Here is a 285,348-nt window from a genome sequence, read left to right on the forward strand (position 1 = left end):
AGAGTGGCTTGGAACGCCTTCAAGAGCATCGAAGAAATAACTAAGAGGACGAAGAACTTCAAGCTCCAGGCGCATCTCTTCGATTCCACAGTTATTCCTGCATTAACATACATCTCAGAGACTTGGGCCCTACAAAAACAGGATGAGAACGCAATTCGGGTCTCCCAAAGAGGAATCCAAAGAGCTATACTTGGAGTATCACGGTTCACTCAAATGAGAGAAAAAATCCGGAGTTCCGACCTCCATCAATGGTCAAGAATCAGGGACGCTGTCTTGTTTGCCAAGGCGTCGAAAATCAGATGGGCTGGACATGTAATGAGATTTGGAGATGACCGCTGGACTAGAGCTGTTACCAGTTGGATTCCACGGGACATCAAAAGATCGTGTGGCTACCCACCTACGAGATGGTCAGATTTCTTTGTCAAGACCCTGAATGGTTTGAGGCTCTTCATGTTCTTAAAACGAGCAAATGCCATTGGGCTACACTAGCATGTGACAGGGACAAATGGAGACGTTACTGGCACCCACTCGAGCAAATCGATGAGTAACAGGATGTCAAGTGATCAGGGAAAATATATATAATTACCCTCAGTCATAAATTCAAGTAGAAATATGAAGAAAACGGCCTGGCAGATAGCTCTTGGGCTGGAGTACATATCTAGCATGCAGAAGTCCCTGTATTCAGTCATCACACCGCATGGACTCCTTAACATGTTGGACGAGTGGATGAGGGCCTGATATGAGACCCCATCTACCTTTTTTTTGGGGGGGGTAGGTCACACCCGACGATACACAGGGATTAGCTCCTGGCTCTGCATTCAGAAATTACTTCTGGTGGTGCTTGGGGAACCATATGAGATGCTGGGAATAGAACCTGGGTTGGCCGTGTGCAAGGCAAATGCCCTATCTGTGCCATAGCTCCAGCCCCTTCTCCAGCACTTCTGAGGAAACTTCTAAGTCAACAAAATCAAGAAAAAGTGTAAACAAATATGTCTTAGGCAAAATATTTGTTTTGTCAGGCTGCGGATTTAGTACAGCAGGTAGTATGTTTTCCTTGTGTATGGCTGATCCAGGTTAAATTACTGGCACTCCATATGGTCTCCCAGACCCCAGGGTGTGGTTCAAAAATCTTCAAAAAAAAATTACTGCTTTATTAGACATAGGAATTACTTCTGACGGTGCTCAAGGAGCCATATGGAATGCCAGTAAATCAGACTTGGGTCTGCTGCGTGCAAGACAAATACCCTTCCTGCTGTATTATTGCCCTGGCTCCTCCTCATTCTCTTAATTTTTGTTAGTTTTATAATATATTGTCGCATAGATAATATAATATGTATTTGGAAAACCTTAAGCAAGTTGCTTAAATGCTTTGAGTGTCTTTATTAAGTCTATGAAATGGGGCTCTAATATATACCAGATATATACTAAAGTTCTTGTGAAAATCAGTTTAAGTAACATAAATCATCAATAAATAGAACCACAGGTTGGCATATGGTAAGTATTCAATAAATACTGTTCCTTATTAGCATTACAATATGTGAATGGAGGCTGGAGCAGTAGTACAGTGGGTAGGGCACTTACCTTTCCTGAGACCAACCTGGGATCTTTCCCTGGCACCCAGTATGTCCCCCAAGCACTGTTAGGACCGATCCCTGAATGCAGATCTAGAAGTAAGCCCTGAGCACTACTAAGTGTGGTCCTAAAATAAACACAACAAAATTATATTCAATATTGCTTTGAACTTTATACCTAGCCAATACAATCAATACCTACTGGTAGGTTAAAATGTACAAAGTGAGATTCCTTTTTCCTATGTCTTTTATATCAAATGAAAGAATGCTTGTTGATTCAACTTGAATGATCAGAAGCAGCTATTTTCTAGCTCAGCTCTGAACAAATACTCCTTTTCTGGCCTTCCTTTCATATGTATACAATAGCTGAAATTACTTGAGAAGTAAGGAAAAATGTTGAATTGTTTAATTTGTATTTTAAGGTTATAGACTTTTGAAAAAATGTTGGAGACATGTAATTAAGACATTTGAAATTGTGTTATTGCAAATAAAGTAATAATTATGCAAGTGAAGTAATAATTCTATGGTCTTGAAAATCCCTACATATTTAGCACTAGTTGTAAATTGTACCCTTATTAAGGTACATTTTTCCTTAGTGAAATGCTCTGAGAGACCACCCTGATAAAATTTTTGGAAGTGCCAGATCATCATATTTAATACTGTGTTAAAATTGTTAATGAGTTTGTCTAGTTTTATAGAATGTAAACTTCCTGAGGTCTGTATTATATCTTTAGTACTTACAAATATATGTTGAATCCAGTAAATATATGCTGAACTAAGTCACTTGTCCATAGTTAATATGCCTAGGAAGGAGTAGTAAGAGATTTTAAATCTTCACTAGCGATAGACCAGCGGGTAGGGCGTTTACCTTACATGCGACTGACCTGGCCAACCGGGGTTCGATTCCTCCGTCCCTCTTGAGGAGCCTGGCAAGCTACTAAGAGTATCTTGCCCACGCGGCAAAGCCTAGCTAGCTACCCGTGACATATTCAATATGCCAAACACAGTAACAACAAGTCTCACAATGGAGACGTTACTGGGCCTGCTCGAGCAAATCGATGAACAATGGGAGGACAGTGGACAGTGGACTTGTTAGGTCATTTAATTCACAACACTTCCAGGCAGACATTGCTCTTTATATATGGAAACTTTTGGAAGGAGTAGTGACTTGTCCAAGACACCATATTAGGCAAATGGCAGAAAGACATTAAAACACAATTTTGTTGTGGTTTTCTCTGGCTACTTCTCCATTGGGTTTACAAGTCATTTGTTAGTGTTTTCTTTTTTCCTTTTTAATAGGTAAGTCACAACTAGTGGTGCTGGGGGCCATTCTTGGCATAGTGTTTGAGATACTCCTGAGCTCTCTATTGATAGCTACTCTACACTCAGGAGTTACGCCTGGAGGTTCTCAGGGACCATATGAGATTGAATTTGGGTCGACTTTGTGCAGGCAAGTGCCCTACCCGCTGTACTATCACTCCAATACCATTTCCGGTCTTTTTAAGTTACATTTTATGGTTTTATATTGCAGTTATACCTAGAATTATGTTATGGAATCCTGCCATAGAATGAATGGACTTGTATCTATTGTGTTTATTTTCCTTCGTGGATCCACCCATAAAGTATTTTCCTCTTTGCCTATTGGAGCAGTGATAAAACTGATCATCTCTCAAATCCAGGAGTGGGGTCTGGGGGGAGGCAAGCACCCTCGTCTAGACTTCCTATTCCTAATGCTATTAGCATTCTTCCTAATTCTGGGTCCCTTCCTTTCTGACATCTTCCAGTTCACAGAATGACATAACTGGGCAGCTGAATCCCTTCTGCTAAGTGACTGACAGTGTAACCTCACAATAACTACATTAGCAGCCGAAGGTGGTAAACTGTTTCATCTCTCCTTGTAATGGAATAAAGAATGACAATTCTTATGTTATGGATGTAAAATCTTTACAGACTATTCCACAAAATGAGACTTTCCGTTATCACACGTTCATAGAGCTTCATAATTATCGAACATGAACTTTAACATTTCTACCTGCCTATGCATAAGCAATTAAATTACAAAGGCTCTGCTTTGGGCCCCACCCAACACGACCTTAGGTGTGTGTTTTGTTTTGTTTTAATTTGCTTTTGGATCACACCGGGCAATACGCAGGGTTTAGTCCTGGGAGGCGCGGGGCCATATCAGGTGCTGGAGATCAAAACCTGGTCGGCTGCGAGGCAAACACCCTACTGGATGTACTATCTTTCCAGCCCCAAACAACACCTAGACTTTAATCTTTTTTACCACCAGAGGCTGAAGGTTTGGGGAACAATACTGCCGGTTCAGTCTGAGAAATGGGATCGGCAGTGGTTCTAATATCACAAAATTTGGTTCCAAATCAATTCGGCATATAAGTGACTCCGGGGTGTATGTGTGTGTGTGTGTGTGTGTGTGTTTGGGGGACGGGGGAGGTTTGATTCGTTTCCAAATCAATTCGGCATATAAGGGTGGGTGTGTGGGACGGGGAGGTTTGGTTCGTGTGTGTGTGTGTGTTTGGGGGACGGGGGAGGTGGGGTGTCCCGCAGCTTTCAGCGGCCTACAGGAAGAGCCTCCTTGGCTCGGGTGTGTGTGTGTGTCTGTCTGTCTACAGGAAGAGCCTCCTTGGCTCGGGTGACTCGTGTGTGTGTGTGTGTGTGTGTGTGTGGTGTGTCTGTCTGTCTCTGGGGAGGGGGGGCGTGTGTGTGTGTGTGTGTGTGTGTGTGTCTCTGGGGAGGGGGCTCGGGTGACTCGTGTGTGTGTGTGTGTGTGTGTGGTGTGTGTGTCTGTCTGTCTCTGGGGAGGGGGGGCGTGTGTGTGTGTGTGTGTGTGTGTCTCTGGGGAGGGGGCTCGGGTGACTCGTGTGTGTGTGTGTGTGTATGTGGTGTGTGTGTCTGTCTGTCTCTGGGGAGGGGGGGCGTGTGTGTGTGTGTGTGTGTGTGTGTGTGTGTCTGTCTACAGGAAGAGCCTCCTCGGCTCGGGTGACTCGTGTGTGTGTGTGTGTGTGTGGTGTGTGTGTCTGTCTGTCTGCCTCGGGGGGGGGCGTGTGTGTGTGTGTGTGTCTGTCTGTCTGTCTGTCTGTCTGTCTGTCTCTGGGGAGGGGGGGCGGGGGTCTCTCGCAGCTTTCGGCGGCCTACAGGAAGAGCCTCATTGGCTCGGGCCTAGGCCCCGCCTCCGGCCCACTCCCACAGTGCGCTTGCGCGGCGTTCCTCCGAGCCGCCCCTTCCCGGCCCGGTTGTCGGCGGGAGATCGGGTCTCGCGATGAGTGCGTGGGCGCGCGCGGCCGTCGCGAGCTCGCGCACGCCGCGGCTCACCGTGCGGGGCTGGGCTGGCCTCTTCCTCCTGCGAGCGGGGCGGGACCCTGCGCCGTGGCTGTTTCCGAAGGCGGCGGGCAGTGCACCCGCCCGCGATCGCTTGTCCGCCGCTTTCTCTCCGTCCCGCTGCCCCGTCCGCTCCGCGCCGTCGCCGAGGCGGCGGGCCGGGAAGCGAGTCGCGCCGGCGTGAGGTTCCCAGCCGATGGGCTGCCCCCGGGCGCGCTGAGGGGCCGGGCTACTCCCAGCGGCTGAGGTAGGCGGGGGAGGCGGCGGGGTCGGGGCGGCGGGCGCTAGCGGCAGGGAGACCCGAAGGCCCCGAGGTCGCGTCTCGGCTCGCCGCTGACGAGCGGTCCCCGGCCGCTGGCGGAGCTGGGGCCTAGCGACGAGCGGCCCGGGACGCTGCCTGCTCTCGGCCCGGAGCCATTGGTGGGGGGTGGGGGGGTTCCTCCTGCGGCGCGCGGGAGTGGTCGCCGTCGCTCGGCTCCGAGAGATCTGCGCTGCAGGCCCCTCGCGGTCGCTTTCGAATGATCGCCTGCCCGGCTTCGAGATGGACGCCGGGGCGGCGTGGCCTGTGGACTTCAAGTGGCTCGTAGGACTCCCGAGGGCAGCGGCCGCCGAATCGGTGTGTGTATGGGGTGGTTGTGGGGAGGGGGCGACGCCACACACTCCCCCCCCCTCCCCTCCGCGCGCCGGGGCGTGCACCATCTGCAAAGTTGTTATCGCCCGAGCCCGAATGGTGGCTTTGCAGGCACAACAGGTCACCGGCTTCTCAGCGCCTCGCGTCGGACCAAGGGGTCTGGCCCCGGGGAGGCGGCGCCGAGGGGCACGGTTCGGGCGGGGAGGACAAAGAGGGCCGTTATTTGCGTCCGGCCCCAGGCTCCAAACTTTGCGCGCTGGGAAAGGGCATCCAAGCCCCGGCGCTCGTTGCTTGGTCTCTCCGAGTTATTTGGGGGGTAGGGTTAGGGGTGAAGGGAGGACAGAAGTGTCGTGCATGCACTTCGGTTTCGACCCAGAAAATCGCGATTATTCTGTGCCAAGGGACCTGAAAGCAAGCTTGCAGAATTAGGTGACGTTTGGAAGACATACGGACACTTGGATTTCTTGCAAAAAAAAATATTTTTTTCTCCCATGCTTAGAAAAAGCTTCATGAGTGCTTGGTGAAGTGACTAAAATTGGCCCTAGAGCTTTGTGTTGGCAGTAAATGACTGCCATGCTGAGAAGGGAAAGGGAAAGTGCTCGCAGAGCGGCTCGTAGCAAGGATTTAGGATTTACATGCACTGTAAAACAACTTTAGGTTCGGCAAGTTTTAGTGTGTGCAGTAGTAATTTCAGTGTAGCCCTAGTTAAAATGTAGAATGAGGTGCCGAAGGAGAAGCTCTAGTGGACTCGTTTGGACAGGATGGACCGTTTTGAGAAGGTGATTCGTCTTTGTGAGCCGGTTTTTGTAACTCTTGTTTTCATTCAAGTGAGATTTTCTAGAAATGAAGTGTTCAGTTCTGAGTCTAAAAAAACATGGCCTGTATATGTAGTGAACCTCTTCCTGTACAGGAAGATGCTTTCAAGAAGGAGCAATTGGCTGGCAAGCCCCGAAGTGGGAATAAAGAGGAATTACTAATGTAGGCTTAATGCTCATATATGCAAACATTGCATGCAAACATAACCCACATTTAGATATGTGTAGTGTAGATATATGATGTGGAGTATATATAAGTACAAGTAACTATGCACAGGAGATGATTATGCCCACAGAATCTAACGGTGCTGGTTCCCATCTTAAGGTTGAAGTCTACACAAAGAGCAAACTCAGGAGACTTGAGCTCAAACTTTGCTTGCAGGAAGCCTGGATTCAGTCTTTCACACTACATAGTCTCCTGACCAGCAATTTCAGACTAGTTTACAGCACAGCCCTAGAAACCACATTCACACACACACAAAGTTGAAATCTGAAAGCAAATAATTCCTTCCTGAAGTAGATAACTTTAACATTTTTATCATTTTTGCCATTTTAACTATTTACATTTTAATATTTTAACTATTTACATGGCTCATATTCTTAGTTCTTTCTTGTCCAGCTTGTTAATAACTTAATAAGCAAAATATTATGCTTATTTCATGACTTAGCAAGAAAGGGAAATAGAGAACATATAGAGGACTTCTGTTGTTTAAATCATTGTCCCATCATCTTTCCCTTGGAAGAAATGGTTTTACTACTGACTAGGGGATGTGACTGAGTGTAGATTGCTGCCTTGTATTTGTGAGATCCTGGGTTTTATTCTTGGCATTAAGCACTTCTCCTAAGTTCTAGAATAGTGTTTTGTGTAAAATTAGCCCTCACATGGAAGTTCTGTCTGAAATAATTTTAAAGACACAAATGCCTAAGTTTCTGAATGAGAGATGAGAGGATTACTTTCTTCTGAATTGCAGGTCTGCCTTTATTTTTTTTTCTTTTTTTGGTTTTATGGGTCACACCCTACGGTGCACAGGGGTTACTCCTGACTCTGCATGCAGGAATTACTCCTGACATATGGTGACCATATGGGATGTTGGGAATTGAACCCTGGTTGACTGTGTGCAAGGCAAACACCCTACCCTCTGTGCTATTGCTCCAGCCCCAAGGTCTGCCTTTTTAATAGTGTAGTTTCTTTATTTTCCCTTCCCCATCCCCATTCCTGGTGTGGAGTTTTCTATATTGGTTGATATCCTTGTATAAATGACAACACCTATCTTTACAATTTTAATGTGGGGCAGAGCAATCATACAGCAGTTAGAGCCGATAGGGTGTTTGCCTTGCACAGGGCTGACTGGGTTTGATCGCTTGCATCCCATATGGGTCCCCGAGTATGGCCAGGAGTAATTCCTGAGTGCAGAGTCAAGAGTAACCCCTGAGTATTGCTAGATGTCACCCCAAAGTCATACATAAATAAATAAAGTTTAATGTCAGCTTAAATTTTGAATGGTAATAGAAGTACTACTGAATATTCTGATACGTTAAGAGAAAATGAAGTTAAGGGTATTAACGTCTAGAAGGAAAGGTTTTAATAAGTCTGTGGTAAGAACTTATCAGACATCGGTTATTAAGCACTTAAACAGATTGTAAGAAGAAACATTGTTTTCCCTTTACTGGCAGAAACATACATTTTACTCTACTGTGAAGGAGAACACACACTTTCCTGCCTTTATTGGAATTTTGCATTTTGGTGATTTCTGTGAATATTTTTTTCTTTCCTTTTTTTATTTTTTGGCAGTGCGGTGAATTGAACCTAAGGCCTCGGACATGCAAGGCCAGACCTCCATCACTGAGCACATCCCCAGCACTTGGCTGGTGAATTCCAAATAATAAAATTGAGAAAGGGATTATTTTTCTCTTGTAATTTATTCATAGCTCTGAGTATGTTTCTCTTGTAACTTTTAGTTCAGCTTAATTGGTAATAAACTGGTATTTTGTTGCCTTTCTAGTTCCTATGTATATTTCTCAATTGGTTTGCAATTTCAGGGGGAGAGGAATATGGGTGGTCTCTGCAAATACCAATCTTGACTTCAAATTGAAAAATAAATCTATTTGTCTTTTTAAGAAATATATGTTTATTTATTTTGGGGGGGCACAACTGGCAGTGCTCAGGGCTTACTCCTGGTGGTCTTGGGGGACCAAATGGAATGCCAAGATTTAAATCTGGGTTGGCCTAGTGCAATGGAAGGGCCCTACCAGCTATATTATCTCTTGGGCCCAATATTTGCCATTTTAGATGTTATCTAAATAGAAGGTATTTATTGATATTTGGAGAGATGAGAACTAAAGAAGTGAATAAAAACATAAGAATATTTTCATTTGGGTCTCGTGTTTTCATTTTAATATTGCTAAATGCTTCTCATGGTAGTAGGTGGATTTTGACTCCCAGGTAGTATTAGCCAATATCTGAGAAGAAATTTCTTTTACCTCCATGCTTGGGAGCCTGAGGACCACTGCTTGTGATGATCCTGAACTGACCATTCAGTGGTTCAGTCCTGGGGCCTCCAGAAACTCACCCATGGTACTGGGGTCAGGGACACAAATATGGTCCCTGGAATTGAATTCATGGCCTTGCATGCATCCCTGACCCTTGAGCTCTCTCCCTTAGTGAGATGTTTGTTCACAAATTGAAAGCATAGAGGAGTGCACAGATAATTAAATCTAATAGAAACTGAGTGCTGCTAAGCATCTTACAAGGTATAGGATGACCCTTCATGGGTATTATCTGACCCACATGTTAGTGCTGCAATTGAGAAACCTTGGTTTACTTGTATTCTATATTGAAATGATTGGTTTGAAGTCATATCTGTATTTGATTCCCCCCTTTTTTAGGAGGAAAGAACATTACATATGATAATTTACATTGCTGTAAACATTAATATTTTGTTATTGATGTTGAAGTTTGCTCTCCTTAGTTGGAGTGCTTGCACATGCTTGTGGAGACCTACACTCTGAGATGAACTATGGTGTGCTTGCCAGAGATGGTTGCAGTGCTTATGCACTACTGTGATGCAGCCAAAAATAATTTGTGGCACCTGGTCACAGATATCAGGGCTCCTGGGATTTTTCTTGGCACAAGTGGGACACTGAGGATTTGAACTTTGTGAGCATACTCTTGTGGGGCAGCTACTCTAAGCCCCTGTGCTATTCCCCCAGTTCCATTACTGTAAATTTTAGAAAGAATAAGACAATTTCAGAGGTTTTATCCTTTAGCCAATAATGGGATATGGGAGTCAAGGAAAGGAAAGGACTCATGTGATGAGAAGTTGGTATATAAACCTCCAGATACTCTGAAGATAACTGTTTACCCTGCCATAAAGATGGGATTCTCTGATATTCATTATTTCAGGGGCCAGGAAATCAAGTTTCATCTTGAGCACCATGTCGCTTTCCAGGTACTGCCAAATATGACTTTGGTAGTCCCTAACACTTTGCTCATGAACCCCCCAACAAAAAACTTACTTGAGAAGATGACCCCTAAATCTGGATAACTGTTACCCTTTTATGTAATTAAGGACGCGGTAGGAAATTTATCTTAAGCCTACAAGAACTTGTTCAAAATTACATATCAAGGTGAAATGTCTTGGGGGGAAATGGTTTTTTGGTCCATTTTATGGAGGTCTTTCTGAACATATTGTTGGGGATCTCTGTCAGGCACAGGGAAAATTTCCCCACCCTCTGATTTCTGTGAGGTTAGACAAACAACATCAAATAGCTGAGTAGGAGAAAACAAAATTTAATGTGTATGAAGAATTTGTACGGGATGTAAATTATAAAAGTTGAGACAGTCCTTGACCAGAATGATAATAATAGCTGGAAATGATCATGCTGGACAAGAACTGAGTGTTAAAAGTAGGTAAAGGGATATACCTGATAATCTTTCAATATCTGTATTGGAAACCACAATGCCCAAAGGAGAGTGGGGGAGAGGAGAGAGAGAAGACCTTGCTGCCATGGAGACAGACTGCAGAAGGGTGGGGGGTTGATGGGAGGGAAACTGGGGACACTGGTCCTGGGAAATGTACCCTGGTGGAGACATGGGTGTTGGAACACTGTATGACTGAAGCCTAATTTTGAACATCTTTATAAGTGTCTTTCTCACAGTGATTCAGTAATAAAATCTTAAAAATAAAAATGAGATAACCCAGGAATATATATCATTTGTTAAGGGTCCTATATTATATTCTATGTAATTTTTTTTAATGAGGGGATAATGTGACATGACAAGGAGAGGATGAATTCATGTGACTATATTTTGCTGTTATATTTCTCTGATTTAAAGCAAAACAGCACCTTTCTTGAAAACCCTAAAGTTGGGTAAACTGTATTCTTGAGGTAATGCTATTCTCCTCAGATAACAAGGCTTCAGTTAACCTTAACCATGGTGACAATGAAAAATCCTAAATCTAGTCATTTTGAGAAAGAGCTTATCCTGGCCCTTCTGGGGAGACAAATCCCATTCCCACCCTCTTCCCTTTGGCGCTTTTCAAAGGAAGTTCTGTATTTTGGAAGGTGGGATGGTATATTCCTTTGTTTTGAGAAAATAGTCCAATTTCTATAGGTGGATTCATAAAGTTAATTCCATATTGTTTGTTCAGTAATAGACATTTTAAAAGTTTCCATAGTCTGATGTTATGGGGGAGATGAACTTTTTTTTTCTGGGATAGAGAGTATAGAAATAGGTAAGGCTTTTGCCTTGCATGTGACTGACCTGGGTTTCATGTGACCACATATGGTTTCCTGAACACTGCTCATCTCTGCCCTCAAATTCTTTTCTGCTTTCAAAAAATGATGTCATTTATCAGATTATAGGTCACAGTCACCTTGCTTTACTCTTCTTTTATTAGGCTTAGATTTTATTCTCTGCCGCCTGGGAAAACAGGTAACATCCTGTCTTGCCTTTTTTTTTCTTTTTTCTTTTTTTAATTCTGAGAGGTAATTATATATATTAAATTTTTTTATCGAAAATTTTTTATTTTTATGGAGTATTGCTGAGACTGGATCTTGATACACATTTATGAAACTTTTTCTAAGTCTTAATTAGAAATATGTTTTTATCTTTCTTACACTATTGTGTAATAATAATAGTATATTCTATATAATTTTTTTTCTTCCTTTTTGGACCCTGACTCTGCACTGAGGAATTGCTCCTGGCGGTGCTTCGGCGACCATATGGGATGCTGGGTATCGAACCTGGGTTGGCTGCATGCAAGGCAAATGCCCTGTCTGCTTTTGCTCTGGTTCCATAAGCTCACCTTTTATGTGTTTAAATGATACAATTTTGTGGGGGTAGCTTTTTACAGTGTTTATAAAATACCGTTTTTAAGGAGAAAAAAAATCATAGAAATTTAAAGGCAAAGCAGAGACTACTGTTTTTTGTTTTACTTTGGTATTTTGGTCCATACCCTGCAACATTCAGAGGCTGTTCAAGGCACTGTACTCAGGAATGAGCCCTGGCCATGGGGGTCCATATGTGGTGCCAGGGATTCAAACCAGGTTAGCCTCAGGCAAGGCAAGTGCTATAATACCTTGTACCGTCTTTCCTACCCCGTGCTATTTTTTTTTTTTGGTTTTTTAAAAAAATATTAACTTATCTTTCTTTGTTGTCATTGTGATGTCAGGTAACAGTTATTCTGGTGTCTTGGGCGGCACACTCACACTTATTACAGTCCCATACTTTGTTGCATTGTTGCAGGAGTGCCTGGGATTGAACTTGGTGATGTAGGGATGAAAGTGGTGACCTCATGCATGCAAGATTGGAACAACACTGAGTCACATTCTTGGGTCTCTATACTTGTTTGATCTCAGGTTAGTTTTTGTTTGGAGACAACACCTGGCTATGCTTAGGGTCTTTCAGCACCGTGCTCAGAACTCACTATTGGCAGTGCTTGGGGAACCATACAGTACAGGGGATTGAACCTAAGACTCCTGTATATAAAGCATTCACTCAGCTCACTGAGCTTTCTCTACAGCCCTATGCTGTCTTAAGTTACGGGAGCTCATAAGGGAAAAAAGATCCATATCATATTTATTATCAAGGAAGAAAGCAAATTGCACATTCAACTTTTTTCTTGAAACATACCTTCCAAATAAGATGGTTTTTAACCTTATTTTTGTGTTTTTGATTTTTGAGTCACATCTGTTGGTACTGGGGGCTGCTCCAGCTCTGCTTGAGGGTCTCTCCCTGTAGTGCTCATGTAAAACATGCATTTAGCCCATGACCATATTTTTGAATTTTGGGGGCCAGACCCAGCAGAGCTCAGGGCTTACCCTTGGCTCTGTGCTCATGTATCACTCCTTGGCAGGGCTTTAGGGACCATATGAGGTGCCAGAAATTGAATCTGCGTCATCTGTGTGCAAAGCAAGCTCCCTACCTGTCTTTCTGGCCCCCATATGTTGTAATATGGATTTAAATCTGTTTAGAGATGTCTCCATTATAATGATTGGAGACCTTTTTATATCTTATATTGGTAATGTCTCCTGTTCAGATGGACTATCTTGAGTCAGAAGATTATATTCTTAGATTGCTTCATCTTGTATATATAAAATCTGAATTTGTTATAAATAATGATGATGAGAACGTAGTTATGGAAACTGACTAGTTTAAAAGTAAACTTGTGTGTGGATTAGGGGCCAGTGGGCCAGAGCAATAGTACAATAGGTAGCGCATTTGCCTTGCACACTGTTGACCTGGATTCAATCCCCTGCATCCCATATGGTCCCTCAGCACTGCCAGTATTAATTCCCGAGTGCAGAGCCAAGAGTAATCCCTGAGCATTGCTGAGTGTGGCCCAAAAGTAAAGTAAATGTGTGGGGTTGAGCAATAGTACAGCAGATAAAGCACTTGCTTTGCACACGGCTAACCTGGGTTCAGTTCCCGGCACTCCATACGATATGATCCCTCAAGCACTGCTAGGAGTAATCCCTGATTGCAGAGCCAGGAGTAAACCCTGCACACTGCTAGGCATGGCCCAACTCTTTCTCTTCCCCCCTCCCCAATGTGAAAAATATAAAAAGTCAAAGGGCTGAAGACAGTACAGAGGGTAAGGTGACTACCTTTCGTTTACCTGACCCAGGTTCACTCTCAGACCCTGCATATGGTCCCCTGAACAACACCGGGCATCATCTCTGAGCACAGAATAAGGGCCATCACCAGGTGTGGCTAACAAAACCCAACAACCAAAAAAAAAAGTCAAAAAAGCTATTATAAAGTTATATGTCACACAATTGTCTTATTTGGGGCCAGAGCAATAGTACAGCAGGAAGGATCCCTGACATCCCATGTGGTCCCCTCAGCATCACCTAGAGTAATTCCTAAGTGCAGAGTCAGAAGGTAAACCCTGAATGTCTCCGGGTGTGCCCCACAACAACATCGCCCCCCCAAAAAAAAATTTAAAAAAATAGTTCTTTTTGTTTTGAGGCCACACCTACTGGTGCTCAAGGGGTATTCCTGACTTTGTGCTTAGGGACTCGTTCCCAGCAGTACTTGAGGACTTGATAGTACTGGGGATCTAACCCTGACTTTCCATATGCAAAGGATGCCCAAAGGAGCACTTAGCCCATGGAGCTGTCTGTCCATTTCAAGAGGGTTTTTTTGTTGTAGTTGTTTTTTGTTTTGGGTCACACCCAGCAATGCTCAGGGGTTACTACTGGCTTTGCACTCAGGAATTACTCCTGGCGGTGCTTGGGGGACCACATGGGATACCGGGGATTGAGCCTTGGTTGGCTATGTGCAAGGCAAATGCACTGCTCCCTGTACTATTAATCCAGCCCCCAAGAGTTCTTTTCTTGAGGGCTGGAGAGATAGGGCATTTGCCTTGCATGCAATCTGACACCTCCTAACGGTTCTCTGATTCCAGCCAGAGTGGTCAATGCTCACAGTTGAGTGTGGCTCAAACTGTTTCTCTAAAGTTCTTTGTTTGTTTTGGGGCCACACCTAGCAATGCTCCAGGATTTCTGTTGCTTCGGCACTCAGGAATTACTCCTGGTGGTCCTTAGAGAACCATATGGGATGCTGGGGATTGAACTCTGGTCTTTTCTGTGCAGGCCAAGCTCCCTACCCACTGTACTATCTCTCCAGCCCCAAGAATGTTTTTCTTGCTACTCTTTGTGGTTTGATAATCTAGAAGAACCTACAAAATATAATTCTGTTTGTTCATTTTCCAGTTCCTAAACAAAGAACATTCTGTCTGCTAAATTAGTATTGCAGTTGTTATTTTCTATTGCATTTGTTCCTACTTATGGTTAAATTGAGAAAAATTAATATCTTGAAATCTGCTGGTGTGTTTATAAATGGTCCAAGTTCTGCCTTTGGCTTAATTTTAGGTACCTGTGTAGTCGTTTGGAGATATGCTATTTTCCCACTAAATTCAGTTATACAAATTTATACCTGTACTTGTGAATTTATACATATTTGTTTTTTAATTTTGGTAGAAAATGATGCATCCTGTTGCCAGCAGTAATCCGGCTTTCTGTGGGCCTGGCAAGCCTTCCTGCCTCAATGAAGATGCTATGAGAGCTGCTGATCAGTTTGACATATATTCCTCACAGCAGAGTAAATACAGCCACACAGTCAGCCACAAACCAATGGCTTGTCAGAGGCAAGACCCCTTAAATGAAACACATTTGCAGACTACAAGTGGCAGAAGCATAGAGATAAAAGACGAACTAAAGAAAAAGAAAAATCTCAACCGATCTGGTAAGCGAGGCCGGCCTTCAGGAACTACCAAATCAGCGGGATACCGGACCAGCACAGGCAGACCCTTGGGAACCACCAAAGCAGCTGGATTTAAGACAAGTCCAGGCAGACCTCTGGGTACAACTAAAGCTGCGGGATACAAAGTCAGCCCAGGGAGACCTCCAGGTAGCATTAAAGCTCTCTCCCGTCTTGCCGACCTTGGTTATGGCTGTGGCACTGCTGCTTTTCCTTACCCTATGATGCATGGCAGAGCAGTTCACGGGGTAGAGGAAACCAGTAGTGAAGTCAAGCCACCCAGTGAGTAAATTGAGGCAGGAAAAGGGGTCAAATAAAAGGAAGATTGTCAATTATCCCAAAGCTCCTTGAATTTATTTGACATACATGATTTTGTGACCTGGGCTTTTCTAAATTTGTTTTTCTGTTTGATTTTTTTTTTCCTTGATTTTTTTGAAAGCTGCCATATGCTGATCTGCGCTCTCAGAGCATGAGCAGTGGCATTGTTTGTATATAGGTTCACTTGTAACAACTAGATAATTTTTGATTTTCCTTTAGTTAATGGTTATAGCATTACTATTTTGGGGCCATTCTGACTATAAGATTTATGTCATAAACAACTATACCATTAATTAGTTTCTAAAGTAAGTCTACAGTATAAAACTAATATCTAAGATATTTTTAACTAATGGAACAAAGTTAATTACTTGAGATAATGGCTATGAGTTTTTGTAACATTTTATTTTCACAAGACAGGAAACGTTTCTATGCTTTGGCATTTACACAGACTTCAGATATTAAAAATACTATGTTTAGAGAGATAGTACAACGGGTAAGGTGCTTGCTTTGTATGCAGCTGGCCCAAGTTGGATCCCTGGCATCCCATATGGTCCCCGAGCACCACCAGGAGTGATTCCTGAGCATAGAATCAGGAGTAACCCCTGAGCATCACCAGGTGTGACCCCCTCCCCAAACAACAAAAAAAACACCCCCTTCCATGTTTAATGTTCTAGGATTAAGCCGCTTCTTATTTATTGATCTACATGGTAATTGATTTAACCATTTTCCAATAAGAATTCTTTAATGTTTACCTTTAGCAGTGGTAGGTTGTATAATTTTAATTGCCTAACAGCATATATACTAAACACTACAAATAATTCATACTTATAGAAAAATTTGAAATTTTTAATAAAACCTACACATTACATTTTTTGATGATAACAGTAAACAACATTACTTAAGGTTTGCCTGTAGCTATAGTTTCTGCATTTTGCCTTTTATATACTCTTACTAAAGCATTATGTTTAAAACTTGTTGGTGTTCATTTATTTAGAATGGTTTTTTTTTTCATAAGTTTTTCATAAGTTTTCCCATGCATTAGCACTTACTATGGTTTCAAGTTTGTATCTACCAAAGGACCCAGGTTGAACGGTAGACTGTAAAGCTTTTATAAGCAAAATGCAGTTTTCTGTCAGAACTCTCAAATTCATCTATGCATGAAACATGTAAAAAAAATGCTTATTTTAATTAATAATCAAACTGTGTCTCTTTTAGTGAGACCACTCATCCAAAAAAATTTTTTTCCAGCTCTATTTGCTTTAGAAGCAAGAGAGAAAAGAAAAATATACTGGGAAGTTATGTATAGTAGGGACAGGGGGAAATCTCTCTTCTTTCGGAAAGTGACATTCTTTGTAAAATACCATTATTTATTCTAAGTTCTAAATATATAAACTTTGGATTTTAAAAAAACTTCCACTGACCTTTAGGGTTATAATGTAGTTGTTTTTTAAATACTTTCAATATTAGAATATAGATTTTCAGAACCCAGAAACTTAAAAAATAATTAAAACCTTAAAAGGGCGCATAATGTTTAGGCTTGCTGAGGTTAATGCAAAGTCGATTGCAAATAGATGTCGTGTTTCATACCTTTTTTATCAGGAAAAAAGCAGCAAGCCTTCAGGTGTTCCAGTGATGCCTGACACAATGAGGTGGACTTTATGCTGCTCTTTACAGTAAGAGGTGTTACATTATATGTGGGTACTGTGTGTGCACTGGCATCAAAGACAGTGACCTCAAAAATCTTGGCTTTGCACAAACTATAGAGAAAAATACTGAATCAGTTGTAACATTCTGGCAGCTAAATTGCTTCAAAGTTTCTTCTTACTGAAGCTTAAAGCATAAAGCTTTTAATAATTTACTCAGAACAGTATAACTTCTGACACACATAATTAATTAAATTTTTTTAAAAATAATTATTCTGGACATATAACCCAGGGCTTCACAACATGCAAGGCAGAGTGCTCTACAGCTGAGCTATCCCCAGCCCATCAAATGCTTCCATCTTTTTTCATATGTTCATCTATCTACTTTTATGTATCAGTCATTTAGCTGTTTTTCGAGATGTTTAGTGGTTGACTGCTTTCAGATACTCGAGTTTGAAAACAGTTTTTAATTAAATGTTAGAAATTTAGTTATATTTGTAATAATACATATTGTTGTCAATGATCTGATTGCATATTTTGTGGCATGTCCATTTGACATTTCCTTTTCAGTTTATTTTCATTCCAGATTTTCTCATTCACACCATTACCTTTCTGCTTGTCCTTTCCTATATTAATTCCCCTGCCCTTTGCCCTCTACCCTTTAGCACATCTACTCAATGGTGCTGTGCTGTGTGTTGGAAGATAAAAGCAGGTGTATTGTATAACGAATTTTGTATACATGTTAATGAAATGGTGAAATCAACTAAAGGAAGTGTGTTTATAACAGTGTTTATTAATAATCAGGAGCTATGTCCATGGAACAAGGGGGGAAAACGAATGGCTACAGTTGTGAATGGATAACATCCTTTAAGAAAGCTGAATTTGCTGTTCATATGAGCAATGCCTGGTGTATTAGATCTGTTTGCTAGTTCCTGGTTCCAGTGACCTTTCTCCTTATGAAGTTTGTTGGTGCCATGCTGAAGAAAAAGACATCTAAGTGAGAACATGAATAAAGTCTTAAAATAGGCAATTTTTTACTTCTCTATAATCTAAAGACTACATTGTGCATCTTTTGTAACACTGTCTCTTGTCATGATAAACACTGAATAGCATGTTAAACAATTGCCTATACTTTAATATAAATCAGTTGGGGAAAACTGGTCTTTTCCTCCACTGTATGGTTGTTCCTTGAAAGGTAAATCGCTAATTTTATATTGTGTAATTCTGTTCTTCACAAAATAGGTTTCACTATTCTGTATTAAAACTGTTGGTCAGAAAATGATCTGCTATTCAAGTAAGTTTGCTTTACTTTTTTCTTTAAAAATTATAACATGCCTTATTTATTACTTTTATTAACAAATAAGGATTTAGTATAATGAAATTTTCATTTTTTGACAGATACAATCTTGCATAACTAATCTTTAGTAGGGGATGATTTTGATACTATCTTTGGAGTTTTGCACTGGATTAAAATATTGGCCTAATGTATTGGAAGAAATAATATAACTGATTAATTTTTACTATTTGGGGATGTTTTTAAAATGTGTCAATTAGACTAAAAATTCTTTATATTTTTAATTTACTTTTTAAAATAAACATGTCAAAGTAATAAGAATGATACTCATTCCAAACCAATGTTTGTGTGAATTTACATACATATTATCATGAAAATTTTTGAGTTAAGGAGGAAAAATATTATTTGGATCCATAATTAAATGGTGACCAATCCAGTATAAGAAAACCCAGTGTGTGAGCTAAAGAAAACTTCTTTTTATCTAAGAAGCTTTAAAAGAACAATTCAGGGGATATTGATGATAACCGCTACTTGGTCAGTCATTGTCTCTCTATACAGTAAAATTTTATGATCCCTAAATAAAATACAAGGGTACACTACAGTTATTAAAAATATTCTTTCTCTGACCTAAAATATTTTGATGCTATTATGTTTTCATTGTAGTGTAATTATATGCTATTAAACTCTAGGATGTATCTAAATCTTTCCTTTGCTTTTCCCCTTCCTTGCCCTAAGTAGATAAATCTGTGCTCTCACATATAACGTATTTAATTTTTAAAACTTAATGCGATAGTTAATCAAGTGTGTGATTTATAGTGATCAGACCACTTTGATTAAATTCAGTTTCCTTTTTCACAGATAATTACAAAGGAAATAATTACCAATTAACTGATAAAAGCACGCTATCCTCTGCTGTAAAAAGTCTAAATAGATACTGTGTATGTTTTTATGTCCATGAACTTGAGCTACTCGTGTGCAATTATGTGTATGGGAATGGAGTAGTGTTCATGATTTGTATCTACATCATCATATGGATGTATATTTATTAATAAAGTCATTACTTTAAAACCAACTTTGTTTATTTATTCAAGAAAGGGAAAGTTTTTAAAATGGAATTATTTCCTAAAACTGGAAATTACTTATCTTTGGGTGTGCTTTCTGAAATTTATTCATCTGCATTTTTTGTAAATGTTTCTATAGATTCAGGGATTGGCACTACAAAAAAAAAAAAAAAAGAAATCCCTGGGATCACCAATAGGCAAGCATCTTGTCTCATATCTCTGTCTGGCATAGTGAGATTTTTAAAAATACGCTTTTGGTTTTGGGCCACACCCAGCTGTACTCAGGGCTTACACCTGGTTCTATCCTCAGGGATCATTTCTGGCATACTTGGGGGACCACGGATTGGACCCGTATTAAATGTGTGCAAGGCAAGCACCTTACCCACTGTACTCTCTGATGCTTGATGTGTCTTAATGGAGAGAGGAGGTGTTTGCTTTGCCTATGTCTGTGACAGCCATGACCCTGGTTCAAATTCCTGGCACCATGTACAGTTCCTGAAGCACCACCAGATTTGACTCAAAACTCTTCCCTCTCCTCACCCCAATAAATGAAAAAATACAAAAGAAATTATGTCATATAGAAGTTGTGATTTTAGGTTAGGCATGTAGCTTAATAAAGCTCTTGGATGTCTGAGGCCCTTGTTTGATCCCTGTGTACAGAGCCAAGATTAGCCTTGCCTTCAAAGCAAAAACAACCTCCCTCACAAAAGATTCAGATCGTAAACATGGTCAGATTTTTGTTTTTCTCATTTTGGGGCCACACCCGGTGGAGTTGAGGGTTTCTAGCTCTGTACTCAGTTTACTTCTGGTGGTGGTCGAGGAACAATGCTAGTGGTTAAATCAAGAGTTTGGTGCATGCAGATTCAGGAGTAAAGCCTGAACAAAGGTGTGGCCCCAAAATTTAAAAAGAAACACCACATTTTCATGACCTTTGTGATCTGATTATTTCATCTCTTCTCAACTCTTTTGCTACTCCTACTCACCATACACAATTGTTTCTGAACTAGCTTGGTTTCTTGGATTTTTTTTTTTTTTTTTGCTTTTTTGGGTCACACCTGGTGATGCACAGGGGTTACTCCTGGCTCATGCACTCAGGAATTACTCCTGGCGGTGCTCAGGGGACCATATAGGATGCTGGGAATTGAACCCGGGTCGGCCACATGCAAGGCAAACACCCTACCCGCTGTACTATCACTCCAGCCCAGTTTCTTGGATTTTGAATTCCTTTCTATTGGATATTCTTACAGGCCCTCCCCTCATACTTCAGAAATAGTAATCATAGAAATATTTACTTGTTGAGGTTGGAGTGATAGTACATCAGGCAGGGTGCTTGTTTTGCACACAACCAAACCTGGTTTGATTCCTGGCACCCCATATGGTCCTATAAGCCCCTCTAGAAGTGATCCCTGAGCACTTCCAGGTGTGGCTAAAAAGCCATCTATCTGTATTGGGTTCCATGTCCCTCCCAACAGAATGTGCCACCTGGTGGCCAGATGGCCAAAGTATGCATTCTATCTAACCACAGTTACTAAAGTGTCTGTCATTTGATAGTGTATATTAAATATTTAGTGAAAGATTATAGTACCAACACTGGTGTTTCTGCCTAAACTGCCAAAACACAAGAAAGGAAAAGGGACATTAAAATGGACAGAGGGCCAAGGATATAGCTCAAAGGCCTATTGCACATGTGTGGAGGAGGCAGGGCTTCAGTCCCAGCACCACTCAAGTCTGAATACTTGGAATCAGCCTCCAAGCACTGAGCCAGGAATAGCATCTTAACACTGCCAGGTGTGACCTAACCACTCTCCCCAGCTAAGTATAAATAAAAAAGGAGGGAGTAGTAACCATAGGGTATCCACATTTGAATGTCCAGATGCAGCAAATCAACCTTTTATTAATCCTAAATCTTCTTAGTCCTTTTTTTTTTTAATTTTTATTAGTGAGACACCATGAGGTACAGTTGTAGACTTACAAATTTTGTGCTTGGGTTTCAATTACACAATGATCAATTAAGTCATATTTATTTTTACTTATATTCATTTATATTTATATTTACTCATACCAGGTTTGGAAGTATGGCAGAGCATGGTAATGTTGAAAGACTGCTGTTACGGGCTGGTTAGTACTGTGGTTAGGGTGCATCACAGACACCAGGTTCGTTTTCTGTCACCACTTGGTTACCTGAGCTTTCTTGGCTGTGGCCATGGAGGCCACCAGCACTGCTATCCCAGACACTACAGGGCCTGAGCAGCATTGCATCCTTGGGCCCTTGTGTTGAACCAATGACTGAGAGTCATCAATGGGCTTCCTGGGCCTCCTAAGCAGTTGCCTAGGAGCCTTTTGCCCACCCACCCAAGAAAAAAGCTTGCTGTGTATTCTTAGGATTAAGGTTGGTAGTATACTGGTGACTTGTGATCATCTCCAGAACCATGGGTTCTTCATTTATGGTACCCTTTTTCTTGTCCTTAAGCACTTGAGAATTTACTACAGTAAAATGGCAGGCTGTTAACAAGAACCATTCCATATGAATGATTGGATCCCTAGCACTGAAAACAAATCACCCATGGGTCAGATTAATGATGCATCTTTCTGGACTATCAGCTTCTCTTTGTTGGGCACAGGGTACAATGATTACTTCTCTAGAATTGTATGCTAGGAATATAAAAAGCTACCACTTTGAAGTTTTTACTGTGTGCAAAGGCATCAAGCTCATCATGTTTTGGCTCCTCTGATCCACATAACTATCACCATTCCCATGTTACAGATGGAGAAATTTTGAACCTTCTGCTCCACGGCTGGGGAGCACAGATAGCACAGATAGTACAGTGGGTAAGGCACTTGCCCTGTGTCCCACTGACCTGGGTTTGATCCCTGTCACACATGATCACTCCTGAGCACCACTAGGAGTGATCCCTGAGTACCACTGGGTATGACCCAACTCCCTAACCCTCTAAAAAAATGTTATAAAGGTTGGAGCTGAAATTTACATAGCCAGAAAGCCTGCATTTCTCTTACTGTTGTTATACTTACTGGTGACTGAAGGTAAACATAATGGAACTCATCTTTGTGTGTGTGAGAGTTGGGAGGGGAGAGAAGGGGAGAGAAGCGGGTATTTGGGCCACCCTCAGTGATGTTGAGCTGTTTCTGCTCTGTGTTCAGGTGTCACTCCTTTGTGGTGCTGGTAATCAAACCAGCATCAGCCACATAACAAGGGAAAATTTCACTTCCTGTGCACACTCTCCAGCCCTATTTCTACTCTTTAAACATCTTCCATTTATAAAGTACTTTCTACACTTACATAGCTCTGTTGGCTATTCATAGTTTAGTTTAATCTTTGGAGGCTCTCTCCACTAAGTTACTCTAATTGTTTACCAGGACAGTCAACCTTTTCATTTTCTTGAAGAATTTGCCCCCCCCCTTTTTGGGGGGGCCAGCACTGCTCAGGTCTTACTCCTGATGCTGCTCAGGGATCACTGCTGGTGGGGCTTGGGGGAACATATACCATGCCAGGGATTCAACCCTGGTCAGCTGTGTGCAAAGCAAATACTCCCACCTTCTGTGCTATCTATTTGGCCGACCAGGCCTGCAGAGGCCCATAAGAGCTCTGCAGCCCTAGCCCATCTACTTTACACCCTCGCAGAGGATGCATTTAAGGATGGGCCAATCTTCCACCTAACCAAAATAACAGGATGAAATTTTCTCTTCATTTGCATTTCCCACTGTATTTAGATAAGAATGGCCCTGCCTAAGGGATTGATCTCCAAGTTTAAAAGATATTTTTCTTGTTCAGCTAGGATCTTGGGAATTGCCATATGCCATCAGAGGACAAATGCTTTATGACCTTTTATTACTTTAATGTAATTTTCCCTTCTATTGTAAAGCCTGGGCTGGAGCAATAGCACAGCCTGTAATTTGCCTTGCATGTGGCTGACCTGGGTTGTATTCTTCCATCCCTCTTGGAGAGCCCGGCAAGCTACAGAGAGTATCCTCCCCGCATGGCAGAGCCTGGCAAGCTACCCATGGCTGTATTTGATATGCCAAAAACAGTAACAACAAGTCTCACAATGGCGACGTTACTGGTGCCCGCTTTTGAGCAAATCGATGACCACAGGTAGGACAGTGCTATAGTGTTACTGTAAAGCCTGTCTAATCCTAATTACCCGGGTGTTTGCAAACAGATGAATCAGAGAAAAAGAACGCTATTGTCTTATTCCTCATCTAAACTTTCACCTCTGAAAACAAGGCTTTCTTCCTTTCATCCAGGCTGCAGTGACGATTTCTAACTCAGGTTTACTTGAGTAAGGCAGAAGATTTGATTTGCAATCTGGAGGAGGAAGCCCCTCAGGTTTGGAAGGAAGCCCTAGTAGCCAGGTCCAGCAGGGAAAGAAAGAGCATAAGGGACCCGGAAGCGGGACGTCGCCCAGGGCCCTGGTGGTCGGGAAAGTACTCAGAGACCTGAGATTGGGGGACACTTGGTTCCGAAGGAGTCCGGAGAGGGAGCGAAGGGGCGGGTATAGCTCACAGGTAGAGGCTGCGGAGCTCGAACCGCCGCTCGGCCGCGTACGTAGGGGCGGGGGCGGGAATTGGGAGCGCGAGCGGCCCGGCGCCAGCCTCGCGCGAGAGCTGCCCGACTCCAAGATGGCGCCCGGCGCAGTCGCCAGCAGCCAAGATGTCGCCGCCGCGCCCGCGCGCTCGGCTCTCCGCCCCCTGCCTCCGTCCGACTAGGAGCGCGGCTTGCGTCTCCGTGCGCCGGTTGCCCTTCGGCCTGGGTGCTGGGCCCGGGAGACGGCGGTCCTTGAGCGCCATGCGGCTCCTCGGCTGGTGGCAGGTCCTGCTGTGCGTGCTGGGGCCTCTCGCCCGCGGCCAGGACGGTGAGTGCCGCGGCGCGGCGGGGCGAGGCGGCTGGGGGGGTGGGGGGGCGGCGCACTCGGCCGCGGCGCCGGGCCCGCGCTGCCCGCGGACACCTGCGTGTGTCGGTCTGGGGTGACCTTCCGTTCTCGTTTCCTGGCCAGAGCCTCCCGCGAGCGCGTCCTTTCCAAAGAGACGGACTCGAAAGGGGGGCCGACGTGGCCAGGGTCGTTGGCAGGACCCCGGAACCGTCCGCAGTGCCTTCCCACCTGTCAGCGCCCCCGGCCCGCCACTCCCTTCCCCAACCCCCCCGCCCCGGGCCCGCGGCTGTTCCCCCGGGCAGGGCGCGTTCGCGTCTCCGCGTCCCCCGTGAAGATGCTCTGCATAATTCCTCACTTCTGGGGCATGGCAGAGCCTGTGTCACCCACCCCGACGCCCGTTGTTGCCCCTCCTCCCTGTTGGCCGGTGGGTATGGGGTGGGGCTGGAGCGGGAAGTTTAGTTTGGGCCACATCCAGAGATGCTCAGGGGTTACTTACCTGGCTCTGCACTCAGACGTTACTCCTGGTTGTGCCGGGGCGCCATATGGGATGCCTGGGATCGTTGTCCAAGTGCAAGGCAAGTGCCCCACTCACTGTACTATCTCTCCAGCACCCCCCACCCCCCACCCCCTGCGCTGCCACATCTGAAGGCCACTCTGGCTTAGATGCCCTTGGGAACCCAAAATCCCCCTGCACACTCCAATGGGATTACTACTGCCAGGCTTGGCAAGTACTTTGGGCTCCTTGCAGAAGGAGAGAAGTAACCTGGAGGCAGTCCTCAGTGCAGGCATTGCTCTCCGCCCTATGCCTAGTGCCTACTAAAATTTTGGTCTTGTCATTCAGGCCCTAACAGGAGCCAGCAGGTCCTTCCTTTCCCTAGGGTTTCGTGGATGGAGCAGGGCTTGCTGACAGGGGCAAGGGTGGGAAGAGTGAGAAGTCATTCAGTGTCTGGAACGATAGTACAGTGAGTAGGGTGCTTGCTTTTCATGCCGCTCATCTGGTTTGATTGCAGAAACCCCAAGAGTGACACCTGAGCACAGAGCCAGGAGTAAGATCTGTGTTCTACTAGGTGTGGCCCCAATACCGGAGAAGAGAAAAAAAAGAAAGTCATACAGTTACCATCAGATGGACGTGCTCACTGTGTGCCAGGCACTGTGCCCAGAGCATGCAAGCATTGGTGCAGTTCACCTGTGCTTGTGACGTCTGTGTTAGCTGAGTCAGCATGACTCCTCAGTCACTAAGCCCTATGCCAGGGAAGCAACCTGGGGTTTAGGAGCCACCCTGCAAGCCCCATGGCTGGTATTCCAGTTGACCCTTCTGATCAACTTCTTTACCTCTTTGCTAGCTGCAGAGAGGAGCAGTGTGGTGTGCAGGGTATTTTCTTAGTTGTCCTCTGCATCCTTCTCCAGCCTTCTGTGCCCTAAGTGGTTGTTCTCTGTGTTCTTTGTTTTGAATTTTTTTTCTTTTTTTGGGGGGGAGTTGGGCACACTTGACAGTGCTCAGGGGTTACTCCTAGCTCTGAATTCAGGGGTTACTCCTGGTGGTGCTTGGGGGACCATATAGGATGCCAGGGATTGAACCCAGGTTGGCACAGTATGCAAGGTAAACATCCCATTGGCTGTACTATCTTTTTTTTTGGGAGGGGGGTTCACACCTGGCGATGCACAGGGTTCCTCCTGACTCTGCACTGTGAAAATGAGGTTTGCTGCCCTTCCGGTTCCAGGCTGTTTTTTTCTTTTCTCCCATTTGATTCCCCTGCCACAGAAACCCTTGTGTCAAATCCAACTGATAAGCAGTCTCTTAAGAGGCACTTCGCCATGAGGTGCCGCTATGGCTTTCACATGGCAGGTCATTTCTTCCCACTTACAAAACGAGAACAGTGATATCTGAGGGCATACAGATTACTCTCATCCTCATCTATACAGCGTGCTTGAGTTTCTTCAGTTGAAGGGAAAACAATTTTCCCAAACTCTCCTTATCACTCGGACCTCTGTTATATGGGCTAGGGGACATCTGTTCGTTGTTACATGAGGGTAATCAGGGAGAACCTGATTCTGAATTGTGCCCCAATTTTTTTTTCCCCTTGAGATTCTTTCAAGATGCTGACATTCTCTATTCTGGTGTAGGACTTAGACTATTGATTCGGTTCAGAGAATAGATCACTGCAGAGCGGGGTGTTTGAGAGAAGGGTCAGCTCCACATTTGGCACCCCTCTTTCTTCCCTAGGCATTAGCTTCTCTGATACCTTTACTTCCTACTCTGCCATGTGATCAACCCAGCAAATATGCTGGTTTGTTTGTGTCTCCTAATAACATAAGCAAGGCATACCCATCAGCCAAAAGGTAGGCTCTCCGGTGTGATACTACCTGTTGGATTGGCAAAGTTCCATACCCAGGGGTCCAGCCCTGTCTCTAATTCTAGTTAAATAAGTGCATGACCCTTTTCTGTCGAAGACCCACCCTGTCAAAGACAGCAGACAGGAAGTCTGCCCTGTTGAGTGTACTGTCACTTTTTTTTCTTTTCTTGCTTTTGCTTTTTGGGTCACCCCGGCAGTGTGCAAGGCTTAGTTCTAGCTCTGCACTCAGAAATTGCTACTGAGTGCTGGGAGGACCATATGAGATGCTGGAGATTCAACCCAGATTGACCACATGCAAGGCAAACGCCATACCTGCTGTACTATCGCTCCAGCTTTGGTCACCTTTTTCTTTGTGTTCACTTTCCCATAAGTTTTTTATATCCTTCAGTTTCCCTCAGGTACAAAAAAACAAAATAGAAACCAAAATAACCTCTTACCCATAGCATCTACCCATTTTTTTTCTGTCTTTTTCATAGCTAACATTTTGGAATAAATATGTAAATTTACCCACATAGACACCATTTCTGCTGCTCTCCATTCCTTTTTGTGGATTATTAAGAAAATAAGAATGTATAGTTTTTATTAATCTTTTATAATTTGTTGTGCTGGGGAGCTAACCCATGGTTTCACATATATGAATCATTCGCTCTACCTCAGCAACATCCTCAACTCCATTTGGTATCAATTTTCTTCTGCCTGAAAGAACTATTTTAAGATGCTTGTCATGTGGATATGTTGGTTATGAATTCTTCCAGCTTTCATATGTCAAAGTATTTTTCCCTTTTGGCTCTTGAAAAATATTTTTGCTGTGTATAGAAGTTCTAGGTTTATTGGGTTTTGTCCTTTGTTTTTTTGTTTTGCTGGGGTTTAATTATACCCACTGATTCTCAGGGACTACTCCTGGCTTGGGACTTGCTCCTACCAGGAGATCATGGATAGAACCTGGTGTCATGGTGTCATGGATAGAACCTGGGTTTTCTGTATGCACAGCATTCACTCCAGCCCAACAAGTGATCTCTCCTGTCTAACGATTATTTTCTTAGTTCCTAAAAATTCTTGTATTGTTATGAGAAATCTGCTGTTATCTCTATTTTAGTTCCACTTATATTTGGTTCAATGGATTTATAGTTTTCATCAACTTTGTAAAATCTAGTTATTTCTTCATGTTCTGTCTTCCTAATGGTCTTTCTTTTGGGCACTTCAATTTTATTAGATCACTTGACATTGTCTAGTAGCTCACTGATTGGTGTGTGTGTGTGTGTGTGTGTTCGCTTTTGCATGAGTGCGGTCACTTCTAATAGTGCAAGAGGACCATGTGGTACTAGGGATTGAACTCAGGTCTTGTGCCTACAAAGCATGCACTTATTCCATTGAGCTATCCCCTCAGCTCTCATTGATGTTCTTAATTTTTTTCTTTTTGGGTCACACCCGGAGATGTACAGGGGTTACTCCTGACTCTGCACTCAGAAATTACTCCTGATGTTGCTCCAGGGACCACATGGGATGCTGGGAATCGAACCCGGGTTGGCTGCATGCAAGGCAAATTCCCTACCCACTATATTATAGCTCCAGCCCTGGTTTTTTTTTCTTTCCCGCTTTTTGGGTCACACCCGGCAATGCACATGGGTTACTCCTGCACTCAGTAATTACTCCTGGTGGTGCTCGGGGGACCATATGGGATGCTGGGAATCGAACCCGGGTTGGCCGCATGTAAGGCAAATGCCCTACCCGCTGTGCTATCACTCCAGCCCCACCAGCCCCAATGTTCTTACTTTAGAAAGGGTCCTTTTAAAAACTTTTTAAAAAGAGGTTTAAAAACAATTTTTTAAAATATTTTTTATTCTCACTTATTATTTTGGGTGGGAGGTTACACTTGGTGGTACTTGGTGTCTTCTCAAGCCCATTGCTTGGGGGACTATGTGTTGCTATGGTTTAAACCCAGAGCTTCTGCATACGCTGCATGCACTGCATGCTTCTTCCTGGCTCCAGAGAATGTTTTTGAATTGCTAAAGGAATATGCAGATCTTTAGAGTAGTCTCTGAGGCCTTCCACAAATGTGCGTACCTCAGGTATCCCGACTCCTTCCCCACTGGGAAGCCAGTGGTGATTCGCAGGCACCCTGGGTGATGTGCTATTGGCCTGGCAGAGCTCCTTACACAGCTGGTGGCAGCCCAGCAGCACCCTGAGCATATCCAAATGCAGCTGAACCCCAGTTTGCCATGGTCAGTTCTTGGCAGAGTCTGGCCATGGTTGTGGAGGGCAGGAGTGGTCACAGAGGTGGATGGTGGTTACAGAATGGCTGCTTGAAGATGCCCCAGGCCCTTCCTGTCCCCAGGCCTTGCACCCCACCTTACCTAGTGGCTCCAAAGGGAGAGGAAAGTTCTCTCCTCCCTGCTGCTGCCCCTGCCTCGCTGGGCACTCAGAGCACCGCCATGGACCTAGCCCCAAGGCAGCAGGCAGCAGATGCCGTTGTGTGCTCCCCACTGTGTTCCTCAGGCAGAGCAGCCCTGAGCACCCCCCGGGATGGTGCAGGAACAGAGAACCCCCTCTGCAGTAGCATCAGAAGCCTGTGCTCCTTGAATGGGCTCTGCTGCTGAGTTAGCCGCATGCCACTGTGCTGGCAGTACACCGAGTTTCTCCACGCTCCTTTATCAAGTGGGCGTGTATGCAAAGATGCTTTGCCATAGCTGAATCTTCCCTAAAGGCATCATGCTTTTTAAGCTTATTGTTATTATTATTATTTTGGGCACCAAGCATTGCTCAGGGCTCTCTCCTGGCTCTGCACTCAGGGTTCACCCCTGATGGTACTGAGGGGGAACGTGTGGGGTGACAGGATTCCAACTTGGGTTGGCCACTGAGTTGCTTTACTATGTCTTCACAACTCTCTAGGTGATGTTTACAGAGCACAGAAAAATGTCAAAGTTTTTGTGTTATATTTTCATCATTTGATATCTGCACTGGAATGTTTTTGCTTATTATTCACACGGTAGGCAGCTTTTGGCACAAAGCTGTGCATTTGTCCATTTCCTTGTTTGATGCTTATTAATCTGGCACCCCCTTCTCACTGCTCTCCTGTTCCTTTTTTTTTTTCCTTTCTGTTTTTTGTTTTGTTTTGTTTGGGGATCACACAGGTGGTACTCAGGGGTTACACCTGACTCTGAACTTAGGGATCATCACTGGTGACTTGGGGAACTCTGGAGTGCTGGGGATCAAACCCAGTAAGGCCAGAACCCTACCACTGTATCATGGCCCCAGCCCCTGTTCTCCTGTCCTGAAATAGGGTGGGTGGCCCTCTGCTTGTTTGTTGCACGGGCAAGGTATTTTCTTGGGAGGTGAAAGTGCCCTGTTGGAGAGCACTTTACTTCGCTGGGGTTCACTTAGTTGAAAGTCCAACATGCCTGTGACCATGTTGGCCTGTGTCAGTTGCAGAGGACAGTGGTCACCTGTGGTCAGAGGAGCAGCCCGCTCACCCACTGCCGTTGGGAGCTGTGTATGGGAGTGAGGAGGAGGCCTCCCACCGCCCCGTGGGCCAGGACCTGTCGGCTGAAGAGGCTGATGCAGTGCTGGCGCTGGACACAGAGGGGGACCCCATGGTGATGCTGTCTGTGATTCCGGGGGAGGCTGAGGACAGACTGAGCTCGGAGGCCAGTGGTGGCACCTGTGGGGCTGACGGGGAGGAGGACTCATGGTGCAGCCTCCAAGAGAGCTTCTACTCACTGGACAGCGTGGGGAGCAGCTTTCCCGAGAGGGAGGAGGAGTATTACCCCGAACCTGAGGTGGCAGAGTCAGACCCCGTCCCAGCTGAGGACTTGAATAACACCGAGAGTCTGAAGTCCCCAAAGGTGACCTGTGAAGAGAGAAATGTGACAGGACTGGAAAATTTCACTCTGAAAATTTTAAACATGTCCCAGGTAAGAGCAGCTTATTTGGTACTTTTCTCCTTTTCAGCACATTGGCTCCATGGTATGATGCTATAGTGTCTTTCAAACAGAGGGTCATCATCTTCATCCTGTTGTGGGTGGGAGTGGTGTGAGTGTCATGGCTCTGCTGGTGAAATGGACCTTGAGCTCTGGGGTATTTGCAGGGCAGAGTGTGTGATGGGCTGATTATGCTTCTTAGGTGGTTAGACCTAGTTGTCTTTGTCCATTTCACCACTAAGCATCAGGTTAAATCCCAGTGGACAGGTCAGTGCCTGGTGTTTTTCTTCTTCCCAATAAAGTACTTATTACAGAAACAACTAAAAAATGTCTGAATTGGACAAGAGAGATATTACAGGGGTTTTAAGCCACTTGCCTTGCTTGTGGCTGGCCCCAGTTTGATCCCTCACACTGCATATGGTTCTCTAACAGCCACCAGGAGTGATCCCTGAGCACAGAGCCAGGAGTAAGCCATGAGCAGTTGGGTGTGGCCCAAAACCCAAAAAAGAAAAAAAAAAGGAAAAGGGAAAAATTAATCTGAGCTGTGGACGTGGGATGTGGCTGAAGTGGTAGGTTTTGTTAATATGTGTTAATAAGTGATGGGAAGTTTCTTTCTTGCAACGAGGGAGTCATGTTTGCTCTCATGTCACCTGACAGCTGTCCACACTGAGGCCTGCTTTTCCAGCTTGTTGAACAAATGGTGATTCCAGGCAGAGCAGGGTGACAACTGACTTTTTCCGTAGGACTGTTAAGGGGATTCTTTCTGTGGGACTGGGAGCAGGATGAATCCAGACCACTTCTGTAGAGAAGTCCCAGCGGTGATGGCTATTTGTGTTCATGTTTGTTTTAAATGAGGGCACATCCAGGACATGGGACTCTCTCAGCCCTCCATGCTCGGGGCTTCATTGCATGCCTGGTGGACAGTGCGCCTTGACACTGCTTCAGAGCCAGCACGGGCATGGCTGGGAGGAGCCCCAAACAGTTCTTCATGAGTGTGAGACCAGGGCTGCTGAGCCTTTGAATTGATTGAACCGACTGCCTCATGCAGACGTAACTGTGGTGAGGCCACCATCCTGGAAATTTTTGAGTTGATGAATTAAGTACTAAAATAACCTGATAATGCTGTTAGGAAAGTTTAGGGGGAGACTCAGAATTTGTTATTTGATGGTACATTTCCTGTGGATTCCATGTGGTTAAAAATATAAAAGGTTACTAAAGGAGTAGAGGGGTGGGTACGAGAATCTATCCCTTCCTCCCACTTTTTTTTTTTTCCTGGAGGCAGCTGTTTCCTCTCTTTTGGGGGCTTACTTCAGAAAAGCACGCGTGTATTTGCACTGCAACCCTAACACTTGTTTCTTATACCACAGGACCTTATGGATTTTCTAAACCCCAATGGTAGTGACTGTACTCTAGTCCTGTTTTACACACCATGGTGCCGATTTTCTGCCAGTTTGGCCCCTCATTTTAATTCTCTGCCCCGGGCATTTCCAGCTCTTCATTTTTTGGCACTGGATGCATCTCAGCACAGCAGGTATGCGTTTCACAGGGATTACATCATTCCATTGGGATAATGGCTGCAGTGATTTGTAGGTTGTAATTCTTTTAGAAGTGGAGGAAATAGGTGTGAGCTTTGAAATGGGACTGAAGGAAGGGAAAGGCAAGTGTGAGCCGCATGGACTCCTGGGTAAGCTGGTGCCCTTATCTGGATGCTCCTAAGCAGAAGGCCCTGCTTTCTGGAGAGATGGCTCAAAGGGCTGGGTACGTGCTTTGCATGCGGTTCCCTGGGCTCTCTTCCTGTCACCCTGTGGTCCCTGAGTGTTTCAGTGCGACCCCCTCTCCTTCCAAAATTTTAAATTACTGAGTCTTTTTTTTTTTTTTTTTAGTCCTTTAAAATGGCATTTACCTTCCCCACACCAACCCACCCCTTTTTTTGGTACTATACCTGGCAGTGCTAGGGAACCATGCAGTACTTGGGAATGACGCTGGGGCTTCTGCATGCAAAGCCTATGCACTAATCCTTTGAGCTCTCTCCCAGCCCATTCCCATGTTTTTATTTTTTAATTTTCTTTTTGTTGTTGGGTGAACTTTTGTCTTTTTCAAATGCTTTGTAAGCTGCTGTGAATTTTGTTCAGATATTTGGTATGAAGTGCTGTAATTGTTTTCGGGTTACAAAATGTGTTTTCTCCAGACCAGGAATATGTCTCAGAGGCAGAGCACACACCTCGTATGTGTGAGGCCCTGGGTTCAGTTCCCAACACTGCCTGTCCTTACGCATACTGTCAAAAAAGTGTTTATAAACGGGTCGAGGGAGGCAACTCAGAGACAGAGCAGGTGATGGATGTGGATGATATGTGTTTGGATCCTAGTGATGCCAAAACAGAAACAGCAGAAGAAAAACCCTTACCAAAAAAGTCAGTTTCCCTTCTCTTTAAGTTAGATACCCCTTCGTAAGTCATGACAAGGTTGTCTGTGAATAAAATTGGACTGTTTGGAGATGGTTCAAGTTGTTAGTAAGATGAAGTTGAGTGAAGCTTTATGAACTTAGGCTGGAGAGATTGTACAGGGCTTAAGACACTCATCTTACATGTGGCCGGTCCCTGCTGGGACTATCCCCTGAGCAAAACAGGCTGTGGCTCAAGTTTTCCCCATGTGCCCCACCCTACAAAATATTAAAAAAATACAGATTTGTTAACATGTGCTCGAGAATTTATTTATTTATTGGTGTTTGGGCCACACTCAGTAGTGCTTAGAGAGCTTATTCCTGGCTCTCTACTCAGGGGTCACTCCTGACTGTACTCAGGGGAATCCTATGGGGTGCTGGGATTGAACCCTCATTAGGCACCCTCCTTGCTTTGCTATCTCTGCGGCCCGACCACATAAATAAATTTTTAGTGTGGGTGATATATCTACCACAGCTTAGCTTAACCTGTTTAGGAATAAAGAAATTTCCCAAAAAGTTAGAAAATAGTTATGAGCACTTCAAGGAAATACAGAAATGACCTGGCTGAATGGAACAATCTGCCTGGAAGGATAGCCCAGGCCAGTGTCCAGCTTTGCTGGGGGCTCCTCACCCAGCCCCCTAGCAGAGCTGACTCCATACTCATTGCTTTGGGGGCCTAGTACTACCCCCTCCCCCTCTGATCATCTGCTTTGTTCCCTTTTTATCTCCCTGCCTTCCTCCCATTACCTGGTTTAGTGCCTTAATTATGGAGAATGGAAAATCCTTACCATGTGGCCTGAGACATATTCTTTCCTTGTTAATAAGATGAAGTCATGAAATTCATATACAAGTGGTACTACATGGAAAGTATCATGCTAAGCGAAATGAGTCAGAAAGAAAGGGACAGACATAGAAAGATTGCATTCATCTGGGGAACATAAAGTAACAAAATAGGAGACTAACACCCTAGAGTAGCGAAGATAAGTACCAGGAGGATTACTCCATTGCTTTGAGGACAGCTGCACACGCTAGGGGAAAAGGCAGCTCAGACAGAGAAGGGAGCACCAAATAAAGGGTGATGGGCGGTTCCTCTCAGGATGGGAAATGGGTGATGAAAGGAGACTATAAACCGAACAAGATTGCCACTCAATGTCTCTTTTGCAAACCACAGCACTCAAAATGAGAAAGATAACAAAAGGGAATGGCCTGCCACAGAGGTAGGGTGGGGTGGGGGGATGGGGGGAGGGAGGGATACTGGGACTGGTGGTGGTGGAGAATGGGCACTGGTAGAGGGATGGGTATTCAATTATTGTATAACTGAAACCCAAGCACAAAAATTTGTAATTCTACAACTGTACCTCATGGTGTTTCACTAATAAAAATTTAAGAAAAAAATTAAATTAAAAAATATTTATTTTAGTATGTTCACAAGAGGAGAATCTTTATTACCCAGTGTTACTGTGGGGTGGGAGGTAGGGAATGAGGTTAGCAGAGGTCAAAGCAGCCAGCCCAGAGGTCACACAGCTGAGGTTTGGATGCTGTGTTTTGATTCAGGCTTGGCAGCACTGAGCATATCATGTACATGTACTGAGTACTGCTCAGCTCACATTATTTCCCAGTAGTCCCAACCTAATTGTGAACTTCCTGGTGTGTTGTTGGTCTGATTCCCTTCTCTAACTCACTAAGGGAACTGCTTACCATACATCAGATTTTTAATTGAGCTAGGCATTACGAAGAGTTTGAAATGACAGAGTTTCTTCTGTCAAGTGAATCAACATGCTGTGCTTTGGCAATGAAGGAGAATTTTCTGGTCTGATCTGTTTTGGCAGGTATGACCTTAAATAGTGGAGTAATTGTGTCATGGGTTTGTTTGTAATAGAAAGCAACTCAGAGAGCAAAACAGGAAGGCTCTCAACCATTGACCCGCAAGGAAAGATGTTTGAGTATCAGTCACATGAAAGACTCTTTCTCACTTCATCCGTTCATTCTGTTATGAAACTTGCGTGAGGAAGCCCACTGTTAAGTTGGGAGTTCTGACTGGCTTCTTTATTTTGTAGCCTTTCTACTAGGTTTGGCACTGTAGCCGTTCCTAATATCTTGTTGTTTCAAGGAGCTAAACCAATGGCTAGATTTAATCACACAGACCGAACACTGGAAACACTGAAAATCTTCATTTTTAACCAGACAGGTATGTGGAAAGGTTATGCCATTAAAAAGGTTGTTATTGTTTGAACAGTGTGCCTTCTAGGGGTCCTAATGTGATTTTTATCTCTAAAGGTTTCAAGACTGGATTTATGATATAAAACTCCAATTTTTGGAATTCTAGTGTACTTAAATTTCTTAGGGGCCATTCCCTGTAAAACTACTTTCCTGATGAACTGTTAGGGTCTTATTGCTTAACATGAGTAGGCAATTTTAATATCTTTTCTTCTATATCTTCTATAGGTGTCTTTTTATTTTAAAGGGTTTTTTTGTTTTGTTAAAAAAAAAGATACCTTTAAAAACGTATTCAATATGCCAAATACAGTAATAAGCCTCACAATGTTACTGGGCCCGCATGAGCAAATTGATGAACGACGGGAGGACAGTGACAGTGACCTTTAAAAAACAAGAGGTTTAGGCTGAGGTTGTGGTTCAGTGGTAAAGCACATACCTCGAATCTATGAGGCCCTATTTGATACCTACAAAAAAACCAAAAAAACATCAAAAAACCAAGCCATATTAGGGGCTGGAGAGGAGTATGTGTTTTGCTGTAAGAGGCCTGAGCTTGTTGCCTGATACATGTTGCCCCCATTAACCCCTGGAATGACTCCTGAGCATTGCACTGGAAGTAGCTCCTGAGCACAGCTGGGTATGACAGAAAAAAAAAAAAAACAACGAATTGAACACAGAGCCTTACACTCATTACTCCATTAATGTGTGTGTGGGGAGGTGAAGTGCTGGGGGTAGGGGAAGTTGTGTGTTTCACCTGGGATTGAACCCAGAGCTTCACATACGTTGCTGTTTTGTGGAGCTGTATTCTTGGGCCTTATAGTATTTCGTCTGAAGTATAGTAATCCGTTTGAAGATGCTCTTTAAATTCCTTAGTAGTTTTCAGACCATATGTTATCAATTTTTTATATAAATTGAGCACTAATATCAACAAAGTTTATTGGAAAAGTTCACTCCCTCAAAAGCTTTAATGTCTCATTTATGAACATCTCCTCTTTCTAAAGTTTATTCACTAGGCTGGAGCGATAGTACAGCAGGTAGGGCCTTGCACATGGCTGACCTGGGTTTGATTCCCAGCATCCCATATGGTCCCCGAGCACCGCCAGGAGTAATTCCTGAGTGCGTGAGCCAGCAGGAGTAACCCCTGTGCATCGGCGGGTGTGACCCAAAAAGCTGTCACTGTCACTGTCCTCCCATTGTTCATCGATTTGCTCGAGCGGGCCCAGTAACGTCTCCATTGTGACAATTGTTACTGTGTTTGGCATATCGAATACATCACGGGTAGCTTGCCAGGCTTTTGCCATGCGGGTAAGATACTCTTGGTAGCTTGCCCGGCTCTCCGAGTGGTAGAGGAATCAAACTCAGGTCGGCCATATTGGCTGCGTGCAAGGCAAACGCCCTATCCACTGTGCTATCGCTCCAGACCCAAAAAGCAAAAAATAAATAAATAAAAGTTTATTCACTGAAAGTAAATACAAAAAAAAGAAAAGATAAAAAGGACACTGGAAAAATTGGAAATAAAGCATCTGTTTTTTCCATACATATTAAGTTGTGTGTGTTTCTGTCTGACCCAAAGAACTGAGAGCTGAGTTTCTCACAGAAGTAAAAGGCTCAGTTAGTTACCCAGTTGTTAGCTATTCCAGATCTTGCACTGGTCCCTGATTGCTATTCAGGTTGACGGGGTGAGCGGGAACCACTTTGCTCAGGGGCTCTAAGAAAACCTTGAACAGAAATGAATTAGTAGTCCCAGCATTGTTATCACAGAGCACAGTGGTGATTAAATAATCTAACAGTTTTGGGTAAATTTATTTAAAATCATTGGAATTTAGAATTCCTTAACCCATGAAAATGCCCTGTAGATTCTTGAGAGTAATGTTACTTGTTTTCTTTTGCGGCTCTGGCCAAGAGTCAACTTTTCTGGACAAGATGAAAGTCTCATAGCACACTACCCTCTCTTGGGTTCACAGGAACTCCAGTATTTTAGCTTTGAACAGCTAAATGGACTCCTCCACCTCTGATGTGGCAGGAAGAGGGGCAGCTTAGCAATTACACTGGCAGGCAGGTGGAACTCACCCCCCCATAGACTTGTAGCAGTCTTAAGAGTCACATTTCATTTCCAGTAAGTGCAAAATGTTGCAGCAAAAAACTGTTTGCATGTTTACTTTCTATCTGACTTGAAACAATTGATTTGTCTTTCAGGTATAGAAGCCAAGAAAAATGTGGTGGTCACACAAGCCGACCAGATAGGCCCTCTTCCCAGTACCTTGATAAAAAGTGTGGACTGGTTGCTCGTGTTTTCTTTATTCTTCTTAATTAGTTTTATTATGTATGCTACCATTCGAACTGAGAATATTCGGTGGCTAATTCCAGGACAAGAGCAGGAACATGTGGAGTAGTGATGGACCAGAGGGAGCTGGCCGGAGGAACGTCAGTCCTTCACTACAGAATGATTGCCACAGCTCCATACACCTGCTCCATTGAGGGAAGGGAACTCCGCCCTTCTGTCGGATCATGCATTTGTTAAGCTGTTGAACGTTGAAAACATTACAAACTGGTGTTTTAACTGGTATCGCAATAAGAAAATGCAGAAATATTCATTATAATTTACTGTTCTTATTTCACTACCTGAGCATAATCTATTATATGTAAGGGAGTAATAGTCCAATTCAAAATGTGAAGATGTTTTCTGGTGGCATAGTGACTAGAATGATATGTTTCTATATAGAAGGCAGAGACAGGCCTTTCAGATTATAGTTCTAGGAAATTCTTAACTCCTTATCTCTAAGAAGATTAACTTTCTGTTCATTTGCAGTTTGTCAGAGTCCTTAGGAGGAAATTGTTCTGTTATGGAAGAATAGCTAGAGTCATAAGTATGACTTCACAAGTAGCAATTAATGGGACCTAAAAGTCAAACACCGTGATGTTAGGATCTCTGATTTTCTGGAAAGCATTTAAAGTGGTGGACTAGAGAGAGTACAGGGAGGGGCGGGGGGTGGCAGGTGCTGGCCTTGCATGTGGTCAACCCTGGTACAATCCCTGGCACCACATAAGGTTCCCCGTGCAATGCCAAGAGTCAGCCCTAAGCATAGCTGATTGTGCCCCAAACACAAAAAAAAGGTTTGTGTAGTTAAGTAGTTTCTGGGTAAAGCAGATGTAGGAGAAAGTAAATATAATTAAAGTTTACATATTTATATGTAGTATGTAAGAACATATATATATTTTATATGTAGCATATATAGTAGTTTAAAGTTATTTATTCTCAATCTTTTATTTACATATTATTTGGGGAGGAATGGTTTTGGCCACACTGCTTAGGGGCTATACCTGGCTTTGTACTCAGAGGTCATTTCTGGTTTTTTTGTGTTTTTTTTTGGTCATCAACTTTGTCATCAACTTTGGTTGTGCTGGGGATAACATAGGTGCTGGGATTTGACTGTGGTCAGCAAGACAAGTATGGTAACCCCTCTACTTTGTCTCTGCCCCCATCAGGTCTCTTCTAAAGTGTCATTTAAATTTTAGTCATAGTTACCTATCCAAATTGCATTAAGCAAATATTAAAAAGTTCCTGCCGCTGCCAGGCTTGTTGTTGATCTTAGTCTATAACTTAGGACATCTGTAGAAAAGAGAAAACATGCAGTCATACAAGCTTCAGTTCGGTTTGGGGGAAGGACCCCACCTGGCAGTGCTTAGGTTCCTTCCTGCTCCGTGTGGGGTTGGTTACAAAACACGAGCTCCTGTCCTTTGAGCCTTCTCCCTGGCACTGAAAAACGGTTTTAAAAGCATTGTTTAAGGTGCTGGAGAGAGTACAGTGGGTAATGTGTTCGTCTTGCATGCTCAGCCAACTAGGGTCCAATCCCCAGCATCCCAGGAGTATTTTCTGAGTGCAGAGCTAGGAGTAATCCCTGAGCATCACTGGGTGTGCCCAAAAGATAAAAAAGAAAAATTTGAATTTAAAATACTAAAAACATCCTTTAAATTCGGATATCATGGCATGGTTGACTACATACTTTTTGCTTTTTTGTTGTTTTGGGGCCACATTGGCATTGCTCAGGGTTTACTCCCGGTTCTGTGCTCAGGGATAACATTTTTTGGTTTTGTTTTGTTTTGGGGGCCACACCTGGCAGTGCTCAGGGATCACTCCTGGTGGGCTCAGAGGACCCTATGGGGTCCTGGGATTGAACCTGGGTCAGTTGTGTGCAAACCAAGCATCCTACCTGCTATCTCTCTGGCTCTCAGGGATCACTTCTAAAGGGGCTTGGGGACCATATATGGTGCAAGGTTTCAAACCTTAGTCAACTACATGCAAGAGGCAAGTGCCTTATCCACTGTATTATATCTCAGGCCCAGATAATTTAATTTTACTTTATTTCTATTCTTTCAGACAGAGCCGGCCACTTCCTAAAGCACTCTGAATTCTATTAAAATAGAATCTTAGATGTTTCCTCACTTGTGTAGTTAACTATAGGTTTAGCGTTAGTCTCGTAACCTGTCTTCTTTAGTTGTATTTGGTATAGTATCATTTCCATGGGGGTCGAATTCCAGAGTGGAGGTACTCTGCCATGGGAGTTTCAGCATGTTAACATATTGGGCGGGGAGGGTGGTGGGGTGGGGGTGGGGGGGTGCATGTATGAAGCACTAGCTGAATCAGGCAGAGAGCATTGGTTACCAATGCTCACGGGACTTTATTCCGTGGAGAATAGCAAAGCTCATCAACAGTTCCTGCCACCAGACACAGAAATTCAAACATTTTATTCTTACCTCATCAAGCACTGGATGGATGAGTGTGTTTCTTCCTGTAAAGCAGCAGCAGAGAAAGATTAGCTCCAGAGGTGGCTTGATCCCATAGCTGGAGGGTACCCTTGGCAGCCAATTACTTACGAGCCCACCTTCTCAAGCCTCACCTCAAAAACGCCATCTCCTTCCCCAAAGTCATATGTTGAAAGCTGCAAATGTACCACTGGGCCATAGATAGAAACAGTGAACAACAGAGGAGCACACATTTCAGGTCTGAAAGGGGGAAGGATGCTCCCGAACAAGGTGATAATCCTGGCACAGGCTGTGCGGGCTCTGCTGGCAAGGAAGTGTTCCACACCCGAGACCCCTTCTTCTGCAGCCCTGCAGAGACTGACGGACAGAGCATTCTGCCTTTCCAGGTGTGTCTACTATAGAGACACCCAGTACATCTCCACCAGGGACTGAAGTCCTGTTAGTGGGAGAGAGGACAAGTGAGGTCAGAGCTGTCAAGGCCCCTCCTGGTGGACACCACTTACCCAGGGTCCCAACAGCACCTTGTGCTGCTGCTGTGTTCTGGCTGGTTAGGAGACGGTGGTAGTTAGGGGAAGGAAATGAAGGGTCTCTAAATTGTTATTTAACATTTACTAGTTCATTTATCACTAAATAGCCAAGATTGTGGGATATTTTTCACAATCCAGTCACTGTAAATACTGGAACTATAATTGTTAATTGCACCCCTAGTCTCCATTCACCGGAGGCATCAGACAAAAGAAACTAGTGTCTTAGATAATGCCTGAGACCAGTAACATTAAATCAGATTCTCCAGCCAGATTCCTGCCCTGGGATTTTTCTCTTAAAAGGGTTAAATCTTTGTAAGTGGGTAAGTAAAAAAGATGGGTTGGGCCATGGAACCAAATTTTAGGCTATTTTGAAGAAAAAGGTTATTTGGAAAGTAAAGAAATCTTTGCCTCTTCTGGTAGACAACTGCTAATTTGAATTTATTTAATGATTTGTTTTGGGGTCTCCTAAGCAGTTCTCAGAGATCCTAGGAGTCATGGCGGATTATACAGTCTTAGACTGTGCAGGCCAGACAGTGGAATATTAGGGGGCTAGAGGTGGGAACCGAGGGTGACTTAAAATTTTTTCTAGTATACTATGTCTTCTGCAAAATTTCTTATATTCATTTGCTGAAGTAAGCAGAGCAATAGCACAGCGGGTAGGGCGTTTGCCTTGCATGCGGCCAACCTGGGTTCGATTCCCAGCATCCCATATGGTTCCCTGAGCACTGCCAGGAGTACAGAACCAGGAGTAATCCCTGTGCATCACTGGGTGTGACCCAAAAAGAAAAAATATATATAAACCAATGTATCAAAAAGACTGAATATAGCACTCTGTTAAGTTTTTTTTTTTCTCTGTGCTGCGGGGTCTAACCTAGAGACTCATATCCCATACATGTTTCAAATCCACAGGCTAGAACTGAGCATTTTACTTATTTGGAGGGTGCTACACCCAGGGGTGTTCAAAGGCTACTCCTGGCTGTGCTCAGATCACTCCAGGTTGTGTTCATGAAGGGAACCAGGGTCAGGCACATGCAAGGACAGGTCTTTAACCCTCATTCTCTGCCGCTGCATATTTTAATTAAAAAATATTAAATGCGATAGAGCTGAATATCCGAACCAGAGTCAGCAACACTGAAATCGTAAGACCAAAATTTTAATAACCAGATTTAAAAGGTGCCTGTTAAAATGTCCTACTGGGACTAGGATGAGTTGTAGGAGAGGAATCTGGATACACTGGTGGTGGGATTGGTGATACAATATTGTATATCAGCAACCTATGAATAACTTTGTAATTCATGGTGCTTTAATAAAATTTTGGAAAAAATATTAAATGTGTTTGAGGTAACATTGGTTTATATCAGTGCAAATGTTGATACTTTAGGGGTCCAATGTTACCACATCGAGTCTAGTGCCAAAGTGCAAATCCTTCTCTTTAAAGGGTAAGTTTTGGCTAGTAACACACATGCCTCCCACGTGGCAGGCCAGGCCTGGATCCAACAAACGCAGCAATAAAACTTAGGTGTGATATGTGAACCATATCTCAAGGCAGAAAGGCCAAAAAAAAAGAGGGTGGGGGTGGGAAACGATAATAAATTATTAAACATGTAAAGGCTAGGGGAGAGAGGGTGCTACCTGCTCCCCGCTCCAATACCCTCCACCCCTTCAAAAGGGGCGCTGTCTTAGAATGTTCCTGCATCTGTGCTGCTTTTCTAGAGCTTCAGAGGGGGCCAGAGTGTCTAGACTACAGTACCCAGCACACAGTGACGATGAGGCTTGCCTGGGAATGCAGCTTGTTTAATGCTACGATTCGAATTCGAATCCACGTTGAGGGCCGCGGAGGAGGCGGGACCCCCAGCACCCCCACGCCGTGATCGACATCCTGGAACAGCGACATCTGGTCAGGGGTGCCGAGCCCAAGAGCCGGGGAGGCGCAGTATCCCGCCCCGCGACCCCGCAAGTCCAGAGCCAGCGTGTGCGAGAGTGAGAGCGGGCTGGGACTCAGCCGCGCGCATTGACAGCGCGGGGAGTGCGCAGCGGGGGCCTGAGCTGCGGGGGCCTTACGGGGGCCTGCGGGGGCGTGCCCGCTCAGCTGCCTGCCACGTGGGGAGTGTGTGGGGCGGGGTATGTCTTGCAGTGCCCGAGCCGTGCCGCGGAGCCAGGCTGCACGGAGCGACCAGGCCTGAGCTAGGCAGCCGCGCGCACGGCCTCCGGCTGCGACGCGGCCCCGCGCTGGGGCGGCGGGAGGCATGCGGGCAGGCAGACAGGCAGCGCGCCGGACAGCCCGGGGCCGGCCGTCATGGCGGTGGCGTGGGGGCTACGGGGGCCGGCGCGGCGCCTCTCCGCCGCGCTGCTGGCGCCGTGGCGGGGGCTGGCGGCCACGGTGAGTGGCGGGGCGGCGGCGCGCGGGCGGAGGGCTAAGCGGGGCGGGAGCCCTTTGGCCCGGGGCCTCAGACGTCGCGACGCTGCCGCGTTGGGGCACCGAGCACCTGCCCCCTTGCACGCTGGGGTGCCGCGGCAGCTCCTCTTTGGTTTGAATCCCCTGTCGTGTATGAAGTTGCCAACGGAAGACAAACACGTTTCGTTAAATTAAAGCAAATATAAGCATGAAAAGTAGCTGTGGAAAAATGTAAGCCACTGGGGTCACTGGAGGTGACCCGGGTGGCGGGTCCGGCTTGGGTCCGCGCCGGATGGCTGCGGCCACCGACCCCGTAGCTGCGCCCTCGCTGTCACCGCGGTGGCGGAACGTCCAGTGTTAATAGTGTTGAGCAGGTGTTAATTATTTTGCGGCAGCGATTCTCCTTTTCGGAGGGGGTTCCGTGGCCGACGTGCTTCAGAAATCTTTGCAGGGGGTGTCAGCGCGAGGGAAAGTTTTAACAGGCAGCGCCACCTAGTGGGAAAACGTTGCATTCAGTTTACGAATTCCTTCCTTAGCTTCCTTAGCACTAACTTTACTGGAAGACGTTTGTATTATTATTGTGGAGGGGAGAAAGGTTTGGGCCACCCCCGGCGGTGCTCAACGATGACTCCTGTCTCTGCACTCAGGGGCTCACTCCTGCCCATAAGCGGGGCTGGCGATGGACCTGGCGAGCCCTGGGCAGGGCAAGCGCCTTAACCCCAGTACGGTGCCTCCTAACCAATAGTGGGGCGAGCCGGCTGCCTGTCTCAAGGTGCTGGTGATGAAGCTAATGATGGTGTTTCAGGAGACCCCCTAAGTAGACAGGATTTGAGTGACTGACGCCCAGTCTTTGGGCGGGAGCCCCTCAAATTAATTATCCTTTTTTGTTTTGGTGCAGGTGATGAACCCAGAGCCTCTCACACACGTAAAGCAAGTGTTCCACAGCCCTTAACGTGTCGTTAGGATTTTTTGTTTTATTTTGCTTTGGGGGTCATACTCGGCAGTGGTCAGGACTTACTCTTGGTTCTATGCTCAGGGATCACTCATGGCCAACTTGGGGAACCGTCTGTGGTGCAAGGCAAGCAGTGGCTTTACTGTCTCTGCAACACGCCCTCCCCCCCATCCCTCCATAAGCCTTTCAAAAATATCTGCTGTCAATACTATAATATTCCTGCTCTGACATAAGGGTATTTGGGTACCCTGAGAAGCTCACTGATTTATTCTGCTTTCCACAGCTGTTTACCCATCCCCACCTTTTTTCTGTTTTAAATTTTGGGCCACACCCAGTGATGTGACCCTGAGATCAGGGATCAATTCTGGCACTGCTCAGGAGACCATATAGTGTGCCAGGGACAGATTCTGGGTTGGCCACGTGCAAGGCTGGTGCCTTATCTCTATACTAACTTTCTGCTCTTCCTCCTTTTCCCTTTTTTTGGGGGGATTCGTGGGGGTCATCCTGGTGGTGCTTAGGGGCCACTCCTCGTGTTGTGTGACCTGGACCTTACAGCATGCAAAATGTGAGCTCCAGCCCTTTGAACCATCTCCGTGGTTCTATATAATATGTATATATATATATATTTTTTTTTTCTTTTTGGGTCACACCCTGCAATGCACCGGGATCACTCCTGGCCTTACACTCAGGAATTACCCCTGACGGTGCTCAGGGGACCATATGGGATGCTGGGAATCAAACCCAGGTCGGCCATGTGCAGGCAAACGTCCTACATAGCTTCAGCCCCTCGTGGTCCTATATTGGTTCTTACAGTAGATGGTTTCTGATAGTAATCCTTTAAATATTTTCATTTGGGATTTTTATTCTTCTCTTTTGTTAGTTATGGGAAGGGTAACTCACTTAGCAAGGAAGAGGAACTCGGAAATTGATTCATTGGTATTTGCTTTTTCTTCTGGTAGAATAAGGTGCTGTAAAATAAGTTTCTTTACCCTTAATTATATCAATTTCAGTGATAGGATTTTTTTCTGAAAGGTAGTGAGTTACGGATATGGTGGAGGATCCAGTTAAACCCCCATTAGCCCTTTTTTGAGAGGCCCTCATAGTTCCATCTTTCTGAGTGACAGGAATAGGTTATCCAGGAAATTATATATTATTATTAGTAGTAATAATAGTATTTTAACATGCCACACTTGCTGGTATTCACAGGCTACTCCCAGCTCAGTACTTGGGGATTATTCCTAGCACAAGGGAACTTGTGGTGCTGGGGAGTGAACCCAGGCCTTCTACATGCAAAGTAAGTGCTCTGCCCATTGAGTTCTCTGCCTGAAATCTGTTTTTGGGGACTGGGGGCTTGGGCCACAAACAAGGTACTGAGGGGCTATTCCTGGCCCTTGCTTAGGATTGACCCTGGCAGTGGTTAGGGAATTTTGTGGTCCTGAGAATTGAAACAGTCATGTGCAAGGCAAGTGCTTTACCTCGTCTATTATTTCTCTATTTTTTGGCTCCCGGTGTCTGTTGTTTGACTTGCATAGAGGAATGGTAGGAAGGATAGGTAGCACTTATCTCATGCTCATTTGTTTATCTTGGGGGGAAGCCACACCTGGTAGCTGTCAGGGCTTACACCTGACTCTCTGCTCAGGGATCACTACTGACAGCACTTGGGGACCATAAGGGGATCAAACAGGCTTGCCACATGCCAAGTAAGATCCTTAATCTCTATACTATCTCCAGCCCATGCCTTGCTCACCTGTACTAAAGCATTTTCTTCTCTTCTCTCTGGCCATGATATATTTAGAGGTTTTCAATAAAAAAGCAAGTAGCATAGAAAATGTGGGAATATTAGCCAGCAGAACCATAGATTACATTAATGTCATTGGCATGGTGAATGGCAACAAGGTTGTACACAGAAATTCCTGACCTGGGCAGTGCAGCACCCAGAGTTAGCGTTGTGGAGGTAGCTTGTCTCCACTAAGGCAGGGGCTTTTCACCTGTATTTCAGAAGGTCTGTGGACCCCCACAAATTATTAAACAAAGTCCTATTGAAGCATGTGTTTGTCTCTCTTCTTGGAGACTGGTTTTTATCAGGTCTGAAAGCATGAAGTCTGTGAGTAAGCTCCAAAGGGTAATACGATGATATGGGACCACCCAGAGAGAAGCACATGCCTTCATTTCCCATTCTGGTCCCTGCTCCTGCCAGCAGATGGGGAGGATTTCCTTGGGAGGATGTGTTCAACTCAGTTTTTCACATCCTGGGGTGCTGGTAAAAGTGGTGATGGCCAATTTCACTTATATCTATCTGTATGAGCTAGAGAAAGTGAGCAAGAATGCTTAAGTAAGGGATGGTGAAACAATACACTATGGTGCTTTCTTATTTTGTTTATGCAGATATATATTTTGGGTGTTGGGGGCCATAGCAGGGGTTCTTGGGCTATTTCTGCCTCTGTGCTCATGAGTGACCCCTGGCATTACTTGGGACCTTAATGTGGTGCTGGGGATTCTAACCAGGGTTGTGACCACTGCAATTACATGCAAGGCAAGTGCCTTCCCTCCTGTGCTGTCTCTCCATCCTATATTTTGTTATGTCATTTGAGAAATTTGTATTTTGAGAATAGAGGAACCAAAGGTAATAAGAATTAGGTTCCCTGGAGAGTTTTGAATTCGCTTTTTTTTTTTCCCTTTTGGGTCACACCCAGCAATGCACAGGGGTTACCCTGGCTCTGCACTCAAGAATTACTCCTGGTGGTGCTCGGGGGACCATATGGGATGCTGGGAATCCAACTCGGGTCAGCTGTGTGCAACCCTGGAGAGTTTATTCTATAACACTACATAAGGTGAATAGCTTTTCATTTATTTAACTAGACTTTTTCATTTCAAATATTTGAATTAATTAATTAATTGCTTTTTCATAGTCAGCAGATGCTCACTCATTGACAGCCGAGGAGAGGAACCAAGTTGTACTTGACCTTAAGGCAGCAGGATGGTTGGAATTACGTGAGAGAGATGCTATCTACAAAGAGTTCACCTTCAAAAATTTTAATCAGGTAACTGTTACTTATTCCTAATAAAAAGCTGACCTCCCCCTTGGACTCTCAATCTTTTTTTTGTTATTTGTTTTTCTTTTGGGGGCCACACCTGGCAGTGCTTAGGGGCTGCTCCTGGCTCAGTGCTTGGGGATCGCTTGTACTAGAGCTTAAGGGAACATGTGATGCCACAGATTAAACTCAGGGTTCCCGTATGCTAATCCAACTTTTGAACTATCTCCACAACACCACCCCCTCTCTTTTTTTCTTTATTTTTGGTTTTGGGGTGATGGCCAATTTCTCAACTACGTGATGGCTAGTAGGCCCCAGCAGTGCTTAGGCCTATTTCTGGCTCTGTGCTCAGGAGTGACCCCTGGTAGTAGTTGGAGAACCGGTACCACTAGTGGTACTGGCATGTTGTGCTGGGGATCAAACCAGGGTCGGCAGGATGCAAGGCAAGTACCTTAACCCCTGTACTCTCTCTCCAGCCCCTCCATAAAGTAGAGGTCACACACAATAGTGTTAGCGGGCGTAAGGCAACTCTTGGGGTTGCTGGGGAGCCATCAGAACTACTCCTGGCATGACTGAGCCGCCAGGGCTAACACCTGCAGTGCTGCTGAGGCGTGGGGGCGGCATATGGTACCTGGGAGCAGAGTCAGGGTCAGGCACATGTTAAGTCTTCACCCTACCACCTGGGCTATCTCTCAGGTGCTGGAGACTCATCGTTAACAACGTAACTGTTCGTTAGCTCCCCGCCCTGTTTAGAGAGTCATCTCCCATGACTTACCCTCCAGGCCTTACTCCACTGCATTGAACTAAGGGCAGTGCTTTTGACTGTCTCATGTTTGTTCAGTTAGCTTTGCTAATCCTCTGGGCAGAGTTAGTGTTTTTATTTATATTAGGTGTCAGCATCTAGGTGACAGAAAACCTGTTTGCCTAAATAACTCTCTATTGTACCTAACACGGTTCTTGGGACAAATAGGCATTTGATAAATGCAGAAATTGATTATAGGCTTTGCTAGTCTCTGGAAGGATGAGTGAGGACCAGGTTTCCACCCCAGAAATCTTTGACATATTTTCCTGGTGGATACTGCAGATTCCCCTGAGCGGTGTGCTCGAGTCTGTTCCCCAGGCATCTGCCTGCCAAATAGCTCAGAGCTGCTGGCTCCCGAGAAAACCTAGACGGAGCCTCCTCCCTGCCCCTGCTGCCCACGTGCACTAGAGCTTCTGTCCAGGCCTTAGCACTCCAGCCGGTGGCAGGGACTCCCTTTGGTACAGTAAGCTGGTGCATAAGCTGTAGGTAGCATTTTCCAAGCTTATTAAAATTCTTACATGTGTGCAGACTGACTTCCTTAAGCCTGGGCTAATTTATTGGGTTGGAACATGTGGCATAAAGTACTTGAGTCGTGTTGCCTTAGGCTCTGCCCATGAGCCAGTCGTCCAGCTTTGCTCTGAACTTGTTTGGGGGAGTTTTTAGAAATGGGAGGGCAGTGGATCAATGTAGGGCATCCTCCATTAATTACAACATTGTTCCTTAGGATATTTCATTAACTAGGCTTTTTCCTCCTTCATCTCGGTTTTATACTTTTTTGTTTGGTTTTATACTTTTTTGTTTGGTTTTATACTTTTTTGTTTATGGTTTATGGAGATGCTTGGTGACCGCTCCCAGCTTAGTGCCAGGGGTCACTGCTTGGGAGGTTGTGCAGTGCCCAGAACCTATCCTGGGTCTTAGTGGAAGGCATGCACTCTCACCCCTTTGAACTATTTCCCTAGACTTCATGCAGTTTTTTTTTCCCTTTTTGGGTCAACCTGGCAATGCATAGGGGTTACTCCTGGTTTTGCACTCAGAAATTACTCCTGGTGGTGCTCAGGGGACCATATGGGATGCTGGGAATCGAACCCAGGTCGGGTATGTGCAAGGCAAACGCCCAATCCGCTGAGCTATTGCTCCAGCTCCCATCCAGTTTTTTTTATTATTGTTTTTAGGGTCTTTTTTTTTTTTTGGTTTCTGTTTTCTTTCTTTTTTTTTTTTCTTTTTGGGTCACACCCAGTGATGCTCAGGGGTTACTTCTGACTCTGCACTCAGGAATTACTTCTGTCAGTGCTCGGAGGACCATATGGGATGTTGGGGATTGAACCTGGGTCAGCTTTATGCAGTACTCTGCCTGCTGTACTATCACTTCAGTACCTTTGTTCATGTTTTAGGAGGTCCATGATCTAAATCAACCAATGTCAACAGATGTGTTCAGAGAACCAGCACTGAGTTTATCTCCCAAAGTCAGGTTTCCAGCCAGACTCCTCTTGTTTCTGCCAGTGCAATGGCCTGTAATGATAATGACATCATGTCAGCTGTCAGTGCCAGCAGTCACAGACCACCGGAAACACACCCGTGGTTGAACAAGTTGGGCTTGTTGCAGGAGCGGGAATGCATGCCAGCAGGAACTGTGTCAGGGAAACAGAGGTGCAAAGACTTTTTGAACAGGATTTGGACTTGTGTTCATGATTTTAGAGAGTCATTAAGGAGTCAGTGCTTTGCTTTGATTGTATGCCATCAGAAGTTGGGTGAATTCTATGATTGAGAGTTTGTGTGTGTGTTTGTGTGTGTGTTGCTGGGGAATGGAAATCAGGGCCTTATGCACACAAAACAAATGCTCTGCTGCTGAGCTATACCCTGAGTCTTGAATGTTTTAATGAATCTTTTTTATTCTTTTTTTTTTCAGTTTTGGGGCCACATCTTGCAGTGCTTAGTGTCTATATCTGGCTCAGTGTTTCACAACTGCTCCTGGGGCAACTGGGGGGACCATGAGGTTCTGGGGATGAAAGCCCATCTTCCCACATGCAAAACATGCACTTCGCTCTTTGAGCTATGTCTGTGGCCCAGTAAACCTTATCTGTAAGGAGAACAGACTAAGGTGGGGCCAAAGATGAAACTGGCAAAGAAGCAGTAGTCACTCATTAGCCGGGAGAGAGAAGCATCTGGTATTCTCTGTCTTGGACCATGTTTCTGTCTTGTCTTTGTTGAGAAAGTATTACAGAGGAATCTTGCTCTTGTCGTAATCCATCACAGTCACTGAGTGACCTTGTCTGGTGCTGGTGTATACTGCATTAAAAGCTTGGATGTGAAAGCCAAGTAACTCCTCGAAACTCCAAGGCCAGTTGATTCTTCTAGCCTAGCTCCCAGGCATCTGGGGTTGTTTTTCTCTTTGACACACCGATAGTTAGAGTAGTGAGCTTCAGGCATTTATAGAGACTTGCCTTTCATATTTGGTTGCTGGGGATCGAATTCAGGGTATATGCTTTGCCACTGGGCTGTGTCAGGAACCCAAAGCTAATTTTTTGTTGTTGTTATTGTAAAAGTGGGCTGGAGCGATAGCACAGCGGTAGGGCGTTTGCCTTGCACACAGACAACATGGCTGACCTGAGTTCGATTGTTCCGCCCCTCTCGGAGAGCCCGGCAAGCTACCAAGAGTATCTCGCCCGCCTGGCAAGCTACCTGTGACATATTTGATATGTCAAACACAGTAACAACAAATCTCAAATGGAGATGTTACTGGGCCTGCTCGACCAAATCGATGAACAACAGAAGGACAGTGTTTTGGACAGTTGTTTTGTTATTGTAAAACTGATGTATATTAAACTAGGCAAATAATTTTAATACATCCTCTCTGTGATAGACACTATTCTGTTTGTTTTTTAAAATTTAAATTTATTGAATCACCATGAGATACAAAGTAACAAGTTGTTTACAATTGAGTTTTAGGCATACAATATTCGATCACCCATCCCTTCACCAGTGTCCACTTTCCTCCACCAATATCCACAACTCCCCTTCTAAGCCCCTCAGCTGCTAGGCACTATTTTAAGCTCTTATGACTTAGATTTACTGGGAAAGTTGACAAAAATTGAATGCATAGATGATATATGTGCTTACTTCAGCGGCACATATACCAGAAGAATAGGTAACATATTTCCAGGTTGGGGTAAGTGCCAGGAGGAATCCAGTGGCCTTACTGGAGCAGAGAGTGACGGCAAGGTAATGTATGACTCCAGGTAGAGTGATTTGGAAAGACCTCTCTGAAGAGCATGGATACGAGGCCTTAATTCAAAGGAGTATAAGATGGGAAGATCCTAAGGAAGACCTTTCCTATAGAACAGCAAGTACAAAACTCCTGAAATCAGAATGGTCTTGGGAAGCATGAGGAGGGGGAAGAGCTGGAAGGCCAGTGTTCTAGACTGGATGAGAAGGAGGAGGGATTTGGGAGAAAACGAGCCTGAAGAAATAGAGGGGTAGAGCAATGGAGCATGTCAGCCCAGCCAGCAGTCCAGATTTTACTCTGTGAGGGAAAGCTGTTGCAGGATCAAGCCGGAAGTGCTGGATATGGTTTAGGTTCTGCAGAGATTACCTTGACTCTTCCCCCAGAGAATAGATGGTAGGGGGCGAGTGGAAGCAGGCAGACTACAGAGAATGCCATTGCAGTAGGCTGGCTCAGTGGACAGCTACCTGGCCATGGACCAGTGCCAGTCAGCAGGTGTTGAAAGGTTGAAAACCACTGGTCTGCTGTTTGGTCTGTGAACCTGTGTGCAGACAGGTACAGATGGAAAGGGTTGGAGAATGTGGGGTGAGGCAAGGGATGACAATGGGTACAGTGGAGTGGAGGGAAGTAGAGACTTCCTCATCCAGTTCAAACATGAAACCCTTAAGACTTGCTAACAGATTGGCTTTGGGGACAGGGGAAGGCCAAGGGTGTTCCTGAGTTTTGGGTTTCAGCTTCAGGGTGAGGGATGGTTCCATTGGTCCCCCTTATTGAGCCCAGGAAGGAGGGTGGTGGCCAGGGTCGGGAATTAAGAATCCTGGTTTAGACTCATTGGTTTTGAGATACTTATTATTAGTCATCCAACTGACAAGTGACACTAAGTCAGCAGATAGGTGTTTGAGATCAGTTGGGGCTCCGACTGACAAGAGAGGTTAGAGAGATTTCAGTGGAGAACACTGGCAGCACATTGGTAGATTGGCCACAGTCTAAGCTGGAATGGACGTGTGGAAGACCCAGTGGACGTGAAGGAAGGCAGAGTATATGTGTGATGTGTTTATCGATGCAGATAGGTTGCGACCTTTGGGAGGAAGAAGTAATCGTCTTTGGTGCACTTCTTTTTAGTGAGATCATTGAGATGGAGCAGGGTTTGGAGGAAAGATTTTTGGAGATCTGGGGAGCTAGGAGTAGAATAATCATCTGGGAGACGAAGGGAATTAATACCAATATCTCCAGAAAAGTATTGTTCGAAAGTGAAGATTTTGTTTTGTTTGACCATGTTCTGTCTTGTGGGCCATACTTGCAGTTGGTAAAGAACTGCAAGTATGTTTCTTTTGTTGTTGTTGTTATTGGTTATTTTGCCCACAACCAGAGTTGTTTAGGACTTACTCCTGGCTCTGTGCTCAGGGATTACTCCTGGCAGTACTCAGGGTGCCAGTGATTGAACTTGGGTTGGTTGCATGCAAGGCAAGTGCACTATCTGATGTGCTCTTGGTCTGTCCGCAAGAGCTGGACATTAGCAAGGACTGAACATCTGCAAGTTCATTGCACTGGAGATACAGGATCAAGGGAATAGGGCATCTGAGGATTCAAACCCTGTAGTGTGGAGTTAAGCTGGGATGGAGGAGGGATGACTGGCTGTGATGTGGAAGTCCAATTTAATAGTATCTTTTAGGAGGAAATTGGGTAGCACCCATCAACCTTTAAAAAGCATATACCCAGCACCCAGAGAAGTAGCACAGGGCTTTCAAGTGCCTGTCTTGCTAATATAGTCACAAGTTCAGATCCCTGGTATTCCACGTGTGCCAAGTATGATCTGGACCGATTTGCTATTTGAGCCTGACATTGCTGCATTCTGTGATCCCTGGCACTACAATTGATGACTTCTGTCTGCACCAAAGCCAGATGTGGGCTCACCACAAAAAGGCCTGTTAGCCCTGCAGCTAAAAAAAATGTGTGAGCATTGAGATATCATCTCACATCATTGAGAATGACACATGTCAAAAAGTCGAAACAGCCGGTGTTTTTGAGGTTGTTGTAAGAAAGGAACCCTCCTCCACTGTTGATGGGAGTGTCATCTGGTTCAGCCTGCTTGGAAAGCAATTATGGAGATTTCTTAAAAAATAGGAATAGAAGGTCCCTATGATCCAGCGATATCACTTCTTGGCATCTCCCTTGAAAACACAAAAATATTAATTTGAAAGGATATACGAACACCTGTGTTTATCACAGTGCTTTGTACAGTAGCCAAGATATGGAAACAATTCAAATGCTCAAGTACAGATAAATGGTTCAAGAAGTTGTGGTATATATACACTATGGAATACTGTGCAGCTCTGAGAAAGAACAAAAATTATGCCATATGAAGCAACATGAATGGAACTAGAGGATATCATGCCAAGGGAAGTGAGAAGGAAAGGGGTAGAAGCAGAATGACCTCTCGTATGTGGGACATAAAGATAGCAGCAAGGGTCCAAAGGCAGCACAACGGGAGAATTGATTTACACAGCTGGGTTTGGAGAGGAGGGTTGAAAGGGAGGGATGTTGGGGGTCCTGGGAGAAGGAGGTAAAGTAAGGGGTCTGGTGCTGGAATTATGTACACAGGAAATCATTATTAATCTGTTAACAGTAATATAAATCACAGAAACTCATTCAATTTAAAATGGTTTTAAAAAAATATGGAAGGTAATAGATCCCTCCCTCCAAAACAAGTTAAAAAAAAAAAGATGTGTAAGCACCACAGCCAAGAAGTGTGACCTCTGTTAGTGTCTGAGCACCACAGTAGCTCCTGGCTAGCACCATAACCATAACGTGTATCCCCCAATTAAGAATGTGGGCCCCAGCGAGCATAGGTGCAAGTATCACAGCTGAAGGAGGGCAGATGCCCATGAGCTCCGTGGCTCCGTGTGTGAGCATCGCAGCCTATTGCATGACTCCCAGGAAATACTGCAGCTAAGACAAATGTGTTAGCTGTCTAACACATCACCACAGCAGCCGCAAAAACAGGAGGAAGGGAGATTGAAAAAGAATGATTTTTTTTTTAAAGTTAAAAATAAAATGCCGGGGGCTGGAGAGATAGCGCAGCAGGTAGGGCGTTTGCCTTGCATGCGGCCGACCCGAGTTCGATTCCCAGCATCCCATATGGTCCCCTGAGCACCGCCAGGAGTAACTCCTGAGTGCAGAGCCAGGAGTAACCCCTGTGCATCGCCGGGTGTGACCCAAAAAGCAAAAAATAAAAATAAAAGCAAAGTAAAAATAAAATGCCCAAACCCGTTGTCCTAAGCTAGGAATTTATCTAGGTAGAATCCTACAAGGGCTGGAGTGATAGCACAGCCGGTAGGGCGTTTACCTTGCACGAAACCGACCTGCGTTCGATTCCTCCACCCCTCTCGGAGAGCCCGGCAAGCTACTGAGAGTATCCTCCCTACACAGCAAAGCCTGGCAAGCTCCCCATGATGTATTCGATATGCCAAACACAGTAACAACAAGTCTCACAATTTGTTGTTATACGTTACTGGTGCCCGCTCGAGCAAATCGATGAACAGCGGGAGGACAGTGCAGTGCAGTGCAGTGCAGAATCCTACAAATGTACAGAATAAATCTGTGAGGTATCCATTACAGCTCTGTGGGTCTGTAGTATGTGAACTTTTTGGCGGGGAGAGTGGTGCAGGGAGCCCTGAGTACACACCATGGGGTAGTTAGGAGGCCATGTATGTGCCAGGCATCCACTCAACCTCTTGAGTTGTTCTTCTCCCCAGCTCGGCAAGTGAAAACTTTCTAATTCTTTACAAATTCTTTTCATTTTACTTACAGTAAATCTTCAGGAGTAAGATGACACGTAGTTCGGTTAGGAGTGTGACAAATTTCAGATGTTACGATATGAATCACAAACTCGCTTTATTTTGGTTTGGGGGCCATACCGAGTAGTGCTTAGGGCTTTGTGCTCAGGAATCACTCCTGGCAGGTCATGGGGGCCCATATAGGGTGCCAGGATTGAACCCGGATGTGCCACATGCAAGGTGAGGTCCTTAACCCCCGTTATTCTCTCTATCTCTCTGGTCTCTGCAAGTTTGCTTTCAAATTTATTTGTGTTTATTACTTAAGAAAATGGGCTGGGGTTAGAGAGATAGGTCAGACATCTGAGATGCATGCTCTGCATGCAGGAGGTTTAGGGTCAGTCCCTGGCACTACCTGATCCTCTGAGCACTGCCAGGAGTGAGTCACCTCCTACTACTGAGCCGAGTATAGTCTCTCTGCACCACTAGTGTAACTCAGGAACAAAGAAAGAAAATGTCATTTTCGTTTGCAAGTTTCATCTTCACGTTTCAGAGGTTTTCAGGGATCCTGGAAGAAAAGCTTATGCCTATTAATGCTTTTGAGTTATTTCGGTTTTGTTATAATAAAAATATTATAATAAAATTTATTTATTTTATTATAATAAAAAAAAGCAAGTTACAGTTGAAATTTTTTTTTCTCTTTTTAGGAATCTCACCCCCCACCCTCCCTTCCAAATATGGTTAGCTTCATGCAGTTTAGGTATAGATAGTCAGAGGTGACAAATGGAGAGTTCCCAAGTGGCTCTAACAATGTGAGCATTTAAAGTGGCCGCAGGTTTGGCATGCCATGTCTTCTTGGCAAGGTGGCCTGCAGTGCATCATGGAGTGGTGACACAGACACTGAGAAGACAGAGACTGGCAGTGCCAGGATTTGAGGCAGGAAGTTTCCACACTTGGAGCACTTGCACTCAGAAAGAGTAAGTTGGCATTTGTAAGGGAGTTTTACTTTTTTTCCCCCTTTTCTTCTCTGTTCATGGGGACATTAGGAGGAAGAGTCCTGGGGCAGGAGAAATAGTCCAGTGGGTAGGGCACTTGTCTTGCACATGGCAGACATGGGTTTGATTCCCAACATCCCATATGGCCTCCCGAGTCAGGAGTGACTCCTGAGCACAGCGGGGTGTGGCTCCAATAAACGAAATGAAAACTAAAACAAGCAAAAAAAGAGAAAGGAGAACCTCAGAATGACATAGAAACTTCTTAGAGATTTGGCAACTGCACGGCATGTGTTTGGAGAGAATAGGATGTCAGGTCCGAGTATGGAAGTGAGTCTCCATGAAGAGAAATTTTATCACATACTGTCTTGAATGGGGACAAGCAAGAAGCAACAAGCAAGATCAGAGGAAACTCAGGCTTTAGAAGTAGGTGTTAAAAGGGGGCGGGAGGGAGGATCACGGGAAGGGGGACCCAGGAAACTGCTACTCCAATGCCAGTATGGGGCTGTGCAGGTCAGCAGCCCAGGCTGTCCAGGTGACACACAGCCCCCAGCCGGAGGTGTCCATTCTCTCCACCACCATTTGGTATGTTTTTTCCCTTGTTGGGGAGACAAGCTTAATATAAAGGATAGGTAAGCAGGGTGGTGGGACACCTTTTGGGTGCACGAAAAATTCCAGGTGGAAGTGCTCCAAGTGTGGAAACTTCCTGCCTCAAATTCTGGCACTGCCAGTCTCTGTCTTCTCAGTGTGGGTAAGGGAGAGCTCCTTTGGTTTGGGAGAGGGGAGCTGGGCTTTGTGAGAAAATGCAGCATGCAAGTCCCATGTTGCTGAGGTGCTCCTGGACCCCAGCACCCACATATCTTTTTTCACAGTTCACCTGCTCGGGGGGCATTCCACCTTGTTAGGTTGAATCTTAGCTGATAAATAGCTGGTTTTGACCAACAAAAATGAGTTTTTACAAGGGTCAGCTTACTAACTTATGCAGGTAAAGTATCTGGGCAAGGTACTAGCTTCATTTCTTCTGTGTCAGTCATCACATTTTGGTTGCGGAAACTGCTAAGCACAGAGAGGTTTTTGGGTGGAAATGGAAGGCGGAGGGCCTGAAGAGTCTAGGCTATCGTGCTGGTGTATCCAGCAGCGGTGGCACCGTATGTGTTTGGGGTTTGTGAAATTTCTCTTGCTGTGCTCTGGAGTACCTGCTGGAGAACAGCCCAATGTCACTCACTGTTGCTGACTTGCTTTATAAAAACATCTTATTGAGGAATTTGATAATAGGTTTTATGATGAACAGTTTGAAACACTTGGTGAAGTCAGAGACTTGATGAAACCAGATGAAAGACAAATGTTGATGAAAATCTTAACAGCCCTTTAACAGTCCTTGCAGGATCTGAGTGGGGAATCTCAGCAGCTCTCATTGTGGACACATTAGTTCTGGTTTTATTCATTGCTGTCCACGTAACACTTGGTGCACATCAAAGTTGTGAGTCAGTAAAACAGTAATGGAAAGGCCCATTCTGAGCTTTTAAATTTTTTTTTTCAACACTGAGAATCAAACCTAGAGCCTCACACGTGCAAGGCAAGTATTTACATCTGCTGAGCTACACCCCTGGCGCACATCTGAGCACTTTGAAGAGTGGACATGTGCTCTGCCCACCAGAGATGGTGTCCAGGCTTAGGCAGTGTCTCGATTAGAAAGTGTCATTTGCTTTCTCCTTTCCCCTTCCTCTTTTCCTTTGTTTTTGATGTTGTTGCTGTGACTGATGCCTGTAGGGGTTACATAGTAAACTGCAGCGCTAGGGGCTGTAGAGATAGTACAGTGGGTAAGGCACTTGCCTTGCACACAGCCAACCTGGGTTTCATCCTTGGCACCACATAGAGTCCACTGATCCCCACCAGGAGTGATCCCTGAGTGCAGAAATAGGAGTAGACTAGAGCACTGCCAGGCTGGTTCCAAAACCCAAACCAAACCAAACTGCTCATGCACTTCACTCTTTCCCCATCCCTCACACCTTTATGGGCCACACCTGGCTCTGTGCTCAAAATTTATATCCCTGGAGGTGCTCAAGGGACTCTGTGGTGTCATGGATTGAACCCAGTCTGCTGCAGGCACGGCAGATGCCTTCCCTGCTGGATTACCTCCCTGACCCTTTCAAGCCATGGTGCTTGCTTGGGGTCCAGTCCTTTTGTTTGGCGCTCACAGAACTCCCTCATGGCACCAAGAATCTCAGGCAGCAGGGCTGCCGCGCTCTTCCCCAGTGCTTGTGGGCCACTGGGGATTCGAGCTTTGACGTTAGGCCTGCAAGACAGGCACTTTACACCCGGTGCTGTTCCTCGGGGCCCTCATTTTGCTTTTTAAAATACAGGCTACTGTTTAGAGTCAGGTAAAGGGAAAGTGTGCATGGTTACCATACACAGCAGGTGTGTTTGACATGTGCCCGTGGACAGGTTTTGTAGCCACGCCAACTAGAAACTTGAGAAACAGCCCATTGGAAGAGCTGGGACACTCACAGCTGTCTGTTGTCAGGGGAGTAGCAGAGACACTCACAGTTTAGCAAACTGAACTGAAAATCGGAGACACCCCCAGAGATGACCCGGGTGTGTGTGCATGCTGCTGTTTGCTGTGGGGTCATTCCTGAAGACCTGGCACACCCTGGGCAGGGCGGTGCCGGTGTGGGAGGTGCTGACAATACCAGGCTGGCACAGTTCTGCTGCTCTTCACACAGCAGGAAATTGGTGCCTGAAATGTTATCAGTCGTTCCCTTCGCTGCTATCTGTACCACACACTTAAGTCAGACCTGATGTGTATTTGAAATGTGAAACAGGTGTCAGTGAGAAACTGCCGCGGGCATTATGCCACTCTTTAATAAAAGTGGACTTTTAACTACATCATTTTTTAGTCATATAGTAAATCTCCTGTTTACAAAGTTTTGCCTGAGTATTTTGTTAGAGTCAAACAGCCAAGAAATATAATTTCCTCAGCAGTCGCTGTCTTGCTCTCTTACAGAGGGCATAAAATCAGGTGTGTACAAAATAAAAAGCAGTTTGAACTGACGTGAAAGATATTTTAGATTTATGCTTTGCAGATGATATTTGTATGATTAATGCATTCATTGCTTTCTATTTTTTATTGCTTTCCTCAGATAATGTATGTGATGCATGGAAAATGTGGGTTTAAATCTTTGCCAGGTTTGGACTGTGAATATCAACAGATGTTATCATACAAGTACTGTAATTATTATAAAATTAAAAAATTTGTCATGAAATGCATTGACATAAATTTCATTTATGTAAATTGCTTTCATTAGTATAAAACCTTATTGTAGCTGTTAGGGTTTGTGAAGCACTTTATATGAGATTAACTTGGTATAATGTGGTCACAAATGGGTTGCTTTAAATTTAACTGACAAGAAAATAACACTCTAGAGTTAGGAAATTACCAAGGTATTTGTTTTCGGCCTGCATTGCTGGTACCACTTAAATAGGTTGAATATGAATTAATAACAATGGACTGCTGGCTCCGTAATTACAGAACATAATTTAAGGGAGACCTTAAATAATAACTTGAAAGTATTTTGGTCTTGTTCTTTTCTACTCTGTTTCTGTTTCACTTTGGTATGCCAGCCCAGTTGCTTCAGTACGGCCGCTATCGATGGTGTGCAGGTTTTCACGGCAAATTTGTCAATGCAGTCTTGAGGAATTAGGGCTGTGACATAGAAACTTGCATTTAGCTGTTTCAAAATATGGATACTGGGCACTTGATGTGGCAGTCTTATCTGTTAGTAGTAAATCTAACACCACTCACGTTTCTGTGGCCAGTTGCTTGCAGTGCCCTCAGGAGGGATTTGGCCCACTGATTTGACAGGTGGATGTGGATCTTCCTGCCTGGCTTGGAGCACTTATATTCAGCTCTTTCCACCCCTACATCCTTTTGGACCAAGTTACACATTGTTTCTCAGTATTGCAGATGATGTATGATCACAGTACCCCCTGATCTGGGCTGGACTGGGATGTGTTTCCTAAGTCACTGAATTTTATGCTACACTGAATCAGATGAGATCGATGGATTGCCTGTTGTCATATCACAGTTAATTGGTACCAGACACATCTCTGGTTCCTCCAACAACATTTGGGGAGCCTATTGTAGTACTGATATGATATGTGTAATATATGTATTGTTTTTTTTTTGGTCCTCTTCCCCCCCCCCCCCCCCCCCAGGAGGGATCTTGATTTCCAAGGCCTACCTGTTGGATTGCTTTTCAGCCTGAAGTGGGTATGACCACAGTCCCTTGAGAAAGGAGCCATTCACTTGCTGAAACAAACAAAGCTGTACTTGTTTGGGAGTAACCCAGGTATCAGTGTTGAGCAATCAGAGGTCATTTTATTATATCCTTAAAACCGGTCCCAGCAAAAGCACAAATGTTGCTAATGAATCTGTTTGCAGCCGTGTGTCCTCAGCTGGCAGGGCAGGAACATGGCCATCACCCATGCCACCCCTCACAATGCCCCATCCTCACCACGCAGCCCCAGCAGTGGGCAGCCACTGACCACCTGAGCATACCCTGCTGGACTCCTCGCTGACAGCCGGGGGGCCTGGCTCGCTTGGATCTCGGGAACCTAGCAAAGTCCTTCAGCTGTACCCACTGCAGCACTAGCATCCCCTGGGGCCTCACATATGCACGGAGGAGGATGCAGAAAGAAGCATGTGAGTCTGTTTTTGCTCAGAACACGTTCCAGTTTCATCGTGGAGGTGGGGGGCTCTGGTACAAAAGAGTTTATTTTTAATAAAAAAATTATTTTTTCTTTTGGTTTTGGGTCATACCAGTGGTGCTCAGGGATTATTTTTGGCTCTGTGATCGATCACTCCTGGTGGTGCTCAGGAGACCATAAAGGGTCTGGTCTAGTGCCCGCCCTCTGTACTCTCTCTCTAGCCCCCAAAGTTAATTTTTAAAGTTGATCAGACTGTTAATCAGACACTAAAATGTAAAGTACTAATAAGAAGGAGGAGGACTTGAAGATGGCAGCCTGAAGAAGAGGGGTGTGTGTGGCTGGAGTGATGCTACAGCTAAGGAGTTTGCCTTGCATGTGGCCGACTTGGATTTGATTCCCGGCATCCTCTGTGGTCGTCTGAGCCCTTCCAGGACTGATTCCTGAGCACAGAGCCAGGAGAAACCCCTGGGCATTGCCGGGGGCATGGCCCCCAGACGAAAAAGGAGCTTTGAGTTAATCCTTAGAAGTCTGATATGTTTCTGTAGAGGCCAGAGACTGGAAGAAAGAGGTTACTGCTTGCTCGTAGCACGGGAAGGAAAACAAGACAGGGCGGATTCTTGAGGTGCTCTCTCTCTCTCTCTCTCTCTCTCTCTCTCTCTCTCTCTCTCCATCTCTCTCTCAATGTCTTTCTCTCTTTTAATTTGATCACTATGAGATACAGTTACAGACTTTCATGATTACGTTTCAGTCATACAATGATTGAGCACCCATCCCTCCACCAGTGCACATTTTCCACCACCATTGTTCTCAGTGTCCCTCCTGCCGCCTCCCCTACTTCCCCCCCCCCCATGCCTCTGTGGCAGGTACATTCCTTCTTACTCTCTCTCTCTAATTTTGAGCATTATGATTTGCAATACAGATGCTAAGAGGCCATCATGTTTTGTCTTTAGTCTACTTTCAGCACACATCTCCTATTCTGAGTGATCCTTCCAACCATCATTTATTTAGTGGTCCCTTCTCTATCCCAACTGCCTTTTCCCCCAGGATATGAGGCTGGCTTCCAAATGGTGGAGCAATTCTCCTGGCCCTTATCTCTACTGTCCTTAGGTGTTAGTCTCATAGGATGTTACTTTATATTTCACAAATGAGTGCAGTCATTCTATATCTGTCCTTCTCTTTCTGACTAATTTCACTTAGCATGATATTCTCCATGTCCATCCACTTATATGCAAATTTCATGATTTCATCTCTTCTAACAGCTGCATAGAATTCTATTGTGTAAATGTACAAAGTTTCTTTAACTAACCATCCATTCTCGGGCACTTGGGTTTTTTTTTTTTCCAGATTCTAGCTACTGTGAACAGTGCTGCAATAAACATACAAGTACAGATGTCATTTCTACTGTTTTTTTTTTTATTGCTGAGTTATATGGGAACTCAGTTTTTAGATTTTGTAGGAATGTCCGTATTGTTTTCCAAAGAGGCTAGTCCAGTCAGCATTTTCGAGGTGGTCTCTCTTCACGCCAGACATTTCCTCAGATTTAAGGTAGCTATAGGCAAATGCTTCCCTGTCTTTCCACTAGTTGACTTGTTTGTCTTAGTCCCACCATTTTTTCAAGCACCTTGACCTGAAGGTAAGACAGTTTTGCTCCTTAGTCACTAAGATCTAGTCAGTTTCTCTCTCACTCTCTCCTCCCTCTCTCTCTCTCTCTCTCTCTCTCTCTCTCTCTCTCTCTTTCTCTCTCTCTCTCTCCAGGTCTCTGCTCCTGGCCTGCATGCACCTCCTTTCCCCGAGAATTCCCGGGGGACCATTCTGAGCCCTTCCACCCCAGGTCCTCTCTGCCTCCAATGGCCTAGATGCCCCTTTGTTGTGACCAAGTTGCTCTCTGTCCACAAAACCCGAGTTCCTCCTGTTCTGCTGTCAGACATTCTTCCTGAGGTTTGCAGAGTTGGCCCCCATCACGCCATGCCTCTGCCTCTCATTGCTTCCCCAAGGCAACTTCTTCATCTCTACGCGTTAGCGGTTAGAGCTGTAGGGTGCCCGAGAGGCCATCTCTTCACCCTCTCCGTGAAGAATGGGAAAACCGAGGCTCAGGCAGAGGGACCACAAAGCATTAGTGGCCATTTGGCTATGGAGCCAAGCCCTCTCACATCACGTCTTTCCTGCCTTTTATTCAAGCCTTCTCCTACCCGTCACCATCACACCTCTCCTACTCTGCTCCCATTTGCACACAGCCTACCCATTCCTAGAAAGTTTCCCCTGTCTCAGCACATCTAACCTGTTACTGTGTGCTTACACAGCCAGGAACTGTGCAAGATGTTGGCGATGCCATGGTGAGCAAAACATACACTGCTATCCCTGTCTATATGGTGCTTACAATATAGTGGCGGGAGGGAAACACATGATAATTGCCATGCACTTAAACTGCGGGTTGGGCATTATTCCAATGACTTGATTTAAATTTATTTATTCAGTTCCCTGAGAAACAGAGAACCTTTCCTTCATTTTCCAGATGAAGAAACTGAGGTTCAGATTAAGTGACTTGTCTGAGACCACCACAGCTAGTGAGCAGTGCAGTGAGGTTTGACCTGGGCAATACCTCTGTCCATTAACATGGATACCCGACTTCAACTGATGAGTGTGGTAAGAGAGGATAATGGGAAAATCCTCATTCAGTATGAGGAATGCAAAACAGGAAAATGTGCTTCCTTAAAAAAACCCATCAGAGGATGTGAGAATGGGAGAATCCATCAGAGGCTCTTGGATTGATCTAGAACATTATATGAGGCATATAGAGCAGGAGACAGTGGGCTGAGACAGAGGGAAAGCAGGTACAGAGATTGGAGCTCTAGATAGGAGTTAAATGAGTGGCAGCCAGTAATACTATATAACTCATAGAAAATGTAAATATTGGGGCTGGAGAGATAGTGCTGACTCCTGCCTTGCACACAACGAATTAGGGTTCGATCCTGGACACTCCATGTGGTTCCCAGAGCACCAACAGGAAGATTTCTTTAGGCACAGCAGGGTGTGGCCCCCAAACAAACAAACAAACAAACAAAAGTAAGTATAGGGTGTAAAGAGATAGTACAATGGGTAAGGCTCTTGCCTTGCACACTGTGGACCCAGGTTTGATCCCCGGGCACCACATATGGTCCCCTGAGCCTCACCAGGAATAATTCCTGAGTGCAGAGCCAGGAGTCAGGCCTAAACACAGCTGGGTGTTCCCCACCCTCACCTCCGCAAAAAATAAATTAAAAAATCCCAAACAAGTAAATGTAAAGAATGGCTAACAGGCCGTGGAGGAATTGGGTGGTGGGCACAGGGATATTTACCAAACTGGGAAGTGCGAGAGAGGACAGGGATTGGGATACAGAGATCAAGAGTTCTGATCTGGACATTAATTGTGATATACTCTGAGACATCACATGTCAACTTTCAGGTATCTTTTTTGTTTTTGTTTTCTTTATGCCACACTCAGCAGTGCTCAAAGGATACTCCTGACTCAGTACTTGGGGGTTGCTCCCAGGAGTGCTGGGAGTTGAGCCCAGGCCTCCTGCATGCAGAGCACGTACAGCTATCTCTTCAAAACCAATAAGGCTCTTTTTTTGCTTTTATTTTTGGACTAGCCCCGGTGGGGATAAGGACTTTCTTCTGGCTCCCTGCTAGATTCTTTCTTTCTTTCTTTCTTTCTTTCTTTCTTTCTTTCTTTCTTTCTTTCTCTCTCCCTTTTTTATTAGTGAAACACCATGAGGTACAGTTGTAGACTTGTAATTTTTGTGCTTGGGTTTCAGTTATACAATGATCAAATACCCATCCCTCCACCAGTGCCCATTTACCATCACCACGGATCCCAGTATCCCTCCCACCCCCCATCTCCCCCATCCCACCCTGCCTCTGTGTCAGGGCATTCCCTTTTGTTCTCTCTCTCCTTTTGGGTGCTGTGGTTTGCAAAAGAGGCATTAAGTGGCAATCATGTTTGGTCTATAGTCTACTTTCAGCATGCTTCTCCAATCCTGGGAGGATCCTCCCAACACCCTTTATTTGGTGCTCCCTTCTCTATCTGAGCTGCCTTTTCTCCTTCTTCTAGATCATTTCTGATGAGCTCAGGGGACCATATGGAGTGCTGGTAATCAAGCCTGGGTCAGCCACCTGCAAGGCAAGTGCCTTACCTGTGTCTCTGGCCCCACCCAATCAAGTATTTTTAAGTTTGAGTTAGGATCTCAGAGTACAGGCCTGTGTTGAGCTGTACTCTGGTGAACTATGGGTATGGATAGAAAAAAAGAGAGAAGATAATAGATGAGATAACTCAGGAGTAAATTGTAGAGGAAGCAATGCAGAGCTCAGTCTTTTAGAAATTGCATAGTAAAGGTGGAGATGGTAGAGGACTGAGAAAGACTTGTTAATGGTGGAGAAAATGAGATCAGTGTTAACAAAATCCAAAAGGAGATTGTTTCAGAGAGGAGGGAGATGAGGCAGGGATATGGCTCCCGGGGCTAATATGCATGCTTGCACACAGGAGGTCTGGGTGCCCCAGGTAGGGCAGGGACTGTGGGGCAGATATCTCAGAAAGTTGGAGTGCATGCTTTGGACACAGGAGGCCCAGGCTCCATCCCTGGTACCAAGTGGTTCCCTGAGCACCAGGGGGAGCAAGCCCCAAGCCCCAGACTGGGAGTAGCCCTGAGCCCATCGTGGTGTGGCCTGAAACCCAAAATACTAAGTTAGCTAAGAGTTCTGAAGCAGTAGTCACAGAAAAAGAAACAAAAGGGGGATCTGAGATCAAAAGAACTATCTTGAAACAGAAATAATTGCCTATTCATCCGCAAGTAAGACAGGCCTGTGGCAATCTCCCAGTATGATAATTTGCTTAGGACGCCAAAGATTCCCAAAAGACTGGCTGTGGGTGGCTGAAGGTGTGAAGCCAAAACATTATAGGCTAACTTCATTCACTCATTTTTTGGAGACAGTTTTTAAATTTTTGGGGCTATACCCAATAATGCTCAGGAGTTACAGTCTGGTGAGATTGATGCCACCATGTTTCTCTTGGCTTGGTGTGTTTCTCTTGCCAATAAATATAGTGCTTAAGTGTAAAAAAAAAAATCTATATAAATAAATAAAGGTAAAGGTAAAGGCCCTCCCGTTGATCGTCGATTTGCTCGAGCGGGCCCAGTAACGTCTCCATTGGAGACTTTGTTGTTACTGTGTCTGGCATATCGAATACTCTCGGTAGCTTGCCGGGCTCTCCGAGAGGGGCAGAGGAATCGAACTCGGGTCGGCCATGTTGGCCGCTTGTAAGGCGAACGCCCTACCCGCTGTGCTATCGCTCTTAAATACAGTGTTTTCCGCCCCCTCCTCTCAAGCAGTATTCAGGAAGCTCAAGGCAACTTCAGAATATTTGACCATCTGGTCCAGGTGGTTCAGTACTACAACCCAGTGACACAATGCTGTTTAGGCTCTGTGGTGCTGGGCACCACCTGGTGGTACTGGGGGCCTCCAGGGTGCTCAGGTGGTCACATGGTACCAGGGATCTTATCTCCCTGGTTGCTACATAATTATTTTCTGATTTCTTACAAGTTAGAAAGCAAAAAAAAAAGTTTAAAGAATAAAAACATCTTTAGTTGTTCTGTATGTTAAAAAAACAGTATTTGTGTGTGGCTGGAGCTGTAGTACATTGGGTAGGGCTCTTGCCTTGCACGTGGCCAACACAGGTTTGATCCCTAGCACCCAAGCCCCTCCAGAGTGATCCATTGTTGGAGTACAAGGAGTTTAGGTTTATCTGGTTACACCCATCACAGTGCTCCTGAGGCACTTCCATTCCATTGTGTTTATCTGTAAACAGTCTTCCCTATGGTCTCCTCCCCACCCAGTTAATCAGCTTTCCCCCTAATCAGACTCTGTTAATTTGTAAGGTCAGATTCCCAGAAATCGATGATTTTATATGTATGAGTGAAATATTGCCTTTCTCCTCTCTTTATGCCTTATGAACAGTTTACTTTAAAGCAATATCCTTTTTGTATAGATACAGGAAGACCGTTAATATTATGCTTTGTAACTTAGGATTTGATTGGCCTTGACTATTATTCACTCCCGGGCATCTGCTTTCTCAACTTAAGCCTCAGTTGTCCTTAGTTCCTAACACCCCAAAAGCAGGGTCCCAACGAGGGACTGAATGGACCCAGGACAAGTGGTGAGCTGCCCTGGCATCGAAATGGGCCAGGCCAAGGTGCCACGATTCTTAACTATAAGTTAAGAGTTTGATCATAGACAAATGCTGTCATGATCCAAAGGTAACGACGAGACTAGGATCCTGCTAGGGGTGAGAAAAACTATCTGGCCTGAGCACTGTAGTCTGAGATCGAGATGGCCCTAGGAGAGCAATTCTATAAGTTTAAGATATTTCTTACTGTATCCATACAAAATGATTTATATTATATATTCTTTATATGCTTGTCGGACAAGGAGAGGAGAAACATACCCTTGGGATTCCGCTCTAGGGTGGGTCGCCCTGCTGAGAAAAGATCTGTCCTAGGAGCGGCTTTTCCTGAGACTAAGATTTCTATCCCTATTGATTGTGACCACACCTATGTGTAATTGTTCCCCCAACTCCTCATGGAGAGAGATATAATGAGACTGTAGAATGGGCAAAAGAGGCAGCAGAGAGAGAGAAGGGAGACTGGTGTAGATGGAGAGAGGATCGGAATAAACTGCGACTAATACCAACCAGCTTGGCCCTTGTTTCCTTCCTCCGCCTGCCCATCGCCATGGACCTCCCCGCGGTGGGAGAAGGGTGAGACTACCGAACGCGGGCGGCGGGAGAGATAGAGCCACCGCGGCTCTGTGCCGTGTCCCCTTTTGTGTGAGTTTACACAATCCATGAGCATTGATGCGCCCAAAAACTCAAAACAAAATCCCCCCAAAATCAATATATGTGAGCATGTATTCATATATATATATACATATATATAGAGTGTATGTGTGTTTATGTGTATTCTCATATACATATACACACACTATATGTGGGATAATTTCTTTTTCTTGGTTGTGTGTGTATGTTTGTGTGTGTGGTGCTGGGGCTTGAACTGAAACTACTAACGAGCTAGATTTCTGGTACCCAGTTGCTTTTCCTTTTCATGTATGGTGAATGTTTTCCCCTGTCAGTAAAGTATTTCCATGATTTTTAATGGGAGGTATATGTGTATATAGCATTCCATAACTGAAAATATTTCAGTCAAATGAAAAAAGTGATATTTCATTTAACTGAAATATTTTCTATAGTAACTGTCTTCAGAGATGAGGCTCTGTGAACTTACTTTCTCTGAATTCTCCATATGAATGCTTTGGGTTGATCACAAAAATTGTAGGTGCTTCTTGAATATATGTAGGATCTTGATGGCTGTGAGATCAGGCATAGATCCAGCTACTTGGTTAAAAATAAAATAAATAAATAAAAATCATAACCTAGATTGAGTTGATCTGTTGAAGCTGGAAAAAAAATCAAGCCTTTCAAGTTACTGGTGAATGTCAGAAGGAAAATGTTACGGGTCTTTGTAGTTACCATTCTCACAGCTCAGTGTAGTAGTGGGGGGGAGTATTTTTTTTTTAATAGCATCTTTTTTTTTTTAATTTGAAATAAATTTTTTTTTTTTTTTTGCTTTTTTGGGTCACACCCAGCGAAACACAGGAGTTAATCCTGGCGGTGCTCAGGGGACCATATGGGATGCTGGGAATCGAAGCCAGGTCGGCCGCGTACAAGGCAAATGCCCTACCCGCTGTGCTATCTCTCCAGCCCCAAAATAATTTTTATTGAATCACCCTGAGATACATAGTTACAAAGTTGTTCCTGTTTGGGTTTCAGTCATAGAATATAGAAATGTCTCTCTTTCAGAGATTTTTTTTTTTCAGATAAAGGTTTGTTTACTTTGAGAAGAGTTATTTCATAGGAAATTAAAGTTTTTACTTTGTTTTTATTTTTTTCTTTTTGGGTCACACCCAAAAAGAGGGTGTGCTCAGGGGTTACTCCTGGCTCTGCACTCAGGAATCACTCTTGGAGGTGCTCAGGGGACCATATGGGATGCTAGGGTCAGCTGCATGCAAGGCAAATGCCCTACCCATTGTACTATCAGTCCTGGAAATTAAATCTTTTAAATCCTCTATGACATTTTCACACGTGCCGGTTTTCTGGTAAATAATGGCTTTCAAAAGGTTCAGGAAGGACTTCTTAAAGGGAATCAATTTTATTTTCTTTTATTTAGAAAAATTATGTATATATTTTTAGTTTGTTTGTTTTGAGGACACACTCAGAATTGCTCAGGTTTTACTCCTGCCTCTGCAACAGAGGATCATTCCTGGGGGCAAAGGGGCCCATATGGGATGCTAGGGATAGAACTGGGGTCCGCTGTATCCAAGTCAAGCACCCTACCCGCTGTACTATCACTCTGGTCCCAAAAGGAAACAATTTTATATTTCACAAATAATCACCATTTGAATTGGATATATTAAAAAAAAGTGTATTTTTTTCTTTTTTGCATGTGTTTGTAGGCATTACTGCCAATTCACAAACTCATACTAGCAATCACTTTTAGTGATTAATAAAAGACTTCTGGGGGCCTGGAGAGACAGCGCAGTGGTCTGAGGCGGAAGGCCTGGACTAGATCCCAGGCACTGAGTCCTTCCCAAGCGCCACTGGGTGTGACCCCAACTGAGCACTAGTGAGTGTGGCCCCCAAACAGAACACCTAAAAAAGACCCATAAAAACTGCACTTGGGGAGTGAAGAAGCTTATGAATGACTTTGAAAAACTGCTTTTGGAAGGATGGAGGGTGGAGAGGCTCCTTAGCAGTGTTTGGGAGCCCAGTGGCTGTTCCCTATGGTTTGGTGCTCAGACCTGGTGATGTGCTGGTGCTTGGTAGGTGGGTCACTGTTTAGGGGGGCAGTGTTTAAGAGAGCCATGTGGATTGAACTTGGGGATCTGTGCACACAGGCACGTGCTCCCACCCATTGAGGTATTTCTCCAGCCCCTCGAAAGAACTTTAAAAACAAAAGCAGTGATATTGGCCAGGTGCTGGGGAGTCGCTACTCCTTGGAGATCAGTGATCGTTGCATCTCGGTTTGGTACACTTGGTGCTATCTACTCATGTCTTATGCTTGGGAACCGTGAAAGAATTTCCTTTTCAAGTCTTAATGCATCATTTTTTCCAGCTTTGATCAAAGGTTGGGAAAGTAGTATTATATACATAGTGAGGGTATTCATAACTGTCTTATATTCTTAATCTTTTGACTATTTGTTGGAAATATATCTATGCGTCTTAAATATTAAAAGCATAATATCCTTTAACCTGCAACTGCAGAGTTACAATGAATTTTATGTGAAATATTTAGTTGTGGACCACATCTTCGGCTTTTTATATGCCACATTGGCCTTTTTTTTCCCCCTTCCATTGTCTGATAGTGAGGTCATTTTCAGTCCTCAGAGAAATTCTATTCCCAGCCAGATGCGGCTCATATATTAAAAGTAGCACCTGTGGCTAATATCACAGCAGCTTACCATAAATTTACATGGTAACTAGGATTATATCTGTCAAGACTGTTAAAAAACATCTAGATTTAATTTGATTTCCAGTATTGTAGAAGCTATTCAACGTTTTGCTTCATAACTATATTTTAAAAGTTAAAAATCACTCCATTGTTAAGTTTTATAGCACTCCTAGTGCCCATTAAGTTGATTTGTTCAATGGAGGTCAGAGTAAAGCAACTTGGCTACATTAAGATCGGAAACCAACCCATTTGTGACAAATTTAGTCCTTTCGTGTGAATCTTCTCAACGTCGCTGCACTGATTGGATTCAGGTGTAGCTTATGTCAGTAGCATTTAACCTCAAAAGAATGAGCAATGTGATTGGGTTGCTGTAAATTATAGAGCATTTTGCCGTTGCTTGTTTTAACCTAACTGTTGACTTTGCTGCCCGTGGCTGGCGGCTCCACTGCATTGCCTATAAAGGAGGACTTTGGTTTTAAAGACATCTTGGAAAATTGGGTTACATGCCTTTGCCCCTTTCCCTCCTTGATGTGACCTTTTCTAAACTGTTTTATTCCCCGTTATCCTTTGAGTCATCTTCCACATGTTATGATTTGCACACCTGCAGTTATAAAATTATTTTGGGGTGTCATTATATCATGTTGTTCGCCAACTTTACAGCATTTATGAATACAATAATGATTCGCCATAAATCAAAATAATTTACAAGTTACAGAGAATCTGCTCCTACAAAGAAGAATTGAATGATTAATTTCTTCGGTATCCTCCCGTTTGAATATGGGTCCTTAAAAAAGAAACCAGTAACATATTACTTTGGATTTGCGAATGGAAGTTCAGAACTAAGTATGATTTCAGCCTTCTGGACTTTATGTATATTAGGACAGGTAAACAAATTAAATTAAGGCTAATTAAACAAGATTAAGCAGTTTCTCTTTTGGAGCTAGTTGGCGTTGCCTTTGTGGTAGTCTTGCTGAGGAGAGAGAACCCTGTATTGGCACCGAGGAGGGGGTAGCATGAGTGTCACAGCACAGGGCCAGACCCCCAAGCAGACATTCCCACTTTAAATCAGAATCCAGAACTGGGGGTGTAGCTCAATGGTAGAGCACTTGCCTTACATATTGAGGCCCAAGCATCACAGGAAGTAGCCCCTAAGTACAAATGGGAATAGCCCGCAAACTAAACACAAACCAAAATTTGTAAGCCAGGGAGCCAGAGTGATAGCACAGTGGGTAGGGTGCTAGCCTTGCATGTGGCTGACTGGGTTTAAGATCTGACATCCCAACATGGTCCCCTGAGGCCTGCCAGAAGTAATTCCTAAGAACAGAGCCAGGAATAAGCCCTGTGCATCACCAGGTATGGCCCCAGCTTCCCCCCCCAAAAAAGAAAAATTGTTAGCCAATGTGGAGGTACTGTCTCCTCTGTTGATTATTCTTTTCCTCCCTACCTTTATGGGTTGGGGGAGGGGACAGCAGTGATGCTTGGACTCTACTCCTGGCTCTGCTCAGAGAATGACTGTGCTCAGTGGATCGTGTAGTGCCAGGGATTAAGCCTATCAGGCTCATGCAAGGCAAGTGCCTTCAGCCCCATACTATCTTTCTGACCCTGTTGATCATCTTTTTGAAGGGAGGTTTGTAAGCATCCTTGAGCCCAAGACTTAGCAAGGAAGTGGGATGTTAGCTAGGTATTGTTATGTTCAAAAGGTTGTGAACTAAAAGATGATAGAAAAGAAGCTGATTAGGGAATCAGAGAGGTTGTACAGTAGATAGGATACTTGCCTTACGCACATCTGACCTGGGCTCAGTCCCTGGTACCACGTATGATTTCCTGAGTCCCATCAGGAAGATCCCTGGGCATAGAGCTGGCAGTATAGCCCTAAGCACTGTGGGAGTTTAGCCCTGAGCACTAGTAGAAGCCTATTCTTCATCGGAGTCAGGAGGTTTCTGAGGCTACCCTTGCAGGGGCCCAGGAGACCTCAGAACTTAACACAATCAAAACCAAACAAACAAAACAGAAGAAAGGGAAAAAATCATGAGGAACTAAGCTAAAATTATATACAATGAGTAATAACTATTACTCCTAGAAACACACTCATTGTATATAATTTTAACAGTATTAGAAAGTATTAGAGACTGAAGAAATAGTATAGCAGGTCTTGCATGTGGCAGACCTAGGTTTAATCCCCAGCACTGCACATGATCCCTTGAGCACTAACAGGAGTAATCCTTGAGCAGCACCATTTATGACCCTAAAACAAACAAAAAACAAGGTGTCTGATGGCCAACTTGGAGCCAAGTACTTTTTTTTTTTTTTTGGTACACCTTAAGTCGGGATATGGGCAGTTCCAGAGTAGAATGCCCTAGTGTGTGCCTGAGATCCATTTGATTTGTAGGGTAATACGCATCCTACTTGTGACTCTATTGCAGATTTAGCTATGACATTTGGAGAATATCACATGGACCTGCCTGCCTGCCTGCCTGCCTCCCTCCCTCCCTCCCTCCCTCCCTCCCTCCCTCCCTCCCTCCCTCTCTTCCTTCCTTCATTCTCCCCTTCCCTCCCTCCCTCCTTCCCCATCCTTCCTCCCTCCCTCCCTCCCTTCCTCGGGATTGAACCCTGGTGCTCAGACAGTGGTGAGCCATGTACTTTAATCCCAGCTATCACTGGGGAACCATCTAGTGTCAGGGATTGAACTGGGGTCGACTGTATGTAAGGCGCCTTAACCCCTGTACTGTCTTTTTAGACCCCTAACTCCTTTTCCTACCAACAGTTATTTGTTCACCTTTTCACTCTCTCTGTCATTGGAGGAGCAGGCACTGTGGCCTGCATCTCAGGAAGGGCTGGTCCCAGCCCCAGGTCATTGTGATTGGTCAGATGCCTTGGCACACTCTAAACCTTCCATGTATGTTACAGGCTTCAGATCCTACAGAAACATACTAAATGAATAACTTGTTTTGCTGGCCATGATTCTTTTTTTCCTTCATCTTCCTAGTAGAAGCCTGTTCTTCATCGGAGTCAGGAGATTTCTGAGGCTACCCTTGCATGGGCCCAGGAAACCCCGGATCTTAACACAAAGGCCCCCAGGAACTGTCTCTGTCCATTGGCTCAAGATAGAACCTTACAAGGGTGATCTTGAGTATACAAATAAAATTTATTTTAGAAGACCCACCCTTTTCAGAGAGTAGTAGTATTTTTCTCAGCTCAGAAATGAGTTAAATCCTAAATAATCGTTGATCAGAAATGCATGGTGCCAGCTTTTATCACTCACTGTGCTATATTACCTAGAAGTGGTTTAGCTGAGGGAGAAATGGCTAATTTAAAGCCAGATGTACCAGTTGTATAGCACTAAACTATGTTTTATGTACTTTTGTATGCATTGATTGGCTTATGAGATGATATACATTTTAGCTTGGTTCTTTCATAAGTGATGTCCTGTGTTAAAAAGTAAAAACTGGGCTATTATGCTATATTTTTTGGGGGGGGAGTCACACCCAGTGATGTTCAGGGCTTACTCTTGGTTTTGTGCTCAGGAATTTCTCCTGGTGGTGCCTCAGCCATATGGGATGCTGGGGGTTGAACCTGGGTTGGCTGCATGCAAGGCAAGAGCCCCTCGTGCAATGCTATCACTTCCAGCCCCTTGACTACATTTTAGACTTTTGCCTTATGGCAGGCAAAATAGTGCTGTGTGATTTTATAAAGGATCTCATAATATATGAAAAAGTATACACAGTTTTTAATAAAACTCTTATTTAGCAAAATTCAGCTGTTCTTATGATTGCTATTGGATGAACAAAATCATTTTACGGGAAAATTGTTTATTATATAAATGAAACTTTTTAAAAAAGATATTTAACTTTTCCATCTCTAAATTGTTACAAATCTACTTTGCTTAAAAAGTAAGACATTGTCATAGTGAAGCCATATGGTAAAAATAATAATTCTGCCCTATTCTGGGATTATAATGGAGAATAGGTTCTGTTGATAAATATTGGGAAGAGGCAAAGAAGAAAGTTCCAAAACATTGCCTATTTACAAATTAACCATTACCTGCCAAAAGCACATCAGACCCATACAGCGGACATCCGCTAATCCAGTGGTTAGCCGTTCCGGGCTCTAATGCACACTGTTTTACACGTTAACGGTTTTGAAGTTCCAGGCCAAAGCTGACCTTTCACATGTGCTCCGCTCACAGTAGGAATCTCCACTCACCGCTTCCTGTCAGAATGGATTATGGTGACACAGCCCAGGGCTCACTTTGGCTGCAATTAAGTTTTTGATCAGAATTATTTCGTTCACAAACAATCACATTTGTTAAAATGTTACATCTGCCCTGAAAACCACCGGCAGCCTCTCAGTTTATCACTATGATGTGAGTGTAATTCTTCATTTGTTTTTCATAAAATGGTAAACCTTCTTATATATGTTATTTAATTCTCCCCCCCCCCCCTTGCTGGTCTCTGCTTTTCATTTCATTGGGTTTAGAAGGAAACTGTGTCTTAAAATTAGTGCGAACCTGCTCATACGTAGACTTTGGGAATTTGAACGGAATTGTTTTTGGTAAAGAACAGAATTATCCTGTTGAGCCAAGTCTGAAATATTTTTTCCAAAAATTGTTAGTGGTGGTTTTATTTTTCACACAAGGAAGCATTTTAGCTTTGAGATTGGGGGCGAGGGAGGGGGGCGTCGAGGTTTTGTCTTGGTTTCTGTAGTCTTTGTGCCCATGAGTCTCTCTTACTTCCATGTCAGGATCCATCACTGTCGCCAGATGTAAAACTAGTAGTGACTTTATTAGCATTGCCTCTTGCTCTTGTGGTCCTTTGACTAGTTTTTTTTTGTTGTTGTTGTTGTTGTTTGTTTGTTTGATTTTGGCTTTTGTGCCACAATTGGTGCTGCTCAAGGGCTGTCCCAGCCTGTTCCTCCAGGGGTTGCTGCTGATTCCTCAGGGAACCAGGACCTCCTGTCTGCACAGCCTGCCTCATAACTCTGGGGCTTTCTCTCCAGTCCCATTGGCTAGTTTTAAAAGACATTTTCTCACTAAGAAATGGTTGTGGAGATCTGTTGATTTTTTTTTTTTGGGGGGAGGGGTGCTGACTAACCCCATTTGTGTATAAGATGGTGTGGGTATCAGTAGAACTTTTGGTTTTCTTAGCTAATTTTCATCAGCTGATGGCATGATTCCTTTGTGAGTCCTCTTGCTTTGAAGAGACTTGATGTGGTAGTTTGGTGTGTTGGGTAGGGTACCTGTGTGCTGGGGTGGGAGCACAGGATTAGACTTTGATTTAGAATGGAAATTATTGTTTTTAAAATTTTTCTTCATTTTAGGGGCCAGAGCGATAGGACAGCAGGGAGGGTGTTCTCCTTACATAAGGCCAACCCAGGTTCAATCCCCGGCATCCCATATGGTCCCCTAAGCACCATCAGGAGTGATTCCTGAGTCTAGTAGAGCCAGGACTAACCCCTGAACATCACAGGGTATGACCCAAAAAGAAAAAAAAATAATGATATTTAAGAAACAATTTCTGAATTAAAATAAATGATTTATAAAGTACCTGCTTTGTTCTACTTTCCAAGTGTTTCACATTGCTAACTCAGTTAACTAAATTAACCAAGTTGGCCGTTATAGCAGTACTATTAGTAGGTTCATTTTATAGAGTGAATTCTTTTTTAATTATTGAATCACCATGAGATAACACAGTAACAAAGTTGGTCATGATTTGGTTTCAGTCATAGAGTGTTCCAACACCCAGCCCTTCACCAGTGTTCATTTCCCACTACCAGTGTCTCCAGTTTCCCTTCTGTCCCTCACCCCCAACCGCCTGCCCCTGTGGCAGGAGTTGAATTAATTTTGTGTGGGAATAGAAGCAGAGACTTCTACTTTAAAATACTAGTAAAGGAATTTATTCCTAGGTTTCAAAAGACTGCATTAAAACCCAAACCACTTCCTATTTGTTTTGATGTAACCAGGCTTATTTATTACTGCTCATAAAGTGACAGTGATAAAAGAAAGGTGTTTTAATTTAACCTTTTTTTTTCTGTTAGATTTGTGAGCAGTCTTTTTTCTTTAAGTGGAATCCCTAAGAATATTCTCAGTCTTAAAAAAAATTATATCTTGAATATATCTGATCATTTTAATTGTTTAAAGAAAATTGTTGATGATAGTGAATTTCAAGAGAAAATACTAAGCTGGAAAGGTTGAAAAACAGGTATATTTACTTTCTCCTGTCCCCTCCCTCTCGTCTCATTCCCCTTCAGTGTTGTCGCTGTGATGGTTGGGACCCCACACCCTGGGTTGCAGTGCTTGCTGGGCTCGATGGTTAGTTGGGGTGCTTGCGTGCGTTTTGGTTGTAGTGCTTGTGTCTGGGGAGCTGTGTACTTGATTGCAGTTCTCTTGATGCTCACACCTGCTGGAGTCCTCTGGAGAGCACACACTCTGCTGTGCCGCAGAGCAGTCAAAGTAGCATGGGGCATGTGTGTGGGCATGTGCCAGATTGAACGCAAGGACTCCTGGCCTCAGGCTTGGAAAGGCAGGTGCTTTTTGCCACTGGTCTATCACCAGGATCCCTGTATGGTTTTTTTAACTGTCATTATTTAGTACTTTCCTGCATTCTTTTCTTTTTTGGGGGGTGGGGGTTGGATGGGGGTCGCCTTCCCATTAATATTAGCTCAGGGGGCCTGGGGACCGCTCCCAGGCACACTCAGCCAGCTGTGTGGGGATAGTTCAGTGCTCAGCCTGGCAATGAGTGTTGCTCAGGCCTCTGGACTTCACCTGGCAGCGCTGGGCCATGTGGTGCAGAGGAATCCAACTGGGGTCCTTGTGCGTGCAAGGTGTGTGCCCCGACCTCTGGTTCACCTCTCGAGCCCCTGCATTTTTATTTTATTTATTTATTTATTTTTAATTTTATTGAATCACCGTGAGATAGTTACAAGCTTTTATGTTTGAGTTACAATGATCAAACACCCATCTCTCCACCAGTGCACATTCTCCGCCACCAATATCCCCGGTATACCCCCCCTTTCCCACCCTCTCTCTGCCTCCATGGCAGACATGATTCCCCATAATCTCTCTCTACTTTTGGGCATTATGGTTTGCAATACAGACTCTGAGAAGTTATCATGTTTAGTCCTTTGTCATCTCCCATACCGACCGATTCCTCCAGCCATCTTTTTCTTTGTGATCCCTTCTCTATTCCAGCTGTCTTCTCCCATTTGCTCATGAGGTGAGCCCCTGCATTTTTAGAAGTCAACTAGACAGAACTAATAAGTTTATTATAAGTTTGTGTTAATGTTTGATTTCCTTATATTCAGATTGTGTGTGGGGGGGACATTTTATTTTTTTCTTCTGAGGTTCTGAGCTGTTTTATAACTATGTTTTTGTAACCTGGTATATCTATGTAATGGATGTAGTCTGGGGGATCCTAGGAATCCCTAAGATCATCATCTTTAAGGAGAATTTATTGAAATCTGAGACAGACAGGAGAAAGAATGATGTAGAATGTCCCACATGGTACAAAAAGACCCTGGAGACCATGGAGGTGCAACTCAGTTATCCACCACACTTAAGCCCCAGACCCAAATCTAAAGACCCTCCCTGATCTAAGGATGATAGCAGAGGAAATGTGTAAGTTGGAAAAATGATCTTTCTAGATTGTCTGAGTTTTGCTCTCACAATACTTGAACCTGAAAGGTAAATTGTGCACTTAACTACCTTAAAGTTTTACCAGAGCTTATAGAAACACATCTGAGATCCCAGCTCGGTTATTTATGCCAGGCAAATAATGCTAGATCCTTTCCTAACTCTTATTATGAAAGCCCTCACATACTGCTAGAAAGAAGGATGGCTTAGGGAGACCCAGTCTGTGCTAGGAGAAGAATCCTCTAATTTAATTTTTTTTTTTTTTTTTGCTTTTTGTGTCACACCCAGCAATGCACAGAGGTTACTCCTAGCTCATGCACTCAGGAATTACTCCTGGCAGTGCTCGGGGGACCATATGGGATGCTGGGAATCGAACCTGGGTCAGCCTTGAACAGAACTTGCACGTGCTGGGTCAGCCACGTGCAAGGCAAATGCCCTACTCGCTGTGCTATTGCTCCAGCCCCTTAATTTTATTTTTATTTTTATTTATTTATTTTGCTTTTTTGGTCACACCCGGCGATGCACAGGGGTTACTCTTGGCTCTGCACTCAGGAGTTACTCCTGGCGGTGCTCAGGGGACCATATGGGATGCTGGGAATCGAAACTGGGTTGACCGTGTGCAAGGCAAATGCCCTACCCGCTGTGCTATTGCTCCAGCCCCATTAATTTTATTTTTAAATGAGAGAATTTTATTCCTTTAAAAAAATCAGTGGGAACATAGCACTTCACTCTTTATGCTGGTAATCAGAGGGAGGAGCCCCGTCATTATTGCTCCTGCTTCTTCCTGACAGGATGGAGAGTCAGATTGAGAGGGAGAAGTGAGAACAGTCAACCTCTACCTGGCAGTGGCCCTGCTTGGTCTTTTGGCCTGCGTGTATGACAGGTCTCTTAGACCACTTTTCCATAACATTCTGCAAAAGCCTAGAGTGGGTTCAAGTTAAAGCAGAACACCTCTTTGGAAGAGAAAACCAAGATCATTAGGCATCCTTTGATGAACTTGAGAGTTGGGTCCAGTCACTGCTGGAATCCCTTCCAGTTCCATCCCTGCAGGTCTCATGGACCATCATTCTCTGGATTGCTCATTTCTCTTAGAACCATCTACTATTTACTTCTTGCATTTCCCATATTCACAGTTCAGCATGTTAGATTTGCAATTGGTCATACTGCTCAAAGTTTTTTTCCTTCTTTTGTCTGTGTGTGTGCATGTGTGTGTAAGTATGTGTGTAGGAGGAATCTAGGGCAGAGGGGATGTTAGGATACACTGGCAGTGCTCAGGGGCTATTTCTGTCTCGGTGCTCAGGAGTGACCCCTGGCAGTGTTGGGGTCAGGTTCGGTGGGCACAGTATATGGCAGGGGTTGGCCACATGCACGGCAAGCAGCTTTCCTCCTTTACTTTTTCTGTGTCCAGGCCTTACCTCCTGTATTATCTCTGCAGATCCACTTGTCAATGTTTTAATGAAGAATGCATCTTTGAACATCAGTGTTTATGTGACCCTTGAGGTTGCATTGGGCGCTTGAATCAGTAGGTTAGGCAGACCAAGAGGGCAATGGGGATTTCAACCTCATTTGGAACTCTACCCATATCATAATTTTGAAAACTTAGATGCAAGTACTGAAGACAGAATAATATAGCTCTTTGGTATCCAGACTTCTGGCCTCTCAGCCCTTCAGTACACAGTTGTCTCCTGCACAAATAGGGAAGCTGGTTATCAAGTCTGGGTGGTATGTCCACAGCCATACTTGTGGCTGAAAGAAGCCTATGAGTATGAGAATTCATCTCCCAGAGAAGTCTGCTCTGTGGATATTTCCACAGTACACGTTGCCTGCCCCTTAGGTTTGATCACGATGTCCTGCCATTTCAGGTTCTGTGGGTGGTGGAGTGTTTGTTCTAACAGGTTCAATTGTCATGGTTTTGGCACAACAGCAGGACTGTTAATACTTGAACTAATTGGTTGCTTTAATAGGTTCTTAGCTAAAGAAGACTTTATCATATTATCTAATGTTCTCATTGGGTGAAATCCCCCAATTATAAAATTGCTCTTCTAATTTGCCCCTCAAACAGTATTGGTAGAGAATTAGAAGAATCTTTATGTTCAGAAGGCCAGTCTTAAAAAGATTATTTGAAAAAAAAAAGATTATTTGGTATGCATGTTTCTTCTATTTGAACCATTTACACAAAATTGCTTCTAAAAGAGAAAATTATTGGCCAGAGATTTAGTACAGCGGGTAAGGAAGTTGCTTGCCTTGTGTGTGCAGCCAACCCGGGCTCCATCCCGGGCACTCCGTATGGTTCCCTGAGCACTGCTGGGAGTGATCCCTGAGCAAAGAGCTAGGAGTAACTCTTGAGCACTGCTAGGTGTGTGTCAATTCCCTATCCCTCTCCACCCCTCCCCCCAAAAACTACATGGAAGATAAATAGCATGCTCCATATTGCTATTAGGGAACCAACTCAAGTAGTAGAGCCATAGCTAGCATGAGTTATATCCATGGCACTGAACTGCATGCATGCACGCATGCGCTCTCTCTCTCTCTCTCTCTCTCTCTCTCTCTCTCTCTCTAGCACTGAACTGCATGCATGTACGCATGCACGCATGCGCTCTCTCTCTCTCTCCCTCCCTTTCTCTCTCTCTCCCTTTCTCTCTCTCTCTCTCTCTCTCTCTCTCTCTCTCTCGCTACCCTAGCTATAATGTTATAATGTTTTGGCCATGATTTTTTAAAAAATAGTTCAAGATATACTGTGAATGATTATTCTGACAGTTGTGGGAAGAAAGACATAGGGAGAGGCCAGAGAGATTGCATGGCTGGAGTAAAACACGCCTTGCTCACGGCTGACCTGATTTGATCCCCAGCACCTACATATGGTTCCCTGAGCACATTGTCAGAAATGATCTCTGAGCACAGAGCCAGGAACAATCCCTGAGCACAGCCAGGTATGGTCCAAAACTTGCTTTAATTTTTTTCTTTTGTAATTTTTAAATAGAAAATATGAACTTTTTTTTTTTTTACACTGAGTGACTTTGGGGCTGGAAAAATAGTACAGTAGGTAGGGTGCTTACCTTGCACTTGGCTGACCTGGGTTCAGTCAGCCAGGAATGATTCCTGAGTGCAGTCAGGAGTAACCCCTGAGCATTTCCGGGTGTGGCCCAAAACCCAAGCAAACAAACAAAAAATACACTGAATGGCTTTTAGGTTATAGAAATACATGGAAAAGTTGTAAACCGAGATCAGAAATTTACCCTCAGCCTACGCATGCTGAAATTAAAGTTGGATATGCTTGTATGTGAACCCCATCCTGCTTTTTTGTGACTAACTCTGAGTACGTAGTCTCTCGGAGCCTCAGCTGTACCCCCGTAAAACAGAAATGACCAACCTGTTTACAAAGTATGTGTGCCTGAATGGTTATTTTGTGACTTTTTTTTTTCATTGATAGGCCCATTCCCAGTGGTACTCGGGAACCACAAGAACCATATCTAATAGTTTTTGGGGCAAGGTGCCAGGGATTGAGCTCAAGCCCTCCTGTGTCTAAGGCAGGCATGCTACCCTCGAACCGCATCTCCAGGTCCCAGCTAATATACGCGTCCAGAGGGACCTACAAGCAAAGCAAGCTGGTTTTTGTTTTTTGAGCATCACTGTGTGGATGGGTATACTCTGCTACGTGATTTGCTGCACATCATCTCTTTTTACCTACTGGGAGTCTCCGGCCAGACAAGTCACATAGCTTGCTCAAGATTTGGAACTGCAGCCCAGGTTTAGGATTTCTAGATTGATGCCCTTTCCGTCTCCGTCTCATTGTAACTGCTTCTGATACAATAGGTGGGTTTTGAAAATGTTTTCTTTCTGTGCAAATCAAATACAAATGAAATCAAGTGCTATTTATTCATTCCCCAGTTGGTGGATATTAAGATTCTTTCCAATGTTTATTATTACTCTTTTCTTTAACAAGTATCCCGATGTCCCCACCTGTGTGCAAATGTGAATTTCCTGAGCAGATGAATCTAAAAACATAATTGTAGGATCACTCATTGGTGTACAGAAGAGTAAGAAGTGAAAGCTCAGGATTGTGAGATCAGAACTTGAGAATGGTTATATTATAGCCTAATGACAAGGCTCTTAGCCTTCAGGGAACCCCTCATGAAAGAGTCTGGAGTAACTCATGGTGACTTCAGAGCAAAATGAGTTGATTTTGGAATATTTCTGGAGGTCTGGGAACGGGCAGATAAAGTGCCAGGGTTATGGAAATTCAAATTAGCAAATGGGACCTTAGTTCAGGTTGTGAGTGCTTTAGAAGCAAAAAATGTCCACTTCTTACCAATGTTCCATGTCATAGCACTAAATTGGAATGGCACCAATAGTCTGCAGATTTGTAATTTGTTACCTTGCATTTTTTCAAAGGTGATTAGTGTTAAAGGTTTTGTATGTTGCCTGAAAAAGAATACTCCAAAATGATACTTTCCCTTTTAAGTTTCTGTTTCAGAATGCTCTAGATTATGAGAGAAATACAGCTCCTTGCTGTCTCCATTTCTGTACATATAGTTTTGAGACCCAAAGCCAGCCGGTGACAGTCAAGCTGACTTTGGTTCTGTGCAATTTGGAACTGGCCATCTTGAATGAGCTTGTTTCCATGTGGACTTCACATCTGCGAGCCCTGTCTCATCCAATTGTGTTTTAGTAAGCTCATGGCTTTCAGTGGAGGAATCCTATTTTATACTGGTCTTTATGGGCAAAGATAATTATACGTATTTGCCTGGGTAAGCAAATCGATAAACTTGTAATAAAGTGTATCAGACCATTTCTTTGGCAGGACCAACCAGAACAGCTTGTGAAGCAGAGCCTTTTCCAATGGAGCATGAAAAGCTTTGAAAATTCTCAGTAATAGCAGAAAGTATTATTTGAAACCACTTTTAAACAATTGTTTGTTTTCCTCTTCCCCAACTGAGTTTATAAAAATTTGGTCAGACAGGCGTTTTGTTTTGATTTAAAATATTTTCAGTGAATTGTTATCTGCCGAATGCACATATGTTCCTGCACTTTTTCTTTTGCGATTGAAACTTTAAACCCTTGCCTTAAGTCCCCCCTGAAAGCCCTCCCTCTGCCTAGTAAGGTTTGCATATGTGAGGAGGGCGACGGGATCTGGACCCTGGAGAAACCTTGCAATTTGGAATCCGCCTGTAGTGCTCGATACCAGAAAGGGCCATGGGTATCGATATGTGCCTTATGGACTCTTTGTCTTCTTCATCAACCAAAGCCTTACCCTCAAATGATGCTGGTTGATTTGGGTGTTTTAGTTTGGTTCATCAGATCTCGAGTGTCAGTGAACATGGCAAGAGGCATGGTTGAAGTGTTCATAAAAATTTGGCTCATGGTAAGCACCATAATTTGTTTTAAAGAATTACCTCTTCAGTGACATGAAGGGGGGGAAAAACCCCGAAGATTGTGGTTTATAACACCACACCTGGTCCAGATTGTAAGGGATGAATCCATATTGGCTTCACTGTAAATGATTTTGAGGGTGGAATTTTAGGATTGTTTTCTGTCTTGTAAGCCCTTGACATTGTACTGGTACCTGCGTGCACACAAACCTCCTGACATGGGAAAGGCCAGCTCAGCCTCCTGCTGAAATGCAGGTTGGCTGCATTTATTCTGCATGTTCCTCGAGTGAGGAAATGATATGACAATAAACAGAAATGCCCTTGCTGAAGAGAGAAGGGAAGCTGGTGTTTATCTGGTCAGGTGGTTTAGATTAGCCGTGATGCGGCTCTGTATTATGTTACTTTAAATCATTGTGTCCCAACAGGACATAAATTATGAAGATTGTTACAGTATGTTTCATCCTATGTAAGATCAACAAATTGGAATAATTTTTTTATAGGAAAATCACAGTGCTTTTGGCAAGGCTATTGAAGCCTTTAATTTGACTTGAGTATTTCTCAAATATTATTGCCTAATATGTAAAGTATGATTTGCATAAGGTATGAAATAATAAACTTAAGGAAACAAAAGGGAAGAACTTTTCTTTAGCAGTTGCATCTGACGGCAGTGTGTTCCCACTCCGTCACTCTGTACTTTCTTTGTCCTGTATTTCTGAACTGTGTTGCATCCTTTTCCTCTGATGGAACTGCAAATGAGCTGCATGGTTAGTTCTTGGTGCAGTGGGAGCTTGGCTCTGCAGTGCCCGGGGGGGCATCCCTCACCTGCACAGAGAAGGCCATGCTCTGAGCTGAATCCAAGTGGAGCCTGTCGAAGGCAGAGGCAAACTCGCCCACTTCTGTGTGTTCAGGAAAACAAAGTTGTTGGTTTTTTTTCCCCTTTCAGGATATCATGAATTACTTATAAAAACACAGTCCAAACTCCCATAACTCTACTAGACCAACAGCAGAAGTTGAGGTCATTTAGATAGGAAGATTGCAAAAAGAATGGACTTAATTGGCTCAAGTAAGCATTTGTTCCTTTAAATATTTCCTCTGTTCATTGCTGTATCTTGATTTGTTAACTTTATTTGTAAATTGTTAACACAGAGGCTTATAATTTTTCATTCATATCCAGGATGCTACTAAGTTTATTTGGCCACACAGCAAATTTTCTAAATTAAAACACACACACACACACACACACACACACACACACACACAAAAGGCACAAAATTACTTGGTGTAGGCTCCAAATAAATTGGAGCCTTTTTTGTATTCCACAGTGACAAGTTTCCCCAAGCAGAGCATTCTGCAGGTTTTTATTAGACCTCATCTCACTTACGGGGAAGCGAAATGTTGAACATCTGACTTAAAGGGACCTGGTCAAGTGAGAGAGGTTGAGAGTCACTCGAGACTGAAGGAGATAGAGTTGAGATGAGAACTTCGCAGGAGGTGAGGACACCACTCTCAGACCTTATGAGTCTTTTGATTCTAAAAGTAGGGTAAGTGCTGAACTTACTTTAACTCTCTTTGTGCTACAAGGTCTGAGATTTTCTTTAATTCCTTAGTAATACTATTTAAAACGCAAAAAACTAGAAGATTCCTAGTTTCAGTCTATAAGGGACAGGAATAGATCTCCCCTTAAGCCTCATCATAACACGGTGATGATAAATTCCAAATATATTTGTGGTTTGCTTCCGCTCAGGATCTGAAGACTCTTGACAGACTCGGGGATCTTTCCAAGTTCACAACCTGTGTGTGCACTTTGAAACAAATAAATACAGACCATTCTTGAGATGGTCTCTGTCTTCAGTGACTGCTTCTGGATTGGCACTGTGTTCTTTTGACTCGGTGATGCACTGCAGCCATCTATCACCAGAGGTGCTGTGTGGAATTATTAGGTTGTCTGATCAGGCTTGAATCTTTGACTGATGCACTTTTCTTACAGAAAATGCTAGCAAAATGTTGCCAAAATGGGAGAGTTGATTCCATTGAAAAAAATCAATAAAAGAAAATTGGGATTTTGTTGATGTCTTGCAGACCTTTTTGTACTTTGTGATGCTTTGTGATGTGAAGTGGGAGCGGTTCTGTTTTACAAATGTGTACTGTTTCATGGAAAGTGTATATTCTCTACCTTGCAGCCTAACGAGGTATGGGTCGTGGTGATGGTTGTGTTCTCTCTATGTGTGTGTGTGTGAGTGTGTGAGTGTGTGTGTGTGTGTGTGTGTGTGTTGGGTGTTCTTTCTCCCATAAGCCCATATTTTCTTCCTCTGCTCTTTTAATTATTGAATTATTGTAGGATTTTTAAAAAAATTATGGTTGAACACGTCCAAATTTGAGTAAAAACCTTTTAATTTTTTTCTTTAAAATTAAGTGCATATAGATTCTTATTACAATATTTAGGAATTATGTAGTGTAAGTAGTTGTAGCTTTTAAAAGGAAACAGTTGATTTTTAAGAAAAAATAGGAAGTAGATGTCATTTTGCGTATTTATTTATGTAAAATGTATTTGGGCAGATATTCCAGATGTTATAGTGATTTTGATATATAAACTTAAAGCTTAGAGAGAATTTTGTGTGTAGTTAGAATTTTTATAAATTTTATAATGATGAAAATATCAAGGAACATAAATTCTAATTCTTAAAGGGCTGCTGAAACAAAACAAAAAAATGTCAACAGTCTTTGCACTTTATAAGACTCCCGAAATGAAAACATACAGATTTTTTGTTTAGAAGGTTAGGGAAGAAAACTTTCAATGGGATTTTTCTGAGTCAACTGATTAGCAATATTGAGCAGCCCTGGCGAATAGTAAAGCATCAAAAATTATTTTGACATTAGAGAACTTAGGTAGAGAAATGGCTTCTTTTTTGGAACCAGTCTTGAATTATTATTTAGGGAGAGGTTTGGATCAAAAACTGGTGAAATGTGCCGTTTCCAAGAGAGCAGAACTGAAGGAGTGTAAGAAATCCTAGCAGTTAATCAGGCTGAATTATTGTTCTGCTCAGTAGTAGCTGATGATGATATGGGAAAATGTAATTTAACCTTATGTGCTGAAGAATTCAAAAATGACTGGTGTATTTTCAGGGAAGTTATTCTCAGTTTGTGATCATCTTGGCCAGCATGCCTTTTTTGGCACACATCAGCTGTGTGAGTTCTATTGAGTTACAGAACTTTGGCTAAAAATGGAACAGAAACTAAGAGCTTTTAGATAAAGTCACATGTAGAGGTGTTTATGTTGTTTAAACTCTGCTGCTGAGAGAGAAAATCAGAAAGAATTTACACTAATGTAGTGATAAACCCTAATTCTGAAAAAAAAATTTTTTTTTGTTTTGCATCTTCCTTTTTCATTTAACAGTAAAAATATTGAAGATGGTACTGTAATTGGCTAGGCGTGATGCCTTGTTTTCCCAAATGGCTTTTAAAATAATTTTATGGGAAATGCCAAAAATGCTACTTTAATAACGTCTTTTAAAGACTCCTGCATACAGTGTTTTGAGTACAGCTTTTGAAGGTACTGCTTAGAAGTGAGCAGCTCTCACAGGTGGTGTACTTAGCATCTGAGCCGAGGAGGCACAGAGTCAGTAGGGCACAGAGAGCAGGCTGTCCTTTCAGAAGCTTGTGGACATTTGTCTCAAGTGCCTGGGGAAACCAGTTTTAATTGCAGAGGTGGATATTCTTGGCCTGAGTTATTAGAAATGTTGGACTCTGCTGCTGATCAAGAAGAAAGGAGATAGACTAGTGACCCCAGCTTGATGGGGGTTGTTGTGTCTGCTCCAAAACATACACAGCTGGATCCCCTTGGGTCTCAGGTAAGGTCTTCAATCTGTCTTTTCAGGGAAATAAGCATAGTCACCCGCTGGGCTTGGATGCTTGCTCACAGATTGCCATTATTCTTACTTTTCCTTCCTTCCTTCCTTCCTTCCTTCCTTCCTTCCTTCCTTCCTTCCTTCCTTCCTCCCTCCCTCCCTCCCTCCCTCCCTCCGTCTCTCTCTTTCTTTCTTTCTCTTTCTTCCTTCTTTCCTTTTTTCCTTTTTGGGTCACACCCATCGATACTCAGGGGTTACTCCTGGCTCTTCATTCAGGAATTATTCCCAGCGGTGCTTGGGGGACTATATGGGATGCCGGGGATTGAACCTGGATTGGCCACTTGCAAGGCAAACGCCCTGCCTGCTGCTCTGGCCCCAGATTGCCATTTTCTCTGGAAATCTTTCTCTGAAGATACCTACCCTTAGAGAAGTAGTTTTAAATGTGTTTCTGGTTTTCTCAGCCTTGCAAAGGTGAATTTCTTTGACTTTCAGATTGTTCCTGTATTAGGTTTGGAAAGGAAATTTTCCTGTCCAGTCCATAGACACTATAATGTTGAAGTGTTGAGTCTGATAATCATCACTTGTATTAACAGTGCCTGATAGAATGCTTGGCATACAGTATATTATAGGACTTACCTCCTTTTTACATATGAGGATGCAAGTTCATTTCAAATGTTGAGTATTGTTGATGGGGTCACATAGCTGGTGAATGCAAGTGTCAGAACTTAAACCTAGGTCTTTAACCCTAAGTCTCTATAGTTGAGCATGTTGCTCCAAATATGGTGAGTGTGGAGGAGAGAAAATGCACGCATCAGATATATCTGTAGTAAGTCTGTGCCTCACAATTCCCATGTTGCTAGAAGAGAATATTTTTGTGTTGCCGGCAGATTAAGATCTGATGTTCTCTTTGCAGCGGTTAGAACAGTTAACCTTGTTTTCCTTGAGAAAGTCTTGGTGAGACATGTAACCATGTTCTGTGGCAAAGAACACCTATCCTTGGTGCACCAAACAATGTTTATGTGGTTGATCAGTTGCTTACACCAAGGGAAGGTCCTGTCCTGTAACATGTGCGTGCTCAGCAATGAGCTTGCTGTGCCTTGTGCTTAATAATTTTCATTATTTTTAATTAAAGTTGAAGAAGTGCAGACGCTAGCTGAAATTAAGCTAGGTTGTGTTGCCGGAATCTGGTAATTACTTTAATTGATCACAAGATAGTTTCCTTGATCACCAATTAGACTAAATTGCTGATCATGTTTCAAGACGTGAAGAAATGCCCAAACTGATTTATGTAATAGTGTTTTCATTTCTAATCAGACATAAATATCATTTCCTTCCATAGCAATTGTGTTTTATAAAAGAAGGGTTATAGGCCTACAAACATAAAGGTGATTCATAAACAATAGAGTTCTAATTCATTGAATTAGTAAAGGAAGTAGTTAGAGGCTTAATGGAGATTGTACTAGGGAAATTACTTTGGAGTCACTGGTGCTCATTTTCTTAGTGGGAGATATGTTCTTTTTTAGTGCATAATTAAAATAGTCTATAATCAAAATATAAAAGGCAACTGATTTAAAGAACATATATCAAAGAGAATTTCTCTGAGTAATGAAAGATTTGTATTGTAAATATGTGTTAAAAGTTAGGTCTTAGAACTTTAATAAATCATACATTCATGGGCCAAAGCTGCATTTTAAATTTAGGATGCTGTTAAACATTTCACAGATTGATACAAGATTTTTGTTTTAGTTTTTTGCATCAGATAGTCTTTCAGATTTTCACGGAATAAAATGAAACAAAAGGAACTTTAAGAAAAAAATTAAAGTTCTCAAAGAATACTTGATTTGGGGTTCATGGAAAAATCTTTTAATTGCTGATGGTTTGGAGATTTCCAAATGACAAACTTCATTGGTCCAATTTACTGTGATTGTAATGCTTACATTCCTTAAAATGGCAGAGTGACTTAAAAAGTCATACTTCATCATGCATTCATTGACTTGTTCATAAAATGTTTGTAATTTGCAATAGAGGAAAGACTGAAACTATTATCAGCCATTATATGTTATTTGTTGGCCATATGTTTGTTTGAAATGGCTGTGGCTCAACAGAACATGGCTCATGGACAAACTATGCTGTAAATTGGCACTAAAAACCCACCTAAACAGGTAGGCATATGTTAAGAAGTTAACATGAGCCAAAATATTTTAATATAAACCAGGTTGCTTACATTGCAGCGTCCCAGTCCCCTTTACAGTGAAACCTTCATTTACATGGTTTGATCATTTCCCCCCAAAACTAATTCTTAAAAACTAGTTTAAAAGATAGATAAGATATGTACGTAAATATACCAGAGTATGTTTCTTCCTTATTCTCAACTAACCAGTTCCCTTTCTACAACCTATATCATTCAATATTATTATTTCCTTGTGTATTGTTCCAGAGACATTATTGCATGTTATTTCTATTTTTTCTTTCTTTACAGTTCAAAGACTATTAGGCATTTTATTTTTCATTGAGTGATATATCTTAGAGGTCTTATCATGTCATAGGTTAAATGGTTTCCTCAGTCTTCTTAATGACTACATAGTATTCCAGTGTTAAAAAATATAAGAGATCTAATCTTTTGTGGACTATGGATTTTTTCAAGTTCATGGTTGTTTCATTCTCTAGTCACCATTATTGTAATTTAGAATCTAAACATGTCTGTAGGACATCTTCCTAGGAATATACTTGTTTGGCTGAACACATCAGCATTTTTTCCCTATAGGCACGGACACTTTTGTATTTTGGTGAATATTGTCAAGTTCTCTTAATGATTTCATCAATTTAAACTCTCTACCAATGCGTGATTGTACTTTTTCTCCTGTATCACCAACAGAATATTAACATTTTTAATGAGAATTCTAGTAGTTTCCTATAAAAAATGATGTAATGATGTTTCTTTTGAACTGTGAATATATTCAGTCACTTAAAGAAGAGCCCATTTATTCTTTCAAAGTTTTAAATTGTTTCAGACATTAATGCATGTAATTTATATTTAGTTTATCAGATCATTTTCAGAGTTTATGGAAGTCACCTTTTCTTTTGATTTAGTAATATGAAAATTTAGTCAATATCTTACCTAGAATTGAACCATCCTTGCATTCTTAGAACCATTCCTATGTGTTCATGGTATTTTGTTTTCATTACGTTGCTAAAATTTTCTTAAAATTTGAATTAATGTAAGATTGGTCTGGTTTCATTAGTACATTCTATCTCTGTGAGAATTTTGAAGCAATGTTATAAAAATAATTTGAAAATGTTCTTTATAGTATACATTGTGGAACAGTTTAAATAATATTGGAGTTAAATATTCCTTAAAGGATTGGTTCACTTGCTCTGTGACATTGGGAACTTACATTTTGGTATCACTCAGATACATTTGCCTTTCACGTCTACTAATCATTTTATTTTTTCTCTTCTGGCATCAGTTTTGATGATTTACTAGTGAACTCTTTTACCATTGTTTAAAGAATTGATGTAAACTGTGGCTAGAGAGATAGTACAGTGGGTAGACTTGCCTTGCATGCAGCTGACCTGGGTTCAATTACTAATACCCCATATGGTCTCCCAATCCCTGCCATTAGTGATCCCTGAGCACAGCTGCATATGGCCCAAAAAACAAAAACAAAAAAAATAGTGTGAAATTTGTTTAGATTTTTTTTACATTAAAAAATCCTAAATGTAAAGGATTGAGAGTGGGCCAGATGGATAGTACAGGGGGTGGGGAAAGGAGCTTACCTTCATGTGGCTAACCCAGGTTCAATCTCCAATCAATCTTTCATTTGTACTTTTCCATTATCATGATTTATTTAGTTTATTTGTGCTTTCTTTTATATCTTGTTTTTAAACTAATTTTTCATTATATATATTTTAAAATTGCAGCTGTTAGATTCATCAGTCTTGCTATTTCCCCCTTCTAATTCATTTCCATATGCCTTTCTATTCATTTTTTGTTGGGGGGGACCTTACCACGAAGCGTGCAGGGACTGCTATGTGGCTCAGAGGTTGCTCCCAGCAGTGACTGGGGATAGAACTCAGGCTTCCCACATATGCCAGGCAAATACTCAGTCCTCTGGGCTATCCTTCTAGCCTCTTCATTTATGTTCTTTCCTGTACTCCCTGTTAATTTTGTCATTATGTATCTACCTTCTTGATTAGATGCCTAATTTTTATTCTTTGAAGTTCATTATTATTGATATGTTCCTTTAGATGTTTCCTATATATAGTGCTTATATTATCTAAGAATTTTAAAAGAAGGAATTACATTTTTTTTCCAGGTAGTAGTTTTTTTGTTACTTTTGTGAGTTGTTCTTGTTTTTAATTTGGGGTGTGGAATGATCTCTAGCAGCACACATGGAACCATGTGTGGTACCAGGGATTTGAAGCAGGGTTGGCTGCATACAAGGCAAGCATCTCAACCCCTGTGCTATCTCTCAGGCTCCTCTTTTTAACTTTACTAAAGGAAGTTACCATACAATTTATACTTTTTAGAATGTATTTGAGTATATTACCAGTTTTCGCGCAGTGCAGAGTCTCCTGCCCCCGCACCTGGCTGTCCTCACCGGGGCCCCTTGAAGGGGAGCGGGTTGAGTTTCCCTCCCCGCCCCGACCAGGGCTCCGGCAGCCGAAGACCTCCAGAACCAGCTACCACCATGCTGAGATGACTCTCCACACACATGAAGGTACTGGCAGAGGAACAAAGACATGCGGGTCCCAGGGCTGAGATCTCCAAGCCTACTCGGATAGGGGCTGAGCATCCTCCACCCAGATCCTCCCACCTTCCAGTAGGCAGGGGTCACACCCACCAACTGGCCCCTTGGCTTTTGTAATCCCATCAACGGCCAAGATCCAGAGACTATAAAACTCAGCTCCCGGAAGCATGTGGCCGCATTTGCGGCCGCGCGACATCTTATTATTACTTTGGACAAACCCGGCAGGCTACCGAATGTAACCTGCCCACACAGCAGAGTCTGGCAAACTCCCCGTGGCGTACCCAATATGCCAAATACCAGTAACAATGATGGGTCTCATTCTCCTAAGCCTGAAAGAGCCTTGAATATGGCACTTTTTAAAAATCTCAGGTTTAGGACGAAGGAGACGTTACTGGAGCCTGCTCCAGGCAATCCACGAACAACAGGATGGTTGTGATCATCGTGATCGTGACCAGTTTTTAAGAATATAAAATACAGCAAGTTGTTTTTTTTTAATTTTTAGCTTTCAAAGTACTTTATGTTTTTAATTGAATCACTGTGAGATAGACCCTAATAAAGCTGTTCATGATTAGGTTTCAGTTGTACAGTGTTCCAACATCCATCCCTCCACCAGTGTACATTTTCAAGCACCAGTGTCTCCAGGTTCCCTCCCATCACCCCCCTCTACCTACCCCCCAGCCTGCCTCTTTGCCTCTCTTTTCTCTCTCTCTCTCTCTCTCTCTCTCTCTCTCTCTCTCTCTGGCATTATGGTTTGCAATACAGATACTGAAAGGTTATCAGAAATATCCCTTTACCTAGCAAGTAGTTTTTGTTTTGCTGGGAGTGGGGGCACACCTGGTTGTATTCAGGGCTTATTCCTGGTTCTGTGTTTAGGGATCACTTCTTGTAGGGCTCAGTGCTGGGGATTGCAGTGAGCTGGCTGTGTGCAATGCAGGCACCTTACCCGATGTGCTGTATCTCTGGCCTCTGCCTTTTAAATAATATATTTAAATATTCCATATCTCTACTTTGTCTACTTAAGCTACTTGTGGATTAAGGGATGAAAATCACATCTATGACTAATTCTGTTTGTTCTGTATGTCCTATCATTTCTTCTCACTGATTTTGATGATGTATTATTTGTAGTATAAATATTCATAATTATTCAATCTTCATTGTGGATATTCCTTTTAATTATAATTACCTACATGATATGTGTGTGTGTGTGTGAGAGAGAGAGAGAGAGAGAGAGAGAGTGAGTGTAGGAGCAAGATAGTCTTCATAGAATGCAACCAACTTAGAAGTGAGGGGAGATTGGAGAGGTAGTATAATAGGGAAGTCACTTGTCTTGAATGTGGCTGACCCAGGTTTGATTCATGATACAATACAGGGTAGGGTTCCCTGAGCCTGCCAGGAATGATCCCTGAGCACAGAGCCAGAAGGAAGCCCTAAACACTGCTGGGTGTAGCCAAAAGCAAAGAAATTAAAAAATGTATTTTTATGGGTTGGAGAGATAATACATCAGGCAGGACGCACTTGCCTTACATGCTGCTGACCTGGATTGATCCCTGACGCCCACTCCCAAGTCCTGCCAGGAGTAATCCCTGAGCACAACCAGGTGTGGTCCAAAAATGAACAAATGAAAAAATAAATGCAAGGAAAGAAAAAAATCAGAAAGTTTTTTTGGGGGGTGTCTGGACTGATAGTATAGTGGGTAAGTTGCTTGCTTGCCTTGCATGCCTCCAGCCCTGATCTGATTCCCCAGTAACCTATATGGTCCCCTGAGCACTACCAGAAGTGACCCCTGAGCTTTGAGCCAGGTGTAAGCCTGAGCACCACAGGGTATGGCTCAAAAACAAACAAAAAAGGTTGTGAGGAGAGAAAAAGAGAGGAAGTACATGTTCAAGAGAGAACATGGACTTCTCCAGAGAGGAAAACGAAAGCAAAGAGAGATCAGACAAACTATAGAGATACATGTTCAAGAGAAAACACTGGCTTAAAAATATTCAGTATGACTTCTTTAATATACATATGTATATGTACACCTGTATATACTGGATTCGGGGCCATACCCATTGGTGCTCAAGATTACTTTTTCTCTGGCTCTGTGCTCAGGAATCACTCTTTTATTTTATTTATTTATTATTTTTATTGAATCACCGTGAGATAGTTACAAAGTTTTCTTGATTGAGTTTCAGTCATACAATGATTGAACACCCCTCCATCCACCAGTGCATATTTTCCACTATCACTCCCCCCCGCCCCCCCCCCCACACACATACCATCCCAACCCTCCCCCTGCCTCTATCAATTTCCCCCATACTCCCTTTCTACTTTTGGGCATTATGATTTGCAGTACAGATACCAAGAGGTCATCATATTTGATCCTTTATCTGCTTACATCTCCCATCCTGATCGATTCCTCCAACTGTCATTGACTTAGTGATCCCTTCTGTTTTCCAGCTGCCTTCTCCCCCAGCTCATGAGGCAGGCTTCCAACCATGGAGCAATATTCCTGGCCCTGTCTCTACTGTCCTTGGTGTCAGTCTCATATTATGTTATTTTATAACAGGAATCAGTCTTGGCAAGCTCTGGTGACCATATGGGTGCTGGGGATTGAACCGGGGTCAAACATATCATAAGGCAAGCACCCTGCTTGCTGCTGTCCCACTCCAGTTCCTAGATGTTTTTCTAAATAGTGTTTATGTCTTTTGTTGTTTTGGTGCCACACCCAGCTCTGTTGGGTATCTGTCGGTATCTGTACTGCAAACCACCCAGAGTTTATTCTTTCTCTGGCTCAGGGGTCACACTTCATGGTGCTCAGGAGACCACATGGGGTGCTGAAGATGAACCTGGGCCAGCCATGTGCAAGGCAAGCACCCTGTCTGCTGTCCTATATCTGTGATGCTGACTATGTCTTTTAATTTCTAGTGATTGAGTTCTGCTTTATGATTCACTGTCACACCCTGTCCTCCCGTTGTTCATCAATTTGCTTGAGTGGACACCAGTAACGTCTCCATTGTGAGACTTGTTGTTTCTGTTTTTGGCATATTGAATACGCTGCGGGGAGCTTGCCAGGCTTTGCCATGCAGGAGGGATACTCTCGGTAGCTTGCTGGGCTCTCCAAGAGGGACAGAGGAATCGAACCCCGGTCAGCAGCGTGCAAGGCAAACGCTCTACCCGCTGTGCTATCGCTCCAGCTCAATATTCACTATCACGATCACGACCATCCTGTTGTTCATCGATTGCCTCGAGCAGGCCCCAGTAATGTCTCCTTCGTCCTAGCCCTGAGATTTTTTTTTAAAAGTGCCATATTCAAGGCTCTTTCAGGGTTAGGAGAATGAGACCCATCATTGTTACTGGTATTTGGCATATTGGGTATACCACGGGGAGTTTGCCACACTCTGCCATGTGGGCAGGTTACATTCGGTAGCCTGTCAGTTTGTTCAAAGTAGGAATGAGATGATAAGATGTCGCGCAGCCGCTAATGCTGAGTGTGATAATCTCTGGATCCTGGCCGTTGTTGGGGTTACACGGCAGTTGATGGGTGTAACTGTCTAGCTACTGGCAGGTCCAGTCCCAAACCGTGCAGGCTTGGAGATCTCAGTCCCGGGTCCCACACACCTGGGTTCCTCTGCCAGTTCTTTTATGCGTGAGGCTCATCCAAGTGTGTGGAGAGTGGTCCCAGCATGGCCTTGGCTGGGGCCCGGAGGTCTTCAGCTGTTGGGCCCTGGTGGAGAATTTATATTTATAGTGAATTTATATTCACTATAAATTTAAAATTATAAATCGTTTTCTTTTTTAAATTTTTATTAAAATTTTTTTGATAAGACACTGATTTGCAATGTTTATGATAGCATACAATGTTCCAGGGCTTGAGCGATAGCACAGCATGTAGGGCGTTTGCCTTGCATGCAGCCAACATGGCTGACCTGAGTTCGATTCCTCTGCCCCTCTCCAAGAGCCTGGCAAGCTACCGAGAGAATCTCACCCGCACGGCAAAGCCTGGCAAGCTACCCGTGACATATTCGATATGCCAAACACAGTAAGTCTCACAATGTTACTGGGCCCACTCAAGCAAATCAGTGAACAATGGGAGGATAGTGACAGTGACAATGACAATGTTCCAAACACTATCCCCCAGCAGTGTCCCTCCCTCCACCAATGTCCCCAGGTTGCCCTCCATCCCCCAGCCTACTCCCTTGGCAGGTATAACAGATTTATTTCATATTACTTGCTCTAACTATACTTGAAGGAATGGCAAATGGAATTATCAATAAAATTCATTTTGTGATGGTTGATTGCTAAGTGATTTATTAATTTATTTATTACTCTTTGGGTCATATCCAGCAATGCTCAGGGGTTATTCCTGGCTCTGCACTTAGGAATTACTTCTGGCAGTGCTTGGGGAACCATATGGGATGCCAGGAATTGAACCCAGGTTGGTTGCGTACAAGGTAAATACCCTACCTGCTGTACTATCGCTCCGATTGCTAAGTGATTTAACCAATATAATCACTTAATCACTTAATCCCCGTTATTCATCGATTTATTCGAGCGGGTGCCAGTAACGTCTCCATTCATCCCGGTTGCGTGCTAGCGTAGCCCAATGGTATCTGTTCGTTTTAGGAACATGTAGAGCCTCAAACCGATCATTTAGGGTCTTGACGAAGAAGTCTGACCATCTTATAGGTGGGCGTCCACGTGATCTTTTGATGTCTCGTGGAATCCAATTCAGTAATGGCTCTAGTCCAGCGGTTGTCTGTAAACCTCATTACATGTCCAGCCCATCTGATTTTTGATGTCTTGGCAAATGAGACAGCGTCTCTGATTCTTGAGCGTTGACGAAGATCAGAACTCCGGATTCTATCTCTCATTTGAGTGAATCGTGATATTCCAAGCATAGTTCTTTCGATTCCTCTTTGAGAGACCCGAATAGTGTTCTCATCCTGTTTTCGTAGGGTCCAGGTCTCTGAGGCATATGTTAATGCAGGAAGAATAGTGGAATCAAAGAGATGTGCTCGTAGTTGGAGGTTCTTTGTCCTTTTAGTTATTTCTTCAATGCTCTTGAAGGCATTCCAAGCCGCTCTCTTCCTCCTGCGTAACTCAGGTGCCAGGTCATTCATCATGTTGATTTCTTGACCTAAGTATATATAAGTATATATAAGCTGGCATCTGCTGCATCCATTGAAGACCTTATGGTACAAGCACGAAAGATCAAGTACGACATCATTGGTCTGACCGAAACGAGAAGACATCAATCCCATCATGCTGTTTTCGACACTGGAGAAGAACTGTTCCTTGGAACATGTGATAAAAGAGGCGTCGGTGGTGTCGGTATCCTTGTCAACACAAACTTAGTCACAAGCATTGATTCATTTGAATGCCTAACAACCCGAATCGGACGATTACACTTGAATAAATGTGGCTCACTACCGGCAGTTTCTATCTTTGTTGTCTACGCACCAACATCCAGTTATGGTGAAAAAGAAACTGAGAAATTCTACATGGAGCTGGAGAAATTCTATAAAGAAGATCACACCTTCTACAAGATCATTGTCGGTGATTTTAATGCCAAGATAGGACCAAGAAGATCAGTCGATGAACTCCACATCGGAACCCATGGCCTGGAATGGAACGAACAAGGTGACAGACTGTCTGAGTTCATCATGTCAACCAAAACCTTCCATGGTAACTCACAATTCCAAAAGGCTGAATCTAAACGTTGGACATGGGAGTCTCCCGATGGACGGTTCCACAATGAAATAGACCACATCATATTCAATCGGCGGTTTTGCCTAACCGATGTTGCTGTTGTCCCAAAATTCCAAACGGGATCAGACCACCGTCTTCTTCGTGCAAAATTCTACCTCACAGAACGAGGAGAAAAGAATGCAAGGTTTAAGAAGAAGACTCCCAGAACAACCACCAACTGGGAACTCTTTGGCTCTGTTGCAGCAACGTGGGAAGATGCCGTCATTGACAACATTGATGAGGAATACGATCGAATGATTCAGCACCTCCATGATTGTGCAAGGAATGCCAAGAGAGAGATAACCACAAAAAACCGTCTTTCTTCGAACACTCTTGAACTTATTCGCCAACGTGGCGTGGCACGTGCCTCAGGCAACCACAAGCAAACGTCCGAACTGGCAAAACAGTGCAGAAAAGCCATCAAGGATGACCTCAAAAACAGGAGAGCAGCAGTACTGGTAGATGCAGCAGAAGCTGGGAAAAACATTCGTAATGCCCACCTGTCCTTCACCAACTACAAAACCAAGATGACTGCCCTCCGACATCATGATGGATCTATCACATCTTCCAGAAGGGCAATGGAGAAGATTATTCATGAATTCTACTCAGATCTCTTTAATAGCCACATCCACTTGCCCACATACCACATACCACATGATGGATATGTCGTTCCCAATGTTCTCCCTTCCGAAATCCAACATGCCATCTCGTCGGTAAAGAAACAAAAAGCACCTGGCCCAGACAAGATCAGACCTGAACACCTGAAGAACTTACCATCAGTACTCATCAATACATTAGCTCGACTCTTCACACGCTACCTGTCTGAATGCAAGGTTCCATCCCAATGGAAAACCAGCAAGACTGTACTACTATACAAGAAAGGAGACATCCACGACATTGGCAACTATCGCCCAATCTGCCTATTGTCTGTCATCTACAAACTATTCACTCGAGTCATCCTGAATAGGATTAGCAGAACACTAGATGAAGGACAACCATGTGAACAAGCTGGATTCCGAAAAGGATTCAGTACCATCGACCATATCCACACAATAACCAAGCTCATTGAGGTATCTCGGGAGTTCAAGATGCCGCTCTGTCTAACGTTCATTGATTTAAAGAAGGCCTTTGATTCTGTTGAGACGGAAGCGGTCATGGAAGCCCTAGCCAATCAGGGCGTACAAACTCAATACATCAGGATCCTTCGTGAGCTCTATTGCGGATTCACTACCAAGATCTCACCATTCTACAAAGAAGTAATCATCCATATCAAGAGAGGGGTTCGGCAGGGTGATACCATTTCACCAAAACTCTTCAGTGCCACCCTCGAGAACATCATGCGACGACTAGAATGGGAAAACATGGGAGTGAAGATAGATGGTCGGCAACTACACCACCTCCGCTTTGCTGATGACATCGTTCTAATAACACCAAACATCAGCCAAGCGGCACAAATGCTTGCGGACTTTGACCGTGAGTGTGGAAAGGTTGGACTACAGCTGAATCTTACGAAGACAATGTTTATGAGAAACAGCCTTGTTCCTGACGCTCCATTCGCTCTCAACGGAACCACCATCTCCGAATGCAACAGTTATATATACTTATAACCAATATAAATAAGACATTTATTCATTATTGACAATGTATTATTGTATTATATTCCTCTGCAAGCTAGGAGTAAACATACTTTTTTAAAAAAATTTTTATTAGTGAGACACCATGAGGTACAGTTGTAGACTTACAATTTTTGTGCTTGGGTTTCAATTATACAACGATCAAATACCCATCCCTCCACCAGTGCCCATTTTCCACCACCACAGATCCCAGTATCCCTCCCACCCCCCATCCTCCCCATCCCACCCTGCCTCTGTGGCAGGACATTCCTTTGGGTGTTGTGGTTTGCAAAAGAGGCATTGAGTGGCAATCATGTTCGGTCTATAGTCAACTTTCAGCATGCTTCTCCCATCCTGGGAAGATCCTCCCCACACCCTTTATTTGGTGCTCCCTTCTCTATCTGAGCTGCCTTTTCCCCTAGCATGTGCTTCTGGCCTCCAAGCCATGGAGTAAACCTCCTGGTACTAATCTCAGCTACTCTTGGGTGTTAGTCTCCTATTTTGTTACTTTATGTTCCCCAGATGAATGCAGTCTTACTATGTCTATCCCTCTCTTTCTGACTCATTTCGCTTAGCATGATACTTTCCATGTAGTACCACTTGTATGTAAATTTCATGACTTCATCTTTTCTAACAGCTACATAGTACTCCATTGTGTAGATGTCACAAACCAGTCATCTGTTCTTGGGCACTCAGGTTTTTTCCAGATTCTGACTTTTGAAAAGAGTGTTGCAATGAACAAACAAGTGAAGAAAACATACCTTTCTTAATCTAGTAGAGGGCAACCATATTCACCATTAATGAGTGCCATATTCAATGCCACATGATGGGCACTTTGTCCTGTCCTTTAGAGAAGCTCTTTAATACCCACCTCTTGTAAAACTGGTTTCAAGGCTGTGAATTCCCTATGCTGTTGCCTGTTTATGGAACTCTATTGTTCCCTTAAATCTGAATGATAATCTAATTGGATAGAGTGTTCTTCATAACATGTCTATTCCCTTGAGTTTTTGTATTCTATCCTTCTATACTCTCTGGCTCATAGAGTTTCTTTGATAGACCTGCCATATGTCTATGAGATCTTCTTTGTGTATAAGCTTCTTTTATGATCTTGCTGCTTTCAGTTTTCTGTCTCTGTCTTTGGATTTTGTCATTTTGAGTATAGTGTGTCTTAGAGTTTTCCTAGTTGGTCTATTTTTGCTGGGACTCTTTGGGCCTCTTAGATCTTGATAACTATATTCCTTAACTCTTGGAAATTCTTATTGATGATTTCTTTAACCATTGTTTCTCTATCACATTTGCTTTCCTGTTTTTCAGGGACTGTAATGATTTTCATATTGTTCCTCTTGAACTCATCCCATAGTTCTCTCGAGTGCTGTTCATTTCTTTTCAGGCTATTTTCCACTGTCTTCCATTTCTTAATAATTTCTTCCTCTCATCTTGGAGATCCTTATCTTTTGCCTAGCTTCTCTTATTCTGCTAATTCAGAGCTTCCCTATTGATTTTTTTAAAAAAATACTACCCACCATGTTCTTTATTTCCGATTGTAGTAATGTTTTCATTTTGAGTTTTATACTTTCTTGTGCTTTCTGACTGACTACCTGTGCCATCATTTCTTTGAGCTCATTGAACATCTTCATCATGGAGGCACTAAAGACACTCAGGATTTACTAGTGTTGTTTATGTCTTCAGTGATGATTTGCTCATTGAGCTTGGTGGGCTTCTAATGTTTCCCTCATCGCTTTTCTGGTGTTCTTGCTGAGCTAGGTTTGAATCTCTGCAGTTAGACTCCTCAGAATAGCAGAGCAGCGAGCTGTGGTAAGGGCCCGTGTATATGGTGCAGGTTGGGTGTGGAGTCTCTTGGGGAAGGGAGGAGCTCTGCCACCTGTACCGGATTAGTCCCAGTGGTGTCTGGAGGCAAGCCACACCTGGAATCGAGGAACAGCTCTATGAAGGTCCATAAAGTTCTAAAGTCATTAGATTTAGGCTCTTGACACTTAATTTGTTGTAAAGCTGTATTTAGTCTTATGAAACATAATAGTGGAGCTGAAGTGATAGTACAGTGGTAGGACGCTTGCCTTGAATATGGCCAACCCAGGTTTGATCCCCAGCATTTCATATGATCCCCTGAGCTCCCCAGGAGTGTTTCCTGAGTGCCGAGCTAGGAATAACCCCAAAGCACCACCCGGTGTGATTCAAAAATAACCACGACAAAAAAGTGACAGAAACAACTTAAGTTTTTCTTCCTTCTTTTAAATCCAAATATGGGAGGGTGGGGTGGCAGGGAGATAGATAAAGAGAGCTAGAGTCACATGAGGACATTGAATTCATTCTGTGACATAACATGGTCCCCTGACCTGCTGGACTTGACCTCTGAGCACCTCTAAGAATCCCAACCTTTAATAATCCCAATTTGATAGTGTTTTCTTTGTCTCATTTGAATTGTGTTTTTCTTTAGTTGTTTATGTTTCCATATAACAAACTATCCTCTATTTCTTTAGTGCTTAGATTTTATTTTTTAGATGGCGTCTTCACTACTAAATAATATAAAAAGTAATTGCAAAATTGCTTGTGTGGGTTTTTTTGGTGAGGAATATTTGGTGGCCCCACCTGGTGATAATCAGGAATTACTCCTAGCTCTGCTAAGTGCTCCTGAGCACTCCTAAGCAGTGCTCAGGGGACCATGTGGTACCAGGGATTGAGCTGAGGTCAGTTGCATGCAAGGCAAGTGCCTCTACCTCTGTGCTATCTTTTTAGTCCAGTTAATAAATATTTTTTTAAATTTTTAGTGCTTATGTTTTGTACCTTTAAATATCTATATCTGCATATATATACATATGTATATATACTTCCATGCTTTATCAGTTTTCAAAATTCTTAAAATTTTTATTTGTTTTCCCCATTACTTTTCAACCTGTTTAATGGTACTATGGTATTACATAGTGTTTGGGTTCTATTCTGTGACTTAATTCCCACAGCTGTTTTACTTACTCGTTTAGCCACATCCCCAGTGTTGCTCAAGGCTGGACTTCCTGGTGCCGGGGAGCCACTCCAGGTATGCTCTGGGATGTGCCATGCCAGTCCTTCCTCCAAGAAGAGATAGTACACAGAGGGGTGGGGAGGGCGCTTGCCTTGCAAAATACCGACCCGGGGGCTAGCCCTGACTCCCATGAGGTTCCCTAAATTCCTGAGCTCTTCCAGGAGTGATTCCTGAATGCAGAGCCAGGAGTAAGCCCTGAGCATCACTGGGCATGACCCAGACACAAACAAAAAAGCATTCCTACATCTGAATGAATTTATTGCTCATAGCCAGTAACTTTGGTGTAGTTTCTCGAGCTCTTACTTATATGCTCTCTTGTAATCCTTTTTCCAGGACAATGAATGGGACCTATGCTCGTTCTCTGAGTCACTGCATTAAAAACTTTCCTCTTGTTCTCTGGGGGCAGTAGCTCTCTAGGAACTGCAGAGCCTCTATGAATGCAGGAGGCTCAGGTTTCATCCCCAGCACCACATGGTCCCCGTGGTGCCATGCCAGGAATAGCCCCTAGAACTTCAAGCTGTGGCCCCAGAGCAAACAAACAAATTGTCCCTATATAACTTTTGAGCAGTAGTTTATCTGGGTATAAAATTCCTCACACTTCCATTTCTTAAAATTTTTATAAGGCATTGTGCCTCTTATTTCTTTGTTGTATGTCATAAGTGGAAATGACGTCAACCATACTCTCTTCATCCTTAAAGTTATAGTCATATTGTTGGAGTGGATGACAAGAGAATATTTATTAGGATGTGTAAATAGCTTAATTCTTCAGGTGTCCAAATTTCAATCTTTTGTTTCTGGGGATTTTTAAAATTACATTAGCATTTGTTGTTATCTAATTGACAACAATTTTCTCTATTTTATCTACTTTGTGTTTTCTCTTTATTATTTTCTAATTCCACATAAATTATTTCTGCTTCATTTTGCCTTTTGTCTCAGTCTCTTCTCTAAGCTTCTTATTGTGTTATAAGTGGTGTCTGTTCTGCCAAAGGCTGTTTGCAGTTTTCTTTGATAGAGTGGTTGTAGAAAAAGCCTGTATTTTTAGTCAGATTTTAGGTCCCAACTGGCATCCTGGTAACAAGTAGGGAGGGCTGTTAAAAGAAATCTTTGAAAGGATGCAAAATGTTTTTACCATTTGTCAATTTTGCTATTTAGTTATATTCCTTCTTTATTATATTTATTTATTTATTGAATCACTGTGGGAAAAGTTACAAAGCTTTCAGGTTTAAGTCTCGGTCATGCAATTATCAAACACATTTCCCTTCACCGGGTGCTGTTTGTTTCTTTACCGACAAAATGGCGTGTCGGATTTCAGAAGGGAGAACGTTGGGAACGACATATCCATCCTGTGGAATTTGGTATGTCGGCAAGTGGACATGGCTATCGAAGAGATTTGAGTAGAAGTCATGGATAATCTTCTCCATTGCCGTTCTGGAGGATGTGATGGATCCATCAGGACGTCGGAGGGCAGACATCTTGGTCTTGTAGTTGGCGAAGGACAGGCGGGCGTTACGAATACTTTTCCCGGCTTCTGCCGCATCTACCAGTACTTCTGCTCTTCTCTCTTTGAGGTCTTCCTTGATCGCATCTCTGCACTGCTTTGCGAGCTCGGACGTTAGCTTGCGGTTGCCTGAGGCATGCGCCAAACCACGCTGGCGAATTAGCTCAAGAGTTTTCGAAGATAGGCAATTTTTTGTGGCTATCTCTCTCTTGGCGTTCCTCACATATTCATGGAGGTGCTGAACCAGTTGATCGTATTCCTCGTCAATGTTGTCAACAATGGCATCTTCCCATGTTGCCGCAATAGTACCAAAGAGTTCCCAGTTGGTGGTCATTCTGGGAGTTCTCTTTTTGAACTTTGCAGCCCTTTCTCCCCGCTCTGTGAAGTAGAATTTTGCACGAAGGAGACGGTGGTCCAGGATCCTCCGTGAGCTGTATTGCGGATTCACTACCAGGATCTCACCATTCTACAAAGAAGTGATCGTTGATGTCAAGAGAGGAGTGCGGCAGGGTGATACCATTTCACCGAAACTCTTCAGTGCCACCCTCGAGAACATCATGCGACGACTGGAATGGGAAGGAATGGGAGTGAAGATAGATGGTCGGCAACTACACCACCTCCTTGCTGATGACATTGTTTTTATAACACCAAACATCAGTCAAGCGGCACAAATGCTGGCCGACTTTGACCGTGAGTGTGGAAAGGTAGGACTACAGCTGAATCTTACGAAGACAATGTTTATGAGAAACAGCCTCGTTCCTGATGCCCCATTTGCTCTCAATGGATCGACCATCTCCGAATGCAACAGCTATGTGTACCTAGGTCGAGAGGTCAACATGACAAATGACCTGGCACCCGAACTGCGCAGGAGGAAGAGAGTGGCTTGGAACGCCTTCAAGAACGTCAAAGAAATAGCTAAGAGGACAAAGAACCTCCGGCTCCGGGCACATCTCTTTGATTCCACTGTTCTTCCTGCATTAACATATGCCTCAGAGACCTGGGCCCTATGCAAACAAGATGAGAACGCTATTCAGGTCTCCCAAAGAAGAATAGAAAGAGCTATGCTTAGAATATCACGTTTCACTCAAATGAGAGAAAGAATCTGGAGTTCTGACATCCGTTGACGATCAAGAATCAGAGACGCTGTCTCATTTGCCAAGGTGTCGAAAATCAGATGGGCTGGTCACGTAATGAGATTTAAAGACGGCCGCTGGACTAGAGTTGTTACCGACTGGATTCCACGGGATGTCAAAAGACCACGTGGCCGCCCACCTACCAGATGGTCAGACTTCTTCGTCAAGATCATGAATGATCGGTTTGAGGCCCTTCATGTTCCCGGAGCGAACAGATGCCATTGGGCTACACTAGCACATGACAGGGACAAATGGAGACGTTACTGGCACCCGCTCGAGCAAATCGACGACTAACGGGAAGTTAAGTGATTAAGTGATTCCCTTCACCAGTACTTATTTTTCACCACCAAGAACCCCAATAACCCCCCCCACCCTCCCAATGCCTGTGAGGCAGATGAATTCTAGTTAACACTCTATCTACTTTGATTAGATTAATTGTTTCGACAAAAGATGCACCATTATTATTTAGAGTTTACACCCCCAAATCAGACATGCTGAAAAGGCATTGTGAAATAATTTGTTTTCTACAGCTGGTTACAAGAATCAAATGATGTCGCGCGGCCGCTGGTATTTCTGGTATTTTACTTATTTTACTTATCTGGATTTCTGGTATTTTACTTATTAAGCCTGGAAGTATTTCTACTGAGAGTCAGATAATTATGAGATTGGTTTCTGTGCTATGGAGCCATGGCCGTGCCGGAGAGCCACTTGTGGGGGGCAACTCCTAACCTTGGTAGGGCGTGAAGGACGAGCCGGGAACGCCCCCCTTCCCATGAAGTTTCAGTCACCCCATCACGACCGTCTCATACCTGGCTTTCGACAAAGCTCCAAAGCGGCTGCCATCTTTCTTTCCAGAGGGAAAAAGGTGGAAGGTCTTTATTATATTCTAGATTAAAAAAAATATTCCCCATTGAAGTTTTGCTTTTTACCTGTTGGTCATTCATCTAACTCCCTTGCATAACTTAATGTACTTTGATTTGAATGTATATTCTAAAGGTTTTCAACTAGCAGATTTAAAAATAAATACTTTGGTATTACACAGTAACAACAAAGTCTCCAATGGAGACGTTACTGGGCCCGCTCGAGCAAATCGACGATCAACGGGAGGGCCTTTACCTTTACCTTTTATTGACTCTGTTATATGGGAGGATTATGGAAGTATCTCTTTGCTGCCAATGCAGATTAAGTATTTCCCCCCACCACTCACATGGTGATGCAGTATTGTATGTTTAAAACCCAACTGTGAATAACTTTGTAAACCACAGTGCTTTAATAAAATAAAATCAAAATGGTACATGATCAAGTTTCAAGCTTCAAGTTTAAGAAGCTTGAGTTGGGGGCTAGAGAGATAGCACAGCGGATAGGGCATTTTCCTTGCACGCAGCTGAACCGGGTTCAATTCCCAGCATCCCAGCATCCCATATGGTCCCCTGAGCACCGCCAGGAGTAACTCCTGAGTGCAGAGCCAGGAGTAACCCCTGTGCATCGCCAGGTTGACCCAAAAAGAAAAAAAAAGCTTGAGTTTATCAGGATTTTTGATACTTTATAGATACAAATATTAGGTAACAGTTGAACTGTGTAAAGCTATACAGATTTGGAAAGGAAAATACAAATTTGGAAGTTTTTTTAATTTTTGGGGGGAGGATTTTTTTTTTAAATTTTTATTAGTGAAACACCATGGGGTACAGTTGTAGACTTAAAAATTTTTGTGCTTGGGTTTCAGTTATACAATGATAGAACACCCATCCCTCCACCAGTGCCCATTCTCCACCACCACGGATCCCAGTATCCCTCCCACCCCCCCATCCCCCTCATCCCACCCTACCTCTGTGGCAGGACATTCCCTTTTGTTCTCTCTCTCCTTTTCGGTGTTGTGGTTTGCAAAAGAGGCATTGAGTGGCAATCATGTTCGGTCTATAGTCTACTTTCAGCATGCTTCTCCCATCCTGGAAGGATGCTCCCAACACCCTTTATTTGGTGCTCCTTTCTCTATCTGAGCTGCCTTTTCTCCTAGCATGTGCTTCTGGCCTCCAAGCCATGGAGTAAACCTCCTGGTACTAATCTCGGCTATTCCTGGGTGTTAGTCTCCTATTTTGTTACTTTATGTTGCGGGAGGATTTTTTTAATGAGACCTTTTCCTTTTCAATTTGGATAAACTTATGATAGTTTTTATTTTATCAGCATTCCTTTTAGGATATCATATCTATAATGGAATACATTTTGCTACTATGCTTATATTAGTGGTTAAAGATGCTCTGATTTAGTTTCTTTGTTTTTGAAGGGGGTGCACAGGGGTTACTCCTGGCTTTTCATTCAGGAATCACTTCAGGGCACCATATGGGATGCTAGGAATCAAATCTAGGTCAGCTGAGCACAAAGCAAGCTGTCCTACCTGCTATACTATTACTCTGGCCCTGATTTATTTTATTCTTGGGCAATAGTAAGGGATTTTAGGCAAATCTTGCATCTGTTAGGATAACATAGCTCAAAGAAATTATGGTCCCAGTGACTGCTCCTCCTTTGCCTCTTCCTCCTCTTGTACTCCTGGTCTTCCTCCTTCTCTTTCTCTTCCTTCTCTTTCTCTTCAAGACCATATGCAGTATCAGAGTATAGCCTTACTCTCTGTACTACCTCCTTGGTCCCTTAACTGATGTCTTCCCTTCATATAATCTAGAGATTCAATTATAACATACAAGATAAGGGACTAAAACAGGATTAACATGTATCCCTCCAACCCTGGTTTGAATCCTGATACCAGCTATGATCCTCCAAGCTCAGAGACAAGTAGACCCTTAGCACCGGTGCATCTGGCTCCAAAACCATGACCTTCCCTCTTCCAAATACTTAGATTACAAAACAAGCAGCAGTGGAGAGTGACTGTTGTTTTCACTGATGATTCTGTAGGATTTTTTTGCTTGATCTTCCTTCTTCTAACAGGAGAAACCATTAGACCTTAATGTCAAAATGGAAAACTCTATCCCTAATAAAATGTCTTCTGAGTTAGAAACTTTATTCAGGTGGCAGAGTATTGTTTGAAACGGAATCTTCTGAAACCATGCAGTTAGCTGCAACCTGGATGAATTGTAAGCTATTATTCTAAGTGAACTGATTCAGAAGGAACAAGACAATCGTTTGAATGATCTTGTTCACCTGTGAATATAAAGAAGCAAAGAAGAGCTAAAACAGGCCCCAACAGAGATCATGCCAGCAGGAGAGTGGGCCGTGGTGCCAAAGCCAGGGAGGGACAAGGGATGTTGGGGCAGCGGCAGAGAGTGGCAGGAGTGGTGAAGCAGCATTGCAGAGATAAAGCAGTAACACAGAAACTGTTGTGAGCTACAAGACCTCAATCTAAACACATCTGAAAAATAAATAGGGCCAAAGAGATGGATCAGCGGGCTGAGTATCTATCTGGAGGAGGTCCAGGTGCCATCCCAGCCACTGCCTCATTTCCTGAGTACTGCTGGGCATGGTCCCCAAACAAACAGGTGAAAACATTAAAGTTGATAGTTAATTAAAATGTTTTTTTCAGTGTCATTGTAAAGAAAATTAATGGAATTATTGTTGAATAATAAATATAAGTGTATTTGTAAAAAATGAAATGGGACGTTCTATATTTTTCACTGCTAACTTGAAAATGTGATTTGATGTCATTTGTTGATCTAAAAAACATGATCTGATTGACATCATGTTGGTTTTGCTAGGTAATTTCTCTCTGGGGGTCAGAGAGATAGTACAGTGGGTAGGGCACTTGCCTTGCATGCGGCCAACCCAGGTTCGATCCTCAGCACCCCAGGTGGTCCCCTGAGCACTGCTAGTTTTGATCCCTAAGCAGGAGCCAGGAGTAAACCCTGAGCGCCAAAACAAAACAAAAAAAATCAGAAAGAAAGAATTTTGAAGCCAAATATTTATTTATTTATGTGGATGTAATTTCCTGTGAATTCAATCTAACTTTCATATAAATGTACTTAGAGTCTTACCAAGTATTTCTGCCTTCTGGACACAATAGACAGACTCCTGTTGTTTGTAATTACCCTCATAAAAAATTGAAAGCAAACAAAATACATGAATTTTTTTTTCCTTTTTAGGATGTTTGCCTTCTGTCTAGCAAATGTAGGTTTGCTCTTTTTTTCCTGTGATAGGAAGAAACAACTTTATAGGGCCACACTTTCACTGCTGCTATGTCGCAGGCCTCTGCACTGAGTTGGGGCCGTCCAAACCAGTAGCAGGAAGACCCCAAAAGGCACAAGTCCTTCCTTCCCTCCTGTTCTGCCTGGACGATGGAAGGAGCTGTTTATTTCTGCCGGTACCTTTTCCTGACACAAACCCGTAAGACATTTTCCCAGAGCATACCAGTTGCTATCTTAGCGCCCTCGTCGCTAAAATCAAAAGGAGCTGAGTTCTGACAAAAGTGGTTCCTCCGCTTGGAGGCCAGGTAGTAAAATCCAGGGCACTGGGTTGAAGGGAAATTATTCCCGTGCAATTTTCAAGAGTCTCGTCTTGAGGACAATTAAACAGTCCAGACAGGTCACTGGGTGAGACCAATTTCCTGGTTTGTTTATTTGAGCCTGATTGTTTTCACCATCGAGCAGCAGGTCACAGCCCTGTTACGGTGTCACCTTGGCTCTGCAGAGAGCAGTCCCTTTCCGTTTGATTTCTGCAGGCTTCCCGGGAGTATCCTAGCCATGTCTTTATCGAGTTGGCTTGCTCTGGTGTCTCCCCAAGGTCCAGGGCAGAGGGCAGTGTCAACTAATCACTTTTGACTTTTTCAGGCATTTGGCTTTATGTCCCGAATTGCCCTTCAAGCCGAGAAGATGAATCATCACCCAGAGTGGTTCAATGTGTACAACAAGGTAACTAATTTGCCTTATTTCAGTATAATTTAAATTATGGAGAAACAACCTTCTTTCCTCCTTTCTTTGCCATCCTGTGCAACTAAGTGTCAGTGTGCTTTGGCAAGTATTCTCTTTCCCTCGCCAGAATCCCTGTGTTACAGTATTGCAAATTAGTAACAAATTTTCAGATCAGCTCCAGAGCGTGGTGACTAAGCTCTCTATTTTCATGCTTGTTATCTACTGAAACTAAATTGAGAAAGTTGGGCTAAATTAAGCTTCACTTAAACTTGAATGCTAGCCATGAGGATACATTTTAAACCCGCTTTAAGGCAAATTATTGAAGTACATGGTAGTAAATAAGGCAGATATGGCCTTATTTATTTAATTGAAATAATTTTTTTCAAGAACTGAGCTTTTAATAATAGCAGTTCCGTTTTCTAACCTCAGTGGGAATTAATTGACCTTAAGACAAATAACAGACTGAAAGGACTCCAGTAAGTCATTTCAAGGGAGCTCGGTGAGAAGACTCAAGCACCCCTGCCCCCACAAAGTCCTGTCTTTAAGTCACTCATTTGAACTGTCTTGTCATCCAGATTTTGGTGGGGTTTGATTTTGCTTTGAAAGTCCTCTGTGAATAACTGAGTGCATGCAACTACTAGGATTTAAAATCTTCTTTTCTGATTTCCTGATTTTGCCATAATTTTCCTTTTTTTTTTTGTTTTCTGTGCACATCTGGCAGTGCTCGGGGCTCCTGCCAGGTCTGTGGCTGCTGGTGACGGGGCTGCGTGGTGCCGGGGATTGAACATGTTGAACTGCCTCTCTGACCCTGCTTTTGCCTTTTAAATTGATTTGACAAGAAGCAGTGGGCTGTTGATCTGTTCTTCCACTGCACCCCACCCCAGTTTTTGGGAAATGGACATTTAAAAGCATCTTTGCCAAGATAGACATTTGATAGCTTGGTTTCCTCAATGGCCTAAAAATAGTTCATGGAATATTGGGTCCTCCCTGTCTCTCTTTTTCTCTCCCTCTACTCTCTCTCCCCCCTGTCTTTTTCTCTCAGTTACTGTGAAAACCTCTAGGTTTTCAGCTCTCTCTCTCTCTCTCCCTCCCTCTCTCTCTCTCTCTCTCTCTCTCTTTGAGCCACACCCAGCGATGCTCAGGGGTTACTCCTGGCTCTGCACTCAGGAATTACACCTGGTGGTGCTTGGAGGACCATTTGAGATGTCGGGGATCAAACCCAGGTCGGCTGTGTGGAAGGCAAATGCCCTATCTGTTGTACTATCTCTCCGACCCTCTCTCTTTTTTTTCTTAAGGTACAATTTAGGATTCTGGCAACTGAATAGCTTTTTTATTTTTATTTATTTATTTATTTACTTATTGCTTTTTGGGTCACACCCAGCGAAGCACAGGGGTTACTCCCGGCTCTGCACTCAGGAATTACTCCTGGTGGTGCTCAGGGTACCATATGAGATTCTGGGAATCGAACCCGGGTTGGCCGCCTGCAAGGCCAAACGCTCTACCCGCTGTGCTATCGCTCCAGCCCCAACTGAATAGTTTTTAATGTGAAAAAAAAATCATTTTGTTTTATTTTTCATCTTGGGGCTTTATCCAGAGGTGCTCAGGGGCTACTCCCAGCTTGGCGATCAGAGTGTTGCTCTCAGCAGTGCTAAGGGGACCTGCAGCTGCAGGGATCAAACCCAGGACTCATGCCTTATGGCTGCAGAGTATGTACTCTGTTCCACTGAATTCTCTCGAGCCCTGGGAGAACCTGTTTATTCCTGGGCAGCTACCAGGACCCAGGCTGAAGCTTAAATTGACCCTGGAGTTTCAGCTAATTGGCTCTTAGAAAGTTTGGGCTTACTCATAAGGTAATTCTTTCTAAAACATTTACTCTTCCCCATTTTGTAGATGTGAATGTTGAACAGTGGATTGATTTCATTTCATTTTTTCTGCCTTTTTTGTTTTTGTTTTCAGTGGTAGTGGGAGTTGGTTGGGCTGTCCCTGGCTTTGTGCTCAGGGGTCACTCTTTGAGGTGCTCACACAACCACCCTCAGTGCCTGTGGTTCAGACTGAGGTCAACTACATGCAAGGCAAATGCCTTACCTCCTGGACTATCTCTAGGGCCCGTGGATTCATTTCTGAACTGCCAAAAGAGATTACCTCAAATTGCTGCTAAGGTTTTAAAAGTTGCTTCTCTCTTTTGCAGGTGCAGATAACGCTCACCTCACATGATTCTGGTGGACTGACCAAACGAGATGTGAAACTGGCCAATTTTATTGAAAAAGTAGCTGCCTCTGTGTGATTTATTCCAAAATGCATGTAAAATCATATACATATTGTAGCTGGGGTGTATTTTGGAGTCATTTAAGCCTTTAAATTTAATTCACCTTTATACCACATTTTGTAAGACCCATGCTTCAAATACAAGATAATTTAAACTTGAGTCTGAAGTAATTTTCATTATATCCAGTCACATGTATAAGGCAGATTAACCTAAGTTATTATATTAATAATATTGAAAAGGAGAAATAGCATTCTTATAGGCCAGAAATTGGAACGGAGTAGTATTCAAGCATTTTATAATCCAGAGGTTCATCTGATTATGGTGACTTTAAAAATATATAGGGCTGGAGAAATAGCACAGCAGGTAGGGCGTTTGCCTTGCATGTAGCCGACCCAGGTTCGATTCCCAGCATCCCATATGGTCCCCTGAGCACCTCCAGGAGTGATTTCTGAGTGCAGAGCCAGGAGTAACCCCTGTGCATCGCCGGGTGTGACCCAAAAAGCAAAAAAAAAAATAAAAATATATAATTGTAAGGTAAAAAGGGCTGGAGCGATAGCACAGCGGTAGGGCATTTGCCTTGTGCACAGCCAGCCCAGCCATGCCGGGTTCGATTCCTCTGCCCCTCTCAGAGAGCCTGACAAGCTACTGAGAGTATCTTGCCTGCATCGCAAAGCCTGGCAACCTACCCATGACGTGTTCAATATGCCAAACACAGTAACAATAAGTCTCAAAGTGGAGACATTACTGGGTCCACTCGAGCAAATCGATGAACAACGGGAGGACAGTGTTTTGTTTGTTTGTTTTAAGGTAGAAAAAAATGATGAACTCTGAAGATAAACAATTTTAACTGTATGTGATACTTATAAAGCTAAAGTTGAATTGGATTTTAGCTGCTGTTTATAGTTAAGTATTAGTTGGATTAAAAAAGTGAAAAAGAATTGGGTAAAACAGCCCTGGCCCAGAGACTCCCAATTGAATCCCAAAATGGATTAGTGCCATATAGAGATGTCTTTGGAACCCAACCATTTATAATCTAGAAATTTACATTTACAGTCACGGCCATGTGAGCTCTTATGATATTCAAAATGAGCAATGGAAAAATAAATGATCTAGCCTCTGCCCCTGGCAGGTAAGCTTGAATGGTGGTGGGACATTTTGAGCAAAGCATAATGCCCCAAATTAGAAGAGAGTATTGGGGAAATTGTCTGCCATAGAGGCAAAGTAAGGACTGGGATGTGGGTGATGGGAAATGTGCACTGGTGAGGGATGGGTGTTCCATCATTGTATGGCTGAATCTCAAACATGGAAGCTTTGTAACTCTATCTCAAGATGATACAATTTTAAAAAAAGGTTTTAATGAGTTCATGGCCAATTCAATCAGCTTAATCAGTGGCTGAACATATAATAGTACTCCAACATTATTTAAAAAGAAAAAAAAAGTTGGGTGGGTGAGGGGCTAAAGAGACAGTACAGCAGGTAGGGTTACACATGGTTGACCTAGATTTAATGCTGGACCCCCATTTGTTCCCCCAGTGTGACTGCTGAGATCAGAGCCAGAAGTAAGCCTTGAGGACAGCCAGGTGTAGCCCCAAAACAAAAACAAAAATTTGGGTGAGCCATATCTTTTTTTCAGCAGGGAGTTGAAGGGAAGACTTCTTTCATCCTTGACTTTAAGCAAGGTGGGGCAGTATGAATGTCCCCAGGCCCCTAAAAGTGCAGTATCAATGCCCATAGAGGACATCAGGAAGGTACTGATCTTTCTAATAATATTATAATTGCTTATGATATATTTGCATATTAGAAACATATTTAAATTATATATGAAAGGTAGATGATTAGTCTTTTATTCACATGCAGCCTTGTGCTAATTAGAATCATGACATAGGAATTTACAGTTCTAAGTACATTGAATATAAAGAAAGTTCTTAATGAGAGTAGAATGTATATTGAAAGAATATGTGAATATTAATTCAAGGGCCATAAATTTATTAAATATGAAAAAATATCTAAACATATTTAATAATAGAACAAATATACCCTGAATCCTTATATCCTCATCAGAGAGATTGAATAGATTTAAGATTTTGCACCAGTTGTCTCATGTAATCTTGTTTCTCCCGCATCATGAATATCTTGTGGATTTTTGTTTGGGGGTATCTCTTTTGTTTTCATTTTTGGGGGGACCATACCCAGTGGTGTTCAGGGCTGACCCCTGGCTCTTTGTTCAGGGATTATTCATGGCAGGACTTTGGGGACCCTATGGGATGCTGAAGACCGAACCCAGCTTGACTATATTCAAGGCAAGTGCCTTACCTACTGTACTATCTTTCTGGCCCTTAGCCCCAAAGACTTTGGGCTCTGAGATGTCAGCCACCGTAAGCATCAGATGACGGTGGTACCTGGGACCTGGCTCTTATCTCAGGCAGCTCTGTCTGTCTCTGAAGGGCCCTCCAGGATCTTCTTGCCCACTGTGGCAAAACAGCTCTGCGGGGCCTGGAACTCTGGCAACCGAGGTCCTTCCTCGGGCACTCCTGAGCCCCGGAGGCTTGCAGGCCCCTGCACAGCCTCATAACTCATTTGCTAACAGGAGTAACTCTCCCGGGCACACACAGTGCTATCTTCTCAGACCCTGCCTTTGGCTTAATTTTTCTCTGCTTAACGTATTTAAAAACCAATCCATTTCAGCCCAACATTCATCAGCAAAAATCTCTAGAAAATATGATCATTTTCTTCCTTACACTAGAATGAGCGATAGCACAGTGGGTAGGGCGTTTGCCTTGCCCGAGGCCAACCCGGGTTTGATTCCTCCATCCCTCTCAGAGAGCCTAGCAAGCTACCGAGAATATCCTGCCTGCACAGTAGAGCCTGGCAAGCTCCCCGTGGCGTATTTGATATACCAAAAACAGTGACAAGTCTCACAATGGAGACGTTACTGGTGCCTGCTCGAGCAAATCAATGAACAATGGGAGGACAGTGCTACAGTGCTACACTAGAATGTTATTTTCATAGCTAACAAAGCAAACCATGATTCCTTGGATTCATCTTACAGAATTGCCCTGAAGGTTACAAATGTCTTCGGGAGTTGGGGAGATCAGGCAAGTGCACACAAAATTGGATCCCTGGTGCCACATAGCCCCAGAGCATTACCAGGTGTAGCCCTAAAGGCCCCCCGAGCACTGCCAGGAAAGGCCTTGGTGGTCCCTAAGCCTGAGGTACCGTCTGAGCAGTACCAAGCACCAAGTACTTGAACACTAATAGTCAACTTCCTTGTCCCTGATGGTTGAATATCACTGGAAGTGACCTCCAGAGCCCTCTGAGCACTGCTTTGGAGATCTCTCCCCAAAATAATTTGTTGGGGGGGTTGGGGAAGGAACTCAGAGGACAAGAGGACATACCTAACAGGCTCAGTGTCCCAGCTCTGAACCCAGATTTGCCTGGTCTCTCATGCAGCACTGGATGTAATAGTTTGGTGTTTCCAGTAGTGCCAGGGAAGCCCTCCGAAAATCAAAGCCAAAACGCACAAGAGTGTCTTTGGACAGTAATTTTTATCTAATCAGAATCCAAACTAGCTCTCTGCATCGCATCTGCCTGTTGTGTCTCTGCATCTGTCCTGCTGGAGCAGTCGAGCTTTCCCTCAGTTCCTCCCTGTCCCATGTCATCGACTTACTGTAAAATCGGGGTCAGGTGTCTTGCAGAATCCATATAGGATACTCTATCATTTGTATGCTTCCTTGTGGTACCATTTAACTTATTTTATTATATCCTGAATGGAAACAGTTCCCCCTATTTTAAATGTTATGTCTGAGAGACTAAACCAGTTGGCTGTGTTAACATATACCACAATAGCACGGTTGAGGGAGCCAAATATGGCCCCAAATTACAATGGTGAAGACCCGAGAACGCAGCTATTAATTAGCATGCACAAGAGGATTTGACATGAAGCCCATGTAAAGCCATGTAAAGGGGTGTTGCATTTGCTGAACCTCACACTTTATTACAGAGAATCAAAGATTCTATATGGTAGTGGTCAAGGAAATGGTTTCTTTTATGTGGTAATTTGTAGTTTCCCTCTCTTTCCCCACTCCCCCCCCCCCATCCCCGCTCTCCTTCCCCTCCATCCCCTCCCTCTCCCCTCTCTCTCCTCTCTCTATCCTGACCCTTTACTGTTTCTGCTGCTGCAGGGACCAGGTGTTACACAAATTGGGTTGTGGCGCTAACACACTTGACTGAAGCTTGCACATACTTCTTTTATTTAAAAAAAATTTTTTATTGAATCACCGTGAATTAGTTACAAAGTTATTCATGATTGAATTTCAGACATACAATGTTTTAACACCAGTCCACTTCCCTCTACCAATGTCCCCAGTTTCCCTCCTGCACCACCACACTCCTCCCGCCCCCTAGCCTGCCTCTATGGCAGTTATTTTTTTCTTTTTCTTTTTTCCTCCCCCCCCCCCCGCCCCCTTAGACATCGTAATTTACAGTACTGGCACTGACAGGGTGTCATGCATGTCACTATACCTCCTTTCAGCACCTAATTCTGGTTGTGGCAGTCACTGAAGGTCACACACTTTAATTGCCTTTTTCTTTTGGCCATGCCCAGCAGTGCTTGTGGCTTACCCTTGGCTCTGTACAGAGGGATCACTCATGGCAGGGCTTGGGGAACCTTCCGGGGTGCCAGGGATCAATCCTCAGTCAGCCATGTGCAAGGCAAGTACCTTCCCCACTTAACTGGCTTTCTGGCCCTGTGCACACTTGGCATTGGGGATCACTAATGTCAGTGCTGCCAAGGTCTCACATGTGACCTCACGGACTGCAATGCAGGTGCTTTGTCACGGAGCTATCTCGTGCCCCATGTTTGGGAGCTTAAAGAGGAAAGGCATAAAACTCTACCATTGGTTCTCAAAGATAAAATCGCACTGGCCATGCTTCTTGAATTTGCCATTCATTAATATTCCTGATGTCCATACTTCCCAAGGGCCTTTTTTCTGCCCTGAGGTGAAGCACACTGATGTTTTGGGGGAGGTGGCCACAGGGGGGGAGGACTGATCCATGTTCTCTGAGTAGACGATCCAGGAAGGCTGCTGTGATGGACAGGAACCCAGCTGACTTTAGGATGTCTGAGCAAAGGAGAAAGTAGGTGGTGTGGCAGGAGCTGATGCTTGAGGGAGAAGATGAGGCTACATTGCTACATTTGATTCTTGAGAACAGTAATCAAGATTATTTTATAACTTTCTTATTTTTAAATGAAACAATTGCTTCATCATTGTGAGAACCACAATGATGTTTAGGGGCTCTCATAACCCCCAGTGGTGCTGGGGATGAAACCCAGGACTTTGTATGTATAAGACAGGTACTCAACTACTTGAGTCATATCCCTAGTTCCTTAAAACATTTTGATTGTGATTTTGTTTTTTTGTTTTGTTTTGTTTTGTTTTTTTTTGGACTGGAGCGATAGCACATAGCACAGCGGTAGGGCATTTGCCTTGCACGCAGCCAACATGGCCGACTCGAGTTCGATTCCTCCACCCCTCTTGGAGAGCCTGGCAAGCTTCTGAGAGTATCTCGCCCGCAGGGCAGAGCCTGGCACTACCTGTGACGTACTCGATATGCCAAACACAGTAACAATAAGTCTCATGTTGGAGACGTTACTGGGCCCGCTCGAGCAAATTGATGAACAATGGGAGGACCGTGACCTTGTTTGTTTTTTTGTTTGGGGGGGTCACACTTCGAAGTGCTCAGAGACTACACCCAGTGTTGTACTCCTGGTGGTTCATGGGCAGCCATGAGGTTCTGGGGATTAAACTTGGTTCTCCTGTGTGCAAAGCCTGTGATCCAGTCCATTGAGCCATATCTCTGGCCCCTGATAAATTATTTTAAGGAGAGGAAATTAGTAAACTAGGTGTTCAAAATAAGCATATTCAACACCCGTAAGAGTGTTTTCCTGCTGAGAATGATTATATATACTTGTTTTAGAACACCAGGTCCTGAAGTTCTCCCTTAATGTCCACATTGCTAGGTATTTAGAAATGTCAACTCTAAATGAACACTGTTTAACGAAGCCAGATCTTTAAGTAATGTTAATATTTGTTTATTTTGAGAACAATGTCAGTCCCTTTGGGGCCGGAGAGATAATAGGTAATATACTTGCCTTAATATGGGTGATGCACATGGCTAACCTGGATTTGCTCCCTGGCACCACATATGCTCCCTGGGCCCTACCAGGAGTAAACCCTGAGCATCACTAGGTATAGCCCCCTGCCCTGCTCACCCCTGCTCCCTGCCCCACCAAAAAGAAAGAAAGAAAGAAAGAAAGAAAGAAAGAAAGAAAGAAAGAAAAAGCCTCAGATACCTCTTTTCTAATCCATGTCAAAAGAGCAATATACGGTACTACCTTATATTCAAGAACCTGCTATACCCTAAAGATGAGTGAGGTGATTTACTCTTTCCTTGTGCCCTATGAACTTAGGTTTCCAGGAAATTGACCAACTTAACCCTTTTAATACAACACAAGGGCTACTCTGAGCTCTCTGTTAATGATCTTCCCAGAAAGGGAAGGGATTAGGAGAAAGTGAGAATATCTTAATGTTCCTCCTGGTCCCCCTCCCCAATTCTTTATTCTAACACTTTGTTAAAATAAAGGCTTTTGTCTAGTTGCATGTCTGAAGCCCTGGTACAATTTCTGGCACTGAATCACCCACAGGTACCATCAGGGACATCACCTGACAACCGCAACCATCACTGGGAGGGACCTCCCTAAAACAATAAAAGAAAATAAATCTGAGGCTGGAGTGACAGCACTGTGGGTGGGGCTCTTGTCTTCATGTGGCCAACCTACATTCGACCCCCTGGCACCCCATATGGTTCCTAACCCGCCAGGAGTGATTCCTCAGTGCAGAGCTAGGATGAACCCCTGAGCACTAGTAGGTCTGGCCTACTAGTGTGGTCACAATGTATCATAACATATTGTTAGATTAATGGCTTTTGTATGGTTGCCTCTGGTGTCTCAGCTTCACAGCTGTGGGTCTCTCCTAATACTTTTGCTTCTCTGTTGTGGGGAGTCTCCTTGGGAAGAGAGGATTTACAGCTGGAACAGCTGGGGAGCTCTAGAATACTTGAGTGAACTCTGAAAGCCGGGATTCCTTTTTTGGAGCCTCTTCTGTGACCTCTCAGAATTTGGAGTCCAAGGAAATCCCAAAGCAGACATTTTCTGTTGGATATTCAAAGCTAGGAATAAAGTCAAGAGACAAATTAGAAATTTGGATAATGTCTGAATCGCCTCATCGCCAGATGAAAGAGAGATCCAGTCGTGAGGCTGTGGCTGATAATATAACAATAACATGCTGTGGGAAATCCTGGAAGTTTCAGTAAATATTCTGTTTCTATTTCTCATTAAGAAATGTCTAAATGTCGGTGTGGGTGCGGGGTGTCCCACGGAGGTGCATGTTCTCAATACTTAGTTCCTTTGATTGATGAGGTTGGTGAAAGATCAGCCAAACATTTAGCATTTAGTTTGTTTGACGTTAGTCCCGTGATTGGCTGGGCAAGATATACGTTTGGTTCTGCTGTTGTTTGACCTGTAGACTGAAGACAGTTTGACCACATTTTTTCCCTTCTTGAAGTTAGGTTAACTTAAAAGCTTCACCCCCCCCCCCCCTTCCCTTTGGATAGTAGAGGACATCATCTTAGTCTCCCGTTTGGTTTTGTCTAATTAAAAAGTATATACATTGTATTTTTATACTTTAATACATTCCTTTTTGTTTGATTTTTGTTTGTGTTGGGCCAGACCTACTAGTGCTCGGGGGTTTTTCTGACTCTGCATCCAGGAATCAATCCTGGTGGGCTAAGAATCATTATGGGGTGCTGAGGGTCAAACGCAGGTTGTCCACATGAAGACAAGCACCCTCACCCACAGTGCTGTCACTGGTCTCAGATTTATTTTCTTTTATTGTTGTGGTGGGTGGTTGGGGTTGCCAGAGGATGTCCTTGATGGTACCTGTGGGTGATGCAGTGCCAGAAGTTGTACCAGGGCCTCAGACACGCAAGGCAGATGCTTTGCCATATGGACCATATTTCAGGCTCCGTTACTTATTTTTTCTTTTCTGAGAATTCATTTGTCACATATAGGGAAAAGTAATATTCCAAAAAAAAATTGAATATCAAAAGTAAATACAAAGAGGAACAGTAGCCACTTATATAATAATCTCACCATCTATAGGCACTGTCAATATTTTGGCATATTTCCTGCTGTTTTTTGTTGTTGTTGTGTTGTTCTACCCATTTTTTTCACAATTAAGTTAATTTTACTATTTAAATTTAAAAAATTTTTTGTTGGGAAGTGCCCTCAACAGTGGTGCTCAGCATGTACCCATTGTTCTGCACTCAGGGATTATACCTGGTAGGGTTTGGGGGACCATATGTGGTGCTGAGGAGCTAACCCAGGCCAACTGTGTGTAAGGCAACACGCAGCACACCTCCCCGCTGTGCTATCACCAGCCCACAATCAAGGTCATTTTAAAGAGGATTCTGTTTCTTGTTTCATGTTCTTTTTTGGGGGGGGGTCACACCCGGTGATGCTCAGGGGTTACCCCTGGTTCATGCACTCAGAAACTACTCCTGGCTGTGCTCAGGGGACCATATGGGATGCTGGGGATCAAACCCAGGTCAGCCGTGTACAAGCAAACGCCCTACCCGCTGTGCTATCACTCCAGTCCCTTGTTTCATGTTCTGAGAGCTAAAAGATTTGGGGAGGTTTGGGGGCTTTTATTATTGTTTGGCTTTTTTTCCTTATATTTATTTATTGAATCATTGTGGGAAAAGTTACAAAGCTTTCAGGCTTAAGTCTCGGTCATACAATGATCAACCACCTTTCCCTTCACCAGTACTCATTTTTCAACACCAAGAACCCCAATATACCCCCCTCACCCCTCCCAATGCCTGTGAGGCAGATGATTTCTACTTAACTCTTCTCTACATTGATTAAATTCATTATTTTGACAAAAGATGCACCATTATTGTTTAGAATTCCACCCCCTCACAATCAGAATTGCTGAGAAGGCATTGTGAAATACTTTGTTTTCTATAGCTGGTTATGAGAATCATATAATGATTTTGGATTTCTGCAAAGAGCCAGATAATTACGAGATTGGTTTCTGTGCATCTGGTGTTATGACTGTGCTGGAGAGCCACTCGTGCGGGACAATTCGTGACCTCGGTAGGGCATGAAGGATGAGCCGGTACTGCCCCCCTTCCCATGAGACTGCAGTTGCCCTGTCGACCACCGGCTCATACCTGGCTTTTCTATAAGCTCTGAGGTGGCGGCCACCTTGCTGCTGGGGTGGGGGGGGGGTGGGGGGGGAGGAAGGCAGCAGAGAGCAACACCCTTTCCCTCCCACGGAGGCATGGTGCTATAGTTTAACACATGATCTATTTACTTTTCTGCTGCAAGCTGTTGGGCTCTGGACTAATTCCTTTTGCCTCTGGAGCCATGACCATGTGGGAGAGCTGCTCGTGACCTCGGTAGGGCGTGAAGGACAAGCTGGTACCGTTCCTCTTCCCATGAGACTGCAGTTGCCCCGTCACCGCCGGCTCATACCTGGCTTTCCAATAAGCTCTGAGGTGGCAGCCACCTTGATCCCGGGGGGCAGGGGGGGAAGGGAAAGGTGGAAGGGAGCAACACCCTTTCCCTCCCAGGGAGGCATGGCGCCGTAGTTTAATGCATGGTCCATTCAGTTTTCTGCCGCAAGCTGCTGGGCTCTGGATTAAGTCCTTTTGCCTCTGGAGCCATGGCCATGCCGGAGAGCCACTCGTGGGGGGGCAATTCGTGACCTTGGTAGGGTGTGAAGGACGAGCTGGTACCGCCCCCTTCCCATGAGACTGCAGTTGCCCCATCACCGCTGGCTCATACCTGGCTTTCCTATAAGCTCTGAGGTGGCGGCCACCTTGTCTGTGGTCCAGATGCATTTCTGCCAAAAGCCACTGGGTTTCGAGATTTGTTCCTGAGTCTCTGGGATCATGGCCATTAATCTACTTGATCAGGAGCCAGAGAGGCCATTTGTAGGCGGCAACTCGGGGTCTTTTTGGGATGGGGAGGAAAGGGCCGGTTCCACCCCCATCTGGTGAGACCCGCGTGTCTTGTCACTGCAGGCCCAAACATGACTGTCCTGTGGCTTCTGGAGGATGGTGGTCACCGGGCCGCCAGGGGGAACAGGCCAAGGCACGAAACCTATTCCCACCTGGGGTGGCCCAGTGCCAGTAACCTACTGCAGGAACAGGATGCATTTCTGCCAAAAGTCTTTGGGTTCCGAGATTCGTTTCTAAGTCTCTGGGATCATGACCATTAAACAGTTTGATCAGGAACCAGAGAGGCCATGCCTCCAATTATATAGCTGAACCGGAGGTCGTTTGTGGGTGTGTCTCCCACATACCTAACTTTTGGCCGTTTACTTTCTTGGTAAACTTTGCGCCAAGTTTTTGGGGTCTGGCCAAAGGCACAGCAGCAATTTTGGGGTATCTGAAAGTCTGATGAACCATCAGGCTGCTGATGCACTCGCCTCACAGGTATAGATTGACCTGCTGGCGGCACCATACCCCCTGTTGTTGTTTATTTTTAATGCTAGAGATTAAACCCAGAACCTCACACATGTAAGGTAAATGCTCTAATTCTGTGCCACATCACTGACAATATTTTTCTAATTAATAAATACTTGTAGATATTTGCTATTTGCATGATATCCCACGAAATGGGTATACCATAATTTAACGAGTACGTAGGCGTTTTAATTGTAAGTTCTCTGTGAATAATTTTGTGTAAACCTATTTTACTACTGCCCATTATTTGCGTATCAGATTGCATTTTTGTATTTTGTATTTGTTTTGCTTTGTGGTCATATCCATCAGTGCTCAGGATTCACTCCTGGTGATGCTCAGGGGACCATATATATTGCCAGGGATTGAACCTTGTTTGACTATGTGCAAGGTGAGAGCCCTATCCACTGTATTATCTTCTGGCCCTCAAATTATATTCTTTTTTTATTATTATTTTTTGGTCCTTGGGCCACAGTGGTGATACTCAGGGATTACCCCTGACTCTGCACTCAGGAATTACTCCTGGCAGTGCTTAGAGGACCACATTGGATGCTCGGGTTGAACCAGGGTCAGCCTTGTGCAAGGCAAATACCCTCCCCACTGTACTATTTCTCCAGCCTGCATATTATACTCTTTGAGGGTAAATTTCATGAGTCAAAGAACGGTGACAGTTCTAAAGTTAATCAGAAAAAAAATCTGTCAATTTATATTCCCTTGGTAGTTAATTAGAAACTCCATCTTACTATTCTTTTGCCAGAATTACCGAATATTAAATGTTAGTATTCATATTTCACATTCTAATTTGTTAAATATCACAGTGTTTAAGTCTAATTTTACAAGCAAAAATAATGGGTTTACTTACTTCACACCTTTCTGATTAGCAGTAGTACTGATTATTTGGGGAAAGTATTGCCATTAGTGTTTTTCCCATGATTCAGTTGTGTTTCCATCTTTTTATGGGGCTTTCAATATTTCATTATTAACCTTAAGTGCTTGCATGGGTGATTATTTGATGATCAATTTCCTCGACTAGATGGAGAATATTAGTTATACTTCCATTCTATCCCTGGTACAGACTGTATTACCTAACTTGTAGTACAAACTGTTGAAAGAGTAAATGAGTGGGTTGAATAGTAGTCACTCAACAATTTGTTAACTAAGTAAATGTGGATGATGATTTCTTTTACTGGAGTAGGAGCTATAGCCCCTTTTCAGAGGTCTGTGGAAAAGAAACCGAGTCACTGATGGGAACATATCTGCAGTGATGATTATACACATCTCATTGATCATTCAGCCAGCAGTGCATTGCAGTTTTTAAGAGTTAATTCTTTTGGGGAGGGCCACACCATTTTGCTCACATCTTACTCCTAGCTCTGTACTCAAGGATCACTGATGTTGGGACTTTGGGGGGCTGGAGAAACCAGTCCTTGGGATTGAACCTGGGTTGGCTGCTTGCAAGGCAAGTGCCTCATACCTGTTCCATCTCTTTGACCTTGTATTGCAGTTTCAAAGTTCATATTTACAAGAAGGGGGAAGCACATCCTAATTTTAAAACATGCACTGCTTAGAGACCCAATTTTGTTGTAATAAGACCTCTCATTCAACTTTTTGACAGGAGGAGAGATGCTGAGTTTCAGGCATATGTGAGGAGATTTCTAATGAGTCGTTTTTTTAAGATCACTATGATTACTTCCATCTCACTGAATGCATTTTTTGTGGTCGTGTGGACTAATTTTAATTTAAGACTCACCTTTTACCGGGTTTTTGAGGTAAGTAAACAAAGTGGGTCCATTTTCCTATTTCTCCTATTTTAGTCCTGAAAATGTAAGGTTGTGAAAGACGTTTTGTCCAAGACATTTATCTGTAGAAAAATGCTGAGGAGTTTTGAAAATATACTCTAAAATCTCAGAAGATGGCAGCAACAGCAGCAATGCCGACAAGGCTTTTTCTCTGTCTTTGAATTTTCTCTTTAAAAAGACAGGGAAAGTAGATAGCAAAACCAAAAAGTCGTGGCAGCATTTACATCAAAAGCAATTGCAAGGTTTCCATACTCAGAGCCCCAACTGCCTCTGGGAAAGGAAGCGTAGGCCAGTGAAGAACAGCAGGTGACTGGGAAGGTTGATACCAGATTGTTGCATGAGGATCCGGGAAGTTCTGAAGGAACTAGAATAGAATAGTCGCATCTCTGTGAATTTTCAGAACTGACCACTGAGGCCTCTTTTCGAGGACAGGGCCCCACACTGAGGAGAAATGTTGGAAGTGGAATCAAAATTGAGCCTGTTGAGCATAATAGAGAAAATACTACAGAAGTTAAGGCACTTATTTGCTTTGCATTTGGCCAACCCTGGTTTATTTCTGGCACCACGTATGGTCCCCTGAGCACCACCAATTGTGATATGCAAACAAGAACAATCACAGAAATGAGCAGGTTGCAGATCTGGAGATGAGGGAAGGGAAGCATTAGATAAATTTGGAGGGGGGAAATAGAACCAAAATAGGAAAAAATGAAAGCATGATATAAAAAAAGAAAAGGAGGCTAAATAAAGTTTTTTAAAATACACACCTTCTAAAAGTATAAGAAAACTGCCTCTGCACTCAGGAATCACTCCTGGCAGTGCTCAAGGGACCATGTGGGGATATCGGGTTGACCGCATACAAGGCAAATATCCAACCTGCTCTGACCCAACTAAGTTTATACTTTTTTTAGATGCAGTAAAAAAGGATTAAGAGAAAAGAATGTATTGAAAATAGAGTGAAAAGATCCAAACAAGAATCATCTGAGTCCCTGAATTTTAAATAAAAACAAAGGAACCAACAAACACTGAAGTCTATAATCAATGAAAGACAGTAGAGTGTTTTTGTACTGTACTGAGGAGAGAGGGACCCCTGGGCCTCCTGAGCACTGCTCAAGGACCCTCCCACCCTACCAAAAAGAAAACCATTCAGCAGGCTTAGGAGACAGTGGTGATCGCTTACCTATTGGGTGCCATGCCCTGAGGCTAATCCCCAGTATTCTATGATCCTCCAACCACCTCTGGGTGGCATTGGTACCTCCCACCCTCCCTCATTCCTGTAAGACCCCACGAACACCCATACCATTAGGTAGAGAAATGCTGGGGGGTTCTCACAGCAGCACATCTGGCTATGACTTTCATTGAAAAAAGTGAGCTGGAAATAAAATGATTGAAGTTATATTGAAAGTACACACATTGCATACCAGATAATGCAGACTCAGAACAACAGACACCGACATACTAGTTAAAAGAACTGATCCTCAAAGAGGGGTGGAGAGAATATTAATAATTTAGGCCAAAATTGTTTCCCAAAATGGATGATATCACACACACACACACACACACACACACACACACACACACACACACACTGCCGCTGCTGCAGGGGTGTTCTGGAATGACCCAGGCAGTAGTAACATTGTGGGGTACTTTCTGTTTCTTTGCTTAAGGTATATTCCCAGGGAACACCGAGTAGGGAGAGTCAAAAAAGTTTGGGAGATCCTGATCTAGCAAAATGGCTTATGGAGGGGTAAGGGGTGCAGAATACCAGATTTTGCTATAGTTATATTTTATGCTTAAAAGAAAGTGGAATGACATTTAAGATATTTTAGGGAATAAAATATAAACTAAGAATTCTAGATCGAGCAAAACTGACTTTCAATTGTTAGGAGCAGAGAAAAATGGTCATCAATGTTAAAAAAATGAAAAACCTAAAAGTTTTTTTATGAATTTTTCCTTAGGAATCTAGTAAAGAGTAAGTTTTAGTTCAACTAACATGACTAAAGAACATCAACATGGATTAACAAGGATAGAATAGAGCATATAATGAAAATATTCCCTGACAATTAAAATACAGTATAGGGGCAGGGGCAATAGTACAGTGGTTAGAGCATTTAACTTGCATACGACCAATTTGGCTTCAATCCCCAGCATCCCATATGGTCCCCATATGTGTGTGTGTGTGTATACATGCACATATATGCATATATAAATATTATAACTAAAAACTGCAGGAGAATGGGAAGAGTCAGTACAAAAGATTTTTTAAGCATTTTAAGAAATCAAGGATTGCTCTTCACGCTCATATTCTTCCTTTAACCCTTATCTCATTTGCTGGTCTCTGTTTCTTTGTCTTTTTTTTTTTTTTGCTTTTTGTTTAACCCCAGTTTTGCACAGGGGTTACTCCTGACCCATGCACTCAGGAATTACTCCTGGCGGTGCTTGGGGGACCATATGAAATGCTGGGAATCGAACCTGGGTCAGCTGCGTACAAGGCAAACACACTACCCACTGTGCTATAGCTCCAGCCCCTCTGTGTTTCTTTCCTTGCTGTTTCCACTCTGGAGAAGCCTGTATTCTCTCTCAAACACATACTTCTCTCTTTCTCTCCCCTTACATCTTTCTGAATAAGTTTCAATTAAAAACTACCTTGCTTAAACAAAAATGAAAGAAAATTAAGGTGATAGTATTAGAAATATTCTGGTACTGTTGTGTGTGTGGAGAAAGCAATTAGAGTTTAATTCCATTATCCTTTGTGTTCTTGGGAACATATGCTCGGAAGAAAGGTAAAATATCTAATTTGGGTGAAGTTCTCTAAGAACTCTATAGATTAGCATTTAAGTCAGAAATTTCAACATAAATTAGATATTTTATTTTTAGTTACTGAGGACATAGAATATTGATCATTAAACAATTAAGCATCCTCAATGCTGATATGAAAAATACTGTTGCTCTCTAAAAGAACCTAGAAATTCTAGGGGAGAAAATACATTAGATGAGCTAGGAATATCCGTTTCAAAGCCAGGAAACCATCAAACTCTACTGTGGTCAGGTTGTGACTCAAGACATTTTTTAAAAGAAGCTCGTGTTGGCTAAGAAGTCACACTTAATTTGAACTTTAGTAAGAATAATAATTTCAGTGGATCAGAGCTCATCAAAATAATCACAATCTTCTAGTAACACCAGAAAATCTTGGAGGCTCATAAGGGACAGAAGTTAAAGGACAAGAACAAGCATTGAGGACCTTTCTTATATGATTTATATTACCAGATATCCATGCTTTAGATAAGGGAAAGCATTCCTTTATAGATTCAATCCTTCTAAGAAAAGAACAAGAAGTTCATGTAGTAAATCACCGATTTTCTGCCCCAGTGAATGAAGGATTCAGGCCCTGAGCATCAGTTGACTCCTGCTGTCATCGCTCCTACTGGAGAGATGGCCGAAATGATGCCCCTCCTGTGGAAGAACAGAATCCGTGATCTTGCCAACCGGGTCAAACCTATACCCATTCAGGCCCTTGGACCCAGCTACTTGTTTCCAGGAAGAGGAACACACTGATTGGTGCTAAGACTACACCGTTCACATGGGCCAGGCTGGCAAAGTTTACAAAAACTTTTTTGTATGGGTCCTTCAAAAGATGCATGTAAGGAAAGAAAAAGAAGAAGAGGAAGCTTAAGAGGCATATCTTTTAATTATTATTGCTTTGCAGTTGAGTTTGAAGTTAGGGAGGTTGATTCCTCCCATTTTTCCCCCCAAGAATTGCTTTAGCTATTCGTGGGGACTTATTGTTCCATACAAATTTCAGGAGTATTTGCTCCATTTCTTTGAATGGATATCATGGATATCATGAAGAATGTCATGGGTATCGTTATAGGGATCACATTGAATTTGTACAATGCTTTGGGTAGTATTGCCATTTTGACAATGTTAATTCTCCCAATCCATGAGCAGGGGATATCTTTCTATTTTCTCGTGTCCTCTTTTATTTCCCAAAGTAGCGTTTTGTAGTTTTCTTTGTACAGGTCTTTTACTTCCTTAGTTAGGCTGATTCCTAGGTACAGACAGATATAGAAAGATTACATTCCTCTGGGGAACATAAAGTGACAAAATAGGAGACTAACACCCAGAATAGCTGAGATAAGTACCAGCAGGTTTACTCCATGGCTTGGAGGCCAGCAGCACATGCTAGGGGAAAAGGCAGCTCAGATAGAGAAGGGAGCACCAAGTAAAGGATGCTGGGAGGATCCTCCCAGGATGGGAGATGCATGTTGAAAGTAGACTATAGACGGAACATGATTGCCACTCAATGCCTCTTTTGCAAACTACAGCACCCAAAAGGAGAGAGAAAACAAAAGCGAACGCCCTGCCACAGAGGCAGGGTGGGCTGGGGGGGATGGGGGGTGGGAGGGATACTGGGATCATTGGTGGTGGAGAATGGGCACTGGTGGAGGGATGGGTACTCGATCATTGTATAACTGAAACCCAAGCACAAAAATTTGTAAGTCTACAACTGTACCTCATGGTGTTTCACTAATAAAAATTTTAAAAAATAAATAAATTAAAATTAAAAAAAAGAGGCATATCCAGTTAACCCATTGTATTAAGTTTTATTAATTTTATTTGCTTTGGCCACACCCAGTAATGCTCAGGACTTACTCTTGGCTCTGACCTCAGGGATAACTCCTGGAGAGCTTGAGGGACCATATGAGGTGGCAGGGATCAAATGTGGGTCAACTGCGTGCAAGGTAAATGCCCCACCCACTAGTCCGATTGCTCCAACTCCTCAAATTAACCTATTTTAATTTTTTTAAAAAAAGACTAAATATTAGTTCTAGGGGTGTATAAGTGGGACTCCTCAGAGAAATACATGAAGGGAATACTACACAAATCAGGATAGTGCTCACACTGAGGAAAGGGCAGACTTATGATGGGATAGTGCATATGAAGGACTTTCAGGGTAACCAGAAATTTCTCCTTGGCTTCTATGGTTGCTCTGATACTGATTGTTAAGAGAATGTTGTTTTTGTAACGATCAATAAGACGGGCTCTAACTATAGCACATTGGGTGGGGCATTTGCCTTGCATGCAGCTGATCTGGGTTTGATTCCCAGCATCCCATATTGTCCCCTGAGCACCACCAGGAGTAATTCCTGAGTGCAGAGCCCTGTGCATTGCCAGGTGTGACCCAAAAGGAAAAAAAATTCGTAAGGCTGCTTATTAGTTCTTGTACTTTACCTGTGTTCTGTTTAAAAATTAATCAATAGAAACATTAGTGCCCCCCCATATTTTTTTGTGGTAAAAAATATATATGTCTTGGGCATGAAAGTGTAGGGTCAGCATAATATAGTGTGAGAGGTGGTGGAATACTCTGGTCACTGCCTAAAATGTGCAGGGTTCAATGTGTCATCTCAGCATGCGTGCTGGTTGGGCAGTGCATCCCACGTGTACATTCCAGAATTTGGAGTGATAGCACAGCGGTGGGGTGTTTGCCTTGTGAGCAGCCAGCCCAGCCAAGCCGGGTTCGATTCCTCCGCCCCTCTCAGAGAGCCCGGCAAGCTACCGAGAGTATCTTGCTCGCATGGCAGAGTCTGGCAAGCTACCTGTGATGTATTCGATATGCCAAACACAATAACAACAAAGTCTCCAATGGAGACGTTACTGGACCCGCTTGAGCAAATCGATGAACAACGGGAGGACAGTGACAGTGACAGCTCAGAATATCTGTGTTGTTTGGTACAGAACTTGAGATTGAGGTATAGGAAAGGGATGAGCTGAATAATCTAAATATTCTTATGGCATGTCACCAAATTTGCTTGCCACAGGGAACTGTGGTTTGTAGGCCTTGGGGAAGTTTTATGTTGTGGAAAAGATGCAGAATCAGGGTAAAACAGGCTTGGGTTCAAGATTTATTTAGCTCTCCAACTTTATTAGGTCTGAGAAGTTGGGCAAGACAAATGACTTCTCTGTGCTTCAACTACAGTTGTAAAATAATGTTACTTTACAGTAGCTGTGAAGAAAGTAGCATACTTAGAAGTTTCTGGTAACCACTGAACTCTGAGAAATGTTTGAAACTCTTAGGATCCCAGTGAAGGTAGCAGGAAAGACCTGAGAAGTGTCTGATCTCTTCTGGCTTACCCAAGGCTCTATTAAAGCAGGAAATGAAGACTAGGACTGAGTTGAAAACTGCCTGATCAGTCAACACGTGCGCCAACACACAGATTGTCTTGACAGAGATAGGGGAAGTATTGATTCCAGGCATTTAAGGAAATCCTGTCTTGTTTTTAGCAAACCATTAAGTTGAGCAGACTTGAGTGACCACACATGACAAAGAACGCATTAATCCAAGACCTCAAAAAGATGATAGCAGTAACAAAACCATAAGGAGTTGGAATCTGATTTTTCAGAATTCCTGTATTACATGATTTTAAATGTCCACTTTTCAACCAAAAAAGTTTTGACACATGAAACAACATAAGACTCCAAGAAAAATTAGTCTATAGCAGCAGTCCTTGAGGAAGCCCATGTGCTGGTCTTACTAGACAAGGATTTGAGACTGGTGTCGGAGTGATCATAGAGCAGGTAGGATGCCTGCGTTGCATGTGCTGACCTGATCATTGGCACCCCAAATGGTCCCCTGAGCACTGCAAAGTGTGGCACAAAAACACAGCAGCAGCTTCTGTGGAAATAACTCTGTATTATAGAATAGTCTTGAGAGCTTGCCTTGCAAATGTGTATGGTCATGAATTCAAACCTGGAGCATCTCCCAGGTGCCAACCACAATTCTGGCAGCTCTGCGCCTGGTGCTGTGAGAGTTATCAGTCTATATCACAGTGAGGTGTGTGTGAGCACCACAGAAAACAGCTGTGACCGCTGGTGAGTGTGCAAATGCCACAGCTGGGAAGTGTGACCCCTGGGAGCAGATGTGCAAGAACCGAAACTAGAGGAGTGTAAAGCTTGGTGAGCTCTAGGGCCGAGGGTGCAAGCACTCATGGTTGTAGGCCATGATAATACAGCTTAAAATGTGCCAGCATCACATGCAGGGGTGTGTGTGTGTGTGTGTGTGTGTGTGTGTGTGTGTGTGAGAGAGAGAGAGAGAGAGAGAGAGACAGAGAGAGAGAGAGACAGAGAGACTCCTAGTCATTACAACAAGGGAGGAAAAGGGAAGGAGAAGGAATGTGAAAAAAGTACTAAAAGTACTGATTTAATAAATAAAAATAGGGGCCAGAGGGATGGTCCAGTGTGTAGGGCTCTTGCCTGACATCCCATGTGGTCCCTGAACACTGTCAGGAGTAATTCCTGAATACAAAGCCAGGTGTAATCCCTGCACATTGCTGGGTATGACCCCCAAAACAACAACAAAGCACGTCTTTGGGAATCACCCTTTCAAAGGTTTTCTGTGTTCCCCCTTCCCTTGCCTTTGTTGTTACAGGGACTAAAGACCATGCACCTGTTTGTGGTCCTCATGAGGGACACACACTTCACACTTGAGTTGCACTCATGCTGGCCAGAGATCTTGTTTGTTTAGTTGTCCTTGAACACATTCCGGTTGCAGTGTGCAGTGCTCACACATGCCTGGCTCTAAGAGATGACAGGGCACAGTTGCTGTGACCATGAACGGCTCATGTAGGCAGCAGCCAGGATCAAAGTCAGGGCCTAACACTTGCAAGTCAGGTACTTTTTTTTTGAAAGCAATCATTTATTAACTGACCAGATAATAAAAATATGGTAGATACCTTAGTTCATCCGTCTAATCAGCAGGTTGATCTGGTCTTCTCTGTTGCCAGCATCTCCACCTTCTACAACATGGGTGGTCTTTTTCTTCATTCCACTCCGGGGAGAAGATAATTTGAAGGGCCAGAGGAAGTTGTTCGCCTCTTTGAAGCGCTTTCCACCAGTATAGATCTCATGAATCAGATCCTCCATGCAGACGATGCCGTATTTACCCAGAGTTCGCGCGATCAGTGCGTTATCCGTTAGGGCAATTCGCTTCTTGTGGATTTTGCCATAACCACGCTTGTAGATCAATTCATTTACTGACTTCAGGTTTGGGTACCCCCATGCAATATAGGGTTCCACGATCCTCAGCATGTTAATCAAAGCCTTGTTGAGTTTAACAAAGGTACCATTGAAGATCTGGTGAAGGCGGAGAAGCTGTAGCACCTTTCAGACCTTGGGGCTCACCCCATTGGTACCTCTGATTCTGATGACAAAAGCCAATTTGGGTTCCGCAGGGACGTAAAAGTTGCCAGCTTTCCTCGCCATCCTAGCCATGTGAATCTTTGTCCTGTACATCTGCCTATACTCCTTGTGATAAAGCTTAGCTTTTTCATAGATCAGCTTCCTCCTCGCCTTTCGAAGCATCTTTTGAGCAAACATCTTTCGCAGGTGCTTGATCTTCAGCTCTGCAAAATTCTTTCGCCTTTTCTTCAGGGTTTCTGGCACATCAGGAAGCTTCTTTTTCTTCTCTACGGCAGCCGCTGCTGCCGGCTTAGCAGGGACCTTCTTTTTCTTCTCTTCTGCGCCCTCCATGGTTCCAGTTGGAAAAGAGCAGTACTTTTTTTTTTCAATTAACTATTTATTTTTTAATGAATCACCATGAGGCACAGTTACAGACTTACAAACTTTCGTGGTTACATTTCAGTCATACAATGATCGAGTACTCATCCCTCCACAGTGCCCATTCTCCACCACCAATGTTCCCAGTATCCCTCTTACCACCCCCACCACATCCCCCCACCTCTGTGGCAAGGCATTCCCTTTTGCTTTCCTCTCTCCTTTTGGTGTTGTGGTTTGCAGTAGAGGTATTAAATGACCATCGTGTTCGGTCCTTAGTCTATTTTCAGCATGCATCTCCCATCCCGAGTGGGCCCTCCAAGCACCCTTTACGTGGTGATTCCTTCTCTATCTGATCTGCCTTTTCCCCCAGGGTGTGAGGCCAGCTTCCAAGCTGTGGCACAATCCTCCTGGTGCTTATCTCTACTATTCTTGGGTGTTAATCTCCCTTTCTATTACTTTATATTCCACAAATGAATGCAATCTTTCTATGTCTGTCCCTCTCTTTTTTTTTTAAATTTTTATTAGTGAAACACCATGAGGTACAGTTGTAGATGTACAAATTTTTGTGCTTGGGTTTCAGTTATACAATGATTGAGTACCCATCCCTCCACCAGTGCCCATTCTCCACCACAACTGATCCCAGTATCCCTCCCACCCCCCATCCCACCCTGCCTCTGTGGCAGGGCATTCCCTTTTGTTCTCTCTCTCCTTTTGGGTGCTGTAGTTTGCAAAAGAGGCATTGAGTGCAATCATGTTCAGTCTATAGTCTACTTTCAGAGTGCATCTCTCATCCTGGGAGGATCATCCCAGCATCCTTTACTTGGTGCTCCCTTCTCTATCTGAGCTGCCTTTTCCCCTAGCATGTACTGCTGGCCTCCAAGCCATGGAGTAAACCTGCTGGTTCTTATCTCGGTTATTCTTGGGTGTTAATCTCTTATTTTGTCGCTTTATGTTCCCCAGATGAATGCAATCTTTCTATGTCTGTCCCTCTCTTTCTGACTCATTTCACGTAGCATGGTACTTTCCATGTAGTACCACATGTATGTAAATTTCATGATTTCATCTTTTCTAACAGCTACACAGCTACATAGTACTCCATTGTGTAGATGTACCAAAGTTTCTTTAACCAGTCATCTGTTCTTGGGCACTCAGGTTTTTTCCAGATTCTGGCTATTGGAAACAGTGCTGCAATGAACAAATAAGTGCAGATGTCACTTCGACTATACTTTTTTGCTTCTCTGGGATATATTCCCAGGAGTGGTATTCCTGGGTCAAATGGGAGCTCAATTTCTAATTTTTTGAGAATTGTCCATACTGTTTTCCAAAAGGGCTGAACCAGTCAGCATTCCCACAAGCAATGAAGGAGGGTCCCTTTCTTGCCACATCCACACCAACATTGGTTGCTTTTTTCTTTTGGATGTGGGCCAGTTTCTGTGGTGTAAAATGATAACTCATTGTTGTTTTGATCTGCATCTCCCTGGTGATGAATGATGTAGAGCATTTTCTCATGTGCCTTTTTGCCATTCGGATTTCTTCTTTGAGAAAGTTTCTGTTCATTTAATCTCCCCATTTTTTAATGGGGTTGGATGTTTTCTTCTTGTGGAGTTCAACCAGTACTTTGTAGATCCTTGACATCAACCCCTTGTTAGATGAGTATTGGGCAAATATCCTTTCCCATTCTGTAGACTGTCTCTGTATTTTGGTCACTGTTTCTTTTGAGGTGCAGAAGCGTCTTAGTTTAAGATAGTCCCATTTGTCTATCTCTGTTTTCACTTGCTTGGCCAGTGGCATGACATCTTTGAAGATACCGTTAGCTTTAATGTCATGGAGGGTTTTGCTAACCTTGTCTTCAATGTACCTTATGGATTCCAGTCTGATGTTGAGGTCTTTAATCCATTTTGATCTTACTTTTGTACAAGGTGTTAGTCAGAGATCTGAGTCCATTTTTTTGCATGTAGCTGTCCAGTTTTGCCAGCACAATTTGTTAAAGAGGCTTTCCTTGCTCCATTTCACATTTCTTCTCCCTTATCAAAGATTAGATGATTATATGTTTGAGGGGAGATGTCAGTATATTCAACCCTGTTCCATTGGTCTGCAGCTCTGCCTTTGTTCCAGTACCATTCTGTTTTTAATTATTACTGCTTTGTAGTAGAGTTTGAAGTTAAAGGGGGTTTATTCCTCCTATTTTCTTTTTTCCAAGAATTGCGTTAGCTATTTTTGAGGGTTTATTGTTCTATATGAATTCAGGAGTGTTTGCTCCATTTCTTTGAAGAATGTCATGGGTATCGTTGTAGGAATCACATTGAATTTGTACAATGCTTTGGGAAGTATTGCTATTTTGACAATGTTAATTCTCCCGATCCATGAGCAGTGGATATATTTTCATTTTCTCATGTCCTCTTTTATTTCCTGAAGTAGCGTTTTGTAGTTTTCTTTGGAGAGGTCCATTATTTCCTTAGTTAAGCTAATTACTAGGTAGTTGATTTTCTGGGGTACAATTGTGAATGGGATTTTTTTTTCATCTCACTTTCTTCTCTCTCACTATTTGCATATAGGAAAGCCATGGACTTTTGTGTATTGATTTTATAGCCTGCCACTTTACTGTACAAGTCTATTGTTTCTAGGAGTTTCTTGGTAGAGGTTTTAGGATTCTCTAAGTATAGTATCATATCATCTGCGAATAGTGAGAACATGATTTCTTCCTTTCCTACCTGGATGCCCTTAATATCTTTTTCTTGCCTAATTGCTATTGCAAGTACTTCCAGTACTATATTGAACAGCAGTGGAGAGAGTGGGCATCCTTATCTCACCTCTGATCTTAGGGGGAAGGCTCTCAGTTTTTCCCCATTGAGGATGATGCTTGCTGTAGGCTTGTCTCTTTCTGACTTATTTCACTTAGCTTGATACTTTCCATGTTGATCCACTTATGTGAAAATTTCATGACTTCATCTTTTCTAGGGCGGAGCAATAGCACAGCGAGCAGGGCATTTGCCTTGCATACAGCCAACCTGGGTTTGATTCCTCCATCCCTCTTGGAGAGCCCGGCAAGCTATCAAGAGTATCCTTCCCACACAGCAAAGCCTGGCAAGCTCCCCATGGTGTATTCAATATGCCAAAAACAGTAACAAGTCTCACAATGGAGATGTTACTGGTTCCCACTCAAGCAAGTCAATGAACAGTGGGAGGACAGTGCTACGGTAGACAGTGCTATGTGCAACATCTTTTCTAACAGATGCATAGTACTCCATTGTGTAGATGTACCAGATTTTCTTTAACCAGTCATCTGTCCTCGGGCACTCAGGTTTTTTCCAGATTCTGGCTATTGTAAACAATGCCAAAATGAACATACAAGTCAGGGACTTTAAGCTGACAAGGCATCCTTAGACTCCAGGAAATCACATTTAAGATTTCCCTAAAGGGAAATATGAAAGCAATGTCTTATCAAGTAGAGAATGTTAATAGAGATTGAAAAACTATTTAAAAGAGCCAAAGTGAAGTTCTCTGGTTGAGAAGTATAGTAACTCAACAATAAAAAAATTTACTAGACAAGGTCAGTCACAGGTCTGAGTTAGGGGAAGAGAGGATTGATGCACTGAAATGGAAATTGATCAATGTGAGAAACAGGAAGATAAAATGAGCAGAGTCATGTGGGGAACTATCAAACACACATGCATATGGTAGGTGTCTGAGAAGAGAACGAGTGGAGAGAATCACGGTCACGGTCACGGTCCTCCCGTTGTTCATCGATTTGCTCGAGCAGGCCCAGTAATGTCTCCATCATGAGACTTGTTGTTACTGTGTTTGGCATATCGAGTACGTCACGGGTAGCTTGCCAGGCTCTGCCGTGTGGGGCAAGATACTCTCGGTACCTTGCCGGGCTCTCCAAGAGGGGTGGAGGAATCGAACTCAGGTTGGCCATGTTGGCTGCGTTCAAGGCAAATGCCCTACCGCTGTGCTATATGAGCAGGAATAATGGCTAACACTTTTCTATTGAAAAATCTTACTTCCAAGTAGGATTCACCTAGAGATTCACCTAGACACATCAAATCGCCATTGATACAAAAGAACTCAAGAATACCAAGAGAGATGTGATACCCAAGGTAAGACTCCTAGCAAATGCCTGAGAATATCCCAAACTTTCATTTCTAACTCATCTGTAGACCTAGTGTAAACAGAAAATAAATGTTTACAAGGTGAAGTTATAAATGACTAGGTTAATTGAGGTAGGATTGCCCAACTGTGGAGAGTCAAGCTGTAAAGAATAGGCACTTTGCTTGCCCTCAACTTCTCCCTCCATCTCTCCTCCCTCTTTCCCTCCCTCCTTCCTCTTTCCCTTCTTCCTTCCTCTCTCTTTACCTCCCTTCCTCTTCCTTCCTCCCTTCCTCACTTCATCCTTCCTTCCTTCCTCCCTTCTTCTTTCCCTCCCTCCCTCCTCTTTCTCCTTCTCTTTTCCTCAGTACTCCTTCTTCCTAACTCCCTTTATTTCCTTTTATCTATTTTCCTTCTTCACACTTTTGCTTGAAGAATTTTTTTTAAAACAACCAAGTGAAGCATGCAAAGAAACATGAAATATAAATTTTACAGCTGAGAAATGAACAGAATTGTCCTGGAGGAAGCACAGACATTAGAATTACTAAAGACTTGATGTAATCTGTATTAAATTTGTTTAGGTCGCTATAGGAAACCAGAACAATATTGGAACAAGTAAAGTATATTAGTAAAGATGTGAGAATTATTGCCAGACAGCTTAAGAGGGTGAGTTCATACCTTGTTCATGCAAGGCACCAAAGGGACTCCCCGAACTCTCCAAAGTGTGACTCCCCCAACCACTTAACAGTAGTAAGAATTACAGTTTGGCCTCAGAGGACTGGAGTGTGCTCTTTGTATGTCATCGGGTCTCCAGGTTTGATCCCCAGCCATTGCATGGCTCCTGAGAGTGACCCCTGAGCACTGCCAAGCATGACCCCAAGACAAAAACAAGAAATGGACATTGTAGAAAAAAAAGGTACCAAACAAATTCAGAAATTGAGAAGTACAGTAACTGAAATTTAAAAACCACTGGACCAGTGGCTTTCAACCACCTGTTCTCAAACAAGTTATTGCTACTTAACTGGCAGTGTGTTTCAGCCATCGTGATTCAGTCTGTGAATCGGTGTTGGTTTTCGGGCATAAAAAGGGTTGCAAAGCACCACAATAAAAAAGTTTAAGAATGAATTTGGACAGAAGAAATAATCAGTAAAGTGAAAACAGATCATTAAAATTTATCAGTCTGAGGAGCAGAAAGAGAAAAGAAAAACAAACACCGTTTACTTGCCACCATTAGAATATATCACATAATATTAACTCCAGGAGAGGCATAAATAAAATATGAAGGAATTCCAGCCAGTAACTTTACAAATTTGATGTGAAAATATACACACCAATGAATCTTGGTGAATTCCAGAAAGAAATATAAGGAGATCCATACTGAAATATACTATAAACAAGCTGTTGAAAGAGAATATGTAAAGTAGAAAAAAGAAGTCACCTATAAAGCATCCTCAATAGTTGGTTTCTTTTCAGAAACTGGATAGCAGAAGACAGTGAAATGACAAGTTTAAAGTGTCAGCAGTTAAATATTAATCACTTAATCACTTAACTTCCCGTTAATCGTCGATTTGCTCGAGCGGGCGCCAGTAATGTTTCCATTTGTCCCTGTCACGTGCTAGTGTAGCCCAATGGTGTCTGTTCGTTCTAGGAACATGAAGAGCCTCAAACCGATCATTCATGGTCTTGATGAAGAAGTCTGACCATCTGGTAGGTGGGCGGCCACGTGGTCTTTTGACATCCCGTAGAATCCAGTCAGTAACAGCTCTAGTCCAGCAGTCATCTTTAAATCTCATTACGTGACCAGCCCATCTGATTTTTGACACCTTGGCAAATGAGACAGCGTCCCTGATTCTTGATCGTCGACGGATGTCAGAACTCCGGATTCGTTCTCTCATTTGAGTGAAACGTGATATTCCAAGCATAGCTCTTTCAATTCTTCTTTGGGAGACCTGAATAGCATTCTCATCCTGTTTGCGTAGGGCCCAGGTCTCTGGGGCGTATGTTAATACAGGAAGAACAGTGGAATCAAAGAGATGTGCCCGGAGCCAGAGGTTCTTCGTCCTCTTAGCTATTTCTTCAATGCTCTTGAAGGCGTTCCAAGCCACTCTCTTCCTCCTGCGCAGCTCAGGTGCCAGGTCATTTGTCATGTTGACTTCTCGACCTAGGTACACATAGCTGTTGCATTTGGAGTTGGTCGTTCTGTTGAGAGCGAATGGGGCATCAGGAACGAGGCTGTTTCTCATAAACATTGTCTTTGTAAGATTCAGCTGTAGTCCTACCTTTCCACACTCACGGTCAAAGTCGGCCAGCATTTGTGCCGCTTGGCTGATGTTTGGTGTTATTAAAACAATGTCATCAGCAAAGCGGAGGTGGTGTAGTTGCCAACCATCTATCTTCACTCCCATTCCTTCCCATTCCAATCGTCGCATGATGTTCTCGAGGGTGGCACTGAAGAGTTTCGGTGAAATGGTATCACCGTGCTGAACCCCTCTCTTGACATCAATGATCACTTCTTTGTAGAATGGCGAGATCTTGGAAGTGAATCCGCAATACAGCTCATGGAGGATCTTGATGTATTGGGCTTGAATGCCCAGATTGGCTAGGGCTTCAATGACCGCTTCCATCTCAGCAGAATCAAAGGCCTTCTTTAAATCAATGAACGTTAGACAGAGCGGCATCTTGAACTCCCGAGAAACCTCAATGAGCTTGGTTATCGTGTGGATATGGTCGATGGTGCTGAATCCTTTGCGGAACCCGGCTTGCTTGCATGGTTGTCCTTCATCTAGTGTTCTGCCAATCCTATTTAGGATGACTCGAGTGAACAACTTGTAGATGACAGACAATAGGCAGATCAGGCGATAATTGCCAATGTCATGGATGTCTCCCTTCTTGAACAGTAGTACGGTCCTGCTGGTTTTCCATTGGGACGGAAACTTGCATTCAGACAGGTAGCGTGTGAAGAGCCGAGCCAGTGTATTGATGAGTACTGATGGCAGGTTCTTCAGGTGTTCAGGTCTGACCTTGTCTGGGCCGGGTGCTGTTCGTTTCTTTACCGATGAAATGGCGTGTCGGATTTCGGAAGGGAGAACGTTGGGAACGACATATCCATCCTGTGGAATTTGGTATGTCGGCAAATATTAGCAACCAGCAAATCTACGTTTGGCAAGCCCCCTATGACGTATTCGATATGCCAAACGCAGTAACAACAAGTCTCACAATGGAGATGTTACTGGGCCTGCTCGAGCAAATAGAAGAACAATGGGGGGACAGTGACAGTGACAGTGACCCCTCAAAAAATGGGGAGGATGTTCCCAGATAAAGTTGAGAGGTTATCTTCCTAATACACCAGCCCTCAAGAAATGTTAAATAGTCAGGAGGGGGAAATGGAAATTAGACAGGATTTTTAAGCCATACAGAGAAATAAAGAACACTGGACAAAAGGTAATGACATAAATAAACATAAATGTCTGTTTTTTTCTGGGGGGATTAGATTTATTTATTTATTTCTCACCTGGCAGATCTGACACTTTTAAGAACTGCTTCTGATAGCTTGGGAGCTATACCACATGGTTTTCAGGGGAAACATTGGTGCTGGGGATTGAATCCAGGCCTCAGTGTGCAAAGTCTGTGCTCAGCTCATCGATCTATTTCTCTGGCCCCTGTTTGACTCCTTTTTAAATGTGTTTAAAACACAAGTGCATAAGTAAGACTTGCAGTACTTTGAGGGCACACAATGCATGAATGTGTTTCATAACAATAGAAAAATAAAGGGAGAGAGTTGGGGCAGTCTTAGAGTGAAAATGTTACATACTGTTAAGAGTTATACAAATAAAATATGGATTGTTTTCCTAATGGATTAGAAGATTTATTAAGAAAGAGCCAGAGAATTAGTACAGCAGGTAGGGAGCTTGCCTTGTACTTGGTCAACCAAGGTTTGATCTCTGGCATCCCACATGGTCCCCCAAGTACTACCAGGAGTGATCCCTGAGTGCAGATCTAGGGTAATTCCTGAACATAGCACTGAGGGTTTGACGTGGCCCAAACCCTCCCCACACCAAAAAAAAGAATGAGACAGGGCCAGAGCAAGGATATTTGCCTTGCACAAGGCTGATCCAGGTTTGATCCCTGGCATCCTGTATGGTCCCCTGAGCACCACCAGGAGTAATTCCTGAGCACCACCAGCTATGGCCCCAAAACAAAAAAGAATAAAAGACAAAGAACATCCTAGATGGTTTTGATAGTTAAAGGGAAGAGGTCTTGGACAAGAGAGGTAGTTCAGTACATGGGAATGAGCACTTTTCACTGCATGTCCCTTGAGCATTGTCAGCAGTGATTCACAAAGAGCCAGAAGTAGCTCCCTAGCACTGTGGAGTGTGCCCTCAAAACCAAAATAGCAATAGCAGAGATAAGTACCAGGACGTTTACTCCATGGCTTGGAGGCTAGCCACACACACTAGGGGAAAAGGCAGCTCAGATAGAGAAGGGAGCACCAAATAAAGGGTGTTGGGAGGATCCTTCCAGGATGGGAGATCCGTGCTGAGAGTAGACTATAGACCGAACATGATTGCCACTCAATGCCTCTATTGCAAACTACAGCACCCAAAAGGAGAGAGAGAACAAAAGGGAATGCCCTGCCACAGAGGCAGGGTGGGATGGGGGGATGGGGGGTGGGAGGGATACTGGGATCAGTTGTGGTGGAGAATGGGCACTGGTGGAAGGATGGGTGTTCGATCATTGTATAACTGAAACCCAAGCACAAAAATTTATAAGTCTACAACTGTACCTCATGGTGTTTCACTAATAAAAATCAAGAAATAAAAATAAAAAAACAAAAATAGCTACTTTCTCTGAGGCTGCAATGATTAAGGCAGGATGCTGGCATAGATAAATAGATGAATGGGATTGGATACAGTCCTCAGAAACAGCCTAGTTTCCATGTAGCAGCTGGCACTGGAGGTGCCATGGCTGGTAAAGGGGATTAAATTCTTCATTAAATTGGCACCAAAATGATTGGTTGTCCATAGGGAAAAAAATAACATTGGTGCTCTCCCTCACTGTGTATAGTTGGATTAAAATTTTAATTTGAAAAGAGAAACATTAAAATGTGTTTAGAAGAAACACTTATAAATGTTTAAAAGAAAATATTGAATATTTATATGACCTCAGGAGGGAAAGGTTTCTTAAGATATAAAATATACAAATCTTGATGCACAAGTTTGGTTAACTTGATCCTATTAAAATTGTAAACTTCAGGGCTGGAGAGATAACACAGAAAATAAGGTGCTTGCCTTGCATGTAGCCAGCCTGGGTTTGGCACTACATATGGTCCTCTGAGCCCTGATCACTGGAGTGATCTCTGAACACAGAGCCAGGAGTAAGCCCTGAGCACTGGTAGGTATGACCCCATTCTCCCCCCAAATTAAACCTCTCATGATTAGGAAGGTAGAAATGTTAATCAACATAGAAGATTTCTGGTACAAAAGTAGCAAGGATTAGGATTATAAAAAATAGGAAGTATTGTCTTCTAAATCAATAAGAAAAGACAAAAAACTCTAGTGGAAATTTTGTTAAAAGATTGAGGGGGGCGCTGGAGTGATAGCACAGTGGGTAAGGCGTTTGCCTTGCATGCGGCTGACCCGGGTTTGATTCCCAGCGTCCCATATGGTCCCCCGAGCACCGCCAGGAGTGATTCCTGAGTACAGAGCCAGGAGTAACTCCTGAGCATCCCTGGGTGTGATCCAAAAAGAGAAAAAAAGAAAGATGAAGGGGGACTTTCGTTGGTGTGTGCCATACTCAGGACCTCATGCCTACCAGGCAGGCACTTTGCCCCTAAACCACAAAAGAGGCAGTTTGCTATTTTAACATACAGAAAAAAGGTGTGTTTCATTAGTGCGACCTCATTAGTCATTAGAGAAATGACAGCTAAAATTAAAAATAAGATACCACTTAGTGCTCATCATGCTGACTGTAAGTCTGTCAGGACGGGTGTGGAGAGAGCAGCAGCTTAGGTGCTTACCTTGCATGTGGCTGACATGGGTTCAGTTCCCAACGCACCATGCGGTCCCCTGAGCCCCATCAGGAGGAATCCCTGAGCAGGAGACTGGCATAAGCTTTGAGCATTGCTGGGCATAGTCGGAAAATCAAAAATAGAAAGGAGGAGGAGGAGGAAGAGGAGAAAAATTAATCTTTTAGGAACAGGTCGACCTCCACATTTCAGACCCTCTGCTTGCTCCTCCAACTTCCAGGTGAGGTTAAACTCCCAAGTGATGTCTCTGGGATCTTTTTGGAAGCAGAAGCCAATTATTCTCCCTTTCAATTTGGTCCTGGCAGCCTTCACACCTGACCTCTGCCATCTCAGCAGCCCCAACTTCACATCTCCTGAACCACTTTTACCTTGTCGCTGAGTGAAAATGAGCAGGGAAGGAAAAGAGCAATACCCAAACCAATTCCTCCAAGATTCACAGGGAGGTTATCCTCAAAGAAGGACCCTCAGCACAACAGCAGTGCAGAAGACACAGTGGGCAAGGCAGGCAGAAGCCCACCAAGCTCATTGAAAGAAAATAAGGATACACTGAGAAGCTCTGCAAACTCTCAGAGGATAATTTTATTTTTTAAATTTTTAAAATTTAATTATTATTTAGTTTGCTTTTTGGGTCATACCTGGCGATGCATAGGGGTTTCTCCTGGCTCTGCACTCAGGAATTGCTCCTGGCAGTACTCGGGGGACCATATGGGAATTGAATCTGGGTTGGCCAAGGCAAATGCGCTACCCGCTGTGTGCTATTGCTCCAGCCCTCAGAGATAATTTTAATAGCACCATGTTGAGGGGGTTTAATGAAATCAAACATTACCTATGTCAGGTAATCAAAATATAAAAAATAGGAGAGTAGAAGTGAGAAAACTACAATTAGAAGTGACAAATTAAGAGTATGATAGTTGATATTAAAAACAACTCAATAGAAGGTCTGAACAGCTAAGGAAAAGATCAAGAAGCTCGAAGATGGGATACAGGAAACCTAGAAAACAACAGAAAAGGGGGAAAAGTCTATAAAGAACAGCAGCACCCAGAGAATTATGGGATGAAACTTCAAGAGGAACCTTTTAAGAATCATCCAAGTCCCTACAAAAACAGGAAGGCAAATTTGATGGAGAATACTAAAGAAATTGTACATAAGAATGATGGAGAAGTGTAGATTCAAGAGACTGCAGAGTCTCAGCAAAAATAGCCCTTACTAGAAAAACTCTAAGACACTTTATTTAATCAAAATGACAAATCCAAAAACAGAAACAAAATGTTGAAAGCAAGCAAGATCAAAAATGGAACTTACAAAGGAGAATCCGTAAGATTCACAGCAGATCTATGAGAAATAGTAGGATGTAGAAAACAAACCTCAATGAGATGCACACCTTCACCAAGATTATTCTATCGGGATTATCGTTCAGATTTGAAGGAACAATAAAGAGCTTCATGGACAAGCAACATCTTAGGGAATTCAAAGCCTGAAACCAGTTTTGCAAGAAACATAAAGGAAGCTTCTCTAAAAGAAGACAAACTTCTCAGCATTTTGTCACTATGACATTCACTCATGGCATTCATGGCTGCTCTCAACTAGATCCAGAAAGACCTGTGCATTTCTAGTTTGCATAGTGATTTTACAATTTTTCAATGATAAATTAATGTTTCATGTTCTTTGTCTATTCAGGTGATGTTTTTAGGTATTTTTATTATGATCTTTTACCTATCAATGCCCGGATTTAGCTTTATTTGTCTACATGCGTGTAGATGTCACTACCTCACAATAATTCTGGGTTTTTTTTGTTTGACATTTGGGCCACACTCAGCAGTGCTAAGGGATTACTTCTGATGGTCTTGAGGGACTATATAGGAGCTGAGGATTGTATTCAGGCCAGCTGCATGCAAGGCAAGCACCCTACCTGCTGTACTATCACTCCAGGTCCACAGTACATTTTTATTAAAAATGTATTTATCGTATGTGGGATGTAAAAAAGATAGTAAGGGAAAGACAGATGGCCAATGTCATTAGAACCAGCGGTTTTGTCTATAGAATTGAGTTTACAGGGATGGAGGAGGGACCCTTGGGACACTGGTGCAGGGAAGTAGTGATGGTTGTGGTGTTGGAATGAGGTATGCATGAAAGATGTAAGCAGTGTTGTAAATCCTGGGACTTTAATAAAAATAGTTTGGGGGAAAAAAAGTCTGTCAGTTCTGAGTGTCACCTACAGAACTGAGTTTTCTCAGGAGGTGGGGGCAAGAGGGGAATTAGAGGCAGTGGGGGAAGGAGCTGACACTCTTGGTGGGTGTGGTGTAGAACATTGTAGGCCTGAAACATTACCCTTAACCGTATTGTGAATCATGGAGCCTTAAAAAAATGAAATGTGACAGCAGGAAGTAGGGAATGTAAGATAATATGGCGATATTAATGGAAATAGGTATTATAGCCATACAAGATAATTTAGCAATATCTAATGGAGGTGAAGTTTTATATATATATAAATATATATATATATCTTATTTGTTTTGTTTTTTGGGTCACACCCAGCTATGCTTGGGGCTCACTCCTGACTCTATATCCAGGGATCACTTCTGGCACTGCTCAGGAGACCATGAGGTGCCTAGAATCAACCCTTTTTTTGAGCCACACCTGGCAGTGCTCAGGGATTACTCCTGGCTTTATTCTCAAGGATCACTCCTAATGGGTTCTGAGGACCCTATGGGGTACCAGAAATGGAGCCCACTTTGGCCACATGCAAAGCAAGTGCCCTACCCATTGTACTATCACTCGAGCCCAGATACACATGCATATCTTATAACTAATTCCACTCCTTCGTATATAACTGAGAGAAACTTTACACATATGTATAATATAATGTGTGAGAATTATCCCAGCTTTGGGGGACCGGAGTAATAATTTAGCACATAGGTGCTTGTTGTGCACGTGGATGACCCAGGTTCCATCCCAGGCATCCTATTTGGTCCCCTAAATGACCCCTGAGTGTCGAACCAGGAGCAAGCCGTGAGCACAGCCAACCCCAAACCACCCAAAACACCCCTTCAAAATTATCTCAACTTTTTATACTATTATGTTATTTTCAATAGTAAATTATTAAAAAGCTAAAGAATACTCAACAGGCAAATGGATAAATTATAGATATTTTTCCTAATTGGAACTGCAAAGTAATAGTGAAACAGTAAACTACCACTTATGCATATTGACACAGATGAATCTCAAAAAATAATTTATTTTATGCAAGATGCTGAAAATGGAACCCAGGGCCTCACACATGCAAGGCAAATGTGCTATCATTGAGCTACAACTCTGGCCTACACATAGCAAATACATTTTTTATTTTTAATTTTAGGCCACATGTGACTGTGCTTAGGAATCACTCCTGGCTATTCTTGGGATCATATGCGGTGCTGGGGATTGAACCCAAGTCAACCACTTGCAAGGCAAGCACCTTTATTCCCTTCCTATCCTTCCGGCCCCTCCGATAAATATTTTCAACAAACAAAGTGAATCTCTGGTGCTTGGGAGATATTTCCATGAGCCTGAGTGCATGCTGCCCACAAAGAAGGCCCAGGTTTTGTTCCCAGCATTCCATAGTCCCCAAACACCATGCTGAAAGTAGCCCCTGAGTACCACCAGATATAGTCCAAAAACAAATTGCTAAAGAATAGTACATTTATACATTTAGTAAATTTGCTATCTATTCCATTTGTGCAGTATAAAATGAGTCACAAAACCAGTCATTGTTAGGGATATATATGAAGTAAAAGTAGCACTTACAAGAGTATGAGTAACTCCAAATTTGCAATAGGATTCTTTTGTGACAAGGGCAAGGGATTTGATCAAACGTGGGATCTACAAGAGACTTTTTATTGTTTCATCTGGGCAATAATTTATGGTTGTGCATCACATTGTTTTTTTAATACTATTTTATATAAAATGTTACATAGTAGTTAAAAAAACAGTGTATATAAATAGTTGTCATGTGGAGACCACAAATATAAACACAGAGGACAAATAAAGACACCAGCTGCCCTAACGTTATCCAAATGGTGAGCTGCAGCTTGAGTTTCCATTTCCTGTGAAATCATCTGACACATATTTTAAAAGTGGTTTATCTTTTTTCACTTTCAAAAGGGCATACCTTTCTATTTACTGCCAGAAACTTTCTCTGACTGCTCTCCAGCCCACTGCAAACTCACCTTAGATAAAGTCTCACCATCCTCTCCCTTGGGGTGCCATCACCCAGTTTGTGGTACATCTTCATTCCCAGCATCCATGAACCCTCTAGGCACCACCTTTTCTCACAGAGCAGCTCCTACTGCCTGTTCCACCTTCCCAGCCCTTTCCTGCATGATATTATCTATGTATTTCTTTATGCAGTTATCTCTGTCCACCTAGAGTATAAACTTCCAAGTGCTGAACAGTTTCCATCTCATTCATTCATGATTGCATTCTCTAGTGCCTACCTGAAACAGTGCTTGCTTAGATTATTGTGGATGTTTGCTGTCACTGTCACTGTCTTCCCGTTGTTCATCGATTTGCTCAAGCGGGCCCAGTAACATCTCCATCATGAGACTTGTTGTTACTGTGTTTGGCATATCGGATACGTCACGGGTGGCTTGCCAGGCTTTGCCATGTGGGCACGATACTCTCAGTAGCTTGCCGGGCTCTCCGAGAGGGGCGAAGGAATTGAACCCGGCTCGGCCAGGCTGGCCGTGTGCAAGGCAATTGCCCTACCACTGTGCTATCGCTCCAGCCCAGATGTTTGCTAAAACTTTTCTTTTTGCTTTTTTGAGTTACACCAAGCGATGCTCAGGGGTTACTTCTGGCTCTTCACTCAGAAATTACTCCTGACAGTGCTGGGGGTCCATATGGGATGCTGGAGATCAAACCCGGGTCAGCCACGTGCAAGGCAAACACCCTACCTGCTGTGCTATCGCTCCGGACCCTGCTAAAACTTTTTAAATGAGTGAATACATTGACAATAAGAAACAGCTTCAGTAACCCCCAAATTACCTTTTGGTAAAAAATAGAGCCCATGAGTTGCTGATGCATAAGAAGAATATGACTGAGATTGTTTGATGATCCCTGAGCATTGCCCTGTGTGGCCATGGAGGCCCCCAGACCCTGCTAGGGTGGTTCTGGGTGATGCATCTTGGGTGGTAGTGTTGAGTGACTATCCCATTCACTCCCTAAGTACTGCATGTAATGCTGCCCTCCGCCCACCCCCCCAGATTGATGAAGAATAAAAGTGGAGAACACATTGGTTAACTATTTTAAAGAGTAATTAATTATAAACATAAGTATTTGTTTTTCATCTATATTTCTAAAAGTTTATACATTCATGTTGGCCGGTAAACTCTTGGGATCTCTCCTTGAGAAAACTACTTTCAGATTGCCTGACATCCTGAGGTGCTTCATGCAGGGGACCTTGATGTAATTTTCTCTGGTGGTCAGCTAGTCATTCCCAAATTTTCTTAGGGTCACCAAGTGTGAAGATGCAGAAAGAAAAAGAAATGGGCCCACTGTGTGTCCCCTCTATGACAAGGACTCTGCTTGGATTTCTCGCTCACCTGGGTGACTGAGGAAGCACACCCCTCCCCCACCTCTTACTCTAAGCACACACTTGGATTGGGTCGTCCAGGGTGGAGAGGGCCACCTGTTGGATTGGGTCGTCCAGGGTGGAGAGGGCCACCAGGGAATAGGCCTGCCACTGGGTCTGACCTGCCGTTGAGTCTGACCTGCCATCCTTGCCACCCATGCAGGTCTCTGAGGTCATCTTTGTGTCCATCTATAGCACTGAATTCTACTTGAAGCTCTATGCAGACCCCATCAACTATTGGAAGGATGGCTACAATATGTTAGATATAGCTGTCATAATCTTTCTCAGTGTCCCCTTTACTCTCAAGAAGATCAAAGGCAACCACTACCCCTACATCAACATTTCTAATGGCTTACAGTCCTTGCGCATTCTCAAACTTATTACCTACAGCCGTGGCATCCGGGTAAGTAGGCTGAGAGTGTCCTGGTTTTGAAGGGCAGGTCATAGGGTTCATCTACCCATTGGCCCAGCGTAATAATAATTTTACTATTGTTGTTCAGTTAACTGATTCACATTGTATGGCAGGATGGTTTCTTCTGATATTATTAAAGTAAAATATTTTTATTTAGAGAAATATAAGGAGATGCAGAGAGAGGGAGAGTATGCATGAGAGAGCAAGCACATTGCAGGTTGTGATACAGGCAGCAGAGAATATGCCTCTTCTGGTATTAATCTTTAATTTTAGTTGGGGGCAGGAAGGGCCCCAGCAGTACTCGGGAACCATATAATGCCAAGGAAAGTGTACACTTCATCTTTGAGCTATATCATTGTTCCTCCCCCCTCATTTTATTTTTTGTCCATGCCTGGGCTTGAAACCAGGACCTCACACACGCAAGGCATCAATCTTAAACATCTGGAGGAAAGGGACTGTTTGCTCCATTTTAGGCAAGGAAATTGAGGACACCCGTGATCCCTGGCAGATCAGTGCTAGAGTTGATGCTGGAGATGCCCGACTCCCCAGTGGCCTCTTTCCCACGCTGCCAAGTGACCAATTTTCTAAAAAAGCAGACCAGGGAGTTGGAAAGGGCAGGGAAATTGCCTTGCATGTGGTCAACCCAGATTCGATCTCTGGCACTCTATTTAATCCCCTGAGTCCCTTTAGGAGAGATTCCTGAGCATAGAGAAAGGAGTAAGCCCTGAGCACCGCTGGGTGTGGCCCCAAAACAATAAATAAATAGGCAGACCTGCTGAACGAAAGGCCCGGCACTGCCTTCCCAGAAGAGCTCAGGTGGGTTTGCTTCCTGGTGGGAATAGTTCCTTATTCATGCACCCCAGAGAATGCTGCTCCTGATGAGACATTATGGGGTGACCTGGCTTGCCTCTGTGCTGGCCAATCTGTGTTCTGAGACTGAAATCTTGGACAATTGTCTTTTTGTCCTGGCTCTGCACCCAGAATCTGTCTTCCCCTAGAAGGGACTCTTAGACCTTGCGGGCCTACACATTGATCTGTGGGCACGGAAACAACATTGGACCCTGGACCCTCAGGAACACAGAGGAGACTCTGGATGCCATGCCCTCTGGACACTAGTCTGGACAGCTGTGGGGAGCAGGAGAACCCAGAGGCAGGCACCTGACCTTGGTACTGATTCATGTTCATCAGATCTGAGGGTTTTAGAGGGCACACAGCCTCGGTGCTCTCAGTGGGCTTCTGGTAGCCCAGATCCCAGAATGGGCAATAAGAGAGCCCTGACTTCCATCTCATAGTGAGACTTGGGCACCAGGGGCAACTGGAGAAGTGCTGAGAGCTGGACATCTGGGGTATCTCAGCCTGGCTGTGGGTGGTGCTGGCCTTGCCTCCTGGCCAGGTTTCTTCCTATAGCTCATCTCAGTGCAGGGATGCTCTCTGTGGACAGCTGCGTTGGCTCACCAGCTCTGCCCAGAGTCCTATTTATTTCATTTTATGTAATCTATTGAACCCAGGACACTGTGCATGCAAGGCAAGCCCTCTGCCACTTAGTGACACCCCTGACCAGGGGGTCCTCTCTAATCCCAGAAGGTTCCAGCTCAGGAAAGTAAGACATTGCTCAGAAATCTGACCCCGACTGGGGACTACATTATAGACCTCCAAAGCTCTGTATTTCCTCAGAGAAAGGGCTCCCATCCTATAAGGCTATTCTATCTGGACTCTAGTACTGGATTTCTGGGCTGTGTTTGAAGGCTGTAACTGCAGCCAGTGACCAGGCTGAGACTGAGACTGCCCAGCTTTGCCCTTTGCCCTGCGAGCCTGTCAGCCTGCCCCAGTGGGGGTTCCCCCACTCTCCTACCTACCTCGGCTACTAGGTGGGGTCCCCCCACAATACATTCCCTCCTGCTGCAGCATTTCTCCTAAGGACTCAGGGCTTCTTCCCTGGAAGAGAGTTCTCACTTTGTGGTCCAGCCATAAAGGAAGTTTCCACACATCTTACTTCTTTTATAATTCATCAAAACTACAGGGTCTAGAAGAGATAGTGTAGTGTGGTGTAGAGATAGTAGAGCTTGCCTTGCACATGCTCAACTTGGGTTCAATCCCTGGCATCCCATCTGGCCCCTCAAGCTCAGGAGTAAGCCCTGAGCACTGCCAGATATGGCCCAAAATCTCACCCCCCCCCCACATACACACACCTATATATTTTCTTCCATCAAGGGAAGAGGGGAGCTTCCAGACAAGCCCCCATATAAGGAAAGCCCCAAGTGCTCTTTTTTTTCAAATTTTATTTATTTATTTTTAGCGAATCACCGTGAGGTATAGTTACAGGCTTACAAACTTTCATACTTGCATTTCAGTCATACAATGATCGAATACCCATCCCTCCACCAGTGCCTATTTTCTACCACCAATGGTCCCAGCATCCCTCCCTCCCACCCCAACCCCATCCCCTCCACCTCGCTCCGCCTCTGTGGCAGGCCCTTTTGGTCTCCCTCTCCTTCGCCCCAAGTGCTCAACATTCTCTGCCTCCTGAAATGCTCAGTGTCCTGCTCTCTCAAGGACCTCCTTTCCCAGTGTTGTATCAGTAGACAATTCCTTGACTTAAGAAAAGAACATTAGTAGGGGGCTGGAGCAATAGCACAGCTGGTAGAGCATTTGCATTGCACGCGGCTGACCCAGGTTTGATTCCCAGCATCCCATATGGTCCTCCGAGCACTGCCAGGAGTAATACCTGAGTGCATGAGCCAGGAGTAACCCCTGTGCTGGGTGTGACCCAAAAAAGCAAAATAAAATAAAATAAAAAGAACGTTAGTAGCTGAAGATGCAGCAGCAGCAGGAAAGGCTTTTAGAGTGGTTCCAGTTCTGTCCAAGTGCTGGAGTGTGACCCTGGGTGCAGCGCTGTGCTGAGCTGAGCCCCTGATTCCTCTTCTTGAAATGGAAGAAAGGATGAGAGCTGCCTGCCTTGAGATCGCATCTGTGCCTACACCTAGGAAACAGGGACTTAGCAAGACTCCAGGTCAAACTGTGGAGGAAGGGCCATTCTTGTGCTCCCCAGGAGGAGGTGGTGTGCTGGGAAGGACAAACACCCCTTCCACCAGGGAGACTTGCTGTGAAACAGGGTCCAGAGAGAGAGGGGAGCATATTCCTCTGGACCTCTTTTGTTGCCATACCTTACTTCTCCAAGAGCTGGAACATCCTTCAGGGTTGACCTTCAGCTGAGAAGTAGGAGAATGGCACCTTGAGTTGACCACAGATTCGGGTGGGGAGGTTACGGGAGACCTGAGGTGACCCATCCCGCCATCCCCCAGGGGGCTGACAGCGAAGCTCAGGCATGGATAAGATTGGTTCAGCTCTCAATCTGACACAGGCTTCCATCCACCTACCATGTACAACGTATGGCACCAGGTGCTATAGACAGATAACTGTGGTCTGGGAAGACCAGACCCCCTAAGTTCTGATTTTCCCTGCCCTGGCAGCCGTACTAGCTGCAGCACCTCTGTCTTGCAGACGCTCATCAATGCCGTGGGCCAGACCGTCTATTCCGTGGCCTCCGTGCTCAGCATGCTCTTTATCCTCATGTACATCTTTGCCATCCTGGGCTTCTGCCTATTTGGATCTTCAGAAGCAGGGGACCAGAAAAACTGGGGGAGCCTGGCCCTGGCCTTCTTTACCCTCTTCAGCTTGGCCACGGTACTGTATGGGGCCGCTGCGGCCGGGGTCTTGAGGGGGAACAGCCAGCCCCTGTGTGTGGGTGTGCTGAGCCTCAGAACTTGGGTGGGCTGGGAAGCTGAGAACTGACCTCCCAGGACTAAACCCAGTCCTGTGCCTTGGCTGGGTGTAGGGGGTCCCATCTGTTCCTCAAATCTTGACATTCCCTAGAAGAGTCCATTTTTAGCCAGAGGGTTACAATCATCCCTAAGAGCTCTAAAATGATATTTCATTTGGCATATGCTTCAAGTGAAACCCATTTCAAATACATCGTTAGAAATCAGCGGTCACAAATCCACTCAGAATAAATCTTCAGAGCCCAAGACTAGAGGCCAAAACTGTTGGACTCCAGGAAGACTGGGGTGTCCACAAAGCATTAAGGAAGCCTAGGTCCAAACTCTCCTCCACTTGGACTGCCCGTATGAGTTAGAGTTTATGGGTCAGAGAGTTGAGGGATGAGGGCAGAGTCAAGCTTGTCCTTCATGGGGCTGAGTCTCCCCTAGGGGCATCGAGAAGCAGGACCCCCCACTGGCCTGCACACTCAGTACACTCTGCCCTGTCCAAGCAGGTCGACGGCTGGACAGACCTGCAGGAGCAGTTGGATGAGCGGGGTGTTCCTCTGGGCCGGGTCTTCACCATCATCTTCATCCTGCTCGCCTCCTTCATCTTCCTCAACATGTTTGTGGCTGTCATGATCATCCACACCGAGGTGAGACCGTGTGCACAGGTGGGGTCCCAGCTGGCAGGTTTCCAAAGAGGCCCCCCGAGCTGTCTCTCTCCTGGAGGCAGTCCCTCCCTCGCCCACACCTGCTCTTCTCCTTTCGCCTGTGAAGGTGACAACTGCACCCTGGGACCTGGGAAGCCACTGGCAGTGGGGGATGGCCCCAGCTGGGGTGTGTTTCCCTGCTGACTGGCCTGTGCCACAAAGCAGGCTCAGGAAGAGGAGAGGAGGTGAGATGGGGAGAGCCAGCAGCATACCTCTCTCCTCCTGCTCTCTAGAATTCCATCAAGAAATTTGAGCGGCAGCTGATAACTGAAAGACAGATGGCGGTCATAGGAGAGAAGCAGGTGATCGTGAAGAGGCAGCAGGAGACCATCAGCATTCTGATGCAGGCACAGGTAGGGGGCTCTGCAGGGCAGGTCGACAAGATAGGTGGTGAGAGTTGATGGAGTGGCCAGGCAGAGGGGCCTGCAGACCCTGGGGAGGGCAGGTGGCCTTCAGATGTCTTCGGTCCATGGTAAGGCAGGTGCATGACCCTGGTCTTTTCCAGAGCCAAGCTTTAGTTTCTGTGTATTTAAATTTCCCTAGATAGCAGAGCCCTTCGTCTGGACCACCTCTGTGTGTTTTGTTGCTGTTTCGGAGCCACACCTGGTGGCTTACCCCTAGCTCTGGAGCCTGGAAGGTTCAGTGGACCATATGGGGTGCCAGGTATCGAACCCAGGTCAGCAATGTGCAAGGCAAGCACCCTCCCCACTGTCCTATCCTCCGGCCTCATGTAACGCCATGTGACTGAGGGCTTCAGTGAGGGAGGCGGCAGGAACCCTGACAGGTGTTCTTTGCCTGGGTTTTCCAAACTGAAACAAGAATGAACTCACCCAGTGGGAGGTTTTCTGTCAAGCACGATGTGATGTGATGTGATGTGAAGGGCCAGACTGTCTCAGCCAGAGTGCCCTGCGCTCCCCACGCGGGGCCCCAGGCACTCGGCCAGGTCCAGACATGCTGCCTCTCTTTGTGGTCTGTGCGTTTCTCCTGAGCCTTTTTCTCTGGGTGGGATGTGTGTGTGTGGGAAGGGGGAGGGGGAGTGGGGACACACACTTAATTTGTCTGGGAGGCCATGCTGAGGCTCTCGTTGGCTCCTTCTGGCCTCAGGTCAGGGCTGGTGGTGCCTACTGCTCTGAGGTCAGCACAAGCCTGTGACCAGGGGCCAGGATCCCAGATGGTCCAAGCAGTTCCTCCAATTCTCTGCATGTCAAGACTGTGCCCATGTCCTTGTCACCACTGTCTCTGTTCTTCCTCTTTTTTTTTAACCTGATTTTTTTTTTTGCCTTTTTTTGGTCACTCCCGGCAATGCACAGGGGTTACCCCTGGCTCTGCACTCAGAAATTACTCCTGGCAGTGCTCAGGAGACCATATGGGATGCTGGGAATCGAACCCGGGTTGGCCGTGTGCAAGGCAAACACCCTACCCACTGTGCTATTGCTCCAGCCCCACTATTCTTCCTCTTGAAGAATGTTGACTGCAGAAGTTTCAATGAGCTGGTGAAGGACTTCAAGAAGACCCTGAGACATGATGAGCCCATGGTTTTGGATGATTTTGGCACCAGCCTCCCCTTCATTGATGTCTACTTGACCACTCTGGACAACCAGGACCGTACAATCAGCGAGTAAATCACTGCTTCTCTGCCCTAGCCCAAAGCCGTCACTGAGGAGAGGGCTGGGTTGACCCTGCGAGAGGGCTGTGGCAAAGGCAATAGAGCAGAGGGGTGGTGCGAACCCTTCTGGGAGGCCAGAACTCATGTAGGCACAGGGTGCAGTGTGGAAAGCCCCCCAGGTGAGGAGGGGACTCTATCCCCTGCCCCTCCCCAGCCTCCTCCGCCTGTGCTTAAATGCAGGCTCCTTCCACACTGCAGGGCCCGTCCTCCGACTGTCTTTCAGAGGGCAAAGGAAGAAACACAGTAGGGGCTGACATCCTTACCTGGTTCGAACACTCCCTGCCCATGTGGCTCTGGCCACATCCCTGTCCTTCCACAGCTGTCCCATGAGGGGCTGCTGGGCTACTACTGTGGAAATAGGGCCCAGGAGGCACTGAGAGTGGCTGTCCCCTGAGCTGCGCCTTAGTGGGGGTTGCAGCTGACCATGACTATTTAGAAAGGGGAGCACACAAGCGCTGGGGCCTCAGTGGGCTCCTGAACCGGGACTTGCCTAGCTTCTGGTGTTGTGGACTGGCGGAACTAGAAGAAAGCTTGGGAGGACCCACTTTGGTTCAGAGAGAGAGCTGGACCAAACGTCTGATCTCATCACATGGTCACTCACTCAGAGCCCAGGAGTGGGGGATCACACCCTAACATAGGGGCCTCAGGTGGGAGGGTGCTAGTATCCCAGCCCAGCTGGCCCCCCTCCCACCACCACCTCCCGCTTTGCTCTGTCCTGCTCCTGTCTGCCCCAGGTGGGTGTGGTGAATGACAGGTCTAGTAGGGTGAAGGTGAGAACAGCAGCACCCAGAGGCCTGACCTGAGCCCTCCCGATCTCCTTCATTTCTAGGTTACAAAAGTTATACTACGAGATTGTGCATGTGCTAAGCTTGATGCTTGAAGAAATGCCCAAGAAGAAAGAGTTTCCAGCCTCGGAAAAGGAGAATAAAGTCTCTTCTAGGTGAGGGGACAGGCAGGCACTAGAGTGGTCCCCATTAAACAGGCTGGATGCGCTGCCTTCCCCCAGAGCCTGTGATCATGGAATTTCTCCCTTGTGGAGGTTTTGGCCTGAACCTATGTGAAATCAAATTCCCTGGAAGTCACCTGCATCGCTCACTCATATGACAGAGCAAGAGGCTGGGAAGGGGAGCAGGAGGATGGGCCCTGGCCAGAGGCCATCCAGGCCCACACTCTCTGCTAGGTGTCTAGGGAAGCTGCCAGAGGCCAGGTCAAGGAGTGCAGCCACAGGAAGGTGTGGGGCACCTTTGAGCTCTTGTGGCCACACTGGCACGGGAGCCTCTGCCAGGCTCCTCTGTGGGGGCACCTCCATATGCGGCAGAGATGCACGCTGCCCTTGGGGCCCTTCTCTGTTTATCTGTTCTGCTCTGGGGCCTGAGGGGCCCCAGAGATTGGCTGTGACTGGCGGGACTGTGTGTGGCCATTATGTTCAGGGGTGCAGGGCAGAGGAAGTGGCTGGTCTCTGGGCTCCTCAACAAGGTGTTGGGCTGTTTCATCCTCACAGTTCCGTTTGGGCTGTCCAGTTGAAGGTCAGCACTTTCAGGAGGCGGAGAATGTTCAATTGACAGGAGTACTGGCTTTGTGTGGAAGAGGCTGGGGTTTGATCCCCAGCACCACATGGTCCCCCACAGAGCACTTCTGGGAGTCACCCTTGAGCACTGAGCTGGCAGTAGCCCTTAAGCACTGCTGTGTGTGTCCTCTGATCCTGCAGGTGGTGTGGGAGGAGAGACAGAGTTTCTGGTGTCCTTCCCGCAGTACCCTGGCATGGCCGGATGGCGCTGTATGAAAGCAGGACAGAGCAGTTGCTTTTCCTGCTCCTGACTGACAGGCCAAGGCCTGGCCACTCCCTAGGCTGCTTCCCATCCCCTTGATGGTGCCATTGCAGACTGAGATGCTGGGGGGCCCAGCCCTGAGAGCCCTGCAGGGCAGTCAGAGTACTATGGGGATGGGCTGCACAGAGGGTGGCCCAGGGGCTCCTACCCAGGGGACAGGGCAGGTCTTGCCTCTTTTTGTGATTTTGTTCATGCATCTCCACACACTCCACACAACTCTTCCACAAGCGAAGCTAAGCTGGGCAGGGGCTGGGCTTCTGGGATGAGAAACTGGAAGACTGGCCGTGGCTTGATCAGTGCCTGTGGCTGCATTAGGGGGCAGCTGCTTGCCAGATGGACAGACTCTGCCTGAGGACAGACAGTCATGGTGGGAACATGGACAGTAAGTTCTACCAAGTTATGTGGGTCATCTGCGCTCCCAGATGGTCACGCTCTTAGAACCAAATTGAAAATATTTTGTTTTAGAGCCACATGCGGCAGTGTTTGGGGGTTACTCCTGTCTACACTCAGGGATCACTCTGGGCGGACTCGGGAGGACCGTATGGGATGCCTGGGATTGAACCCAGGTTGGCCGTGTGCAAGGCAAGTGCCCTACCTTCTGCACTATCGCTCTGGCCCCTTTTATAGCACACAGGAAGGAAGCTGCTGGAGCACTAGACCATCCACCACCCCACTATGGGGATCCTAAAGAAAATGGGGTGTCTGTACCCTAGGTGGCCGCCAGGGTCCAACCACGAGGGCACAGTGGTAGTCAGGGATGGCTGGGGGCAGAAACTGAGCAGGTGCTGCCAGGTGCTCACACTTGGTTGTAGCCACGTGACTCAGGAGAATGTGGAAACATCCACCTGCTCTCCCAAGGATGATGGGATGTGCCCTCTGCAGTTAGGAACAGAAGATTAAACAATTGGCCTCGGGGCCCAGGAGATGTGTGACAGGCTGGAGCAAATGCTTTGCATTCAGGAGCCCCAGGTCCCATTCCCAGCACCGTGAACAACCCTGGGAGTGACACCTAAGCACCGAGCCAGGAAGAACCTTTGTAAACTAAGGTGACCCCGGAACTAAAAAGTAAAAGCAAAAGCAAAGCAAAACAAAACAAAACAAAAGCAGACTACATGGAAATAGTTTAGAAAGGACCATGGGTTTGGAGTCAGACATCAGGGATTTCTATCTTTGAAGTAGAGATAGTGCAGAGGAAAGGCACTTGCCTTGCATGCAGCTGGCCCTGAGTCAGTGTGCCTGACACCACACATGGTCACACGAGCACTATCAGGAGTTATCCTTGAGCACAGAGTCAGGAAGAAGCCCTGGGCAAAGCCAGGTATGGCCTAATGTTTCCTCTCCACTGCCCCCCCCCCCCCGCCCAAAGACAGTTTTTTGTTTGTTTTGGAGCAACACTTGGTGATGCTTGGAGTTTACTCCTGGCTCTGTGCTCAGGAATCATTTCTGGCAGTACTTGGGAGACCATATGGGATGCCAGGGATCGAACTGAGGTCAGCCATGTGCAAGGCAAGCTGTACTATTGCTCCAGCCTCTGTTTTTTTTTTTTAATTAGGTAATCTTAGGCAGAGTATCCGATCTTTCAGTGCTTCTGCTATTTCCTCTGAGAAATGGGCTGATGGAGCAGAACAGCGCCCAGAATCAAATCCTCAGGGGAGTGTGCGAAGAAGGAGAAATAAGCTCCCACTTCCTGGCTCTCAGCTCTGCCTCTGTTGGGTGCTGGCTGCAGGGGCTGTGCCCGTCAGGGCTGAGAGGAAGTGGGCGGCCATCCAGGGCACAGGGAGCAAGCAGGAAAGTACGGGTCTGAGAGCAGGAAGCAGAGGTCAGAAACCCAGAGAGGGGCTGAAGCAGGTTTCCAGATAGAGCTGGTACCAGCTGAGCAGACGGCCTGTGGGAGCAAAAAGATTGGGGTCCCTAACCTGGCAGGGAAGCCGGCACCCAGGGCTGGGTGTGGGGCAGCTTCAAAGGGCACAAGCAGAAGGCTGTCACAGGGCAGAAAACTGGGAGGGTGCAGAGGGCTGGCCCAGCATGTTGGCAGAATACGCCATGGATATTTGGCGCAAAGTCCCAAAGCAGCATTTCTGTTTGGCTCGGTTCGCCTGCAGAGCAAACACTGGCAGATTGGAATTCCCACTTGGGCTCTCACCAACTCAAACAGGCTTGGCCAAGACTTTCAATTGATTTGCTCGGGGCAGAAAGGCTGTGCTTGCCCAGGCCTGGTGGTGGAAGGCAGGACCTTCCTCCCTGCCCCGCAGCCCCGGGATCCAGCAGAGCTGGTCTGAAATGGTTCGCAGGTCTCCAGCCCACCAGCGTGGTGGTGTGGGGGCAGCAGTGGGGAGCGGGGGGCCGGGTCCCAAGTTGTCTGGCCACATCTCCGTTCTGCCCCGGCTCATGGGGGAAGGATCTGGAATCCAACATTAAACCTGCCTGGACAGTAGCCATATTTTGACTTATTACATTAATTTATTTTTAACTTTAATTGCTTGTTGATGCCACCAGCAGGGAGGAGACCTTGTAATATAGAGACTCCCCATACTTACTTGACTTACGGTCCTCTTTTCAGGAAAAATAAAAAATCCCTCAGTGCCTGCCCTCTGGAAACCAACCTTCTTAAAGAGAATACAGGGTGCCCCCAAACCCCCTCCCCCTAATTTGCTCTCCAGAGTCTTCCTGTCCTTGCAGCATGTGATGGAGTGGTTTCGGACACCTCAGGAAACAATGCCCTCTGTTACTTTGCGGCCTGGGAATGTCACACTCCTATTCCACCAGGCATGGATCGGCCAGGCTGCACACAACTGCCCACGTGTCGGGGACCCGAGTCACAGGTCATGCTCTGCGCCCAGTGCAATCTCTGTCTTGGGCTGGTGGGGTCTCTGGCTCTGTCCCCTCTTAGCCTGGGTCTGATCAGTGTCCCTCAAGCTCTCAGGAGAGAAAAAAGGGCCCCAAGTGTCTCAGCAGCAACCGAGAGAGGAGGGCCAAGGGGCGATGGCTGCCTCCCCTTTCCCTCTCCCCTCCCTTCTGCCAGTTGCTTTTCTGTGATGTGCACCAGGACGGAGGAGAAGAAAGGGTCAGCAGTGCCTGAGGGGGCCTTTGAGCATCAGGGTAACCGGTTGCCCAGACTCCACAGCACAGCTGTAGTGGAAGGTGCTCTCCACTCTGGCTTTGTGTGGTGAGAAGGGTCCCCACCGGTGTCTGAGAGGGCACACAGAGACTGCAAATGTTTGACAAATGGAGCCCAGGAATGGGCCTGACCATGGGGTGTGTGGCCTCTCTTCTGGCCGGGAGGCTGCCACGCACAGACACTAATAGGACATCACAGGCCACCCACCTGCGGAGTCCCCAGCTGGCCTTGAAGGCCTTTTGCCAAGGTTCCCCAGAGGTTGACTGATATTTTTTGCAAAATGAAGTGGAATCAGGAGCAGAAGTGTGGAGAGGCCTGGGGTGGGTTGGGGACAAGGAGCTAAAGAGGATTTTTCTCCAAGAAAGTCCAGATCGGAGAGACAAAGGCCTCCTCTGCTGTGGCCGGGCACCAGACGCCAAGCCTGTGCTGGTGACTTGAAACCCACAGCACACTCACTCAACAGGTGTTTTCATCATTCTACAGGGTGAGTGGCACGACTGAGGCTCAGGGGTGTCAGTGGCGGGCGAGAGCAATTGGCCTTTCACACAGTCAGCCCAGGTTTGATCCCCAGCATCCCACATGGTCCCTGAGCAACGCTAGGGGTAAGCCCTAAGTACCACTGGGTGTGGCCCCCAAGCCCTCTAGCCTTGACTCTCTTCAGGGAGCTGAGACCATGGAAGGGCCCTGGTCTGCCCATTCTGGGTCCCCTGGCTGCCTGCAGGGTCTCTGTAGCGGTGAATGCTGTGATTCTGTGACCCGCCCTGGGCGCTCCAGGGTGGAGGGGAACAGTCAATGTGTGCGGATGGGGTGGTGACGGTGACGGTGACGGCAGTGGCTGAGCAGGAAAGTACAGCCTGGGCAGGAGAGGGTTTGCCTGAGGAGGCTCCGCCCTGGGGAAGGCTGAGCCTCAGCGAGGAGCCCAGCAAGGGCCTTCAGTGTCTCCCGCACCCAGGCAGCTGGCCCCTGTGGGCTCTTGCCACAGACCATCCGTACTGCTGTCTGCTACCTTGTCCACCCTCTGAGGTCTCATCAGCAAGGTGGAAGTTGTGGTGGGCACCGGAGGAGGTGCTTTTTGGGTCTCTGTGGGTCCTGACCTGTGACTTTTTTGAGGGTCCTCCCCAGCAGTGTTTGGGGACTGGGCGACTCCAGAGATGCCTGACTCAGCGGTTTAGGCCAGACGGTTTGACGCCAGCAGTGAGGTGACGCTTGGGCCCAGCCGTGCTGGGTTGGAGGGGAGAAAGCACAGCTGATCCCAAAGCTCCGTGTCTGCACAGCTGGCAGCAGACCCCAAGGGCAAGTGGGTGGATCCAATGCCTGATTGACATAGCAGCTCTGTGAGAGGAAGACCAGGCCTCAGGAAATTGCTCATCAGGGGCCTGAATCCAAAGGGATCCTGAACCATGTCTTGGCTCAGTGGCTTTGTTGACCTAAGGGGCTGGGCGGTCAGTGACCTGGGCACTGGCAGTGGGGGACTCTGGGCTCTGGACTGGGGAGAGTCAGAAAGGTTAGGAGGACTGGGAAGACAGCTCAAAGGACTGAGTGCAGGCTTTGCATGAGGGAGCCCCGGTTTCCACCCCCAGCACTCCATGGAGCCCCAAGCACCATCTGGGGTGATTCTGAGCACTGAGCCTAGAGGCTGGAAGGTGCCTCCCAAGCAGTGCCAGATGTGGTCCAAAAACCCAATGAAACAGCAAAGCAATGTCATCGGAGTGGGTATGAAGCCAGGTGTTCAGCTGGGGGTAGGGAAGAGGCCTGGATGCATTGTGGGTTGGGGGAGGCTCTTTGGGGCAAATATGCCCTTTACTACACCAGATTAATGCGAAGGGAGAGAGAGTGTGTGCAGAGGGCTGGAGTCACTGCGGGGCCAAGCGTCCACCCCAGTGTGAACTGGAAAGGCCCCAGATAGGCCACAGGCGGGCACGGTGTGGGAAAATCCTGGCCTGACTGCCACAGCCTGGCAGGCGGCAGAACTGCCTGTGCTGTGTGGCCGTGATGTCTCGGGGAGTTTGCCAAGCACTTCGCTTCTCGTGGAGTCAGTGGGATGGTGAGCCCTTGGTTCAGTTAAATTGGTTAATAAGCTTTGTCTGATTCCGCTGCATAATGTGATATAATGTGATAATAGCTGTAGCAGCCGCTGCTGCTCACCATGGTCATCACTGCACGCCAGCACGCTTCTGGGCACAGAGGGAGGCGCATGCGCATTCCCGAACACTTGGCCTCTCATTTTCCTCTCATAAAAGCCCCTTCTTCAAAGCTTTCCGAGCCCAACTCTCTATATCCATTTTCGGGACAAATTACCAACACTTAAAAAAATTGGTCCATTTTGCGTGAAAGCCAAGTCCAAATTACTGTAACTTTCCCCCCTTTGAGTTCTAAAATTTGAAAAGGGGCAGGGGTGGGGAGCTGAGAGGGCGGACATGGGGGCGGGGTGGATAGAGCAAGGAAGAGGCGAGGAAGAAAATTGAAGAGGGAGGAAAAGGTATGCCAGGCAGAAAAAAGAAAATTGCTCATTTCAGTGAAGAAAAAAAAAGATTTCTGGAGTGATGTTTCAGTTTACTCAGGCAGAAAAATGAGAAATGGTGTGCTTATTAAATAGGCTAAGCAAGCAGGACTATTTTTAGTAGTGTAGTAAAATCTTGGTAATTGGGACCTCTTTAATAAAGATTCCATGAAGGTGCTGGTTGGCAGGCACCCACACTGTGGTGTATGTGTGTGTGTGTGTGTGTGTGTGTGTGTGTGTGTGTGTAAGGTAGGGGTGCAAATAAGTTACTGAGTTGGAAGTGGGGGGGGCAGCTGTAAACACTGGCTTAACTCTCTGGCTCACCTTCTCTCTCAATGTCCCCATTGGCACCTATGATTTGGCATCCATATTTAAAAGGATAAATTTAAATCCCCCCCTTTTTTTTTGGTTACACCAGGAGATGCTCAGGGGTTGGTTCTGGCTCTGTACTTGGGAATCACTCCTGGCGGTGCTCAGGGGACTGTACTGGATGTCGTGGATTGAACACGGATTGGCTGCATGCAACGCAAACACCCTACCCACTGTACTATTGCTCTGCCCCAACATTTTTTTTTTTCTGGTAAAATCTGTAACAGTGGAACTGGAGAGATAGTACAGTGGGTAGGGCACTTGCTTTGCAGGCAGTTGACTTAGATTCGATCCCTGGCACCACACATGGTCCCCTGAACCCTGCACTTTCCTGAATGCAGAGCCAGGAGTTACCCCTAAGCATTACTGGGTGTGGCCCAAAAGCAAAACCAAAAAGAAAATACCTATAAAGGTTGACGTGACACTTGTCCCACTGGCCTGCCCTGCAACAAGACTGGAGCGTGAGGGCTCGCCACTTAGCCAGGTACGTGCTCACCATTAGCTACGGAGTGACGGGGCTCTGTAGATAGAAGGCCATTCCTTGTCTTAGATTCATAGTTTGGAATTACTTTTAAATATATTTATTGTTTCATCATTTTGAAAGTAATAATATTCAGTGCAAAAAAAAAAACAGACTTGGAAAGACCAAATGAAAAAATCTTGTTTGAAAAAAAAAAATCTTGTTTGCCTCGCCTGAAGGTAGCGGTGGTTAATACCCTGTGCACATCTAGAAACTTCTCTGTACAAATAAGAATGGTACTTTGCTTAAACACTTTCATGGCCTGCTTTGCTTTGGTCCTTATTTTCCTTTGGAGATAAAATCTCAAATGAAAATAAACCAAAAAAGCAATAGCAAACTTGCTTTTATTTATTTATTTATTGAATCACCCTGAGATATAGTTACAAAGCTTTCATGATTGAGTTTCAGTCATACAATGATCGAACACCCATCCCTCCGCCAATGTACATTTTCCACCACCAATGTCCCCAGTATCCCCCCCACCTCCACTGCCATCACCATTCCAACCCTCCCCTGCCTCTATGGCAGACAATTTCCCCCATTCTCTCTCTGCTTTTGGGCATTATGGTTTGCAATACAAATACTGAAAGGCCATCATGTTTGGTCCTTTATCTTCTTTCAGCACACATCTCCCATCCCGAATGATCCCTCCAACCATCATTGACGTAGTGATTTCTTCTCTATTGCAGTTGCGTTCTCCCCCAACTCATGAGGCAGGCTTCCAACCATAGAGCAGTCTTCCTGGTCCTTGTCTCTACTGTCCTTGGGTATTAGTCTCATGTTATTCTATATTCCACAAATGAGTGCACTCATTCTATGTCTGTCCCTCTCTTTCTGCTGCATTTATTCTTGCGTTCATGGAGAAGAGCTAGCTGTTCTCCCCTAGCTGCAGTGAGGTGAGAAGAGACTGTTCATCACTGTAGGCCATGGGCTTCAGTGGTCACCGGAGCCTCAAAGAGGCTGCCAGCATAAGGGAGCCATGTGGAGAGGTTACTCCACAAGCAGTGGTCCAGCTCTGGCAGTTGATTCAGCTGCCAGGAGTCCTGGGCACCAGCCTCTGAATGCCCACAGAGAAGGGAGACCTGTAAGTATGTACTTTTTGTTTGTTTGGGGGCCACATCTGGTGATGTTCAGGAGTTACTCCTGGTTCTGCATTCCGGGATGACTGCTGGCAGACTTGGGGAACCATATTGTGGTGCCAGGGATACATCCCGGGTTGCCCTCATTCAAGGCATATGCCCTACCTGCTGTACTATCTGATCTAGCCCCGAAGTATGCATTTCTAACTGTGATTTTACACCACACACACACACACACACACACACACACACACACCATGTTAGCCTTTTAGTAATACAGTTTGGTGAAGTCAGGTGATTCTTGATGTTGTGAAACCACTGCACCCTCTATTTCCATCATCCCCACTGAAGCTCTGTTTCCCTTAATCTAGAGCTCCCTCCCCTCACAACCAGCATCCTGTGTTTCATTTGTATGATTTTTTTTTCTTTTCAATGTACCTTCTGTAAGTGAGTCACAGTAAGTATTCTCTTTTGTTCGACAACTTAGCATAATGAAGACTTGGTTTCCCTATATTGTAGCACATGTCAGAATTTTTTTTTTTTTAAAGCTATCAGGGAAGCGTGGGAGGGAGGAGTGGGCAGTTAGTGTACTTTTGTTTATGTTTTGTGGTGTCATGGATAGGACCCAGGATCTCACGAACACAGGGCAAAGTATGTACTCTACCACAAAGCCGCATCCCTGACCCGGAACTTCCCTAAGACTGAATAGCATTCCAGGGGATGGGCCCTGACACTCTGTTGACCCATCTGCTGAGGCACAGAGGCTGCGCCCACCTCTTGGCTGTTGTGGTACAAACATCTTTTCAAGTCCTGCTTTTGTTTCCTTTTATTATATTCCCAGTAGGAAAATTTCTTGACATATAGAAAGTCTGATTTGGGTTTTGAAGGCTCATCATACTCTTTCTAGAGGCTGCAGCATCATGCATTTCTACCAGCAATGCATAAGGGCTCCATTTTCCTCCATATTCTACTCATTGCACTATGCAGCTGTTAGAAAAGATGAAGTCATGAAATTTACATACAAGTGGTACTACATGGAAAGTATCATGTTAAGTGAAATGAGTCAGAAAGAGCGGGATAGACACAGAAAGATTGCATTCATCTGGGGAACATAAAGCAACAAAACGGGAGACTAACACTCAGGAGTGGCTGAGATTAGTACCAGGAATTTTGCTCCGTGACTTGGAGGCCAGCCACACCTGCTAGGGGAAAAGGAAGCTCAGACAGAGAAGAGAGCACCAAATAAAGGGTGTTGTGAGGATCCTCCCAGAGTGGGAGAAGCATGCTGAAAGTAGACTATAGACCAAACATGACTGCCACTCAATGCCTCTCTTGCAAAACACAGGACCCAAAAGAAGAGAGAGAGAACAAGGGGGAATACCCTGCCACAGAGGAAGGGTGGGATGGGGAGGATGGGGGGTGGGAGGGATGCTGGGACCCGTGGTGGTGGAGGATGGGTGCTGGTGGAGGGATGGATACTTGATCATTGTATAACTGAAACCCAAGCACAAAAATTTGTAAGTCTGTAACTGTATAACTGTACCTCATGGTGTTTCACTAATAAAAAAAAAACATTCTACTCATTGCGATAGCACAGTGGTAGGGCATTTGCCTTGCACGCAGCCAACATGGCCAACCCGAGTTCGATTCCTCTGCCCCTCTCGGAGAGCCCAGCAAGCTACCGAGAGTATCTCGCCCGCACGGCAAAGCCTGGCAAGCTCCACGTGACATATTCGATATGCCAAACACAGTAACAAGAAGTCTCACGATGGAGACGTTACTGGGCCCGCTCGAGCAAATCGATGAACAACGGGAGGACCGTGACCGTGACCGTGACTCTACTCATTGCACTAATTTTTTTTGGAAGGAATGTTTGTGTCACATCCAGCTGGGCTTGGGAGCTACTCCAAGATCAGTGTTCAGGGGTTGCTCTCAATGGTGCTTGGAGTACCATGCAATGCCAGGGATTGAAACAGGGTAGGTTGCACACAAGGGCAATGCCTTGACCTCTTTATTATATCTTGGCCCTCAACACTTTCTCCTCACCTCCCTTCCTCTCCTTTTTTTTTTCTATATTTTTTTGGTCATATCTGGTCATACTCAGGGCTTACTCCTGCCTCTGTACTCAGAGATTATTTCTAGCAGGACTCAGGGGACCATTTGAGGTAATGGAATTGACCTTAGGTTGGCAATGTGCAAGGAAAGTACCCTGCTCACTGTACTATTTCTCTGGCTCCCAAACTTTTCTTCCTTCCTTCCTTCCTTCTTTCCTCCTTCCCTCCTCCCTCCCTCCCTCCTTTCTCCCTCCCTCCCTCCCTCCCTCCTTTCTCCCTCCCTCCCTCCCTCCCTCCTTTCTCCCTCCCTCCCTCCTTCCCTTCCCTCCCTCCCTCTCTCCTTCCTTCCCTTCCCTCCCTCCCTCCCTCCCTCCCTCCCTCCTTCCTTCCTTCCTTCCTTCCTTTTTTGTTGTTGGGACCATTTACTCATGACTCTGGGCTCAGGGAGCACTCCTGTTTTGGTTCAGGGGACAATATGCAACAGGGATGGAACCTGGGCCGGCCACATCCAAGGCAAGTGCTTTCTTTACCTGGTGTACTATCTCTCCAGCCCAACACTTGTACTTTCTCTTTTTCTTTCATTTATTTTCTCTTCTTTTTTAAATTTTATTATTTTCCCTTCTGTTTCCTTTTCCCCATTTTTCCCATTTCTTTCCATTTATAACCTTTCTGGGGAAGATGTGGTATTTCATTGTGATTTTTATTATTTTCCTAACCAGCAACGTGATAGAACATCTATTCATACTTGTACTGACCATTTGTATATCTTAAATCCTTTGCTCATTTTTTTGTCCTTTAGGGCCACACTCAGTTGTGCTCAGGGGCACTCTAACCAGAGATTTCTCTTGGTGGTATCTCCCAGTGGTGCTTGGGGGACCATGTAGTGCTGGGGATCTAATCTAGTTCTCCTGCATGCAATGCATGTGTCTAGCCCATGGATCAGTATCCTGGGCCTGCTTTGTTTCTTTTAAATTGGATTTTATGGTGCAGGCAGACATTTGGAAGCACTGTTCAGAGCTGCCTGTGCAGGGGGGGAATGGAGTGGGTGTTTGAAGGAAAGAAGGATTGAAGAGAAATAGAATGGATGGGGAAGGGAAAAGGGGAGCAAGCAGTGTCTAGGAATGGGGAGGAGGGTAAGACAATCCTCTTTTTTGTTTGTTCATTTGTTTGTTTTTGCTTTTTGGGTCATACCCAGCGATGTTCAGGGGTTACTCCTGGCTCTGCACTCAGGAATTACTCCTGGCGGTGCTTGGGGAACCATATGGGATGCCAGGGACTGAACCCAGGTCAGCTGCATGCAAGGCAAATACCCTACCCACTGTACTATCACTCCGGCCCCATCCTCAGTTTTTTTTTTTATTCAGCAATTATTTGTTGAGCACTGACTGTCTGAAGACACTTCTCCGGGCATGGCTGTCTAGACTCAGACTGAGGATCCAGCCGAGTAGCAGAGCACTTGTTTTGCCTGTGTGAGGCCCTAGGTTCAATCACAGCACTAAAAGGAAAAACAAACAAACAAAATCCCAATCACCTGTTTATCTCAAGGTCTGGCTTCGCGTGACTGTTACCCTTCTGCTTAGCTGCCTGTGCCCACCTCTGGGAGCATCGCCATGGACAAGCTTTCTTGTCCTTAGAAAATGAGCTTTTTTTTCTTAGAAAATGAAGCTAGGGGCTGGAGCAATAACACAGCGGGTAGGGTGTTTGCCTTGCACGCGGCCAACCCAGGTTCGATTCCCAGCATCCCATATGGTCCTCTGAGCACCGCCAGGGGTAATTCCTGAGTGCAGAGCCAGGAATAACCCCTGTGCATCGCCAGCTGTGACCCAAAAAAGCCAAAAAAAAAAAAAAAAGAAAAGAAAGAAAGAAAATGAAGCTAAATAAAAGAGGAACTCAAGTGTATGGCAGGGGCCAGGGCAGGGAGACAGGTGACTGCAAACCCCAGATCATCAGCACAGCTTCCAGTCCCATCTGCCTCCTCCGAGTACAGCTCCTTGCTCTGTGACATTCACCCCTTGTGGCCATTCCATAAGTGGCTTCCGCTCTGGGAAGCACCAGCTAATGTGGAGGCGAGGTCAGGGCAAGTAGAGGCGGCACTGGGGCATGGAGAGCAGGGCTTGGGGAAAAGAAGGCAGGCCCTACAGGGCCAGGAAGAGGTCTGGAATTGCTTCCAGGGCAAGGTGGATGACAAGTATTAATTTGGGAAAAGTGTTTAGATTCAGTGGTTGCTACTCAAGGAATATCAGAGAAGCTTGGCTACAAAGTTTCTCTGATCCAGTTTGCCCCCACCCCCACCCCCTCTGTGCTCACCCCAGGGTGTCTTTGGTTCTCCTCACTGGAAGCCTTGCTGTTCTCCAACATAGCTCTGGAAGCTCCTAGAAGTCTGGTGCCTGTTCTCTCTGTCTCTCTGTCTCTGTCTCTGTCTCTGTCTCTGTCTCTGTCTCTCTCTCTCTCTCTCTCTCTCCTGGAGGCCAGCATCTTTTTAATTTTTTAAGGTTTTTGGGGGGCCACACTCAGCTGTGCTCAGGGATTTCTCCTGGATCTGCACTCAAGAATCACTTCTAGGGGCCAGAGTGATAGCACAGTGGGTAGGATGTTTGTCTTGCAGGCAGTCATTTTGGGTTCGATCCCAGGGCTTTCCACATGGTTTCCTGAGCACCACCAGGGGTAATTCTTGAATGCAGAGCCAGGAGTAACCCCTGAGTATTGCTGGGTGTACCCCTCCCCCACCAATAAGTCACTGCTGGCAGTGCACAGGGGACCATATGAGGTTCCAGGGATCAAATTCGGTCAGCCGTGTGCAAGGCAGACACCCTCCCCACTGTACTATGTCTCTGGCCCACAGCACAGCCAGCATTTGACAGGAACTGGAATAGTTATTTCCTTCCCATCCCCTGCCCCACAGTAACAACAAAGTCTCCAATGGAGACGTTACTGGGCCCGCTCGAGCAAATCGACGATCAACGGGAGGGCCTTTACCTTTACCTTTACCCTGCCCCACGCAATCCAAATGTGACTTAGGTCTGAATAAGTGAATAGTAAAGTGGGCCCAAGTGTGGCTCTGCTAGGCCCTCCTCCTCCTCCTGAGCGGGAGTCCTCCTCCTCCCTTAGTAACTGTGGCAGAGCCTTGGTCTTTGCTGAGCTCAGCTCCTGGAGTGGCAGACAAGGCCACTTTTACAGGAGTTGGCATGGGGCCTGGCATACAGTTGAGGGCCTGATGTTCACTCTTGATAGAACACAACACGAAGTGTTCACACGTCGTCGCTTATGGCAGGGAGCCCTTGAGGGAGAATGCTGCTCCTACAGCTCCTCTCCTGTAGCAGTGACAGTCCACTGGCCTCTCCCCAGCCCCTGTGGGCATCTGGGATCCTGCCTGCTTCCTCTACAGACCCCAGAGTCTGGCCTGGGGCAAGTGATGGGAAGACAGAGCTCATATGTAGGATGGTTCCTGCAGGTGGGAGGTGGTAGGGAGGTCAACGGGACTGTCAATCATGACACACTGATGATCCCCAAGAAAGCTGGAGGGGGAAACACATGGCAGGCCCTGAAGGATGCTTCCAGAAACAACCAGTGCAAAGAAGGCTCATTAATGCAGAAAGTAGAGAACAGCTGCGACTGGAGCAACAGGTAGAGCATTTGCTTTGCATTCAGCCAACTGGGTTTGATCCCCGGCACCTCATACAGTCCCCTGAGCACCAGAAGTAATTGCTGACTGCAGACCCGGGAGTAACCCCTGAGCACCAATAGATATGGTCCCAAAACAAAAACAAAAGTGATTGGACCAGCGAGATAGCTCAAAGTGTGTGGGGGACCCAGGTTCCAACCTCAGCACTACATGGTCTCCCAAGCAGCACTAGGTGAGGCCCCCAGACCAAAATAAATAGTCATGATGCTACTGATACTAATCCTAGTCAGAGCAGAGCCATCAATAATAAGCACGTATCGAGCCCTGAGTCTGCTGGCATCACAGCTAACACCTTCCCTGAGTTATGCCATTTAATCCCCTAAACAACCGTGCGAAGTGATTGTTAGTCCCTGGAAGAAGGAACAGAGGTTCCGAGAAATTAATTAGGGCTCTTGCTCAAGGCAACCCAGAGGTGGAGCCAGAACTCAAACATTTGTTCTCAAAGGTGCCCGAGGATGGCAGAGCCATAATCTGGGCCAGGAAAGGGGATACAGGGAAACAGCCACCCCCACCCACACCCGCGTCATTTCCCAGTCAGCCCTGCTCGAAGGAAGCAGTAGACTCAAGCCCGTGGAGCTGAAGGGAGACACTGCCAGGGCTTGTGCCCCTTCAAGGCAGAGGCCCGTCACCCTGCTTATCCATGTTACCTCACCCCCACGGAATACTATGGAGGCTGGTCCAGATGCCCTGACCCAGAGTCCTATGGCCTATGGAGGCCTGACACCTAGGGAGAAGCTTTGGGGTTCTAAATGAGCAGGCAGCTCATCTACTTCCTCTGGTGCCCCTCATTCCTGTGCTTGTGCTGGGCACTGGCCTCCTGTTCTGCCCTTTGCTCAGCCTGGGGCAGCCCTGCTGCCTTTACTTCACGAGAACCCGGCAAGCACCAGTCTGCGCCACACTTCCCAAGGATCCAGTCCTGTTTTACCAGCAGAAATTATCATCACTGGGGCTGGAGCAATAGCACAGTGGGTAGGGCGTTTGCCTTGTACATGGCTGACCCGCGGCATCCCATATGGTCCCCTGAGCACCTTCATTAATAATTCCTGAGTGCAGAGCCAGGAGTAATCCCTGAGCATCGTCGGGTGTGACCCCAAAAAAGCAAAAAAAAAAAAAAAAAAAGAAAGGAAATTAGTATCACTTCTAGGCCATCTTGCCCCGGCTGGTCATGTACGTGGCACAGGGAAGTCCAGTGTGAGTAGCATGCCCAGGGAGTGAATCCCCTTCATCACTTCCTGCTGGGATTGGGGGAAGTGAGGGCTCCCGCAGCGTTGTTGTGCAGGTAGAGGGGCTCAGCCCGGGAGCCTGGGTCCTGAGACTGTGCCCAACTCAAGACGGGGGAGGGCCTGCCCCTCAGCCTCGCTTGGCGTGCCCACCCTGTTGAAAGCAGGCCTCTTCTTTCCCTTTTCCTCACAGCACCCTGGTCTTTTTCTTCAAAAGCACTCAGCCCAATTTGTAATTATACATGTGTTTGTTTACTTGTCCATGAGAGCAGGGACTGTGTCTGTTTTCCACGGCTCCATGCCTACATCAAGGGCAGGAATGTGTTCATTCACTGCTGAATGAATGAAGGGACCCCTCCCCGGCGGCCGCCTTCAGGCAGTGCTGGGACTTCCTGCCTTTATTTCAAAAACCTGGGGCGTCCCTCAGTCCCCTCCTGGATGATCCTGCTGCAGAAGTTTCTGGGAAGGGCTGAGAACTGTGCTCTGTGCCAGTGGCGATCAGCCTCATACTCACCTTGTGTTCTTGGTCTCCTAGGTCCGGCTGGGCCACTGGGGGGATGGCTTGCTCTGCTCCCTCCTCACCCCCATAGCCTCACTCAGTCACCACCTGAGCCCCTGCTCACCTGGGGTTGGACCTGTCAGGAGGGGCCTCTGCTCAACCTCTTCTGCCTCCTGCCTCCACCGAGACCAGGGACTCCTGGCCTTGGCAGATGTGTGAGGCTGGGGAGGCACTTGAGTCCAGATGTGATTGTGTTTATGTTTCCAGAGTGAGGGGTCGGGTGCTCTGGACTGAAGCTGTTGGGGGAGGGGTAGCCTGGCTCCAGCCCCTGCCCCAGGTTCTCCTCCCCCACACCTCCCTCCTACCACCCTGTCTCCTGGAAACCCCAGGCTCCAGCGTGGGCATCCTCCAGGAAGAACCTGGCCTTCTAATCCAAAGGTGAGAGGCCAATGGGAAGGTGCCTGGCTTGGGAGTCTGAGGGCTTTGGGCTCTGCCTAACCTTGGCCCAGCTGCACCTATGCTGGGGCCTCTTTTTGCCCTCTGTACCAGGGAAGCCTCCCACAGAGAGGGTGTGCTGATCTGGTTTGAGAACATGCAAAGGGTCCTCTAAGGCTTAAGGCCATGGTGGTGCCATTACTTCCAGTTCCTGGGCAGCGCCCACCCCCATCACAAGGTGATTCTGAAGGAAGGAGAACACCAACCCCTCCCTCCCCTGCCCGTGGCAGCTGCAAACATTTTGTTCTGCCATTAGAAATGACTTACTTAAGGGAAGCAGAATTTTACAGGCAGTTTACAGGCTGGTCTTGTTCAGTAGTTTCCAAAACTGAGGGCAGGAGTCCGGGAGTCCGGATGGCAGGGAAATGACAAGCGTGAGCTGTCTGTAACAGACAGTTTCTCCTGGCGAAGCAGCTAGGTGTCTGCCCCGGGGTGGAATTTGGGGCCCTGGAGAAAGGATCAGCGACAGAGCAGTGATCTGGAGGTGCCAGATCACTTGGGGCCTCTTGCAAACAGCCCTGGGCAGCTCTCTAAGGTACAGGGTCCACTGGAGCAAAGGCAACCCCGCCCCAACGACCTGGCCTTATGGGCGCCTAACTTCCCGAGAGCCCGCGGGTCACCCATCGGCTGGGCGAGAGCTAGCCAGGTGGGAAGAAGGACATTGGAGTCCAGGAGGGCGGGGAGGCCGAGTATGACCGCGTTTGGTCGGGCGGGAGTGGCGTAAGTGCCATTCTCCGGCTCTTCCCCCTTAGCCTAGGGGATTCCCGGGTGTCACGTCTTCATTCTACCCGCATCCCTCCTCTGCCCAATAAAGCAGACAGGGCGCAGCCAAGGTCAGCACGCTCGTACTATGGTTTTAATAGACGTACATGGACAAGTCGATATAGACAGATTTATAATTCTATACAGTCAGTCCGACATACACAGGGACGCTGTAAACAGGGGCGCGAGCCGGAGAGCGGGTGTGCAAAGTGGGCGCGGCGCGGGGGTCGCACCCCGGCCGCACCCCGAGCTCTCCCAGCTCGACTCTTGCATGGCGGGCGGTGAGAAGGGGGTTTCTTCGCAAGGACGAGGGATTGGGGGGAGGGGGGTTACCTCCTAGCCCCGGAGCGCAGCTGAGGGTGTGGGCCTGCCAACAGGCCGGGGTACTCAGAGGAGACGAAACCTCTCCAGCCTGGTTCGGCCGCACCGCCAGCTACAACTCCGCGGCCTTAACAGAGGACTCCGGGGAGCGGGGCGGGAGAGGGCACTTTGGGGCGCGCCAGTGCCGTGTGCGGCTGCACAGAGAGGCCCCGATCCCGGGCCGGCCGCACGGGAGGTCCGGCGCGACACCCGCTCCAACTCGGATCCGATAGGAGACAAGAGACGCCCGGCCGGGCCCAGCTCAGAGCGGGCGTCTCGGTGCGTCCGGGGTGCGCCGGGACCGGGCTCCTCGGACTCGGCGCAGTCAGCCCGTCGGCCCCCGCGGCCTCTCAGTCCCGCTCCGGCTCGGGGGCGCGCTGGCTCCGGGGCGAACTCTCCGGGCTGGCGGGCCTCGGCGCTGCCGCCGCGGCCGCGGCCGCGGGGACCAACGCTCCCACTCCGCGCACTCCCGAGGGAAATTGCAACTCATCCGTTTTTTTTTGTTTGTTTCTTTGTTTTTTTTTTTTTTGGTTTTTTTTTTCCGCGGCACTTTTTATCCGACAGCTTTTGTTTCGTCTCGTTTGGGAGGACAGAGTGGGGTCCAGGAAAGCAAACACGAAACCAACCCGGAGGGGAGTGCGGAGGAGGGGGCGGTGCGGCGCGAGGCCCGGCGCGCGGAGTCGGGAGCTCCCCGCGCGCGCCCGTGCGTCCCGGCCCGCCCCGCCCCGCGCCGCGGCCCCGCGTGGCCCGGCGGGCGGTCAGCTGTTGTACTGGCACGCGTTGAGGCCCGAGGCCGGACCCTGCAGGCCGCCGTAGCCGAACGACGAGTGCTGCTTGGATTTGAGCCGCAGGCTGGCGAGGCTCGAGTTGCACGTGTCCCGGTAGACGCTGTAGGGCGAGGCGGGGGTGCCGTACGGGCAGGCGCCCGGCGACATGGCCGAGTTAAGCGAGGAGCCGGTGAGGTTGTTGATGTTGTTGAGGCCCGAGTTGGGCATGCCGGGCACGGCGCCCGGGCCCATGCTCGACGGCATGGTCATAGAGGAGATGGAGCTGGGCGCCGAGAACATGGACTGCGACGACAGCGGGCTCATGGAGTTGAAGAAGGTGAAGCTCTTGGTGGAGAGCGGCGCGGGCGCCAGGCTCTTGGCGGCCCAGTTGTTGTAGGAGTAGCCGGCGGCGTACACGTCCTCGTAGGGCTGCACCAGGCCGCTGAACTGAGGCACGTAGCCGCCCTTGCACAGGTCCAGCTGCTGGTTGCGCTCGCGCTTCCGCCACTTGGCTCGCCGGTTCTTGAACCAGACCTGGGGGAGGGGACCGGAGACGGGTCAGGGCCGCCGCGGGCACAAAGACCCCCAGCTCCCCCCGACACCCGCGCCGCCCGCAGTCGTCTTCCCCGGTACCGTTTCTTTCGTCCACGTTTCCGCCCTAGCCTTCTCGCCGTAATGGTTCCCTTCCTGTCCCCAGAAAACACTAGATAGTTCCTCTTTCTGATCTCTACCCTCTTCTCCAACTTAAATTCGTTTTCTTCTCCTAACACGGGCCCTCGTTTATTTCTAACAAAATATTCGTTTTCTTTCTCTCTCAGCCAATCCATCCCCTGCTTTTTCCCCCAAATCGGTCCGCCTCTATCTACTAAATATTTCAGCCTTTTTCTTCTCCCTTGAACACAAATGATATTTTTCTTCCTGGAAACACATGCCTCTCGCACCGCTCCCCCCTTTTCAAATAGTCTTATTTCTAACTTTGTTGACAATATTTTATTTTTTAATTTCTGCCCGAAATGTTTATTTTTGTTTGGGTCTCCCCTCTATCTGGACCTCTTTCTTTTCCCTCAAAACAGCCCATTTTTTCGTTATCCCTGTTTTAAATTTCTCCCCTAAAGATTTTTCCCATTCCCAAATATCTGACCTTCACTGTTTCTCTGAAATAGTTGATTCGTTATTTTCTCAAATACTTGATTGCTTTGCTTTCCCCCTTAAATATTTAGTTTCTTTCCTGCCGCCAAATATATGCCAACTAGGTTTCTCTGCAAATATTTGATTTCCTTTTACTTCTTACTTGTTTCTCCCTAATGTTCCCTACCCCCCACCCCCCACTTTCTCCTATAAAATCTAGTAACCGTGTTGCCCAACCCCTGGTTCTTCCACTTCTTGGTCTTTTGGCTAAGATAAAGTGTATCTGTTCTTATCAGTTTAATATTTGATATGCGCCCAACTTCTGGTCTTGAAGCTCCTCACTTTCCCTCCTACTGCATGGTCCCTTGCCCCCAGTTTCCCAGGCGAGCTTTTGGGTCCCTGTACTTCAATTTTCTCCCTCCCATGTACCTATGCGGCTATGAAACTGGGCAGGATTACTGTACTGGATGGCTGGGTGCCTCTTCACTACCTGTACCATTGGCCTGGCCGAGGCTCTGGACAAGGTGGGTGTGAGCTGGAGTTAGGGAGTCTGAGGACCCGGGGAGGTTTTGGTCTGCTTCTGGAAGGTGCTTTCAATAACCCATGAAAATACTTGCTCACCCAGAGAAGCAAGATTCTCTCTTGGCACTCTGACAGAATAGTGTTGCTTTTAAAGGGAAGCAAAAGGTGGGGAGAGGAAGGATGCAGTTTGATCTTAAATGGGTAACATCCTCGAAGGGATTGACTCCCGGGTGACTGTCCCTTTGAGCTGCCACCCTCTCCTGACCTGTGCAGAGCCCTACGTAGGAAAGGCCAGGTTCAGGGAAAGAGTCGGGTGGAAAATATTCCGAGATTCTAGGAAATCCAGGAACGGGTGGAAGAACTGGGCCAGAAGGTTTGAGATATTCAAACCTAGACACTTTTCAGGGCTTTCAGGGACTGCCAGGCAGGACCTGCCTTTCCCTTTCGTTTTCCTGGGAAGGTGCCGGTAGTTCCCGAAGTGTGTAGAATCCTCTGCACATTCCAGAGTGGGAACGTCTGAGTGGGACCTTATGGGGCGACAAAGAGCCTGAAGCTGAGGAAGGACGCAATTCAGTGGGATGGAGGAGCCACGGGCAGTTAGTGGGTTTGGGCTTAGCAAGGTCTGAGTTCTGAGTTTAACAGAGGGCCTAGGGTGGACACTCCCCGGGCACTGGGCAGGAGCAGGTATGAATGGCTCGACTGAGGGTGAGTCTAAGCTTTGGAAGGCTCTAGGCCAGGCTGCCAGCGACCGCCAGCTGAGCCGGAGCCCCCTTAGGAGCACGCGCGCCCGTGCTCACCCTCACGCGCGGCTCCGTGAGGTTGGTCCACACAGCGATCTCCTCCCGCATGCTCATGTCCGGGTAGCGGTTCCTTTGGAACGTGGCCTCCAGTTCTTGCAACTGCTGGCTCGTGAAGTGCGTACGTTGCCGCCTCTGCTTCTTTTTCTTGGCGGGGTCTTCGGCACCACCGCAGCCCGCGCCACCAGCACCGCTGCTGTCCTCCGGCCCTTTGGGCTCCCCGCCGCGCTCTTTCTCTGAAGCAGGCAGATTGGGGGGCTCCGGTCACCTCGGGGCTCTATCCCTTTAAAGGCACCCCCATCCCGGCTCCACCGAAGAGCCCACCGGCTGCCTTCTCAGGCTGCCCCTTCCTCCTGCCAGGCTTTCGGGAATTGCCCGCATTGGAAAAAACTCAGGATAGGGACTCTGCGGGAATTTCTGGTTTAGGGGGATGGGAGATAAAGGCACCGCCGCGGACCCAGGCGCCCAAGCAGGGGCCTTCTCCCCTCTGGTGAGGGCCCTTACTGCTGTTAACGTGTGATATTTCTGTGGGTTTTCAGGGCAGGGGAAATCAGTGGAGAAATTTTTGTTTTTCTGAACTAGGCGTTTCTAGTTTTAGCTTTTTCTAGTGTGAAACAGGCAGCGGGTTGGTGGAGTGAGAGCCAGGATATGGCCTGCACCCCTTCCGTCTCCATCACCCTACCACTGTGCCGGAGTCCCATCAGCCAGGCACCACTGAATCTGGATCCTGACCTTAATTCCATGCCTCAGTTTTCAACCCAGGAAAATCGCCTCCCCCAGCAGAAGCTTAGACAGCGAATTTAGCTACGGAAGGCCCTAAGCCGCAGAGCACACTGCACAAAACATATGCAGTCATAAAAACATAGAAACAAAAATTTAAAACACTAACACCCAGAAAAGCTCACAGATCTATGCCTAAAAACACAGAAAAGGCCACAAACTCTAAAATATGCGTGTAGTGACAGCAAATGCAAATGGAGAAGTCAGAATACTCCGTGAAGAGTGCCCATATGCGCAGACACAGGCACTGATTTTTCTCCATTAAAAAAAAAGCACATGCCTGTAGATAGACTTTTAAAACACCTCAATGACGCCCTTGTAGAGATATTTTTTAAGTGCCAGGGGAAAACAACACTACAGTCAGATCATTTAAATTCCAAAAGTGACCCGCTGTAAATGAATTTTGAGAAAATCCCGGCAAACCACGCCATTTTGGATTTTTGGATCAGGTTTTGAAAGTCTCCCTAAGAAAATGTTGCCTTAGGTAAATTAAATTTCAGAGAAATATTCCGAGGGTAGAAATTATTTCTACGTCAAAACATACAGAAACAAAATCTAAAACTTGCCCTCATCGGTTTTCTTTTCAAAGGCAAATTTATAACGATGTATTTCGCCAGGTTTTAAAGAAGGGAAAACAACCACTTTTAAAACTTCGGAAAACAAAAGTGCAGTCCAGCGCAGATTGTTTTTGAACTAAGCAAACAGAGGCTCTCAGGGAAAGTCACTTAAGGATGCAAAACAGAAACAAATAGAGATTAAAAACGCGTGGAGAAGCACTCAGAGGGGGATTAAGACGTGAGCGGCGCCCACGGCCCCGCAGCCAGGAACTCCGCGCCCAGGAGTTAGGGTTGCGGGCCCGAGAGGCCGGCGATGAGCCGCACCACTGCCCGCGCTGTCTATCTACCCCCTGTCCAGGTCCAAGCTTGTCGTGGCAGGGGTCAAAAAAAAAAAAAAGCAGCCGAGTTGACCGGCTGCACGGCCGGCTGGACCCGGGTTCTGCGCGCACGTGGAGCCGGACGCGCGGCCGTGGGTTCGGGTATGTCTTATCCCGGAGCTCACCTCGGCGACCCCCTCGAAGCCTTCCTTCTGCTTCAGGCTCCTCTACACCCCCACCCCACCCCGCCTTTTGCTTTTCTAACTTTCCCCGTTCAGTCTTTCTTTTCGCCCCACTCGCTCTCAGCTATCGCCAACAGCCGCGAGTACCTTGCGCCCTCCGCACACCTCCCACCCCACCGTCCCGCCATTCTCTGGGCACTTTTGCCCGCCGGCCCCATTCCCTCTGTCCCCCTCGCTACCTGCGGCACTTAGGCGCTCAAGCCGACGTCCCCAACCCATCCCGTTCTATTTGCGGGGGATCTGGAAGTGCTGTCAACCCGGCCGTGCGCGCATCTGCTGGAATCCCGGCGCGTGGGGGTCCCGCGCAAGTACCCTCCAAACTTATGTTTCCGCGTTGCAAAGCGCGTAAGTTTCCGCGACCGCGATCAAATCGAGAGCCGGGGACGGGAAAGGTTCTGAGCTCGTGCGGCGCAGAGGCCCTCCTCCCGCGCGGGGCGCCGCGCTTACCTGGTAGCTCCGTGTCGGAAGACTCGCTGGCGGAGTTCTCCAGCGGCTCGCGGGGATCGGCGGTGCGGGCCAGGTGGAAGGTGGGCCCCATGTCGTGCGGCGGCGGCGGCGGCCGGAGCCCCTCCGGGAGCCGCTCCAGGCTCATGCCTCCTTTGAAGGCGTCCATGGAGGCGGGGACCGCGGCGGGCGCTCCGGGGGCCGCGGCTGGGCACGCCGGGCCCGGCCGCCCTGGCTGCGACCTGCGAGGACGAGAGCGCAGCACCTAAGCGGCTGCCCCCTCGGGCTGCCTGCGCCCGCAGCGACGCCGCGCCCGCCCCATGGGCCGCCCAGGGCTGCGGGCCGGCCGGGCAGCGGCGGCGGTTCCCCGCGACCCGGCGCCCGGCTTCGCGCTCCGCGCTGCGTTCCCGCCGCTCGGGCCTCCGCCGCCCGCCCGGCCCGGTTGCGGCTCCCGATCCCGGGCGGGTTTCTAAGGCTCCGGACGGCGCCCGCAGAGTCTGTCTTAAAGCGATAGCGCGCACCGCCAGGTTCCAGCAGTCCCTGCGCCAGGGGTGGTGGGTGGGGTGGGCCCGGGTGGGAGGGGGCCGGGCAGGCGGGAGCGCGCGGGCGGAATCCAGCCCCGAGCCGCCCGCGCCGCCGCGCCCGCCCCGCCGCCGCCCTCCCTTCGCGCCGCGCCCGCGCCCGCCCCCTCCACTGCCACCTTCCCGCCGCCTCCCCGCCCCCCGCTCCCCACCCCCCTCGGCCTCGCCGCGCCTCCCCTGCCTTCCCCGGTGACACACCGAGCTCTCCCTCGGCCGCACAAAAGAAACGCATCTGGCCTGCAAGTCCCGCGCGGCTCCTCGTGCCCACCTCAAGCCACAGATGACTAGTTTCGCTCAGCACCAACTCCTGCCCGGGCCGCCCTCGAAGTCCTCCCCAGCCCTGGCGAGAAAGCGCGGCTCGGGGTGTGGGGACGCCCCCGAGCAGGAGCGCGCAGAGCGCGGGGCGCCCCTGAGCCCGCGCCAGGGCGGGAGCAGAGCCTGGGGCCCGTCCCGGCAGCTCCAAGCGGCGTCCTCTTCCAGGGGCCAGCGGCCCCTCCTTCCCGGCCTCTCCTCCGGGGACCTTCGTCCCGACTGAGTGACAGCAGCCTGCGTTCTAATGCCCCCTCCTCATTAGCGTGGACCCTGTCCTCGCAAAGCTGCTTCTTAGGCTTTACCCTCTGCAAGCAGTCAGTTGGGATTGGGTTTGGATTGGGTTTGGATTGGTCAATTTGGATTGGGATAGAACCGATGGCTTCTAATCAGAGGAACCGTCTCTGTGGGCTCCAGGCCGTGGTCGTGGTCGAGTGCAGCAGGAGACCCCCCAAGAGCAGCCAGGCCTTAAGCCTTCAGAAGGGCACTCTCCTGGGGTTCTGCCACAGCAGTGGTCAGGCCAGAATCGTTCTGGACCATGGAGGTGGGTTGGGGTCTCTCTACCCCTCTCAGGGTAGGGTTGACTTCCTAGAGCTGAAGGCCTGGCCTGTTACCCAGGCCATGGGAGGTGTGTGTATGTGGGAGGGGGGGGGAGGGCACGACACCACCTCCTCCTCCCCACCTCTGGGTCCTGCCTTGAGTCCTCCCACTTCAGTGAAGTTTGTTGAAGAATTTTGCTCAACACTTGTTAACTGGCTCTGAGACTTGAGAGTTTGAGCAAACAGGCAACAGTTGGGGTGTTGGGTATACCCCTGGCCTGCTCCTCTGGCTGCTCCTGATTTCTAGGCTGACCAGATCCTCTAGGCTGGAGCAGCTCTGGGCAGGACAGTGGCTAGGAAAGAAGCAAGCACTGCCCTCCAGGCCCAGGACCCTCCCCTGTAAAATCCTCATCTCCTAGGGACTCTACTTGGATCCAGGCGCACAGACTATCTGTACCCAGGCACTCCCCGGGACTTTCTCACCCTTCTGCTGAGCTCCCCATGTGCCCCCAAACTCCACCCCTCGTGGAGGATTGTGGCGGCAGGGGCAAACCTCTGCCCACTCCCTGGGCCGCAACCCAAGGTCCTCAGCTTAGACCCATGAGCAGAAGGCACAGTCCTTAGCCCTGACCCTCTATCACTGGGTGCCATGACTGCAAGCAGGATAAGCTCCAGGAGTTTGGGCTAGCAGTTATTCCTGCCCTTTCCTCCCCAAAAGAAGTTCTCTGTAAGTTGAGCCCCCCAGGATGCAGGGGTAGGGGTGGGGGAGGTCAGGTACCGGCCTCTGCCATCATCCTGCCATCAACACTATCCTTGACGACATTTTTGGGAGGAGGCTGCTACAGCAGCAGCTACCCTCTCTCCAGGAGGATCCAAATGTTGATGCCTGCCAGGGGGTGCCCTGCATGCATCCCAGCTTCCCTTAGCCTTTCCCTTCCAGGGCAGCCTGCTTCCAGGCCTCTCTGGGAGCACAAGGGCAGGCACACACTGACCCACATGGGGACTGCACCAGGAGACAGCCATACCCACCCACCGAGGGATGCCCAGTCCCATGAGTGGGACACAGCCAGGGTGCCGCTGCACAGAAGGCTTGGGCTGGCAGGGAAGCCAACTGGTGAGAGATGAAGGGGTGTGATGAAGTCAGGGTGGGCTGCATGCAGCACTGCTGGGCACTGCTGGGCACTGCTTAAGGGCTCGGAATCACTGGTTGACATCCAGGCACCCAGGATTCCCAGCTCCCCACTTACCAGTGTGCCTGAGGAGCAGGGGTGGGGGCCCTCCCCATGAGCTCTGACCCAGCCTCAGAAGTTCCAATGGAGGGGCTGGCACACCTCACATTGAATGCAGCCTGGGAACACCTGCTGTGTAGATGGAAAGAGTCTCTGATCTTTGCGGGTGAAGTTCCCTGTAGCCAGGAACCCTGAACCCCAAGAGAGGGGCCAAGACCGGCAGCCACTCTCTGTTCTGCAAGCTGTGGGCATCCCTGAAAATTGGGGGAGGGGGAAGTGGTTGGTGTGAGGAGGCCCTGGCCTGTGCCCCGGGTGTTGGCCGCTGCTGGCCTTCCACTCCCAGCCGCACCCTCTGCTGGCCACTGTCCTGGGCAGGGTCGGGGCTTCCTGCCCATTTGCACAGGTCACACCCGGACATGCATGCAGAAGTGAAAGCAAGGGGGCTTCAGTGGCTCTGCCATGTTTGCTGTGTGACCTTGGGCAGGGCTCCATTTCCACGCCCCTGCCCATGGTCACAGACCCGGGTGTCAGACTGGAGACCGGGCATCCTCCCTGTACAGGAGGAGGAGAGGGGGAGAGGGGGCTGCGGAGACGGCTCCGCGGTGCCTCACTCTCTGTCCTCAGCCACACAGCCAGCCCTGATGCTGCGACTATCAGGAAATTTGGGACTTAACAGTCCTGGCTGGCTGAACAGAGGAGACAGGGGCTGCTTGGGGTGGAGGTGGGGGGTTGCATTAGTCACCATAGGGACCCTTCCTGAAGCTGATCTCACTCAAAACATATTCAGTGCCCAGGAATGGTTTAGTGATTTAACGTGGGAAGGGTGGTTGGAGAGCCCTCACAGGGCATCCCTCCACTCACTCCTGGGAGTACCTGGCCCTCACATTTGCTCCAGAATCGAAGGATTTTAGGAAAAGGAAAGGAATGTGCCGAGGCTTGCCCTGGGGGCCATCCACGGCTTCCCGGGACATTCCAGCCATAAGCCTCTTAGGCCGTGGAGAAGTTCAAACTAGAAAACCCTGCTTCAGAGCAGAGTCCGGACCACCTACCTCCGCCTGCCTGATCTAACACCCTCTCTCCAATAAAAGATCTCACTTCTCTGAATACAGGCAATTACTGGGCGAGGGGGGAAAGAGGTTTTCGGGCAGGGCCCCGGAAAGATCTCACTGGATTCTTTCAGTTTCCCAGGGCGCCAGGCAGGGGCTTCCCCCTCCTCACCCCTGCATGTTCTGGGAGAAAGAGAGAGAGAGAGAGAGAGAGAGAGAGAGAGAGAGAGAGAGAGAGAGAGAGAGAGGATGTGCTCAGGCAGCAGGGCTGAGCGGATGAGCGGAGCTCGAGGGGAACTCGGCCCTATCCCGAGAGGACCCCATCACCTTCCTCCCGGGCCAGTGGGATTGTTAAGGAGAGCTCAGTGTCAGGGGCTGATCCATTCTGCAGCTGAGGAGTGGTCTGGGATTTGGGAAGGGGGTCTCTGTGCTGTATCCAGCAGTAACTTGGCAGAGAGAAGGTCACTCACTCTGGAAAGAGCTGACTGGAAGTTCAGCGAATAGGCACACCAGCTCAGTGTCCAGGCAGCCTGCTATGTCCAGCAACCCCCGCCCCCCAGCAGAGATTCGCTCTAGCGTGGGGTAAGGAAGGCTGGTACAGAGGGCCAGCCTGCCCCCCCCCCCCCCCCCCCGCAACACCTTGGGTGCAGCCTCCCACCCCGTGGCTTTTGCTATCACCCTAAACCTGTCTCCTCTGCCAAATGGACAGCAGCCTTGCTCACCTCCTCCTGGCCTGTCAGAGGCTCTTGGGATGCCAACAGAATATCCGAACCACAGTTTCTCAGAAAGGTGGCCACTAATATTTTTTACATCACCAAAGTCCGAAAACCCTGGAACCAGGTTTTCCACCCCAGGGTGCCAATTTCTACCACTGGTTCTCTAGGGTGCTAAGGTCCTCGTTGCTGAATTGGTTCCGACTTGGGAGACCAGTCAGTTTGCAAAGAGTGCCGTGACCCGGCTCTGGAGAAGCCCGCTGCGCTGGGGTCCTCTCTGGCCCCAAGAGCGCTCCCGGGAAGAGAAGCGGTGGGGATGTCTATGCTGGATTTGCCAATAGTAATTTTAGGGTTTTCCTAGATGTCAGGGGGGAAGCCCGACATGCTGGGGAAGGCACTCAGCAGTGGGCCTGGGGGCCCTTTCCAAGCTCCAGGACGGGACAGAGTTGGGGTGCGTGGCTCAGAGGGGGCTAGGGTAGATGCCTGCAGTTTTTCTGCGACATCGCTGCGCCGGCAAACGAACGAATGAAGAGGTTTCGTTTAAGAAAAAAACCCTCTTGACGCGAAGCTAAAGCCATAGTCCTGGGGCCGCGCCGAGGGGCCAGAGCGTTCGCTCCTGCAGGGGCCCCGGGGTCAGGGCGCAATGCGGAGCGGTGGAGAGGATCTCTATCTCTCACCAACCCAAACCCCCGAGATTTCACTGTGGCTGTGAGGGGCGTCCTGGGCCGTGTCGTTCGCAGGGCCGGGGCCGCGCCCCTCTCGAGGCTGCTGTCCTTTTGGGGTGCCCGGGGCGGCAGCACGGGTTGGGCCCGCGGGCTTAGGTGATCCCCGCCGGCGATGGCGTTCGTGGTCGTGCTAGGGGCGCAGGGACGGGCTCCACGAGTTACCCCTCGATGGCGCCTGGTCCTCATGCACCCCGTGCGCGCCGAGAGCTGGACCCCACACACGCCGGGCGCAGACGGAACTCAACCACCACCTCCCTGCTCCCCTATCCCGCCGAACCCCCTGAGCCCCCCTTAAGTTCCCGGCACTTACCCGATCCGGGCTGTGCTGCGTCTGCGGCTCGTCAGCTCCGGGCTCGCTCGCCGCGGACTCTGGCTGGGGTTTCGACTCGGGCTGGGGCCCGGGATCCAGTTGCGTCTCGGGCTCCGCGTGCAGCTCCGGCCCGCGCGACTTCGCTACATCCCCGCGCACAAGGTCCGCGCTGCCTCGGCTCGGCCCGCTCCACCCGCCGCCGCCGCCGCCCGTCGCCCGCGGGGAAGGCGGGGACACCGACCCGGGAGGCGGGAAGGGGGGAGGGGAAGCGAGGCGCACGCCTGAACCCGCGGGGAGGGGGCGGCGCACGGTCCAGCGGGCTAGAGGGGTGCGGGCCTCCCTAGGGGTGCAGGCGGGGGTCGGCGCGGCCGTAGACCGGGGAGCGCGTCCTGGTACTGCGCGCGCGTCCTAAGAGCCCGGCTGCACGCGGACGAGGCCAACCGCGGGTCCCGGCCGCACACTTTTTCTCCTTGGGACGTTTCCTGGCGCACGAGGGACCAAGCCCGAATTTACGTTTAGTCGGGTCGGGTCGGAGTTTGCCCTGAGTCCTGCCAGGTGCCGGGGTTTGGGGATAGAACCCTTGCCGGGCCGTCCGCTCAGGCTGCCAGAGGGAGCTGGGCTTGCGTGCTGGCGGGGAGAGTCTGCTGAGCACCACCGTGGAGCCAACGGGGTTTGAGGACCGACCCCAGGATTTCTCTTTGTGGATGGGTGGGAGCAACTATATGGAGATTTGCGCCTGCTTGGAGGATCCCCCCCACCTGCCATCCTTCCAGGGGCTGGACCCACGAGGAAAGGGGAGTCCGATCCGTGAGAACAGACACTTCTGGCACCTTGTCCAGCCCCTCCCGGCACCCCCTCGGTCGCCCTGCATGTCTTGCGTAAGGGGGAAGCTTTCAACCCCTGTGGCCCTCTAGGCCTGGTTCTGGCCAACGCCCCCAGGGAAATGGGCGCAGGAATGAAGGGGGATGGGGAAAGTTTCTCATCCACGCTCACTACTGGGTTCTCAACTCTTGTCCATGGCCAGAGAACCGGTCATGTGCCGCCCCGTGGGACAAACCAGCGGGGAATGTGTACCGGCTTCCTCCAAAATTGCGTCCGAGCTGCTGTGTCTGGGGTCGCCCTGGTGGGGAATGAGGGGTCGGGCCATTCTGGCCGGGCACTATCCGGGCATTATCCTGGTGTGTGTGGGGGAACAGTAGCTGCAAGCCCACGGGCCACTTTGGCTGTCTAGGCTCCCGCGCGCTTGGGCGCAAGGTGCCGGGAGATGGCAGTGCGGCCGCCCCAGCATCAATGTTTCATGAGGTGCCGTCACCGGTGGCGCCTCGCTGCCTGCTTCTCGCCCACAGCTGCTGCGGGAGAGGCCACAGCCCCGCGCACTCTGCCTGTCGCCCAACCTGTCGGCTCTCTTCCCCCAAACCTCGGACCCAAGCGGGGCGCCTATGTGTGTGTGTGGGGGGGTCGCTCTGTACACAGGGTCACCTCCCCTACTCTACCTGGTGCAGCTTTCAGACCTGGGCCTGGAAGAGAGGCAGTGGTGGCCAGGCCAGGGACTCCTTGACGCAGTGTGGAAGGCTTCTTCAGAAAACACTGGCTGCTTTTCCTGTGAAAAAAGCTCCCCAAGCCTGGCTGGCCCTCGGGCTGCAAAATTGCAGACTTTCTTATATTCAGCAGCCTGTCACCTTCAACACCCCCCCCCCCCCCGTAAACCCCCAGAGTATCTTTGTGTCCTCACAGGTACCTATTTGGGGTGATTCTCGCTCTGGCTGGGAAATAGAAACATTTGGGCATTCGTTCATAGTGTTCCAGAGGGGGCCAGGCACCTGGGCGAAGCAGAGCCCTAAGGAGACTACTCCAGACACCCAAATGGCCAGCCTTGGGTTCCCAATGTTGAAATATCATGTGCCTGTGGACTAGTCACTCACAGCCTCAGCTTCCCTCCCTGCATCCCGGGGAGTCTAGGAGTTTCCTTCAGACTGAGAAATCTCTGCTAAAAGGGGGTGAAGGGTGGAGCTCTGGCAACTGAGCCGAGTGTTAATTGTGACCCTGTTAATTTTGCCAGTTCTCTGGACCCTTTAAGGAGTGTGTCTTTGTTTCCTTTTTCCTCCAGGCTGATTGTCATTTCACAGGCAGATACATACCCTTCCTGGGACTGCCCTGTGCCTTCTGCTCAGCTAGCTCCAGATCTGGGCATTCAGGCAGGTAGGTGGGTGGATCAGCTCGGCCCACTCAAAGCTCACATGGGAAGAGGCTGGGTCAAATAGGCTTTTTTCTTTAAATAAAGGAAAAGATCTTATTTGCATTTCTTTCAAAGAGAATGCCTTGTTCACCATGGTTCACCTCCAGGTTTTGGCAGCTTGGGGGTACATGCATTCATTACCCTTGGAAGTCCAGAGATCAGACATCAGACTGAGGGAGCCCGGAGCTGGATCCACCAGGAAGAGAAGTTGAACGTCCTTTGCGCTTTCAGATACAAAGAAAGGTCAGCAGAACAGGCCGATGCATTTGCTTTGCTGCTCCTTCCAAACTGACATGTTTGCTCCAATCAGAAATTTTCCTCTCTGGCACAAAGCTGCAATGAATTTGTCACATGGGCTCACGCTCAACGCAACGGGCAATGTCTTTAGCCACACTTCTGCAGATAGACAGCAAGGTAGAGCAGTTCATCCGTCAGCATATCTCCTCACTGCAGCCCGTGACAGAAGGGAAAGAAATGCTCTCATTATTTGGCGTGTACTGCAATTTATTCACATCATGTTTGTGTAGTTGTTGGCTAAAGCCTGTTGCCCACAACTGCTATCACACTTCGTTTCCCCTGCCCACCCCAGTACTCTCTTGAGGAGAGAGAATTGCTCCACCAGGGAGCAGCTTAGGTGCCCTCTCCTGAACTCAGCTCACTTGTGTGTGAGAGGGTCTCCTGGGCTGGCAAAGACCATAGGCTCCACTCCAGAAAGATGCAAGGGTGGGGTGGGGTGGGGTGGGGTGGTGGTATCTTTTTTGTCTTGTTTACGGGCTAAGCCCTTAGGTGGTCAAGAGCTGGTGCCCAGAGGTCACTCCCAGCATGCAAAGTGGGGGACTGTGTAGTGCTGGGCATTGAACCCTGCCTCCTGCGTGCAAAGCATGAACTTGTGTTAATTGAACCATCCCAGGCCCTATGTTCTACTATCTTAAGGAGTATCTGCTGCAGCCCCCGGAATGCTGGCTGCTTGTTTGCTCTCTGAGCTACTGGCTGTGAGAGCTGTGTTCTTCAGGAGATCCCAGTACTGGGATGGTTCTCAGGGAAGGGGCTGTTGGCAGTGGGGGAGACTTTGTCTAGTTGGGACAGTCTTTTGGGACGTCCACCAGGATGGTTCCTGCATGAATCTTGGGAGGGGCAGAGAACTGCCAGGAAGGCTCAGATGAGGCTCAGTGTCTGTTGACTCATGGGTGGGGATGGGGCAACAGAATGGGGCGAAGTGTGTGTGTGTGTGGGGGGGTGCTGATGGTGGCATCTGTTTCTACTTTCTTTTTTATCGGTGAATGGGGAATTAGAGGCTCTACACATAGAAAAGAATCCCTAGGATCAGGCAAAGTATTCATTCATTTGAGTCTTATGGTATTACTCGCTGAGCTTCCTGGCAGCCAAAGCAAAAATATTAAAAAAAAAAACCCCACACATTTGGGCATGTTAAGGTATCTTTTAATACAAACTGTGAGCTTCTGCATGGGGTAGTGGAGAGAACCTGGCCCCTTCGCTGCCGGTGGCACTCTCCTGCACTGGTGTCTGCCTGGGTTAGTGAAGATTTAGAGACTTGTATTTAGAGAGTCTTGGTGGGCGCAGAGGTACAAAGATGAGTAGTGCCTACTCCTTGGGTTGAGCCCTGGATGCAGCAGCACCAATCATAACCATATTTGGAGCAAGGCTTCTTCAGAGAGGGAGTCTGCAGCTTGGTATTGAAGAGCCTTCGGTGACACACAGGCCTTCAGTTTGTACCAAGAAGTTTTTTGGTGTGAATATAACAGGGACCAGCAGAAAGGCAGAGCAGGAGAGAGGAAGCTGGAGAACTAAGTGGGAGCTGGGAGCCGCAGGGCCTTCACAGTCCCTATCAGAAGGGTGGGGCTGCTACCCCAAAGGCAAAGAGGACCAGCTGGGGGACTTCCATAGTGAGAGTTACTCTTTAGAAAGCTCATCCTCCCAAATTGAAAAAAAAAAGAAAGAAAGAAAGAAAGAAAAGAAAAGAAAAGGAAGGAAGGAAAGAAGGAAGGAAGGAAGGAAGGAAGGAAGAAAGGAAGGAAGGACGGAAATAAATCTGTTAAGGGACTGGAGTAGTAGGATGCCAGTAAGGTGCTTGCCTTGCATGCAGCTAACCTGGGTTTGATCCTCTGCATTCCATCTGGCTCCCTGAGCCCACCAAGAGTGATACCTGAGCGCAGAGCTAAGAGTAAGCCCTGCGTATCCCCAGGTGTGGTCCCCAACGCTACCCCCACCACAGAAAAGAAAGCTTATCTTGTCTAGAGAGTGGAGGGTGGGGTTGGAGCAGGGAGCAGCTACTGTGACACCATACCACTCAGTCACTCCCTGCATCCTTTTCTCTGCAGTCTGTCCGTACACCATGTACTCCGTGTGTGTGTGTGTGTGCGTGTGTGTGTGTGTGTGTTGGGGTGGGGATGGGGCATCATTTGATGTGGATACCTTTGAAGCCCTGGCTTTCTGTAGCTCCCCTTTAGAGAGCCCCAAGTCCCCCAGCAGTCTGCAGTGCTGTGTGGGGAGGCAGACAGGGTACAGCCACCACCCCAGATGGACAATCTGGGGGAGCCATGCAGAGAATAACCCTGTCTGAAGCTTTTAAAATAATTACCCCTGCCCGCTCTGGCTGACTGGCTGACGGCAGCCTATTAGCCCTGAGTTGGAAATTCTGAATTGTTTCATGACAATTGAAACATGTTTGGCGGCCAGGAGCGAGCTGCCCATGAAATATTGATGTTTCCTCGGTGTTCTGGGGCTGCTCCCCCTCAGCCGGGAATCCTGGGTGCTGTTGGTGGCAGGGTGATTGCAAAGCCATCTTTCCCTGGGTCTTCTGAGGTTGCCATCCCGCAGCACTCCCACCCCTACCCCCTCCTCACCCCAGTCACTCCTTAGGGTCGCAGGGCATGGCATTATGTAGAATTAGGAGGATGGATCAGACTTCTACTACGTTACTCAGAGCTGTGTCCCCACCTGATTCCAGGGCTTTCAAAGTTCTCCCAAACACCCCAGGGACCGACGGGGTCCTGTGGTATGTGACTGACCCCGTGTGTGCCTGGGGTGTGTGTGCCGCTCACTCCCTGCTTCTCCTTGGCAGTCAGGGCTCACAGAGAGTCCTACTGGGTGGCAATCCCAGGTCCGCTTGTGGCCACTGCAAACCTGTGACCACTTCAATCCACCCTTTTTTGGCTCTTGTCATGGGGGATGCAAAGAGACTCTACCCTATTGGGTTTGGAGAAATGGGGGTGCCCATATTTGTAGGGTCAGGTCTCAGCCTTAGGTTTATGAGTTCCTCTGGAGCAGCCCTTGGTAGGTGAATTCTGGGGGTATTCCCAGGCTTGACAAGGGAAGCCGCTGCCGTCTCTCCCCGTTCCCTCACCCCTGGTGCAGGGCTTTGTGCGTTTCCCTTTACTGCAAGCCCTAATAGATTCTGGAGTTGGGAAGGACTGCGCTCGCCTGGCGGACTCCTCGCCTAGGTGAGATGCCTGGGGTGTGGGTCAGGGACACTAGCCGTGTCCCAACTGGGATGCTGTCTATGGACCTGAGACTCTGCCTCTCTGACCGAGAGAAGAGGGGTGCTGGCCGCCCTCAGGACTCGAAGTGGGCAGCCGCAGCAGAACTTGAGTGTGTGTCCTATTTTATAGATGAGTATGGTGGAGACCCCATTGATTTACAGGCGATCATCAATGAACTCCACTCGCACTTTGGGCTGGCACTGGACAGGAGACCAGGGACTTGGGGGTGAGGATGATAGTGAGGTGGTCACCATGAGGGCTGAGACCGGAAGACGAATTCCTCTTAGAAGCAGGCAGGCCTGGTGACATGGGGTGACACAACTATGCAAAGACCCATCTTCCCTTTCAGCGGTGGAGGCTGTGGGAATTTGCACTGGAGCTGGGCTGGAGCAGGGCCAGACAAAACTGGGGAAGGCAGGCTCAGCCTGGTGATCCTTGTCCACAGCCCAGGGGTGTCCAGGGCACTTGCAACTGAGTGGCAGCCTGAGGGACACTGGAGAGGCACCCAGAAGGGCCTCACAGCATTGAGATGCCCTGGGGGCTCACTGAGGGCAGGTTTTCTTTCCTTGGAAAACAAGTTGGGCTGCTGTTAGCTGTGGGCATGTTTTCCAAACACTCCATTCACTGAGTGGGGGTGGGGGGGCGTCCCCAGTGCTCGATTAAGGGTGGACTCTCTGGCCTCCCACACCCATATTCCTTTCTGGAGCCCTGGGGATTCAGGCCACAGTCTGTGGGGTTTAGGGCTTCTTCACCAGATTGTGCAGCCTGGCCTCAGGCAGGTGGGTGGTGAGGATGGGTCGGGGGTGATGAGGATGCCCACTTTGTCCTATGGAAGCGCCCCTGCTCCTGTGGTTCACCCCCACTAGCCCTCAGTGGTGGGTGGCACAAGGGTGGTCAGTCCCATGGCCAGTGGTCCTGGGTCGTGACCGCTTGCTCTATGTGTGTGTGTGTGTGTGTGTGTGTGTGTGTGTGTGTCTATGTCTATGAGTGTGTGCATGTGTGTGTCTGTGTCTGTGTGGGTGTGTGTGGGACCAGGTCTTCTAACACCCAGCTGCCAGGGTGGCTCAGCAAATCTCTTGGTAAGAGTAAGGATGAGCAAGGATGAAACCAGCTCTGGGCACCCCTGAAGTTACCTTTGCTTGTGTCCCCCTGGGTCTAAGTGCCTTGACATCTCTGAGAGGTCTGAAAAGTGGAGCCATTTCCATAGCCAGGACTGACCAAGTGCCAGTCCGAATGGGTCATGTTTGTACCCAGCCTGGCCCTGTGCTTCTGTGTCCTGACCTGGGGCTGGAGCAGCCCTGAGCATGGCCCCAGGTGCAGGGGTGCTTTCCTGCTGGCCGGTGCCCTACACATGCGCCCGCAGAACTGAGGTCCCGTTCCCTGAAGGACATTGCTGTCCTCTGTACCTCTGTCTGGCATAGGCCTTCGCTGCCTGCTCCCCAGCACTGCCTAGTCAGCCTGGCATCGCTCTAGGGACACGCCTTCCTGGGCACTGTCACTGTCCCGTTGGGGCACAGTGACCTGGGCTGCTGGGCGGCACCACCCAGAGACTCCAGGACGTGGGGGGCTGGGCCAGTGTGCTGCTCCTGTGGGCTCCTCCTGGGGGGGGTCTCACTCACACAGGCACAGCCCCCCCAAACCTAAGTCTTCATCAGCCTCCTCAGACTCCTCAAATGCAGGAGTGACTCTGGCCAACAGGACCTGCCTGGGGCCCTCCCCTGGATGTCCGCTGGAGGACAGGTGGCATTTTTAACCCTTGTGGCTGCGGCTGGGCTTGGGGGCTGCGGTGGGGTGGGGGTGGGGGCACGACCCTCCTGCCCAGCCTTAGGGGTTTAGCCTGGTTGCACAGAGCCCAGCTCGGGAGATTGGTCTCGAGGAAGGCCCTGATGGGGCGAGGACAGAGGAGGGGCAGGTCCCGCACGCGTCCATCCGGCATCCGGCTTCTCCTGCACACTTTGCCCCAGCTAGCCAGCTTTCCCTCTCCCGGGGAGCCCTGGAGGTTGGGGAGGCTGGGCTGGGCGGGCAACCTGACCTGCACACCCCTTTTCCCTCTTCCTCCAGGAACCAGGAAGCTCCTGACAGCGACAGTGCCTCTTCCCCACCCCATTCTCCAAAGGGGGGCACAGTGGAGGGGGCTGGAGGGGGGAAGGCTAAGACACCATCCCTCCTGGGTCCCATTTTCTTCAGCTTAATATGCCAGGACCTTCTCCTTGGCCTGCTGCCCTCCACCTGCCTTGGTCTGCAGTGGAATCAGGTGAAGCAGAAATTGGGGACTCAGGCAAGACTATAGGGGACAGGCCTTATATTCTGGGGGTCTCTCCATATGTGGGGTGAGGAGGTCCTATAGGGACATTTGGGGAACAGGGGACCCTATGTGTGGGGATGGGGAATATTTGGGATCTGTGAGTTGGATTCAGTTCTTTGTGGCTGAGCTCAGAGGGGCGCTGGTGGAGCTGGGTTGGAGGGGCCATCTCGGCTGCCAGCACAAGGGAACCCCCCAGAAATGGAGAGCTTCTGAGGGTGAGGGACCAGCCCACACAGGCTCACGGTGCAGTGGGCACAGGTTTGGGTGAAGTGGAGAGGGGTGCCCAGGGCCCCTGGTTTTTCTTCTGTGCAGGGGAGTTTGTCGCCCCCAGCGGTGACTCTAGAGGGTCTGCTCCATGCCCAGTGCTCACACCCTACCTTGCATACTGCCCACACTTTCTCCAGCAGTGGTTTCTGGGATGGCTGAGAGGCAGGAGCCAGGGTCCTGTGCCTTGCCCCTGCTGGTGGCCTGATCACTTGCTGCTTTGTCCTCTCTTCCCCTGTCACTGTTCATTGGGATCCAAGGGAAGTTCCCGATAGGCTATTTTATTTTATTCTTTCTTTCTTTCTTTCTTTCTTTCTTTCTTTCTTTCTTTTTGCTTTTTGGGTCACACCCGGAAATGCACAGGGGTTACTCCTGGTTCTGTGCTCAGGAATTACCCCTGGCGGTGCTCAGGGGACCATATGGGATGCTGGGAATCGAACCCGGGTCAGCCGCATGCAAGGCAAACGCCCTACCCGCTGTGCTATTGCTCCAGCCCCCTAGGCTATTTTTTAAATCTATTTATTTATTTTTGGACTTTAGGGTCACACCCAGGCTCTGTGCCCAGGGATCACTCCTGGGGGAGCTCAAGGGACCATATGCGGTGCCAGGGATTAAAGCTGTGCCAGGCAGGTATTTAACCCCCGTGCTATCTTTCTGTCCTCACCATGATGGTCCCCCTTCAGCAGCCTTGCCCCCATATGCAACTCCTGGCAAGCTGCCCACCCACACTCAGGGTGCTTGCTGGCTGGACCCCAAACACAGCCTCCCCTCACTTCGTCTAGTGCCCTGCCGCCTCTCATCCTCTCCATGCTGGACACCATCTGCAAGGAACAGCTTCCTCCCCCTCTTTCCTTTGGCAAACTCCTGCTCACTTTGCTGGACCCCTCCGGGAGCACCTTCCTGGGAGAAGCCTTGGCTGGCCCCGGTGCTGCTCCCCAGCACAGCTTTGTCTGAAGCTTTACTTTGGGCCGCAGGTGGTGACCTTCCATTTCCATGCTGCTCCCCTTTACCCACAACACATGTCCCAGGGTAGGGGGAACCTGGTAATGTCTGCCATGCGGGGAAGGGTCTGGACTGCCCAGGGCGCAGCCCAGTGAGTGCCAACATGGCTGCCTTGGGCACGTGCTGCTGGTTCAGTTTCTCTGTGTGTCTCAGTCTGCAGGGGGAGGGGCTGCCCCTGCAACCCAATTCACAGATATGAGTGGTGAGGCTCAGAGGACTTGCTGTCCCCACATCAAGGGGTGTAATTAGTGGGTCTCAGGTCTGGGATGCTCAAAGGAGGGTCTTCTCTACCTGCCACCATGTATTTTTTTTCCTGACTGTTGGCAAAATCCATCTCCGAATGCAACAATTATGTGTACCTAGGTCGAGAAGTCAACATGACGAATGACCTGGCACCTGAGTTGCACAGGAGGAAGAGAGCAGCTTGGAATGCCTTCAAGAGCATCGAAGAAATAGCTAAGAGGAGGAAGAACCTCTGGCTACGGGCACATTTCTTCGATTCCACTGTTCTTCCTGCATTAACATATGCCTCAGAGACCTGGGCCCTGGGAAAACAGGAAGAGAATGCTATTTGGGTCTCCCAAAGAGGAATCAAAAGAGCTATGCTTGGAGCATCACACTTCACTCAAGTGAGAGAAAGAATCCGGAGTTCCGACCTCTGTCAATAGTCAAGAATCAGGGATGTTGTCTCATTTGCCAAGGCATCAAAAATCAGATGGGCTGGACACATAATGAGATTTGGAGATGACCGCTGGACTAGAGTCATTACCGACTGGATTCCACAGAACGTCAAAAGACCGCATGGCTGCCCACCTACGAGGTGGTCAGACTTCTTCATCAAGACTCTGAATGATCAGTTTGAGGCTCTTCATGTTCCTAGAGGGCTGGAGCGATAGCATAGTGGGTAGAGCATTTGTCTTGCAAGTGGCCAACATGGCTGACCCGAGTTCGATTCTCTCCGGCCCTGCTCGGAGAGCCCGGCAAGCTACCAAGAGTATCTCGCCTGCATGGCAAAGCCTGGCAAGCTACCCGTGACGTATTCGATATGCCAAACACAGTAACAATTTCCACAATGGAGACATTACTGGGCCCGCTGGAGCAAATCGATGAACAATGGGGAGGACAGTGACAGTGACATGTTCCTAGAACGAGCATATGTCATTGGGCGACACTAGCATGCAACAGGGATGAATGGAGATGTTACTGGCACCCGCTCAAGCAAATAGATGAGTAACAGGATGTCAAGTGATCAAGTGATCAAGTTGGCAAAATCCAGGCAAGTTCAGGGATGTGTATAGGCTGGTGCCCCCCAGCCAGGACCCCTAGGAGGTTGTCATGCCCCAGAGCCAGCCGGATGTACCAGGGCATGCGGGAGGCAGCCCTGCAGACCTGCCTGATTCATGTGGGTTTGGAGGCTAGAGGCTAGGGATGTAGAGTGGCCCCTTGAGGTGGACTTCCTGGTCAGAGGAGGCCTGTTCTAGCCCTGGCTTCATATGACTGCAGCCTGGCTGAGCTTTGGGGGGTGGGAGGGGGCACTGGGCACTGCTGAGATTTACTGCTGGGCTCAGGAATTTCTTGTGCACCCACATCTGGGTGTCTGGGGGTCAGTGGCCTGCCTGGGAGGGAAACAGGGTTATCTTGATGGAGGGGAGATCCTGGGAAGGCTCTCAGCCTCACTCTGGCTGCTCCGCCTTCCGGCCCCTGATAAAGAGTCCCAAACACAGGACCGTCGGGGGCCATAAAACCCCAGCAGAAATGCGGCTGGGCCACTTATCAAAGCATCTCGGACACCAGCCGGGGCCTCCCTCCTTCAAGTTTATTTCTCCTCCTCTGCTTTCCCTCAGAAGGTGTCTCGTAAACAGCTAAGAGGGTCATTTATAAATGTCTCTCTCCTGCCCACTCGGCTGCCGCCCACTTTGCTCTCTCTGTTCCTCCCGGCTCGGGGATGGGAGAGAGAAGGTCCAGGCGCCCCTTCTCCGGGGGACTGGCACAGATGAGCCTGGAGGGCTCCTGGCAGCCTGATAGGGGTGAGGCCCCCAAAGGTGAGTGCCGGTGACATCTTTGACCCCGATGCCCCCTGTCTGCCCTCATGGAGTCTGGGGAAGGAAGGGGAGGAATTGACCCAGGGGTGGGGCCTCTGCTGTGGCCTGGTGGGAGTGAACACAGTCACAGAATCAGCCCCCAAGTGTGCACACCAAGGGCACTGTGTTTCCAGCCTATGCCAGCCTCTGGGACACTGGTAGCGCCTTGGGATGGGGGCATGATGTGTGTATGTGTGTGTGTGTGTGTGTGTGTGTGTGTGTGTGTGTGCGCGCGCGCGCGCGCATGTGTGGTGCCTTCCCAAGGCCTCGCAGAGACTTAGAGGTGGAACCCAGAGCAGAATGGGGTTCCCTGCCTCCTCATGGAGTGCAGCCTTCTCCCAAAGCAGCCCTCCCCCAGCTGCTGGATCCTGGCCGGGTACCAGGAATTGCCACGTCACCCCTTCTCAGCTGACTCTTGGGGACTCTGGTGGAACATGCTCTTCTTGCTTTACAGATGGCTGAAGGGCCCGGATCACCGGAGCGGGGACATTGGCTTGCTCTGTCCCCGTCCCCTTTGCTCCTTGCCAAGGCTTCATTGCTGGATTTCTTCCCACTCACCTTCGAGTGGGATTTCCTGGGGCTCACCCCCTCAGTAGCCCTTTCCGCTCTTCCCCCTGTCTGAAGCAGAATAGGTGTGTCTCTGGGCTTCCCCCTTCTTCCCGGTGGAGTGTTTAGAATCCTCCAGTTTGGGACACTTGACTAGGGTTAGGCAAAGCTCCCCAAAGGACAAGAAATTCTGCAGTTTCTGGGTTGTGACATCGAGGGTTCCGGATGGGAAGAGGCTGTGGGGGTGCAGCACTTTCCTGAGGACCCCACTACCAACCCTGGGTGGGCAGGGAAAGCTGATCACACACGTCAGCCTGGCTGTGGGGTCCCAGGCCGACTCTGTCCATCTCATTGCAGAGGCACTTTCAAATTATGTCCCAGCCGGGGGCCCTTCGTCCCTGTCAGGTCAGGGTGTCCTCAGGGTGGGGTGCTCCCTGGTGCTCCAGAGTTCAGGGACACATGGACAGGCCTCCAGAACTATGTGCCTCGCTGTCCTTGCAATCAGGAGAAGTGAGTGTCCCTGGGGCTGGGGGGCGGGGTGGGTGGGTTCTGTCACAGGAGAGTGCGCTGCCAGGACCAGCCTTACTGCTGGCTTTTGAGGCTCCGCTTTTCCCTGGTCTGCCCCATGTCCCTGGGAAAACTGGCTGTGCGCTTAGGAGGACCCAGAGCAGCCTGTAAAGGCCATGTGGGGGAGGCGCCTGCATCCAGCCTGGTGCCTGTAGTAGATGTGAGTTATCTCGGCCAGAGGAGCCCTGAAGTAGCAAACAGTCTCGAGGAAACCTCGGCTGGAAGGCAGATACAATTGACACTGGGCTTGAGCGCTTCAAAGGTTGTTGGCACAAAGCTGTCAGCTTTGTTTAGCCGAGGGGCCATATTTACGACGCGCTGCACAGGCCCGTGCCATCCATAACCTGCCGGCCACAGGCTGACGTGAGACAGCCTCCTCAGCGCCCACAGCTGCCTTTCCTCGGTGGCAAGCACAGACGTAATTCCTCTCTTGGCCAAGTTGCTTTATCGGCTGCTGGCTGAGGTCTGGTGCCATAATGAGGGGCGTGGGCTCCTCAGGCTGGGACCGGACAGTATCCTCCCCCCCCCCAACCCAGGGCCATGGTATCCAGGGTAAGCAGGGGCAGGAGAAGTCTGCAGACCTTCAGGGAAGACCTCAGACTTTCACTCTGACCCCTATGTGAAAGCCCCCCTACACAGGAACGGCACCTCTGAGGCTCGGCATCTGGGCCTTGATTATTTCTTGTCCCCTGGACACTGGAGATAGTGTCAGGAGAAGGAACCAGGATGCTGTGCCGTTGTCTGCACCCTAGACCCAGAATTCCTTGAGAAACAGGCACACTACATGGAAGGAAGCCTGGCTGGAGCCCTCAGAGGGACTCGTGGGTGACGTTGGGAAGAAGGGGACAGTTTGGGCTGAGGGCCCTCCCAGCAGTTTCTCTGGTGATCTATCAAGGATGGTTCCAGGGGCGGAAAGATTCAGGTACTGAGATGTTCACTGTGGTTCACGGGGAGTGCAGAGTGACACATCTCCCCAGTCATGGCCTATTGATAAAATGGAATGTTATTCCTTGATTCCAAGTGATGTATAGGAATATTTTTTGGGTCACACCTGGCAATTATTTGGGTACCCTGTGTCCTGCATACAAATCCGGACCCCCTGCATACAAAACCTGAAGCCATGCTTCGGTTCTCTGAGCTAAGTGCCTGGCCTTATAATGATCTGTCAGTATGATTCTACGCAGAGGAAGGGAACCTTTTTGAGGATTTCTTGCAAACTCTGTGTTTTCTGTTTGTGAAGCAATCTGAAAAGGAGGAGGGAAAATCACCAGAATATAAGTGGAAGTTGACTGGGAGGGTGGGAGATATTTTCAATTCTTTCCTTTTGATAGAATACTTTTATGATCTTCCTTCCTTCCTTCCTTCCTTCCTTCCTTCCTTCCTTCCTTCCTTCCTCCCTCCCTCCCTCTGTCCCTCCCTCCCTTCCTTCTTTCCTTGGCCTACTTCTGTCTCTGTGCTCAGGGATCACTCCTGGCAGGGCTTGGGGAACCATATGGGGTGTGAGAGATCAAACTGAGGTCAGCAAGTGCCCTACCTGCTCTACTTATCTCTCTGGACCCCATACTTTACATTTCTGCTAAGAGCATGTAGTGCCTTTCATGATTTAATAGAAATCCAAGTTCTGCTCCTTTAGGGGTCTCTGCACTTCTCCTGGCCTCAGTTTCCCTGATTATGAAAGCAGATTCTGCTTCTGCCTTGGCCTGGGTCCTGGGCTGAGGGGTGGGGTGATGACCCCCAGGCAGGGTTGGCAGCCTACCCCTGACTACCATGTCCTGGGTCTGGTGGGTCACCTAATTTTAGCGGCTGCTGGGGCAGCTGCTGAAATATAGCCCCAGCTGCAGGCAGACGCTTGGGGAAGGGCTGGCAGCATTGGCAGCATCTCTGCCAGGCGGGTGAGGTGGCACAGAGCCCAGCCGGGAGCCACGGGATTCTCAAGTGTCCATGACGCAGACTGTGTTCAGCAAGAAATCTCCCTGGCCAGGATTCCTGGGCTGTGTGGAGGGAAAGGGGGCGTCTTGCGAGTGGGGAGGCTGGTCCACAGCCTTCTATCAGGGGTCTCAGGATGGCTAGAATCGGCTTCTCGGCATGGTTCCATCTGTCAGTGGGGGTCTGCATGAATGTACCAATAGTCCCCCAAAGGCAATGGCCCAGAACCTCTTCTCTGGACTCTGTCCTTAGCCAGAAGATTTGGGAGGGTGGGGGTCTCTTCGGGCATGAACTTGATAACACCCTTAACTAGGGAAGACAAGTTGAGGGTGAATGGGGGTAGAACTCAGTGGTGATGGTCCACGAGTCTGCCACGCCTGCTACCTGGTCACCTGCCTTCAATTGTATGTCCTGCAAAGCCTTCTCTCTAAATCCTACTCTGATATATCGCTTCACTTCTGAGTTAGCTTGACAGAGTCTGTGAGTAAAGCCAACTGGGCCTGAGTGTGGCCTTTCAGACCTTTCCACAGTTTGACTCACCCCCCCTTGCTTGCTTTTTTTTTCTTTTCTAACTTTTCTTTTTATTTATTTATTTTTTGCATTTGGGCCACACTCAGCCGGGCTCAGGTTTACTCTTGACTCTGCACTCAGGGATCACTTCTGGTTGGCTCAGGGGACCATGTTGCTGGCTAGGGATCAAATCCAGTTTAGCTATGTGCAAAGCAAATGCCCATTAAACTATACTATTGCTCTAGCCCTTATTAAAAATACTTAAAAATGTATTGTAGTTCAGGTAATGTGTTTACAATGATGTTGACATTTATGGTCTTGCAGTACATGGTTCTCTCACCTTACCACCAGTGTCCCCAAGAACCTTTACTCCTACCCCCATGTCACCTCCTGTCTCCAAACTTCCTATTCTAGCTTAATCCATGTCCTATTCCTTCCTTTATCCTCTCACACATTATAAATATAAATTCCCTGGGGCTGGACTGCTGTCCTTCTGCTCTGCCTGCCCCCAGTCACTGTTGATGGAATACATGCTAAGTGCTGGAGATATTTCACTTGATGAACTCCTGTTCTTCCCTCAAAGCCCCAGCATACAATAGTCTGATAAGCTTTCACCAGCCTGGATTCCCAGGCCACTCTCTCTACTGAGGATGATGTTTTAGGTCTCAGCTTCTCCCATTGTTGGGTCTGCTCTTCCCATTGGGCCTTGGTAACTTTGCCTTCTTAGCCCAAGGCACATTTCTTCCATAAATTGCCATGGGGCCTGTTATGAAGAGAACACATTAGCAATTGCCAGGGAAGCTGGGAGGGGCCAGGGTCCAGCCCAGGGACTGTAAGGAATCAGGACAGCAGACAGCATGGCTTTCACCCGGCCCCTGTACATATTTTACGTGTTTGCCCATCAGAACCTTCCACAACTGGGAGACAGGTGTGGTCACCTCCTTCTGAGACTGATGAGGAAACTGAGGTCAGTCCCTGGGCAGGTCACACACATCTGGAGAGCTGCTGAGCTGGGGTGTGGACTTGTGTAGACAGATGCTTTTGCTCACACCCCACGCTACTGGCTCACCAGGAGGGAGGTGACGGTTGCCTTGGGAAGGGTAGGGTGGCCCTAAGCCCAGTGGTCCTGGTGCTGATGGCCTTGGCGACTGTGCATGGGTGCATGGCCAGTGGGGGGGTTGCTCTCAAGGGCCAAGTGCTCTGACTCATCGGGTCAGTTTTCCTTCACTCAGGTCTCCCCAGCAGTGCTCATGGGCTTCCAGGTCATGCCTTGTGATCCTCAGGGGATTATGTGGTGCTGGGGATTGAAACTGGGTTGGTTGCATGCTCGGCACATGCCTTAAGCCCTGAACTAGCTCCCAAGATCCTTGGGCACGTTTGTAAGGCTTCTTTTCCCACCCTGGAGCCATAGCACAGCAGATAGGGCGTTTGCCTTGCACACAACTGACCCGGCCGACCTGGGTTCGATTCCTCCGCCTCTCTTGGAGAGCCCGGCAAGCTACCGAGAGTATCTTGCCTGCACAGCAAAGCCTGGCAAACTACCCGTGATGTATTCTATATGCAAAACACAGTAACAACAAGTCTCACAATGGAGATGTTACTGGGCCTGCTCCAGCAAATCGATGAACAATGGGAGGACAGCACTACAGTGCTATAGTGCTATCTGCTATGGAGGTGCGGCGGGTCTGGCAGGTGGAGGCTGGGGGGCAGGAATGCCTCTCCACACTCCCTCTCCTCCCACATACACTTAAAAAATAATTTTATTTAAAAAATTTATTTATTTATTTATTTGGCTCACATCTGGTGATGCTCAGGGACTACTCCTGGTTTTGCACGCAGGAACTAATCCTGGTGTTGCTCTGGGGGCTGGAGCGATAGCACAGCGGGTAGGGCTTTTGCCTTGCACATGGCCGACCCGGGTTCGATTCCTCTGTCCCTCTCAGAGAGCCCGGCAAGCTACCGAGAGTATCCCACCTGCACAGTAGAGCCTGGCAAGCTCCCCATGGCATATTCGATATGCCAAAAACAGTAACAACAAATCTCACAATGGAGATGTTACTGGTGCCTGCTTGAGCAAATTGACGAACAATGGGAGGACAGTGCTACAGACAGTGTTGCTCTGGGAACCATATGGGATGACAGGCATCTAACCCAGGTCAGCTACGTGCAAGGCAAACACCTTCCCTGCTGTACTATCTCTCCAGCCTCCACATACACTTTATTTAAAAAAATTTTTATTAGTGAGACACCGTGAGGTACAGTTGTAGACTTACAAATTTTGTGCTTGGGTTTAAATTATACAATGATCAAATACCCATCCCTCCACCAGTGCCCATTTCACACCACCACGGATCCCAGTATCCCTCCCACCCCCCCATCCCCCCATCGTTGCAGGCTATAAAATCAATACACAAAAGTTCATGGCTTTCCTATACGCAAATAGTGAAAGAGAAGAAAGTGACATGAAGAAAACAATCCCGTTCACAATTGTGCCCCAGAAAATCAAGTGCCTAGGAATCAACTTAACTAAGGACGTGAAGGAAATTACAAAGAAAACTACAAAACGCTACTTCAGGAAATAAAAGAGGACACGAGGAAAAGGAAAAATATCCCCTGTTCATGGATCGGGAGAATTAACATTGTCAAAATGACAATACTTCCAAAAGCACTGTACAAATTCAACATGATCCCTCTTATGATACCCATGACATTCTTCAAAGAAATGAAGCAAACACTCCTGAAATTTACATGGAACAATAATCCCCCACGAATAACTAAAGCAATTCTTGGGAAAAAGAAAATGAGAGGAATAAACTTCCCTAACTTCAAACTCTACTACAAAGCAGTAATAATTAAAACAGCATGGTACTGGAACAAAGGCAGAGCTGTAGACCAATGGAACAGGGTTGAATATACTGACATCTCTCCCCAAGCATATGATCATCTAATCTTCGATAAGGGGGCAAGAAAAGTGAAATGGAGCAAGGAAAGCCTCTTTAACAAATTGTGCTGGCAAAACTGGACGGCTACATGCAAAAAAGTGGGCTCAGATATCTGCCTAATGCCATGTACAAAAGTAAGATCAAAGTGGATCAAAGACCTCAATATCAGTCCGGAATCGATAAGGTACATTGAAGAAAAAGTTGGCAAAACCCTCCATGACATTGAAGCTAATGGTGTCTTCAAAGATGTCATGCCACTGGCCAAGCAAGTGAAAACAGAGATAGACAAATGGGACTATCTTAAACTAAGCTTCTGTACCACATACACTTTTTAAACCTCCATCATGAAGTTCTTGTTACTTGTCAGCTTGCTGGGCATGGGGGGTGCACAGAAATGTCCCCTGCCTCGTGAGCATGGCTGGGTCACCTGGCATGGATATCTTGTCTAGTAGGTGGGCCTGATCCAAAATCCTGGCAGTGGCCACTTCTGGTTGTGTTTACCTTGAGCACTGGGGAAGGGGGTACTGGGGACATTTCTGAGAGCCCTGCAGGCCTCCCTCAGCTTCTGTTCCCCAGAGTTCTGCTTACACAGGGCCTGGGAAGCTTGGTCAAAGGATTTGGACTACTGTGATTATATTTGGTGGGAGGGCTTGGGGGTTAGGGCCACATGTAGCTGTGCTCAGGGTTCACTCCTGGAGCACTCAGGAGTCCATATGTGCTGCTGATGAGATTTGAACTGGTGCAGGCTGCATGCAAGGCAAGTGCTTCAGCTAATGGACATTTTCCCTGGCCCAGGAGAGTGGACTGGCAACTCGGCCACTTGTACATAGTCCTGGGATAGTGCAGCCCTCTATCAACTTCTGTATTAGCCTAACAGACTGGGAGCATTAGTCGGTCAGTGGACGGGGGGTCTTGAGCCCCACTGGGGGCTTCTCTGTGCTCTGTGTTCTCATGTGCTTCGCCTCTGAGGCAAGTGAGGTGTCTTGGATGAGGCAGTTGGGCGTTGACTTGGAATTGGCATTCCGGAGCTGCCATACCAAGTGCTGCAGCCTTTGTGGCTCTGTGAAGCCAGCCTTGGTCCCCTTAAAATTCCAGAAATCAGGTTCCTGTTAGGGGTCTCCCTTCTTCTCTCCAGTGGGTAGGGACAACTGGCACTCCCAGTGCTTCCCAGCAGGTCCTGGCGGGTTAAGCGCCGAGGCAGTCTCTGCTTCTGTCTTCCCTTGGGCCTGCTCCCTGTGTCTGTGTTCAAATTCTCCCCTCTGCTAAGTCCACCTGTCATTTTGGAGCCGAGCTCCCCCAGTGCAGAATAATGTCATCTTAAAGATTGCCCCACCCTCTACCGCCAGATGTTTGGGCCCCAGCTGGCTGTGCTCAGGGCTTACTCCTGGCTCTGTGTTTAGGGATCGCTTCCAGCAGTGCTCCGGGACCATGTATGTGGTGCAAGGGATGGAACCAGGGTCGGCTGCATGCAGGGTGCCTTCACCCCTGTGCTGTCCCTCTGGTCCAGATGACATCCTCTTAACACTTGCCCCTGCTGACTTAGAAGTCAGCATTCTGGCTTTTGAGATGTTATGAGTTTAGGGGCTCTGCTTGTGTTTTGGGGACCTGGTTGTATTTCCAACAGACTCCCCGAGGAAAGCCCCAGGAGCCAGGAGCCACTCTCTGGAACTGCTTTTTGCTTGGCCCTGGGCCTCTCACTCCCCAAGGAAACTCTGCTGTTTGGGGCGGCTGCTTGGGTCCAGGGGAAGCGGGTGTGGTCCCAGCCCACCCTAACCCTCGGCTGGCAGGGTTTCCCCGCATGGCCTCACAGCCTAGGCGAGGCCCTAGCAGAGACTTGATCAAAGAGAGCAGGGGGTGGTGGCGGGGAGGGGGGTTGCCTGTGCCCCTCTTCCTGCAAATGCAAATGGCATTTGTGAAGGAATCCTTTTAGAGGATGAAAGCAGTTTTTAAAAAGACATTAATCTCCTCGCTCACTTCCTTCTGATGGTTGGGGATGAGTGACAAGGCTGGTAATTGAAGATGCTGGGGCTGATAACTCGGCAGTAGCCTGGGGAGGGTTGTCCCCGGCTATGAATCACAGCGCTACACGAATCCCAGTGTCCGCGATGCTATCTCGCAGGCCCCGCAGCGCCCGCCCGCCCGCCCGCGCGCTGGGCTCGCGTGTGAAGGCTTGAGCCGTGCTGGCTGCTGGGACGCCCAGACACAGCCTTTCTGGCGCAGGGAGCTTGTTCTGGGAAGTAGCCGCTGCGGCTGGTAGAGTTGAGGGTCTACTGTGTACAGCCATTGCAGGGGCTGGGAGAGCGAGGGAACGTGCAGTGCTTTGTGGTGTTGGAACAGGAGCCTGAGAGACTCAGTGTGGGGATCTTGGTTCGCCTAGACTGAAACTTCATGGGCACCCTCTTCCCAGCTCTTCTCATCTCTCCCGGTAGTGGCTCAGAGACCCCAAGCAGCCCTGAGTGCGTGGTGTGTGTGTGTGTGTGTGTGTGTGTGTGTGTGTGTGTGTGTGTATGAGACCCTTTGCCCAGAGTGGTGCTGCCCTCATGCAGGGACACTGCATTTGCCTTCTGCCTGCACGTAGGCAGATGTGTCTAAAACAAGACTCATCTGTTGCCCTCCCCCTCCCTTCCTGTCGTCACAGTGTGGTAGTGGTCTGACATATGTGGCACCTATGGGGGGCCCCAAATTTTGTTGTGGCTCAGAGGATCCCAAATGGCAGTAGTGCTGGGGTTGTGCCAGTGTGTGTGGCGCGGTGCCGGGCATTAGACTCATGGTCTCACACTTGCAAGGCAGGTGCTTTCTCTTGAGCTGTCCCTGGGTCCCTCCAAGTGTAGGTATTTGGACCCCCTGCCCCTTCACTAGCTCTGTCATCATGCTTCAAAGGCTGGTGGGCAGACACCAGCAGCTGGCAGAGAGGAAGCCGGGGCCTTGAGGGCAGCTGTGAACCCCATTCCTGGCCCGGCAGCAGCACCTGGTCTGTTAGCACCTCGGACAGGTCCATTCCCCGAGACTGGCCTGTGCCCTACACTAAGGCAGGGTCCACAGGGCTGGCGGGAAGAAAGGTCCAGAGTCTGCGGCCAACAGCTATGTGGGACAGGGTCCCCCCTCTAACTCCCCGGAGATCCTTCTAGCTGACTGATGTGATGGGGCCTGGTTTCTTGGGGGCATCCTCCCTAGACCCCCTAGGAAACCATGGCCACCTGGTGTCAATGTGGAAGGACACTGGGCATCTCAGATAGGTTTCACACACCCTTGGGATTTACTAGGGACATTCTGACTGTGAGGGCTTCTGTGGGGCTCACTGCAGGGGGTTGGGGGGGGGCGCTGCATGGGATCCCGGCTCAGCTCATGGACAGCAGGTGATAGTGACTTCTGAGCTAAGATTGAGTGCACACTCTTCCTAGGTGCTGCCTGCCTCCCCTGCCCTGGGCACCCCTTCTGCAGATGGGCCCTCGGGTGGAGGGGGGCCTCCTCCCTGCTGATGGGCTTGTTCTTCCCTTCTGAGTGTTGGGGTGGGTGTGGAGGCCACAGCCCGTCCTGGTCTAGCTGTGTGGAGCCACTTTGGAGCCTGAAAGTCACTCTCATCCTGTGTTCATGGACAGTTTAGGTCGGTGGTCTTTTATTCATTATGGATTTTTCACGTTAGTTTTATTTATTTATTTTTTTTAAATATTTTTAGGGGCTGGAGAGATGGCCGAAAGGGCTGCAGCCCGTGCCTGGCATGGGTGAGCCCTGACCACAACACTGCCGACAGTGGTCCCCAGGCTCCCTAGCACTGCCCAAAGACCCCTCCCAAAAATGTTTCACTTCCCCTCATGGTTCATGTCTCTTAAATTTGGGGATTGTTCACCCTCCATTGCTCCTGCTGCAGGGCGAGGCCCCGGGTCTCCTCGAGGCTCGCTCTGCATTTCTCTCTGCCGGCAGGACAGTGGGCTGGGTGCGCTGACCACCAGCGGGTGCGAGTGTGGACGGAGCTGAGTGGTTTCTCTTGGCTCGGCTCTCCCGCGAATAAACACCCCCGCACTGCTCCCCCTGCACCGCGGCCCGGCCTGAGGACACGAGGCTCCCGGAGCGCAGGCGGCTCAGCAGCAGGAGCAGGGCGTCTGGGAGGCGCTGCCGGCAGCTGGGCGTCTGGTGGCCGGGTCGCTGGGGAGCCCACGGTGCTGGCAGGATCCGGTCTCCCCAGCCTGATGCTCAGCCCGCTGTCAGCACTCAGCAAATAATAAATAATAATAATATTTCCAGCATGTTGGGGGAGCTGGGGAGGGAGGGAGCACGGAAAACATGTGTTCCGTCTCACAGCGTGTGCCAGGAAGCTGATGTCTATTCAGCACCTCCATTTGGGTGAATTTTGGGGAAACCATTACCGTCCCTTAAAGCTCAGCACAGGAAGAGGGCTGAGGAACACTAGAGACCCTGGGCTCAGGGAGAGTTATCGGGGGTGGGATGGTCTCCCTGAGCTGACATTTGTATTTTTTTTTATTTGTCGGTGTACGTATGTGTTTCTGCAACAGAAATCTTAGGTGACACGTCTGTAGATTGAAGAGCCTGTTCTCTGGGGCTCAGAGCAAATCATACTTGGGTTTACATCCTGGGTCTGCTTCTCCCGGGGGGGTCTCGGTTTCCTCATTCAAGGAATGGGGTGTCCCAGCAACTGGGGGTAGGAGTGGTAGTAAAACTGCCCACAGGGCTGCAGTGAGCACGCTGGCTGGCTGGTGTTGGGGCTCTGCAGGAGGCTGTGGCGGGGGGCTGGCAGGAGTAGTGGTTCCCAAGAGGATTGTGAAGTGCTCCCCCCCGCTGCCCGCACCTGCCCTAGAGCTGCTGGCATCGGGGCTCTTGGCTCTCAGGACAGAGGGTGCCCATAAGTGCTGGTTGGTGGCACCTGCTGGGGATCTGTGGCAGGGTGACACTCCCTGGACAGCCCCTGTGCATGAGACTCAGTGTCTGCATCTGTGGTGGCTCCCAGTGATGTTGGACAGGTGGCACAGATGAGTCCAGCTGCGACCGCTCTTGAGAGGCCTTGGGCATGGTCTCCTGAGACCCCCGAAACCTCCCTCCATAGGAGACTCATTATAGGAACAGACACAGGGTGCAGACGCTGCTTCCTGTCCCGTGAGGCTGGGCTTCCGTGCCTCGTCCCTCGGGCCTCTCTTGCGGGTGTCCTGCAGGACTCACCACCAGTCTCCCCATGGACAGGGCTATTTCCGACCCTCTTTCCAGGGCCTTTGTGGGTTCCCTTCTCTCCGCCCCCCAGTTCTCCCAGTAGGCCCCAGGCCACCTGCCCTGGGCTGAGGGCTCCTTCCGGGTGGGCCTGCGCAGCCCTGGGGCTGGGCCTCTTGTCAAACGCTGTTGTTTGGCTTTCCTCACCCCGACCCTGCTTGTTCAACACCCTGCAATGACACGGGTGTTAACCGAGCACCAGGGACTATAATTATCGGGGCTGAGAGACAGGAATCTTCTGGCGACTGAGCAGCTGCAGGCGGGAGCCGCCCGCTCTGTCCCCAGAGAGGAGCCGCTCCAGCCAGACTCGTGTCTGAGGAGCTGATGACGGCTCCTCCTCCACCCGTCTCTCTCCTCCTTCACCCCATATCTCTTCTCCTCCACCCCATGTCTCTCCTCCTTTACCCCTGATCTCTCTCCTCCTTCACCCCATCTGTCTCTCCTTCATCTCCTGATCTCTCTCCTCCTTCACCCCCGATCTCTCTCAGTTCTACCCCCATCTCTCTCCTCCTTCACTCCATCTCTCTTTTACCCCATCTCTCCTTCACTCCATCTTTTTCTTCTCCATCACCCGTCTCTTCTCCATGATGGGCAGGGTTGGGAAGCCCTCTGTTGCGCAGCCCCACCCCATGTGGCTTCGGGGACACTGTGCAGAATGAGTATGGGTGGCGGTGGTAGTGGGGCACTGTGAATGTGGGTGTGTGAGTGGGACAGGCACCCTGTGTGGTCCTGGTGTACAGCTGTCAGAGGCACCCTCACCCCCCATGGGTCCTGAGGAGGCCAGAGGTGGGGGGGGTGTTTCCTTAGGAGAAATGCAGAGTGTCGTGTGGGGGTGCCCTGGAAGTCAGTGCCCGAAGCTGATCCTGGTTGGCCGAACAGACTCTCTGGAAGGAATCAGCTGCCTTGTGCTATGTGAGTTGAGTGAGGGCAACTTGAGTACTGGGCCTATCCTCAGCTGGGGGAGAGAGGGCTCTGGGTCACGGGCTGTCTCCGGGAAGGGGGTGCGTGTAGGTGTGTACGGGGCTTTGCCAGGAAGCTCTTGGTTGGTGCCTGGACTCAGCTTCTAGGGGTGCGGTGGCCCAGGCGGACAGGCATGGGAGGTCAGGGTCTGGTTCCCATCACAGGGTCCCCAGCAGGCAGAGGTGGGGGTGCTGTTGGCTCCCTGCCTGGGGAGGGCCTCAGGCTGGAACTCCTTCCCCAGGAAAGGGGTGTGCAGCCCTGGGGTGGGGGCTGTTCTGTGGGGGGACTGACTCCCACACTTGGGGTATTCCCTTCCCTTCTTGGTGCCAATTGTTCTACCCAGTGGGAGCATGTGTCCTGAGGACCCTATGGGTGATGCGGGCTGTAGGGTGCAGATGGAGATTTCTGTAGGCCCGGGGTTGCTGATGCTTTGGGCTGGGGTGCTGTGGGCCCCGTGCATGGAGACCTTCTCCGAGAACCTTCTTCGTATTCCCCAAGTGAGACTCGGGCTTCAGGGCTGGGGAAACTTGTCATTTCAGTTCGAACCTGTGCTGTGGCGTTGAGTCCAAGGCACCTGAGGGTCACCTGACACTCAGGGGACTGGGGTGAGGGGACCTCAGTGGGTCTTCCCTACCCAAGGCCCATCATCTCCGGTGCTGGCCACATGCACAGTTTGGCCTGCAACAGGCCTCTGCTGCTGGCTGCCAGTTGAGCCCGATTTCTGGGCACCAAGGATGGGTTTGCTGAGTGTTCCCCGGCCTTCCGGGCTGGCTCGGGGGCACGGGGATGGGGTCTGGGGAGGAAGGAGGAACGAGTTCACAGGGAGCATCAAAGGGCTGGTGCGAGGTTTATGGGGGCCTTTACGGCCCTAGTTTTCATTATTTACACCCTGTGGATTCTAGGAGCTCCCGTTAAACGTGTAATAAATATAAAAATATTTTATAGGCCAGTGAAAATTCCACAGCAAAAATAACTCTATAAAGAGGGATTGCGCCCTGCCCTGCCCGCTGCTGGATTCTGTGTGGCATTCCCGCGCGCCTTTCGGCTGGCAGCGGGGCCAGAGAGGCGGCTGCGTTCCCCAGTTGGGCACAGTTTAATCAGCCACCGCACCAGCCTGAGTGGGAACTCACCATGCCAGGGCCTGTGCCTGCCAGCCTGGGCAGGTGCTGCTGGGTGAGAGAGGGCTGGGCCTGAGCAGGTCCAAGGTCCAACCTCCCTGCGCCCCCTGGACAGGATGAGGTGTGGCCACATGTGGTCAGGGAGACTACAGAGGTCAGCAGTGATTGGGGCCAGGGTTGGAGTGGGGGCTGGCTGTGGAGTTCCAGTCCCTCACCTACCTCTTAGGAACTGTGTGTCATTGGACAGCTAACTTTCCTCTCTATACCTTCAATTCCCCTTTGCACTGTCCTATCTTGTACTTTGGGGAATGGACCTCTCTGACCCCTAGAGAAGTAATGATCACCATGACTATCTTGCACTCTGTGGTTGGAATTCTTTTGTCGGGCTGACGAATGCGGGGGTGTTCAGGTGCCTTCCTGGCTGTGGGAACTGCTGTCACACCTGTCAGCTGGGTCAGAAGCCTCTGGGCTGTAGCGGGTCTACCTGGAGATGTGCAGTGAGATCCAGCCAGGATTCCAAGTACTGAGAGTGAACAAGCGTTCTCACCGGTGTGTTTGTGTACTGAGGGTGCGTTGATACCTTATTCTGCAGAGGCTGGGTTAGAGAAGCTCTATTACGAAGTTTGACCTCTCAGCTGTCTGTGAATGCTCATAAAAAATGGCTACTAGGAAATTAAAGATTACATATGTGGAGGCTGGGAACATAGCTCATGTTGGGAACCACATGGCCAGCAAAGCTCAAGCCCTGGATTGGATTCCTGGTACTGCATGGTGGGGCTGGAGCGATAGCACATCGGTAGGGTGTTTGCCTTGCATGCAGCTGACCCGGCTGACCCAGGTTCGATTCCTCTGCCCCTCTCGGAGAGCCCGGCAAGCTACCAAGAGTATCTAGCCCTCACGGCAAAGCCTGGCAAGCTACCCGTGATGTATTTGATATGCCAATAGTAACAACAAGTCTCACAATGGAGACGTTACTGGGCCTGCTCGATGAACAATGGGAGAATAGTGCAGTGCAGTGCTGCATGGGGCCCCCCAGTGCTACATGGGCCCCCCACCCCAGAACCACTGGCTGAGGCCTTGATTCCTCTGTATCCCTCCCAACGCATGCCACTGGGTGGGGCCCCTCTTAATAAAAATGCCCCCTAGTAGGGGCAGGGATGTAGCTCAATGGGAGGGTACGGCACTTACCTCATGTGTGCTAAGCTCTGGGTTTGGTCCTAGGCACCAACATAAAATAAAACAAAAGGTCCATGTAACCAGCGTTGCCCATCTGCCTGGCACTTTAGAGGGGCAGCCCAACGACCCCTAGGAAGCGCAGGCTAGAAGCCCTGGCCCAGGCCAGTCGGTTGACAGGGTGGATCAGCTAGAGAGGAGCAGGGGCCACATTCCTTCCTCCTGGTGGCAGGGGGCAAAGCTGCCAACCTGCAGCCCAAGACACCTGCCTCTGAGGCCTGGGAAAGCCGGTGACCAGGGCCTGTGTCCTTCCTCCTGGGTTGTGGGCAGAGCCAGTGCTGGGCTGGGGGCTGGTGTGAGCCTGCTGCCTGGTTTGGTGTGCTCATTGTCTGGCTAGCTCTGCTCTGTGTCTAGGGCTGTGCAGCTCTGCATTGGGGTTTGTGCAAGAGTTCGGGACTCCAGGGTCTGACTGTGCCGTGGTGCCTGCAGCTTGCTGAAGGTGAGAATGGGGAGTCCTGTGGTAATAGGGAGTTCTGTGGTAGCTGGCCAGCTGGGCTGAGAGTCTCTTGAATAACTGTGAGTACCACCTTTCCTGGTCTGGGCCTGATCAGGGCCAAGGGCCACAAACATCTTGAGGGGGCCTCTGAGTAGCCTCACTACAGAGAGGGGCAAAGTGAATGGTTAGCGCTGTGGGTGGTAGAACCCAGATGTGAGGGTCTGTGTGGTTCTGAGACAGGGGGTCACTGGAAAAAGAGATGGTGATCTGGACTCCAAGGGTCATGTGTGAGAAGAGAGGCCCCAGGCCACCACGGGGCCGACACCCTGACCTTCTTTTTCTTTTTTCTTTGTGAATCACTTACAGTGATGCTCAGGGGTTACTTCTGGCTCTGCACTCAGGAATCACTCCTGGTTGTGCTCGAGTGACCATATGGGATGATGAGGATTGATCCCTGATTAACCCTGGAGTGAAGCTTCTATTCCCCCTGTCCCCACATTCCCCCCCCCCCCCCTCCGCCGTTTCTTGGATGATTTAGAATCTCTGTCAGGCATAGCAGAAATTCATCCTAGGGTCAGAGAGATTGTACAAATGTTAAGGCACCTACCTTTCATGTGGCTGACCCAGGTTGGGGCCACATGTGATCCTCTAAGTACCATCAGGAGTGCTCCCTGAACACAGAGCCAGGCATGAGCCCTGAGTACCGCTGAGCATGGCCCTCTTCCTCCTCCCCTCAAAGAAATTCACCCTGACCAATGTGTCAGAGGTTTTCCTGCCTATGAACCACACCAAAACTTCAGAGATATTTTTTTGTACAGCAAACATTCAATGTTTTTCCTTATGATTTTGCATCTCTCTTTACATAGACAGTCCAAGAGGGCCTCGCCCCTCATCAGCTGTGCACCCCTGCCCTCCCTGGCCCTCATGTCTCACTGAGGGAGGGTGCAGGCTGGCTGCTGTCCTGTTGTAACACTTTACTCTTCAGCTGTGTGCCCTGGGGTAAGTTGCTTCAACTCTCTGAGCCCTTGGTTTTCTTCTCTGCAGAAGGAGGATAATAATGACCTCTCTACCTATGGAAGGTAAGTGAAATTCTGTGCTCCTGGCCTGCTTTTTGATAGCATTGGCTGCCCTGCAGGAGGGTATAGAGGGGTGGCAGTGGGTGAGGCGCAGAGACCTGGGGTAGGGGTATTTGGGGTTCATTCAAAGAGGGGGTCTTCTGGGGGAAAGAGACCATGGAACATGCCCAATACCACTTCCCTTTAGGGTGTGCCACCTGGGGCTGGGGCCCTTCTGTGGCCTCAGCCTGTTCTGCTGCTGCTTGATCTTGGTACCTGCCATTCCTTGCAGGACCCTTGTGGACTCCCCTTCAACACTGCATCATCTCTGACATCTCTGCCTGCCTAGAGTTCAGGATGGGGTGCTCTTGTCCAACAGAGCCTGGTGGTGGGTTTGGTGAAGGATTCCTTTTCCTGCCTCTGGAGGCTGGTCCCCATCACAGGGCATCGTGGGGGACTCTTTTAAGTTTTCTTTTTATTTCTCACCAATACACTGGCTCGGCTCTTCACACGCTACCTGTCTGAATGCAAGGTTCCCTCCCAGTGGAAAACCAGCAGGACTGTACTACGACATTGACAACTATCACCCAATCTGCCTGTTGTCTGTCATCTACAAACTGTTCACTCAAGTCAGCCTGAATAGTATTGGCAGAGCACTAGATGAAGAACAACCAAGGTTCCGTCCCAATGGAAAACCAGCAGGACCGTACTACTGTTCAAGAAGGGAGACATCCATGACATTGGCAACTATTGCCCGATCTGCCTATTGTCTGTCATCTACAAGTTGTTCACTCGAGTCATCCTAAATAGGATTGGCAGAACACTAGATGAAGGACAACCATGTGAGCAAGCCGGGTTCTGCAAAGGATTCAGCACCATCGACCATATCCACACGATAACAAAGCTCATTGAGGTTTCTCGGGAGTTCAAGATGCCGCTCTGTTTAACGTTCATTGATTTAAAGAAGGCCTTTGATTCTGTTGAGATGGAAGCGGTCATCAAAGCCCTAGCCAATCAGGGCATTCAAACTCAATACATCAGGATCCTCCGTGAGCTGTATTACGGATTCACTACCAGGATCTCACCATTCTACAAAGAAGTGATCATCCATGTCAAGAGAGGGGTTCGGCAGGGTGATAGCATTTCACTGAAACTCTTCAGTGCCACCCTCGAGAATGTTATGCAACGACTGGATCACTTGATCATTTGACTTCCCGTTAATCGTCGATTTGCTCGCGCGAGTGCCAGTAACGTCTCCATTTGTCCCTGTCGTGCGTTAGTCTAGCCCAATGGCGTCTGTTTGCTCTAGGAACACGAAGAGCCTCAAACCGATCGTTCGTGATCTTGATGAAGAAGTCTGACCATCTGGTAGGTGGGCGGCCACGCGGTCTTTTGACATCCTATGGAATCCAGTCAGTAACAGCTCTAGTCCAGCGGTCATCTTTAAATCTCATTACGTGACCAGCCCATCTGATTTTTGACACCTTGGCAAACGAGACAGCATCCCTGATTCTTGATCGTCGATGGAAGTCGGAACTCCAGATTCTTTCTCTCATTTGAGTGGAACGTGATATTCCAAGCATAGCTCTTTCAATTCCTCTTTGGTAGACCCGAATAGCGTTCTCATCCTGTTTGCTTAGGGCCCAGGTCTCTGAGGCGTATGTTAATGCAGGAAGAACAGTGGAATCAAAGAGATGTGCCCGGAGCCGGAGGTTCTTCGTCCTCTTAGCTGTTTCTTCGACGCTCTTGAAGGCGTTCCAAGCCGCTCTCTTCCTCCTGCGCAGCTCGGGTGCCAGGTCATTTGTCATGTTGACTTCTCGACCTAGGTACATATAGCTGTTGCATTTGGAGTTGGTCGTTCTGTTGAGAGCGAATGGGGCATCAGGAACGAGGCTGTTTCTCATAAACATTGTCTTTGTAAGATTCAGCTGTAGTCTGACCTTTCCACACTCACGGTCGAAGTTGGCCAGCATTTGTGCCGCTTGGCTAATGTTTGGTGTTATTAAAACAATGTCATCAGCGAAGCGGAGGTGGTGAAGTTGCCGACCATCTATCTTCACTCCCTTTCCTTCCCATTCCAGTCGTCGCATGATGTTCTCGAGGGTGGCACTGAAGAGAAAACGACTGGAATGGGAAGGAATGGGAGTGAAGATAGACGACTGGAATGGGAAGGAATGGGAGTGAAGATAGACGGTCGGCAACTTCACCACCTCCGCTTCGCTGATGACATCATTCTAATACACCAAACAAGTGGCACAAATGCTGGCCCACTTTGACTGTGAGTGTAGAAAGGTCAGACTACAGCTGAATCTCATGAAGACAATGTTTATGAGAAATAGTATCGTTTCTGATGCTCCATTCACTCGCAACTGAACGACCATCTCCGAATGCAACAGCTATGTGTACCTAGGTCGAGAAGTCAACATAACAAATGACCTGGCACCCAAGCTGCACAGGAGGAAGAGAGCAGCTTGGAATGCCTTCAAGAGCGTCGAAGAAATAGCTAAGAGGACGAAGAACCTCCTGCTCGAGGCACATCTCTTTGATTCCACTGTTCTTCCTGCATTAACATACGCCTCAGAGACCTGGGCACTGTGAAAACAGGATGAGAACGCTATTCGGGTCTCCCAAAGAGGAATCGAAAGAGCTATGCTTTGAGCATCACGCTTCACTCAAATAAGAGAAAGAATCTGGAGTTCTGACCTCTGTCGACGATCAAGAGTCAAGGACGTTGTCTCGTTTGCCAAGGTGTTGAAAATCAGATGGGCTGGACACGTAATGAGACTTGGAGATGACTGCTGGGCTAGAGCCATTACTGGCTGGATTCCACGGCACGTCAAAAGATCGCGTGGCCGCCCACCTACAAGATGGTCAGACTTCCTCATCAAGACCCTGAACAATTGATCGGTTTAAGGCTCTTCATGTTCCTAGAACGAGCATATGCCATTGGGCTACACCAGCATGTGACAGGGATGAATGGAGACATTACTGGCACCCGCTCGAGCAAATCGACGAGTAACAGGATGTCAAGCGATCTTTTTATTTTATAAAGTAGTTCACAATGTTTGATTACATTTAATATTTAGACACCAATCCCACCACCATTACACCTTCCCACCACCATATTTTGGATGTTTCCATCTTGAACCCCAATTCCTCTCCCTAAGCAGAACTGAAATAATATATTTTGTATTATTTGTTGTGTAAAGTCGCTGAAGATGCTACAAAAGATTTTCCTTAGAGGAAAGAGTGTGAAGATTGTTATATTTCACCCAGGGGTTATTGAGCCCTTCTACAAGAGATCACTAACACGCTGTTAGAGATTGAGCCTTGTGTGTATATATCTATATATCTATATATCTATATATATCTGTAAAAAAAAAAGATTTTCCTCTAAGATTGGTTGCCTACTACTTTGAACCCCATCAAGTGTGGTGTGGTACTCTTGGAGAATGGGTAGGGTGTGTCCAATGAATTGTCACGTGGCCGCAAATGAGGCTGTGCAGTCCAGGAATAGGTTCACTTATGGGTGAGGCTCAGCCCGAGCGTGTAGAGAGTGGCTGTGAGCATGGTAGCAGCTGAATTCTGGAGGTTTTCGGCTCCCGGGGCTGGGTTGCTTGGATTGGGGAGGGCTCTCCCTGGCCCCCCGCTGGGGTGCATATGCGGGGGCTCTTTACACATAGGCCATTTGGGTAGTGGTGGGGGGTGCTGCTGTGATTCCCATTTATTTATTTATTTATTTCCCTTTAAAAATTTTTATTTTTGTTTCATTTCCTAGCAACAGCATCACTTCATGCTGGCTTCTTTCTTAGCCCTTAATCCTAAAGTCCTCACATTGCCTTGGTTCCCTTCTCCTTCCCCCCAATTTTTGGGCCGTGCCTCATGATGCTCCTGCCTGCACTCAGGACTCACTCCTAGTGGTGCTCCGAGGACCACATGGGTTGTTGGGGATCACACCCAGGTCAGCCGCATGCAAGGCAAACACCCTACCAGCTGTACTATCGCTCTGCCCCCCCTCCTCTCTTTTTGTGATCACATTTTAGAGACAAGACCGTGGAGGAGGGAGGCTGGGAGGCTGATGGGGATGAGCAGGTGAGCCAGGGCCTGCACGCCAGGTGGGCTGAGCACAGGCAGCTGGGGGCAGCCTGAGCCGCTGTGTCCCCATTCCTGCTGCACGCCCCTGGCCTGTGTGCCCCTCAGTCTGGGCTGGAGCCTCAGTTTCTGTGGGTCCTCAGGTGCCTCAGACCAGGCCAGGGCATGGCGCCGGAGGTGCTGGGCCTCATCTTTCCTCTCAGCACTGGACTGGGCTTGGGAACAAGCTAGAGCCTTGGGGTGACATTGCCCAAGGAAAGTGTCCTGCTCTTGTGGTTCCTCTCCTCTGGGGAGCTCATGAACAGCAGCAGTGCTGGGGTGGGTGGAGAATCACAGCCCAGGAACACTGGGAGGTTTTCCTTGTGTGGTCTGGGGGGCCGTGACCCCGAGGCAGGATATTGAGGGGTGTGTGTGGACATCTTTGGGGGAGAGGCACCCTCATCAGATTGTGGACTCGGGGCCAACATCCAGGTGAGTCCCTACCTATATCTCACCACAGCTGGCTCCAGACCTTCCCCCCTCAACCTGGTGGGCCTTTGCTCCCCGGGCGCATTCTCAGCTGAGGTGGAAGTGGGAGGCCTGGGTGGGTGCTGGGCCATCTAGGGCCACCCCACTTCTGAGCACCAGAAGGCCTCCCTGGTTTGAGGTATTGAGCGGTTCCTGCAGGTTCGGCATCTGCCCACTCCTTCACCTGTGAGATTGCCCTGCTCTGTGCTGGCTGGCACTTGTGGTGGCCACTTTGCATTAAGCCCGGCTGGCCCTGTGCAGGCTCCTTTAATCCCCCCTTTGTGTCATCACAGCCAGGGTGAGAGTTCACGAGAGAGGAGAGTTCCTGACTGTGTAATTAAGGTGCAGCCCGGCATGAGACGGGGCTCTAATGCACCGTCCTCTCCTCCGTGCTGGGTTTCCTACCCATTGTCCCCGTCCGGGCTTTGGATGAATTAATTACAAGGTGCAGACTCTGGGCTCAAGGGCCAGGTTTTGCTTGCTCCTGAGCCCTGAGCTGGCCATGCAGCTGGGGGCGACCTCGGGGTTGGTCCCCATGATGAGTGGACAGATCACACAGTGGGGGAGGGGGCCACGGGAGTGTGGGCTGGGGATCTTCATGAGGAAGCTGTCCAAGTCTCCATGCACTGGCTGATGGTCTGCGGCAGCCGTGGAAGCCTCATCGGGCTCAGGGGCTTCGTGTTCTGGTTTGGGGTGTTTGGATGTCCCCAAGAGTAGGTGCAGAGGGTGGAGGACCCCCCCCCCACCATGTAGTAGGGTATAGGTGTCAAAGTCACCCATAGCTGGGCAGCGGCCCCTCAGTGCACACAGCCCTGGCCACCTGCCTCAGAGTTGGGGATTGGTTTGGGGGTTTATCTGATTTTATAAAAGTGCATGCCTTGTTTGTTCATTGCAGCCCTCTTTACAATAGCCAGAAACTGGAAGAAACCTGAATGCCCAAGAACAGATGACTGGTTAAAGAAACTTTGGTACATCTACACAATAGAGTACTATGTAGCTCTTAGAAAAGATGAAGTCATGAAATTTACATACAAGTGGTACAATATGGAAAGTATCATGCTAAGCGAAATGAGTCAGAAAGAGAGGGATAGACATAGAAAGATTGCATTCATCTGGGGGATATAAAGTAACAAAGTATGAGATTAATACCCAAGAATAGCTGAGATCAGCACCAGGAGGATTACTCCATAACTTAGAGGCCAGCCGGGTATCCTAGAGGAAAGGGCTATTCAGATAGAGAAGGGAGCACCAAATAAAGGATGTTTGGAGGATCCTCCCAGGAGGGGAGATGCATGTCGAAAGTAGACTATGGACTGAACATGTTTGCCACTCAATGCCTCTTTTGCAGACCACAACACCCAAAAGGAGAGAGAGAACACAGGGGATTGCCCTGCCACAGAGACGGGGGGATGGGGGGATGGGGGTGGGAGGGATATTATCCATGGTGGTGGAAAATGGGCACTGGTGGAGGGATGGGTATCTGATCATTGTATAATTGAAACCAAAGCACAAAAAATTGTAAATCTACAACTTTAAAAAAAAAATAAAATAAAGGGGAAAAAAAAAAGTGCATGCAAGCATTTGCATGAATTTTTTTTCCTTCTAGAGCCCCAGGGGCATGAGTGTGGGGCAGTGGGAGCATCTGAGCCATTTAGGGGGAAAGTTGTAACCTCCAGTGTCTGGTGCAACTTGGGGAGTTTAAAGATTTGTTCATTTAAAGAAGACAGGTTTTGGGGACAGAAGCACTGAGATTTTTTTTTTCTGAAAAGGAAATAGCAGACAGTATGTCTGACCTAGAGACCCCCCACCCCTACAAACAAGTCATCTATTCAAGGTTAATTCTTTTAATTTTTAAAAAACATTTTGTTTGGTTTTTGAAGCAATGCTCAGGGTTTATTCCTGGCTCCACACTGAGGGATCGCTCATGGTGGCCTTGGGGGACTGTATGGGATGCCGAGGACCAAACCCAGGTCAACTGCATGTAAGGCAGATGCCCTGCCTGCAGTACTGCCAGTCCAGTCCCCATTCAGGATTATTTCTATTGCTCCTGAGTGTGCCCACAGCAGGAGGGTGGGAGATGCTGGTGCAGAGGCCAGTGCCAGCCTCTCATTGACTTTCCTTCTGGGATAGCAGTAGCATCATGGCTGCAGTGCCTGGTCTGCTGGACCCTCCTGTTCATTCCTTTAATCCCCAGACAACCTCTGGAGGGGATGGAACGATTAGATCTCCTGACTGTTGGGGAGGCAGCTGGGATCCCAGAGAGGGCCAGGGACCTGCCTCAGATCACACAGCATTGTGATGATGGTTCAGGACTGAGAGGCATGTTCTCAGATTCCCTCATGCCCCTCATGCCAGGGCTGACCCGCGCATCCTTGCCTGGCCTTTCACGGTTACCTGCTGTGGGCCAGACTCAGGCCATAGCTGCCTGGGTGGCAGCTGGAGAGTCTGTGTGGTTTCCACATGACCTGGCACCATCCCTGCATGTATCAAACCAGGACCTCTGACTGGGGAAGAGTGTCATGGTTGAGGTCCATGGGGTGAGGAATGGAAGCACAGATCTCACCCTACAGGCTTGGGGCCCTGCGGCACGGCAGGTGGGCCTGGTGCGGGATGCGGCTCAGGGAAGTATCACCCCCATGCACCTTGCAGGCCCCTACAGAGCCCCTGCACTCAAGTCCCCTCTGCAGAGGTCTCAGTGGGAGCCAGCAGCAGCTCCCCTAGTGCTGTGATCTGGCTGGGGACCCTGGAGTCCCTGAACTGGGCGGAGGGTTCTGGTTCTGGTTCTGTGCCTGGGGTATCTTGGGCCCCATACCATTTGCTTTTAGATGTTCAGCTTGGAGTTTGGTGAAAATCAGCATCATCCCTGTGCCTGCAAAGGCCTGGTTCTCTGTGCTTTCTGGTGGGCACCCACCCTGCTGTCCTGCAGACCCTCAGCCCCACCCACATAAGAACATTCAGCTCCCATACCCCTCCCTGGGCTGTGGAGGACTGGGTCTGGCCCTGGGCACACAAGTCCCTCTATGAACCCCTCACCTTTGTTTGGGTTAGTCTGCCTGGTGACCTCTATTGTCAGGCCTCAACCATTGTCCCTGACCCCCTTGCACCCTCCCCTATCCCCCACTTTCTCCATCCCACCTGTGTCAGGATGGGGACAATTCTCCAGATCCAGTGATCACTCCCATTGAAACAGACCAATGGTCAGCTGCCCTCCCTGATGATCAGGCTACCTGCTCCTGCTTGTAGACTGATCAGGATGGTGACGGGGAAGGACAGTAAGGGTCAGGACTTACTGAGTGTCAGTCTGGGTCAGGTTCTGCCCTTGGCATGGGCAGCTGTTTACCCAGTAACCCTCACACTAACCCACACACGCAGGACCCCTCTGGAGTACGACATGAGGGAAGCGGAACCCAGAGTCGGGCTGGCCCAGTTATAAGGCCTTTGTGGACTGGACCTGCCCCCCAACCTGAACAGCCTGCAACCAGGGCTTCTTCAAACCACACATCAGGCTGCCTCTGCCGTTCAACCAGACCATCTTGTCTCTGTCCTCGGGTGAGGCTGAGGCCCAAGGTTAAAGGGGGTTTGTTCTTTGGTCCTGTAGGGCAGCAGAGAGGGGCTTCCAGTCCCAGCTCCTTGAGGCAGGGACTCACACTCTTCCAGTCTCCCAGTGTCGCCATCTGGCTCAGGGCCCAGACCATGGATGGTGCCTCTGTGAGTGACACCCGGGACTGTGTATCCTCTGACAGTCACACCCCACCCCTGCCCTGTGCCAGGGCCTCCCCCTGGACAACCTGGGGGCAGGCAGGCGGGGACCAGGGTGTGAGGACCCAGGCTACTGCTTCTGGTCTTGTGGGGGGGGGGGGGGCTTTGTGATCGAGAGCTGTGTGGCTGACAGGGCTGCGCACAGTCATTGCAGGGAGGACGGTGTCGGGGCGGGACGTTGGTCTCTGGAGGCAGGGTTGGGTCCTGCCTGCAGCCTGGAGTGCAAAGACATTCACCGGGCTGGTGAGCAAACACGGGCAGGCAGGCAGCGCTGCAGGTAGGAGCGGGCAGCAGGCTGGCCTTTTGTTGCTCGCACCTGGCTCAAACATCTCCCGGGGATGGGAGGGACAGGCGGGCGGGGTTTCCTCCCCGCATAGCAGCACGGAGTCCCTGCAGACATCCTCCTAGGCTCTGACAGCTGTGTCATCTTCTAGCCTCCTGTAGTGGGGGTTGGAGTCCAAGCACCCCCACCTGCTGCCCTGCTACTTCGGCTCCCCACTCCCCGGCCCGGGCCTGGCTGTCAGTCTGTCTTGATGGCCCCTGGACGCAGAGTATCGGCTCACCCATGTCACATCTCCCATCCCCCAGAGACTCCCAGAGCTCTCTTTAAAGACGAATTCAGGAACCCTGTCGCTGAAGTTGGTCCTTCTCCCCTGGGCCTGTAGCTGCGGACCCCAGCCAGTTCGAAATGGCCTTCCCGATTGTGCGCAGGTCAGCAGCGAGAGGGTGGATCAAAGGTGGTTCTCACTGGCCCTTGAGCCTGGAACAGAGACAGCCTTAATTATGCTGCTCGCTAAAATGATTTTCCATAATTCTCTTTTGTGCTAATGAGGCACGTCCCCTGCTGGAAACTCAAGCTTTGCTCACCTTTGGCTTGTTATTACAATAATAATTGGAAGTTATCTCCTCCTCTTTGTAAACGAGCAACACAATGACTATTGAGCAGAAAGAGGGGGGGGAAGGGAGCTGTAATTTATTTTAAGATTCAGGGATTTTGTATGTGTGAGTAGGTAGCAATTATGAAACAAATACTGTAATTATAACCACTCTGAAACGGCGAATGAGGCGCTAACTCTCTGAGAGGTGTTTTCTGAATATCACACATATGTCTATATACATATCTCTCTGTGTGTGTGTGTGTGTGTGTGTGTGTGTATTTTCTGAGCAAACCCTTCAAGGCTGCCTGACCCTGGGCTCTTGGGAGTCAAGTCAGAGCAGGAGAACAAACCTGAAAACATTCCACCTTCTCCCCATCTGCCAAGGAAGCCAGGAGATGGCCCTTCCTGAGGAGCAAAGCAGGCTAGGAGGGCAAGCCTGATGACCACAGCCAGGGAGGAGCCTGCACTGGCCCCTGCCCCTCCACCCCCACCTCTGCCTCACAAGGAGGATCCCTTGAGTGCAAAGCTCCACCAGAGGGGTCCCAGCTACCCTTCATTCCAGACCCCTTCTTGACTTTCTGGGACCAGATGGCCAGCAGGTAACATGGGCACCCAGGGAGTACAGAGCTTCATGTGTTTCCTCCTCTATCTTTTTTTTTCCCCAGCGGCGGGGGGTGGGGTGGGGCGGGGGAGCAGGGTCACAGCTGGTGGCACTCAGGGCTTATTCCTGGTTCTGTGCTCAGAGATCACTGCTGGCTGTGCTCAGGGTGTCGGGGAGAGAATCCGGGTTGGCCACATGCAAGGCAAATGCCCTGCCCGCTGTGCTTTGTCTCTTACTCCTCATTTTCTCTTGTGGAGCAAACTTTGGAACCCACCATTAGATGCTACCAAGGGAGTTTTCTCTCTCCATGTGTTTTGCTGAGACAGATAGTTTTTCACGTTGGGTCTTTTCCTTGAGGCCATGGCAGAAACCTCTGACACTCGCTCTGAGCTCTTGAGGGGCAGGTGGGCACCGATTGTCTTCCCACACAGAATGACGAGGAGTCAGTGGTTTCAAATGGAGCCCAGGGGCAGTCCCAGTGACACAGGGACAGGACACAGGCACCCGTGTCTGTCCCACTTCTCTTCTCCAAGCAGGGCAGCTTCTGACCCTGTGAGCAGACAATGGAACCCTATTGGCTGAAGCCAAGTTGTGAATATTCAAGAGAAACCCAACTTTCTCCAAGAGTGGAATGTGGAACAACGCTTGCCTCTTTGATGAAGAAACAAATTGGCCGAAGCAAACTTCCTCACCAGCTAGCCCACTCCTCGTGTGTGTGTGTCTGTTCTGTGGGCTCCTGGCTGCTTCCCCAGCACCCACGGATCAGTGGCATGCCTGGAGAGACCCTCCCCAGTTTTTCCGCGGGAGTGAGGCGTGCTTTGGGGTTGGACTTCTGCAGTGAGTACCATGGGCTCCTGGGAAATAATTCTTCAGGAAGAAAGGACCGGAGCGCAGCCTAGCCTTCCATCCTGTTCCTGAGATGCTTGCATCTGAGATGCTGCAAATTCAAGTTGATTTGCAGAAGAATCCGTGTATTTCCCTTTTTCAGCATGGGGGATTGAACTCAGGGGTGTCACCCCTGCCACAGATGCGCTGCACCCTGAGCCACCTCTGCTTGCCACCCCAGCCCCATCACTTGCTGGGGAAGGTGCTAATGGATCCAACTTGTGTTGTGTGTTTGTGGAACACTTTCCAGTCTCACTGCATGGTGTTGACTTCCACTGGCGGGAGCCCACCCACTATGGTCATGTAGGCCTGCAATTGTGCCTGCATTGTGCCCTTATTCATTCATGTGCTTAACCAGTAAAAACTCCTACATACGGGCAATCTAAGGCCTCCGTTTCAGGAATATCATAGTGGAATGTGTTGTCGCACTGTTTGCTTACCTGAGCTCTTGTCAAATATGTAACTAAGCAAACGGAACTCATTTCCAGGGCTGCCAGCGGGGCTTAGCTGTTGTTTTGCCTGGTGTTTGTTGCTGTGTAAAATCAAGGCTCTGGATCATACAGCTGCAAATCATGCTCCTGAACACAGACTGTGGTCTGTGGGTGCCTGTGTGTGTGTGTGTGTGTGTGTGTGTGTGTGTGTGTGTGTGTGTGTGCAGTTGAACACTTCACTCTCTTTGGAACTTGTGCTCTGAGACTACAAATGGGTGTGTTTTTTTTCATGAACAAGGCTTTCCAGAGGAGCACTTCCTGTTTGAGGCTTCGGTAACTGACTTGGCATAAACTGGGGCAGACTTGGCCACTTGTAGGGTGTGGTTGATCTAGGCGCGTCCATGATGGTGTCCCAATGGCTCTGAGCCAAGAGTCCCCTTCCTCATCTTATTAGCCAGGCAGCTCATGGCTGCTGGCGACCCACTCAGCCTAGGTTCTTTGAGCCCATGATTTCATGCTAAGGGGAGCAAATTTGGATCCCAAAATTTGGACCTGTTTGACTCTCTTACTTGGTATTGGTATGCTTATGTCCTACAAATTCCTTCCCAGGCCCTGGGTTCTTTCTCTCTCCAGGGCAAGAGGTGGTGGTTTTGAGCCCCTCCAAGCTTGGGTTGAGTTAAATGACCAAAACGACCACAGGTCACATCCCCTCAGCCACCATGGCCTTTCCCCTCTCCTACCGCACTCGGGCTTTCTTCCTCCTTCATGCAGCTATTGTGGGCCCCATGTGTGCATGGGAAAGAGGCATCACTGGATAAAGGCCCAGCGGTGACAGACACTGCCCACAGAAGGCTGGGCTTGGGGGGAGGGGGTGTGTACACAGCGTGGGTTCGGGCCCAGGTGAGTCACCGCCTGCCTGGGAAAGGCCCAGCGATGATGGATGGCCAGGCTGCTCGGATGCGGTCCTGACATTGTTTGCACAAACAGGGAACTCAAACGGTGGGGCTTTCACGAGCTTATATAAGTCAGCGGGCTGTGCCCCGGCGCCCCAGCTGTGTGGCGTGATGGGGCAGAGCTTCGCGTTCCTGCTCTGAAACAGGTGACTCTCAGAGCTCGCCGCCCATGTCAGGACTTGACATGATTTGCTCTGCCCTTCAGTTGCCGTGCCCCCCTCCCCCTGACTTCTCGTTCTCTTTGTAAGACCTTTCTTTGCACAGAGAATCTTCTGGCTGGGACAGTAGGCTACTGTTGCTCACAGCAGCTGCCCGAGGAGCCCGGGGCCTGCTTTCCTCCAGGGCTGAATTTCTTGAAAGATGCAGCATGCAGGGGCAGGGCTGGGGCTCACAGGCTCTCAGAGGTGCATGGCTGGGTACGTGTGTGTGGGGGGGGGCAGGGGGACTGCAATTGCTCTTCAGTATATTCCTGGGGAAACCTCTAGATACCAGTTCCTGATGTGTGAGGCAGGTGGCACCACCTTCTGATTGGCGCATGTGGGCATCTTTGGTGCCCCAGGGCAGCTGGTGGTGGTGGAGGACCTCTATGAAGGGCATTGTCAAACACTCAACAAGTCTGCTGGGTCCCTGAATTGGTGCCCTGATGCTATATGCCCAGCCTAAACTTCCTACCCCCTCACCTCCTGGGGGGTTCATGGGGCAGTGATGGAGGGATGTCAGGTGTGGAACCTGTGTATCCACAATAACTCTGAGAGTGACCTTGCCACACTGTCACAGCAAGGACATCTGGGTCCATTGGAGCCAAAGTAGGGGCTGACAGTGGGTTCAGCCTTCCATTCTCATGACTTCTCCCCTCTGCTTGGCACAAGGACATCCTCAGCTTGGTGCACAGACAAGCATCTTGTCCAAGTCTTGTTTTAGATTTATCATCTGTTCACAAGGAAGTTCCCTCTTTATAACAAGGCAGAATGGGATGATTGGGAAATCAGAAAATACAAAGGAAGGGGGAACATGTGGTGATTTCACCATCATCGATTTGCTCAAGCAGGTCCAGTAACGTCTCCATTGGAGACTTTGTTGTTACTGTGTTTGGCATATCAAATACGTCACGGGGAGCTTGCCAGGCTCTGCCGTGCGGGCGAGATACTCTCGGTAGCTTGCCGGGCTCTCCGAGAGGGGCAGAGGAATCCAACTCGGGTCGGCCATGTTGGCTGCGTGCAAGGCAAATGCCCTACCACTGGATTTCACCATATGACTACAAAATGAAATGGGATGATGTTGACCATGAACTTCTGTAACTTTTTTGTCTCCAATTTTGTGGTGAATTTTGTGCTGTGCTTGCCGGTGGCTGTTCCTGGACCACATATTGTGGGCCACACAGCCTCTTCTATACTGGAACCCCCTTTTCTCAGGATGGAGATGTAGGCTGCTTCTGACTGTGCATTTTTTTAAAATTTGGTTTTGTTTTTGGGCCACAGCTGGTGGTGCTGACTCTAGGCTTACTCCATGCTCTGCACTCAGAGATCACCCGTGGTGGACTTGGGGCACAATGTGGGATGCCGAGGATCAAACCAAGTCAGCCAAGTGTAAGGCCAACACCTACCTGCTCTACACCTTGGAATCCTGCCTCTGCATTCTCAACCTGAGGAGCACCAGAGCCAGTTTCCACTCATTTCATTGTGTCGTCAGTACCCGTGGAGTGCAAGGTACCCCTTTGTTGGAATAAAGTGATGAGAAGTGGATATTTCTGGACTAACCCATATGCATCCTTTTAAAGAGACCATGGTAAAATATTTGAAGTGTGCAGGACAGGACACATCAAGAGCTTAAAGACCTTCAGTTTCTGATTTCTTAAGTAGCCCCAGTCCACAGCTTCCTGGGTGGGTATTCTTCTGAAAGTGGATATGTGTTTGTCTGTGTGTATCCTGAAAACAAACAAACAAACAAACACAAACAACATATTGATTTGTGACTCTCCCCACAGTATGACCTGTTTATTCTACTTAATAATATCTCCTAGGCAGTGTCCTACTTTAGCCTTGTCCTAGTTAGTCCCTGGCCAGTGGGTTGTTGAAACCAATAGGCCAGTTTTGGAGGCTGTCATGTCGAACTTGAGAGATACCAGTATATCTGTAGTAAAGGTGCTTGGAGCTGGATGGCCAAGGTGGGGAGTTGCACCTGTTTACAACTTTTACAGCTGCCTGCCTGTTTGAAGGGTAGGGTCTGGGCATATTCATCCAGCAGGCTCTGGGGCTGTCTCTTTCCCAAGGTCCCTTCAGGAACTCTGCTGACCGGGTGTCAGAAAAGGCCTTTCTTCTTTTTGTCTTCATTTGCATTCCTCCCAACTGGAATGGGGGATACTCTGAGCTAAAAGGGTACTTAGAAGCAAATCCCTTGAGGGGGGACAGTGACTGCCCTGTCTCCCTGAGAGCCCACAGTGTGCAGGAGGGGTTGCCTGTGCATGTGGCCCGGCTGGCCCTGCCCTGCAGTGCTGTTCCCTTGGAACCTCAGTTCTCCGGGGAGGGAGCTGCGAGTTGTCTGCTTCTCCCCTCAGCCTGACACCCTGACACCTCTCTCCCACTGCAGCTGACCAAAGTCACAGGATTCTTTGTCTCTGGCCCTATGAGTCTCGGGACTCATGTCTGAAACCCCAGTGGGACAGGTGCAGCCAGGCTGGGGGCCTTTTGTGGACTTCCCCCTGGGGCTGGGGTTTCATGGCAGCCAGTTATGCTCAGACACTGAGGTGGGCTTTGCCAGTAATTTAGCCACACCGTGGGAATTGTCATGTACAATAGTGTATCGGAGGAGGGGGTTAGGCCACACCCAATGTTACTCATACTTTACCTCTGGCTCTGCACTCACAGGCTCTGCACACCCTCCTGACAGTGCTCAGGGCCCATATGCAGTGCCAGGGATTGACTCCAGATCAGCCTCATGCAAGACAAGCACCTTAACCCATATACTTTGTCTTCAGTTTCTACAATCACATCATTTTACAAGCCAATATATATATGTGAGATACAGTTACAAGCTTTCATGTTTGAGTTACAATCATACAATGATCAAACATCAATCCCTCCACCAGTGCACATTCCCCATCACCAATCTCCCCAGTATACCTCCCCCCTTTCCCACTCTCCCCCTGCCTTCATGTCAGGCAATTTCCCCCATGCTCTCTCTCTACTTTTGGGCATTATGGTTTGCAATACAGATACTGAGAGGTTATCATGTTTGGTCTTTTATCTACTTTCAGCACACATCTCCTGTCCTGACCGATTCCTCCAACCATCATTTTCTTAGTGATCCCTTCTCTATTCCAGCTGCCTTCTCCCCCAGCTCATAAGGCAGGCCTCCAACTATGGAGCAATCTTCCTGGACCTTGTGTCTATTGTCCTTGGGTGTCAGTCTCATGTTATGTTATTTTGTACTCCACAAATGAGTGTAGTCCTTCTACATCTGTCCCTCTCTTTCGACTTATTTCATTTAGCAGGATACTCTTCATGTCTACGCACTTGTAATCAAATTTCATGACTTTATCTCTTCTAACAGCTGCATAGTATTCCGTTGTGTAGATGTACCAAAGTTTCTTTAACCAGTTGCCTGTTCTCGGGCACTGGGGTTGTTTCCAGATTTTAAGCCAATATATATTGGACAGTTTTTAAAAAAATCTTCCAATAAAGAAATAACAGATTTCTGACCAGAGACAGCTTAATTACACTATTGTTCCAAAGGGGAGATGAAAGAAAATAACGTTCAAATTTCATGGAGGTATCCAGCAGATCTTTGAACACAGTCTTAATTTTGTTGGAATGTCAGTGAGAAATGCCCCTGCTCCCCATGACTTTTGTTGTTGTTGTTGTTGTTTGGACACACTGGGTGATGCTCTGGTGTTTCTCCTGGCTCTGCATTCAGGAATTATTCCTGGAAGTGACAGAGATCAAACCTGGGTTGGCCATGTGCAAGACAAGTACTATTGCTACCCTAGGGTTCGGCCCTTTCATCATTGTTTCTTTCCCTGCTCCTCATGTCTGTGTGGATTTGCTCCAGGTTCTTGGCTTTCCTCATTTAGAACATCACACTCTAAAGATGTGCATGTGAAGTGCTATGATATCTCTGGTTCCAATGTGGATAATTGGGGTGAGCTGGGTAAATTTTCCCCTCAGATGTGGGGAGCAGCTCCAGCTATCCACACCCCTGGGCTGGAAAATGAGGGCTGGAATGCCAACATCTGATATTAGAAGTGGCTGGGGTCTTTCTGCAGAAGTGTGGAGACCTACCTTTTTCTTTCTTTCTTTCTTTCTTTCTTTCTTTCTTTCTTTCTTTCTTTCTTTCTTTCTTTCTTTCTCCCTTCCTCTCTCCCTTTCTCCCTTCCTCTCTCCCTTTCTCCCTTTCTGCCTTCCTCTCTCCCTCTCTCCCTTCCTTCCTTCCTTCCTTCCTTCCTTCCTTCCTTCCTTCCTTCTTCCTTCCTCCCTCCCTCCCTCCTTCCATCCCTCTTTCCCTATTTATCTCTCTCTTTCTTTCTTTCTTTCTTTCTTTCTTTCTTTCTTTCTTTCTTTCTTTCTTTCTCCCTCCCTCCCTCCCTCCCTCCCTCCCTCCCTCCCTCCCTCCCTCCCTCCCTTCCTTCCTTCCTTCCTTCCTCTCTCTCTTCAGCATTCAGGACCAAAACCAGGGACTTGTGTGTGTGAGGCAGATCTTTATCCAATGAACTACTGAGCTACATCTCTGACCTCATGGTGATTTTTCTTTGTTGATTTGAAAAATATGCCACAGGAACTTAACCTTTGTTTATATCTGTTAGCCTATAGTGGTAAATTTGATTTGGTTATGTGTCATTTTGCTGAAAGCTGCCATTTCCAAGAACCTGGCGACAAAGTGAAGTGAGGTGAGGTGATGGCGGTGGCATGTTTCCCTGAGCTGTTCTCGGGATTGCATCCTGTCTCCTGAGAACCAGAGGCCATGGGGTGCAGGGCCCCGGTGGCTGGGCTGGGGCAGGTGGCTGGGTGCTGGCAAGCAGGGGCCCTTTCCATATATGGTTGTTTTGCTGTTGTGCTTCTCTCTTTGTTGCCACTGAACACTTCTCTTGAAGGCAGAAGCAGATGTCTCTTCTCTTTCTGAGCTGCTGGTGACCCAGCGTCACCCTCCCAAGGCAGGAGCCAGTGTCTCTATGTCTTGGGACAATTTGCCCAGAGCCAAAGCTCTGGAATAGAATCCCAGTGGTGCTGGTTCCCAGCTGTTCAGGTGCAGGTTAGCAGTGCCCCTGCCACTGCCTCAGGAACTGCCAGGCTTCCTCCCTGCCATGGGCTCCAGGACTGCAGGGAGAGTTGGGGTCCTGCTCCCCACCACGGCTGCTCAGGTTCTGGGTTCCGGAAGCAGAGGCGGGTCCTCCTCTGGCCTGGCTTGGCTGGACACACATCCTCTCTGTGTCCTTGGGGTGACATTTTATTTCTAAAAAGGAAAGCAAGTAAGTTGGGAATAAGTACTTGAGTGTTGATTTTTTAAAAATTTCTAAATATTTATGTTTTCCTGCTGATACTGTGAAATGTCCAAACAGAGCAGTGCACACCAGATTGAGGTGTCAGTAAATATTGGAAGAACAAATGAATGGCGTTCAGGACACGGCGGCTCCTTTGGGCTAGCTCCCAGATACAGTCTCAGAGCCACAGGCGGCTGCTCCTCTCTCCCAGCTACTGTTAGTATCAGCTCAAGAATGTGTGTATGTGCACGCGCACACGCGCACACGTGCGTGTGTGTGTGTGTGTGTGTGTGTATCTCTACGTGTCTCTATTTGCTATTTACACAGAGTGACTCAAAAGACACAAATTGTTCTGCATTCGTTTGGTTAAATGTTGTCGTGGGCATTCTCTTTTCACATCATTTCTCCTCACTTCCCCCCCATCCCCTTGCTCCAGCGCGTGGGCACACACACACACACACACACACACACACACATTCCCCCCCTCCTGAAAGACATCTGCTTAGTGTTTTTTGTATGAATAACCTACAATTTAAGTCCCTGCTGGACCGAACATTGGGATGTTTCCACTTTATTTATTTGTTTTCAAACAATGTTGCAAATACTATTTTGAAACTCTAACCAAGACAATTAAAAAAATAATCGGAAGGACTGGGAAGATAGCTCAGAGGACTGGAATAGATGCCTTACATGGGTGCAGCCCCCAGTTCTAGCCGGATTAGCACATGATTCCCCCCAGATCACTGGCTGTCCTCTGGAGGCCTATGAGCAGTGTGGGGCAGAGCAGTGAGCCACTGGTGGGTGGGTCCCAGCATTGAACTGTGGGGTAGCCCCTGAGTGCCCTGAACATTGCTCGGGAGGCCCCTCACCCCAGTTCTGGAGAACATTAACTCTATGCAAGGAATTATTGATCACCTGCTTTTCAGAAGCCCCTGCCAATCGAGCCAGTCTGGCCGCTGAGAATTCAGCCCCTTTCTTCTGGGCCCCACTGCCTGGGATCTGCGTCTTTGTCTGTGACTTGTCCCTCTGCCTGGCCCAGAGTGGTTTCTTGTCTGCTGTTTTCTGAGTGGCTAGCGCACTGCTTTCTCTGCCTTTCTTTGGGGTGTGGGGTGGATTTTGTGTTTGCTTTTTATATTTAGTTTTCACTTATTGCTGGAGTTAGACATGAACATAAAGAGTTAAATATTTATATAGCACTTGAAAAAGAAGTCTCCTTCTACCTATGCACATACCCATGCCTGTCTTCACTTTTCAGTGACAATCAACATCAACCTTTGTAGCTGATTTTTTTTATCTACTTTTATAACTTTACTGAGCATGTTTATTTTGCTACTTAAAAAATTTCCAGCCTTAACCATTCTCTGTTGACTTCCCACTGTGGAAGGTGAGCCCCCAGCTCCCTTCTATCTTTTTTCCCCCTCTTGTACACACTTGCTCTTTAAATGTTCCCTTCTGCTCCCGAGAGAGGTAGCTGGTGTGTTTTGTTAACTCAGCACTCAGGGTTGACATCATTTGGCCCTGTTATATGTCATGTGAAATTATGACTCTCACCTTTTGACTATACGACTTTTTGTCTTTTCTACTATTAAATTTGTTAAGACAAAAAAAGACTTGTTGCCCCAATTTTTTTGCACATTAATCAGTCTTTTTTCTGCACAACACCCCCCTCCCCCGTCTCTCTCTGCCTCTCTGTCTCTGTCTCTGTCTCTCTCTCTCTCCCTGAGGAAGCCTTTCTGGATCCTTCAGGTGGTCCTTCAGACCAGCCAGGTGGACCTGGTATGCATGTTGTCCTCTTTGCCTGGGGCCTTCCCAGAATATCCACTGTTCCTTCACCAGGGCTCAAGGTCTAATCTCTACCAAGTGGGGTTTGCTGTGCCCAGTGCTCTAGGTCTTCCTCCTCCTTGGATTCCTCTCTCACTGGATGGAGTGCACATGCCATGACTTTTTGTCAAAGGGAATAATGGGCTTCCTGGCTGTGTGGATGGGTGAGGTGTCCCCAGACATGTCCAAATGCTTTCCCCTTAATACTTTATTTGATAGTTTGGCTGGGTATAGAATTTTTATTTGGAAGTAATTCTGCTTAGGAGTTTTGACGGCTTTGGTTTGTTTGCTGGAGCCGGCTGGGCTAGAGGTTCCCACACTCCAGAGTTGGAGGTTGTCCCTGAGCTGGCCTGCGGCTGTCTTTGGGCCGCTGCAACTTCCAAGAACAATGACCGAGGTGTAGAAGCAAACGATGGCTGGTGTTTCCCGACACCTGGGGCCAGAACATTCCCACAGGCAGAAGCTGAAGTGGAAATGGCCTTGAACTCTGCGGCTTCCTTCTGCCCTGGTGTGATTTGGATCATGGTCATTTCCAGAGCATTGGAATTAGTTGCTGGTCTGGCCAGCAGAAGTGACAACATTGGACCCCGCGAGGAGCCTGCAGTTTGCCTTCAGTCTTTGCAGTTTGTGTCTTCCCCCGGAATCCTGGACAGTAAGGAGCTCAACAGAATCTGCTGTCTGAATGGGGGAACCTGCATGCTGGGGTCGTTCTGTGCCTGCCCCCCCTCCTTCTATGGACGCAATTGTGAGCATGATGTGTGCAAAGAGAACTGCGGTTCCCTGCGCCATGGCTCCTGGCTGCCCGGGAAGTGTTCCATGTGTAAGTGCTGGCATGGCCAGCTTCGCTGCTTTTCACAGGCATTTCTACCTGGTTGTGATGGCCAGGTGATGGATGACCACCTCACAGCCTCCAGGACTCCTGGGTTAGCACCGTCTGTGCACACCATGCTCTTGCTCCCTGGCTTCTGCCTCGTTCTACAAAGCTACCATATTTATGTGCAATTTTTGTCAGGCAAATTTTATGGTCAATAAAGTCTGATATTTTTTAATTACCTCAAACTGATAAAGACATTTCCATTATAGTCTCTGAAGTTTTCTTAAATACCAGCTACTTTCCTCTGCTCTCTCCTCCTCTAAAAACTTAATTTTTAAGTTAGCCCTGGGCTGAAGGAGATAACTCAAAGGGCTAGAGAGCAAGCCCAGCATGTTCATGGCCCCAGGTTCCCTCCTTGGGCCTTCCAAGCACCACCAGGGAGAAACCCCAAATAAATTAAAAATGGTACTCAAGCCCTAAAAAAAAAAAAGAGTTTTGACGGCTTTGTTTATTGTGTTCTATCTTCTGAAGCAGCTGTAGAAACTTTAGATACCATTTTGTTTCTCTCTCTCTCTCTCTCTGGAAGAAATCTGTTATTTTCCCTTTGGAGATTTTCATTAACTATTGGTTGTTTACAGTGTGCCATAATTGATATTTAGTATGACTTTTAGTATTTTGTTTTGATATTTACAGGCATTTAGAGGACTAGTTCACTAGAAACCCAGGTGCTTTAATTTTAGGAAATATATTACAACGATAGATTTTATAACTTTTCCTTCTTATATTTTCTGTCTCCCCCCCATCCTCCGGCTTTTGTGGTCACTTGCAGATACAGACTCTGCTTCATATTTGTTGCCATGTGACTTTGTGCTTCCCTCCTACTGCTTTGATTCTGACACTTGGTTTTTCCTAGACCAAGGAGATGGTCATTGCAGTCACCCTCCCCCCACCCCAGAGGAACATGCCCAGGTTATCCAACTGGTTCTAGGAAAAGGATGACAAGCCTATGGAGCAGGGCCAGCCCCCAGTGCCTGAACCCCAAGTGCTAAGTCCTGTGTATTGGAGTGTTATAATTGTCTTTATTTACTCAGCAATATGATGTAGAAACTGATATATCTCATTGAATCTCTTAGAATACACATAGTTTAAATTTTAAAAATTTATGTATTTATTTATTTTTGTTTTTTTTTTTTTTTGAGCACTACTACCTGGCTGTGCTCAGGGCTTACTCCTGGCTCTGCACTCAGGGGTAACTCTTGGTGGTGCTCAGGGGGCCATATAAGGTGCTGGGTATTGAACCCAGGTCAGCTGCATGCAAGGCAAGTGCCCTGCTTGCTGTACTATCCCTCCAACTTTGTATAGCACTATAGCACTGTTCTCCTGTTGTTCATCGATGTGCTCAAGGGGGCCCAGTAATGTCTCCATTGTAACAAACTTGTTGTTTCTATGTTTGGCATATGAATATGTCACAGGTAGCTTGCCAGGCTTTGCTATGCGGATAAGATACTCTCGGTAGCTTGCCAGGCTCTCTGAGAGGGGCAGAGAAATCTAACCCGGCTTGGCTGGGTCGGCTGTGCACAAGGCAAATGCCCTACTGCTCTGCTATCGCTCCAGCCTCCAACCTTGTATATATTTTTTAAGTTGTTCTTTCTGCAAGGGTCTTTCAGCAGCATCTTCCATCCTTACTACTAAGTTTTTCATTCCTGCTCTCATATTTTTAAATTCTAGTTACTCTTTGCATGCTGTGATTGCTTTGTAACATCCTATGTTTGTTTCACAGAAACTGCATCAATTTTTACTGTGTCAACTGTGAATGCTTCAAGTTTTACTTTCCTTGCATGGCCTCTTTCCTCCAAGATGAACTTTTTGTTTGTTTATTGATTAATTTATTTACTTATTTATTTTTGTTGAATCACTATGAGGTCTAGAATCAAAAAGCTGTTCATTGTTGGGTTTCAGTCATACAGTGTTCCAACACCCAACGCCAGAGTTTTCTTTTACTTTTTAAAAAATTTTATTTATTTTTATAATGTTGTTCACAATAACTTACTACATTTAATATTCCAACATCAATCCCACCACCATTACACCTTCCCACCAACTCTATTTAGAATTTTCCCACAACCACAAGATGGACTTTATATTGTTTATTTTGTCCCTTGTCATTCATTTTAAAGAAGTCCTCAGGGGTCTGATGGCCAACCCATTCATGTTCACTTAGGAAGCTGTTTGTAAGTACTCGTGTTGTCCACAAAGCAGCAGTGCTGTTGGGGACACTCCTCTCCCAGGGTGGTGACACGGCCCACAGAAGGTCCTCCATTCTGTGGCATTGGGGACACTCACCAGACTGCCATCATTCTGATGTGGGAAGGGGGCAGTGGTCTGAATGTTCAGCATCAAATCTTTCCCTCCATCTCTTGGTTTCCTGGGTGGGGTCTCCTGTTCTCAGCTGTGGGTGGTATATGCAAACCAGAGGCCTTCACTAAAAAACATCCTCCAGTCTTCTGCCAGCAGGGAGTGGGGGTCACTTTGCTGGAGAGGGGAGCTGAGCCACTAGTTTTCTGCTGTCACTCTCCCCCGTGCTTAGCGCCTCCCACCACTTCCCAGGACACTGGGCCTCTCACTCCCACCCTTCACACTTGTGGGCCAAATCCCTGGAAGTCCTGACTGCCTCCACTGTAGCCTTTGGTCTCCTTAGGTCTTTGAGTCCGCACCATGCACATGTCAACTCTCAAGTTTCCAGGCCTTTGTTGCTCTCACTCCCTGTTCCAATCAGGCTGGGTGGAGCTTGGGGTAGGGGTGTGGGGTCAGGGCCACTCCATGTGATGCTTATCCCAGCAGCCAGTGCTGGACTAACCAACTGTTCAGTGTACACCCCGCCAGTGCCTGGGGAGTTGCAGAGAGCAGAGAATGTGCACCTCAGGCCAGGTCTGTGCTTGGCAGCTTGAATGATCTTCCACCCTTAGTCACACAGAAGCCAAGAAAAATAAATGCCTTCAGTCTCATGGATGGGTCTCTGGGCTACTTTTCCCTTATCCATTTATTTGACTGTGTTCCCTCTTCCTCCTCCTCGTCATTGTTGCCATGTCTCGCATTGCACACCCTTGGTGGCTGAGTGTGAAGATACCACACAGCAGTGCCTCTGGGATGACACTTGGCCTGGGGGAGGTGGGTATTGCTGCAGGAGATCCAACCTGCAGTCTGGAGCCTGCAAGGCAGATGCTGTATGGCCGAGCTACCTCCCTCAGGTGGCACAGGATTTCTTTGGTATTGAAATGATATTGGTTGTAACGTGCATCACTGTACAAGCAGCCTGTGTACGTGGGCTGAATTGAGGCTCATTTTGTCCTGCCTTCCAACAGTGCCCTGTGTCCTACTCTCCAAAAGAAAGGACCCAGCCTACAGGGGGAGCTCTGGAGGCACCATGTCCTGCTCTGTCTCCCTCTGCGCCTCCAGTCACAGCTCCTGAGCTGGCCAGGTGCAGAGCGGGCCCCTGACTGTGCCCAGCTGCCTCGGAAGCCTTAACCCCCAGGTCAGGTTTGTGCTAGACACTGGGGAATCTCTCTGTCTATGACTCAACTCCAGAGAGTCTGTCTCTGCTTCATCCTATGCGCCCACCCCACTCCCTCCTCTCTCTCACCTACATCTGCCTTCTTGCATCTGTGTCTGGTCCATCCTCTGGTCCATCAATCCAGGGATGCCCTGACTTTGGTGCAGATTTTGTGTCTTGCATCCAGAACCTTCCCATCCCTCTACCCTGCTCCTCTCCATATGCACACTCTAAGGCACTCAGTGACTGACCCCTAGCAGACAGTCCCCTTCTTCTCCAGTGAAAAAGACTCCAAGGGAATGGCCAACAGACCCTTTTCACCCGCACAGTTTGGCATTTCTTTTTACTTTTTAGCTTTTTAGTTATTCCAGTTTATGTTCAGGGGTTACTCTTGACTCTGCACTCAAGAATTACTACTGATGGTGCTCAGGAGACTATATGGGATGCTGGGGATCAAACTCATATTTGCAAGGCAAATGCTCTCCCCATTGTACTATCATTCTGGCCCCAGATTGCTATCTCTTAAGGCTGGCAGTCTCCCCAACCCCCTTTCCTCACTCCCTGTTGCTGTGGCCTGGGCTCATGAATGCAAATCTGTGCTCCTTGGGTAGGGACCAACACGCACCACCTGCCGCATATCAGCACCCATTGTTTTTATTTTTTTACGATTCTTATACATTTTATTTTCATAAAGTCGTTCACAGTAGTTCATTACAGATAATATTCAAACACCCACCCAAACAGCGAGCATTTTCCCACCACAATAAGAGCGAAGTGTGTGAAGGTTGTTGTATTTCATTCTGGGGCCATTTAAGCCTGCATATACAAGAAAACAAGCAAGTATATTAAAACCAAACGTAAGTGTGTTATTTTAGGTACATCAGTAGCCTAGAATATAAGAGGTTGTGCAGCAAATGTGGCCGCGTGCTCCAGGATGGTATTTCTGCTGTGGGTTTTTGGGACCCCAGGGTATATTCCTAGAGGTGCTATTGCTGGGTCATATGGAAACTCAATTCTAGTTTTTTGAGAAATGCCCATATTGTTTTCCAAAAAGGCTGGATCAATCAGCATTCCCACCAACAATGAATGAGTCCCTTTCTCCCCACATCTACGCCACCACTGGTTGTTCTTGTTCTTTTGGATGTGTCCCGGACTCTGTGATGCTCTGTCACTATTTTTGATGTCAATATAGAAAATCAAAGAGGAAAGGACCATGTATCCTAAGTGAAACAGTTTGGGGTGCAAGTAAGTGGCTGTGGGGGCCAGACAGGGAGGTTTTGGTACCAGGGGCTACTCAGGTGTTCAGTAATAGCAGGCAGCGGGGGTGTCTTCTGAGGGGCCTGCAGAGAAACACAGTCCAGGGGATGTTCCGAGGTCAGAAGGCACCATCACTGCTCCACACTGGAGGCATGCTGGGCCTCTTTTCTCCATGCACACTTTGTGTTGTTTGACATTTTTTACAAAAAGACACGTGTCTAACAAAAATGATGCACCTTTTTCTGATAAAGAAGAGGTGCATCTGATAAAGAAGAGGATGGAGTGCTTTCAGTACTGTGGGGTGAGGGGTACTAACTAGGCCTGAGCTGATTCTAGGTGCAGCAAGTTGGGGTGTCAGGCTGCAGTGTGAGATGAGGTGCCTTTTTGTTTTGTTTTAGCTTTTGTTTGCTTTTTTAAATTTTATTTTCATAAAGGTGTTCACAATAATTCAATATTTCAGCCCAATCCCATCAGTATTACACCTTCCCACTACCGTTATTTTGAATTTTCCCACCACCACTCAAGCCTGCCCAAGAGTTATATGCTAATAATTTATTTTGTGTTGCTTGTTATGAATAGCATGAGATGTTACATGGCCGTGTGCTTCTGGAATTCTAAAATTTTAAATAATTAGGGTCCGGAGAAACCTTTGCAGTGAGCTGCTTGGTTCTGAGATTCATTTGTGAGTCTCTGGATCATGGCTGTTAATGCACTTAAATGGCACCTGGAGGCAGTTTGTGGGCATGACAGCCAGGACCCCATAGGGGTGGGGAGATGGGAAGGAGCAGCCTGTCCCTGATCCTTTGAGGTCTGGACTTTGCAGTCACTGGTCCTGCGTACCTGGGTTTTTCAATGGTTTCTTGAAGTTTGCGGCTGCTGGGATTCATAGCGGGCAGGTGGAGGGACAACACCTGCTCCCATCTGAGGCACCCCAGTGGAATCAGCCTGGCACAAGGTTGGGAGGTTTGTTTTGACTTTGAGGTCATACCTGGCTATGCCCTGGACTTACTCCTGACTCTGAGCTCAGCGGTCACTCCTGGTGGTGCTTGGGGGACCATATTATGCGCCAGCTGCACGTTAGACAAGGGCCTTACCCCCTGTACCATCTCTCCGGCCTGAGCTGAGGTGTCTTTCCAAAATTGTGCCCCCCACCACCCCTCACTGGTATGTGGTTGGAAAAGGTACGTTGGGTTATGCTACAAGACAAACTGTCATCGGGGATTAAAGCGATTCTCTGATCCACGGCTGAGTCTCTCCTCGGAGCATTTGCTGATGGTTGTAGCTTCACTAAAACAAAGCAGTTCAGTGTGGAGATGGTGGCTTCAAGGCTCTGGTTTCACCCAGGTGATGACCCATGCCACTGATGGGAGCTTCTGCCGAGCTGGCCCCGACAGTGAGGGAGGGAGTTCAGACACAAGCAGCGGGGTGCCGGCTGGGGCTCACTTGCCCCTGGCGTGGGTTGCGGTGCTGCAGCGTCTGGGCGGACTGCTGGGCGTGCAGCCTCATGAACATGCTGATTGCTGTTGGATTAAAGTGAAAACCACTGAAAAGTGCAGACAACCAAGAAAAAGCCACCAGTATGCAGGGTGTGTGTGGACAGGGCAGGAGGCCACGTGTGCTGTCCCAGAGGGTCACCTGGTCCCCATGCTGGTGACTCACACAGGTATGGGGGCCACAGCAGACATGCATACCGGCCAGTGGGTGTAGGGCTGCCCTGGAGCTTCAGAGGTGGATCAGTCAGCCCCAGGCTGGAGTATCCACATAGCCGAATGGGGCCCAGGTTCACTCTGTGCCAGGGCCACACCAGGGGGATCTGTTGTCACTTAGTCTCCCAACCTAGGTAGCAGATTCCAAAGATGGAGTAGCAAGAGCCGGCCTGGGAGACCCAGACAGCAGGTGGTGGACACACGCACCAGCAGGCTGACACAGGAGTGGACGCCAGGATGGTGTGGGGACATTCTATGAGCTGAGAGGAGCCAGGCAGTGAGGAGGGATGTGGTGGGTGCCAGGGACCATGAGGGCCCTGCTGTACCCACACCTGTGACTTTTTCTCTGCTCTGGACCTTGACTCCAGGGGGTGGAAGGATGGTAGGCTTTGAGGGGTGGGATGACCAGGAAGGAATTTCCATATTCTTGACGGAAGAGGGTGGCAGCAGGGTGAAGTAAGGCCTCGAGGGGGAAGGGCTAATGACCCAAGGGGAGAAGTAGCCACTCTGTGTGCCCAGACAGAAATGGTCCTTCACCTTGGCTCTAATGATGGAGTCCCCAGGCAGGTGACTGCCCTCTCTGAGTCTGGCTGTGTTCTCTGTAAGACTGGGAGAGTGAACCCTTCACCTCAGGCTGACAAGGTGATGGACATAAGGCTGGCACCCAATAGACACTGTTTCTGTGGCTGCCCAGGGCTGGGGCAGTGGAGGACAGCAGGCCATGCTCTCCACCTCCAGGCCAGTGTCCGGCTCAGCCCTCGTCTGCCCTTGCCCAGCTCTGACCGTTGGGATGGGGCGGCGGGGCTGTTTGCTCACTTTGTATATTGCTTAATAAGGAAAACACGGGCTGTCCTGGCAAACAGCGCCTGTGGCCATATATGGGGAAAAGGAGTAAGTTGGATATGGTCAAGGACTCAATTCTCAGCTCTTCTTATTTAAAACAAAAATCAAAGACAATATGGGGTTGCCGCCCCCTCGCACGCCGTCGAGTTCCAGCGCAGCGGTGTAGGAATTTCTGGTTGTAAATAGGCAGCATCATGCAGGAGGAGGGTGTGGAGTAGCTGTGAAATGTTGGGGGGGGGGGAGACGGAGGGCAGATCTGGCTCCCACTCCCGAGAACTGATTTAGCAGAGAGAAAGAGGCATAGGGTGAGAATCACTCTCCTTGGCTGAAACCAAGCCCCTGTGGCCACATCTGACCATTAGCTTCTGGTCAGTTCCAAACCTGGTGTCCGCCTGGCCTGTGTGGGTGTCCACGCCATCCTCTCTAACCATCTGCTTTACAGTGCAGCCTCACCCTTGTTCCTTAGTCATTCAGGGCTCAGTCATGTGTTCTGAGCCATGTGTACCTGGTCAGCTCCCAACACTCCTAATGGGGATAGGGGCAGGGGACTTTCACAGCTTCTTGCTGCTGGTGCCCTGGCCTCTGGCCTTGGTCCTCTGCTTTCCTCCATCTCCACTCTCTCTGCCTACCCTGTCCTGGCTTCCATGGTGTGACCATTTTGTGGGTCACTGGGTCCAGCCTGGCTCTGCAGCCTCCTCTCACTGCCAGTGTTTGCCGCCTATACCTGGGGATGGTCCTGGGCCTCGTCTCGGTAGGGCTCTGAGGGTGGACTGAATTGGCTCTAGAAAGCACTACCACGGGGCCTCACTGGCACTCAGAATGCTGCTGTCCTCTGCCTGGCTCCCAGCTCTGCACAGCCCGGCATGGAGCTGCCCACGGTGTAGCTGACGGCTCTGCTCAGACCCACTCCCCATGGCACCTCCACATGCTTGCACCTCAACTTTCTTACACCCCGTTGGCCGAGTCACAGTAGAAGAGAGGCCTTGTCCAGTTGTAAGGTGTTTAGGGGCCATGACCATGTGTGGGCTGTCTTTCCTGCCAGGTGGCTGGCTCCCCACACCCATACTCATGGTTCTGCCCACACCCCTTGTGTGCTCAGCTTTCTCTGGGGGGCTGCATTGGCTAAGGGCATGAGAGAGAAATGAGCATGGGGAAGGCTTCCAGCCTTGGTAGCAGATAGTGCCCCCCATTCTGCTGTGGATTTTTTTTTTGGGTTGTGTTGTGGCTTGAACCCGGGGTCTCCCACATGGAAGGCATGTGCTCTACCACTCATGCACAACCCTGCTCCCCTCTGCTTCTGCAGGCCTTCTTGGATCTTTACTTATCCTGTGCCGGTACCCCCTGTCTGGTTTGACTGACCGCTTGCTCTCCCCCGCCTACAGAGCGGCCTCCCTGCAGAGCCGCCCCGGCTGGCTCCTTTGCTCCACCAGCCTCACTGGCTGTAGTCAGGCAGGCCTGTGAGAAGCTGCTCAGACATTGCCTCCACCTGCTCCAACTTTCCGACCTGTGTCAAGCCTGGGTTCATCTGCCCCTTCCCGGGAGTGGTCCTGAGCTCCAGTTGGGGGCTCATCCCTCTGGGACTCTGTGGTGCTGCCCACCTGCATGAACTTCTACAGGAGTGAGGGGACTCAGATTCCCCCTGTACCAGCCTGGGAGGACCTTTGTCAAGCAGAAGTGTTGGGGCCTGAGTGATAGTACAGCGGGGAGGGCACTTGCCTTGCATGCAGCCAACCCAGTTCATTCCCGGCATCCCATATGGTGCCCTGAGCACTGCCAGGAGCAGTTTCTGAGTACAGAGCCAGGAGTAACCCTGAGAATTGCTGGGTGTGCCCTCCAAACAAAAAAACAACAAAAAAAGTAAAAGTGTGGTAGCCCTGGCATGATCCTCCTGCTACCCCCTGACTTTTGCAGTGACCTCTTATCAGGGTGGTCCTTGGGCATTTCTTCCCATTTCTGGACCTGGCTTTGCCCCTCCAGGAACCCTCCTTCCCCTCACACCTGGCCTCATGCTGCTGAGGGACAGGCCTCAGCCTTCCCTTGCTCATCTCTGCTTAGAGTGGAGCGGGAGTGACAGCCCTCAGTGGTCCTAGTACTGAGCCTGTTCCATCGGTGTGGGCACCATTGTTGCAGTAGAGGTTTTTTGTGTTCTAGAGAAGGCTGAAGAACCCCTGGGAAACCACCCTGGTCCCCAAACTCTTACAGGGGTGTCTTTGATGTCCTGAGTTCCTTCTTGCCCTATGACCCCTGGCCTGCACTGTGGCCCCAGTGACACATACTCCTCTGCACCACAGAGGATTTATCCAGGCACCACCAGTGCAGCTGGTAGACTCTGTATATACCCCTGCCACATGCCCCACTGTGGCCGAAGGGCTGCAGACTCTGCCCAGGACTTGGCCTGGCTCCTGAGTCTCCATCTCCACCTGAGGCTTGGCCCTCCGTGCCCACCTGCAGCTCCTAGGGTCTTCCTGTCTGACATAGAACAGCCTCCGCCCTCCACCCCACTTCCCTCTCCCCTTCCCATTGATTGGGCTGGCATTGGGGGTAGATCCTGAGCCCCATGCCCCCATGGCAGTTATCCAGATCTCTCATGCCTACTGCCTCTTCTCCATCAATCACCACCATTCTGCACCCTCGCACTGTGGGAACAGTGCTGCATTTTCATTGCTCCCCAGAGCCATGCGCCAAAAACCTGCAGAGCCTCCCCTCCGGCCTGTGTCCTCTGCTCCTTGCTCAGGCAACTGTGGTGCAGGGCTTGGGCTCTGGGCTCTGGATTTGGCTCCTGCTCTAGCTGTGACTTTGGGCAGCTGATGGGACTCCTTCGAGTTTCCTGTTGAGTAGGGACACAACTGGTAGCTGGAACACAGAGAGTCCTGGGGACCTGGAGTAGGATGAGCGCTCAGTTGCAGGTAACCTGACCAATGGTGGCCATGTGGTCGGGGCTCCTCTGTCCTAGCACGTGCCTTCTTTGGTGCCACCTCCCAGCTCATTTATATGTGCCCTGAACTTCCAGTGATACGAAGCTGTCTCATCTGCGGAGCCCAGCTCAAAGACCAGTGTTGGGGGAGAGGGTGGCAGGTGCAGCACGTGATAGGGTCCTAGCAGATGGATTATGGGGGAGGCTTAGAATTTGGGGTCTGGCAAAGCAGGTTTTTCTCATTCTCCTTAGTTCTGGCCTCCCCAAGTCTTTGTCTCACCGGTACCATCATTTGCGATGCCCAAGTTCCTCATGGAAACATTGTCGTATTCTTTTGAAATAAAATTGTGTTGGTTTGCCGTTGCTTTGCAACCCCACAGACTCTCAGGAATTCAGGTTCACACCCTTGTGTATGTATACAACCCAGGTTCACATTCTTGTGTGTGTATACACTTCCCTGCACCACCACCCAGGGCCCCAAAAATCTCCAAAAAGACCCTCCATCCCTCCCCCAACTTCTGCCACCCACCCCATTACTTTCCAGTAACCACCATGGTTTTCAGTCTTATTTCTGTTGTGTTTTACTAGTTCTTTTGCCTTAGTAATTCCCATTCTGCATAGGAATGAGGCCACCCAGTAATTGTCCTTCACTTCCTCACTTATTTCACTGAATATAATTGCCTCAGATTCATCCATGTTGTCCTAAAGGGTACAACTCCATTTTTATTGGGAGGGAATTTGGGCCACACCTGGTTGTATTTAAGGATCACTACTAGCAGTGTTTGGGGACCATGTGGTGCTGGATATCGAACTAGGGTCTTCTGTAATCTCTATACTATATCTTTGACCCAAAATTCCATCTTTCTTAATGGTGCTATCATCTGTTGATAGGATTTTAGGTTGATTCCATGTTTTGGCAATTATGGGTAGTGCTGCTATGAACACAGGGTGCAAAATCCTCTTTAGGGAGTATTTTCACATTGTTTTTGTAGTGGTCCCCAAGCATCAATGGGGCCAGACTTGGACCCAAAAAGGGTCCCTGAGGATGGACTATATACTCCAGTCCTAATCCAGGTTCCCTGCCCCTCCTCCAGGGAGCCTTTGGATGAGAACAGCTGAATTCTCCCAACTAAACTCTGCTTCAAGGAACCTGCCCATACTCCACACCCCTCACCCACTGCCTGAATGTGCCCTTTTCCCACTTGGCACGTGAATAAAGGCCGGCCAGATTCCCACAACTTCCCACCCTCACACATCTTGTGAGCCCTTCTCACCACAGCTCTCGTGTAGGAAACCAATATACCTATAAGGTTTTTCACACACCACCAGCAACATCCTTGAGCACAGAGCCTGGAGTAAGCCCTGAACACAGACAGGTATGACTCCATCCCCTTCTCTCCTCCTCCCTCCCCCCAAAAAAGAAAAAATGGTGAGGTGTTTTTGAATAGGAGAAGCAGCAAGTGGTGCTTGGAGGCCCTCCACCAAAGTAACTCTCTGTTGAATGTCTTGCTAAGATTTCATTTAACCATTATTTATATGTGTTTTGAAAATGAGAAATTTTCATTTTATGTGGTTAAACAGTTCTCTTTCATGGATTTTCATTTTATTGAAATGACGTGCTTAGCAAACATTTCTCTCTATGCAAGAGTTTCAAACCCTTCACGCATATTTTCTTCTAGAACATGTAAAGTTTTGTTATTTCCACTTGACTCTGCTCAAGCTAGAATTGGGCCATGCTTAAGAATAAAGGTTTGGCTCCGTTTCTTTCAGAATTCACCCTCCAACAAAGAGCCTGTCTCACACCATCTTCTGAATGGCCCTGCGCTGCTTCCCCTTACAGATGCTCCCAGATCAGTTGCCGAGTTCCCTTCTGGGTTGGGGAGGTTGTAATCTCGTCTGTCCTGTCTGTCTGTCCTGCAAGTGTGCCTGGCCTTCAGAGTACTTTTGCTGTGAAGCACCTTTCACAATCTTTGAGGTTCTTCTGTGTCTTGGATATTTTACATATGTTGTCTCCACTCTTCCCTAACTCCCTGCGGGGTAGGCCCAGTGTTCCCTGCATAGGGAACATTTGTGCAGCTTGCACAGTAAAGGACTTACATAAGAGCGCAGGTCCTACATCGACTGAGTCAGAACTCAAACCCAGATATGTGTGGTCTTGAGCTCACCCCGTCCTCACACTGCCCCTTCTTGCCCCACAGACCACAAGGAGCAGCAACTTGCCCTGAGCCCAGGTCTGGGGAGAGTTTGAGATGCTCAACCTCCTGTACCCCTGAGACCAGTATCATCTCAGACATGGACCTGCTGGCATGGCTGAAGTCCAGGAACAGATGGGGGTCTGCCTGATGGGAATGGTCCTAGGTGGGCCACACTCTATACCATATAGCCTGTGGAGAGGCCTGCTATGTCCACACTGCGGCAGGGGCAGGCCTAGGTTTGCAAAGGAATTGGGCAAAGCCCAGTCTAACCTCCCAGGTCTTTGCAAGGCTCTCCATCCTATCTGCCAGTGGGTCCTCAGGAGATGTATGTTACCTGCAGATTTGGAGGTGGCCAAGAAGTAAATAGCACATGAAACATTTTCAGGCCTAAGTGGGCACATGCCTGTGGTCATCCAAGGGGGCAACGTGGACTGTCTGAGGAGGTTTCCTACAGGAGAGCTGAGCTGAGGATGGACAAGGATCTCAAGGACAAGGACTCACCAAGATGTTCAGAGGTGGGGGGTGGGGTGGGGAGAATCTGGCCAGCCCTTATTCACCCGCCAGGTGAGAAAGGACACATTTGGGCAGTGGGTGAGGGGTGTGGGTGTAGGTAGGGCCTTGAAGCAGAGTTTAGTTGGGAGAACTCAGCTGTTCTTTTCATTCAAAGGGTCCCAGTAAGAGGGGTAAGGGATCTGGATTAGGCATTGGGGTATGACTCCTCAGGGACCCTTTTTGGGTACAGTCTGGCCCCACTGATGCTCTTCAGGTTGACCCAGGAGCAGGATCTGTTTTCCAAGATCCTCAGTGCTAATCAAGGGCTTATCTCAGGAGAGAAGACTGGTGTGTTTGCTATTCAGTATGCAAGTCCCGCGTGGAGCCTAGTGGTACGGTGCTGAGCAGGCTCACCTTAGGAGTTTCGACTGCTGGTGACTTTACACGCCAGGGTGCAGTGGACCCCGGGCTCCCGGGGCTGGTCTGCATGGCCACCTTCCCCAGGCTCTGCAATTCCTCCGCTGGGCTCATCTCCCCCACCACTAGCGTGATGGAGCCCCTCTCTCCTAATTAGACTCCTGAGGGGGCTGGAGATCCCCTAGGGGCTTCAGTCAGCCCAGCGGTGTGGGTGAAGATCCCATCTGTCTGCCTTCTTGCTCTGGGTCAGTTCACAGTGCACTTCACAGTGTTGTACCATGGGGTGAACTGAGGGAAGGGGTGCAGGCGGCACCCCCAGGGTGAGCTGCTTCCCTGTTGTCCTGTGTCTCCCACCATCCTTCACGCTAGGCCTGTGGGTGCTCTGACTTCTCTGACTGATGGTCTCTGGAATCTTGTTCACCTGGCAAATACTTACAAGGCTGCATTTGGGGCGTGGGGGGTACCTGTCATATGCTGTTGAGTGTGGGATGTGTGTGGGTCTCTCGCATGTGTGTTGAGTGCTGGACATTAGAATATTTTGATCAGGGCGCTCAGCCTGAGAGGTGGTCGAGCCCCTGCTGGGGCCCCAGAGGAAGTGCTCTGGGAGTCCTGAGGTAACGCAGAGAGGAGAGGAGGCTGGAGAGCTCAAGTAGAGGGAAGCAAGAGGTGAGAGGGACCCAACTTGCCACCAGCTGGTTCAGAGGTCCATCCTGAGGGTGAGGGAAGGGGTCTCTGCCAGGGCGGGGATGCCAGGGTCATTCCCTGTGGTAGTTGACCTTTCTGTGCTGTACCTGACAGTTCCATGCTGGAGTCCGGCAGTGCTGCAGCCACCAGGAATATACCCAAGGTGTTCGAGGAGTGGTCAGTGCTGGTGACCGGACTCGGGATCTCACATATGCCAGGCATGTGCTCCCACCCTGTGATGTCTCTCCTTGGTCCCACCATGGCCTTTTGTGTTTAGGGCTGAAAAGTTGCTGAGAGGGTGCTAGGGGGACAGTGGGGATGGGAAGCAGCCACAGAAGAGACTTGGCTGGCTGGGGGGTGGTATTTATGGCCATGCAGCGGTTCCAAGGCCATGCTTAGTGTTGTGTTGGGTAGGGCAGGGGTCGGGAGTGAGTTGGGGAGAGAGAATACCCCCAGATTTCTTGTGACAAGATGTATGTGTAGGGGGTTAGAATGGGACTAAGGAAGGTCAATGTCCTCTCCCTAGAGGTCTGAATGGTCCCTGTAGCAGGGGCAGACCCTCAGGGTCTGCCCACCCCCCACCCCAGCCCCTGGTCCCCCAACAGGCAGCAGCCTTGACTGTGGCCACAGTCCGTATATGCGTCCTATGCTGGGAAGTCCACTGTAGACCCCTTCTGCTGGCGCTTGTCTGGGTGCCCGGCCTTCCCCGAGGCAGGCTGTTCTGTGTCCAGTGGGAAGCATTTAGAATATGTGCGTGTAAGTGGCTGCTGGAGCAATCCCTCCAGTTCCTCCTCTTACTGAGAAAGAACGAGGCGCCCAGAGGCACCCAGATGTTCTGTGTCATAGAGTATATGTTTCATGGCAAAGGAAAGTATATGTCAAATCTGTACCCCAAGAACTCCCTGCTCGCCTTCGGGGGTCGGGTCCTTCCTTTTGGTCCTACCCCTTTCACGTTTGAGGCAAGAATTCCCTTCTAAGCAATGAACTTATCTGCCAAGTTGGGGCCCAGAGGAAACCCTCATGGGGGGCTCGTAAACCCCCTCTTTGGAGGAAATCTTGGGGCCGAAGCCATATTCAGTTCCACATGTTTACACAATCATCTCTCTCAGCTCTGAGGGGCCATTAGAGTTAATTGGGTGAATAATCTGTGTTTAAAAAGTCCCCACGTACATATTTACATCATCCACGCTTCACCCAAGCCTGTTCTAGCCTCTTTGGGGGATCTGGAGTGGATTCTGGGCTGGGGCTCCCATCTCTGGCTCCAGAACAGCTTCTTCTCCCAGGGACTGCCCTTTGGGGACTGCTTACCTGTGGCCTGGTGGCAGGGCCTATTAGCCCTGTCTGACCTTCCTCAGCCTTGGCTGCATATATGTGGGACATGGTCCTGGGGGATACTTGTGAGGGAAGGACTTATGCACCTCTGAACTTGGGTTGCCTGCATCTGTCCTCCTCTTCTGGACATGGCTCAGGTGCTTAATTCTGCTGTGGGGTGTCTTGTCCCCAGGACTGGATTCCATTGCCTGCCCTACTTCCTTCCTGCACCCCAGTGCCAGCCTCTCCGCCTCACAGGCCTGTGGATGCCTTTTCCATAGTACTACCATTGTGTGCAAAACAGGCCGGGAGACAGCAGTTCCACTCACTGTCCCCCTTTTGGGGTATGGGGACACTTAGGATTTGAGCCACCCACCTGCAGGTTTGGTGTGTGCTTTCCCCCTTTGTGGCTGTATATAAACGCATCAGCTCTGCATGTAGCACCTCCCGGGAGGACTTTCACACGATCATTGCCTTTCCTGGGTTCTTTGTATTTTTGGTGATGGGTGGTGGGTTGGGGGCAGGGGTCATACTTGGTGGTATTCAGGGGATTACTCTTGATACTGCACTCAGGAATTACTCCTGACGGGCTTGGGGGACTGTATGGGACAATGGGGATCGAACCTCGGTCGGCCACATGTAAGGCAAGCGCCCAAACCACTGGACTATTACTTTGGCCCCCTTTCCTGGGTTCTTGTAGCCACAAAGAGATGGGATATTTGAGATATGAACCCAAGGGGCAGGGGAGCAGCATAGAGTCCAGGGATTCAGCCAGAGGGACTTTTCAGGCCCTGCCCGTCGCCCTGTTGGTCCTGTGATCCTCTTGCCGATGTGGTGTCTGTGGGTCACTCTGACAGCAGTCATTCCCTGCATCCGGGCTTGGGTACCAGGCTGGGTGCATCCAAATGTGGCACAGGTCCAGAGCAGGCTTGAAATAAAGCTGGCGGCTCACATGCATGCTCAGCTGCTCCCTCGGGTTGCTTGGCTCTGTGCTCTTCATGTGGTCTGTCTCGGTTGCACATTAGAACCACCTGGAGAAAGGGAGCAGCATCCCACCTGGACCTGCGAGCCCAGACCCTGGGCAGGTGAGACCTGGGTGGCAGCAGCTTTCCAGGTGTCTTCACTATGAGCCCCGTGGAGGTGAGGGCCACTTCCCAGAGAGGGTATTGTTGGAGACAGGCACCAAGTACATGGTGCTCCACTCCCAGTGCCTTTAGTACTGTTTACCTGAGGATCCCAGCAGCCATGGGGAGGTGGCAGGCCCCCTACCGGCTTTCCGCGGGGTTGGAAGGACTTTCCTAGGGCTGCAGGCTCAGAGGAGGAGGAGGAACAGAATTGGACAGCCTGACTGGTCCTGCATCTTGTTCCTCTTCCTCCCACTCAGCTCAGAGTTCAGGGCACCCCTTGGAAGCTTGAAACCAGTCTCTGTGACCGTAGATACACACCAGAAATCAGCAAAGGCATATGTCAGTAATTTATCTCAGTGGGCTGTTGAATAGTTGCCTACTTTCCTCTAGGTAGAACCTTCCTCACAGGCCCAGCTTCTTTGGCTGAAAGATAGGAGGAGACACAAGCTTCTTGTGGAGTGTTTTCCAAAATTGTAAATATCTTGTCCCACTCCTCACCCTATGGGGCCAGGCACAGAGAGGATGGGGCAGTAGTAATATTGGGCAGTTCTCCAACTGGGGAACAAATGCTTTCTTCTTTGTTCCCTTAGAGATGGTAGATTTCAAGGGAGGAGTTGTATTGAGGGATTTTTTGGTTGTTCTTGGAAAGGGGATGGCAGGGCCATATTAGTTGGAGACCTTCTGGCCTAAGGAGAAATGAATAAGAATCCGGGTAGCAGGGGACAAGGTTGAATCAAGGGAAGTGAAAGGCTAGGGACAAATTTCTGTGACTTCAGGGTAGCTGAGCAGAGAAACACACTTAGCAGTGAGTATGTGTTTATGGCTCTTAACCTTGAAAGAAAACTAGCAGCAGAATCTGGGAGAGAGATGAGAAGAGGGCAGGGATCATTCTTCCGAGAGCGGCCAACTGGCTGGGAATTCCGGCTGCACCACGAGGTTCCCCAGCTCAGCAACCAGCTGCGGCTTGCAAATGGATAGGCGGTCTCCAGCCTCCTGAGTTGGCCTTTGGAAGGCCGAAAGGATACGTGCTCCAGCAGGGAGATGGTTAAATCAGAATAACGAGGGGGGTGATTTATCTCCCAACCCCAACATTCCCTTGCTCACTGCGCTTTGCCTGGCCTGGCTAATGCTCCCGGCTTGCAAATCTACCCATTTGTCAAGTCCCTCTCCACTGCCTGGCTCTCCGGCTGCCTGCAGTGGTTTATTAGAGAGGCGTTTGCTACCTGTCATCTCCAAATGGCCTCCTTTATCCAAAACAGAATAATAGAGATATCAGCCTCCAGGGACGAGCGATGCAAATGCCCGAGGACAGGTTGGCCAATTTGCTGTGTGTATTAGTGGGAGGAAGCCGCCAAGGGAGACGGTCAGGATCCAGGCTCTTCTAACAAGCTCATTTCTGGGTTGAGGGGAGACCTGGGCAGCTCGAGTTTAGATTACGTGGGCACGTGCCTCCACTCTCTTACGGACAGCTGTCAGCGGCGATCATTTCTCCCTGGAAAAGAAATTGGCTTTTCTGCCCACTCCCCCTCCCCCAGCCCTCAAATAACTGTCAAGGAGCCATCCAGTTTTGGAGCAGTCAGCCCTGCCCTCCTGTACAGCCTTGCTTGGGGGTGGGGTCATCTCCCACTCCCCAAAGGGAATTGAATCAAGACAGGCATCCCATCCTGAACCTCATCCCAGTGGGATGGGAGGATGGGGCCTACCTCTTGCCAAGGGCACTTCCCATGCCCCCATCCTACAGGAGGGTCTTTGATTTGACAGTTGCTCAACTTATAAAAGGGGAAGTGCCCAGGCTCTGGGGACCACTTAAGATGACACCCTGGGCCTGGGTACTTTATTTTGGTCCTCAGGAAGACTCTCAGTAGCAAGAGAGCTTGGGTATGGCTGAGAGGTCTTGCTGCACCTACCTGTGGATCCCACGTCAGTCCTGTCATCGCCCCCTGTGCACCCCAGGATCCAGTGGATGGTAGGCATTGGGCCTGAGCCAGGACAGAGCTGTTTGCTTTAACCCCCAGGGGCCACAGGGCAGAGGGCATTGGTTTACACCTTCAGGGTCACAGCCAACCATCATGGAAGGTCCCACATAGCTTTTGACTGGGCCTTAATGATTCTCATGACAGCGGGATTGCTACTCCCCTCTGTGTCCTCACCTCTACCCCATGGCCATGCTGCCTCCAGACGGGAGAGCCTAGTTAGGACCTGCGGTTCCCTGAGGGTGGGGGGCAAGTCCAGCATCTGGGCAGAGGGAGCTCCCATCCCAGTACATGAACACCATGGTGGGATCTTTGCTGCAGCTTGTGGGTGACCCAGATGGACCCAGTGGGCTGAGAGTGGGATCTTGAACTCTGGCCAAGCTTGCCTTGTCCGGGAACCAGACATGCCATGCTCTCCCGGGGCCTTTGGGTCTTGGACTTGAGCCTCCAGCAGGTTGGGTCAAAGCTTCTTGTCTGTGGCAAGGAGCCCCACTGACCTGGAGTTGCTCTCCACGCTTCTCCCCAAGCACTTGTGTCTTTGGTATCACTGTATCACTATCATCCCATTGATCATCGAATTACTCTAGTGGGTGCCCAGTAATGTCTCTATTCCTCCCAGCCCTGAGATTTTAGCAACCTCTTCTTACTTGTCTTTTCCCAATGATTGGGGGCTCTTTCAGGGTCAGGGGAATGAGACCTGTTGTCGTTACTGTATTTGGCAGATCTAATAAGCCATGGGGAGCTTGCCAGGCTCTACCCATGCAGGTGGGATACTCTCGGTAGCTTGCTGGGCTCTCTGAGAGGCATATATTTATGTCTTTGGTAGGCACTGGCACTTGAATACTTGCTGCCAACAGAAGGGTCTGCTTGGAGGAGGAGGATCTGCAGAGCAAGGGCCTGGATCTCAGATCTTCAGGGGCTGGGACTGCCAGTGCAGGAGGTGGGTTTGTCTGCTGAGAGGAGTGTGACTATGCGGGGGTACCCAGGAGCTAGCAGCCCTTGGTGTGAGATACCCTAAGAGACTCTGCTTTAGAATTCACCACATGGGCCTTCCAGGGGACTCTGACTCCCACTACCAGCTGATTGTGGGGGTCAGAAACCATGGGGGAGGCCTCAGGAGTTTTTGTGCAGGAGTCAAGACTTTCTAGAACATACCATCCAAAAGGCAGCCTCTGGGGACTGGAACAATAGTACAGCAGGGAGGGAGTTGGCCTTGCATGTGACCGACCCACATTTCATCTCCAGCACCCCATATTTTTCCCTGGGACTACTAAATATGATCCCTGAGCAAATACCCAGGAGTAAGCCCTGAGCACCACCAGGTGTGGCCCCAAAAGAAACAAACAGGTGAGTATGGTGCCATCAGCAAGTCAATTTGTACCTATGAGGCGAGTACATCCGCAGCCTGATGGCACCTTCAGACTTCCATATACCCCAAAATTGCTGCTGTGCCTTTGGCCAGACCCCAAAAACTTGGGGCAAAGTTTACCAAGAAAGTAAACGGCCAAAAGTTATGTATGTGGGAGACACACCCACAAACCACCTTGGGCTCAGCTATATAATGGGAGGCATGGCCTCTTTGGTTCCTGATCTTACTGCTTTATGGCCTTGATCCCAGAGACTGAAAAACAAATCTCAAAACCCAGTGGCTTTTGGCAGAAATGCGTCCGGTCTCTGCAGTAGGTTACCAGCACCAGGCCACCCCAGGTGGGAATAGGTTTTGTGCCTTGGCCTGTTCCCCCTGGCGGCCCAGTGGCCATCATCCTCCAGAGGCCACTGGACAGTCAGAATTGGGCCCACAGTGATGAGACATGTGGGGCCTCAAGGGATGAGGGTGGAGCTGACCCTTTCTTCCCCTGTACCAATGAGACCCCGAGTCACTGCCCACCAACGGCCTCTCTGGCTCCTGATCAAGCTGCTTAATGGTTACGAACCCAGAGACTAAGAAACAAATCTCGAAACCCAGCAGCTTTTGGCAGAAATGCGTCTGGTCCCTGCAGTAGGTTACTGGCTCTGGGTCAACCCAGGTGGGAATAGGTTTCATGCCTTGGTCTGTTTCCCCTGGCAGCCCAGTGGCTGCCATCCTCCAGAGGCCACTGGTCAATCAGGTTTGGCCCACAGTGATGAGACACGCAGGGCCTCATGGGATGGGGGAAGAGCCGGCCCTTTCCTCCCAGTTCCAACGAGACCCCGAGTCGCGACCCATGAACAGTCTTTCTGGCTCCTGATCAAGCTGCTTAATGGCCATGATCCCAGAGACTCAGAAACAAATCTTGGAACCCAGCAGGTTTTGGCAGAAATCCCTCTAGATTTAAGTGTTAAAATTTTGGAATTTCAAAATTGCGCAACCACTAATGTAACCACACGACATCATATGTTATTTATAACCAGCAATAGAAAACAAATTGTCTACTGTTGCCTTTTCAGCAGATCTGAGTGATGGGGTAAAATCCCAAATAATAATGGTGGGTCTGGTGTCAAAATATTGAATGTGATCAAAGTAGAGAGAGAGTAATGTGGAAATCATCTGCCCCACAGGTAGGGGGAGGGTGTGGGATGGGAGTATACTGGGGTTTTGGGGGGGTGGAGAATGGACACTGGTGAAGGTACGGATATTTCATTGCATGACCGAGACTTAAACCCGAAAGCTTTGTAACTGCTCTCACAGTGATTCAATAAATAAAATTATAAAAAAATGAAACAAAAAAAAGTAAGGTGGAGTTCATGCCCAATTCAACCAGCTAATCAGTGGCTAAATAAAGAGCAGTACTCCTACATTTAAAAAATTGAAAAAAAAAAAGAAACAAACAAAAAAATTGGGTGTTGGAGAGAGGTAGTCCAGTGGGTAGAGTACTTGCCTTGCATGCAGCCTACCCAGGTTCAATCCTAGGCATCCCTCATCCCTGAGCCTGCCAAGAGTGACCTATGAGTGAACAGCCAAAAGTAAGCCCTGATCATACCAGGTGTGCCCCCCCGCCCCCTTTCAAAATAAACAGATAAACAAAAGATGGAGTTAAGTCCAGAAAGGAATAAGTAAGATGACTGCGTGGTTCCCATGAAAGGCATTGGTATGCTAGAGATTGCACCCCAATTCAAAGAGGCCTCTTAGGTACATTGGCCGTTCTCTTGACCACAGCCTTTACATCCAGCATGGAAACAGTGTCAGCAGAACTGTGGCATGAATCTCTACCATGAGGGTTTTCCCATCATAGAGGCTGAGTTAGAAGAGGGGGTGCTCCCAGATGGGAAAACCCGGAGTCAAGGCATACAGTGAGTACTACATAAGTGCTCACAGGTGCCCTGTCATGGGGTCTCTCGCTGTTGGAGCTCACCCTGCTTGGGGACTGGGAGGCCTCTGGCAGTGCACAGATGCTGTTGTTTCTCTGGGGAAGAGGCCCCAGGAGCAGACGTGTGGATGCCAGAGATGGTGAGGTCCAGGGGGAGCCTGGCACCTCTGCTGGGTGCGGACACACAAAGCTTGCTCCTCCACATGTCCTACCTTTGGGGTCTCTTGTAAGGCCAGAATGAAAGGTCTTTGGGAAGTGAAAGGCTGGATTCGTACAGATTTCCCTGTGCCCCTGGGTTAGGAGCAGCCTGCTTGCCCTGGATTTTTCCCAGGTAGCTCCCTCTGATGCAGGGACCCCTGGGTATGAGGACGCATTAGGCCCAGATGGGTGGAGAGGCAGGGCTGTGATGGGGAGCAGCTCTTCCTCCAGAATTCTCTGGAAGCACCCTGAGGTAGAGGGCCGACAGCAAGCACCCTGAGGTCCACCTATGCTGCTGCTGGCAGTTCTGTCCTCTTGGAAGGCTGTGGGTGCCTGTCAGAGCTGTGGGTCATTTTGGTATCTTCCAGAGACTCTGCTGCCTTCCCCAGGCCTGGAAGAAGCACAGGCTGGATGACTGCTTTGTCGGGGCCGAGGGAGCAGGCTTAGGACGCACAGTGGAAAGGTTTGTGCTTTAGGGGACAATCAGCCCCAAATAACTCCCAGACCCAGGCCGGGAGGTGCAGGTGAAGTGAAGGCAGGTAGGAAATTACAGCCACTTGAGGCCTTCTCTCGCGGGGACTTGATTAAAGCCGCGGAGTGTTGGAGCCGAGCTAGCTGGGAAAAGTGCCCTTTGATATGTTCATTTGGTTTTAATTTGGGGGGGCACAGGGCAGCCCCGGCTTGTCTTATTCCTGCTTCCTTTTAGCGGCTTTCCCTGGGCTCCCACCCCCCACTTTTGCTCCCCTTTGCTCCCCTCCCCGGGGGGAGTTCGTGAATTTCAAGGTCAGCTGAAAGTCAAACTTTACCATGTTGGGGGATGAAATGCAAGCAGATGTGGCCGCTGGGGCTGCTGGGGGACCACACCCCGCGAGCCGGCTCAGCCCCGTGGGCCTGGCCTGCTCAGACCAACAGAGGTTGCTGGCTCAAAGACCCAGCCCGCCCGCCATCCTGGAGATTCAGATTTCAAAGTGTGTGCCAGGCTGGCGTGTGGTTGTTTGGGGGTGGGGGTCACTGAGGGCAGTGATGGGATGGGGGAAGGTGTGGTGGCCTCACCCTGGCATGCTGCTGACAGTGCAGGAAGTTTGGGGCCACCCAAGGGATGGTCTTTGTCTTGTGGTGCTGGCTTTGCTGGGGAGACTCCCTACTGACCCTTCTGGCTGACAGACGGGATTGGTGGATGGTCAGTGATGGGCTCATCACCTGCTGGTCCAGTGGCCTTGGAATCGGCTCAGCCATTGGTGAATGTCTGCCTTGTGACCAGCATGGCTTTGGTGTGACCTCAGGGAGAAGGTCAGCTCCATTTCCTGGTGTCTCCACACCCGCTGTGACTCACAGTGGCCCAGCCGGCTGCCTCCTGCCCTGGTCCTCTGCTCGGTATGACAGGGGGCGGTGCAGAGAGGTGCAGAAAGGCGGGGTGCTGTGGTGTCCCTGCTGCTGGCTCTGCTCCTCACACGCTGCCCTGCAGGCTCCAGGAAGCCCCGGCATTGCCGGCTGCCCTGCAGTCTGGGGCAGTTTTGTTTGTGGCACGCCTGGAAACAACGCCCTCCCAATGGCATGCTCGGACTGGCTTCCCAGGAAAGTGGGAGATTCAGCTGCCTTCAGTGTATGCTCGTGGGCTCTTCCAGACCAGCTCTCTTACACCCCCGAGCCCCTCATGCCTCCCAGAGCCCAGCCCAGGGGCTTAAGACACCTGGCATCAGCCCTGGAAATTGTGGCATCTTGGTCCACTTCCTTAACGCCCTTAAGTGTCAGTGTCTTTGTCTGGAATAGGGGATAATGGCACCCAGGTCAGAGCTGCTGTGAGGATGGAATGAATGAATGAATCTAAAGTGCCTGGCTTGGTGCCTGGGCGTAATAATGTCCCCTATTATAGTGATTGTCCAAATCTGGGCTGTGTGTGTTTGTGTGTTGGGAGGAGTATCTGTGTGGGGCGAGTGTGCCCTTCTCCCCCATGGCCGGCTGGGTTTCATAGCTGCAGAGCCCAATTACTCAGACTCCCCTCCCTCTGAGGACTGCGCTGCCTCCTCCCCGGGGTCCTGGGACAGGCTCAGCAGGGAGCACAGGCAGATGTGCTGGGGTGGGGTGGGGGGGTAGCCTGACATCACCCTCTCCACCCTGCCTTTCTCACTGACGGTGTGGGGCTGAGCCATGACGAGCAAAAGCAAGCTTCCTCAAGCAGAATTTGTCTAAAACAGGGCTGGTTTTGCAGAGCACTGTCATTGTGGGATAAGGAAGAATGGAATGAGAAATTTCTGGGCTCAGAACAAAGCTGAAGAGTCTGCCGCCGCAGCGCACGCGTGGCGACCCCAAGCGCCTCGCCAGCAGCCTGCCTTGTTAAATTTGGTCCCTGGGTGCGGGGGGGATTAGTGCTCAGCTGACTCCCCGTCCCAGGCCTGTGTGCAAGCCAGCTTTCCCTGATGCAGAGCTCTTGCTGCCCCTCCTCCCTTCCTACTGAGAGCAAGAGACACATACACATCCCTATAACCCAAGTGCATGGACACACATAGAGACACATGCACGCACATGCACACGCGCGTGCGCACATACACACACACATGCTTTGCCATTGCTAAAAATGATGGAAAGTCTTTCTTTTTTGCTTTGGGTAGAAAAAAGTCTTTAGTGCAGAGACCACAGAGGGGCATTAATACTATCGGAGACTCACCTCTCTTGTCTGCCTTCCCTACCTCCGGCTCGAGCTGGCTGTTTCAAGGAGGACCAGCCTGAGGGAAATTCCCTCTCTAGGTAACCTTGTGGGAGTCCTGAGGGTTGTTCCTGTTCCCCCTCTTCCTTCAGGGAGCCCTACTGGTTTACTTACTCTGCAGAGTTGAGGGGGCCGTTAGAGGTGTCTGAGCTTATACACCTTTCCCGGCATGGCACCCAGTGAGCTCTGCCATGTGCAGCCCCTTCTGGCTCTGCCAACTGCCCGATGTCTAGGTCCTTGCAGTTCACTGTGGCCTGGGGGCTGGGAGAGGTGTGCCTGAGGTGGAGCTATGAGGCCACACCCAGAAAGTTCCTGTTCCCCGCCCCTCCCAGCCCCCCCTGCCACACTGAACTGGTTGGAGGGAGACTGGGCTAGCTGGCCTGGTGTCTGGAGCCCAGGCCCTGTTGGTGGAACTGCCCCACCTTCCTTCGCTCGTGGTTTCCCCACTGGCAGGCGAGTGAGAGGCCATGCCAAGGGGAGGGCCAATTAGCGGGGAGCCTCTGCAGCCACCCCCGCCCCCAACTACTGTCTTGGATACATCTTCTCAGATGGCGAAGCCCTCTTTGGGGAGAGGCAATTTGTGGGGAGCTCAGGGCAGCATAATTTATGCCCCCCACCCTTGGCAGGTTAGGTGGCTGTGGCTTAATTTAATTAGCTGGCTGGCAGCCGAGCACATCACCGGAATGGGTCCGGAACCCGGTGACACGCGGCCCAGTTCCCCTGCGCGAGGAAGCCGTCTAAAGTTACCGCATCCATTTGGTGAGCGATGGCTTCCAGTTTGAAATATAAGCCCACTTATTTTTCTTAATAAGAATCCAGCCCACCAGCTACAGTGTTTCTGCTCATGCATTTAATAGGAGTAATTGAACGGAGCTCAAGTTCTTCCCACCAAAGGCTCTCCAAGGCCGCCCGGACTGTGCCAGTGTGCGTGTGGAGAGGCCAGTGCAGGCAGGAGCTGTGTGCCTAGTTCTGCTCCCAGGTGTCTGCTTGGTTGTGAGGGAGGGGGTGCAGGCCACTGGGAGGGGGGCATGCAGGAGCTTGGAGAAGGAGAGGGCCCAAGCAGCAGGTGCTCCCAGGTGAGGACCTGGCCTTCTGTGTGGATTCTGCAGATTTTTAAATCTGTGTTTTAGTGGTCAGGATGATAAAGCCAGGGTTGGAAGGGACCACAAGGAATATGGTGGTAGCAGCAATTCGGAATGAGGACATTGGGCAGATCCCTTATAGACAAGGAAATCCAGCCGACACACTGCTTTGGGTGATCCTGGCACCCAGAGTTCTGAGTTTGACCCCAGAGCACAAAGCGAAGGTTCCTGTGTGCTGTGCACAGACACATTTCCAGTAGACGCAAGACAGTCTCAGGAGGGGACCACAAGGAAACCTCCCTCCCCACCCACCCAGTCTTGACACTTAGTTTCCACATCTGTGAAATGGCCTTCCTAACCCCTGCTTCTGGTTCCCTCCCAGCACTGGCTGGGGACAGCGTTTTCCCCCTCCCCTGGGTTGGGGGTTCATGCGTGGTCACAGTGGCCAGGAGGTCTGGCTTCTCACCCCAAGCACCCTCACCTATGCAGGGAGCAGTTCCCTGCTTGATCCCCGGCCCTTCTTCTTGCTCAAAAGGTCAGACAAGAGAGTGGACTCTCCAAGAGCAGGGTAGGTTGCCTGTTGTGGGTGGCCTGGTTCTCTGCCCAGTGGTTCCTCAACATCTGGTCCTTGTATGGCTCCTGGGCACAGGGCAGGGTGCTCTACTTCTGAGCTGTCCTCCTTGGAGCTTCAGAGGGCAGCCCCCAGAGATAGGCCTTCTGGGGAGTGCACAGGAGAGGTACCAGGGTGGGTGGGTGAACAGTGTCCTGTTCCTTCTGCATGCAAATAGGGATCAGACAGGGCACTGATTCTGAGGGGCTATGTGCAAATCCTCCCCCCACCCCAGCTTCCTTAGGGGAATCAGGAAGTTGGGGCTGGTGGTGGCAGGTGCAGACACAGGGGCTGGGGGGCATGGGAGGCAGCATGTTGCCTCCTGAGAAGCTGTGCTGGTCCCATATCAACTGACCCTGTAATCATGAGGCAGTGAAAGTGCTCCTAGAGACCAAGGTCCTCTTCCCCCTCCCCTCCCCCACCTCCCCAGAGGATAGTTGGTTATCCGTTTGTTATTTCACAAAGCCAAGGAGGCCTTTGCTCTTCACTTACAAATGGCGATGCTGACTACTTCAAAAAAGCAGAGGGAATATTATTCCAATATTTATCTTAGCACAAAACTAACATTTCAGGGCCTGGGCTCATAACTCACAAGCTGATGGGGAACACATTGTGTGAATGTGGTGCAAATATATACAAGGGGGGACGTTGCTTATATTTAATAGGGAAACATGAAGTAAACATTTTTGAATAAAATGGCAAAGACGCAGGTCGTCCTGGTTGCAGTTTCTCAGCCTAACATATTTAATTGGCACTTTTCCGGTGCTCTCATGGGCATGGGGGCACAGACAAGGTTCTTAAGGAGAGTGACTCTCAGTGCCTGGGGCCCCTTTTCTTGTGACTGGGCTCTGGCTGGTCTCAAAGTCAGTCTGTTCCTCTGGAGGAGTTCATGTAATCTCTGTCTCTCTGTCTCTGTCTCTGTCTCTCTCTCTCCCCCTCTCTCTCCCTTTTTCTCCCTCTCCCCCCTCCCATCTTGCTTCTCTTTCACTGCTTATTAGTGGCAGGAGCCCTTCTACAGGCATGTGAAAGGGGGTGGAGGCAGCTGCCTTCTGCTGCTTTCCAGGCGTCTTCCCCCTCCCCTGGGTGGGAATGAGCAGAGTGGGCCCCTGTGGTCTCAGCTGAGGAATTCCTGTGCAATGGAAACCTCGCAGCGGCTGGCACCTTGCATCATGCAGGGGGGCGGCAGGACTCGTTGCTCAGCACCCCCAGATGTGCCCCCCCCCCCCCGCCATGCCCCAGGCAGCCTGTGGACGTGCAGGCACCTGCAGTTCCTGCTGTAGTGCTCTGTCCTGGGTCTCAGTGGTTGGGGAGTCTTTTTTTTGGGGGGGGAGTACCCACACAGCCCCTAGCCCCATGATGCTAGGATAGAGTGGAGGGGGTTGATGGTATTAGGACCCGGAGCCTTTGGTTTCAGGTGGGAATGTATTTCTCCTGTAAGGAGACAGCCCCATGATGAAGGGACATAGGGTGGAGACATGTCCCCAGCGCTCTGATCCTGAACCTCACCTTGTTTCCCCAAGTGGCTTTTCCTCTTGGGCCGTGTTTGTGTCTGGCTTCCTGTTACCCTGCGAACTCATCCAGGACTTGGATCCCCACAGTATAGAGGACAGAGATAAAGTGATGCCCAGAGTAACAAGTGGGCTGAGGATTGGGGGAGGGGGGTCTCAATAGTTTTGTTTAGCTAGCACAAAACAGGCATCCATGGGGTGTCCTGTGCTGCAGGAGTGAGGTCTGCTGCTGGTCCCTTGGGTTATCCATAGTCCAACAAAGTAAGGCTGCTCTGGCAGAAATAGAGGGTTTTGTATATTTTTTGCGGGGGTGGAGGGGTGTTCTTCTCTGAGGCTTAGTGTTAATACTTAACAAGTGGAAAACATTTTAAAATTATAAAACTATGTAGAAACATGTCAGAAATTGTTCGGGGGGGGGGCGCGCTGGGCATGTGGCTCAAGTGGTAGAGTACCTGCTGGCCTATGCAAAGTCCTGGATTTAATCCCAACACTGTGTGGTTCCCTAGCCCTGTTGGGTGTGGCCCTGGTGTCCCCCCAACAATGTAAAGAAACAGCTCTAGTATTCACTGGGCATTCATTGAACCTCACCAGGAATCTGGGAGGGAGATATTGTTGCTTCTTTTCATTTTTCTTTACACCAAACTACCATTAGAGCACCAGCTCCCCTCCACCAATGTCCCCTCCATCCCTCTCCCTGCAGGTAAGCTTAAGGCTGTAGGTAAACTCTACAGGTCTGTTGCCTCTGGTCCATCCATCCTCCCTCCCTCCCTCCCTCCCTCCCTCCCTCCCTCCCTCCCTCCCTCTCTCCCGCCCTTCCTCCCTCCCTCACTCTCTCCCGCCCTCCCTCCCTCTCTCCTACCTTTCCTCCCTTCCTTTCTTCATTCCTTCCTTCCCTCCCTTTCTTTTTTCCCCTCTCCCTCTCCCCCTCTTCCCTTCTCCCCCTTCCCTCTATCTCTCCCTTCTCTTTCCTCCCCTTCCTTCCCCTTCCTCTCTCCCTCCCTCCCCCCCTTTCAAAATGGGTACTATCTTAATGGTTTCTTAATGGGTATAACTTTACTGTATTTTCCCTTTTTCTTTAACTGAGAAAATTATTTCTAAATTTTTAAGTAAAATTGACTAATAGTGTTTCACTTCCATTTTCAAAGCATCTGAGAGGAGAGTTGATACGCTTTCTTCTTGATATATGGAGATATGTTTTGTGAGCCATCCTGTGGTCTGTCTTGGAGAATGTCTGTGTGTATTGGAGAAGAATGTATAGTTGGCATTTGGGGGATGGAGGGCCCTCTATATGCTACGTTTTTATAGGGTAGAAACATCTTGCTTGGGTGGATATCTACCACCCAGGGCTGGCTGCTCCCTCTTCCTTTTTCTTTGGGGGTGATCACCAGCACCCGATCCCTCTCTCCCAGGTCCCCAGAATTGTGAGAAGTCATTCAGCTCAGAGCTTTTAAAAGCGCAGAGCTTTTAAAAACTCACTGAGCATATTCTCAGTTGGAGTTAGCTGTGGATCACAGATGCAAATACTATGTGAAGTGTGGCAGTGAATAGGCAGTGGCAAAAGTGGAATGCAGATAGCTACTCACAAGCCTGGTGTTCTCTCTGCAGAGGCAATTCTGGATTCACATTTTGTGGGCACGCACAGGTTCTGAGTGCCTGGGCTCATTTATCTGTGTAATGGGCGCATAGGTGTTAGCTGTGCTGGTTGCAAGGGTGAAACCAGGAGACCTCCCTGGCATAGGCACTAGCACAGAGATGACAAAGCCATGTTTGCATCTGTTAACCCGTGCTCAGCTGGGGAAGGTGCAAAACAGAGTAGGGCTCAGAGGTGAACCCCCAGGAGGGAACAGGTGCTTCTGCCTGAGATACTCAGGCCGCCTGGTGGTCAGGGAAGGTTGACACTGGGAGTGGGGCTATGTGGAGCCTGAATCCACCTGTTGCAGAGTGTGGGGACAGGGCAAGGTGGGTGTCTGGAGCCTAAGTTCCTGCTTGGTGCTTCTTTAGTTCTGTGCAGCAGAGTGGCGCCCTGTAGGTCTGGCCTCCTGGCCCCAGTCACCACCCTCTGCTGTCTGCCTCATGAGGGGCCGCTAGTCCTGCTTCAAAGGAGATGGAGAGACTTCCACAGCATCCTGGCCTCGCAGCCTGTTGGTGGGCGATTGAGGGGTGCTTTACACTATCCTGTAGTAGGGCTGGTGACCATGGGGCTCCGTGCTTGGGGAGTTCCAAAGTTCCTTGGAAGCATCTGGGAGGCCCCTCCAGGCAACGAAGTGCAAGGTCTGAGCCCAGCCTCGAACTCCTTGTGGAGGTGTCCTTCATGGGCTATGGGGGGCAGGGGCGGGTGGAAGGGCAGAGTCCAGTGCCGCACCCAGGACTCTAAGGGCACACTGGCTCTTTCCAAAGCTTTTGTTTTCGTTAGGGCTTCCTCATACTATAAAACAAAGGCAAGAGCTGTTTTCCTCACCTCTTGCCTCTGGTCCACGGCAGTGACAAGCTCTTTATTCAAGAGCCATGTGCAGTGCTGTTCCCCTGGCCATGCACCATGCAGGTCGAGTGTAGTGTGGGTTGTATCACGTGTTGTGTGCAGTGCGGGCTGTGTGCAGCGTGGGCCGTGTGCCGCCTTGCGAGTCCTGTGTAGTATGGGCTGAGTGCCGTGCGCAGTGTGGGCCGTGCGCAGGGTGACTGGCTAGACAGGGCTTCGCTGAGGTAGGAGAGAGACGCTGAGGATTCTGGGAAGCTTCCTCTTCCCCTGCGGGGGAGGCCCTGTCCAGGTGCGTGGCATTTTCTGTGGGGAGCGCAGCAGCGTGGGGCGTGATGTGCCACCAGTGGGCACATGGCATTCCGACCCTCCCCAGTAGATGCATGGCCTGCCTCGAATGCTCTCCTCCTCTAGCTCTGGGGCGCTGTGCAGTCTTTAAATTAGACAGGTTGCGGCCAGTGTGGTTTGGTGAGTTTTGCCCCTCCTTGCTGGGTAGCTTCGCGAAATCCCCGTCTCTCTTGGGTCTCAGCCTCTTTTTCTGTAACATGGATCCATTGGTCTCTGCCCGCCTTCTGACATGGGGTGGTTTTGAGGATTGCCAAGATTACTGAAGAGCTCACCAGTTCTAAAAATAAGAGGCTATGAGGGTGCCTTATGACACCCTTAGAAAGCCAACTTGGCCCCACATTGGGTTAGAGCCTCAGTGTCCACAGCCCCAGTGCTCAATGTTAGAGTTAGCAGAGAGCAGAAAAACTGCCCGATTCTTTGCATTGTCCCTGGGGGTTGGAGAGTTCCAGAAGGCAGGTACTATGTTGATTATCACTGATAATACAGAGTTGACACTAAGTAAGTAACCATGGATCAACAGGTGGATGAATCCGTTTTGAACCCGGGGAATTGTCTGAATGTTCTGATTGGTTGAGGGGAGAGCACATGACCAGAACCTATCCAATCAGGGTGAGCCCCAAGAACTCTGCTAAGAAGGCTGGGACAAAGACTCCATCGGTCCCACTGGACCAAATGAGATGGAGGTGGCAGAGCTGCTGCCGGACATCTCTAAACTGTGTGGGGATTGAGAATAGAATTAATAGGCTTAAGTAAACCAAGGAACGGAGAGGAAGAAACTCTGTCATGGAGATAGACTGGGGGCTAGATCAGGTGACACCTGGTCTACCTGTGGATTACTCAGAGAATATTAGGAAAGCTACACGTTTGATTCCTTAGATTTCTAATCTTCTTTGCACACTTTTTTTTCCTTTTGACTGAGATCAGATTAGACCCACAGATCTGTGGGCTGGACTTGCTCATTTAGGCCTCTTAGTTCCGTTCACAGTCCCTACATGGTTAAGAGTTGGCTTGCAGTAGTTTTAGTCCCATTTGCTCTTGTTTAGGATAGATGGAGAGTCTCTCTTCCAGAACTCCTAGTGGAGTTCCTAGAGCTCACCTGGATAAGGTCATGTGCCCTTCCTTCAACCTATTACTGTAGCATTGTAGCACTGTCTTCCCGTCGTTCATCGATTTTCTGGAGTGGGCACCAGTAACGTCTCCAGTGTGAGACTTGTTACTGTTTTTGGCATATTGCATACGTCACGGGTAGCTTGCCAGGCTTTGCTGTGCAGGCAGGATACTCTCTGTAGCTTGCTGGGCTCTCCAAGAGGGGTGGGGGAATCGAACCCAGGTTGGCCATGTGCAAGGCAAATGCCCTACCTGCTATACTAGGTCCGGAAAAATGCACTTTGGGATGAGTGCTCTGTGTTATAGGGAATGAGAGGAGTGTGGAGGAGATGCATCCTTTTCTAAAATGTGAGAAGTAACTGGAAGAAGAGGGAATAGATGTGTGTGTGTGTGTGTGTGTGTGTGTGTGTGTGTGTTTTAAATTATGCAGTACTTCTGGGTTCTTTCCAGTTTAAAATATGTTTCCTCTTTAATGATATGCATGAATCCTTGCAGCTCCAAAGGTAAATGGTGGAAGGGGTTGCCCCCAGATGATATCCCCCCTCAGGATTTTCTGGGGTTTGGCTGTTAGCACTGAGCTCTACTCTTTCTGGCTTAAACCTTACTACATCTGCTTGTCTCACTCAGGCCTTGTCCTGAGAGGTCATGGGTTCCAAATGCAGAGGAGAAAGCTGCTGGGTGAAGGCTCAATCCTGGGGCCTAAGGTACAAGGCAGGGTGGGGGGTAGGAAGGGGGGTGGGGGTAAGGGATCAAAGTTAGGATTAGGATGGGGACTCTTCCTCACACCCGTCTAATTCTCATACAATTTCCTTTTGGCCAAGCAATTGCAGAGTCTTAGACAAAGGCAAGAGAGACTCCTGCAGGAAGCTAGAGGACTCCCTAGGGGAGGTCCAGAGATGGATGAGCAAACACCAGATCAAACATCCAAATGCAGCCTGAGCCTCTCTGCCCTGGGGTGCCTGGCCAGTCCAGGCTTCACTTGGCCAGCCTTTGCATTTCTTCTCTCTGAGCTGAGTGATTAGAGCCTCTAAGAGTAACCATTATCTGTGTGTCTTGGGAATGCACGTTTCTCACACAGGCAGCCCTTCCAGAAAGATTTAGCCTGGGGATGAAGCAGGCGGGCTCCTCAAGGAGGGCAGATACCAATCATTTTTACAATTGTTTGCAACAGGAGAGGAAACATGAGCTTAACAGTTTTGTTGTGGATGGATTTGGGGGAGAAATACGAATGAATTGTCAACAGGATGGCTTCTGCTTTCATCCTGGGATTGGCTGCCGTCCCCTGTGAGCTGGCTGCCCTGTGCAGAGCCCCAGGATTTAGAGACATTCCGTGCAGGTGCGGGCCCCTTTGTGCAACGCGGGCTTGGGCTGGGGGGTGGGGGGTGGGGGTGCCTGCACAATGGGTGTGGCTGGGAAGGGTGCAGACGCCTAAGAGGGGAATTTGGAACTGGTCTCCCTTCCCTGCATTTACCTCAGTTGTGGGGGAGGGACCTGAGCCAGGAGCTCAGACCTAAGTGAGCACCCGCTGGCCTCTTGAGTTGGTCTAAGCCCCACTAATGTATCCAAAAGCCCTTGACTGCCATAACCAAGAGGAATCATTTTTTCAGTCTCCCGCCAGGGGGTGAAAAAAAAAAGATTGTGCTCAGAAATCCATTTGCGGGAAGTTTGAAGTTTGAAGCCCTCCAGCTGCAGACTGGCGGCCTGGGTGGTCGGGTGGGGTTGGATGGGTGTCCTCAACTGGAAAGGGACTGCAGTGGGGGGCAGGAGGGCAGCGGGGTGCGCAGCCGCTGTGGTAGAGGTGCCTCCCACAGACCTGGGTTCCAGTTTTGCTGCAGGCCCTGAGCCAGCTGCCAGATCTCTGAGGCTCTGAGGCTCCTTACCTGCGAAGCTTGCTGTACCTCAAGGTCCTTGATAGAATGAAACAAGGCCATTTGTATGAGGCATTCCATATCCTAGGGGATGGTAGCCTACTATTACTATTATTAAGATATATTATTTACGATATTACAATTAATGGGGCTGGAGCGATAGCACAGCAGGTAGGGAGTTTGCCTTGCAAGCGGCCAACATGGCTGACCCGAGTTCGATTCCTCTGCCCCTCTTTGAAAGCCTGGCAAGCTACTGAGAGTATCTCACCCGCATGGCAAATCCTGGCAAGCTACCTGTGATGTATTCGATATGCCAAAAACAGTAACAACAAGTCTCACAATGGAGACGTTACTGGGCCCGCTCGAACAAATCGAGGAACAATGGGAGGACAGTAACAGTGATTACAATTAATAATAATTTTAACACACGGTAGAGTCCAGGCATGTGGCTCAGAGGTTCAGCGCATGCCCTGGGTTTGGTCCTTCGCACCGTAAACAAGGCCATGGTTGTGTCAAGGGTGCCTTCTCTCAATCTCCATCAGCACCTCCCATAGAGACCCTAAGTCACAAGGTCAGTTCCTAGATGCACCCCTATACCCCTTGCTTTTTAAGCATAGGGCAACCTTTAGTGCCTTGGTTTAATATTTTTTAAATAAATTTTAGAAAATTTGGAGCCATCTGTAGCTACAGATACTAACATTTCAGAATGACTCACCACTTTCCAAGTACTGGGCAGCCCTGAGTGGGAAAGGAGATTCACCAGGGGAGCACAGCTCCTAGTTTAGAGAGGAGGCAGGTGAGGGCTGATAAAGCACCTGGAGTGCTAAAATGGTGGGCTATGACAGTTCTGCAGGGTGAAACAAGGCAAGATCCGGGAGGGCGTCCTGTATCCCACCCCAACAGTGATTGAAAAAGGAAGTGGGGTAATGGAAGGCAGCAGTGGCTTGTCATAAGCCATAGGTCTGTATTAGTGACATGGTGGCTGTCCCCTGCTGAGTTTTGCCCATATTATAGAAGAGAGGTTGCTCAGGAATTTATCCCCCCACTTATAGCTTGGAAGAAGCAGGACTGAGATACCCCCTTGACCTGTGCTTTCCCCCCAACACACATAGGGGCATGTTTTAGAGCCATTCACGTCAGTTTTAGGGGTGGGGTGGTGGTGGGTTCACACCTTAGCATTCAGTCATCAGCCTGGGCTTTGAGTGGTGATCTGGGGTCTCAGATTGTCACAGAACCTTGCTAGGGAGAACAAGGAAGCTTGGGGTTCACCACAGCTAGGCATCTAAGGCCCTGCGTGTGTTCCTTTCAGGCCCCTTTGTAGTTCTGTAGTGTCCCGGAGTGTGATTTCTTCAGAAAATCTCCCTCCCAGCCAACCTTATCTGCACACCATCCATGCCCCAACTGGGGGGCAGGGGAGCATTGTGAGTGCTCGGTGATGGTGAGTAGGGGGTCCTCTGTGCTGTGGGGTGGAGTTGCCATGGGTCCACATACCAGGTGATGGCCACCCCCTCTGCATTCTGAGTTCCAGGTAAGTCCCTGGCCTCTCCCATAAGGACATGGCCCACAGTTATTGTTCCAGTTCCTTACTGGGCCTTCAGGGCACATGACATGGTTACAATGCACTGTAGCACTGTCCTCCCATTCTTCATCATTTTGTTTGAGTGGGCACTAGTAATGTCTTCATCATGAGACTTGTTGTTACTGTTTTTGGCATATCGAATACGTCATGGGGAGCATGCCAGGTTCTGCCGTGCAGGCGAGATACTCTCGGTAGCTTGCTGGGCTCTCTGAGAGGGGCGGAGGAATTGAATCCAGGTCAGTTTCATGCAAGGCAAACACCCTACCCACTGTGCTATCGATCCAGCCCATGGTTACAATATTGGGTTTAATTACTGGCTCATTTGGTTCACAGCAAACCTGACTCTGTAGCAGTGTTTACCTCCTGGGGCCAGGACCCATGTGGTGTGGATCTAATATTGTGGCTAAGAACCTAGATGTGTTCATCATTCAGTCATTCTTTTATTCACTTAATGTACATTTATTGGGCAGTTTTTTGTTTTCAATAGAGACTATGCCCAATGGTACTTGGGGCCATAAGGGCCACATCTGTGGTACACAAGGGGGGCTGTGTAGCACCAGGATCAGACTCAAGGCCTGACACATGGGAGACTTGTGCTCTGCTGCATGAGCCAGGATTGGCCCTGTTGGGCGCCTTTGTTTCTTACCATCTGCCAGGCACTGTGCCAGGGCTGGGATACAGCAGTGGGTGCTATAGTGGATATACACTAGGGTGCAGCACAGCTGGCAGGGTGAGATGAGAGAGTGAATGGACCTGGACAAGGTCAGGGCAGGGTCCCCAGCCCTGTTCACTTCTCTGAGCTGTGGGTGGCAGGACTCCAGGGCTCCCCCTCCCGAAGATGGTCGAGAATCAGAGCTCTGCTCTGCTCTGATGAAAGGGGTTGGCCGGGAGCCCAGGCCTTGCTCTCCCAACCTGTTGGGGTTTTAGATTTGTTCCATCTGAGCAGTCAATTAATTAGTAATTGGAGCTCCCCATCATCATCCCGGGCTCTTGCGTGAGTTGCCGGGCACCCCTCCTTCCTCCTTTCCATTCGCTCAAATCGAGCAGCTCAGTTCTGTGATATCATTTGAAACCCAGCCAAGAAGCAATTAATGTGCTGTTTGCTGACAAGGATTTGATGCTGCTCCAGGAGCAGGGGCTGGGGCTGGGAAGGCCAGCACTGAGGACAGGAGATGGGAGAGCAAACAAAGGTGTGGATGCAGCACTGCTACTGGTCTTCATGGAGTATGAGGCTGGGCAGGAGTGGGTTTCCCTTCCTGGGTGCTTCCTGGTTCCTCGCTGCCCAGCCTATGGGCCACGGGGGAATTCCAGGAGATGGCAGCTACTGAACTCCTCCAGGTGTTGGGTGTAGGGCCCATTCAGTTATCACTAGACCCTCACAAGAGAGTTCACAGGCCATTGGACAGCCAGGAGACTGAGGTACCCCCAGTGAGAGAACCGGCCTTCGGGACTCAGGTCACAGTGTGGTGGGTTATGACATGGTCAATCCTACCTGTGCAGGTGTGCCTTGGCAAGGATCGGAAGGGCTAGCCTCTAGGCCCACTGGCAGGCCACTGAGATATGCTGGGGGACATGGGCTTGATACGTGTCCATCGTGTAGATGTAGATGGCATTGTGCCATCAGTGGTCACTTCAGTGTGGTAAGGTGGAATCTGGTAGAATGACTGGCCTGGCCCACCTGACAGAGCAGAGACTGTGATGGTGTGAGGGACCAGCCGAGGATGCTACTGGGAGCCCATGGCACGGTCTGGGGCTGGTGGTCATAGATGCCCTTAAATAGAGGGAGGTGAACTGATCTGAGGGGGGCCTCAGTGCTTTACCTGCCCACTCTTGCCAGTAGCCATGGGACCAAGCAGTGGGAGCTAGGCTGTGTGTGTGTGGGGGGGGTGGGGCTGTGTACCCTGCTGTGGACTCATCCTAGGTGGAATCATGTACATGTCAGGAGAGGCCAAACCCAGAGCACAGGATTTTTTTAAAATTGAATCACCATGAGATACACTTACAAACTTTCATGATTAAGTTTCAGCCATACAACGATCAAGCACCCATCCCTCCACCAGTGCTCATTTTCACCACCAATGTTCCCAGTATCCCTCCCGCCACCCCCACCCCATCCCATCCCCTGCCTCTGTGGAAGATACCATCATTCTTACTCTCTCTTTACTTTTGGGCATTATGGTTTACAATACAGATACTAAGAGGCCATCATGTTTGGTTCTTAGTCTACTTTCAACATGCATCTCCTATCCTGAGCGATCCCTCCAACCATTATTTACTTAGTGGTCCCTTCTCCATCCCAACTGCCTTTTCCCCCAGCATATAAGACAGGCTTCCAAACCATGGAGTGATCCTCCTTGACCTTATTTCTACTGTCTTTAGGTGTTAATCTCATGTGATTTTACATTCCATAAATGAGTGCAGTCATTCTATGTCTGTCTCTCTCTCTGACTCATTTCACTTAGCATGATACTCTCCATGTCCATCCACTTATAAGCAAATTTCATGACTTCATCTTTTCTAACAGCTGCACAGTATTCCATTGTGTAGATATATCAATGTTTCTTTAACTAGTCATTTATTCTCGGGCACTCAGGTTTTTTCCAGATTCTGGCTATTGTAAACAGTACTGCAATAAACATGCAAGTGCAGATATCATTTCTACTGTGTTTTTTTGCAACTCCAGGATATATTCCCAGATGTGGTATTGCTGGGTCATATGGGAACTCAATTTTTAGTTTTTTGAGGAATGTTCATACTGTTTTCCAAAAAGACTAGACCAGTTGGTATTCCCACCAACAATGAATGGGAGTCCCTTTATTCCCACATTCGTGCCAGCACTTGTTGTTCTTGTTCTTTTTGATGTTTGCCAGTTTCTGTGGTGTAAGATGATATCTCATTGTTGTTTTGATTTGCATCTCCCTGATGATTAGCAATATAGAGCATTTTTATGTGCCTTTTGGCCATTTGAATTTCTTTCTTGAGGAAGTTTCTGTTCATTTATTCTCCCTATTTTTTGATGGAGGTTTTTTTTCCCATAAAGTTTTACCAGTGTCTTGTGTATCCTGGATATTAAGCCCCTATGTGATGGATATTGGGTAAATATTTTTTCCCATTCCAGACCCATAGTATTCTTGCTGCATATGAGGGTCTGTCTGGAGTAGAGTTCTGGCCTCCAAGCATGTGCTTTCAGTGAGTCAGAGCTGCTGTCCACAGAGTTGGAGACCAGTGGCCTGGCCTCTGCCCTGTGGCTGCTCTCCATTACCCTGGGTGCACAGTAACCTCTGCCAGACACAGGGAAAATATGGTGGACCTATGGCTGTGCATCAATAACCAGTGATGGTTATTGGTTAAAAATTATCAAATAATTTTGATAATCATCACTGGGGTTGTAACCCCCTCTAGGTTGGCATGACTTAAAAAAATTTGTTATAGAATAAAGTTCATAGGGGACTGAAGAGATAGTATTTGCCTTGTTTGTAGCTGACTTGGGTTTTATCGCTGGCACCACATATGGTTCCCCCAAGCCCTGCCAGGAGTGACCCCTGAGCACAGAGCAAGGAACAATCCCTGAGCATTGCCAGGGGTGGTTCAAATACTACAACAATAATAATAAAACTAAGCTCCTGGACCTGAGTTTTGAGCACAGGTTTTGTTTGCACATGGCCGGCGTTCAATCCCTGGACTGGCCACCCTTGCATCACTGGGAGCGTACCCAAACACTGAACTGAGTTTAGCCACTGATCACTGTAGGTATGGCCCCCTCCCAAATCAAATAAAGCAAATTAAGATTTCATTTTTATTAAAGAACTGTGATTTATAAAGTTATAGATAATTGTATTTTAGGCATATATTTCAACATCAATCCCACCTTCAGTGTCAGCTTCCCTCCACCAGTGTTTCCATATTCTCACCCCAACCCCCACCCCATCCCTGCCTGTCAACTTGACAGGAACATTACAAAATTTCAGTGGTCGCAACTTAGATCTCATGTTTTCAGTGTTGTTGAGTCTGTGTTTGGGATGTATGGCTCTACCAGTCACCCATAATTACCAATATAGCTGAAGTCATGATGCCTGTTCACCCATTAAGTCCTATTCTCTTTTTACCCCCTTGGTTTCTTTCCTTCTCTGTCCTCCTTTTCAAACTCTGGGGTTAAGGGTGATCTAGGCTTCCCCTTTTACTGTAGTACATTTCCTCATCCAGTATTCTGTATACCACAGATAAGTGAGATCATCCTGTGTTTGTCTTTCTTCTTCTGCCTTATTTCACTCAACATGATATCTTCCAGTTTCAATCATTTTGCAGTAAGTTGCATTTTATTCATTTTTTATGACTTATTATCACTTATTATCAGTGACTGCCTGATTTTTACTTCATAAATTTAAGGTGATTCTGTGTGTGTTTGTGTGTGTGTGTGTGGTAGTAGTGGTGGTACCAAGGGTTAATGGTATCCTCCAAGGTTAATGGAGGACCCCATCCTCCCAGAAGTAACATTGACTCTGGGTACTCTCAGCAAGGAGCCCATGCTATCATGGGAAGGGCAGGGACATCTCTCTGCCATGGTAGACTCTCTCTGAGAAGCTGATCTTGTCTACATCTCCGAGTCAGCCCTCAGTCTGAGTTGGCTTCTGAGGAGCCCCTCTTGTTCTTTAACTGTTCTGTAGTATGGCTGGACTGCACATCATTTCAGTCTTGCTTCTTCATTATTGGGCTTTGCTGTACCAGCAGTGCTGTGTCACTGAGTGTCTAAGAGGACGTCCACCCCAGAGGTAAAACCCCCAATGTTGGAATGTAGATCACTAGTTGTAATGTAGGTAGGGAACTGAGAGGTGCTTACTCCCAGCACATCCACAGCTGCAGAGCAGCCTCAGACTGGGGAGTCTTGGGTGGTACATGGCACTCCATATGGTCTCTTGATCGCACCAGGAGTGATCCCTGAACACAGAGCCAGAAATAATCCTTGACCATCACCAGGTATAGCCCCCAAACCAAACACCAAAACAAAACTGCGTAATAATCCGAGATGTTCCTGTCAGTACTCATCCAGTTTACATTTCTTGGGCAAAAGGGGTTGCAAGTGTAAAAAGCATAAGAAACTATGTTCTTGATAAAGGGAACAGTGGGGGGCATGGGCCTGCACTTCATCTGGGACAACAGGGAAGCTTATGCCATTCGTCTCTCTACTCACCCTCTATGGGACTGAGCTCAGGACCCCTGCTCACTGGGGGGCACCTACTCCATGATGAGTAGTTGGGCTCCAAGCCAGGGCACCCTCATGGCTACCCAGAGCTTTCCACACTCCAGTGCATACAGGGTGGGCAAGCCCTCCCCCGTGTTTCAGGCCCTGGGTGTTCAGAAGGCCTGATTTCTGCCTCTGCAAACCCTGCCCCAGGCACTTGTCCCCTGCAGTGTCCTCCAGCTGACAATGTGGTTCCTCAGCTGGTTCACCCCTTCATGGCAGTTTTGGGCGAGGCACTGCCTCAGAAGTAGGCCTGGATAAGGAAGAATCTGTCTCTTCTGGGGAGACGGTTCTTCCATCTACATCAGCCATCAATCCCTGCACTCCCCCCACTCCAGCACAAACACACTCTGTGCCTGCTGGTCTTTGGGGTCTGTCTGCTCCATGTTTCCTGAGCACCTTGGCTACCACAACCCTGGCACACTGCAAGGTGGGGGCCCAGTCACTGGTGAATGAATGGGTAAGGGGCAAGGAGAGGCTACCCAGGTGAGGTCAGGCAGCAGGACCAGGATCCTGTCAGAGAGAGATCCCCACCTCACCCCAGTCACATTGTCATGCGGCATGGAAAGGAGTGGATGATTGTGGAGGAGGGCATGGGTGAGGGGAGAGAGTGAATGGGCTCTACCTCCCTCCCCCCGCCCCCCCAGGACATGCTCTCCACTGGGTTGAGAATGCTGAGAGCAGCATGACCTTCTTTATCTCTTCCTCTTGGGTAGCCAGCCCTAGCGATAGCACAGCGGTAGGGCGTTTGCCTTGCATGCAGCCAACATGGCCGACCCGAGTTCTATTCCTCCGCCCCTCTCGGAGAGCCCGGCAAGCTACCGAGAGTATCTCGCCCACACGGCAGAGCCTGGCAAGCTCCCGTGATGTGTTCGATATGCCAGACACAGTAACAACAAAGTCTCCGATGGAGACGTTACTGGGCCCGCTCGAGCAAATCAGTGAACAACGGGAGGGCCTTTACCTTTTTACCTTTACCTTGGGTAGCACCCTGCCTTTGGCCGGCACCCAGCAGGTGCTCAGTGAGGAGCTACTGGCTGAGATTGCACTTTGCACCTTTGATTTCTGGTCATGGTTGATAAGAGCTGAACTCCTAAAATAAAATAAAATAAAAGGGTTACCTTTTATTCTTATTTTACCGTTTTTGTTTTGTTTTGAGACCATACTTGCTGTGTTCAGGACTTAAGACCCAGCTCTGTTCTGAGATCACTCCTGGAAGTGCTCAGGGGATTATATGTGGTGCTGGGGAGTGAACTGGAGTCAGCAAGTGTCCAACTCTGGCAACCAAGGCAAGTGCCCAACCTCTCCAGCTCTGCTTAATACCCTGCCACCCTACCACCCACCATGAGATTCTCAGTTACAAAGTTTTTCATGATTGGGTTTTAGTTATACATTCCAACACCATCGCTTCAGCAGCATACGTTTCCTACTGTCAATGTCCCCAGTTTCCCTCCTGCCACTGCTGCCCTCCCCCCCAGCATCTAGGCGAATTTCTCTCTATTTCTCACTCTTCCTCTCTCCCCGTAGTAGTCAGGTCGATGTTAAGTGTGACACCCAGAATCAAGGATGCCCTATTCCTGAATCCACCTTCACCACCCTTCCTACCCAGAAGTGGAAGTGAGCCCTGGTACAAATTGTTGGGCCTCTCCTGGGCCATGGTGATAACCTCACATGCCCTCCTGGCTTCTCAATGTTGGCATCCATCACTGTCTTTCCTGTCCTTTACGGCTCTCTGGTCCCTGGCTGCTCTGAGGATTGGTTGGCAGGTGGGTCCCAGCTGACTGGGAAGGAAGGATTATTGTCAACCTTGGGCCATGTCATAGTCTGTGAGTGCCATTCCAGACCCAGGATGAGAAGGGGCCGCCACAGTGGCTGGCTGGTCTGGGCGAGGCCTTTCATGTAACGGGGGAATGGAATCTGTTTTGTTGCAGCCGGACACCAGGCGGCAAACACAGTTGGTGTTCCTGGCAGTCCCCCACTCTCCAGAGCTTATTTGTTGCTTCTCTGAGCACACATCCAGGTGCTCTCTGTTATGATAACAAGTGGTGACACAGACTTAGCTCCAAACGGGATAAACAAACAGAGTAAAAATAACTGGATTTCGGGTGGCTTGGCACCAAGTCTAGTGTGCAAGCTGTCACCGCTCCGAGGGGTGAGAGTAGGCACCATCAAAGGGCTCCCTTCCCCTGGAGCCATGGAGCTGGGTGTGGTGACTCCCTCTTCCCCTGTCCCCATACATCCCCCCACCCCCAACCCTGGAGCCAGGGGCAGAGAGGAGGGCTGGGCCAGGCCCGGATGTGCGCGAGGCTGGTCATGTCTGTGTGGAGGCAGCTGGGCCAATGTTTAGACATCTTTATGATGGTGGAAGTTTCTTGGCCTCACCCAGAGGAGCTGTGCTGTTGCATCAGAATTTGAGGCCCTTGCTGATGGGGAGGGGGGAAGGGGGAGGGGGAGAATGGCAGAGGAGGATGGGGGGGGGAGGAGGATAGAGGCTGGTGGGCGGGGTACAGAGCTCCCAGTGAGGACGAATGGGTAAGCAATTCCAGGCTACAGCTCCTACCAGTGTCCACGTCAGACTGGGGCTGGTGTCAGGCATCTGCAGGCTGCTCTGGGCTGGGAACGGCGGGCAAGCATGAGTCTGAGTGTTGTGGGCCTTGGGAAGAAAGTGGGCAAGCCCTGAGGGAGGCAAGACTCATTGCAGACAGAGAGGGGGGTGCATGGGTGGTCAGCACCCCTTCCTCGCCTTGCTGCATAGAGTCTTCTTTCTCTGGAGATGCAGACATTGTCAGCTCAGGACAGTGCCTGCAGAGCAAGGAGCTGGTGCACCACCAACCCCAAGATCCCACCCACCCATTTACCTAGGCTTTGCAGTGCCAGCCCCAAGCTTGTTCTGGCCCAGTGTTCCCCACTGAGGGTGTGCGAGAATGGGATTTCTCTGGCCTCACTAACCCCTTTGCCTCTCGTCTAGCATTGTGGAGCACAGCTGATACCTTTGCTCTGGCTCCAGTATGAGGAGCAGGCAGGGAACTTGCCCCAGCTGACTGGGGCCAGATGTACAAGATGAGCGAGATGGAACCTGGGGGTTTGAAGCCATGGAGACTTGGGGATGTGGTTTTTCTAAGCATAACTGCAGTGGTTTCAAACTATTGGCCTGTGGACCCCCTCATCTGGCCCACCTGCATCACCAGTGTGGGGACAGTGTGAAGCCTGTGTATGCTCCATAGGAGTGCCTAATGCAAGGTCGAATCTGGGGCAGAAGCTTTGAAATATTCCTCACAGTGTTGACAATGGAGTCAGAATTTACTGAATGTTTGCTGTGGTAAGCGGTGGGGTGGAGTGTGCCATCCCATAGTCTGGGCAAAGACCCAGCTCTCCATGGGCAGGAACGGTCACCCCATTTTCTTGTGGCCCCCAACCCCTTCTGCTTATTTAACGATGGGTTATCAAGGGAGGATAAAAGCAAATTATATGAGCACTTGGGCTGTCCTTTGCCACCTCATTTTAGTTTGACATCAGGGTTGGATGAGGGAGGGAGGAGGCCTGTGGGACTAGACAAGCCTCCTATGCTGTAGAGCAAAGTTGGTGACAGTCTTGGTAGATGAGGAGACGAGAGGGGAGGAGTTGAGGAGGGGAGGGAATGAATAAATTGCAGGCCACTTCACTTAATTACTTAACTTCCCGTTAGTCGTCGATTTGCTCGAGCGGGCGCCAATAACGTCTCCATTTGTCCCTGTCGCGTGCTAGTGTAGCCCAATGGCATCTGTTCGCTCTGGGAACATGAAGGGCCTCAAACCGATCGTTCATGATCTTGACGAAGAAGTCTGACCATCTGGTAGGTGGGCGGCCACGCGGTCTTTTGACATCCCGTGGAATCCAGTCGGTAACAGCTCTAGTCCAGCGGTCGTCTTTAAATCTCATTACGTGACCAGCCCATCTGATTTTCGACACCTTGGCAAATGAGACAGCGTCCCTGATCCTTGATCGTCGATGGATGTCAGAACTCCGGATTCTTTCTCTCAGACCAGTAACTACAGACCAGTAACTAGAGACCAGTAACAACAACTGGTCTCATTCAAATTGCAGGCCAATGGAAAAAAATTGTTTTGTTATTTGAGACACACCCCATGCTCATGGTGGCGCTTGGTGGACCATACAGTGCCAGGGATGGAACCCAGGGCTCCCACATACAAATCATGTGCTCCAGCTCTTTGAGCCATCTCTTCAGCCCATGAATGAGCAATTGAGTGCTGGGTGCCACCAGGACCCCCTTTTACAAGCTCTGAACCTCTGGTGGAGCCTTTGCAGATCAGAGCCCAGATTAGAAACCTGGAGTGGGTTATATGTGAGGTCAGAGAGAAGGGAGGAAGCTCACAGGCCTGACCTGGTCTGGCCCCTTGTCTTTGTTTTCTCAGACCTCATAGGGAACCTGCTCTCTTCTGAGTCTACAACATTATTTTTTACTTCTCCAGACCCTCCAGGCCCCTCACTACCCCCACAGTGTCACCTCCTCTGTTCCCCCAGTCCAGGGATTCCCCTTTGTGAAACTCCTCTCTTGCTGGCTTCCTCTCCCTGCAACTTTCAGGGCTCTGATCTTCCTTCTGAACCTCCTCCTCTAATGGGCACGTGAGTCCTCAGCTGTGAGCAGCAGGGATAAGGGCTATGGAGGCTGCAGGACTCTTGGAGGGGGAGGGGGAGCACATTTGGTGGAGGGACTCAGGGGACCCAGCTGTCCCAGATCTTTTATGCAGACAGATGTCTGCTCATGGTGAGGGGACAATTCCTGCTCCTAGTGTGGTTCTCTAGGGACATAGCCACATTGAACCCCTCCCACCTCACCCTGCATGACCCTGCCAGCTTCCGTGCCAGAGTTGTTTTTTTGTTCTTTGTGATATGTGTTATTCTCACTAGTGTGATCACCTCTGTCTTCTGACTTGATGAAACTCATGTGTATGCATTTTCTTGATCCTACCTCTCAGTCTGAATTAGCCCCACCCTCACCCCCACCAGCACAGCATGGGTCTCTGCCTCCAGTCTTCACAGTGTGCTTCCACATCAGAAGGCTCACTTCATTTCTTTGCTACTTGTTCCCAGAATGGAAGCTCCAGGAGGTCCTGGGTCTTGCTAACCCATGTTGCTTTCTGTCCCCAGGCCTCGCCTGGGATAGGCTAGGGACTCAGTAGACTTTTGTTTTAAATGGTGGAAGGAATCAATGCAAGTTAGGTTCTCAGAAGTCAGATGGACTAAGGGTACTTCCTGCCCCTGTGCTGCAGAAAGAAAAATGAGGTTGGGCCCAGAGACAAGTTAAACCCAAGCTGCTCAATGGGCAGGTGCCAGCTGGGGTACAGGTGAGTTGAGGGTTAGGCTGTGAGGTTGGTTGCACGTGCCAGGTGGAGTTGAAAGATGGAAAGGCTTTGAGGGAATTTTGCTTTATAGGCACATAAAGGCCTTTATGACCAATAATGTGGACGTGGGCCCAAAGAGAATTCTGTTCTGCTGTCTACCAAGGGGTTTGTCAATGTCTGTGTGGGCTGCAGCTCCTGGGCCCAAGGAGGATGGGCCCCCAAAAGGGAGAAAGGCTGCTTAGTTGGCAGGGCTGGGCAGTGTAGTAGCCATGGGGCATGACAGAGTGGTAGTAGGATTCAGCTGCCTTATGGGAAATATGATGCGATATAGCTCATTAAACCCTACAGATGCAGGGAAGGGAGCTGCTTCCAATTACCAAGATGAAAATTAATAGAATAAAAACTCCTTCTCACCAGCCTGCCTTGTGGTGGGGCAGAAAGGGCTTTAACATGTGCTGTGTGGTTAGTATTGGCCAGAAGGCGTTGTGTGTGTGTGTGTGTGTGTGTGTGTGTGTGTGTGTGTGTTTAAGACTCACAGGGCAGACCATGGGAGGGAGTGCATAGTGCACTCCCAGCAGTGGGGTGGTCCTTGCTAACCTAACTTTGTCTTCTGGATTCAGACCAGGGTGTGAAATGGGAGGTGGGGGGTGGGTGGGTGCGGGGAGCAGGAAACTGGATCCGGTTTTGACTTGCAGAGCCCTCACATGGGAGGAGACTCTACTAGTCCCTGGAGTTGGAGGAAATAGGAAACTTGGTTTCAGAGCCCTAGTGAGCTCTGGACCCTGCCTGAGCTGAGATGGAACTTGGGGGGCTCATGTTGGAGCATCTTCCTGAAAACCTTGTCCTCAGGTAGAGTTTTGTCCCATTGGTAAAGCAAGCCATTTAGGGACCAGGATTCCTGGAATAAGCTAGTGATGGTGACACAGACATTCCTTGCTCCTACCTGTGCTAAAAACCCGGCGACCTCAGGCCCTCAGATAGGATTTTGTTTTTGCTGAACAAAGGCCACCACTGTCCAGTTCAAATGTCCCCAAGGGACTGGATCTCTGGGCCAGGGTCAGTGTCTGCTTCTGGATCATCTCATCTGGTCCCTTGGGTTAGGAGAGCAGTAAATTACCAGGGGGAAGCCAGAAGAGGGATACTCAATCGAACCCACCTTACTGGCAAAGCAGCCAGTGCTCAGAGAGGTCTGTGTGGGCTACAGCTTCTGGGCCCAAGGAGGATGGGCCCAAGGACAAGCTACTTGTTCAATAACACATGGCCAGGAGGTGGCGGCTGGGAAGGGCAGTGGTATTCACTTGGCACTATGAAGTGGAACATTCTGCTAGAGCATCTGGGGGACCTCGCACATACCTTCACCTATGTCTGTGCCTTGAGGGCCTGACTTGGAGAGCTCCTTGGCTCCTGGCATCCTGTTGGGAAGTGAGAATGAAAAGTGAAGGAAGTAGGTGGAAGTCTGAAGGTCACCCTCCTTTCCCCAGCTACCATCTGCTCCGTGGGGTGCTTGGTGCTAGGTCCTTGTAGGCACTGATGAGTGTGTGTGGTTTCTGGGAGTGGGTTGTTCAATGTCAGGAACCAGGGCTGTTAGTGTTCCCTAGGATGGTGACCCCCTTGGTGAGGCTTCTCTCTTTTTGGGGTTCAGTTCTCTGGGTCTGACCACCCAGGGTGTGGGCTGGCAGGGGCTCCAGGGCCAGCCTGGGGCTCCAGGCAGCATGGACAGTAGGATGCTCAGGCTTCACTCAGCCACAGCTCAGTGTTTCCTTGGATTGTGTTGTTATATTTATTCCTGCTAATCTACTTCTCTTGCCTGTTTATACAGTTCAAAGATCTAATAAATTGTATTTGAGACCAGAGCAAATGAGGACCAGTTTGGAAAGAGCAAAAGACGAGCACTATCTCAGAGGACCTTGTGAGTCAGAGCTGCTCCCTGGGCCTAGAGGGCCTGCTTGGAGAGCTCCTTGGCTCCTGCCCTCCCCTGGGAAAGTGAGAGTGAGGAGAAGTGAAGGAGGCAGAGGCGGGTTGGTGACTCTTGGGGTGGGGCCGGGCTCGCTCGTGTGCATGCATGATGGAGCGGGTGTGCGCGTGTGCTTCCATCTAAGGCTCCCTGTGCAGAAGTGGGCCGGGCGCACCACTCACGTGCCAGGACCCCGGATGCCGCGGCAGGGGAATGCTGCAGTCTAAACATTTACATTCTGAAAAATGGGAAATCATCCGCTTCGATATAAATTAGCCGGGGCCTGACGGGTTTATTACATCCTGGAATGCTTTCATGAGGCTCTCTCAGAGGGTCCCTGTGTGGAGGCCCCAGGTCTCCAGCTGGGCTTGCCTGGGGTCTGCTTTTCAGTGGACCCCTGCTGGACTCTGAGGGCTGCACCCAGGGCCTGTGACTAAATCTTGAGTAATGCAGGAAACAGGACCTGGCACTGCACCCTTGAATAGTGAGGCACGTGGGGGAGAGGTAGTCTGGAAAGGAGAGGGAGGAGCCCGGGGTGGAGGAGCTGGGGACAGGCCTTCTGCCAGGTCCCTGTGTGGGGTGACTAGTTGAGCTAACTGAGGACATGGAGCACTCCCATGTCCACGAGCAAAGGACCACAGGACAACATGATGATCTTAATTGGAGTCTGAGCTCCTTGTCCACTGAGGAAGTGCTCAACAGCCCTGGGGCCATGTCCCAGCTGTTTTGGGGACAGTGAACTGAGTCCCATGCCCAGGGTGCTCAGAATATCTTAGGGTGTCTTTCTAAAATATGCCAACATAAACATACCTAACAGTTACAAGCAGCACTGTCCCAGACTTCCTTTCCAGCTCAGCAGCACGCATGTCCATGCGAGTCTCTACAGACGCGAATAGAGCCGGATGAATGATTTTGGAGGAACTGGATTTGATGTTAACTGTGATGAGCAAACTATGACACCAACTATTTGTTTTGTTTTTCCTGGTTCAGGGCAAGAAGTTTGTTTGTATAGACATCATTTGTGGGGGGCGGGGTGGGGACAGAGGGGGCTTTATCCACATCAGGGTTCTCAAACTTGCTTATACTTGGATCACTGCAGAGCTTGTGAGAACATATTTCTGGATTCCTCTGATGTTCATTTTCTGATTCATTTATAGTGGGGTGTGCAGGTGGATCCTGAAAATTTGCTTTTCTAACAGGTCTACAGATGATGTTGATGCATTATGGGGACCACACTTTGAGGATCCCTGATCTAAAGAGAGAAGGGCATGTGTTTTTTTTTGGGGGGGGGGGAGGAGGGATGGAAGTGGTGGAATCTGAGATTCTCTAGTCACCAACTCCTTAAAACAGTGAGTTGAGACCTCATATGGGGTTGTGTCACTGAATGGGATGGGAGATTGAGAACAATTTGGGTCAGTAAAACTTTTCTGAATTCACACAGATAAAATGTTAATTCAAAATCAACTGCCTATTGAATCCAAGGTGTTTCTGGCAGGACTCACTCTTGTTGCACTTATTGTATAGATAAATGGATCTCAAGTAGGAAAGGTTAAGAAGTACTTCTTTAGTTCTTTGGAGCAGAGAACTTAGCATCTATGACTTTGGTGGAAGGACTCTCAGGATCCACAGAACAGAGCTGGTTTCTAGAAAGGAGCCAGATCTTGAGAAAAGACAACTGAATAAAGAAACATGGTACATTTACACAATGGCTATGCAGCTACCAGGAAAAATGAAGTTATAAAATTTGCTTATAAATGAATGGACATGGAGAATATCATGCTGAGTGAAATGAGTCAGAAGGAGAGAGACAGATATGGAATGACTGCACTCATTTGTGGGATATAAAAAAATAGTCTGAGACTAATATCCAAGGACAGTAGAAACAAGGGCTGGAGGACTTGTCTATTGTTGGAAGCTTGCCACAAGTAGAGAGGGGTAGTTAGGATAGAGAAGGGACCAGTATGACAATGATAGTTGGAAATGATAATTCTGAACAAGAATTGAGTGCTGAGAGTGGGTAAAGTGATATACGTGATAACCTGTGAGTACCTGTCTTGCAAACCATAATGGTCAGAAGGACGGAGAGAGAAAAGGAGATGGAGCGGTGCTTGCCATAGAGGCAGACTGGGATGGGGGTTGGGAATGGGGGTGGTGGTGGGAGGAAAACTGGGGACATTGATGGTAGGAAATGTATACTGCAGAGGGGAAGGGTATTGGAGCATCCTATGACTAAAACCCAACCATGAACAACTTTGTAAACAACTTTGTGTATCTCATGGTGATTCAATTAAAAAATATTTTTTAAATAAAAGAAAGGAGCCAGATCCTCCTACATGGACAGAGTTGACTTATGGCCTAACAGCAGTGACTGATTTTTTGGAATTTAGTCATTGATCAGACTTCTGCTGGCATACTCTCTGGTCCAGCCTTTGAGCGATAGGGGTCCGTCTGCTGGATGTGGAAGGACGGTGCTGTGTGCTCTGCAACTGCCCGTGGGTAGCCTGCAGGAGGGTTGCTTTAATGTGAGAGTCACGTTGTCCTCTATGTCCTCCCTGGGCCCCTGGGCTCTGCTTAGACTCCCAAGTATTGGGCTTTTCCCTATGGAAAGTCAAATGCTTCCCTTTAAGGAAGCTTAAAGCTTTAAGCTCGAGTATCACTGCCACATTCAGCGGCATCTCTGACCTCTCAGATACTACAATACAGTGACCACCTTGATCCCTAAACCTGCCTATCATACACCTAGCAGACATCAGCTCTGGCTAACCCTGGGGCCAAAGTCAGTTTTGGGCCCTGACCCATGTGTCCTGGCAGTCATGTGTCCGTCCTGGCAGCTGCTTTGCATCCACTTGACACACTTTGCACGGAGGAGGGAACTCATTAGGAGAATTTGGACCCAAGAAGAGATTCTTCCTCTTGCAAATTGGCCAACCCTAGAGCCTGAACAAGAACAAGGAAGAGCTTTACATGGGATATATTTGAAGGGAGGAAGGTGAGGTCCCTGGAGTCCCTTTATGGGGCTGAAGACAAGTCCCTTTATGGATCTCTTATTAGACCAAGTGAGGCAAAATAGGCCTGACTCTGCTCCTCCGGCACTGCAGGCTCCATTGGGACTATAGCTCATCTTTGCCTGAACATGGTGGGATTGGGTGTGTCTTCATAATATAGGAAGACTGGTAAAGCCATTTCAGGTGTAGTGACCTTGAAAGTACAGAGACATGCCCTCCCAGTATCTAAATTCACACCCTCCTCTGCACTTTATTAACCTTGGGACATAGGTCACACTTCTTGGCATGCATCCTCAAATATTGTCACATTTGCTACTTGAAATGGAATGGTTACAAAGTTGAGGGGGGGAGGCAAATGAAAATCTAAGCAGTTCTGATTAGGTTGAGATGGTGAGGAGGGAAGTTTGTGTTTTTGGGTGCCTGGGTAGTTTTTAATTTAACTTTTTAATTTTATCCGAGAAATACAGATTTATAGTCAAGTGGTCCTAAATTTAGGATGAAAGACCATGACTCCCATCCATGGCTTCTACAGAGAACTTTTTTTTTCTTTTTGGGTCACACCTGCCTATGCACAGGGGTTACTCCTGGCTCTGCACTCAGGAATTACTCCTGGTAGTGCTCGGGGAACCATATGGGATGCTGGGAATCGAACCCGGGTTGTCTCTGTGCAAAGCAAACATCCTAGCCACTGTGCTATTGCTACAGAGAATTTTTTGAACTCAATTATTTTATTTTATTTTATTTTTAATTTTTTATTATTAGTGGATCACTGTGAGGTACAATTACAGAGTTATAAACTTTTGTGCTTGTGTTCCAGTCACACAATGATTGAGTACCCATCCCTCCACCAGTGCCCATTCTCCAGCACCAATAATCCCAGAATCCCTCCCACCACACCTACCCTATCCCCCCCACCCCCCATCTGTGTCAGGGCATTCAGTTTTGTTCTCTCTCTCCTTTTGGGTGTTGTGGTCTGCAATAGAGGTATTGAGTGGCCATCATGTTTGGTCTGTAGTCTACTTTCAGCACATATCTCCCATCCCGAGTGGGTCCTCCAAACACCTTTTACCTGGTGTTCCCTTCTCTATCTGAGCTGCCCTCTCTCCCAGCATGTGAGACCAGCTTCCAAGCCATGGAACTAACCTCCTGGTACTTATCTCTACTATTCTTGGGTGTTAGTCTTCCATTCTGTTACTTTATACTCCACAGATGAGTGCAATCTTTCTAAGTCCGTCCCTCCCTTTCTAACTCATTTCATTTAACATGATATTTTCCATGTTGATCCACTTAAATGCAAATTTCATGACTTCATCTTTTCTAACAGCTGTGTAATATTCCATTGTGTAGATGTACCAAAGTTTCTTTAACCAGTCATCTGTTCTTGGACACTCGGTTTTTTTCCAGATTCTGGCTATTGTAAACTGTGCTGCAATGAACATACGAGTGAAGATGTCATTTCTACTACACTTTTTTGCCTCTTCAGATTATATTCCCAGAAGTGATATTGGTGGGTCAAATAGGAGGTCAATTTCTAATTTTTTGAGAATCGTCCAAACTGTTTTCCAAAAGGGCTGAACCAGTTGGCATTCCCACCAGCAGTGAAGGAGAGTCCCTTTCTCTTCATATCCATGCCAATACCAGTTGCTTTTGTTCTTTTGGATGTGTGCCAGTCTCACTACAGAGAACTTTTTATTTATTTATTTATTTATTTTTTAAAATTTATTTTCATTGAATCACCGTGAGAACATTTACAAAGTTTTTGGGTTAAAGTCTCGGTCATACAATGATCAAACACCCATCCCTTCACCAGTGCACATTTTCCACCACCAAGAACCCCAGTACACCTCCCATCCCACCCCATCCCACTACCTGTGTGGCAGATGATTTCCACTTTATTCTCTCTCTGCTTTGATTAATCACTTAATCACTTAACTTCCCATTAGTCGTCGATTTGCTCGAGCGGGCACCAGTAACGTCTCCATTTGTCCCTGTCACGTGCTAGTGTAACCCAATGGCATCTGTTCGCTCTGGGAACATGAAGAGCCTCAAACTGATTGTTCATGATCTTGATGAAGAAGTCTGACCATCTGGTAGGT

At 48.0% G+C, this 285,348-nt stretch overlaps 8 protein-coding genes and 1 pseudogene across 11 annotated transcripts; 6 read left to right on the top strand and 3 right to left on the bottom strand.

Moving 5' to 3' along the window:
* Positions 1-4,836: 4,836 nt before the first annotated feature.
* Positions 4,837-19,447, top strand: CUNH5orf24 (chromosome unknown C5orf24 homolog). Its single transcript, XM_056124526.1, has 2 exons — positions 4,837-5,154; positions 14,841-19,447. The coding sequence occupies exon 2, from the start codon at positions 14,844-14,846 to the stop codon at positions 15,408-15,410; it is 567 nt and encodes a 188-aa protein (XP_055980501.1). The 5' UTR covers positions 4,837-5,154; positions 14,841-14,843; the 3' UTR covers positions 15,411-19,447.
* Positions 19,448-24,064: 4,617 nt separating this feature from the next.
* On the top strand, positions 24,065-38,820 carry TXNDC15 (thioredoxin domain containing 15). Of its 2 annotated transcripts, none has more exons than XM_056124394.1 (5): positions 24,065-24,307; positions 30,103-30,590; positions 31,964-32,127; positions 35,094-35,224; positions 37,447-38,820. In XM_056124394.1, exons 1-5 carry the CDS (start codon positions 24,106-24,108, stop codon positions 37,641-37,643), a joined length of 1,182 nt encoding a protein of 393 aa, XP_055980369.1. In that variant the 5' UTR covers positions 24,065-24,105; the 3' UTR covers positions 37,644-38,820. The 2 variants fall into 2 exon arrangements, with proteins under 2 accessions (XP_055980369.1, XP_055980371.1); XM_056124396.1 differs by having other exon boundaries at positions 30,109-30,590.
* A 3,976-nt stretch (positions 38,821-42,796) lies between these two features.
* On the top strand, positions 42,797-111,861 carry PCBD2 (pterin-4 alpha-carbinolamine dehydratase 2). 2 transcript variants are annotated; one of them, XM_056124650.1, is made up of 4 exons: positions 42,797-42,921; positions 46,798-46,929; positions 109,323-109,403; positions 111,592-111,861. In XM_056124650.1, the coding sequence occupies exons 1-4, from the start codon at positions 42,838-42,840 to the stop codon at positions 111,685-111,687; spliced, it is 393 nt and encodes a 130-aa protein (XP_055980625.1). In that variant the 5' UTR covers positions 42,797-42,837; the 3' UTR covers positions 111,688-111,861. The 2 variants fall into 2 exon arrangements, with proteins under 2 accessions (XP_055980625.1, XP_055980626.1); XM_056124651.1 differs by lacking the exon at positions 42,797-42,921 and adding an exon at positions 101,882-101,937 and having other exon boundaries at positions 46,853-46,929.
* A 7,215-nt stretch (positions 111,862-119,076) lies between these two features.
* Positions 119,077-155,818, top strand: CATSPER3 (cation channel sperm associated 3). Its single transcript, XM_056124767.1, has 8 exons — positions 119,077-119,084; positions 123,872-124,025; positions 148,492-148,731; positions 152,242-152,424; positions 153,011-153,151; positions 153,442-153,561; positions 154,672-154,826; positions 155,704-155,818. Exons 1-8 carry the CDS (start codon positions 119,077-119,079, stop codon positions 155,816-155,818), a joined length of 1,116 nt encoding a protein of 371 aa, XP_055980742.1.
* LOC130032878 (60S ribosomal protein L7-like) lies at positions 131,784-132,137 on the bottom strand. Its single transcript, XM_056124510.1, has one exon. It carries the CDS (start codon positions 132,135-132,137, stop codon positions 131,784-131,786), a length of 354 nt encoding a protein of 117 aa, XP_055980485.1.
* LOC130032877 (60S ribosomal protein L7-like) lies at positions 132,213-132,578 on the bottom strand. The gene has a single exon (XM_056124509.1). It carries the CDS (start codon positions 132,576-132,578, stop codon positions 132,213-132,215), a length of 366 nt encoding a protein of 121 aa, XP_055980484.1.
* Positions 155,819-174,086: 18,268 nt separating the features above from the next.
* PITX1 (paired like homeodomain 1) lies at positions 174,087-184,477 on the bottom strand. 2 transcript variants are annotated; one of them, XM_056124724.1, is made up of 4 exons: positions 184,368-184,477; positions 178,919-179,157; positions 176,576-176,811; positions 174,087-174,662 (listed from the first exon to the last, which is right to left on the bottom strand). In XM_056124724.1, the coding sequence occupies exons 2-4, from the start codon at positions 179,082-179,084 to the stop codon at positions 174,120-174,122; spliced, it is 945 nt and encodes a 314-aa protein (XP_055980699.1). In that variant the 5' UTR covers positions 179,085-179,157; positions 184,368-184,477; the 3' UTR covers positions 174,087-174,119. The 2 variants fall into 2 exon arrangements, with proteins under 2 accessions (XP_055980699.1, XP_055980698.1); XM_056124723.1 differs by lacking the exon at positions 184,368-184,477 and adding an exon at positions 179,695-179,764.
* LOC130033216 (uncharacterized) lies at positions 175,504-175,603 on the top strand (annotated as a pseudogene).
* Positions 184,478-232,097: 47,620 nt separating the features above from the next.
* On the top strand, positions 232,098-232,697 carry LOC130033072 (teratocarcinoma-derived growth factor 1-like). Its single transcript, XM_056124768.1, has one exon. The coding sequence runs from the start codon at positions 232,140-232,142 to the stop codon at positions 232,695-232,697; it is 558 nt and encodes a 185-aa protein (XP_055980743.1). The 5' UTR covers positions 232,098-232,139.
* Positions 232,698-285,348: the final 52,651 nt, after the last annotated feature.

Source organism: Sorex fumeus, unplaced genomic scaffold (genome assembly GCF_029834395.1).
Source record: "Sorex fumeus unplaced genomic scaffold, SorFum_2.1 ptg000051l, whole genome shotgun sequence".
In the NCBI taxonomy this organism is placed as follows: Eukaryota; Metazoa; Chordata; class Mammalia; order Eulipotyphla; family Soricidae; genus Sorex; species Sorex fumeus.

Coding starts and splice junctions, on each gene's coding strand:
- CUNH5orf24 (XM_056124526.1), top strand. CDS start 14,844: ATGATGCATCCTGTTGCCAGCAGTAATCCGGCTTTCTGTGGGCCTGGC.
- TXNDC15 (XM_056124394.1), top strand. CDS start 24,106: ATGTCGCCGCCGCGCCCGCGCGCTCGGCTCTCCGCCCCCTGCCTCCGT. Junction 24,308..30,102: donor TCTCGCCCGCGGCCAGGACG/GTGAGTGCCGCG, acceptor GGCCTGTGTCAG/TTGCAGAGGACAGTGGTCAC. Junction 30,591..31,963: donor AAATTTTAAACATGTCCCAG/GTAAGAGCAGCT, acceptor CTTATACCACAG/GACCTTATGGATTTTCTAAA.
- PCBD2 (XM_056124650.1), top strand. CDS start 42,838: ATGGCGGTGGCGTGGGGGCTACGGGGGCCGGCGCGGCGCCTCTCCGCC. Junction 42,922..46,797: donor GGCGGGGGCTGGCGGCCACG/GTGAGTGGCGGG, acceptor GCTTTTTCATAG/TCAGCAGATGCTCACTCATT. Junction 109,404..111,591: donor GGTTCAATGTGTACAACAAG/GTAACTAATTTG, acceptor TCTCTTTTGCAG/GTGCAGATAACGCTCACCTC.
- CATSPER3 (XM_056124767.1), top strand. Junction 124,026..148,491: donor CCTTTTACCGGGTTTTTGAG/GTAAGTAAACAA, acceptor CCACCCATGCAG/GTCTCTGAGGTCATCTTTGT. Junction 153,152..153,441: donor TCATGATCATCCACACCGAG/GTGAGACCGTGT, acceptor CCTGCTCTCTAG/AATTCCATCAAGAAATTTGA.
- LOC130032878 (XM_056124510.1), bottom strand. CDS start 132,137: ATGCTGAGGATCGTGGAACCCTATATTGCATGGGGGTACCCAAACCTG.
- LOC130032877 (XM_056124509.1), bottom strand. CDS start 132,578: ATGGAGGGCGCAGAAGAGAAGAAAAAGAAGGTCCCTGCTAAGCCGGCA.
- PITX1 (XM_056124724.1), bottom strand. CDS start 179,084: ATGGACGCCTTCAAAGGAGGCATGAGCCTGGAGCGGCTCCCGGAGGGG. Junction 176,812..178,918: donor TTCCGACACGGAGCTACCAG/GTAAGCGCGGCG, acceptor TGCCTGCTTCAG/AGAAAGAGCGCGGCGGGGAG. Junction 174,663..176,575: donor TCACGGAGCCGCGCGTGAGG/GTGAGCACGGGC, acceptor CCCCTCCCCCAG/GTCTGGTTCAAGAACCGGCG.
- LOC130033072 (XM_056124768.1), top strand. CDS start 232,140: ATGGCCTTGAACTCTGCGGCTTCCTTCTGCCCTGGTGTGATTTGGATC.